The 244,053-nt window shown below is 42.3% G+C and overlaps 5 protein-coding genes, 1 long non-coding RNA gene and 2 pseudogenes across 6 annotated transcripts; 2 read left to right on the forward strand and 6 right to left on the reverse strand.

Annotated features, from left to right (window-relative positions):
- The first annotated feature begins 5,858 nt into the window (after positions 1–5,858).
- LOC109907951 (balbiani ring protein 3-like) lies at positions 5,859–31,101 on the forward strand. The gene is made up of 11 exons (XM_031794122.1): positions 5,859–5,977; positions 6,795–6,932; positions 7,307–7,444; positions 8,538–8,675; positions 9,783–9,920; positions 11,028–11,165; positions 12,273–12,410; positions 13,122–13,250; positions 28,100–28,255; positions 30,288–30,425; positions 30,779–31,101. Exons 1-11 carry the CDS (start codon positions 5,875–5,877, stop codon positions 30,913–30,915), a joined length of 1,491 nt encoding a protein of 496 aa, XP_031649982.1. The 5' UTR covers positions 5,859–5,874; the 3' UTR covers positions 30,916–31,101.
- Positions 31,102–32,791: 1,690 nt separating this feature from the next.
- Positions 32,792–41,684, reverse strand: LOC109907952 (GPI transamidase component PIG-T-like; annotated as a pseudogene).
- Positions 41,685–42,839: 1,155 nt separating this feature from the next.
- Positions 42,840–97,336, forward strand: LOC109906995 (phosphatase and actin regulator 3). The gene is made up of 12 exons (XM_020504802.2): positions 42,840–43,261; positions 73,193–73,357; positions 73,971–74,135; positions 79,242–79,457; positions 82,702–82,921; positions 83,524–83,765; positions 84,125–84,278; positions 94,123–94,178; positions 94,777–94,838; positions 95,220–95,360; positions 95,712–95,788; positions 96,181–97,336. Exons 1-12 carry the CDS (start codon positions 43,150–43,152, stop codon positions 96,194–96,196), a joined length of 1,626 nt encoding a protein of 541 aa, XP_020360391.1. The 5' UTR covers positions 42,840–43,149; the 3' UTR covers positions 96,197–97,336.
- A 2,387-nt stretch (positions 97,337–99,723) lies between these two features.
- Positions 99,724–164,441, reverse strand: sycp2 (synaptonemal complex protein 2). The gene is made up of 42 exons (XM_031794123.1): positions 164,343–164,441; positions 164,175–164,199; positions 163,938–164,023; positions 163,550–163,644; positions 163,279–163,313; positions 162,457–162,599; positions 160,867–160,919; positions 160,725–160,770; positions 160,517–160,621; positions 159,992–160,052; positions 159,566–159,711; positions 157,661–157,735; positions 151,515–151,616; positions 151,177–151,285; positions 148,576–148,733; positions 146,503–146,586; positions 142,760–142,826; positions 142,443–142,494; positions 142,221–142,303; positions 132,560–133,074; positions 132,132–132,274; positions 131,764–131,800; positions 129,937–130,010; positions 129,581–129,626; positions 129,184–129,227; positions 128,831–128,888; positions 128,423–128,594; positions 127,882–127,946; positions 127,447–127,629; positions 126,926–127,103; positions 125,851–126,140; positions 116,597–116,911; positions 116,211–116,268; positions 109,632–109,760; positions 109,317–109,484; positions 108,423–108,598; positions 106,596–106,690; positions 106,139–106,238; positions 105,757–105,815; positions 101,366–101,444; positions 100,947–101,003; positions 99,724–100,038 (listed from the first exon to the last, which is right to left on the reverse strand). The coding sequence occupies exons 1-42, from the start codon at positions 164,343–164,345 to the stop codon at positions 99,967–99,969; spliced, it is 4,641 nt and encodes a 1,546-aa protein (XP_031649983.1). The 5' UTR covers positions 164,346–164,441; the 3' UTR covers positions 99,724–99,966.
- Positions 164,442–165,405: 964 nt separating this feature from the next.
- On the reverse strand, positions 165,406–166,514 carry LOC116354421 (uncharacterized). Its single transcript, XR_004203663.1, has 4 exons — positions 166,475–166,514; positions 166,054–166,091; positions 165,782–165,916; positions 165,406–165,579 (listed from the first exon to the last, which is right to left on the reverse strand). It is a non-coding gene; the product is annotated as an uncharacterized LOC116354421 (long non-coding RNA).
- A 1,933-nt stretch (positions 166,515–168,447) lies between these two features.
- On the reverse strand, positions 168,448–172,454 carry LOC109906997 (stonustoxin subunit beta-like; annotated as a pseudogene).
- A 17,868-nt stretch (positions 172,455–190,322) lies between these two features.
- Positions 190,323–208,303, reverse strand: prdm2a (PR domain containing 2, with ZNF domain a). Its single transcript, XM_020506267.2, has 4 exons — positions 207,881–208,303; positions 207,071–207,131; positions 199,512–204,027; positions 190,323–196,288 (listed from the first exon to the last, which is right to left on the reverse strand). The coding sequence occupies exons 3-4, from the start codon at positions 203,931–203,933 to the stop codon at positions 196,274–196,276; spliced, it is 4,437 nt and encodes a 1,478-aa protein (XP_020361856.1). The 5' UTR covers positions 203,934–204,027; positions 207,071–207,131; positions 207,881–208,303; the 3' UTR covers positions 190,323–196,273.
- Positions 208,304–220,907: 12,604 nt separating this feature from the next.
- On the reverse strand, positions 220,908–237,382 carry LOC109907954 (cytochrome c1-like). The gene is made up of 4 exons (XM_020506269.2): positions 236,896–237,382; positions 223,999–224,379; positions 223,540–223,648; positions 220,908–222,291 (listed from the first exon to the last, which is right to left on the reverse strand). Exons 1-4 carry the CDS (start codon positions 236,960–236,962, stop codon positions 222,285–222,287), a joined length of 564 nt encoding a protein of 187 aa, XP_020361858.1. The 5' UTR covers positions 236,963–237,382; the 3' UTR covers positions 220,908–222,284.
- Between the last annotated feature and the right edge of the window lie 6,671 nt (positions 237,383–244,053).

The following is a 244,053-nucleotide window of genomic DNA, read 5'->3' on the forward strand; positions in this document are numbered from 1 at the left end:
GGCTAGATAGACGACTACACGAGCCGGAAATATGGCCGAGCTGTTCTCAGTTGAAGGGTTCTGAAATATTCTCTCTCGCCGAGTCGAGTTGTGACCGTGAATATCGTCATCCATCTCGGTGGAAACAACTTGGACACACAAAGGGGACAGCCCTGGTGCGTCAGATGTGAGATGATTTGGAGGTAGTCCGCATGTCTCCTGGGACAATGGTGAGCTACTCTGACATCAAACAGTGGAATATTTGCATGTTCCTCCGTGGCAGGCGCATGCCCACAATCCACCACTTTGCATTAAATCACTGTGTCCCTGGGCAGTACCATAGGGCAGGGTTTCCCAAACTCGGTCCTGGGGCTCCTCCTGGGTTCACGTTTTGGTTTTTGCTCTAATAATCAAAGCTTGATGATGAGTTGGTTATTTGAATCAGCTGTGTAGTGCTAGGGCAAAACCACCAAATGTGCGCCCAGTGGTACCCATGTTAACAACCATTCCTGAACCTGACTACAAAAACAAGCCACCGATGGACAGTACCAAAATAGATACTCTATTGATTCTGTTCAATGCCCCATATACTGAGCATTCTTTTTGTAGCGGGAATCTTATATAATAGCTTAAATTAAAAAGAAAATATTACTTCAATAAATCTGATGCCATGGTATTGGGATATCGAAAATCTGTTCCCAACTATCTTGAATTTTATGCGGTATAGTTGTCAACCCTCTTGACCATAAGTGAAACTGATACATTTTACGATTCATATTGGTCATTTTAAGCCATTTACGATTAATTAATTCCTTTCTCTTTTAAGTAATTGCCTCTTCCATTTTCGTGGCAGAGCTGCGATGAACTGGTTATAATTTTGTATTGAGCATACATTTCCTTATACTGTGATTAATTGCTTGTGTGACATAATTTGACCTTTGTTGTTTACAATGTCATTCATTAACATGACACCTTCCTTATGCATTCTCTACAAGAAAAAGTTTTTTCCTCTATCGGTACTTTCGAGATTTGACATTATTTGCTGTAATATAGCCTATGTTCTGCCTCTTCTGGAGGATAACATTTAAATAGTAGCCTACTCTGTTTGGCTTAATTTAAAAATGATACTTTAAACAGAGTTCCATTGTCAATCCACCAGAAATGGATGGTTTTAATTTGTATAACCGCAAAGAGAACCGTTTTTGAAAATGGCTGTCTAGCACAGGTGGTTGGTGGCACCTTAATTGGGGAGGAAGGGCCAACAAGTGCTCAGCATATGTGGGGAACTCCTTCAAGACTGCTGGAAAAGCGTTCCAGGTGAAGCTGGTTGAGAGAATGCCAAGCATGTGCAAAGCTGTCATCAAGGCAAAGTGTGGCTACTAAGAAGAATTTAAAATATATTTTTATTTGTTTAACACTTTTTTGGTTACTACTTGATTCCATATGTGTTATTTCATAGTGTTGATGTCTTCACTATTATAACACAATGTAGAAAATAGTAAAATAATAATAATAATAATAATAATAATAAATGAAAAAACCTGGAATGACTAGGTGTGTCCAAACTTTTGACTGGTACTGTATGTAAATGAGATATTTCTGTATTTCACTTTCAATAAATTAGCAAACATTTCTAAAATCATGTTTTCACTGTCATTATGAGATATTGTGGGCAGATTCTTTTTTAATGCTTTGCTGGTGGTGAAATTAGCAAAGGGGGGATGGGGGGATTGGACTGTGAGGTTACTTTTGCAAGGGTTGGATACTCCCAATTGCTAACATGTATAGAGAGCAATAGTAATGATGTCTCTTTGTAGGGACTAACTCCATCATGGTTCTTTGAACAAAGCCTATGGGAAAATGTATTGAGTTTTTGTAGGGTTTTTGGATAAACGCTGAAATTACGTTTTGTGGTGAAGACCGGTTTGGGAGATCTTATACGTTTTGTTCTATGAGATAATCTTCATCAGCTAATGTCACTTTTTGCGAATTTTGAAGCATTTATGTAATTAAGAAAAGCATTTATTGACTAAAAACATTATGTTACTCAACATAGAGTTTGTCTGAAGTTACACATCACCATATCGCAACAGCGTGACCGTTTCGGAATATTGTGTGCTTATTGTTTAGAAAGTATTTAGTATTTATTATGTATAAATAGCCCACACTTTAGATGAGGCCACGCAAAAAGACTTAACTGATGATTAGTAAAGTCGTTTATAAAGACCTATATTACATATCTTGTGTAATGGTCTTATGAATATTAGTGTAACGATGTGCGCTGAGAGTTGGGAAGAAAGTTCAGGGAGTGAGTGATTTAATCAATAAACAAAACATAATAGAAAACAAGAAACACAAACAACGCACAGACCAAACTGAAACAGAAACAATGACGCCTGGGGAAGGAACCGAAGCGAGTGACAAATATAGGGCAGGTAATCAGGGAGGTGATGGAGTCCAGGTGAGTGTCACAACACACTGATGACCGTAACGATGGTGACAGGGCTGCGCCATAACGAGCAGGCTGGTGACCTAGAGGACGGAGAGGGAGCACACGTGACATTTGCCCCTCCCTGACGCGCGGCTCCAGACACAGGACGCAGACCAAGATGACGGTCCCGGGGATCAGGAGCAGACCGGTCACCTCTGATAAGGAGCCGGAACCTGTCGACCTAGAGCAACAGAGATCTTATAATAAATGCTCGCTTAGAGACAAGTAACACTGAAACATGCACGAGAGCATCAGCTGTTCCGGACAACTGTGTGATCACGCTTTCCGCAGCCGATGTGAGTAAGACCTTCAAACAGGTCAACATTCACAAGGCCGCAGGGCCAGACAGACTACCAGGACATGTTCCCAGAGCAGGCGCTGACCAACTGGCAAGTGTCTTCACTGACATTTTCAACCTCTCCCTGTCTGAATCTGTAATACCAACATGTTTCAAGCAGACCACCATAGTCCCTGTGCCCGAGAAAAACTAAGATAGCCTGCCTAAATGATTACCGACCCGTGGTACTCATGTCTGCAGCATTCACCACACCAAAAGATCCACACACTATGCAAGCTCTATTGCACTCCACACTGCCCTGTCACACCTGGACAAAATGAACACCTATGTGAGAATGCTATTCATTGACCACAGCTCAGTGTTCAACGCCATAGTGCCCTCAAAGCTCATCACTAAGCTAAGGACCCTGGGACTAAACACCTCCTTCTGTAACTGAATCCTGGATTTCATGATGGGCCGCCCCCAGGTGGTAAGGGTAGGGGCGCGTGCTCAGCCCCTTCCTGTACTCCCTGTTCACTCATGACTGCACGGCCAGGCACTATTCCAACACCATCATTAAGTTTGCTGATGACACAACAGTTGTAGACCTGATCACCGACAACGATGAGACAGCCTATAGTGAGGAGTTCAGAGACCTGACCGTGTGGTGCAAGGACAACAACACCCACTCAACGTGATCAAGACAAAGGAGATGATTGTGGACTGCAGGAAAAGGAGGACCGAGCACGCCCCATTCTCATTTGACGGGGCTGTAGTGGAGCAGGATTCAAGATCCTTGGCGTCCACATCACCAACAAACTAACATGGTCCAAACACACCAAGACAGTTGTAAAGAGGGCACGACAAAACATATTCCCCCTCAGTAGACTGAAAAGATTTGGCATGGGTCCTCAGATCCTCAAAAGATTTTACAGCTGCATCATCGAGAGCATCCTGACAGGTTGGTTCACTGCCTGGTATGGCAACTGCTTGGCCTCTGCCTGCAAGGCACTACAGAGGGTAGTGCTTACGGCCCAGTACATCACCGGGGACAATCTTCCTGCCACCCAGGACCTCTATACCAGGCGGTGTCAGAGGAAGGCCCTAAAAATGGTCAAAGACTCCAGCCACCCTGGTCATAGACTGTTCTCTCTGCTACCGCACGGCAAGCAGTACCGGAGCGCCAAGTTTTGGTTCCAAGGGGATCCTAAATAGCTTCTACCCCAAGCCATAAGACTCCTGAACAGCGAATCAAATGGCTAATCACTTTGTCAACCACAACATGTTATAGACTGACTGTACAAAATATTATGAACATAGACTGATATAGACTGACCAGGTGAAGCTGCGATCCCTTATTAATTTCACCTGTTAAAACCACTTCAATCAGTGTAGATGAAGGGTAGGAGACAGGTTAACAGTCAGTCATATAGAATGTGATGTGTATAGTCCTACGACGTTATTGTGAGAGAATAATGTAAGAAAATCCAATGTTGAGAATTTATTTAGTCTGCCAAATAGTTGTCCGCTCTAAGCTACAAGATATCAGTGTAGTAAAATGATAAAAGCGTATAGGTCTGCCCATCATGAACAAGACAGATGAGAGAGAAAATATTTGATAGAAATTCAAAAAGTTATTTTGGGACATGTATAGGCCTATTTCTTAAAACGAATTACAAGTAAAAAATCATATACCATGTAAACATTTCCCAACCGTTGCCAAAAAATCAACCCATCAACAGTGTTATAGCTCTCCACATACTGTACTTTGAAACATTTCGTTATGAATGATTATACATTGTGGATTTTCACCTGCAGTTTAACAGAAATGCATTCAGTCATTGAACTACAAACTCAGTTGAAGACACACTATTGAAAATCAAATCAAATCAAATGTTTATTTGTCACATACACATGGTTAGCAGATGTTAATGCGAGTGTAGCGAAATGCTTGTGCTTCTAGTTCCGACAATGCAGTAATAACCAACAAGTAATGTAACTAACAATTCCAAAACTACTGTCATATACACACACAAGTGTAGGGGGATAAATAATATGTACATAAAGATATATGAATGAGTGATGGTACAGAGCGGCATAGGCAAGATACAGTAGATGGTATCGAGTACAGTATATACATATGAGATGAGTATGTAAACAAAGTGGCATAGTTAAAGTGGCTAGTGATACATGTATTACATAAAGATGCAGTAGATGATATAGAGTACAGTATATACGTATACATATGAGATGAATAATGTAGGGTATGTAAACATTATATTAGGTAGCATTGTTTAAAGTGGCTAGTGATATGTTTTACATAATTTCCCATCGATTCCCATTATTAAAGTGGCTGGAGTTGAGTCAGTGTGTTGGCAGCAGCCACTCAATGTTAGTGGTGGCTGTTTAACAGTCTGATGGCCTGATGGCCTTGAGATAGTTGTGAATTGTTTACATCAAATTTTGACTTAATTTCTGGACAATATTACTGTCCATTTGGGGGACCACTTTTGGATCAAGAGCACCCCCAGAGGCACAAGTTCCATATATCCTCTTTAATTATTCTCATTACATGTGACCTAAGCAAGTGTTCGGATCCGAACTCGGAATGTAATTTGATGGGCATAGGGACCCTGCAGATGCATTGTTCCTTGTGCATTCATCTTTTCTATGGTCTCTCCCCAATGATGTATATAAACCCTGGATTGCTGATGCTTTGTAATGGCCAATGAGAGGCTTTGAAGCCACAGGCCGCCACATTGGCACATCCCAGAAAGAGCAGTCCTCTATAGGAATGAATGGAATTCTACAATATTTCAATCAAATGTTTCAAGGACACAATTTCATGTATTTAAGTAATTCTTTGTTGTGGTGGGGGCAGTAACATTAACACTCTCAAAATATAAAATGTTCATGTTCAATTCAATTCATATAATTTGCATGTATGCATTAAGGTGTCTGTAATAGAATATATTTGTCAAATGAAGGAGGAGTACCAAAATGGCTGTGCGATGGCTTCAAAGCAGCGCTCCCCTCTTAGTCATCTAAGGTTAATACATATTATGGTCTCCTCCTCTTCTATTAAATTGATTTGGACTGCATTTGCTCTAACAGTCTTGAAGTCAGCATGGACATGAATTTGTCAGCGCGTTGTGCTTTGGTTCTTTTTCTGTTGGCATTTGTAGATTTGAAAATAGTCTCTGCTGCAGAAACGGAAGGCACATCTACAGGTGAGTTGTTCTAATTAGCCTACTTTGCATTATTTGTCATGAAACACACTGTGACAATTTGATGATTTATTTTAAGAAGCCTGCTACACTTGACTTAGGTGTTAAAGCCTACCTAATTGGTTATAAACAATAGCCTATAGTTGTGCATAGCCCCTTTGCAACCTATTTTGTTGCAACCTTACTAAGAAATACAAGCCAGCCATTATGACTTTGAAACAACCCAGCCTACCCTTGGCCATTTTACCCATACACTGTCAAATAAATTCTAGTTGTTTCAACAAATGATTATGAAGTAAGTGGTTCCAAAGCCTTTTTCAGTTTATTCAACTTCTAGATAAAAATGTTACCTGAACTTATCATTTTTAGTTGGCCCAAACTTAGCTCCAACTTGAGAAAACATATGCAACAATTCAGTCAACATATAATGATGTGTTTGTCAATTTGTCTCATATGTTCATTTAACTAGAAATGATTATTTCTGCATCTTAATAGCACTGTTTGTGTGTCTGTGTGTAACTAGCTGCACAGCCCATTTGAGTTAACATACAATGTTTTCAACCTACTTCTTTGAACCAATAGATTGTGAGTGTTCAGAAGGCTGTCATGCATTTTCATGGGTGTTATGGGGGAAACATTGATGATGGGGGACAAATGTCTCCAAAACTATTAATTAGACACTAAATTACTTGGAGTATGGACTACAAACTTTCCAGAGATGCAAATAGATTTTCATAAATTGGTTCAGTCCAATTGTGTCTATGTCTCTTTGTGGCAAGTTGGGTTCCCTGACATCTGCTCAAATTGTGTTGTCCCAAAGCAAAGCCTGGAGTGTGCCCTGTTAGACGATGGGGCATGGGGATATGTGCAGAGTTATGTTCCAATGACAGTGACTGCCCCAATGACGAAAAATGCTGCCACAATGGATGTGGGCATAACTGCATTGCACCTTACACAGGTAGGATATGGTCCCAGAGTGACAGATACACCCATCACCCACCATTGCATTGACATTCAAGGTGTGGATTGATGGTCACTAGACTTGATGCTGAATGTTATGGATTGTTCTCATATCTGTTGATAGTGATTGACGCCAGACTGGAGGCCCCAGTAGAAGGACCGAGGACACACTGATTATTCACTGTTGTATTGTACTGATGACGTTCTGTGACCACTGTGTGATTCTGTAGCAGCTAACATTTATCGCAACGATCTCCACACAAATGTGACAGATTTTCAGAAAATGGTTCAGTGTAATTGTGTCCATGTTCATGTGTCTTTGTGGTAAGTCGTGTTCCCTGACATGTCTCCTCAAATTGTTTTCTCCCAAAGCAAAGCCTGGAGTGTGCCCTCGTAGACCTTGGGGCGTAGGGACGTGTGCAGAGTTCTGTTCCAATGACAGTGACTGCCCCAATGATGAAAAATGCTGCTACAATGGATGTGGGCATAACTGCATTGCTCCGTACACAGGTAGGATATGGTCCCAGAGTGACAGATACACCCATCTATTGCATTCATTATTGCTGCATTACTCTGGAAACAAGAAAGCTGGAGATTGTAATGTACATTTCATTCACATATATCAATATATTTCACATACACTCTCTTTAGAGCTGAGACACTCAATTAAGAAGATTTCAGAGAGCCATGTAGGTATTTAGAGTTTTATATATATATACCATAAACCTTTTGTAATGGGGACATTTAAGACCAGTAAAGCTCATATTTAATTTAGAGTGATCAACACAATGTTTAGTATAGAGCTTCTGTAATACACATGATTTCCATTGTTCTTCTTGTGACATTCAAGGTGTGGGTTGATGGTCACTAGACTTCATGATGAATGTTATGGATTGTTCTCATATCTGTTGATAGTGATTGACGCCAGACTGGAGGTCCCAGTAGAAGGACCGAGGACACACTGATTATTCACTGTTGTATTGTATTGATGACATTGTGGAACACTGTGTGATTCTGTAGCAGCTGACAATGTCACCGCTTTCTGTTTTGACTTCCTACAAATGCAAATCCCTATTTATCGTAACCATCTCCTCACAAATATGACAGATTTTCAGAAAATGGTTCGGTCCAATTGTTTCCTATTCCTCCTGCTCTCTCACAGTGCCGATCCCCCCGAAGGCAGGTCAGTGCCCACTGCTTCTGAATGTCGTGCCGTCACACAAGGGATGTGTCCGCGATGAGGACTGTCCTAAAGATGACAAATGCTGCATCTTTGACTCTGACACCTTGTGTGTCCCACCTGACTTCAGTAAGAACCTGACTGGTTTATTAACAGTGTTCAGGAGGCTGCCATGCGTTTTCATGGGTGTTATGGGGGAAACATTGATGATGGTGGCCAAATGTCTCCAAAACTAATTAGACACAAAAATATTAGGGGTATACTCTGCAATCTTTTCACAAATACAAATTCCTATTTATCGTAACCATCTACTCACAAATATGACAGATTTTCAGAAATTGGTTCAGTCCAAATGTGTCTATGTTCATGTCTCTTTGTGGCAATTTGGGTTCCCTGACATCTGCTCAAATTGTGCTCACAAAGCAAAGCCTGGAGTGTGCCCTCGTAGACGATGGGGCGAAGGGACGTGTGCAGAGTTATGTTCCAATGACAGTGACTGCCCCAATGATGAAAAATGCTGCCACAATGGATGTGGGCATAACTGTATTGCACCGTACACAGGTAGGATATGGTCCCAGAGTGACATATACACACATCCATTGCGTTCATTATTGCTGCATTTCTCTGGAAACAAGAAAGATGGAGCTTGTAATGTACATTTCATACACATAGATCAATATATTTCACTTACACTCTCTATAGAGCTGAGACACTCAATTAAGAAGTCACAAAATATAAAGACTTCAATGGCAAGAGTCAGTGTAGGCTGACAAGTTGCTACCATAAACCTATTTGTAATGGGGAAAAGTAGGATCGCTAAAGATCATATTTAGTTGAGAGTGATCAACAAAACATTTACCGTATACAGTTTATGTTATACACAATGGTTCCAGTATCCTAGTTGTGACATTCAAGGTGTGGGTTGATGGTCACTAGACTTGATCCTGAATGTTATGGATTGTTCTCATATCTGTTGATAGTGATTGACGCCAGACTGGAGGTCCCAGTAGAAGGACCGAGGACACACTGATTATTCACTGTTGTATTGTATTGATGACATTGTGGAACACTGTGTGATTCTGTAGCAGCTGACAATGTCACCGCTTTCTGTTTTGACTTCCTACAAATGCAAATCCCTATTTATCGTAACCATCTCCTCACAAATATGACAGATTTTCAGAAAATGGTTCGGTCCAATTGTTTCCTATTCCTCCTGCTCTCTCACAGTGCCGATCCCCCCGAAGGCAGGTCAGTGCCCACTGCTTCTGAATGTCGTGCCGTCACACAAGGGATGTGTCCGCGATGAGGACTGTCCTAAAGATGACAAATGCTGCATCTTTGACTCTGACGCCTTGTGTGTCCCACCTGACTTCAGTAAGAACCTGACTGGTTTATTAACAGTGTTCAGGAGGCTGCCATGCGTTTTCATGGGTGTTATGGGGGAAACATTGATGATGGTGGCCAAATGTCTCCAAAACTAATTAGACACAAAAATATTAGGGGTATACTCTGCAATCTTTTCACAAATACAAATTCCTATTTATCGTAACCATCTACTCACAAATATGACAGATTTTCAGAAATTGGTTCAGTCCAAATGTGTCTATGTTCATGTCTCTTTGTGGCAATTTGGGTTCCCTGACATCTGCTCAAATTGTGCTCACAAAGCAAAGCCTGGAGTGTGCCCTCGTAGACGATGGGGCGAAGGGACGTGTGCAGAGTTATGTTCCAATGACAGTGACTGCCCCAATGATGAAAAATGCTGCCACAATGGATGTGGGCATAACTGTATTGCACCGTACACAGGTAGGATATGGTCCCAGAGTGACATATACACACATCCATTGCGTTCATTATTGCTGCATTTCTCTGGAAACAAGAAAGATGGAGCTTGTAATGTACATTTCATACACATAGATCAATATATTTCACTTACACTCTCTATAGAGCTGAGACACTCAATTAAGAAGTCACAAAATATAAAGACTTCAATGGCAAGAGTCAGTGTAGGCTGACAAGTTGCTACCATAAACCTATTTGTAATGGGGAAATGTAGGATCGCTAAAGATCATATTTAGTTGAGAGTGATCAACAAAACATTTAGCGTATACAGTTTATGTTATACACAATGGTTCCAGTATCCTAGTTGTGACATTCAAGGTGTGGGTTGATGGTCACTAGACTTGATCCTGAATGTTATGGATTGTTCTCATATCTGTTGATAGTGATTGACGCCAGACTGGAGGTCCCAGTAGAAGGACCGAGGACACACTGATTATTCACTGTTGTATTGTATTGATGACATTGTGGAACACTGTGTGATTCTGTAGCAGCTGACAATGTCACCGCTTTCTGTTTTGACTTCCTACAAATGCAAATCCCTATTTATCGTAACCATCTCCTCACAAATATGACAGATTTTCAGAAAATGGTTCGGTCCAATTGTTTCCTATTCCTCCTGCTCTCTCACAGTGCCGATCCCCCCGAAGGCAGGTCAGTGCCCGCTGCTTCTGAATGTCGTGCCGTCACACAAGGGATGTGTCCGCGATGAGGACTGTCCTAAAGATGACAAATGCTGCATCTTTGACTCTGACGCCTTGTGTGTCCCACCTGACTTCAGTAAGAACCTGACTGGTTTATTAACAGTGTTCAGGAGGCTGCCATGCGTTTTCATGGGTGTTATGGGGGAAACATTGATGATGGTGGCCAAATGTCTCCAAAACTAATTAGACACAAAAATATTAGGGGTATACTCTACAATCTTTTCACAAATACAAATTCCTATTTATCGTAACCATCTACTCACAAATATGACAGATTTTCAGAAATTGGTTCAGTCCAAATGTGTCTATGTTCATGTCTCTTTGTGGCAATTTGGGTTCCCTGACATCTGCTCAAATTGTGCTCACAAAGCAAAGCCTGGAGTGTGCCCTCGTAGACGATGGGGCGTAGGGACGTGTGCAGAGTTATGTTCCAATGACAGTGACTGCCCCAATGATGAAAAATGCTGCCACAATGGATGTGGGCATGACTGTATTGCACCGTACACAGGTAGGATATGGTCCCAGAGTGACAGATACACACATCCATTGCCTTCATTATTGCTGCATTTCTCTGGAAACAAGAAAGATGGAGGTGGTAATGTACATTTCATACACATAGATCAATATATTTCACTTACACTCTCTATAGAGCTGAGACACTCAATTAAGAAGTCACAAAATATAAAGACTTCAATGGCAAGAGTCAGTGTAGGCTGACAAGTTGCTACCATAAACCTATTTGTAATGGGGAAATGTAGGATCGCTAAAGATCATATTTAGTTGAGAGTGACCAACAAAACATTTACCGTATACAGTTTATGTTATACACAATGGTTCCAGTATCCTAGTTGTGACATTCAAGGTGTGGGTTGATGGTCACTAGACTTGATCCTGAATGTTATGGATTGTTCTCATATCTGTTGATAGTGATTGACGCCAGACTGGAGGTCCCAGTAGAAGGACCGAGGACACACTGATTATTCAATGTTGTATTGTTTTGATGACATTGTGGAACACTGTGTGATTCTGTAGCAGCTGACAATGTCACCGCTTTCTGTTTTGACTTCCTACAAAAGCAAATCCCTATTTATCGTAACCATCTCCTCACAAATATGACAGATTTTCAGAAAATGGTTCGGTCCAATTGTTTCCTATTCCTCCTGCTCTCTCACAGTGCCGATCCCCCCGAAGGCAGGTCAGTGCCCGCTGCTTCTGAATGTCGTGCCGTCACACAAGGGATGTGTCCGCGATGAGGACTGTCCTAAAGATGACAAATGCTGCATCTTTGACTCTGACGCCTTGTGTGTCCCACCTGACTTCAGTAAGAACCTGACTGGTTTATTAACAGTGTTCAGGAGGCTGCCATGCGTTTTCATGGGTGTTATGGGGGAAACATTGATGATGGTGGCCAAATGTCTCCAAAACTAATTAGACACAAAAATATTAGGGGTATACTCTACAATCTTTTCACAAATACAAATTCCTATTTATCGTAACCATCTACTCACAAATATGACAGATTTTCAGAAATTGGTTCAGTCCAAATGTGTCTATGTTCATGTCTCTTTGTGGCAATTTGGGTTCCCTGACATCTGCTCAAATTGTGCTCACAAAGCAAAGCCTGGAGTGTGCCCTCGTAGACGATGGGGCGAAGGGACGTGTGCAGAGTTATGTTCCAATGACAGTGACTGCCCCAATGATGAAAAATGCTGCCACAATGGATGTGGGCATGACTGTATTGCACCGTACACAGGTAGGATATGGTCCCAGAGTGACAGATACACACATCCATTGCCTTCATTATTGCTGCATTTCTCTGGAAACAAGAAAGATGGAGCTTGTAATGTACATTTCATACACATAGATCAATATATTTCACTTACACTCTCTATAGAGCTGAGACACTCAATTAAGAAGTCACAAAATATAAAGACTTTAATGGCAAGAGTCAGTGTAGGCTGACAAGTTGCTACCATAAACCTATTTGTAATGGGGAAATGTAGGATCGCTAAAGATCATATTTAGTTGAGAGTGATCAACAAAACATTTACCGTATACAGTTTATGTTATACACAATGGTTCCAGTATCCTAGTTGTGACATTCAAGGTGTGGGTTGATGCTCACTAGACTTGATGATGAATGTTATGGATTGTTCTCATATCTGTTGATAGTGATTGACGCCAGACTGGAGGTCCCAGTAGAAGGACCGAGGACACACTGATTATTCACTGTTGTATTGTATTGATGACATTGTGGAACACTGTGTGATTCTGTAGCAGCTGACAATGTCACCGCTTTCTGTTTTGACTTCCTACAAATGCAAATGCCTATTTATCGTAACCATCTCCTCACAAATATGACTGATTTCCAGAAAATGGTTCAGTCCAATTTTGTCCGTGTTCATGTCTCTTTGTGGTATGTCGGGTCCCCTGACATGTCTGCTCAAATTGTGTTGTCCTAAAGCAAAGCCTGGAGTGTGCCCTCGTAGACGATGGGGCATGGGGATGTGTGTGGAGTTCTGTTCCAATGACAGTGACTGCCCCAATAATGAAAAATGCTGCCACAATGGATGTGGGCATAACTGCATTGCACCGACACAGGTAGGAATGGTCCCAGAGTGACAGATACACACATCCACTGCATTCATTATTTGCTGCATTACTCTGGAAACAAGAAAGCTGGGGCTTGTACATTTCATACACATAGATAGATATTTTTCACATACACTCTCTTTAGAGCTGAGACACTCAATTAAGAAGATTTTCAAGATCCATGCAGGCCTTTAGAGTATATACCAATGTTATGCAACATCTATACACTCTGAGTATACCAAACTTTAGGAACACTTTCCTATTTTTGAGTTGCACCCCCATTTGCCCTAAGAAAAGCCTCAATTCATCAGGGCATGGGGTCTACAAGGTGTTTAAAGCGTTCCATAGGGATGCTGGCCCATGTTGACTCCAATGCTTCTCACAGTTGTGTCATGTTGGCTAGATGTCCTTTGGTTGGTGGACCGTTGTCGGCAGGGTAGCCTAGTGGTTAGAGCGTCGGACTAGTAACCGAAAGGTTGCAAAAGCAAATCCCTGAGCTGATAAAAATCTGTTGTTAAGAACAAGGCAGTTAACCCACTGTTCCTAGGCCGTCATTGAAAATGAGATTTTTTTCTTAACTGACTTGCCTAGATAAATAAAAGTAAAATATTTCAGGGAAAAAGGATTTTGGGAATATCAGGCTGAGACTTCAGAGGAGTAGCAACATACGTTTCTTACGATACAGCAATTCACAGAACTTTAAGCTGACAATTTGTCAAGGGCCACCAACAAAATTCCAACTCATTGTAATAGTAAGACCTCAATGGAAAGAATCAGTGTACAGATGATTTCCAGTGTTCTACTTGTGACACTCAAGGTGTGGATTGATGGTCACTAGACTTGATGCTGAATGTTATGGATTGTTCTCATATCTGTTGATAGAGGTTCACGCCGGACTTGAGGTATAAGGGCCGAGGACACACTGATTATTCACTGTTATGTTGTATTGATGACATTCTGTGAACACTGTGTGATTCTGTAGCAGCTGACAGCCTGTTTGTTTTGACTTCCTACAAGCCTCTAGAGCTGGTGTTTACAGAACATTTGGTGCTGTCTGATTAGAATGTAAAGGACATGTCTCCAAGATGCCAGTTAGACATTTTCTATGCTTCTGTGCTGGAAGTGTCTCCCTGTTGCAGCTTGTAATAAACTGGATATAATTATTTTCTAAATAAAAAATCATTAATATTAACCAATCCACCTCTTTGGAGGACACAAATATTTTGGAGTTTTACAGTTTTTCTGCTGTATATTCATGTACATACATTTTACATATACATTTTATATGGATATCGGCAGTGTATCAAACCAAAATCGGCAGTGTATCAAATACTTGTTCTCCCCACTGTACCACAAGAGAACCGTTACATGTATATTCATGCACATACATTGTACATATACATTTTACATGTATCGATTTATTATGGATAGATTTGATTGACTTTACCTGCGACTGCTTTTCTCGATTGTTATCCTGGAAAAACCTATTACACGTATGTTTCTACTGTATAACTGACAACTTTTAATTTGTTACCATAGTGAAGCCCGGTCGCTGTGTCCTGCCCAACGGGACCTACATGTGTGCCGAGTACTGTTACAAAGATGGCCAGTGCCCCGAGGAACAGATGTGTTTCCGGATATGTTGATTCTATGCCTGCAGTTAGTCATTGAAGCTTTATTGGAAATTCTTATTAGTTATAAGAAATAAGTAGAAAATACAAATCATTACATGTACAATTATGTCTATGAAAACTGATGATTTTCTGTAATAATAAATATGAAAAATGATCATAGCTTTTATAGAAACTGGACCATTTTCATGGGCAGTATGTGAATTGACAAACGGCAGTATGTGAATGGACAAACTCATGTGGACTGCTGAATTTGATTAAAACAAGATTTTGAACACCTGTGCTTGGTTTTTTAGGGGGTTATTTGAGACTCGTGTGGTGCTCATGTGAATATCCTTCATTTTCCGGCTTCAGACCAATGCCTGTTCTCAGTTTAAACATAGTTTTTTGTTTTTAATTTCCATGGTTTTTACACCGGAAGGTGATCGTACAACCTTATTATAGAACATTATAATTAAGCAAAAATGCACAAGGAGGTGTGGTATACGGCCAATATACCATGCTAAGGACTGTTCTTAGCACGTGCCATCACATACAGCCCTTGGCGTGGTATATTGGCCATATACCACAAACCCCGAGGTTCCTTATTGCTATTATAAACTGATTACCAACGTAATTGAAGCTGTAAAAATAAATATTTTGTCATACCCGTGGTATACGGCCTGATATTCCACAGCTGTCAGCCAATCAGCATTCGGGGCACGAACCACTCACTTTATAATATAGTTTAACATATGCTCTCCTTGTGAATCTTCACGGTGTTGTACGTTTTATTTATTGATAAGATCCATGCTCATAATCATACTGATCATTGCTCATAGAAAATTGCAAGGAAACAAAGACTGAAGCAAATATTTACTATGCGATTACACAATGTAGCTGACTAAATAGACGACTACACGAGCCGGAAATATGGCCGAGCCGAGTCGAGTTGTGACCGTGAATATCGTCATCCATCTCGGTGGAAACAACTTGGACACACAAGAGGACAGCCCTGGTGTGTCAGATGCGAGATGATTTGGAGGTAGTCCGCATGTTCCCTGGGGCAATGGTGAGCTACTCTGACATCAAACTGTAGAAGATTTGCATGTTCCTCCGTGGCAGGCGCATGCCCACAATCCACCACTTAGGCATTAAATCACTGAGTCCCTGAGCAGTACCATAGGGCAGGGTTTCCCAAATGTGCACCAAGTGGTACCCATGGTAACAACCATTCCTGAAACAAGCCACCTATGGACAGTACCAAAATAGATACTCTATTGATTCTGTTCAATGCCCCATATACTGAGCATTCTTTTTGTAGCGGGAATTTTATATAATAGCTTAAATTGAAAAGAAAGGATTGATGCTTCAATTGTTACTTTGTATATTACAGTGGGGAGAACAAGTATTTGATACACTGCTGATTTTGCAGGTTTCCTACTTACAAAGCATGTAGAGGTCTGTAATTTTTATCATAGGTACACTTCAACTGTGAGAGGGGGAGTCTAAAACAAAAATCTAGAAAATCACATTGTATGATTTTTAAGTAATTAATTAGCTTTTTATTGAATGACATAAGTATTTGATCACCTACCAACCAGTAAGAATTCTGTCTCTCACAGACCTGTTAGTTTTTCTTTAAGAAGGCCTCCTATTCTCCACTCATTACCTGTATTAACTGCACCTGTTTGAACTCGTTAGCTGTATAAAAGACACCTGTCAACACAATCAATCAAACAGACTCCAACCTCTCCACAATGGCCGAGACCAGAGAGTTGTGTAAGGACATCAGGGTTTAATTGTAGACCTGCACAAGGCTGAGATGGGCTACAGGACAATAGGCAAGCAGCTTGGTGAGAAGGCAACAACTGTTGGCGCAATTATTAGAAAACGGAAGAAGTTCAAGATGACGGTCAATCATCCTCTGTCTGGGGCTCCATGCAAGATCTCACCTCGTGGGGCATCAATGATCATGAGGACGGTGAGGGAATAGCCCAGAACTACACGGCAGGACCTGGTCAATGACCTGAAGAGAGCTGGGACCACAGTCTCAAATAAACCATTAGTAACACACTACGCCGTCATGGATTAAAATCCTGCAGCGCACGCAAGGTCCCCCTGCTGAAGCTAGTGCATGTCCAGGCCCATCTGAAGTTTGCCAATGACCATCTGGATGATCCAGAGGAGGAATGGGAGAAGGTCATGTGGTCTGATGAGACAAAAATATAGTTTTTTGGTCTAAACTCCACTCGCCATGTTTGGAGGAAGAAGAAGAAGAAGGGGACAGGACGACTGCACCGTATTGAGGGGAGGACGGATGCGGCCATGTATCGCGAGATCTTGGCCAACAATCTACTTCCCTCAGTAAGAGCATTGAAGATGGGTCATGGCTGAGTCTTCCAGCATGACAACGACCCGAAACACACAGCCAGGGCAATTAAGGGGTGGCTCCGTAAGAAGCATCTCAAGGTCCTGGAGTGGCCTAGCCAGTCTGCAGACCTGTACCCAACAGGAAATCTTAGGAGGGAGCTGAAAGTCCGTATATTCCCAGCGACAGCCCTGAAACCTGAAGGATCTGGAGAAGTTCTGTATGGAGGAGTGGGCCAAAATCCCTGCTGCAGTGTGTGCAAACCTGGTCAAGAACTACAGGAAACGTATGATCTCTATAATTGCAAACAAAGGTTTCTGTACCAAATATTATGTTCTGCTTTTCTGATGTATCAAATACTTATGTATTAAAATGCAAATTAATTACTTAAAAATCATAGTGATTTTCTGGATTTTTGTTTTAGATTCCGTCTCTCACAGTTGAAGTGTACCTATAATAAAAATTACAGACCTCTACATGCTTTGTAAGTAGGAAAACCTGCAAAATCGGCAGTGTATCTGTAAGGGTTCTCGTCCTCCTCTTCTGAGGAGGAGTAGCGAGAAGGATCGGAGGACCAATGCGCAGCTTGGTAAGCGTCCATAATGTTTCATCAAAATGAACACTGAAATACAAAACAATAAACGTGAATCAACGACACAAACTAAACAGTCCCGTGTGGCACAAACACTGACAAGGAAAATAAACACCCACAACTCAAAAGTGAAACCAGGCTACCTAAGTATGATTCTCAATCAGGGACAACGATTGACAGCTGCCTCTGATTGAGAACCATAGTAGGCCGAACACAGAAATCCCAAACTATAGAAAAACGAACATAGACAACCCACCCAACTCACGCCCTGACCATACTAAAACAAAGATATAATAACAGAACTAAGGTCAGAACGTGACAGTATCAAATACTTGTTCTCCCCACTGTACTTCATAAATCTGATGCCATGGTATTGGGATATCGAAAATCTGTTCCCAACTATCTTGAATTTAATGCGGTATAGTTGTCAACCCTCTTGACCGTAAGTGAAACTGATACATGTTACGATTAATATTGGCCATTTTAAGCCATTTACGATTAATTCATTCCTTTCTCTTTTAAGTAATTGCCTCTTTCATTTTTGTGGCAGAGCTACGATGAACTGGTTATAATTTTGTATTGATGTCACGATCGTCGTATGGAGTAGACCAAAGTGCAGCGTTGTTAGAATACATTTTTCTTTATTGAAGGAAGAACACGAAGAACACTTAAATAAAACAACAAAACGATAAGACGAACGTGACCGCTAACGAACCACTGCGCTAACGTGCAACATAACATAGACATAGATAATAACCCACGAAATTCCCAAAGAAGATAGCTGCCTAAATATGGTTCCCAATTAGAGACAACGATAAACAGCTGCCTCTTGTTGAGAACCAATCTAGGCAACCATAGACATACATAAACACCTAGATAGTAAACGACCCCATAAACCTACAAAACCCCTAGCCAGTACAAAAACACATACACCACCCATGTCACACCCTGACCTAACCAAAACAATAAAGAAAACAAAGAATACTAAGGTCAGGGCGTGACAATTGAGCATACATTTCCTTACACTGTGATTAATTGCTTGTGTGACATAATTTTACCTTAGTTGTTTACAATGTCATTCATTAACATGATACCTTCTCTATTCTCTACAAGAAAATGTTTTTTTCCTCTGTAAGTACTTTTGAGATTAGACATTATATAGCCTATGTTCTGCCTCTTCTGGAGGATAACATTTAAATAGTAACCAACTATGTTTGGCTTCATATAAAAAATTATACTGTAAAACTTCTTAGGGGTAGCCCCCTTTTTTAAATTTTTTGCATAAAATGACATACCAAATCTAACTGCCTGTAGCTCAAGCCCTGAAGCAAGGATATGCATATTCTTGGTACCATTTGAAAGGAAACACTTTGAAGTTTGTGTAAATGTGAATTGAATGTAGGAGAATATAACACAATAGATATGGTAGAAGAAAATACAAAGAAAAAAACAACCTGTTTTTTTCTACCACCATATTTGAAATGCAATAGAAAGGTCCCAATTCTAGCCATCACTCTGGTTGTAATTTTGATGGTGTCCACAAGATGGCAGCGGTGTATGTGCAAAGTCTCAGACGGATTAACTTGAAGAATGAGCGAACTACATGACATTTAGTGTGAAGTCACCCAGGTACATTTTGGCAAATCGTGAAGGAGACATTGGCATTCATATTACATTTTGTCCTGCAAGAATATCGTCAAATCTGTATATTTGGACTTTGATTTATCTTTTACAGTATTAGTAGCCATTTTATAAGTTCAACATTTGCCAAAGGACCAGTTTTCATATCTTCATAACTCTTCATATAGAATTATTCAAATTATTTTTGTCCAAAATGAAAAGGCATGCTGTTGCAAAAGGTTAGCGCCTACATTTTGTGACCGAGACAGGGGTACTCCCGTAAAGCCCAGCTCATTGGCTATCTAGCTAGCTTTATTTGACCCCGATTGGTGCTTATTTGACAAAGATACAGTCGATCAAATGAAGACCGGCGTGCCATGAAGGAGTGCCATGAAGGCATCCTATAGGATATACAACATATACAACACACCTAATGATATAGTGAAGTCTGGTTACATTCTATGATCTCGAGGAATACATATGAACATGAATTGACCGGTTGAAACAACGTTTATGGTTAGATTTTTACAGATTCCTTTCATTGCAAATAGTACAACATCGATCGTGCATGCTATATGGGGCTTTTCAGGATATGAAAAAGGATTTTATCTAACAAAATGACACTTCACGTTATCTCTGGGACCCTTTGGATGATAAATCAGAGCAAGATTTCAGAATGTAAGTACACACTATTGTGGTGAAAAAGTGTTTTGTACTTCCCACATATAATGAGCACTTGTTGGCTGCTTTTCCTTCACTCTGCGGTCCAACTTATCTAAAATCATCTCAATTGGGTTGAGGTCGGGTGATTGTAGAGGCCAGGTCACCCGATGCAGCACTCCATCACTCTCCTTCTTGGTCAAGTAGCCCTTACACAGCCTGGAAGTGTGTTGGGTCATTGTCCTGTGGAAAAACAGGTGTACAGTCCCACTAAGCGCGAACCAGATGGGATGGTGTATTGCTGTCGAATGCTGTGGTAGCCATGCTAGTTAAGTGTGCCTTGAATTCTAAATAAATTACTGACAGTGTCACCAACAAAGCACCCCCACGCATCACACCTCCTCCTCCATGCTTCATGGGGGGGAACCACACATGCGGAGATCATCCGTTCACCTACTCTGTGTCTCACAAAGACAGCGGTTGGAACCAAAAATCTCAAATTAGGACTCATCATACCAAAGGACAGATATCCACTGGTATAATGTCCATTGCATGTGTTTCTTGGCCCAAGCCAGTCTCTTCTTATTATTAGTGTCTGAGGCTGGTATCTCTGAGGCTGGTATCTCTAATGAACTTATCCTCTGCAGCAGAGGTAGCTCTGGGTCTTCTTTTCCTGAGGCGATCCTCATGAGAGCCAGACTCATCATAGCACTTGATGGTTATGCGACTACACTTGAAGAAACTTTCAAAGTTCTTGAAATGTTCCGCATTGACTGAGCTTCATATCTTAAAGTAATGACGCATTGTCATTTCTCTTTGCTTATTTGAGCTGTTCTTGCCATAATATGGACTTATTATTCTATATTCTGTATACCAACCCTACCTTGTCACAAAATAACTGATTGACTCAAATGCATTAAGAAGGAATGGAATTCCACAAATGAACTTCTAACAAGGCACACCTGTTAATTGAAATGCATTCCAGGTGACTACCTTGTGAAGCTGATTGAGAGAATGCCAAGAGTGTGCAAAGCTGTCATCAAGACAGAAAGTGACTACTTTGATGAATCTAAAATATATTATGATTTGTTCAACACTCTTTGGTTACTACATGATTCCATATGTGGTATTTCATAGTTCATCAGTTAATAAAGTCACTTTTTGTGAATTTTGAAGCATTTAATTTAATGTAATACATTTAATGTAATTACACAGCATAGAGTTTGTCTGAAGTTACACATCACATTATTACAACAGCGTGACCGTTTTGGAATATTGTGTGCTTATTGTTTAGAAAGTATTTAGTATTTATTATGTATAAATAGCCCACACTTTAGATGAGGCCATGCAAAAAGACTTAACTAATGATTAGTAAAGTAGTTTATAAAGATGTATTCTTATGTAATGACCTTATGAATATTATGAAATACTTTACAAATAGTTTTTGAATGTGTGAATGTGTGAATAACTAGGTAACTAACATTGACAAATGTGGGAGTAATGATTTAATAAATTATTCATCAAATATTAACCAAGGCTTTATTACGTGGTTATAATAAAGTGCTACCGAATACGGTATTTCATTCTTCATGCATTACGTTCTGTTTCAGACTCATGTGGGAATCATTTGCGTTTTGGGCCGATCTCCATGTCATGCTGGCAAGGTGATGAGCTATGGACTGGAAAAATGGACCGTGCTTTGAATGGGTTCCTGGCTGATCTCAGAAGTGTTGGTGGCCCTTGACAAATTGTCAGCTTAATGTTCTGTAAATATCACTGTATAATAGTGTATGTTGCTAGCGCTACCCCTCTGAGTTCTCAGTCCGATATTCCCAAATTCCCAAATTCCCCTCCTCGGACATATGCATTTTATCATTATATGAACCACAACATGTTATATATTTTATTATTAGGCAATAGGCTATCTCCTCTTTAGCTAACCTAAGTTGTCTCAGTCAGCCATATAGAATGTGATGAGTATAGTCCTACAGCGTAATTTGGAGTGAAATTTAAATATAGTAATTACTTTGTTTATGGAGGTGTACATTATAAAAGTGATAATGTAAGAAAATCCAATGATAAGCATTTATCTGGCAAATAGTTGTCTAATCTAAGTCACCAGATGTCAGTGTAGTCAAAGAAAGAACGCTTATTCATCTGCCCAACATAACCATGACAGCTGAGTAAATGTGTAGGCCTAAAGACCATCCTAAAGGTGAATTATACATTTTTAACAACAACAAAAATATTCTACAATATACAGGCAACGGAATCAAACCATTTCCCAAAATCAAACAATCAACAGTGTGCTATCTCTTTACATGGCGCCGGAGGGGAGGGCTGACTTCTTATTGGCTCTTAACCAACCATTTTGTTATTTTGCTATTTTGTTTGTTTTTTCACGTTGTTCGTAACTTGTTCTGTACATAATGTTGCTGCTACCGTCTCTTATGACCGAAAAGAGCTTCTGGACATGAGAACTGCGATTTCTCACCTCAAACTGGACAAAGATCTCTTCTTCAATGAGTCGGACAGGAGGGATATGCTACCATAGACACCCGACCATGCCCAGATCCCTGTGATTCGTTGGAAAAGGAAACTGAGATTTTGTGGAAAATATCAGGGTGCCTTGCGAGGATCAGGTGACGAGTGGCTAATCTGCCCTTGTCTTCCGTCCTGCTAGCTAATGTTCAATCGCTGGAAAATAAATGGGACGAGCTGAAAGCACGTATATCCTACCAATGGGACATTAAAAACTGTAATATCTTATGTTTCACCGAGTCGTGGCTGAACGATGACATTAAGAACATACAGCTGGCGGGTTACACACTCCATCGGCAGCACAAAACAGCAGCCTCTGGTAAGACACGGGGCGGGGGCATATGCATATATATGTGAAAAACAGCTGGTGCACGATATCTAAGGAAGTCTCGAGGCTTTGCTCGCCTGGGGTAGAGTATCTCATGAAAAGCTGTAGACCACACTATCTTCCGAGAGAGTTTTCATCTGTATTTTTGTAGCTGTCTACATACCACCACAGACTGATGCTGGCACTAACACCCTGCTCAAAGAGCTGTATACCGCCATAAGCAAACAGGAAATTGCTCATCCAGAGGCGACGCTCCAAGTGGCAGGGGACTTAAATGCAGGGAAACTACACCAGCTCCAACGCTCATCGGATGTGGCAGGGCTTGCACTTACCTCGATGCACTTATTGATAAAACCAGTGACTGATGTATGTGGCAGGTAGCCTAGTGGTTAGAGCGTTGGACTCGTAACCGTTGCAAGATCAAATCCACGAGCTGACAAGCTAAAAATCTGTTGTTCTGCCCCTGAACAAAACAGTTAACCCACTGTTCCTAGTCTGTCATTCAAAATAAGAATTTGTGCTTAACTGACTTGCCTAGTTAAATAAAGTCCAAATAAATGTGCAAGGGCTTGCAAACCTTTACAGACTACAAAGGGAATCACAGCCAAGAGTTGCCCAGTGACAAGAGCCTACCAGATGAGCTAAATAACTTCTATGCTTGCTTCGAGGCAAGAAACACTGAAATATACATTAGAGCATCAGCTGTTCCGGACAACTGTGTGATCACGCTCTCCGCAGCCGATGTGAGTAAGACCTTCAAACAGGTCAACATTCACAAGGCCGCAGGGCCAGACGTATCACCAGTACGTGTACTCGAAGCATGCGCTGACCAAGTGTCTTCACTGACATTTTCAACCTCTCCCTGTCTGAGTCTGTAATACTAACATGTTTCAAGCCGACCACCATAGTCCCTGTGCCCAAGAACACTAAGGTAACCTGCCTAAATGACTACTGACCAATAGAACTCATGTCTGTAGCCATGAAATGCTTTGAAAGACTGGCCATGGCTCACATCAACACCATTATCCCAGAAACCCTAGACACACTCAATTAGCATAAAGCACCAACAGATCCACATATGATGCATCGCTATTGCACTCCACCCTGCCCTGTCACACCTGGACAAAAGGAACACCTATGTGAGAATGCTATTCATTGACTACAGCTCAGAGTTCAACACCATTGTGCCCTCAAAGCTCATCACTAAGCTAAGGACCCTGGGACTAAACACCTCCCTCTGCAACTGGATCCTGGACTTCCTGACAGGCCACCCCCAGGTGGTAAGGGTAGGTAACAACACATCCGCCACGCTGATCCTCAACACAGGGGCCCCTCAGGGGTGGGTGATCAGCCCCCCCCCCCCTGTACTCCCTGTTCACTCATGACTGCACGGTCAGGCACGACTCCAACACCATCATTAAGTTTGCAGATGACACAACAGTGGTAGGCCTGATCACCGACAACGATGAGACAGCCTATAGGGAGAAGATCAGAGACCTGAACGTGTGGTGCAAGGACAACAACCTCTCCCTCAACGTGAACAAGACAAAGGAGATGATTGTGGACTACAGGAAAAGGAGGACCAAGCACGCCCCCATTCTCATTGACGGGGCTGTAGTGGAGGAGGTTGAGAGCTTCAAGTTCCTTGGCGTCCACATCACCAACAAACTAACATGGTCCAAGCACACCAACACAGTCGTGAAGAGGGTACAACAAAACGTATTCTCCCTCAGGAGACTGAAATGTTTTGGCATGGGTCCTCAGATCCTCAAAAGGTTTTACAGCTGCACCATCGAGAGCCTCCTGACGGGTTGCATCACTGCCTGGTATGGCAACCGCTCGGCCTCCGACCGCAAGGCACTACAAAGGGTAGTGCTTACGGCCCAGTACATCACCGAGGCCAAGCTTCCTGCCAACCAGGACCTCTATACCAGGCGGTGTTAGAGGAAGGCCCTAAAAATTGTCAAAGACTCCAGCCATCCTAGTCATAGACTGTTCTCTCTGCTACAGTGTTGATCCCCCCACGGCAAGCGGTACTGGAGCACCAAGTCTAGGTCCAAGAGGTTTCTAAATCAAATCAAATCAAATGTATTTATATACAGTGCCTTGCGAAAGTATTCGGCCCCCTTGAACTTTGCGACCTTTTGCCACATTTCAGGCTTCAAACATAAAGATATAAAACTGTATTTTTTGTGAAGAATCAACAACAAGTGGGACACAATCATGAAGTGGAACGACATTTATTGGATATTTCAAACTTTTTTAACAAATCAAAAACTGAAAAATTGGGCATGCTAAATTATTCAGCCCCCTTAAGTTAATACTTTGTAGCGTCACCTTTTGCTGCGATTACAGCTGTAAGTCGCTTGTACCATTCTTTATTCATGGCTGTGTTCTTAGGCAAAATTGTGAGTGAGCCCACTCCCTTGGCTGAGAAGCAACCCCACACATGAATGGTCTCAGGATGCTTTACTGTTGGCATGACACAGGACTGATGGTAGCGCTCACCTTGTCTTCTCCGGACAAGCTTTTTTCCGGATGCCCCAAACAATCGGAAAGGGGATTCATCAGAGTAAATGACTTTACCCCAGTCCTCAGCAGTCCAATCCCTGTACCTTTTGCAGAATATCAGTCTGTCCCTGATGTTTTTCTTGGAGAGAAGTGGCTTCTTTGCTGCCCTTCTTGACACCAGGCCATCCTCCAAAAGTATTCACCTCACTGTGCATGCAGATGCACTCACACCTGCCTGCTGCCATTCTTGAGCAAGCTCTGTACTGGTGGTGCCCCGATCCCGCAGCGGAATCAACTTTAGGAGACGATCCTGGCACTTGCTGGACTTTCTTGGGCGCCCTAAAGCCTTCTTCACAACAATTGAACCGCTCTCCTTGAAGTTCTTGATGATCCAATAAATGGTTGATTTAGGTGCAATCTTACTGGCAGCAATATCCTTGCCTGTGAAGCCCTTTTTGTGCAAAGCAATGATGACGGCTTGTGTTTCCTTGCAGTTAACCATGTTTGACAGAGGAAGAACAATGATTCCAAGCACCATCCTCCTTTTGAAGCTTCCAGTCTGTTATTCAAACTCAATCAGCATGACAGAGTGATCTCCAGCCTTGTCCTCGTCAACACTCGCACCTGTGTTAACGAGAGAATCACTGACATGATGTCAGCTGGTCCTTTTGTGGCAGGGCTGAAATGCAGTGGAAATGTTTTTGAGGGATTCAGTTCATTTTCTTGGCAAAGAGGGACTTTGCAATTAATTGCAATTCATCTGATCACTCTACATAACATTCTGGAGAATATGCAAATTGCCATCATACAAACTGAGGCAGCAGACCTTGTGAAAATTAATATTTGTGTCATTCCCAAAATATATTCGGCTCATGAGACAAATGCAATTGCATTTGTTTTGAAATATTTCATTTATGAATCATTATGCATTATGGGATGTCACCAGCAGTCCAACAGAAATCCTTTCAGTCATTGATTTACCATCTCATTTGAGGTTCAGTTAGTGTATTTTTTAATACAGTTTCATTGTATATGGCAAATTTCAGTTTGAATGCTAATAACAATTTGGTGGTGCTTATATTTGTCGTATTTCGCACATGTTCAAGTGTGTTTTAATATGCATGTGTGAATGGAAATGTGTTTTTTGCATATCACAACTCTCCCTGATACACCTTCAGAGAGTGGTGTCACAGCCAGGGTCTGCTATTATCAACAGCAAGCCGGAAGCAATTAAGGTTAAAGGCCTTGCTCACGTTGACAGATTTTTCACCTTGTAGGCTTGTAGATTTGATCTCACAACCTTTCTGTTACTGGCCAAACACTCTAGCCCTTAAGCTACCTGACACCCATGTAAATGTTGGCTGTATGGTTCATGTAATATTCATAAATTTCCTATCCAAAACCATAGAAATCCTTAGTTTGCTTTTGCTGATGGGTTTAGGGTGGTGTTCCCTTTTTTGTCCAATTATGAATATCTGTTCTAATTTCTGGGCAACGTTCCTGTCCATTTGGATCAAGAGCAACCCACGTAAAAAGTTCCATAATGTCTCTTTAATAATTGTTATTAGATGTGACCTAAGCAAGTGTTCGATCCGAACTCGGAATGTAAAATGAGGGACATAGGGACCCTGCAGGTCTATTGTTCCCCATGCGTTGGGCTCTCCTTTGGGGTGCGTTCAGTTCGAATAAACGTTTGCTACGTTGCGTGACGGTTTGTACTGAACGACACGTTTCCCCAAAACGTTCTTGAACAGACTTTGACGTATGTTTGCTCCATTTGGTGGGTGTGGCGGGTGTCACTCACTGAGATTTAATAAGGTGTGGTGGCATGAAGCAATGAGTTAAGTATTTAAAGGGCAGCGGCCTTACTGGCGTTCATATATATTTGATCAGTTATGCTGAGAGCGTTCTCCAACCCTGGCCTGAAACAACAACCCAACCCCTCCGCGTTTTTCAACTGGTCGTTCAGAACTGCCCCATTTCCGTTTAATTGAACGATGCCCAACGTTTTTTCATACTGAACGCGGTCCAGGTCTCTCTTCTATGAAATCTATTTGGACTATTTGCTCCAAGTACAGTCTTGAAGTCAGCTTGGAAATGAATTCGTCAGCGCTTTGTGCTTTGGTTATTGTTCTGTTGGCATTTGATTTGAAAATAATCTCTGCTGCAGAAACTGGAGGCAATTCTACAGGTGAGTTGTTAAAATTACTTTGCATTATTTGTCACTATTTTTCATGAAACAAAGTAAGGCAATTTGATTAGTTATTTTAAGTAGCCATTTGACATGTAGGCCTACCTTTGTGGTGTGAGACACAAGTGACTAGCCTATATAGGCCTAACTGTGTATAGGCTATTTTGCATCTTATTGTGTTGTTTTACTTACTAAAAACACGAGCCAGCCATTATGATTTAAATTTACTGGTTGAAACAATCCAGCCTTACACTTGGCCATTTTACGCATAGCCTACACTGAATGTGCCGGTACCGAAAATGAACGAAAAAGCTTCTGTTTTTGTAATCCATTGCCGTAATGTTGCTAGAGTAGCCTACTTTGTAATTACACCTTAATTAACTTGATTTGAGGTCGCCCAAGTTCACTCCAACGATTCCTCCTGCTCTCTCACAGTGCCAATCCTCCCAAAGGCAGGTCAGTGCCCGCGGCTTCTGAACGTGGTGCCATCACAAAAGGGATGCTTTTGCGATGAGGACTGTCCTGGAGATGACAAATGCTGCGTATTTGACTGCGGCGCAGTGTGTGTCCCACCTGCCTTCAGTAAGAAGAACTGGCTGGCTTATTAACCTCATCAGGCCCAGGGATACCTAGATATCTGTTTTTTCACTACTTTCATTGATCTATATGTACAGCCTTCATATTTAGCCTCACAATGAAGTGTTTTACGATTTTCTTTTTAGTACAATGACAGTATTAGTAGAAATGTAATGAAAAAGAATGACACATTTGTTGCCTTCATGAGTATCATTGACTAATGTCAACAACAAAAAATGAGGTCCACCAAACAATAACCTGATAAAAACATTTTTTTACAGAAATGTTTTGCTTAGTGAGAAATTAATGTCCAACTAGTCAGTGACAACTGTGTGGAGTTTGGAGTTTTTGACAGCAACAATGTGAGTTTATTACAGTATTATAGACATATGTTCGGGGGTGTCCTATGATCTTTTATGTAGAAGAAACTTTGCTTTCTATCGACTCTTGTGCGGCTTGTGAGCTTCGTAGAGCAAAACAGTGCGTGTTCGTGAGCGTCTCAGTTTTTTATAGTGGGGTTCATAATAGTTTGTAGCGCAAACCGTTCAGAGTTTACAGATGTTTTTGTGAGAAGAACCGTTTTCAGGATCCGCCCTTGTCTCTCAAACACAGAGCTGTTGGTATGGGACTGTTGGTATGGGACCATGTCTGTTCCTACAGCCCTTTGTTCCTTCAGTTCCCACAGCCCTATGTTCTCTCAGCCCTATGTTCCCTCAGCCCTAAGTTCCCTCAGCCCTAAGTTCCTTCAGCCCTATGTTCTCTCAGCCCCCGTTAATCGCACAAACTAATGGTTGGTATGGGACCATGTCTGTTCCTACAGCCCTTTGTTCCTTCAGTTCCCACAGCCCTATGTTCTCTCAGCCCTATGTTCCCTCAGCCCTAAGTTCCCTCAGCCCTAAGTTCCTTCAGCCCTATGTTCTCTCAGCCCTATTTTCCCTCAGCCCTAAGTTCCTCCAGCCCTATGTTCCCTCAGCTCTATGTTCTCTCAGCCCTATGTTCCCTCAGCCCTAAGTTCCTTCAGCCCTATGTTCCCTCAGACCTATGTTCTCTCAGCCCTATGTTCCCTCAGCCCTAAGTTCCTTCAGCCCTATGTTCCCTCAGCCCTATGTTCTCTCAGCCCTATGTTCCCTCAGCCCTAAGTTCCTTCAGCCCTATGTTCTCTCAGCCCTATGTTCCCTCAGCCCTAAGTTCCCTCAGCCCTAAGTTCCTTCAGCCCTATGTTCTCTCAGCCCTATGTTACCTCAGCCCTAAGTTCCTTCAGCCCTATGTTCCCTCAGCCCTGTTTCCTCAGCCCTATGTTCTCTCAGCCCTATGTTCCCTCAGCCCTAAGTTCCTTCAGCCCTATGTTCTCTCAGCCCTGTTCCCTCAGCTCTATGTTCCCTCAGCTGTTTCCTCAGCCTATGTTCTCTCAGCCCTATGTTTCCTCAGCCCTATGTTCTCTCAGCCCTATGTTCCCTCAGCTCTGTTTCCTCAGCCCTGTTCTCTCAGCCCTGTTCTCTCAGCCCTATGTTCTCTCAGCCCTATGTTCTCTCAGCCCTATGTTCCCTCAGCCCTAAGTTCCTTCAGCCCTATGTTCTCTCAGCCCTATCTTCCCTCAGCTCTGTTTCCTCAGCCTATGTTTCCTCAGCCCTGTTCTCGCAAAACAAATATGAATAATAATCTATCTTAGAAAATAAAATTTGTCTGTAATATTGACAAAAGGTCAAGGTCAAAGTGATTGCACATATTCAATAGGTCCCATATACCCTTAACTATTATTACTTAAATATTTGTGTAGATGCTGAAATAATCATATTTTTTGTAACCTTATAACAATAAGCATTTGTGCCAGTTTTAATTGAAATTGTTTCAGCGATTACTGAGGGAACATAGGGCTGAGAGAACATAGGCTTGAGGGAACATAGGCCTGAGGGAAACATTGATGATGGGGACCAAATATCTAGTCACAAATATGACAGATTTTCAGAAAGGGGTTCATGTGTCTTCATGGTAAGTTGGGTTCCCTGACACGTCTGCTCTGCAAATTGTGTTTACAAAGCAAAGCCTGGAGTGTGCCCTCGCAGACGATGGGGTTCAGGGATGTGTGCCGAGTTCTGTTCCAATGACAGTGACTGCCCCAATGATGAAAAATGCTGCCACAATGGATGTGGGCATGAGTGCATTGCACCGTACACAGGTAGGATATGGTCCCAGAGTGACAGATACACACATCCATTGCATTCATTATTGCTGCATTATTCTGGAAACAAGAAAGCTGGATCTTGTAATGTACATTTCATACACATAGATCAATATATTTCACATACACTCTCTTTAGAGCTGAAACACTCAATTAAGAATATTTCCAAGAGCCATGCAGGCACAGAGTCTATATATATGACCCTGAGCATTCCAGCTATAGAATAAGAAAGATTCCAAGTCATTGTAATTGTAAAACTTTAATGGGAATAGTCAGTGTAGGCTGTTGCTACCATAAACCTACAGTATGTTGCTACTTTATAATGAAACACATTTTTTCTGTTGCCTTAGTGAAACCTGGTCGCTGTGCCCTGCCTAAGGGGACCCCCATGTGTGCTGAGTTCTGTTACCATGACGGCCAGTGCCCCGAGGAACAGAAGTGTTGCCGGACAACCTGCGGCCACGCCTGCAGTGAGCCCTGCTCATAGGACAGCAAGGTTTGGGTCTGGAGAGAAGTGACAGCACTCATAGACTCCTCAAATCATATCAATAAAAAAAAGAAGAGTTCTCCTTCAAGAAGAGGAATGCTTGTTTTTTTTTTTTAGGGGGGGGGTGTACTTGTTTGTATTCCAATCAATAAAGCGGTATGTGCAGCCTTTATATACATTCCAGTACATGTATTACCTTGTTGGTGGAAATCTAGTTTCCAGGGTGCCTTTTTATGCCGGCGCTGAGCTACAACGACAAATGATGGAACACACTAAGAATGGAAATTGCTCAAGTATGTACACGTTCCGTCTTTCCACCAGATTCAGTGCTTATTCTTCTATTTGGTCAGGGATTTGTCTGGAGCACTCAGGTTTCTAGTGTTACTACACCTCCCCCAACTCTGCACAACGTTTCTGTGTTCCCTGCCAGTGTATACCCACTTCCCAGTCTAAATGGACTGAGTTCAGCAGAGCTATTAAACCGGACATGACCCTCATTAGCCCTGTTTATACCTGGTTCTAACATGCATCCTTTGTCCTGATCCTGCCCACCGCTGGAGGTAGTCAGGCACGCATTTGTAGACGGCTCTGGTCAGTGAAACCATTTAAATCATCGTTATCCTGCCCTCTATCATTTACAGGTGGCACAATAGACTTGTGGCATCAATATGTACATTTAAATAAACATTATATTGAAAGAATATCAGTCAAATAATTTGCATACAGGGATAGACCATGAAATCTGGTCACAATGCGTACACCTTGGACAGATAGGAGACACATTTTAATACCACGTGCAGACAGATGTCTGAAAATGTGGGCACAATCTGAATGTGGAGAAGATCAGGACACAGCACGCCTGTTAGCGGCAGGTATAAACAAGGCTTTTTATTTGGAATGCTGAGGGCTTTTTTCCCCCCACTCTAGTGCCAAACACGTGCGAGAGGAAATTGCTGACTTGCAAAGAAAGAGACCTCTGTGTGTCTGTGTTCTGTTGGAACTTGGCAGGAGTGAGGCCAAGCTTGTTTATAGAGAAAAGAATCAGCCGCTCCCTCCCCTTCACATACACACTTCCACAGCTGAGGCAAGTGAGATGGGATACAGAAAGTGAACTGGGTGTATTAAAATAGACTAGGGAAAGTGTCTGCTCCATTTTATCTGATAAAGTAGACCATGATATCTGTTCATGATACATTTCTATCTGAAATGTTCTGTAATGGCGGCAGGTAGCCTAGTGGTTAGAGTGTTGGACTAGAAGCCAAAAGGCTGCAAGATCGCATCCCCGAGCTGACATGGTAAAAATATGTTGTTCTGCCCTGGTTACGAAAATCTGTTGTTCTGCCCCAGTTAGCCTAGGAACAAGTGGGTTGTCATTGAAAATAACAATTTGTTCTTAACTGACTTGCCTAGTTAAATAAGGTAAAATACATTTTTTAAATTACATCTGCCTGAATAGGTCCATACTGTATGGCTCATCATAGAATTACATCAGCTGTTATGACTGCTTATGTTATGTCGTGAAGACTCCTAAACTGGATTACGGTACAGTTGATCCAATCCATGCTCAGCGGCCAAGTGTTCATTTATCCTCCAGGAGTTCTCTATCAGTCCAAACGTACTGTTTTGGACTGGGATGAGAGAGTCCACATCATTCTTCAAGTGTGCAATCCTTTTTTCTATGTTCTCCACAAGCCTCCATGTATTTCTTCTTATGAAACCGTAGGACTTAATTTTTTTAAATAAATGTTTGGACAGTTGCCAATTTGATTAAAAAGACAAATAGCCCAGGTTACCCCATATCTTCAAACATTCTCATGCTGTTCGGTAAAATGTGAAGAATCAACAGCAGTTTTAATACACAAAAAAATGAGCAGTCTTAAAAAGTCAAATGTATTAAGGGTATATTTATCTTAGTAAATCAGTTCTTATACAATTCATAGCAAACTTCTTAAAGTTGAGTTGTGGGTATCTGTGCTAGAAAGGCTTACCAAAGCTTCCACCATTTTTAGAACACAAACGTCAATAAGAAAAACAGACAAAGCTAAGACAAATCTGGTCAAATCGATGGCCGTTTCTTGTAGAGATGGTTGGGTTTTCTTCAAGTACAACCATGTTGACTGGTTCTGTGAGCAATTAACGAAACGTTTACAGAAATCCAACTAACTGGTTATGAAAGCTCTGTAAGTCAGTGCACTTAACTTTTCAACATCAACTTAAAGTACAAATATTATTTCTGTTTAGAATGAAGAGATGCATCAGATCTTTCTAGAGCAATGGCTCGTTACTTTTTCCAGTTACAGATATATCACAGCTTGCTGTGATCTGCAGCCGCGTCTGGCAGCGAACTTTCCCCACTGAAACCTGCAGAAAACACTTTGGTTCCTTCGTTACAAACATTAAAAAGGCCTTATTCTCTGTTCAACTACGCCAGCAGTAGTAGTGCACTGAAGAAACGCCACCCTTTCAGCTCCTCACGGTGAGAAAATGCCTTAAGCGTCCATCGAATCCATGACACTTCATAAAGTCTCATGTTTAACTTCTTTGTCCTCCACAAAACAGAACTGAGAGTTTTGTTTTTTATTGCAGAAGCTTCCCATGTTTAAAGTAGCATCTCCCTGAAACTTACCTTCACGTTTCCCAAGTGGTATAATCACTGCCCCACCGCAAAAATGTGCTTGATAATGTTGTTAGCTTTAGCATGATAGCATTCTGGCCCATCACAGTGGCACACCCCTGAGCCTGCGGATGATGTTGGAAGGTGCGGGTCAGGAGGTTGTAGAGGGAGCCGTAATCCACGGCCATCACGGTGCAGGTGAGGCAGATGACGTTGTAGGGCATGCTGAAATCAGGGGTGGGCAGGTTCACCAGCAGAGGCTCCGTGTAGACCCGCATGAAGTAACTGGACTCCTCTTTACACAGGAAACTGGGTAGACAGAAATGAATTATAATAACCTATGAGGGTTGGAGGTCAATTCCATTCAAAATCAATAGAATTGAGGAATGATACACTACTTCCAAAAGAAGATTTATTTGGCGTAATTTCCTTAAAAATTGCATTACAGGTGATAAACTAAAACACTTAAGACAACTGCTACGTAAGTGTTCAACCTGTACTCAAAAGAAAATAAACAGCCGTATGACTCACAAGCTGCTGAAAAGCGGGCGTTCCTGGGTGCTGTTGGTATCCATGGCGACAACACTGGGCATGAGAGCGCTGATAACAGAAGACCTGAAGCGAGGGACAACATTTCATCAAATATCTGCTACTGGAAACTTGAATATCTGCAGACTACAAGCAAGTGGTATCTCAATTTGAACCAATCTTCATTCAGAATCAAAGTCAAGACAAATATTTAAAATAACTTCATACTAGCAGGCTTGATTGAGCTTGCTTGGGACAATGGAACCAATAGCGGAAAAACTGCAAATTGCTAAAGGAATTTGAAAGATTCCTAATTGTATTTGAACCCAGTTCTGAAGCACAAATCTAAAAGCTATGACAGCAATTATAGGCAAACAACACTTCAAAGTTATGACAAAGAGTACATTAACTGTCCAAGTTCCCATTACAATTAGCATTTCTTTAGACAAAAACAGAACTTGACACGTAGCATAGACAAATGCATATCTTCTGTTTCTGTAGACTTCAATAAAGTCAAAGTTATACCCGACGTAGAAGCCGTGGTTGGGGTCGGGGGTGTACTCCGTCCACTTCAGGAGTGCCCTCTCAAACTGCACGGTGACCTCGGTCACAGAGTTAGGAGGCAGCTGGACCAACATCTCCAGCAGGTGGGGCTGAAGGCTGTCTTTTGACGGCTGGTAGTGGATGTAACCTAGGTAGAGAAGAAGAGAGGAAACTTGTATTTATTTGTACAACCAGGAAAGACAAGCAAGTAAGTAAGAATATACACAAAATATCATGAAGGTGTTCCTAATGTTAAGTTGCACCCTGCAGAACAGCCTGAATTCGTCAGGGCATGAACTCTACAGGGTGTCGAAAGCATTTCACAGCGATGCTTCCCACAGTTGGCTGGATGTCCTTTGGGTGGTGGACCATTCTTGACAGACACGGAAAACTGTTGAGCGTGAAAATCCCAGCAGAGTTGCAGTTCTTGATGTGCACTTAAATGTTTGTATATAGGAATAGGGACTGTTTCTTATTCCACTTGTGTACAGGAAGTGAACAGACAGTCGAGGGAACATCTTTTCTGGAATGAAACGCAGCCCACATATGGAGTCGTGTCCTTGCCCGGTGTCACTCACTCACCACTCTCGGCTGCTCTCCAGCGCAGCAGCATGTTGAGGGAGCGCGTCTGTCCGAACGTTGCCTGGTTGGTGAGGTCATAGACCGAGTAGGTTCTCCGATCCTCCAGCACCACAGCCTGGCTCAACAGGGGTGTGGCTAGACTCAATTCAAACTGCTCCCCCTTTAAAGGGGAAAAACAACAACAATCTACTCCTGCTCAACTACCATAGGATTGATAGAGATATAGGTTTTCATTCCACAAATACATGTAGCACAATGGCGCTCGTTGGCAGTTTACAATAAAGAAAACTGAATTACAGTCCAGTTTACAGAAGAACATGAACGTGATTAAAATAGAAACTCATTCATATTTTTATTTGAACAACCACCCCCCCATCTAGGGTCTGCTTAAAAGCCTAACTAATGATGGTATTGGCCTGTCTTTGTAGTGTTCCGCGTTACATCAAATCTGACGTAGTTGCCCGCCCTGACGTGAACCTCACTCCAGATCTCTGATCCCTTGTAGGTGACAACAAGCTGGAGAATTTGTTTGAACCCTACAGCTTGAGAACATGCCCCCATTGCACTACTCTATACAAGTAGTGTTGACTGGTGTTTTAGTACAAACAAAACACGCAGGCGCACACGCGATGCTCAGCCAACTACTTTCGCGATGCACCATTGTAGCAGGTATGTCAGTGATTGGACTAAAGCTTGGCATGCACAAAGAGGTCAGTCTGAGAAAGGCTCATTTCAATAGGAAGACCATGGAGTGTTGATAGTTGTTTGAACTTTGGTATGTATTATTGGTGCTGACTGCTGACTTTTCTTCTTACTTCAAAAGAATTTGCTTTTGAAACTCAAAATTCATGCTCTGTTCCTTGACTGTATGAAGTAACTAAGTCATTCTGAGTAAGACCATATGCTAACTAAATAGAATTTGTATTCATATAAAGTTTGAGGTAATGTAAAGTTAGTTGTGTAAAGTATGCGGTCATGTAACGTTAGTCACGTAAGGTTACTTACCTGAGGGTTGTCTGTGACGTCCACGTACACTTTACTGGAGGAGGCCAGGGGGCAGGCTTCAGTATGCTCAGGGTATGAGAGAACATCTTGAACAGGGACCACTCTGTGGAAACACCCAGTAACCCAACACGTCATGTTCATGTCCTCCATTTTGTATGTTTCTAAATGCAGTGACCAGTCTTTTTCATGGCGCTTAGAAGGGAAATGTCTGTACACCACAGTAGAAAGAAATTACTTTTACATGAAAAGTTATGTTCATTATCTCCTTCATTTTATTGTAAAGTGTTGCAATTTGAAATTCACTTAAAATAAATGTAATTTGAAAAATTGGCCATTTTCGCTGTGCAAAATATAGCTAGCATGCAAATGCACCTACATGAAGCAGTGTCAGAGGGGAAGATACTGTACATCTTGGCAATACCAGCATGTTTTAGCAATAGTGTGGTGATACTACACTGAACAACAATAAACGCACAAATTTTACTCAGTTAAAGTTCATATAAGGAAATCAGTCAATTGAAATAGATGCAATAGGCCCTAATCTATGGATTTCACTTGACTGGGAATACAGATATGCATCTGTTGGTCACAGATACTCAAAAAAAAAGGTAGGGGTGTGGATCAGAAAATCAGTCTGTATCTGGTGTGACAACCATTTGCCTCATGCAGCACGACATCTCCTTCACATAGAGTTGATTGTGGTCTGTGGAATTTTGTCCCACTCCTCTTCAATGGCTGTGTGAAGTTGCTGGACATTGGCGGGAACTGGAACACCCTGTCCTACGTGTCAATCCAAGGCATCCCAAACATGCTCAAATGGGTGACATGTCTGGTGAGTATGCAGGCCATGGAAGATGGCCTTTTATTGTCCTCAGCACAAGGTGCACCTGTGCAATGATCATGCTGTTTAGTCAGCTTCTTGATATGCCACACCTGTCAGGTGGCTGGATTATCTTGGCAAAGAATAAATGCTCACTAACAGTGATGTAAACAAATTTGTGCACAACATTTTAGAGAAATAAAATGTCCGGGATCTTTTATTTCAGCTCATGAAACCAACACTTTACATGTTGCGTTAATATTTTTTGTTATACCCTTTTCACACTATCGAGTCGACGTAAACTGTACTGGCTCAGATATTTTCCATTCACTGTCCACGTTTCCAGCAACTATATGGTGGAGGCATAACCAGGCCAGCGCAGTACAGCTTGGCTCAGCTCAGTATGTGAAAGGGGTATAATACTGAATGAGGAGAGGCCTCTCTCACCTCATTTGCCCTGGCCAGAGGAGTGCAGGTCAAACACCACGTTCAGTGTCTGTCTCAGCTCCCATGCTGTGGACTTGCACTGCCAGTCCTGAAACAACAGTAGCCGAGTGTCACATAAAGGCTCGGACTAATCAACAGTGACAGGTTTTCGAACGGGATTACAAGTAGGATGGAAGGTGAAATCCGTGGGTTGGTATTTTCTACAGGATTACTTTAGAAAGCCAACACAAAGAAATGTGATGGTTATTTTCTTTGATATGGCTGACCACATGATAAAAGGTTATAGTATTCCTCATAACTATGTAGCTATAATATACAGTTGAAGTCAGAAGTTTAAATACATTTAAACTCAGTTTCACAATTCCTGACATTTAATCCTAGTAAAAATTGTATGTCTTAGGTCAGTTAGGATCAACACTTTATTTTAATAATGTTAAATGTCAGAATAATAGTAGAGAACGATACATACATCTGAAGACTGTATATACATACACCTCACCTGACACACAGGTGTGATGTGTAGAGCCTGGGAGTAGAAGCTGCTGTGGAAGAATTTCTCAGAGTTCATTAGGACTGCCAGACCAGTCTAGAGAAAGAAGATGGGCAACATGAAGAACATGGTTAATCCCCACACACGCATGCACGTACACGCACACAAACTTTAAGTCCATTCCAATAAAAGGATAACACTACATGCTAATGGTTTCAAAATAATCACCTAACCACAAATCAGGGTTTAGTAGGGCACGACGTAGCAAAATAAATAAAGAGAATGGCCATTTTAGAACAAGTCCAGGTAGTCCTTCCCTCTTTCAGTCTGGTTTTTTTCCTCCCCTGTTTAGTGCCTAATGAACATGAAGAAGGAAGCCTCCGCACCCTTTTTCAGATTTAGTATACTACAATACTACACTTTTGGTAAATGTGACATTCCTAAGACCATCCAACATAAGACGGACTGGTACCGTGGCGCCGCAGGGAAGGAGTTTCTTCCACAGCGTCAGATTCTCAGTAAAAACGATCTCCCGCGGCAACACAGCATAGCGGAGAAAGCGCTGGTCCGTTACTGTATAGCAGAGGACGTATACAGGACACACATACAGGTGCATGACACACAGGTCCACATCAACACACTTTATGTCACATCACAACACTTAGCATTATGGAGAATCACACATCAACACAGTATAGTTTCACATCTTTAATAATACAGTACTATCTAATTCCAGAACTGCGTCATGATTCCTTTGAGCGCATATGCAAAGCATTCGTTGGCACGTGGTCTTGTTCATTAAGGCATACCGTAGAAAAGTGTTTCTTATTAGATAATTACAGATAATAACTCCCCATTTCAGATTGTTTTCTTCCATTTGATCCCTTATGAATACGAGCCTGCTTTCTGTTCAGAGGCAAGCTAGCTACTGGAGAGACTTGGGTGCCTTACTGTCACGAGAATTAGGTTCTCAATGATCATAAACCAATTCATTTAAATTACTCAGTCTGTGACCGGAATTTGTAAGATACTGGTTGGAATGAAAACAGACAGAGGCTCAGTGCACAATAGTCAAATGTTTATTCACGGGAACATTCTGGTGTGCACAGTACAAAGACCTTCATTTATAGTGACACACATACTTCCACATAAAACATTAGGTATCCTACGCCCACACTGTCCTGCTACCCAGCTTCTTCCCGCCCTCCCTCAAGATAGGGAGAGACCCTGGGAAGTTCTCAGTGCCCCCAGCCAAGGTCGTCACCGAATCTTGCTCGGCACCAAATCTTGTCTGTTATCAAGATACTAGACATATTGTCACCAAAACATTCATTCTGACTAAGAACTACACTCCCGTATATATAATTCTACTGACTAAAACCAAACACAGCATTAAAATAACCTAATGATTCGAATCAATTCCATACAATCATATGGTTTCAGAGTTATGTTTCACAGTGTAATATTCTAATAATTTATTAAAACATATCCCATTAACACTTACCATTGCCCACGCCTAGAGGCTTGAAGGAGGCACTGGGCTGCACCGTGTTGGTGGAGTCAATGAAATTCAGCGAGGCACAGAAGATCCCTGAGAGGACGTTGGTCAGCTCCTTCCAGGCAATGTCCACACTACAAGACAATGGACGAAATGACATCATTCAATAGAATTTCAATGCTAATATAGTTTGGGAGAAATGGCGATGAGTAAAATGGCATTATCTGCCACCAGTGACAAAAAGACATGGCTGTGAAATGTTGTGACACATTCCTGGTCAAAGACTCAATAGGCCAAATGAAAGTGGTGCAGGCTGTCACTACAAAATGGGTGAGACTAGCACCACACATACGTATGGATATATTTGACTACCAACCATGATGACAGATATATAGCTGCTATGTTATCTTCAACAGTAAGGAAAGTGAACATGTGTGGCTAAATATACAGTATATACACACTCACTCAGTTACAGTGTCCTGAAACCATACCCACAGTTCGGCACCAGGGGGCGACGGTAGGAAAGGCTGGCCCCACTGCATGGTCCTCCAGTAGCCCTGAGTGAAGGAGATGTGGAGTTCACTCACAGAGAACTTCGAAATCACCTGGCCCAGAGACTTCGGGAAGAGTTGGTAGTGGGAGACTGAAAATATACATTTGGGGGAAAAACAGTGAGTTGCATATAACACTAGTATGTTGACTTGGACATAACTGTCGGGCAAATTAGGCATGGGGCCTAAGTACTGATGACAGTGAATGCACAGCAAGTTACTCTGATTAATCAGCTCGCAATAGAAAATTTATTGGTATATACAGCCTGGAACTAATGCCTGCAAAATTGTATAAATATTCCTTACAAGCCAGAATGTTTAATAAAATTACATTTCAACTTACTCTATCGGTTGTCTGTGCTTTTTGTTCTTCTGCTGCTCGAAAATTTATAGAAAAATATACACAGGATAGTATTGTTTACCCAACTTTAGTTAGCTATTAACGAGAGAACCTATTGAAACAAGCATGCCATGACAATGAACATGGTATATTCTGAATCAGGGGAGGACAGAGAACAGACAGAGGACAATCCACATATTTTTTAATTTAAAAAAATTGAAATAGGAATTTAACATTTCAAAAATAAAATGTAAAGTGTTGATTGTTCTCCGTCCTACCCTGATTCAGAATATACCATTGTCATGGCATGCTGGTTGCAATAGCTAACTAAAAAGTCAGGTAAACAATTTCCTGTGGATATTTTTGTATCAATTTTCGAGCAGCTGAAGGACAAATAGCACAGACAACCAATAGAGTAAGTTTAAAATGTAATTTTATTCAACATTCTGGCTTGTAAGGAACATCTACACAATTTTGAAGGCATTAGTTTGACTGTATATATCAATTAATTGTGTATTACAAGTCTGATTAGTCAGACTAAGCAACAGTCAACATAGCCTACCAGCACTAACACCTTGTTCAACTATTCAACTCCTCAAGCCATTGATCGGTTGGTTGAATCAAATATGTTTAGTGCTGTGCTGGAACAAAAGCCTGCACGGAGGGTCTACACTACAGGACCTTGACTGAAGATGCACTGATGGCTAGTGTCCCAGTGTGGCTACTAGATAGATGACTAGAACATTATGTGATTGACCCAAATATAATTTCAAATCAAACTCTTTACCTTTATTTCCTCGCAAGAAGTCCGTATCCCACAAGGTTCGGAACTGGAAGCTGGCGTAAGTATCCCCAGAATGCAATGGTCTGATCACCAACTCTTCCTGAAACCGGTCTTTTTCGGGCGGTGGTGCAGGGTCGTCTAGGGTTTTCTTGGTGTCAGAGACATGGTCAACTTTGTCGCTTGGAACATCTACTATGTTCGTTTCGAGGGAGTCCCGCCTCTCCTCTTCCGCGGCCTCTTGGATTTTGTCTTTTGCGGGAGGTGGTGGGGGGATGTCATAGGTTTGAACATGGTCAGCTTCGTTGTCGCTTGGAGTATCTGTTAACGATAGATTCGTTTCGACCTCGGTAGCCTCCCATTGCCTCTCCTCTTCCACGGCATGGGTTTGGCCCTCGGCATCTTTCACCTGATTTGTTTCTTGTACGTCTGCTGTAACAAACACGTATACTAATCCACAAAGAACGAACGCCAGCATATAAACATTGCAGCTGTGCGCTTTCATTTTCCCGACTGCTGAATGACGGCGCCTACTTCCTTAACCGCTTGTCATGTTGACCAATAGGATTAAATAATTGAGTCTATTATGGACAATCATCACTGCGCAAAAGATGCGCATAGTGACTGATCTAAACTTGCTTTGTTACCAGCAATATTTACATCGGATTCATTGTTTGATAAATTGAACATATCATATGTTGATGTAACAGAATAGGATAAATTAATGTATCTGTGTTTTTCATAGCTACACAGTCAAGCCGAGCAGGATGCTTTATATTGTTGCTTCTTAGGCCTTTAAACCAGTAGCCTGATATACTACATTTCCCTTCATTTCTGTTAGTACTCTCTCTACTTATAGACAATAGGCCTTGGCTACTGATTTCCTTTCAGCCAATAACACTAGGCCTATCAGGCTGTTTTTTCTTAAAGCTGCAGTAGGCAACTTTTTGTGTGACCCAACCAAATCCACATAGAACTGTAGTTATAGATCTGTCATTCTCATTGAAAGCAAGTTTAAGAAGCAGAACGTATGTAAGTTATTTCTCACTTGCTAGTTTAATTTTTGCGTCTTTTACTGGTATGGTACACCAGCTTCAAACAGCTGAAAATACAATATTTTTGGTTACGGAGAATATATTTCACAGCAGTTTAGATGGTACCATGTTTCTCTACACTATAATTGCTTGTTCTGTCACAAACCGATATTAGGGAACTCTTAGAATTTTAGCAACAGGAAATGGTGGAGCAATTTCTACATAGTGCATTTTTAATCCCTTCAATGCCATTCATAATTACAGTGAAATATTAGGATAAATTGCAGTATTTAATTTTTTAAAAACCTTTTCAAACTCATTGTATTCCTGAGATGTCTTCAATGAACCAATTTAACCACGTCTTGATGTTCTGCTCTATTCACCCTCATCACCATCCATGCTCATAGTATGTGGATATTAGGATCATTCGAATTGGCCAAACCAGCTTCAGAAATCATGAATGCTTTGTTGACATTGATGTGGTGACAGAAAGTACATTAATAAATTCAGATGTTGTATGTAGGCCTAAATGTGTGTTGCTGGCTACAATGGCTGCATTCACACAGGAAGCCTAATTTTGATATTTGTTTCTCACTAATTGGTCTTTTGGCCAATCAGAGCTGAAAAAGACCTGATGTGATTGGTCAAAAGACCAATTAGTGGGGGAAAATATAAAAATGGGTCTGTCTGTATAAACCAGCGTATAAACGCAGCCGATGTTGCGAGCAAAACACTTTAATCCATCCAACTGATATTTACCACATTCCCACTTGGTTATGAACGCAGGAATATAGATGGGCACATCCGTATCACCGCTCCCACGTCCACACGCGCTCCAACATACTAGGAATTTCTGCTCAGCACCCATGGCCCCCCATTAGATGCTCAAAGCCGCTGTTGTCATAACGAATTATATCTGCACTACTGCTGTTTACTTCTGAAGTTGCCTGCCTCTGGTAGGGTTTTCAATATTTTATTCAGAATTCCTGTGCTCTATCCCTATGGCTACATCCGATGGAAATGGAATAGACGGCTGTCTTTTGCAACGAGGCAAATCTCAAAGTGACCCAAACCTACTCACCGAATCCAGCATCGATCTAGTGCACAACACAGGTAAGATAGGCCTACATATTTTGTTGTCAGGATATTCTATAGGCTATGATATTGGAGTTTTATTATAAATCTAATCGCTTTGGTATTGCTAAATGGGATATGAGGACCACATCGGAATAATAAGCACTCCATGCTTCCATTTGACAGCAAAACATTTCATAAAAGTGATTCTCTGAGAATTGAGATAAATATCCTGACGCGTTTGCCATTTTCATCCAGTACTATTTAAAATGAATGGATGCTCTCCCAAAATACGCTATTTGTGCGTAATGTTTGGAGCCGTATACGCGCATAGCCCAACTGGTTTTGCAGTAAATGTGCTGATTAGAAATTAACTGTAGGCTACCCTATACTATACTGCAAAGCCTATTTTACACAAACCCATAATATTTAAATCATAATTTAATGTATTGCTAAATGTATTTATTGGCCTAATAAGATTGGACGCGAAGATGACAGCCTACAGTGAAGAAGAAAGCGCTTGTGGTGTGGTCAATCATTTTAGGCGAAATGTCTAGACGCTTTTTTCGTCGCTAGGTTATATTTTGATTCGTTACATTGAGCGCACAGACACTCCCACTGTGCACAGATGTTAGTTCAACGTCTAGTTTTTATTTACATTTGGTTGAGTTGTCAACTAACGTGAAATCAACCAAACATGTGACCCAGTCATTGGATTTAGGTTAGATTTGGGTTAAAATTCCCTTATTGATGACTTTTTGCAAATCCGATCTGTTTTCCAAGTTGATTCAACCAACACATACATTCTGTTTGGTTGAAATGATGTGGAAACACGGTTGATTAAACAATGTTTTACCCAGTGGGCAGACATTTAATATGGAATTGGTCCACCCTTTGCTGCTATAACAGCCTCCACTTTTCGGGGGAAAGCTTTCCACTAGATGTTGGAACATTGCTGCAGGGACTTGCTTCCATTCAGCCACAAGAACATTAGTGATGTCGGGGACTGATGTTGGGCCTGGCTCGCAGTCTGCGTTTCAATTCATCCCCCAAAGGTGTTTGATGGGGTTGAGGTCAGGGCTCTGTGCAGGCCAGTCAAGTTCTTCCACACCGATCTCAACAAACTATTTCTATATGGACCTTGCTTTGTGCACAGGGGCGTTGTCATACTGAAACAGTAAAGGGCCTCCCCCAAACTGTTACCACAAAGTTGGAAGCACAGAATTGTCTAGAATGTAATTGTATGCTGTAGCGTTAAGATTTCCCTTCACTGGAACTAAGGGGCCTAGCCCGAACCATGAAGAACAGCCCCAGAACAGTATTCCTCTTCCACCAAACATTACAGCTGGCACTATGCATTCAGGCAGGTAGCGTTCTCTTGGCATCCGCCAAACCCAGATTAGTCCATCGAACTGCCAGATGGTGAAGTGTGATTCATCTCTCCAGAGAACATGTTTCCACTGCTCCAGAGTCCAAAGGCGGCGTGCTGTACATCAGTTCAACCAACACTTGGCATTGCGCATGGTGATTTTAGGCTTGTGTGCCGAACAGGTTCTTGTGCAGACATTGCTTCCAGAGGCAGTTTGGAACTCGGCAGCGAGTGTTGCAACCGAGGACAGACGATTTTTATGCGCTACACACTTCAGCACTCGGTGCTCCCGTTCTGTGAGCTTGTGTGACCTACCACTTCGAGGCTGAGCCGTTGTTGCTCCTAGACGTTTCAACTTCACAATAACAGCAATTACAGTTGACCGGGGCTCCTCTTGCAGGGGAGAAATTTGACGAACCGACTTGTTGGAAACGTGGCATCCTATGACGGTTCCACGTTGAAAGTCACCGAGCTCCTCAGTAAGGCCATTCTACTGCCAATGTTTGTCTATGGAGATTGCATGTCTGTGTGCTCGATTTTGTACACCTGTCAGCAATGGGTGTGGCTGAAATAGCCAAATCCACTAGTTTGAATGGGTGGCCACATTATTTTGTGTATATATAGTGTATGTATTATGATTATTTGAACAATTTCCTTCATCATAAGCCTGGGTTTCGGATAGTAGCCTATATTGGACGCTCATTCCATGGACCCTTGCCCATCCCAACTCAGCCATTGCTTTTGACAGCATCAATTGGTTCCCATGCTGAGCAGATCAAACAGTCCTATGATCAATGACCCTGCGTTCCACATGATGTATAGGATCAAAGACTTCCACATCTGTGCAGCCCTATAGAACATCGATTCACTGTGGCGTGGACCATGCAGGCGTGCACGGGGCACCTTGAGTAATCATTAGACTATTCCCCTTTCAGTTAACCTACCTCTCAGCTGTTTTCACCTCTATGGCTGTTTAATCACTTTCCCATCATAAACAGACATGCCCTCATTCTCTACAATGTTTATCAACCAAGCGTTTTTATTCTCAAGTGCTTTTAGACAACGGCAACAGGCCTAATGGCATTTTGTTATGATGATGGGCCTATTTTTAACACCGTTGCATAAAATATTTTATTGGACATTTTAGTGTTGGTGCCAGCCCGTGTCTGTTGATGAAGACAGTGTGTTTATGGCATATTTATGGATTGAGTGGGTTCTTCTTCACCATTTACTGGTCTCACTCACACTCACACTCTCTCGCACACACACACACACACCATAAGCATGGTGGTCAGGTATGCATGATTCACAAAACCACTAGTCTATTCATATTTCAACCAGCTATCTGTTTAGATCCTTGTTTCTTGTTGCACATTTACAACTGTCTCTACCATGTTCATTCATCAACCTTATACAGCACAGTTTTTTATGAAACTGCTCCACTTATGGCTAATCTAATTGCCACAAACCTGTAAAAAAAAATTAACGTCCATTCCCAGGGCACAGCTAATGGCGTATACTGTCAATGCAATTCATTCAGGAGTACAGTAGCAGCGGCTGGTGACCCAAAAGTACACACGGTCCGTCCTCAGTTTATCGTCACTGTGTAAGCGTCGCAGAACTCTCGCCCCGCAGTCTTTGCCAAAGGATTACTAAGCCTTTTACGCAGTGGCCTTTGCAGCTGCAGAGACTGACACTGTATTCATCCACTTCGTTAACACCATAGAGACAAGACAAAACACGAGGACAAAGACACCACATTAGCTGTAGAACATTCAAGGCAATTTGACCCTTCATCCTTGCTGAGGCAATGCACTGTACCACTACATTTGCCTTATTTTAAGGGCTTTTTATTTTAATTTAAGCACAATGGGTGACATGAACGGGTTTAAACAAATACTTACAGCCTGAGATGTTGTTGCCAGGCCAGGATGTTACTTTGAAGGGTTTTGCACCCAGTCTAAAGACATTTGTGGAAAACACTACAGGGTCTTAAATTTATTTTTTATTTATTTGACCTTTATTTAACCAGGCAAGTCAGTTAAGAACACATTCTTATTTTCAAGGAACAGTGGGTTAACTGCCTGTTCAGGGGCAGAACGACAGATTTGTACCTTGTCAGCTCGGGGGTTTGAACTTGCAACCTTCCAGTTACTAATCCAACGCTCTAACCACTAGGCTACCCTGCCGCCCCACTTAGAATGTATATGTAATACCATGCATGGTTGACATGGTAATGGTTCCCTAAAGCCCCTACCGCTCAATCAGTTTGTTCAGGCACAAGTCTTTTACCCGCTAATGCCAAGTCACTTTAGTGCAAAGTCTCACTTACTGTAGTCTCTTAGCAATCTGACCATTGAGGCAACAAAGCATGGGATGCTTTGCACCCTAGGAGAATACCGTGTAGGGGGTAAGGATTAACAAAAGCTCAGGTGGTGCGTTCACAGTGCTCCAGTCGAGAATGGATACCTACCTACATCCCCTACACTGTAATTAAGTCCTAGTACACTCAGATCTGGAAGGACTTGATTGGTGTAAGGTGGAGCTCAAATCAAATAAAAGTTTATTTGTCATGTAGACCGTTTACAGCAGGTTTAAAAGGTGCATTGAAATGCTTATGTAACAATTGATAACACTATGGGCTACTGTATGTTTAAGCTTAAACTCTATTGGAGCAGTTTGGTTCACTACTGGAGCAGTAGGGAGAAATGAACCGCACAACTGAATAATTTAGGAAAAGAATGCTGGCTTGTATTTTGGAAATAAAAATACTTACAAAAAATGAATCACCTTTTAGTAAATAGTGAAATTTGTACATTGAGCTCAAAATGAATGCAATATATCAGTAGTACAATCGAATTATATTGGCCATATATCCTGCCTATAGTTTACTAGGGTGCACCCAACTCTATCTTAATCTGAGGGTCTCTCAGATTTCAATGTTCTGTAGCAATACAATAAACATGACTCCTCAGAAAAACACAACCCAATTCACAATACTGACTTATAAACCACTATGACATGGAATCAGATGTGAGTGACTATGCCTATCAATAAACACTAAGGTGCTTATAACAACGCCACTGCAATGTATGATGCAATGATTTCTGTCAAGAAAAATTCTTCCACACCTTAGTATGGCAGTGCAAATTCAGTGTTCTCCAAGGAAAATAAATCTTTGCATGCAAATATTATTGATGTCCTGGGTTCGGGCAGCTCGCCATCCTTGGTGGAAATGAATCCATACTCAAAAAACCTGACCTGTTTTACAAACAGGATCATATATATATATATATATCAGTACCTTTTTCATATAACCACTAATATAGTACATTTCATATAACCATTAATACAGTGCTTAGCTTTATCTTACAGGACTAAGAAAATAAAATGTAGTCATAATGTTTTACACTTTAACTACAGCACTAGGCTCACGTGGACTGAACAATAGACTAGCCCGGGCAAATGAAAAGTACTAGTGCTTACACCTACATGTAATTTCTTATAAAGTCATCTAAAACATAAGTGTATGAAAATGGATTATGATACTAGCTAATCACATTTGATAAAAGTCTGAAAACTAAAATAGTTTGCCATGCATGATCACTAACATTTGCTATTTAAATTGATTGATAGCTGAGCTAGCCTAATTGTTAACGGCTTGTGCGTATGCTTGGTTCAGTATGAACACGCACAAAATGCTAGCAATAGCTTTGCTAGCCTAATCGCTAGCAGCTCGTTCTCCATACGAAAACTCACCAAATCCTAGCGTCAATCTTTCCCTCAATCCCTTCACAGCACATTCATATAGATAAGTGAGTGTTAATATCCAGTTCTCTTTTTAGTTCAGTTTTATACAACTTCGCAACAATTTGCAACTTAGTTTGTTTTTCTTCTATGGAATGGCGGTAGCTCATCACGTTCCGTTCTAGCTCTTTTTCAGCATGTTGGCCCCAACTAGTGTATAACGTGAGGTTAGGAGAGGGATTAAGAGAATATTGAGTTTTGATTGGCTCAAAATAAACTGCTCGTCATGCAGCTTCTGACAACTGATTTGTAATAGCTGTCAATTTAAACAATATGATTGGTTACTGGAATCTCACTAGTAAGGATAAGTATTCAACATTAGTTGACCTGCGTTACAACCTTTCCTCTTGAAGGTATGCATGTCCCGTTGCATCTTCTTGTTGGCTGTATGGTCACTTGATGACATTGCACAGGAGACTCTTTTAACTTCTGATTGATCAAATCCATTCAGTGAACTTGTGAGGGCTGCACTAAACCCTTGGAACAAGGACTGACGAACAAAGGTTAGGTGGTTTCCAAACAGAGAGTACCTTTCTGGTCTCGCTCACTGCCTGAAAGAATGCCGGACAGCGCTGTCAGTTTCCTCATGTTGCTGTTTACTATTGTTTTTCTCCACAGAGAGAGTAAACTGGAGCATGATCAATGGGGACATTGTCCCTTGTGTTATGTCTCTTCAGCACTTTCAGACATGTCAGGGAGAACAGGGAATTCTTTGTCTGATGAGAGAAACTTCTTCAAGAGGATCTGCAGAATGTTCAGGGAAGTTGTTTGTCTCACTGTCAGGTGTTTCAGATTCTTCAGGTAAGTAGTCAGACTGATGTTCTAACTTCTTCTGCAAGGACTTCTTGGTCTGCTGTAACGACAAGGAAGGTTGCTCAACCTGTGAGTATCGTAGACCTTGGTAAACCTAACAGGCTTTTTACTTTTTGCGTTTTCAATCCTGAAGTCAACATCAGAATCTGAATGTGTCTCATCTTCTTCAGTCACATCAGTACCTGGAAGAAGGCGTGTGCAAGGTTTTCAGATGTGCTGCGACGTGACAGGTTTTTCAGGTGTAGTCGCAAACAAGATTTCACAAGGCAGTAAAAGGTCATGGTGCAGTGGACCATCCTTGCTCTCAGGCTTGAAGGTATATACACCGGTATATCACTTGAACATTTGGTAACTACATAAATGTTGGTTTCCCACTTATCAGCCAACTTACGTTTCCCCCTCAGTTTAACATTTCTCACAAGAACTCTGTCAACAACGTCAAGAGGGAACTCTTCTGACATACCTGTCAAATCTGGCTGTTTCGAGAGCGTTCCAGGTGGCAATCCTGACTCTTCACATCTTGCACATACTGTGAATTCACATTTTTTTCTGGTCATTAACAGGTAGTTTGAAGGCTATGCCAACTGGTAGTCTAGGTTGTCTCCCGAACATTGGTTCATATGGAGTGTAGCTGATGACTTCATTCTTCATGCAGTTGAATGCATGTACAAGTGGTTCAACAAAGTCACGCCAGTGAGTTTTGTCATGCATGCTCCGAGTACCAAGCATCTGGAGTATCATCCTGTTAAAACGCTCAACAGGATTTCTTCTTGGATGATACGGCATTGTTCTCACCTTCTTGATCAGCTCTTTGATTGTTCGTGATTCAAAATCAGGACCTTTGTCTCTGTGGAGGCGCTCAGGAAAGCCATAGTGCACAATGAAGTGGTCCCAGAGAGACTTTGCAATGGTGTGTGCTTTCTGGTTGGGAGTTGCTATGGCCACTGTGTACTTGGTAAAGTGATCTGTAATTACCAGTATATACTTTGTTACTACGATCAGGCTCCAAAGAAAGGATGTCCATGCATACTAGTCTTAATGCTAACTAGAGGTGCAGCTTTCTCTGGGATGGTTTTACATCGCACACAGCGGTCACGGGTATTAACTTTCTCCTCCACAGACATTGACATCATCTTGGGCCAATAGAACCGGAATCGTGTGATATCCAATGTGCGCTCCATGGCCATATGGCCCATATCATCATGCAGGCTTTTCAATGCAACTACTCTCAGCTCTTCTGGAAACACTAACTGCAAAGTAGTATTGGCTCCTTGCTGCCTTCTCCTGTAAAGAACACCTTTCTTTAGCTCAAACTGGTTCCACTCACGTAGCAACAGAGTTCTGGGAGCTTGGCTCTAACAGTGGGAGGATGTTTCTCCCCTGTTTCCAACTGAGTGACTACCTCTCTGATGCTGGCATCAGCTCTTTGTTTTTCCATCAGCTCCTTCTCTGACAAATGAGGAATGACTGGAAACCCATCTTGATGTTCCTCCTGGCAAGCTTGCCACTTTATGTAACAATTGCTTAACACGAAGGGCTATTGTATCTTTAAGCTTACACTCTATTGGAGCAGTTTGGTTCACTACTGGAGCAGTAGGGAGAAATGAACCGCACAACTGAATAATTTAGTAAAATAATGCCGGCTTGTATTTTGTAAATAAAAATACTTACAAAAAATGAATTACTTTGAGTAAATATTGAAATGCTGAAATTTGTACAATGAGCTCAAAATGAATGAAATACATCAGTAGTACAATCGACTTATTGGCCATATATCCAGCCTATAGAATGCACTGTATAGCGTAGCTAGCTGAGGAAGGCCCAGAAGATTGAAGTAATAGCTGTCAACTTAAACATATCACAACAAATATTATTGGTTACTGGAATCTCACTAGTAACGATAAGTTTTCAACATTAGTTGTGACTGGAGTCCTTCACGATCTTCTGGGCCTTCGTCAACTAGCTACGCTATGCATGACATTCGGAAAGTATTCAGACCCTTTGAATTTTTCTACATTTCTTATGTTACAGCCTTATTACCAAATGTATTTAAATACAATATTTTCCTCATCAATCTACAAATACCCCATAATGACAAAGCGATAGAAAAGGTTTTTAGAACATTTTGCAAATGTATTACAGATTAAAAAACGTACCTTATTTACATATGTATTCAGACTCTTTGTAATTGGACTCGAAATTGAGCTCATGTGCATCCTGTTTCCATTGATCATCCTTGAGACGTTTCTACAACTTGATTGGAGTACACCTGTGGTAAATTCAATTGATTGGACATGATTTGGAAAGACACACACCTGTCTATATGAGGTCCCACAGTTGACAGTGCATGTCAGAGCAAAAATAAAGCCATTAGGTCAAAGGAATTGTCTGTAGAGCTCAGAGACAGGATTGTGTCGAGGCACAGATCTAGGGAAGAGTACCAAAAAAAAAATTCTGCAGCATTGAAGGTCCCCAAGAACACAGTGGCTTCCATCATCCTTAAATGGAAGAAGTTTGGAACCACCAAGACTCTTACTAAAGCTGGCTGCCCGACCAAACTGAGCAATCAGGGGAGAAGGGCCTTGGTCAGGGAGGTGGCCAAGAACCCAATGGTCACTATGACAGAGCTCCAGAATTCCTCTGTGAAGATGGGAGAACCTTCCAGAAGGACAACCATCTCTGCAGCACACCACCAATCAGGCCTTTATGGCAGCATGGCCAGGTGGAAGCCACTCCTCAGTAAAAGGCACATGAAAGCTCTCTTGGAGTTTGCCAAAAGGCACCTATAAGACTCTCAGACCATGAGAAACAAAATTCTCTGGTCTGATGAAACCGAGATTAAACTCTTTGGCCTGAATGCTAAGCTTCACGTCTGGAGGAAACCTGGCACCATCCCTAAGGTGAATCATGGTAGTGGCAGCATCATGGTGTGGGGATGTTTTTCAGCAGCAGGGACTGGGAGACTAGTCAGGATCGATGGAAAGATGAACAGAGCAAAGTACAGAGAGATCCTTGATGAAAACCTGCTCCAGAGTGCCTGCTGGAGAGACCTGAAAATAGCTGTGCAGCAACGCTCCCCATCCAATCTGACAGAGCTTGAGAGGATCTGAAGAGAAGAATGGGAGAAACTCCCCAAATACTTGTGTGCCAAGCTTGTAGCGTCACACCCAAGAAGACTCAAGGCTGTAATCCCTTTCAGCCACACCTTGACAGGTGTATAAAATCAAGAACACAGCCTTACATTCTCCATAGACAAACATTGGCAGAAGAATGGCCTTACTGAAGAGCTCAGTGACTTTCAATGTGGCACCTTCATAGGATGCCACCTTTCCAACAAGTCAGTTCATCAAATTTTTGCCCCGCTAAAGCTGCCCTAGTCAACTGTAAAGTGCTGTTATTGTGAAAATGTCTAATAGCAACAACAGCTCAGCTGCGAAATGGTAGGCCACACAAGCTCACAGAATGGGAGAGCCAAGTGCTGAAGCACGTAGCACGGAAAATATGTCCTCTGTTGCAAAACTTACCGAGTTCCAAACTGTCTCTGGAAGCAACGTCAACTTAAGAACTGTTCGGCGGGAGCTTCATGAAATGGGTTTCAATGGCCGAGCAGCTGCACACAAGCCTAAGATCACCATACGCAATGGCAAGTGTTGGTTTTAGTGGTGTAAGGTTTGCTGCTATTGGACTCTGGAGCTGTAGAAATTTGTTCTCTGGAGTGATGAATCACGCTTCACCATTTGGTAGTCCGACGGACTAATCTGGATTGGGCGGATGCCAGGAGAACACAACCTGCCCAACTGCATAGTGCCAACTGTAAAGTTTGGAGGAGGAATAATGGTCTGGGGCTGTTCTTTATGGTTCGGGCTAGGCCCCTTAGTTCCAGTGAAGGGAAATCTTAACGCTACGCATACAATGACATTATAGACAATTCTGTGCTTCCAACTTTGTGGCAATAGTTTGGGGAAGGCCCTTTCCTGTTTCAGCATGACAATGCCCATGTGCACAAAGCAAGGTCCATACAGAAATAGTTTGTTGAGATCGGTGTGGAAGAACTTGACTGGCCTACATAGAGCACTGACCTCAACCCCATCGAACACCTTTGGGATGAATTGGAACGCCGACTGCGAGCCAGGCCTAATCACCTAACATCAGTTCCTGACCTCACTAATGCTCTTGTTTCTGAATGGAAGCAAGTCCCTGCAGCAATGTTCCAACATCTAGTGGAAAGCCTTCCCCGAAAAGTGGAGGCTGTAATGGCAGGAAAGGGGGGGCCAACTTCATATTAATGCCCATGATTTTAAAATGAGATGTTCGGCGAGCAGGTGTCCACATACTTTTGGTCATATAGTGTAAGTACTGCTGATAACTCACCAATTCTGAGTCCAGAGGGGCAGTTACTCTAAAAAGGTGCTTGAGAAGAGGTGGAGTATCAGGGGAGTTTCTCTTTTCAGATAACTCTTGGCAGTTACAAAGCACTCTGGATAATGCCTCGTATACGCTTCCTCCATGTAGATCCTCTGTAGCTCAGTTGGTAGAGCATGGCGCTTTGTTTAATTCCTGGTTCCCCCATACTTAAAATGAATGTATGCATGATTGTAAGTTGCTTTGGCTAAAAGTATCCTCTCACTGGCATATATTATTATAATCTGATATTTTAAACTGCGATTTTCTGACTCAGATTCTTTTGCGTACTTGCTCAGTTAGCCACGCGTGCTTTTATTATGAAGAACAAATTGATTACTGACGTAAAAGGTTTGAGTCATGCTCACACATCATTACCATCCCATTCACTCTCTGAATGTAGACGAGAAGTTTATCAGAAGCATAAAATCATTTCCCCCACACTATTAGTTTGACAGTATGCAAGACTCTACAGACTAGTAGTTAGTTGAACATCTAAAAACTTTCAATAAACCCTCTACTGTGGACTATCCAAATAAAGTGATACCATAAAACCTTTCACTCATTCACGCATGCACACACACCTCACCATTCAAACCCTTCAGAATCTGCTCAAATGCTCATTGATCAGCAAGTTCAGGTAGGCCTCAGCACTTAAATCAACAAAGGAAAGTAAGAGTGGTGCTCAACAACAAAGACAGGAATCCAAAAAAGGCCTACCCATACAGGAAAAACCTCCAATAGTGGACTATTTCATGATAAAATGTGTTGAAGCCCTCAAAATAACTCAAGGAGAGATGTATTTAATCTTAGAAGGCTCTCATTCTTTATTCCTTTTAGATGGACAGAACAGGGTCATATTCACTAAAAGGAAGAAAACAGTCTGAAACTGGGATTTACTTTCTGAAGTCATCCAATAAGAAACACACTTTCGGTTTCTGTTGCTCAACATTTTGGTACAGTGTGCCCTAATGAATACGACCCAGGTATACTGTTCAAAGAGCTGCCTGTCTGCCTCCTCTTCCCCCACCTGACTAAGTTCCCACTTCATGCATCTTTTCTCTGCGTCCTGCTCCTAAGAACCAGGGCACCAAATAAAGGAGATAAGGGGCCGTATGTATAACGTCTCAGAGTAGGACTGCTGATCTAAGATCAGGTCCCCCACCTGTCCATGTAATCTTATTTTTTTTGTGATCTAAAAGGAAAAACTGAACCTAAATCAGCACTTCTACTCTGAGATGCTTGATACTACTACTATTGATACTAGTCCTAAGTCCTATTTGCGGAAAAGCAAATGCCAGTGGTAAGAGGCAATAGGAAAATACCTCTGATCTGAGGCCCATGGTGAAGTCCTTACTGGAAAAGACAGGACGGCAGCAGTGAGAAAATGTCTCCCAATAGGAACGAAATCCTGACACCAGCCTGGCCCTGTAGTCAGGAGCACTGAACTAGAAGTAGTCCTGTTTGTCCTCAGTGCTGTCAAGTCATGCAGTCTATGGACTGAAAGTTACAGCAACGCTAGTAGCCTTGCACTTACGTCTTCATCTGTTTTCTTTCAAGTGCAATTGTAAAGAGAAACCGGGCATTAAGACTAATAGGCATTTGTGGATAAATCCAGTTATCTGTGACACTTGAAATACTGTCGGATTGTAGCTTAATTCTGCTCGTTCACGTTTCCACAACATGTTTAGCACGGTTTGTGTTCAAAATATGTCTGAAATGTGGTAGCCAAGTTGAATGAAACCAAATGCTTTGCTTCGCTGCTCTCTCAATTGGACAATTTTTGTGAAAGTGACCTACATGCTACTGAGCAAAAATATAAACGCAACATGTATTTAAGCAGATATTCACACCTCAGTAGTTTTATATATTTTTTTGTATTACTTTTTGCTAGGTATTACTGCACTGTTGGAGCTACAAACACAAATATTTCGCTGCATCTGCAAATCTGTGTACAGTCGTGGCCAAAAGTTTTGAGAATGACATGCATATAGATATTGTCAGATGTTACTATGAAGTATAATTACAAGCATTTCATAAGTGTCAAAGGCTTTTATTGACAATTACATGAAGTTGATGCAAAGAGTCAATATTTGCAGTGTTGACACTTCTTTTTCAAGACCTCTGCAATCCATCCTGACATGCTGTCAATTAACTTTCGGGCCACATCCTGACTGATGGCAGCCCATTCTTGCATAATCAATGCGTGGAATTTGTGGGATTTTGTTTGTCCACCCACCTCTTGAGGATTGACCACAAGTTCTCAATGGGATTAAGGTCTGGGGAGTTTCCTGGCCATGGACCCAAAATATTAATGTTTTGTTCCCCGAGCCACTTATTTATCACTTTTGCCTTCTGGCAAGGTGCTCCATCATGCTGGAAAAGGCATTGTTCGTCACCAAACTGTTCCTGGATGGTTGGGAGAAGTTGCTCTCGGAGGATGTGTTGGTACCATTCTTTATTCATGGCTGTGTTCTTAGGCAAAATTGTGAGTGAGCCCACTCCCTTGGCTGAGAAGCAACCCCACACATGAATGGCCTCATGATGCTTTACTGTTGGCATGACACAGGACTGATGGTAGCGCTCACCTTGTCTTCTCCGGACAAGCTTTTTCTCCGGGTGCCCCAAACAATCGGAACGGAGATTCATCAGAGTAAATGACTTTACCCCAGTCCTCAGCAGTCCAATCCCTGTACCTTTTGCAGAATATCAGTCTGTCCCTGATGTTTTTCTTGGAGAGAAGTGGCTTCTTTGCTGCCCTTCTTGACACCAGGCCATCCTCCAAAAGTATTCGCCTCACTGTGCATGCAGATGCACTCACACCTGCCTGCTGCCATTCCTGAGCAAGCTCTGTACGTCCTAGTGGTGCCCCGATCCTGCAGCTGAATCAACATTCGGAGACAGTCCTGGCGCTTGCTGGACTTTCTTGGGCGCCCTGAAGCCTTCTTCACAACAATTGAACCACTCTCCTTGAAGTTCTTGATGATCCGATAAATGGTTGATTTAGGTGCAATCTTACTGGCAGCAATATCCTTGCCTGTGAAGCCCTTTTTGTGCAAAGCAATGATGACCGCACGTGTTTCCTTGCAGGTAACCATGCTTGACAGAGGAAGAACAATGATTCCAAGCACCACCCTCCTTTTGAAGCTTCCAGTCTGTTATTCGAACTCAATCAGCATGACAGAGTGATCTCCAGCCTTGTCCTCGTCAACACTTGCACCTATGTTAACGAGAGAATCACTGACATGATTTCAGCTGGTCCTTTTTTGGCAGGGCTGAAATGCAGTGGAAATGTTTTTTGGTGATTCAGTTTATTTGCATGGCAATTAATTACAATTCATCTGATCACTCTTTATAACATTCTGGAGTATATGCAAATTGACATCATACAAACTGAGGCTGCAGACTTTGAAAATTAATATTTGTGTCATTCTCCAAACTTTTGCCCACGACTGTACGTGACCAATACATTTTGATTTGAGTCCCTCAGTTTCACATTGACTTTCCATTACACCACGCTCTCTCTATTTACCAACTCCCCACATCTCCATTTTTCTTATTCATTCCATCTCTCCCTTTGGCAACTATCTATCCTGCTGCTTCAGTGTGTCTCAGTAACCCTGATTGTGCCGTCTTCCTCTGCACCTAGCTCTGTTGGGTGACCCACACTCTCGCTGCATGCCATGTCAGGGTAATTGACGAGCCAGAAGCAGGATATGACTCATCCCTTGTGTTGCTAAGTGGCTGCTGAAAAGAGCACGGCCACTACAGGGTGGGAGGGAGGCCACTCTCTGACTCTCTTCCCACCTCATTTAGATCTAGCGGCTGTATCCTGGGACTCATTTAACTGGAGGACTTGGTGGGTTGTCAAACAGACAGATGGGCAGACAGACATGCAGATGGACAGGCAGACTGACAGACGGACAGGCAGATGGGTAGATGGCTGTAGATACACTGACCAAAAATATAAACTCAACATACAGATCATATAAATAAATTAGACACTAATCTATGTATTTCACATGACTGGGAATACAGATATGCAACTGTTGGACACAGATACCTTAAGAAAAAGGTAGGGGCTTGGATCAGAAAACCAGTCAGTATCTGGTGGGACCACCATTTGCCTCATGCAGCGCGACACATCTCCTTCGCATGGAGTTGATCAGACTGTTGGTTGTGGTCTGTGGAATGTTTTCCCACTCTTCAATTGATGTGTGAAGTTGCTGGATATTGGTGGGAGCTGGAACAGGCTGTCATACACATTGATCCAGAGCATCCCAAACATGCTCAATGGATGACATGTCTGGTGAGTATGGGAGCCATAGAAAAATTGGGACATTTTTAGCTTTTCTGTATTGATCCTTGTGACATGGGGCCGTGCATTATCATGCTGAAACATGAGGTGATGGCGGTGGATGAAGGGCATGACAATGAGCCTCAGGAACTCATCACGGTATCCCTGTGCATTCAAATTGTCATCAATAAAATGGAATTGTGTTCGTTGTCCATAGCTTATGCCTGCCCATACCATAACCCCACCGCCACCATGGGGCACTCTGTTCACAACATTGACATCAGCAAACCGCTCGCCCACGTGACGCTATACATGTGGTCTGTGGTTGTGAGGCCGGTTGGACGTACTGCCAACAGCTCTGGTGAACATTCCTGCAGACAGCACGCCAATTGCACGCTACCTCAACTTGAGACATATGTGGTGTTGTGATACAACTGCACATTTTAGAGGGGCATTTTATTCTCCCCAGCATAAAGTGCACCTGTGTAATGATCATGTGTTGGATGGATTATCTTGGCAAATGAGAAATGCTCACTAACAGGTATGTAAAAAAAGAAATGGCCAGAACATTTTGAGAGAAATAAGCTTGTGCATATGAAACATTTCTGGGATATTTTATTTCAGCTCATGAAAAATGGGACCAACACTTTACACGTTGTGTCTTATATTTTTGTTGTAGATACATCTATCGACACACTGATTGATAGCCCATAGGCCGCCTATAGACTATTTCCAAGGTAACAAAACAATTCATCAATGATGGACTTTGGGTGAAATATTCCTTTTAATCACATTTCTATTATTTTAATTTTACCTTTTATCTAACTAGGCAAGTCAGTTAAGAACAAATTCTTATTTTCAATGAGGGCCTAGGAACAGTGGGTTAACTGCCTGTTCAGGGGCAGAACGACAGATTAGTACCTTGTCAGCTCGGGGGTTTGAACTTGCAACCTTCCGGTTACTAGTCAAGGCCACCTGTTTGTTGCAGCAAAAAATCTCTTAATTTCCCTCTTGAGCCACTCATATTCTCCATAGAGGGAGGAGAAAGACTTACTAGAGGAACTCTTAGAATAGCAAAAATGAATCCCATACAGGTTAAAACCTCATAAGGAACGGGCCTTTTTTATGTATTTTTATTTTTGCCTAAAATGACATCCAAATCTAACTGCCTGTAGCTCAGGCCCTGAAGCAAGGATATGCATTTTGTTGGTACCATTTGAAAGGAAACACTTTGAAGTTTATGGAAATGTGAAAGGAATGTAGGAGAATATCACATAATAGATCTGGTAAAAGATAATACAGAGAAAAAAATAAACTTTTAAAAAATGTATTTTTGTACCATCTTTAAAATGCAAGAGAAATGCCATAATGTATTATTACAGCCCAGGTGCAATTTAGATATCGGCCACTAGATGGCAGCAGTGTATGTGCAAAGTTTTAGACTGATACAATGAACCATTGCATTTATGTTCAAAATGTTGTATTAAGACTGCCCAAATGTGCCATTTCATGTTCAAAACTGTGCACTCTCCTCAAACAATAGCATGGTATTATTTCACTGTAATAGCTACTGTAAATTGGATAGTGCAGTTAGATTAACAATAATTTAAGCTTTCTGCCCATATCAGACATGCCTATGTTCTTATGTACAACCTCATGTGAATCACATTAGCCTATGTTAGCTCAACCGTCCCGCAGGGGACCAATCAATCCTGAAGAAGTTTTAAATGTTTCTTTTTAATGAGCGATCTGGGCAACAACTTGTACACTTTGTCCATGGACATACATTTCATCAGTTGGTTGTAAATGTAGCATCTACTTTCAAAGTGAGTGATGTCTCCTCTCAGCTTGTCACAATGCCTGTGGTACAGATGAAGGATCTTCATTTGATCACCCTGTTGCAGGATAACTTTCCTGTAATATAAGGACATTTGTAATGCATGTATTTGAGGTTTAAGAAGGCTATGAAGTTTGTAATTTACACTTAGAAATTTTAGCCTTGATTTTCTTTTATGACAAATGTATCAACACCTACAAAAATGTCCATTTAATTACAATCCACATAATTCACATTTCCTGTTGCTGCAGGATTATTTTCCTGCTGTGGCAAACTGGCTAAAATTGATGATCCTACATATGTACAGCTCATCACAGCTTGGTCAATAAGAGTAAGTCCATAGGACCATCTACAGCATCTGTCACATGATTATCACCACCAAAATTCCCAATAATTTTGGGGGGCTTTGGGCTAAATTTAGGTATTGTGAGCGGAAACTTGAAAGTTGTGAAAATGTTGTGCAACTTCCAGCGCGCGTTTACAGTGAACACTGAGGCTGTGAATTACATTGTGTTGTATGATGCAATAAACCACTTTACATTTTATTATTATTATTATTACCATACAGATAATTAGACAATGTAGGCAACCCCTCTTTTTGGCTTATTTGCATATTCAAGACTGTCAAAATACAACGCTCCTCCTTTAATCAGGAAGACGCAAGCTTTTTTTTACATGACTTGCTTTTCTAAGACCGCTTGAAATGTAGCCTACACGTTTTGTGATCTTGTAGAAAGCAGTAACTCCCCATTGCTGACATAATACTTATCTATAACTGAGCTAATAACTCGCTAACAAGCAAAGAATATCAACAAATGTGTACACGCGGCTCTGATCCATCTGATCTGAAAAGCGCATTCACTCGCACGTGATTGAAAGACCGCTTGTGGTCTACACCGCCAATAGAATTATACTCCTTTGCGCTCTGGCTCGAACTACAACAAAACCAAACTCAGTCTTACAAATTTAGATGTGTTTTGTTGCATTGAAAAGGGTCTGGTATAATGTTGCTTCGATCACAGAAAAAACGTAAGTCTATATTGTGCAAACTAATGGGTGAAGTTCAATCTCTTGCGTCTCTGCGTGGCATGGCTTTTCTTCTGCGCTGCAGTCGTGGTGGAGGTGCAAGCCCCGCGAGTGCAGTTTTAGAGGGAACATTGATCATCACTACTATCATACTGTCCACACTGACACCATCTCACTCTGTTCTTACCTTTTCAACTTGTACTGTAACACTACTGCATGTTGTACTGGGACATTGTAATTACAAGAACTGCAAGTGAAGTAAATGGGACAAACTGTTAGTGTATGCCTGGTCGAGCACAGCTCATGGTGGGATCGCTGTCTTTCTCCACACATGAAAATGAAACGGCAACAACAAGCCTTCGTGGTTAGAGCATTGGGCCAGTAACCAAAATGTTGTTGGATCGAATCCCTGCGCTGACAAGGTAAAAATCTGTCGTTCTGCCCCGGAGCAAGGCAGTTAACCCACTGTTCCCCAGGCGCCGAAGACTGGATGTCTATTAAAAAGGCAGCCCCCCAAACCTCTCTGATTCAGATGGTTTGGGTAAAATGCGGAAGACACATTTCAGTTGAAGGCATTTAGTTGTACGACTGCCTAGGTATCCCCCTTTCCTTATGCTTATGCCCTGAGGTTGTGGATGCAGATTAGGCATTTGACAGTGTGTGAACTGTGCCAAATAACAGGGAATAAGCATTGGCGTGTGTGTTTGCGCCCGTGTGCATAAATGTGTCTGTGCGTCCATGCGTCTATACGTATACATGTGCTTGGGAACGTGTGTGTGTTGTGTTGTGTTGGAGAACTAGCACGACTACCTGAGCTTGTGCAATACTGAAAAAAATCACAGCCGGAATCAGACTGAGTGGGAAAGCAGCCAGGCAGTTCAGCAGTAGCCCTGTGAGACTGTCTTGGAACTAGGACCCGAGCAAAGCGAAACACATGTCATGTGTTAAAGGGATAGTTCAACCAAATTACAAAATTAGACATTGGTTTTCTTACCCTGTAAGCAGTCTATGGACATGATTTGAATGGGATTTCTGACACAAATACTAAAACATTAACATGTGGAAACCGTGCCGGGGAAACTAAACCAAAGCATTGATTGCTGTCACACCTTGTCCATAGACTGCCAAACCAATATGTCATTTGGGTGAACTAAAGAAAGTTAGGTTAAGTGTAGTCAGGAGGCCATGCTACAGTAGAGCAGAGAGAAAAGAGGAACACCTATAGTTTTGGCCCTTGCACAACAGAGGAGGAGACCACCTCTGCCTGTGTGAAAAGCCAGAGAGCTACTGTAGAATTGCCCTCCTGGGCTTTCTGGCCTACATTGAGGGATAGACTGTGAAGCTGTTGTAAATAGACACGTATTAAAAGTTACCTAAGGTCTATTGGATAGTTTCCATATTCATCGATATCAATCATCAACTTCTCAAACTTTGGGGGTTGCGTACCAATGCCATGCTCTGGTATTCTTCTATCGTTTTTTCCCCCTTGTATCATTTCATTAGTCATTTTCTAATCCGAAACCAAATCTTGGATCGGTGAAAACCCATATGGTACAATTGAAGACCACGGGAGGCTTGGTAGGAGGTTGCTTTTGTAACCGGTGTGAAATGGCTAGCTAGTTAGAGGTGCACGCTAGTATTGTTTCAATCGCTGACGTCACTCGCTCTGAGAACCTTGAGGTAGTTGTTTCCCTTGCTCTGCAAGGGCTGCAGCTTTTGTGAAGCGTTAAGTAACGATACTCTGAGGGTGATTGTTTTTGATGTGTGCAGAGGGTCTCTGATTAAAGCCCAGGTTCGGTTGAGGGGAGAGATGGAAGCAACACTGTTACACTTTCACCTATCCAGGCATTTCCAATCGATGAGGACAGTGAACATGTAGACTAATGAGCCCCCACACACTTGGTTTTGGCTGGTATTACAGAGGCCAACCCTAACTCCCATTTATGTTGAAATTCCACTTCTAGCCTACCATTTGAAATGTATGCATGACTAAGTGAATTGTTTAAGTGGAAGTTAAAATTCACCCGCCCATGTATAGCCTGAGATTCATACTCCGACGATGTGTGTGTGATTCTGTCAGAGAGATGATCAAGGGAGAGGGAACTCCCCAGTCCCTTACTCAAATAAACAGTGTCTGGGCTGGGAACACAAGGCTATGGAGAGAAGGGGAGGACTGAAAAAGAACAATGAGCCCAAGGCGGGCTAGGTAGAAGAGGTAGACAGACTTCCCACTCAAGGGATGCCAACATCAAATCATTACAGAGGGAGTGTAGAGGAAGCCCTTTCAGTCTAACTGTTAGCTTGATAAGCACTTACAGTAGAGCAGTATTGAACACAACGATCCTTACAGGCCCTCTCTTGAGATGGTAAATTAAATACATTGCTGTATCAGATGACAGTAATAGAAGGACTTCGGTTGTAAGGGAGATTAATCTATCTATTCATTGTCTCACCGGACTGTTTGGAGTACGTGGGAGAATGCAGGGCAGTCGTGTGTGTGTGTGTGTGAGAGAGAGGTATGCCGGCATTGTAAGGATGGTGGACATTCTGTATTCTTTCAGCACCATGGAGAGCGAAACACTCGCATTGCAGTGGCACTCCTGGGACGGTATTCACAAAGCTTCTCAGAGTAGGAGTGCTGATTTAGGATGAAGTCCCCCTCTGTCTTATTCATCATGGTATGAAGTGAAAAAATGGATCCTAGAGCTGTACACCTACTCTAAGACACTTAGTGAATACGGGCCCTGAACCCATAGGCCAGGCTTTAGACTGGAGTACATGGAATAATTACCCCTCAGTACAGGTTAGCTTTAGGCCTAATCGAACTTCGATCGAGTACAGGCTTAACTGAATGAACAACAAAGACATAATGTAACATTTTCTTAAATAGGTTGGGTAATGGCCTCGTCTCTGAGAGAAGATATTTGGAGGAGCTAGATGATGTGATGGCAGGTAGCCCTATGTGGGGTTGCTGACATCGAAACCCTCCACTGAAAGGAGTTCCAATGACTGGCCTTATAGCTGGTGGATGGTTTATCGAAAACTTTTGCTGAAAATCAGCAAGTGAGAGAACAAGGGTTAGTTTACATATAACTACAGACCAAGATTTACGCCCATTGGGTGAGTGAGAGATGTCTTAAGTTTTGAGGGAGGGTGCAATTAGCATGCTGACTGCAGGAATGTCCACCAGAGCTGTTGCCAGAGAATTTATTGTTCATTTCTCTACTATAAGCCGTGTCCAACATCGTTTTGGAGAATTTGGCAGAATGTCCAACCGGCCTCACAACCACAGACCATGTGTAAACACATCAGCCCATGACCTCCACATCTGCCTTCGTCACCTGCGGGGACTGTCTGAGATGATCAACCTGGACAGCTGATGAATCTGTGGGTTTACACAACAAAATAATTTCTGCAAACCTGTCAGAAACCATCTTAGGGAAACTCATCTGTACGCTCGTTGTCCCCATGAGGGTCTTGACTGCAATTCGACGTTGTAACCGAATTCAGTGGGTAAATGTCATCTTCAATGGCCAATGGCATGTTGAAGTGTGCTCTCGGTTTCAACTGTACCAGGCAGACAGCGTGTATGGTGTCGTGTGGGCTAGTGGTTTGCTGATGTCAATGTTGTGAACAGAGTGCCCCATGGTGGCAGTGGGGTTATAGTATGGGCAGGCATAAGCTACGGACAACAAACACAATTGCATTTTATCTATGGCAATTTGAATGCACACGTGACAAGATCCTGAGGCACTTTGTCGTGCCATTCATCTGCCGCCATCACCTCCTCATGTTTCAGCATGATAATGCACAGCCCCACATTGCAATGATTTGTACACAATTCCCAGAAGCTGAACATGTGCACGTTTTTCCATGGCCTTCATATTCACCACACATGTTATGTTTGGGATGCTCTGGATTGAGGTGTATGACAGCCTGCTCCAGTTCCCGCCAATATCCAGCAACTTTGCCCAGCCATTGAAGAGGAGTGGGACAACATTCCACAGGCCACAATCAACAGTCTGATCAACTCTATGTGAAGGAGATGTGTAGTGATGCACGAGGCAAGTGGTCACACCAGATACTGATTTTAAAAATAATATATATATATATATACACTTTAAGGTTTCAGTGATAAACCGATTCCTATCTGTATTCCCAGTTATGTGAAATCCATAGATTAGTGCATTATGAATTTATTTAAATTCACTGATTTCCTTATGAACTGTAACTCTGTAAAATCTTTGAAATTGTTGTATGTTGCGTTTTTTAAATATTTTTGTTCAGCGTAATATTATGTGGGCTAAATATACAAATGAAAAAACATATTCAATATTTTCCTTAAAATATACATATTTTTAGAATGCTAATGTTACGGTCCCCACTGAAACCAAAAAATATTTAATTTCATCATCCTTGAAACATTGAATTGAAACACTGTAGAATTCTGTTCATTCCTATTGAGAACTGCTGTTACTGGGGGGTGCCAATATGGCTGACTGGTGGCTTCAAACTCTCTCAATCATAGGAGGTTGGTGGCACCTTTTAATTGGGGAGAACGGGCTCGTGCTAATGGCTGGAGCGGAGTCCATGTGTTTGGTGCCATTCCATTCGTGCCGTTCCAGCCCTTATTAGAAGCCGTCCTCCCCTCAGCATCTTCCACTGCTTTCAATGGACAATTCATAGCATCAGCAATCTGGAGTTTATAGACATTATTGGTTGTGACTGTGTTAGGAGAAGGAGGGAGAGATTTGAACTGTTGCCTGGGTTTATCGGTCTATATGTAGAAACACATGGGTTTGTTCTCCCAACCCACTCAGTTCATGTATCTGTCTTCTTATGGCAAACCAGACACGTTGCTGACACGAACATTCACCACACACAACGAACGCACACCGCATGCACACGCACACTTGCCATTCGAATACAGTTATGTAGTTACTGCCTGTGAAAGCTAAGCATTTGCTCACTAACACTCACTAACCCCTGCCTGCTGTATTCTGTCCAACTGAATGTGCCATGCTCTTATTTGGTGCATGTGTTTGTTGAGTTAAAGCATTGCAATCCAGGTGTTTTTTGTTTTTATACATTTTTATTCAGAGACACTTTAGCTCATAAGGTAGTACTGTACTTGCATATAGTGGAGTGACTTGTCAATATATTATTTTTCACTGCTCAACATATTTCTTACGCTGTTCTTATTTGTGGATGTATGTGACTGTTAAACCAGTATGAATCAGAACCCTTCCACTTACAGTACCAGTCCAAAGTTTGGACACCTAATCATTCCAGGGTTTTTCTTTATTTTTTACTATTCTCTGTATTGTAGAATAATAGTGAAGACATCAACACTATGAATTAACACCATATGGAATCATGTAGTAACCAAAAAAGTGTTTCAACTAATGAAAAAATATTTTATATTTGAGATTCTTCAAAATAGCCACCCTTTGCCTTGATGACAGCTTTGCACACTGAGCATTCTCTCAACTAACTTCATGAGGTAGTTACCTGGAATGCATTTCAATTAACAGGTGTGCCTTGTTGAAGTTCATTTGTGGAATTTCTCTCCTTTTAATGCATTTGAGACCATCGGTTGTGTTGTGACAAGGTAGCGGTGGTATACAGAAGACAGCCCTATTTGGCAAAAGACCAAGTCCATATTATGGCAAGAACAGCTCAAAGAACCAAAGAGAAATGACAGTCCATTACTTTGACTGACCTTTCATGTCATAATCTGGAAAATGTCGAACTTTGAAAGTTTCTACAAGTGCGGTTGCAAAAACCATCAAGCGCTATGAAGAAATTGGCTCTCACGAGGACCACCACAGGAAAGGCAGACCCAGAGTTACCTCTGCTGCAGAGGATAAGTTAATTTAGAGTTACCAGCCTCAGAAATGGCAGCCCAGATAAATGCTTCACGAAGTTCAAGTAACAGACGCATCTCAACATCAACTGTTCAGAGGAGACTTTGCGAATCAGGCCTTCATGGTCGAATTGCTATAAAGAAACCACTACTAATGTAACGCTTGTCTGACGAAGAGGACCAAAGCGCAGCGTGGTACGTGTTCATGATTTATTTAAACTGAACACAAACAAAATAACAAAGTGGAACAAAACGAAACAGTTCTCTGGTGCAGAAACACAAAACAGAAAACAACTACCCACAAAACACAGGTGGGAAAAGGCTGCCTAAGTATGATTCCCAGGCAGAGACCACGATAGACAGCTGTCCCTGATTGAGAACCATACCCGGCCAAAACATAGAAACACAAAATATAGAAATCAGAACATAGAATGTCCACCCAAATCACACCCTGACCAAACCAAAATAGAGACATTAAAAAGGCTCTCTAAGGTCAGGGCGTGACAACTAAAGGACACCAATGAGAAGAAGAGACTTGCTTGGGCTGAGAAACATGAGCAATGGACTTTAGACCAGTGGACATCTGTCCTTTTGGTCTAATGATTCCAAATTTTAATTTTTGGAAATGTCTGAGACGCACAGTAGGTGAACGGATGATCTCTGCATGTTTGGGAGTGAAGATAAAGCAGCCAACAAGTGCTCAGCATATGCATATGTTTCAACTGCTACACAAATGTGCATAACACACACATACACCCGAACACTTCTGCATGCACACACATACACACACGTTTTCATCTTTCAGGCATTGACCTAAATCAGTGGAATAACTGCAATCAATTACACAAGAGCACACACCCACCTGAGCCTGCTAGTGTACAACTGCCAAGTAGACCGAAACCACCACCATTCACAAGAAATCTGAAAACCTAAAGTATGTGGTGCTGTATTCATTATACAGAGGCAATTACATTTTCAGGGGGCAGACTTGTCCATTAGTCAGTATTAGTTAAAAAAAAAAAATAATGTCCTGCATCCTCTTTTTATGTTTAGTCACAGACATGAACAGACACTTGACTATTTGAAACCAGAGAGCTGAGGGTGCTCTCTCGATACAGATCTATTCTTAGTGCCTGGGCCTATTGTGTGAGTGACAGGAGTTGGGCACAAAATACACTTTTAGCATGACTAGCTACATCCCAACTGGTTTAATCTGTTTGCTTTCAGGGAGATGCTGGATCCTTAGGGTGGTATGATCAGTGTGTGTTTTGCGTGCGTGCCTGTGTGAGAGAGAGTGTTACAAACCCACTACAATTAGGAGTGTGCCTCTGTGTTTTTTGCCTGTTAGGCTCTGATCTTACTGTGTGTGAATTGATTTCCTTACTATTTCCTTGTCAAAGACCAGCCATGGTCAGTGTGTACAGTACACTTCCAAAAGGGCTGTCCATATTAGGATAACTATTTTGGGTTCCATGTACTGTAGAACCCTCTGTGGAAAGGGTTTTACAGGGAACCCAAAAGCGTTCTACCTGGAACCAAAAAGTGTTCTTCAAGGAGTTCTCCTATTGCGACAGCCAAAGAACCGTTTTAGGTTCTAGATGGCACCTTTTTTTTTCTAAGAGTGTACAGATGTAGGATCTTAATTTGAACCAGTTTGCTACAGCAGGAAAATAATTCTGCAGCAACAGGAAATGTGGATTATCATTCATAGAAATGTTTGTAGGTGTTGATACATTTTTTTTGTTAGGGCAAATCAAGTCTGAAATTTCAAATTGGAATTACAAACTTTAGAAGCCTTTTTAACTCAAATACAGCAACAAAAGAGTGACCAAATTAAGACTGTATGTTACGTGATTTAACCTTAAAGCAGCATGCCAGGTTCAGGCCACGAGACAAATTGTGGGTGCGTGCGTGCACATGTATATGCCTTGTGTGTATCAAAACCAACGTAGCGCTTATCCTATGCAGATACAAGACAAAGGGCAGAAATAAGCCTCCTCGAAAAGACATACAAACAGGACTTGATCCTAAGTGTTCTTTACTTGAAACGATGTAAAACAGGACTTGATCCTAAGTGTTTCTTTGTGAGGCTGCCTGCAGTAGTCGGTCTATTTGTGTACTCCCCCACCAGTCCTCATTCTTAACTCAAACATATGGTAACAAACAAGGCCCTCGGGCACTTACTATTGGCTGCTCTCATTGCTGACATTGTTTCTTAAAGCTAGTAGCCCACACATATGAGAATACACCACATAAGGCCGGGTTCTCAGACTCCGGAATAACTGAGTTATTCAGCTGATTTAGTCTACTCCTGAACTGAAAAGCATATTCAATGCAGAATCTCTTTAAGTCCTGGCCGTATTCATAAAGCGTCTCAAAGTAGGATTGCCTTTAGATCAGTGCCTTTTTTAGATCCTAATTAATTAAGATTACACAGACACCGGGGACCTGATCCTAGATTGACACTCCTACTCTATGAATACGGGCCAAGGAGTAGAATACATGTAGTTGATATTTGTGATATTGCTCAATCTCACATACAACATCCACTCACCCATTGACTTTGCATAATGATGCAACTCAAAATAGCTTTGTATGGAAGGGTCTACTGTTTAGTAATTTGTTTATTGGGGGTTTGATACATTTGTATTCCCTGTAACTATATTTTCCATTTATACAAGGTTATCGTTCAGTGTTAAGCAATAGCAATGATCTAAGTGATGCATTGACCAACCAGTTGCTAGTGTGGACACTCCACTCTTCATAGAGACCAGCTGGCTCTGAACTCTGCACCTTCCTTTGTGTTGTAGGTTCTCTCTAGTCTCGATCAGATCACATTCCCTCTTAAATCACTGTGTGGCTGCTCACTAGGAAGCATAGACACAGTCAGTCTTTCTCTGTCTCTCTGTTTCTCTGTGTGTGTTCTGGTAGTTAGCTGTGTGCTCTGATTGTGGCCGCCCCGTAGGCGGTAGGCCATGGACAGATGGCAGCAAAGTTGCAGTGCCGGGGGTGTGTGTGTGTGTGTGTGTGTGTGTGTGTAACTGAGGAGGTTAGCTGGCATGGCAGTGGGTAAGGAGGTGGACTGTTCAAGGGCACATTGTTAGTCCCCTGGTGAAGGAAAAATGGGGTGATGGAAAGTAGCTTTGAACAGGAGTAAGGACTGAACTGAGAAGACCCTGAATCCCAAATCAACTGCTAGCCCCTACCCCCTATACACTTGGATATATCTGAGACAATTGGATAGGTGAAAGTGATATGGCGACAATTCCACCTGGCCTATCAGAGGGCATGATGAAGCCATTGGCACACATACATTTCTAGACACAGCCATATCCAGAGCTGTGAATAGATTTCTGGAGTTTTTTTGTTCCATTAGTTTTCACTGTGGGATTGGAGCCATGTTACTCTACAAGTAGCCTCTGTCGAGTCCCCAACAGCCAGATGTTCCGGTTTTCAGGGGAAATGGAAAGATCCTGTGACACTCCATCTTAACTCCTCCGCATTTACTGGATTGGATGAACAGTGCAGAAGAGAACCTCCCCCGACCATTTTTTCTTCTTCTCGTCAAGACCAGTATGTAGGGGATCTAGTTTCAGGCATGTCTTTTACACCTGCTACGTTAGGTTACTCTACAAGCTGTGTGTGTGTGTCATGTGAGTCTGACCTCCACCGACTGTGACATTGCACCACAAAGTGCACTTCAACAATGCCCTTGTAATACGGACATACGGCTGTTTTATAATATAATTGCACCTATAAACAGCCCACCTTTCAATTCCACCTTAGGACAGCAGACGTTAGGTACAACCGTGTCTGTCATACTATGTCAGTCATGTTTTATGTCTGTTGACTTTTGTCATTAGATAGACAGTTGTAAATTCATTCCAATTATTTGTTGCCGATTTAGTGTTATGTATGAGTGTGATATGGCAGGTTAAGTAGGACCAAATACAGAGCAGGGTCATGTTCATTGGGGCACACAACTGAGAATTTTTTTATAATGATTTGCAAATTCAAGTAGTCCCTCCTGGTATTTGTCAGTTTTCTTCTGTTTGGTGCCAAATGAACACAACTCTGGTCTTCAAGTGTGTGAAAAGTGAGGGAGTTACCATTGTAACTAATTCCACAATTTGAAGAACCCTTACCACAGCATCCACACTAAAAGGTATTCATTACAACATAATAAGGCCTAATTCAAGTATTTTTTTCATTGTTTTATTGTGACGGTACAGCAGTAACCTCTCACAACACTGTCAGTCACGCATGAAAATATCTATTTTGCTCTATATCTGACCGTCACACTTGATTGTGCACTTGGCCTTGAATCAAAAATACACAGGAAAACAGAATGTATTATCATCAAATATTCAGCTAGCAATAAAGATAGCTACGTCTACCCCCCCCCCTAAAATACTAACATCTTTTAAATGTAAAAATATTTAGAATCTGTCCTCTCATATTTCCATGAGTGACTATCATAATGACATTTGCTTTGTTCTCCTTACTTCCTCAGCAAAAGACTACAGGATGAGTGGCTGGCTGTGGAGCTATACAGAGCAGGCTTGCTGGTTAAAATTCCGGTTTTGAATTTGCTGACGGCATGGTTTAACAGGGTGGGGTTCCTCCCCAGTGACATGCAGAAGCACAGTGGTTTAGTAGAATTGGACTATTTATCGAATCCCTGAGTTTAGTGGACTATGATTCTTTATTGAATCCTCAGTAACATGGCGACTGTCTACATAATATAAAACATCTAGCAAGTCTGAGAACTAGAATAATTTATGCACAATATACTATGAAAATCATTAGACTCAAATGCTGCAAACAATTAGATTTCCCCTTTTTTCCCCACAAAATGTATTTCATCTAAACTTTACAGTTGGGAGTGTTCCAGACTTCTCGTGCTTGTATAGGCTGTTAGTCTGCTCGCCTAATACACACTGTTTGTTGGACTGCAAAGAAAAGGTGTGCTGCCTAAACACGATACATGGATTTAATTAATCCAAAGTTTACGTCAGCATATTCATTTAAATAGTATTGTTCATCACAGACCTTTTCATGATGGAAATGTATCATCTTTTAAATATATATATATATCTATCCATCCCCATCCTTTGGGGAAAAAAAGGCTGAGCTTTCTCCAAATTCAATGTTATGTGACTACATTTAAAAAATACTTGATATACATTATGAATTGCTGGACTCTGATTGGCTGCTGGAGATTCTCCTTCCGTATGGCAACAGCCTGGAATTCCCCCCCCCCCCCCCCCTCTCTACTCCTGTCCCCCCTCCCCTTTTCTACTCACAGACCTCCTCCACGCTGCTTACCCTCTTCCTTGGGTGCACTTGGACTGCTCTGCCTCCGAGGGGGCTCCTCTCCACCGACTGACTGCAGCATCTGGATGTGGTCACCATGGCAACAGCCATGGTCCAACCCCCCGCCCCCCCATTCTCCTTCTCCCCCCTTTTCTAAGCTCGCTGTGCTAATGCTCGCCGCTGCACGTCTTCAGGCTTGACCTGGATTCCGTGGTGTGCTGGTGTTTCCCCATTTATTTGGGGTCCAATGCCAGAGCCCGCTCCTCCCCCACATCCCATCCCCAGGCCATGAGTTTGTAAGAATAGAGAATATCGTGTCGCTTACAGCATCGGGGCTCTATCCACCCTCCCTCTCTCCCACTCTACTCACACAGAGCCTCAGTGAACTGAGGTCATTTCCCCGTTTTGATTAAACTGCCACCTCTGCTGAATAAAGAAACCAAAATGTCTGCCTCCTGTCTGCTCCTGTTGTAGTGGGTTTAGTAACACTTTTTCCGCTTAGATTTTTTTCTGGTCTATTTACTGTACATTTTAATATATGCCCTCTGTTTGTTTGAGATTGAATGTTAATACAACATGACAGTCCGAACACATGTAAGTCAGTATAGCTGTTGTGTGGGCGCGTGGCCCTGTCTTTCATTGAAACCCATGTTCCCTTCTGATGTTGAGGAGCTCTTGATGTGGGAATATCAAATCAGTCACCACAGTCAGTTCATCACATCGGACTAATCGATGGAGCAAGATTATCAGCGATGCAGTTTTCCTGTACATACTCTGCTTATGCCTTCATGAGAAACTTGTTTGGGTTGATGCACCTGCTTTTTCTCTTGTGCGCTGTGGCTTTTCTATTTGGTGCTTGCTGTAGGGTTTCTCCTCTCAAGTCTTAAAGGGGAAAACCATATGAGACATAGGGATGGCACGTTCTCGATGTTCATAAACTATTTTCTCTCTTTGTTATTTCTATTGAATTGAAATACGTTTCATTTACTTAATGCATTGAGTGAACTATGACACCATGGCATGATTTGCCAAACCATGAAATGCTCATATATGATGGGATTATTTGCATATTTAAATGTTAACACATTTCTTTCCTCCTACCCATGCCTCTCTTCGCCCCGCCATCTCTCCACATCCCTGTCTCTATCCCTTCCTTCCTTATTCTGTTCCTCTTTTTTTTCTCTCTCCTGTCTCTCCATCCTCCCTGTCTAACCCCACACCTCTCGCCCTGGTTGCAGTGGAGGTGATGGACCAGCAGAGGGTTCTGCATAGTGGCTGCCTGGTATCGGGGGTGCACACCCCGCCCATCCGCCGCAACAGCAAGCTGGCGAGCCTGGGGCGCATCTTCAAACCCTGGAAGTGGAGGAAAAAGAAAAATGAGAAGCTGAAGCAGAGCTCCACAGGTGAGAGACCCAGTGGTAAACTACACAAACACGCACACTCACCTTTTCCTCTTCCCTACCAAATTAGGCCAGGCGTAGCATATTATGAGTAAAAGCACGTGGGTAATATCCCAACTATTTAAAATGGCTTTCTCTCTCTGTCAACTTATTATGACCCCAAATAGGACTTTTGCATATTGGTCTCAAGTTTTGTCAGATCAGTACATGGTCATGAAAGAAAGGAAATGAGGAAAGGAAGCCATTTTAGAATATATGGATATAATGTAGTCATGTCTCCTTAAACAGATTGGTTGCTACCCACATTAGCAATGTTCCAACATGCACATGCCAGAACAGGCTGGTGGGAGGAGCTATATGAGGACGGTGCATTTTAATGGCTGGAATGGATTGAATGGTACGGTATCAAACATATATGGAAACCACATTTCAGTCATTACAATGAGCCCGTCCTCCTATAGCTCCTCCCACCAGCCTCCTCTGACACATACAGCATAGTGCTGTTGCCCTAGGACTGGGATTTTCAAGACTAGTAGTCATGCTATTTGTGAAATAGAGGGTAAACATGGTTGTCAAACTAAGCTGTGTATGTTGTCTCTCTATGTTCTCCATGCAGATGTGGCATTGTCCAGTGGGTGTCTCTCTCCAGAGCCCGGTTCCCCCTTGCAGGGCCCCTCAGATGGGACATGCATGTTGGGGGGGTTTGGGGGGTCGCTCAATGCCACTCTCACAGTCAGCAGTGTGGAGTATTTGGGCCCCGAAGAGGAACTCCCCCCACCAGGTAGGACAGCCCACCTCCATGGAAAACCAAGTTGTTGCCTAGATCCTACGCTTTATGCACTTGTGGAGATCTAAGAAGATTTGATTGGTATAATGAAGCTTCTGCCTCTTAGGCATATATGGTGTAGCTATAGTCCTCACCATATATTTGGACAGTGAAGCTAAATGTTTTAATTTGGCTCTATACTCCAGCATTTTGGATTCAAGATTACATTTTGAATATGAGGCAAAAGTATCGAATGTCACCTTTTCCAAGTCCTCCTTTCAAAGAAGATACAGTGGCAAGAGAAAGTATGTGAACCCTTTGGAATTACCTGGATTTCTGCATAAATTGGTCATCAAATTTGATCTGATCTTCATCTAAGTCACAACAATAGACAAACATAGTGTGCTTAAACTAACAGACAAATTATTGTATTTTTCTTGTCTATATTGAATACATCATTTAAACATTCACAGTGTAGGTTGGAAAAAGTATGTGAACCCCTTGGCTAATGACTTCTCCAAAAGCTAATTGGAGTCGAGTCAGCTAACCTGGAGTCCAATCAATGAGACACGATTGGAGTTGTTGGTTGGAGCTGCCTTGCCCTATAAAAAACACACACAAAATGTGAGTTTGCTATTCACAAGAAGCATTGCCTGATGTGAACCATGCCTCGAACAAAAGAGATCTCAGAAGACCTAAGATTATGAATTGTTGACTTGCATGAAGCTGGAAAGGGTTACAAAAGTATTTCTAAAAGCCTTGACGTTCATCAGTCCACGGTAAGACAAATTGTCTATAAATGGAGAAAGTTCAGCACTGTTGCTACTCTCCCTAGGAGTGGCCGTCCTGTAAAGATGATTGCAAGAGCACAGTGCAGAATGCCCAGTGAAGTTAAGAATCCTAGAGTGTCAGCTAAAGACTTGTCCTCTGAAACGTGCTAACATCTCTGTTGACGAGTCTACGATACGTAAAACACTAAACAAGAATGGTATTCATGGTGGGGCACCACGGAAGAAGCCACATCTGTCCAAAAAAACATTGCTGCACGTCTGAAGTTTGAAGATGTGCTACTGGCAAAATATTCTGTGGACAGATGAAACTACAGTCGAGTTGTTTTGGAAGGAACACACAACACTGTGTGGAGAAAAAAGGCACAGCACACCAACATCAAAACCTCATCCCAACTGTAAAATATGGTGGAGGGAGCATCATGGTTTGGGGCTGCCTCTGGGCCTGGACAGCTTGCTATCATTGACAGAAAACTTGGGAATTCATTTTAGCCTAACATTCTCCTGCAAAATGTCTTTATCTGTCTGCCAATTGAAGCTCAACAGAAGTTTGGTGACGCGACAGGACAACGACCCAAAACACAGAAGTAAATCAACAACAGAATGGCTTCAACAGAAGAAAATACACATTCTGGAGTGGCCCAGTCAGAGACCTGACCTCAACCCGAGATGAGATTGAGATGCTTTGGCATGACCTCGAGAGCAGTTCACACCAGATATCCCAAGAATATTGCTGAACCGAAACAGTTTTGTAAAGAGGAATTCCTCCTGACCGTTGTACAGCGTTGATCCGCAACTACAGAAAACGTTTGGTTAAGGTTATTGCTGTCACAGGGTCAACCAGTTATTAAATCCAAGGGTACATACTTTCCCACCCTACACTGTGAATGTGTACACAGTGTGTTCAATAAAGACATGCAAACGTATAATTGTTTGTTATTAGTTTAAGCAGACTGTTTGTCTATTGTTATGACCTAGATAAAGATCCGATCAAATTTGATGGTCAATTTATGTAGAAATCCAGGTATTTCCAAAGGGTTCACATACTTTTTCTTGCCACTGTATATTGACACAGGATAGGGTAGTCGCAGCAATATGATGAAGTCTAAAATCATCCGTATTGCTTTCGCCTATCCAGTTTAGAGGGTGACTGATGTTTTTTGGGGGGTCCGATTCCTCAACCCCCAAAAGAATTTGGGACAAAACTTAGCGATACCGATATCTGCCGAGATTCTATTTTATGCCAGAGAAATGAAAAAGTTAAATTTTACACATGGAATTCATATAAATTGCCATCCAAAACAGCAATTGTCCAAGAAATATGCGTACAATGTGGGTTTCTTACATTGTGTAATTAAAGACGCATCATGAGAATGGCCACAAGTGTTCAAATCAGCATGAGATTCCCTTTTTTTGTCCTATTTATTGAAAAGCAGTTATCGGTGGAGTTATCTACTGATATAGCGGTGAAAGCAGGACTTGACTTGAACTGAAATAGGTGCCGGTACTGTTTATATTTAGGTGCAGGAGCTCCATAATACTTTTGAACAGGAGCTCAAGCAGTAGGAAATGTAAGGTGTCGGTACTCAGCTCCGGTGAGCTCCTGACCAAGTCAAGCACTGGGTAAAAGGCCAATATCGGCCGATAATATTGGTGAACCAATATATTGGTCGGGCTCCAATCCAGTTAGATACATTTTTAAGTAATCACTGTGAGGGGGGCCATGGAATTTGACTAAATCCTTTAGTGTTTATTTTTTAGGCATATCAAGGGGATTTAGAAAACAATGTTGTAACCACCATTTTCTTTTTTGAAAACAATTACGTTTTGACAACTTTACCACAGACTATTACAATATACAGTACCAGTCAAAAGTTTGGATACACCTACGTATTCAAGTAAAAAAAAAAAAAAAGATTTTCTACATTGAAGAAAAATAGTGAAGACATCAAAACAATGAAATAATACATATGGAATCATGTAGTAACCAAAACAGTGTTAAACAAGTCAAAGTACATTTTTATATTTGAAATTCTTCAAAGTAGCCACTCTTTGCCTTGATCACAGCTTTGCACACGCTTGGCATTCTCGCAACCAGTTTCATAAGGTAGTCAACTGGAATGAATTTCAATTAACAGGTGTGCCTTAAGTTAACTATAGGAATTTATTTCCTTCTGAATGCGTTTGAGCCGTTCAGTTTTGTTGTGACAAGGTATACAGAAGATAGCCCTATATGGTAAAATACCAAGTCCATATTATGGCAAGAACACCTCAAAGAAGCAAAGAGAAATGACAGTCCATCATTACTTTAAGACATGAAGGTCAGTCTGTATGGAAAATTTCAAGAACTTTGAAAGTTTCTTCAAGTGCAGTTGCAAAAACCATCAAGCGCTATGATGAAACTGGCTTTCATGAGGACTGCCACAGGAAAGGAAGACTGCAGAGGATAAGTTCAGTAGAGTTAACAGCCTCAACCTGCAGCCCAAATAAATGCCTCACAGAGTTCAAGTAACAGACACATCTCAACATCAACTGTTCAGAGGAGACTGCGTGAATCAGGCCTTCATGGTCGAATTTCTGCAAAGAAACCACTACTGAAGGACACCAATAAGAAGAAGAGACTTGTTTGGGCCAACAAACACGAGCAATGGACATTAGACCGGTGGAAATCTGTCCTTTTGGTCGGAGTTAAAATTTGAGATCTCTTAGGATGATCTCCGCATTTTTCGTTCCCACCTTGAAGCATGGAGGAGGTGTGATGGTGTGTGGGGGCTTTGCTGGTGACATTGTCAGTGATTTATTTAGATTCAAGGCACACTTAGCCATGCTGGCTATAACAGCATTCTGCAGCGATACACCTGTTTTTCAACAGGACAATGACCCAACACACTTCCAGGCTGTGTAAGGGCTATTTGATGGAAGAGTGATGGAGTGATGGAGTGCTGTATCAGATGACCTGGTTGGACCGCAGAGTGAAGGAAAAGCAGCAAACAATTGCTCAGCATATGTGGGAACTCCTTCAAGACTGTTGGAAAATAATTCCAGGTGAACCTGGTTGAGAGAATGCCAAGAGTGTGCAAAGCTGTCAAGGCAAAGGGTGACTACTTTGAAGAATCTCAAATATAAAAAAGATTTTGATTTGTTGAACTACATGATTCCATGTTTTATTTCATAGTTTCGATATCTTCACAATGTAGAAAATAGTAAAAATAAAGAAAAGCCATGGAATGAATAGGTGTGTCCAAACTTATTTTAATGGACAAAAAAAAAGCTTTTTCAAAAACAAGGACATTTCTATGTGACCCCAAACTTTTGAACGGTAATATATAAGAAAAGCTTCTTGTTTTTTTATCCATTTAAAATAGCATAAAATTGATCAGAAATACTGTGTAGACATTGTTAATGTTGTAAATGACTATTGTAGCTGGAAACGGCTTTTTTATTTTTTTAATAGAATTACGTAAATGGGCATCTGGCAGCTTCGTTAAATAGTACCTGTAAAACACCCGTCTCAACATCAACAGTGAAGAGGCGACTCCGGGGTGCTGGCCTTCTAGGCAGAGTTGCAAAGAAAAATACATATCTCAGACTGGCCAATGAAAAGGTTAAGATGGGCAAAAGAACACAAACACTGGACAGAGGCACTCTGCCTAGAAGGCCAGCATCCCGGAGTCACCTCTTTACTGTTGACGTTGAGACTAATCAAACCCACAAATGCTGATGCTCCAGATACTCAACTAGTCTAAAGAAAGCCCGTTTTAATGTTTCTTTAATCAGAACAACAGTTTTCAGCTGTGCTAACATAATTGGAAAAGGGTTTTCTAATGATCAATTAGCTTTTTAAAATTATAAACTTGGATTAGCTAACACAACGTGCCATTGGAACACTGGAGTGATGGTTGCTGATAATTGGCCTCCGTATGCCTATGTAGATATTCCATAAAAAATCGTGGAACCGTTTCCAGCTACAATAGTCATGTACAACATTAACAATGTCTACGCTGTATTTCTGATCAAGTTGATATTTTAATTGACAAAAAATGTGCTTTTCTTTCAAAAACAAGGACATTTCTAAGTGACCCTAAACTTTTGATCGGTTGTGTGTTTCTTAGAAATATGATTCACAGCGGCTATTTTAGATGTATAAAAGTCCCTCAAAATGAACCACATGATACTTCCACGACCCACTAGGGAGCAGTGGAGACATCTGAAAACAACCACCAGTGGTGATGAAATGGCATCATTCATCACTGACAACTGTCACTGTAAATGTTGTCCTGGCGTTACGAGATTAAACTTCGATTAAACTTAATTAATTGAACACGTCTTTCAGTGGCTGAGCCTCCAGGGGACTGTGAGCCAGAGGGAAATAGCAGTCAAAATACAGAGGAAGAGGGAGAGGAGGAGGCGCAGCCTGGTGCCGACGCTTCTGAGGAGGTCCAGGAGGGAGGAGAAAAGACGGAGAGGCAGGAAGAGGAAATACCTCGAGGAACCACACCACCTCCAGTAGCGGCCAAACCGGTGATGCCACAGATGAGCAGTGGCGATGGTAAGAAGGCTAGTTAAGTGTACCAGGGTTGGGGTCCATTCGAATTGAAGAGAGTCCATTCAGGAAGTGAACAGACATTCCGATTCCAAGTTTTCCTTAATGAAAAGCATTGAGAAAATGTGGAATCAGAATTTCAGTTTACTTAATTAATTAATTGATTTGAAATGGAATTGACCCACAACCTGATGGTGTACTAAGAGAGGACCATAATGCCAAAACACTGCACTGCACACTCCGAGGAGTAGTGTGGACCCCACACGTACAAACACACACTCACAATACATACAGTGCCTTCAGTAATTATTCACACCACTTGAATTTTTCCTAATTTTGTGTTACAGCCTGAATTTTAAAAAAAATTAGATTTTTTTGTCACTGTCCTACAGACACAATACCCCATGTCAAAGTGGAATTATGTTTTTCACAGATGAATTAAAAATGAAAAGCTAAATAAGTTCAGTAGTAGAAAGTGCTTAAGTCTCATAATAAGTTGCATGGACTCACTCTGTGTGCAATAATAGTGTTTAACATGATTACCTCATCTATACCTCATCTCTGTACCCCACACATACACTTATCTGTAAGGTCCCTCAGTCGAGCAGTGACAGATTCAACCACAAAGACCAGGCATGTTTTCCAATGCTTCGCAAGGAAGGGCACCTATTGGTAGATGGGTAAAAAGCAGTGCTTGAAGAATTTTAAAAGGAAAAATGGGCAAATGTTGCACAATCCAGGTGTGAAACTCTCTTAAAGACTTACCCATAAAGACTCACAGCTGTCATCGCTGCCAAAGGTGCCTCTACAAAGTATTGACTCGGGTGTGAAAACTTATTTAAATGAGAGATTTCATGTTCAATACATTTGCAAACAATTCTAAAAACATGTTTTCACTTTGTCATTATGGGGTATTGTGTGTAGATGGGTGAGAAAAAAAATGATTTAATCCATTTTGAATTCAGGCTGTAACACAATACAATGTGGAATAAGTCTAGGGGTATGAATACTTTCTGATGGATCATACCTGTACGGCCAACACAAGGTTCGAGCTCACGTTAACAATGACAATTCGTATTCCAAAAACTAGCATACTTACTACCATTACCTGGTTTAGGTTGGCAAAAGTGACACTACTTCAAGTCTCAGGCCAGGTGGCAATGTCACCACAGGATGGCTAGTAGCTTATCTTTGTAGCTCAGTTGGTAGAGCGTGGCGCTTGTAACGCCAAGGTAGTGGGTTCGATTCCTGGGGACCACCATGCATAAAATGGGCTCCCGAATGGTGCAACGGTCTAAGGCACTGCATCTCAGTGCACTACAGTCCCTAGTTCGAATCCAGGCTGTATCACATCCGGCTGTGATTGGGAGTACCATAGGGCAGCGCACAATTGGCCCAGCGTCATCCCGGTTTGGCCAGGGTAGGCTGTCATTGTAAATAAGAAATTGTTGACTTGCCTAGTTAAATAAATTAAATTAAATGTATGCACGCATGACTGTAAATAACATACAGTTGAAGTCGTAAGTTTACAAACACCTTAGCCAAATACATTTAAACTCAGTTTTTCACAATTCCTGACATTTAATCCTAGTAAAAATTCCCGTCTTAGGTCAGTTAGGATCACCACTTTATTTTAAGAATGTGAAATGTCAGAATAATAGTAGAGTGATTTATTTCAGCTTTTTATTTCTTTCATCACATTCCCAGTGGGTCAGAAGTTTGCATACACTCAAGTAGTACTTGGTAGCATTGCCTTTTAAATTGTTTAACTTGGGTCAAACATTTCAGGTAGCCTTCCACAAGCTTCCCACAATAAGTTGGGTGAATTTTGGCCCATTCCTCCTGACAGAGCTGGTGTAACTGAGTCAGGTTTGTAGGCCTCCTTGCTCGCACACGCTTTTTCAGTTCTGCCCACAATTCTTCTATGGGATTGAGGTCAGGGCTTTGTGATGACGACTCCAATACCTTGCCTTTGTTGTCCTTAAGCCATTTTAAACCACAACTTTGGAAGTATGCTTGGGGTCATTGTCCATTTGGAAGACCCATTTGCGACCTAGCTTTAATTTCCCGACTGATGTCTTGCTTCAATATATCCACATCATTTTCCTTTCCTCACGATGCCATCAATTTTGTGAAGTGCACCAGTCCCTCCTGCAGCAAAGCACCCCCACAACATGATGCTGCAACCCCTGTGCTTCACGGTTGGGATGGTGTTCGGCTTGCAAGCCTCCCCCTTTTTCCTCCAAGATAATGATAGTCATTATGGCCAAAAAGTTATATTTTTGTTTCATCAGACCAGAGGACATTTCTCCAAAAAGTACGATCTTTGTCCCCATGTGCAGTTGCAAACCGTAGTCTGGCTTTTTTATGGTGGTTTTGGAGCAGTGGCTTCTTCCTTGCTGAGCGACCTTTCAGGTTATGTTGATATAGGACTCGTTTTACTGTGGATATACATACTTTTGTACCGGTTTCCTCATGCATCTTCACAAGGGCCTTTTGCTGTTCTGGGATTCATTTGCACATTTCGCACCAAAGTGTTCCATCTCCTAGAGATGAATGTACGTCTCCTTCCTGAGCGGTATGATGGCTGCGTGGTTCCATGGTGTTTATATTTGCGTACTACTGTTTGTACAGATGAACGTGGTACCTTCAGGCGTTTGGAAATTGTTCCCAAGGATGAACCAGACTTGTGGAGGTCCACCACTTTATTTTTTTTCAGAGATCTTGGATTTCGTTTGATTTTCCCATGATGTCATGGGAAAGGCACTGAGATTGAAGGTAGGCCTTGAAATACATCCACAGGTACACCTCCAATTGACTCAAATGAGGTCAGAAGCTTCTAAAGCCATGGCATTATATTCTGGAATTTTCCAAGCTGTTTAAAGGCACAGTCAACTTAGTGTGTGTAAACGTCTGACCCATTGGAATTGTGATACAGTGAAATAATCTGTCTGTAAACAATTGCTGGAAAAATGACTTGTCATGCACAAAGTAGATGTCCTAACTGACTTGCCAAAACTATAGTTTGTTAACAAGAAATTTGTGGAGTAGTTGAAAAACAAGTTTTAATGACTCCAACCTAAGTGTATGTAAACTTCCAACTTCAACTGTATATTAACACTAGTGCAAACAGCTAACTAGCTCGCATATTGTACATAAACAACATATTAAAGGACCACACATACACACACACACACACACACGCACCCACCACTAAACTAAAATCTCCATGTCTTTCTCTGCCTCTCAGACCCATCCGCTGTGCCCTCACACTTGGTCAACTCTTTCCTGCCTAAAGAGCCGCCTAGGACTCCCGAGAGCCTGGCCCCCATGGTGGCCCTGCGAGGGCCTGTCTCCAACCCCTCAGGGTCTCCTCACCTCGCCAATATTATGCACCTTCCCATGCCCCCTAGCTGTATCATGGAGGAGCTACAACGAGCCTTTGCCTCAAAGGCGAACCGGCAGGAAAGGTGAGCAGCACAGCCCATTCACTGCAAACAGACATAACCTCACCATTATGTGACGGGGAGTTCATGTTGTCTCATGTTTTGGAACTTAAAGCCTGTAGGTATAAGGCTTTATAACTTGTTATAAGCATGTATGAGACTTTATAATGTCTTAAAATAAGGCTTATATTATATGTCTCTCTATGTATACATGCTCATGGCAAGTCTTTTACAATGCATTATAACTGGATAATAATAGGCATGGGAAGGTGCATAATATTGAGGACGTGAGGAGACCCTGAGGGGTTGGAGACGGGCCCTCTCAGGGCCACCATGGCGGCCGGCTTTTAAGTAAAGCGTTATTTAATCCCTCATTGATGTTATAGTCGATTTCAGTGTACATCCGCCATGTTGCATGTTCACTCCCCCATTGAAGAATCCGGTGATCACTCCAATGGTATATTTACCTAAATGCTCACCTACTGTCTCCATGTTAACTCCTACCTGTATGTTACATTTCAAATGGACCTGCACCGCCATGCTCACCCATCCATAAACCCCTCTTGTGCTGTTAACCCCTGTGCTGTTAACCCTCGTGCACCCTCCTCCCTCCTGTGTTCCCTCAGTGTGCATGGGCCTGCTGAGCCGGGCTCAACCCCGTGGCGGCGCTCTGATGGGCGACTCTCTCGCTCCTCCAGCTCGGAGAATCCATCGATGGCGAGCGGCGGCGTTGTCGACTGGCTACACCAAGCAGAGAGGAAGAAGGAGGCGGAAGAGAACAAGGAGAACATGCGGCTGGACCAGTGCTTCTCCGACGCCTCGGGCCTCCCCCATGATCAGGATGACTGGAACGACTCCGTCATCTCTGGTGGGTCTGCATGGACTTTTCTTAAAGGAAAGATTGCATTCAACGATATCCACCAAATAAACAACATGAATTATATCCCCCTTCCCAAGCGATATATAACAATTCAAAAGTAGACTTTAATTTTTAAACATTCTAACTCCTGGGCTCAACATCGGGGGGAAACCAGACGAAGGGTTGAGACGGTTGAACGGCAGTTACAGCAATTTTAAGACATTGTTTTTGGGCATTATGGACTCTCCTAAACTTGAGACCTGCAAGTGATTTGAGGTTTGAGTTGAATGTGCACATTTTAGGTTAGGTTTCTGCCCTGTGAGAGCAATCTCGAAGTGATCGCTGACGTCCTGTGTGTGTGTATGCAGGTACACTACCTCGCAGGCTAAGGAAAGAGCTCTTGGCGGTGAAGCTTCGGAATCGACCCAGCAAAGAGGAGCTTGAAGACCGGAATATCTTCCCAGCGCGGACCGAACAGGAACGTCAGGAAATACGCCAGCAGATCGAGATGAAACTCACCAAGTAAGTGGTGTCATCTTCACCCACCCCTTTCTCAATGAATCTTTCCTTAATTCCTCACATCCTCTTGCCTCCTCCTCTAAAGGCGCTGGAGAAGAAGGTCCAAGGAAAGGGACCTTGGACCTTCTTCTCCAATATGGTTCGGAATCACGCAAGAAGATAGGATTCAAGGAATAGTGGAATTGATAAAAAGCCCATCTAGATCACATCCAGTAGGCCTACTGCAAGGACCCCCTTCGTTTTCTACATATTTCCTACCCTTTAGTGCCCTCAAACTCAACTCTAGACCTTGAAGCCAGTTCCACTGCTTGTTTTCATTGTTCCCCTCTAATCAGGGACTGATTTAGACATGGCACATCAGGTGGGTGTAATTAATTATCAGGTAGAAGAGAGAACCAGCAGGCTCAGGACCTCGTAGGGTAAGAGTTGAATACCCCTGCTATAATGGATGGATGCAAACCTGGGTTCAAATACTATTTTAAATCTTTCAAATACCTGCCAGATGGGAAGGGTTTGCAGTTTCGGAACTATTCTACTGGTCCATTTTTAGCACAGATAAAGTATCTGAAATGATTTAAAATAGGACTATTATACTGGTCCATTAAGCACAGAAGGTATTTGAAATTATTTCAAATAGTACTTGAACTCTGGTCTGGATGGACAACATGAACCTGAAGGCTCTTTTGGGACATAAGACCACACTATTGATATTGATTGTGTATAAAATGTCAATGTAAATACAGATAGAAATCTGTGAATGTCCACGAGAGAAGAGTCTGAACAGTGATAGAAGAGGATGAATCTATACGCTTACTGGTAGTGGCAATGTTGGAGTCGGTGGGGGTTTTAGAGTGGAGGTGAGAAAGACAATCTGATTGAGGAGAATTATCCTCTCGCCTTGCATTGACTTGATTTGCGTCGCCCCTTGTTAATCTGGCATTGTTCTGTACATCCTTTGGAATCAACGCTTGGACTTGGCCAATCCTAATAGTGTCTCTATTGTGTTGGAGGGATTTTAAAGCAGCCAAGTGCTAAACCTGCTGATTGACCAAATCAAGGTTTTGACAAAACCAATCCTTAGTTGAGGGAGTGAGATGAGTAATTACACTGAGTGGTTTCATGGCCAATTGGAGTAAAATCCTGCAAACTCTAAACTTCATTGTTGACGTGGTTATACAAGTAGAATGTGGCGCACTGTGATAAAATACCCAGATTCCTTCTCAAGAGCAAAAACTATGTATGATTTCAAGAATGCTACTGGAGGGTTAGAGATAAGAAATAAGGAATCGTGCATTTCCATTTTTCTATTGACTCCTTTTTGTTGGTGTACTGTTTAGTTGTACTGTCCATGCCATTTCACACAAGACATTCAATCACAGGAAGTTATTAGAATTTGAACACAACCTCCAGTAACAGTCTTCGCTATGTACAGGCCAGGGGGGCACTGTAGATATTAGCATATGGACACGAGACTTCCAGAATAGTAATGGAACAAAACGCTTCTCTAAACCAATAGTTCTTGTACTGTACTGTTTCACATTAGCGGAAAACCACAACAGTTCGGTATGAGTACAGAATGTGAAGTCATTTCAGGACTATTCCTTCACACCAATGTGTCAAGCTGGGGTACACCACTGTGTTATGTAACCAGCCACTTATTATTATTATTATTATTATTTTTTTTTTTTATCTTTATTTTAACATGGGAAACTTGAGACCTAGGTCTCTTTTACAAATGTGCCCTGTAATAACGCAGTCGAGTGCTACTCACCTTCAGAGAAAGCGATTTAACAGTAGGAGACTCCCAGGAAAACAATCGACCTCGGGCTATTTTTAGTTCCGCTCAAACTAACAGGATACTCAAATTGTAATTTTTGGCATAGGACAACAAGAGAATGTATTCACTACCAGCTGCAAACAAACACCTTATGTAAAAGGCCACGTCAGAGCAGCAGTGGCAGCATGACTTGTAAGAGGCTTGCGTAAGAGCCCCAGGGTCAGGCAGTGTGCTTTGTGAAGACGAAATTCCTCTTGCATGGGAGTGAGATGTGGAGCTGTCTGAGGAAGGTCGCATTGAGGTCGCCATTGTAGGCTTGTCACCCAAAAGAGCATAGATGCAAAAACTAGCATCAAACATAATAATTTGCTGTGTGATTTCATTGAAAGGGGTGCACACAATGCAATTGCGAGTTGTATTTGTAAATGAATAATATGCCTTCCATTCTATTTGAAATATGATAGTTATTTTGCTCAATGGTCTCTGCCAATTTGCTTGTGCAAAATGCTCTCCTAAGTGTGTAAAGAACTGCATCCCAATCGGGTGTCCTATAGGCTGTGTACTGAATTAGACCCAATTTGAGATGAACTGGTAAACATATTTCAGGGGGACCACTATACCTCTAACATTTCTCCCCCTAAATGTCTGAGTTTTGACTGTTGAATTAAGCCTGATTTATGATGTGATTTGGAAACTAGAATCTGCACACACAGTGGGCCTCCAGGACCACGAGTTGGAGACCTGTGTGAGCACTGTGGAAGAGAACTCACAGGAGCATAGGGCACCACCCAAGCAGTCGGTCCCAATTTGTTCCCTACATCTTCCCCTAGGCCCTCTGATCTGAGGCCTACAGATCAGAGATTTTCAGATCTGTACAATGGAAGCGATATGATGGAAGCAGCACTACATTACTCCTACCTATCCAGACCCTTCAGATCAGCAAACATGGAAGGGTTAGGACCAAGGGGTAGAGGTAGGGAGTGATTTCAGACCGGCTGTAGGGACTCTTATCTCAGTATACTATCATTTGTGCTCCCATCGTCTAGTCAGTCAGGGCTGTGGCGGTCACGAACGTTTTGTCAGCCGGTGATTGTCAAGCAACTAACTGTTGGTCTCATGGTAATTGACCGTTAATTAACAAACATTTAGTATCTCCTGGCATCCACTACAAGCCACGGATGTTGACCTTTTAAAAAGTCTAATAAATCCATGTAATATAGCCTACACCTATCACAATAAATCCATTATTTATTTTAGACCGGTCTAAAGAAGCATGATATGAAGAAATATAGTCTATTTCAGAAGAACAGAATAGTATGCTATGCCAAATGGCTGTGGGCTACACTAGTTAATTTAGCAGACAAGATTTTCTTAGAATTCCGTGGCATTATTTTATAGTTTGAAGAATTTAATAAAATGGGAAGGATATTTTCTCCAAATGATTTGAGGGAGTGCGCACATGTGGTTATTCTGTTTTGAGAGATTAACAAAGAAATCGGTACTCCTTTGTGCTTCATTTTAGAGGTATTAATGTAACTTTAGTTGCTCTACAATCGTTGGCCGATGTTTTGAATTTTAATACATTGTTAGGCTGCATGTTGTGACTAATGAAAAAAGTAGCATGAAAGGCATGAGCTCTACTTTGTCTTTTGTACAGGCTGTAACACTACATAAGTCACTCAGTCACAATTTGACAAGCACTTGATAATGCCTTGAATTTCATGGCGACATCCCCTTTGTGTGGCATAATGCACCCTAAAAAAATCCATGCCTTTTCAGGCCAGTGGCTGTTGTGCCCTTCACGCTCCATCACGTGATCGGGCCTTTCTCACAGGCTACAAGTGAAGACGGCAGGTGTGGGGCTACAGGTAGCATAGTGGTTAGAGCGTTGGACTAGTAACCGAAAGGTTGATCGAATCCCTGAGCTGACAAGATAAAAATCTGTGGTTCTGCCCCTGAACAAGGCAGTTAACCCTCTGTTCCTAGGCCGTCATTGAAAATAAGATTTTTTTCTTAACTGACTTGCCTAGTTAAATAAAGGTCAAATTAAAAAAAGACATCAGGGATGCAACTGCGCACGTCCTTATCCAATTCCGAGGTGCATTTTGAAGATATTGGAAGAACTGTCCGCATTTACTTTTCGTCAGCCAACAAGATGAGTAGGCTTAACGTACAGCAAAAGCATTAGCCTATGTCAATTTTCTATCCCCCATAGTACAAAGGTCGACGTATTCTATTCTGTGCGAGAATAAATAAATATTCTAAACTAGCTTAAAAAGCTTAAAATAGTCTGGGACAGTTGTGGGATGCGATAGATCCCAAATTAATACAACCACTAGCATCAACTGTTTTACTCAACAGATCACTGAGCTTAAAATGTTGATAAAGGATTAGGCTATATTATTCACCTAAGCACGAATGTTCCATTAGCGGAAAACATTTAGAATGGACAATTATCATGCACCTGTATCAAAATGGGCAGCTGGAAAAATGAATGTCATCTATGCTTTTCCCCGTGGTTTATTTTCATGCCAGCCATGTAGGCTATACTCCTGTTGTAAATATAAGCAATGTGCTTAATATTAGGAAAGTTGAAAAATAAACATAGAAGGTGTCACACCTGATCCTGCTCCCGCTCCAGCGCCAGGCTCCCCAGCATTACACACTCCTGCCACCATTATTACGCAAAGATGCATTCCACCCCCGTCATGCGCATCAGTAATTATTGGACTCACCTGGAATCAATTACCTCTGTCATTACCTCCCCTATCTCTCTGGTTCCCCTCTCTGTTCCCTGCTTCTGTATTAATTGTCGTTTTGTACCAGTGTGTTGATGCTGTTCTTGTCTTGGTCTTTGTCTGTTTCCTGATTTTAAATGTTGACACCCCGTCCCTGCTTCTCATCTCCGGTGTCGGTCCTTACAATCGATCTAGCCTAAGGAAAGCTGATCCTCTTTTTAGTAGAGGCCATCACTCTGTTTTCTTGTGCAATTCATAGCCTATTGAAATGTTGCACAACATGACCTCATGGGCTCTCATGAAGTGTTTGATGAGATTGTCTAAAACATTTGCATTGATGTCAGAGTGATTAGAGGGACAATAGAGTGCTGAGTACCAGGCAGTTAGCAAGTTTGGTATGACCATCAGCAGCATCAGAGCTTGGAAAAGCATAACTATCATGACTAAACGGTCATGTGGAATTTGACTGCCTTTGACTGCCGGTATGGCAGTAATTCAGTCATCGCAACAGCCCTAGTCACAGTTACCTCCAGACAAAACAGAGACCACATGAAAAGGTCCACTGCAAATATTGAGACTTGTAAACATTTTGATTCGCACACTAGAGTAGACATTTATTTGAGCTGCTTATTCCTTCTTTACGTGGTAACACTAGTAGTATACAGTGCATTCGGAAAGTGTTCAGACCCCTTCCCCTTTTTCCATATTTTACATTACAGCCTTATTCTAAAATTGATGTAAATTTAAAAAACTCCTCAGTCGACAAACAATACCCCATAATTACAAATCGAAAACCGTTTAAATCTTTTGAATTTTTATTACAAATAAACATACCTTATTACATAAGTATTCAGACCCTTTGCTATGAGACTCGAAATTAAACTCATGTGCATCCTGTTTCCATTGATCATCCTTGCAACTGGATTGGACTCCACCTGTGGTAAATTTAATCGATTGGACATGATTTGGAAAGGCACACTTGTCTATATAAGGTCCCACAGTTGACAGTGAATGTCAGTGCAAAAACCAAGCCATGAGGTCGAAGGAATTGTCTGTAGAGCTCCGAGACAGGATTGTGTCGAGGCACAGAGCTGGAGAAGAGTACCAAAAAAATTCTGCAGCATTGAAGGTCCCCAAGAACACAGTGGCCTCCATCATTCTTAAATGGAAGAAGTTTGAAACCGCTCTTCATAGAGCTGGCCGCCCGGCCAAACTGAACAATCGGGGGAGAAGGGCCTTGGTCAGGGAGGTGGCCAAGAACCCGATAGTCACTCTGACAGAGCTCCAGAGCTCCTCTGTGGAGATGGGAGAAGCTTCCAGAAGGACAACCATCTCTGCAGCACTCCACCAGACGGAAGCCAAACAGGATTCTCTGGTCTGATGAAACCAAGATCGAACATCTCTGGAGAGACCTGAAAATAGCTGTGTAGTGAGCCTCCCCATCTAACCTGACAGAGCTGGAGAGGATCTACAGAGAAGAATGGGAGAAACTCCCCAAGTGTAGGTGTGCCTAGCTTGTAGCGTCATACCCAAGAAGACTTGAGACTGTAATCACTGCCAAAGGTGCTTCAACAAAGTACTGAGTAAAGGGTCTGAATACTTATGTAAATGTGATATTTAAATGTAAAATGTTTAATACATTTGCAAAAATGTCATTATGGGGTATTGTGTGTAGATTGATGGGGAAAAAACAATTCAATACATTTTCGAATAAGGCTGTAACGTAACAAAATGTAGAAACGTCCAGGGGTCTGCACTGTATGTGCCAGTTTGCTGTGTATGCTCCATATTTTGGTGACACTGCACTTTTTTAGAGAAGGGAAAGCCCAACTATATTTAGCCCTGAAGATGGCGGAGAAGAGGGAAGCTTAGCAGAGGAGTAAAGTATATTTCCCCAGAGTACCCTTACTGAAAGGCAAAAACAGTCCATCACTCCCGGCTTAGATCTCCCTAACGGCTCCGAGCTTAGATTTAATTTAAAACATTTCCTAGTCTCTCCAGATAAGAGAAACTGCCAGTTGTGGTGGGAGCAGAAAAAAAGATGCTGTCCTAACTTATCACTGGGATAATGACACATTCTGTCAGGTTATTTCACACTGTGATAACGGTCTATCAATAGTGCTCTCTGCCATCCACTTCTGCTGCTACGGCGGGGCTATTCTTAGCTCAGATACTATTGAATAATGCATCCCGGTGCACCTCTCTCTCTCTTTCTCTTTTTCTCTTTCTCTAAAATGTGTGTTGGTGGGGAAAGTGCAATATACAGTAGGCCAGAATGCAGATGTTTTTTTATTTTGAAGGAGAGTGGAATTCCAAACTCATTCCTATTTTTATGACAGGATGGGAGAGAAGCAGGGAGACAAAATATAGGGCAGAAATGAGTAGCGTTTATGCCGGGATAGAACCGGGATCCCCGCTGCAGGGGAATCAGGCCTATATGGTTAGAGAAGCGAGAGCGTTACACGCTTGACCAGACTCCGGGCCAGCAAAAGATGTGTTTTGCGGAGAGCTGGGTTACTGTGACTGCTCACTGCAGTCTGGCTGTCAATTTGTGGTTGAAGGATAAGAGGCCTAATGCCTGCTTTAACCGCCTACTCAAAGTTGACTTTCCTTTTCTTTCCGGGCACGACTAGCATGGCTTTATATTTATCCTAGTAGTATGTTATAGGCTATATGTTATACTACTAAGGATTCAATCCAAACGGGTTACAGGACAGCTCACTACGGACCTTTTAATGGTAACTTACGCTTCAGTGCGTAAATGAATGCGATCTCTGAGTGTTTGGGGAAAAAAGGCCTTTAAAAGGGGTCATCACTAGTCATAAACCCACGTATTACTACAATCTGATCTTAAAATCTTTTTTTTATTTTTACGGTATGGCCAATTTTGGCTGTGGCTTATCTAATGGGAACCTTTTAAAAGGAACATTGGCAGCTGTGTAGTAGGCACTAGTTAAAGGTAATTTAGGCTTAAGCCAACATGCGCAGCATTTACCATGCGATCTCTGCGAACATCTGTCAAAAATGCCCAATTGAACCAGGCCACAGTGTTTGTAAATTCTGTCATTGTAGGACAGTGGGTAGGCTACCTTATACACCTGCAGCATATACTGGGTATTCATCTCATGTTCTATGTTCAAGAAAAACAGAATATCTAAACTGTATTGTATTTTAGACAGCTGTCCTTCAGTCAATATAGGCCTATATAATTATAGGGTAAGAAACATCAAAACATAAATATTTGTATGAGCCCTCTGTCTCTTGACTTTATCTTTCCAAATCCCCCAAGTTAAGATATTATTTGTTGCCAAGAAAAGTAAATGTTCTAATCTACACATACACACAGCTATGATTAGGCAGGCCTACATTGCAACATAATACCCACTGGTGGGTTGCTGAGGTGTACTGTAGTAAGGGTTCCCTGGGAAGAATCCATTGTATTAGATTTCCATGAGAAACGTGTTGCTAAGCAACCCATCGACCAGGTCAATATCATGGTGATATAGCATCCATTGGGGCTTTGAGAGTGATTCTCCATTTCATCTGTTGAAAATGTTATGCCACCACATCTGTTGGAATGCCTTTCTCATTCACTCGCACTGGACTGGCAGATGTGGGATATAGATGATGGCTCTTGTGTTGTGAAGTGTCTTTTTTGGTGATTGGAAAGTAGGCCGACATGTTCAAAAATAAATGTCTTAGACAAAACAAGCTTGATATGAAGTGGGAAGATCCGTGACAAAACTTTCCATAAATGAATGTAGGCTACAATACAATTTATTGAATACATAGTAGCCCTAGATATTAAACACAGACACTTTGTAACTTGTGCATTCTGAGCATGATCTCAAAAAATACACCTAACATGGGCTAATATTATTTTTCCTTGGAAAATGTATCTATCGGACAAAGGGAAACTTGTATCAAATTAATGAATTATTCTGCAGTTATTACTAGTCGCAAGTCTAAGATTTCCTGCTGTTTAAATGTAATTTCAATATTGATATACCTATTGATTCTCATAAATGTATTAATGCTGTAGGTCTATAAATGCACAACTGACTTAGCCTACCTCATAACCCAAACTTAATCTAGCATATAGATTTCATAACCTACATTTCATCATCTTGTAATGATCCTATTAAACACGTTTGTCATTTTCTTGAATACAAGCATGATTACTCTGTATATTTGCATTGCATTATTAGCATTCACCATTAGCATACTTTGCTTATAAATGTTAAGGTTCCAGCACCTTCATCTTTTCAGAGGTAGTGAGCAGCACGTGGCGAGGTCAACGCGTGCAGCTTCAGGGTGCGTGACCTGACTTTGGTCCTCACTCAGAGCGTTGGACTTTTGAAGGTGATCTGGGGCAAGGCGTGCTGTGAGGTTGTGCGGTGCCCTCTGTCTTGATACCTTCATCTTTCGGGCGGTGGGTTTGACCCATGCTGTGTGGAGCTGACCCCTATCTATTATTGATATTAAAGTCTTTGAAATGTTCCCTTGCACAGGTGACTCCAAAGCCATTTTGGTTTATGTGGATTGTTTGAAGCGTTGATAGTGAGGTATACGTAAACGTGAATTAGTCATTATTTTCTATTGTATGAGCCTGTATGAGCTTATTAATATGCAATCATTATTAAATAAAATAATTGGATTGTTTAATTACCAGTTTGTGATATAGATGTGTAGCTTCCAATGTCAGAAGTACATTTTGATAGGCGAGTCAAGATAGGGTAATTGTAACCTATTTTACTGTAGGTAAATTGTAAAAAAAGAAGCAGCTTTGTGATAATGAGAAATGTAATTGTCTGAATAGCGATGGGGGATACCTTAAGCGGTAATCTCGTTTGCACCTCCTCCTGACAACAAATTATGCATGCAGTCGGAAAAAGGAGGCAGTCTGAGTAGCACATCACGACCCAGTTCAAAAAGGTTGCTGCGTGTGTGTGTCGCGTAGACTGCAAGGGATGACCGTGAAGCGAGCAGCTGCACAGGCAACAGCAGATGACAGTAGAGCTAGTGTTTGTTCCTAGTCTCTCTATTATTTCAAGATTTGAGACAATAGTATAAGGCAGCCAGAGCTCAACCGTAGTATAACGGAAAATACCCAAAATTGCACGTCTGTGGGTATTCCAGATGTGGGGAGTGTCTCTACCAAAGCATCATAGTCGGGGTCTAGACGCGAGATGGAAAGACAGGGAGTTCCCCGATAGAACAACTACATTGAGAAGAATTGATCCGGCGGACTCGGTTTAAAAGTTACTTCTTGGATGTTGACGAAACTTGAATCGAAAATGGTTCAGAACGTGGTTCTGGTGTTTTTTCGCAGGAGACTCAGCCAGAGACCAAATGTGGAAGAGTTGGAGAGTCGGAATATCCTAAAACGTGAGTTGTAAAATTATTTTAATATCTGCTATTTTTATATATCTATATATTTTTTTTCATTAAGCTATGTGAAATTCATGCACAATTTCTGAATAAATCTACCAAGGTAGACAATAAGCCTACATAAATTTATTATGATAAATACATTCACTCATGTAAAATTCAGGAGGCAGAACAGATAAGCACACATTGTCTTCCAACATACATAACCCAACTTGATGTTGGCCAAAATGTTGGTGATGGCATTCTCAGGAGACCATTTTATTAGGATCTGGATCTGACCCTCAGTGGAACAAGATTCACACTCCTGTAAGGAATTATGTTTTAAACTTTCAAATATATCCCCATGGATTAGACTTCATTCGTAATGTCTGAAGCCTAATCTGTCTCTACAGTCACAGAGTGGAACACAGTGGGACACTCTTTCACCAGTAGATAAGGTTTAGGGTCAAACAGTGATATCACTGTTATGTGGATTAGAGGGAAAACAGTGATGAAAACAAGTGACATCATTATTGGGAAATGTGTTTTCCAACCTCAAGTGTTCTTATCAGTGTCTTTGTCATATCACTAATTTATTTTCTTCTCCTTGGTTTAGAGAGAAATGACCAGACAGAACAAGAAGAGAGGAGGGAGATCAAACAGCGGCTCAACAGAAAGGTATATTATTATACTAATTAATTACTCTAGTATTATTTGTGTAATATTACAGTAATGCAACCTGCTGACATCAGATTTATTTCTTCTGACTAGTACTTGTTCTGTTTGTATATTTTGTGTTAATCTCATGCTGTGCACTAGATAAATATTTATTTTGCTCTGGATAAGAACATAAAAAATATGTACATTGGTCCTAAAAGACCTTGTATGGCAAAATCGTTACTTTTCTGGGAGCAGCATTTTGATGCAAAATCACGAATGAATACAGGAAAAAGTCAAACATGGGTAGCTAATGTAGTCCTTATTCAACCAAACACGTGCCTGTCAAATGACTGTACTCATTCATACCAATGCCTCTCTGTTCCCAATGGTGTATTTCAGCTCAATCAGCGGCCCACAGTTGACGAGCTACGGGACCGAAAGATTCTCATTCGTTTCAGTGACTATGTAGAGGTGGCCAAAGCTCAGGATTACGACCGAAGAGCAGACAAGCCCTGGACCAGGCTCTCTGCAGCCGATAAGGTGCGTGTCATTGGTGTCAAAAACAAGGAACCCTTCTGCAGCATCTCTTCCATTTCACATTCACCACTTAAAGTGACTGGCACATACCCTTATCAGAGCATGTTGTGATGTAGGGCCTATTTATTAAAGGCCTAAAAGCATTGAGTTCTGGAACTGTGAAAACATACTGTTGTCCTTGCTACCACCTCCATAGCGCCAGCATGTCTCACTGTTATGGCTAAGACCTTGTCGTATTATTATTTTTTTTACTACTCTCTCAAGCTATGTGACAATTTTCGTGGGTCAGTGTGCGATGTCCGTCTCCGCTTAAAGGATGCTCTCTAGTCTAACGCTCGTTGTATTCCTCCACAGGCGGCTATCCGAAAGGAGTTGAACGAATTCAAAAGCACCGAGATGGAGGTGCACGCCTCGAGCAAGCACCTCACAAGGTAAGTGGGTGTGATTGCTTCTACTCTCTGCTGCGGCTGCCTCTATTTTTAGCTCCCCAGAAAAGATCCACAGAGCTAAAGATCGATGTGCATGCTTAAAAGGGGGAGGAGGGAAGTCCTTGCTTACCTTCCCGGGGGCCTGATATTGGCAAGAGAAATGACAAATGCTGTCTGTCCCCAATTAAGCATGTGCGGTAAACGAAGATCCTCTAGTCAATTTGTGAGTGACCTAGGGAGAGCGGCCCCACTCACCCGGCACACAAAGCTGTGCTAAAAATAGCCCAAGATTGATGAATAGCTGTAATCATAACTGGAGTGATTACAAAGGCACCTTCTGTGCTCACAATCACCCCCCCCCCCCTTCACTCTTTCACCTCCCTCTCCTTTTGTAGGTTCCACAGGCCGTGAATACGAAGGGGAGTTTCTTCTGTGAAGAAATAATGCTGAGCCTAGAATTTTCGGTTGCTGCGTCGGTGGCGGTTAGAAACTGCCAGAGCCCGGAGGACATTCTTCCAGAGCCCATTCCTTTGTCTGCAGGGTGTCCTTAATTCCTCCAGCGCGCCCCTAGGTTTCGTCGAGGGGAGGTGGACAGACGGTGATGTTTGGGGGTGCGACAGTGAATCCCGGAGGCTGTGTCTCCAACGTGGGAGCTGACTGGAGGAAGAAGACTAAAGACAGAACCTCGAACTCGGACTCCGTCTATCTGCCCGTCGGTTAAGATGGAGCTGAGGGAAGAACAATGCCTGTGTGTGCGTGTTTTTTCAAACTGACTCCTTTGAGAATGTGGTTGAATGCGTACAGGGAAGATGACGTTGTGCATGTGACCAGCTTCACCTTTTTTTTTTTTTGAATAACGTGTCACTTGAGGAGGATGGGGGGGAGGGGGGGACTGTGTGGTCGGCCGTGGGTGAATTTCGTACCAACTGTATCTGTCAATCTGAACCGGACTGTCAATGTTTTCACTCAAGAGAGAACCTTTGTAAGCACTACTTGTCTTCAAAATACAAGGTCTTCAAAAAAAATGTATGCATCTTATTTTTGGTAATCACCATTTTTTTAAATGTATTAATAAACAGATTGCTAGGTAGCTGAACAGGTAAAAGCCTCAATCCAGCCTTCCCCTTTGTATTGCTCAGAAAGTAGCAAGATACCGTAGTAAGCAGAGTGAATATGAGATTCATGGGTCTGACAGGCAATATGAGATAATATACAGCAGGGCTCTCCAACCCTTTTCCTGGAGAGCTACCGTCCTGTAGGTTTTCGCTCCAACCCTAATAATTACTGATAAGGGTCTTTCTAGAAATATAGGGGCCAATATGTGACATCAGGGTAAAAATGTCAATGGTTTTATATACGATTTTCTTGCAGCTTCACTGGGTAGTTACAGGAATAAATGTCTAGGTATGCACAATAAAACCATAACTCCACCTAGCAACAACAAAACATCTACATGTCACAAGAAACATGGACACTGAACGTTTCTTTGTCATGCCTAGTTGCCAGCTCTTTTTGTGCTTTAGTCAACTTCTCTATCATTTATAGCCATGCTAAACATTCCTGAAGAATTAAAAAGATAAACAGCATTTTTATGTTTTAGTAGTTGATATATCATATACTAATACAATGGGTTCTGTCAAATCATTGACAATAATGAAATCATTATAACCAGTAATCCCTTCACGCATTGTGTGTGTGTTTGAAAACTAGCTGTCAAATGATTGCTTCCTTTGTCCTTGTTTCCTCCACTGCTTGTCTCGCCTTGAAAGTGCATTGTAGCCTATGGGGAGGAACCTTCACTCCTCTCCCCCAATGTGCTGTGAGAGGGAGGTGAGGAATGGGCGAAACAAGGGGAGAATCTCAATTGCATTTCCTTGATTCCTCTATCCTCGACTGTCTCAAAACCCATTGGATAAGAAGGTGAGCGTGGAAGGACTGCTGACCATCTCATCCAATGGGTTGACAACGGATGCGACGAATCAATGAAATGTGATTGCGCTGGAGGAAATGCTGCCGTCTTATTAACCGTCTTAACCAACAACCAACAATGCTATTTTTTGCATTGCTCGTAACTTGTTTTGTACATAATGTTGCTGCTACCGTCTCTTATGACCGAAAAGAGCTTCTGGACATCGGAACTGCGATTGCTCACCTCAAACTGGACGAAGTGTTCTTCAATGAGTAGGACTGGAGGGATATAATACAGAAACCCGACCAGGCCCAGATCCTAATATCAACCTGGCCCTACCTCATAGTGATTCATCTGGTTAAAGTTGGTCTTTCTGTTAGAAGCATTAGATTTCGCAATCCATACATTATTTGGGACTGTGCAAATCAAAAACAGGTTTTTAGACATGTTTGAAAATGTATAAAAAAAACGGAAATATCACATTTACATAAGTATTCAGACCCTTTACTCAGTACTTTGTTGAAGCACCTTTGGCAACGATTACAGCCTTGTCTTCTTGGATATGACGTTACAAGCTTGGCACAGTTGTATTTGGGTAGTTTCTCCACTTCTCTGCAGATCTTCTCAAGCTGTCAGGTTGGAAGGGGAGGCTCGCTGCACAGCTATTTTCAGGTCTCTCTAGAGATGTTTGATAAAGTTCAAGTCCGGGCTCTGGCTGGGCCACTCAAGGACATTCGGAGACTGTCCCGAAGCCACTCCTGTGTTGTCTTGGCTGTGTGCTTAGGGTTGTTGTCATGTTGGAAGATGAACTTACGCCCCAGTCTGAGGTCCTGAGCACTCTGGTGCAGGTTTTCATCAAGTATCTCTCTGTGCTCTGCTCTGTTAATCTTTCCCTCAATCCTGACTAGTCTCCAAGTCCCTGCCGCTGAAAAACATCCCCACAGCATGAAGCTGCCGCCACCATGCTTCGACGTAGGGATGGTGCAAGGTTTCCTCCAGACGTGAAAATCGGCAATCTTGGTTTCATCAGACCAGAGAATCTTGTTTCTTATGGTCTGAGAGTACTTTAAGTGCATTTTTGGCAAATTCCAAGTGGGCTGTCATGTCTTTTACCGTCTGGCCAGTCTACCATGAAGGACTGATTTGTTGGGAGTGCTGCAGAAATGGTTGTCCTTCTGGAAGGTTCTTCCATCTCCACAGAGGAACTCTGGAGCTCTGTCCGAGTGACCATTGGGTTCTTGGTCACCTCCCTGAACCAAGGCCCTTCTCCCCCGCTCAGTTTGGCCGGGCGGCCAGCTCTAGGAAGTCTTGGTGGTTCTAAACATTTTCCATTTAAGAATGATGGAGGCCACTGTGTTCTTGGGGACCTTCAATGCTGCATAATTGTTTTGGTACCCTTCCCCAGATCTGTGCCTCGACACAATCTTGCCTCGGAGATCTACGGACAATTAATTTGAGCTTGCGGCTTGGATTTTGCTCTGACATGCACTCCCAACTGTGGAACCTTATATAGACAGGTGTGTGCCTTTACAAATCATGTCCAATCAATTGAATTTACCACAGGTGGACTCCAATCAAGTTGTAGAAACGTCTCAAGGATGATCAATAGAAACAGGATGCACCTGAGCTCAATTTCGAGTCTCATAGCAAAGAGTCTTAGTGCTTATGTAAAAAACAAGTTTTTGCTTTGTCATTATGGGCGCTTGTGTGTAGCTTGAGGACTTTTTACATTTATTTAATCCATTTTAGAATAAGGTTGTAACGTAACAAAATTTGGGAAAAATCAAGGGGTCTGATTCTGAAATTGATATTTGTCCATAAGAATAACTTGAATATGTTGACACACTGCTTTCATCTTTCCATGCCAAGTAAGGTACATTATGGTTTCTGTGAATACACGTTTTTGTTTTAAAAAGTTTAATAAACTTAGGCAACCTTAACAGCAAACAAATAGCAGGCAACCTTGTACAGATAAAATGCCATTCAAACAATGTTCACAGAAATGCATTATTTATATTGAAAATACTACTCTTATGGAGAGTCAGTTAAAACTATAAAAAGTTATTAGTGTCAAACATCACTGCAAAAATGATCTGATAAAAAAATGTTAATATAAATTCACATTTGATAATTTTTTAAATAAGGCATGTATATATATTTCTTTAACTTATGCTTAATATATTAAATTTGATTACAGCTAACATGGAATGACAGGCAAACTTCACAGAACACAAACATATCTTATAAATGTGCAGAGGTACTTGATTTGGGTTTAAAATCTTGGTCCCTCTGGCAGGAAAAGAGCCTGTAGTCCTCTCCTCACACTCATTATCTCCTCGTCTTGCTGAGGAGAGACACACAAAAACACAGCCCTCAAATACACTTGCAACACCTCAGGGGATGCAGTCTCAGTCTGCGCTAATAAAGGTAGCACTTTTGAGTAGGACTTTCAAAAGAGGGACCTCTTTAATTTCCCATAAATCTAAGCCGGGGGGGGGGGGGTTCTACTAAACTATATGTAATTGAAGGACATAATTTAGCTAAATGATTTTTTTATTTGAAGACCTCTAGAAGTATATAAAACAGTATATTTTCTACAAAAATATATTTTTGGCCTTACTGCTATTAATTAGCCCATACAAACGGATTGAATAACAGATTGTCCCCCACCAAAATCTGAAGGAAGTTTGTTCTGAAGTGTGTATATATATAATTTATTTTATTTTTTACATGTATTTAACCCCTTATTTGTGGCACTAAACAGTCTCCAGATTTTCTTTCATTCATTTTTTCAACTGGTGCCGGGTAACCTTCAGACAAGTCTTGTGAGGCCTGTGGGCATCCTAGAGCAAAACAATCGACATGTTCGTGAGAGTCTCACCTTTCCACAGAGGGGTCAATTAGTGTGTAACCCAAACTGTAAAGGACGCTACAGACAGAAGTTGGCATATCAGCTGTACCGACTTCAGACGAGTCCCAAGACTCTTGTGGGGGTCGTAAGAGCCTCATCTTTCCATAGGGGTCATAATAGTTTGTGGGCCGAACCTGTTCGGACACTACAGACAATTTTCAGGATGTCTCATGGTCTGACAAACGTGTTGTGAACTGAGATGCATCCATTACAAAAAAACATATCTCTAGCTTAAACTGACAGATTTTTTTTAGGGGGATTTAATGCCGTGCGGTGGAAAGAGACATGGGTCTAATTGTTTTTTAGTGCCTTGCCTAGTCACAACTGTCATTTCCACTCACCATTTCTTTGAAGAGTCTGTCCTGAACTGATTTCATATCTTTCCTCATCAGGCACATCTGAAAACAGTTGGTGACGACAAATATTTGTTAAGGTTTGAACTCTTCACAGTGGCACACGGCAGAGAAAATGGGGATAAGCATAAATCCTATTGCTTAAAACTGAGCTCAGATGAGCTGAGTTTCTGGTAAAAAACATTGTAACAGGTACGCCTGTGAGACATAAGGAATGCATGTTGATCAAAACACAAGGTGACATGTACTTTAGATTTCGTGGGTCGGCTGTTCCTCTTTCCCTATTCTCTGTACTTATGCTGTATGGAATTGTTGTGTTTATGATCAACATAGTGGGCTACAGTTTATATGAAGCGGGAGGCTACAGTGTAGATGAAGTCTAGCGCTAAAGTTTGGATGATCCACACCTGAGAGGTGAAGATCCTCTCCTCGTACTCCAGGCTGTGACACACATCGGTCTGGAAGGTACTCTTGAGGCTCTGCAGTCTGAGGAGGGCAAAGAACGAAAAGGTGAAAAAGAGCAAATGAGCCATGGGTGAGAGAGAGCGTGCGAGCGGGAGAGAGAGGGAGGAGAAAATGAAACATAAAAATAGTAAACCTTTACCACTATCACATGTGTGTTTTTGTTGCATTGTAAATAAATAATCACCAGTTCATAAATAATAAGAAACAATGAGGGACATGAATGTATCAGGGACATGACCTCACAGTGCAGTTGCATTGTTTAAAGTAGAGAAGTCAGGTTAGAACTAGGACAATAAACTGAAAATTATTGATACTGATCATTTATTGCAGGAATTTTGCTGATATCGTTCATTACGATAAGTAGCCTATACTAGAGAACGGTAAAGTTTGAAATGAAATAAGTTTGATAATATGGGGCGATTGTTACAACCATCAAACTAGTAAATCATATCAAATTGCACTTGTCACATGCACCGAATACAACAACCTCACTGGGAAATGCTTATTTACAAGCCCTTAACCAACAATGCAGTTCAAGAAAAAGAGTTAAGAAAATATTTACTGAATAAACTAAAGTTTTAAAAAAAATCAACAAAAGTTTAAATTACATAACGAGGCTATATACAGGGGGTAGAGGTTAGTCGAGGTCATTTGTAAAGTGACTATGGATAGATAATAAACAGAGTAGCAGCAATGTAAAAACAAAGGTCAATTTAAATGTACGGGGGGCCATTTGATTAATTGTTCAGCAGCAGTCTTATGGCTTGGGGGTAGAAGCTGTTAAGGAGCCATTTGAACCTAGACTTGGCGCTCCGGTACCACTTGCCGTACAGTAGCAGAGAAAAGTCTATGACTTGGGTGACTGGAGTCTGACAATTTTTGGGGCCTTCCTCTGATACTGCCTAGTATGTAAGTCCTGGATGTCAGGAAGCATGGCCCCAGTGATGTTCTGGGCCGTACGCCCTACCCTCTGTAGCGCGTTACGGTTAGATGCTGTGCAGTTGCCATACCAGGCGATGATGCAACCGGTCAGGATGTTCCTGATGGTCCAGCTGTAGAACCTTTTGACGATCTGGGGACCCATGCTAAATCTTTCAGTCTCCTGAGGGGGAAAAGGTGTTGTCGTGCCCTCTTCAAAACTGTCTTGGTTTGTTTGGACCATGATAGTTCATTGGTGATGTGGACACCAAGGAATTTGAAACTCTTGACCCGCTCCACTTCAGCCCTGTCGATGTTAATGGGGGCCTGTTCTGGCTCCACTTCAGCCCTGTCGGTGTTAATGGGGGCCTGTTCCGCCCTCCTTTTCCTATAGTCCACGATCAGCTCCTTTAGTCTTGCTCACATTGAGGGAGAGGTTGTTGTCCTGGCACCACACTGCCAGGTCTCTGACCTCCTCCCTATAGGCTGTCTCATCGTTGTCGGTGATCAGGCCTACCACTGTTGTCGTCAGCAAACTTAATGATGGTGTTGGAGTCATGCTTGGCCACGCAGTCATGGGTGAACAGGTAGTGCAGGTGGGTGACCATGCCAGACTACGTTTTGCAACTACACATGGGGACAAAGATCGGACTTTTTGGAGAAATGTTCTCTGGTCTGATGAAACAAAAATATAACTGTTTGGCTATAATGACCAATGTTATGTTTCGAGGAAAAGGGGAACGCTTGCAAGCTGAAGAACACCATCCCAACCGTGAAATACGGGGGTGGCAGCATCATGTTGTGGGGGTGCTTTGCTGCAGGAGGGACTGGTGCACTTCACAAAATAGATGGCTTCATGAGGAAAGGAAAATTTTGGTGGATATATTGAAGCAACATCTCAAGACATCAGTCAGGAAGTTAAAGCTTGGTCGCAAATGGGTCTTCCAAATGGACAATGGCCCCAAGCATACTTCCAAAGTTGTGGAAAAACGGCTTAAGGACAACAAAGTCAAGGTATTGGAGTGGCCATCACAAATCCCTGACCTCAATCCCATAGAAAGGTTGTGGGCAGAACTGAAAAAGCGTGTGCGAGCAAGGAGGCCTACAAACCTGACTCAGCTACACCAGCTCTGTCAGGAGGAATGGGCCAAAATTCACCCAACTTATTGTGGGAAGCTTGTGGAAAAACGGCTTAAGGACAACAAAGTCAAGGTATTGGAGTGGCCATCACAAATCCCTGACCTCAATCCCATAGAAAGGGGGGATTGACCCAAGTTAAACAATTTAAAGGCAATGCTACCAAATACTAATTGAGTGTATGTAAACTTCTGACCCACTGGGAATGTGATGAAAGAAATAAAAGCTCAAATAAATCATTCTCTCTACTATTATTCTGACATTTCACATTCTTAAAATAAAGTGGTGATCCTAACTGACCTAAGACAGGAAATTGTTAATAGGATTAAATGTCAGGAATTGTGAAAAACTGAGTTTAAATGTATTTGGGTAAAGTGTATGTAAACTTCTGACTTTAACTGTATATACACCCTTATACAGTACCAGTAAAAAGTGTAGACACACCTACTAATTCCAGGGTTTTTTCTTAATTTTTTACTATTTTCTACATTGTATAATAAATAGAAAATTATATCAAAATTATGAAATAACAAATATGTAATAATGTAGTAACCAAAAGTGTTAAACAAATCAAAATATATTCAGAATATATATATTCTTCTTGCCTTGATGACAGCTTTGCAAACTCTTGGCATTCTCTCAACCAGCTTCATGAGGTAGTCTCCTGGAATGCATATCATTTAACAGTAGTGCCTTGTTAAAAGTTATCTGTGGAATTTCTTTCCTTCTTAATGCATTTGAGCCAATCAGTTGCACTGTGACAAGGTAGGGGTGGTATACAGAAGACAGCCCTATTTGGTAAAATACCATAATATGGCAAGAACAGCAGTCCATCATTTTAAGACATGAAGATCAGTCAATCTGGAAAATTTCAAGAACTTTGAAATTTTCTTCAAGTGCAGTCACTAAAACCATCAAGCGCTATTATGAAACTGGCTCTCATGAGGACCGCCACATGAGAGCTGCAGAGGATAAGTTCATTAGAGTTAATTGTACCTCAGATTGCAGCCCAAATAAATGCTTCACAGAGTTCAAGTAACAGACACATCAACATCAACTGTTCAGAGGAGACTGCTTGAATAAGACCTTCATGGTCAAATTGCTGCAAAGAAACCACTACTAAAGGACATCAATAAGAAGAGACTTGCTTGGGCCAAGAAACATGAGCAATGGACATTAGACCTGTGAAAATCTGTCCTTTGGTCTGATGAGTCCAAATTTGAGATTTTTGGTTCCAACCTCCAAAGTAGGTGACGGATGATCTCCGCATGTGTTGTTCCCACTGTGAAGCATGGAGTGGGAGGTATGATGGTGCTTTGCTGGTGACACTGTGATTTATTGCCAGGTCGCAATTGTAAATGAGAACTTGTTCTCAACTTGCCTACCTGGTTAAATAAAGGTAAAATAAATAAATAAAAATTTAGAATTCAAGGCAAACTTAATGAGCACCACTACCACAGCATTCTGCAGCGATACGCCATCTCATCTGGTTTGCGCTTAGTGGAACTATCATTTGTTTATCAACAGGACAATGACTCAACACACCTCCATGCTGTGTAAGGGCTATTTGATCAAGAAGGAGAGTGATGGAGTGTGACATCCGATGACCTGGCCTCCACAATCACCCGACCTCAACCCAATTGAGTTGTACCGCAGAGTGAAGGAAAAGCAGCCAAAAAGTGCTCAGCATATGTGAGAACTCCTTCAAGACGGTTGGAAAAGTATTCCAGGTGAAGCTGGTTGAGAGAATGACAAGTGTGTGTAAAGCTGTCATCAAGGCAAAGGGTGGCTACTTTGAAGAATCTCAAATATATAATATATATTTTGATTTGTTTAACACTTTTTTTGGTTACTACATGATTCCATATGTGTTATTCATAGTTTCGATGTCTTCACTATTATTCTACAACGTAGAAAATTGCAATTAGCACAATTTTTAAGAACTTTGACCCAGTTTGAGATACTTTTTAGTTCTAAACAGTCATGTGAATAGTCATGCTATGACCACATCCCGGAAACACAAATAACTCAGTTCTTTTGAGACAGAGATCCGGCCTCATTCACAACAGAGATACATGTATTTTTGGTCACAGATCATTTCCCCCAGGTTAAAAAAAATGAAACAATGTGTTATGTGGTCCTTTTGTAATGGAGCAGGGGAGGACTAGAGGCTAAATTGCAATCTTTGCAGTGTGTCCGTTTGAGCGGGGGGGGGGGACAACATTTTCCCACCTGGGACTTTTCACTCCCTGAATGTGGCAGAAAAACACACACACACCTTCTAGTCTCTTTCTCCTGGTAGGAATGGAAAGCCACAGACTGCTTCCTCCAGTATGTCTAAGGAGAGAGAAGTGAACTGATAACACTGATTAAATCAACATACAGTCAACTAAAGCATGGGAGGATTTCCCATAGACAATCCAAACCTGAAAGGGTTAGAATACCGGTATACTGCATTGTCAGGGAGGCCTCTTACTATTAAATACTGTTAATGTAGGAGTTTAACAATGTTAAATTCGTTGTGCTAGGTTGATTTACCATTTTAAAAGGAACTCAGATATCCATATTATAAGGGCCCTGGTCAGTTTCCACCACATACATGCGACCAACTGAGCGTCTGCTAAATGACTACAATGTCAATGTAATGTAAGTAATCCTACAGTCAGTTCCTTCTCCATGTTCTTTAGAGTGGATTCGTCCTCCTCCAAGTTGTTGATCTCCTTCAGCAGAACACCCCTGACCTGTTCCAGCTTCTGAGACCTACACACGCAGACAGGGGGAGGAGGAAGGGGAGAGATATTGAGGAGACCAAGAGAGATTGCATGTCCACAATCTGTCAGAGATTGACATATTCTTGTATACTACACAATGCAATCTTTATTGGTCGATTATACAGAGACAATGGACATTTGGTAATTTTTGCTGTCACAGTACCCAGCCCCACCACACACAACAGGCTGGGAGCAGCACAGGGTCAGCCGCAGAGCAGCGCCCCTGGGGCAGGTAAAGGGTTAAAAATGCCTTGCTCAAGGTTACATAGGCAGTCAGTGGCACCTGAGATATTGATGTCAGCAACCCTGCTGTTGCCAGTTCACTATTTAGTGTACACTAACTAACCTGTAGTTTTGAACTCTCATGCTGATGGAAGAGACGTGCTGCTGGACGGTCTTCAGAGACTGCTTGGTGTACAGCTCCATACGTCTGGAGCGATTCTGACGCACGTAACAGAGGTAAGTAGAACATATTTAGGGTCTCCCATAGAATACAAAATCCTATTCACAAAGGCCAAATCACCTTTAAGTGACATCAAACCAAATATGGAGATTTTGAAAAGGCCAGGAAATTTCAACAACTGAACACATGCCCCATTCACTTCCATTGATTGTTAGCTAGTGGTGGCTAAAGTTAGCTGAAGATTGTAGTGGCTGGATTACAGTTTCTCCTGGCTCAGAGACCACTTTCAAGGTAAGGAATAATCTAACATTAAGTTGTAAAATCCTGGATTTCCCCTTTAAAGGCCTACGGAACTTTTGCAGGGTAGCTACACCGGGGCATCAACAAAACAGTACGTTTTTAAAAAGGCAGTGGCTGTGGATCCTGAATTTTCCTCCGGAGTAAAGATCCCGATGCTTCTGTGCATATCACGTTCTGACCATGTGTTTCCTTACCTCTACTTCATGCACACATTTTTGTGGTCTCCTTCCCTTCACATTTCTCACTCTCAAACGTGAATGACAATTCTTCAAGTTTTACCTGTGAAACATTCATGAAGCATCTGCATACCAACCATTTGATCTCAATCAGTTAATGGGGATATGCATTTAGATCTTCTTGAGTTATACAATGTTGTTTCGAAAGTAGCCTACAGCAATCTTTCCTCTGAAAACCTTTGTGGCAGAGGGGGAAAAGGTCTCGGAGGGGGATGGTTGGAGGGGGGGGGGTCCCTCCTCACCTTGTTTTGGGGGCCCGTGGTCCACCATGGATCATTTTTTATATAGGTCTGAGAAGCTCAGTTCCGGTGACTTTTTAAAAGGACTTTCTCATCCAAAATGAATTAAAATAAAATTATGCTGACACAATTTCCACCTCCAGAAATTAGCTGTGTTGTCATGTGTTGTTGCCATGCTGTGTTGTTGTCTTAGGTCTCTCTTTATGTAGTGTTGTGTTTTGTCTAATATATATATCTTTTTTTTTTATCCTAGCCTCCGTCCCCACAGGAGGCCTTTTGCCTTTTGGTAGGCCGTCAGTGTAAATAAGAATTGGTTCTTAACTGACTTGCCTAGTTAAATAAAATAAAACATTTAAAAGCCCAAAAACATATTGGTAAAACATTTTGTTAAAAATATTCCTTAGCTAGATCCCAAATGTGATCCTTTAGAGGGTCCAATGTAGCCGTTTTAATCCATTTTCTTTTATAATTTCTGGGTACAAATTAAGTACCTTACTGTGATTGTTTTCAAATAAGATGGTCAAAAAGAAAGAAAAACAACTTCTTAGCAAAGTGTTGCTAGGACTGTCTGGAAAACTGAAAATGTGCTGTTATTGGCAGAAAGGTTTATAATTCTATTTCTTATTGATCTATTAATTAATTTACTGCATGCTGATGCCACCATGGAAGGCAAAAACTCCCTCCCAACAAACAGTTCTTACACTAAAAGGGCATTATCATCAATGTCTTGGAGGTGATATTTGTGCATCTGTAACTTTCTCACTCATTATTATTCACAAATCATTCAGGACTATCCGTAATCATAGTAGTATCCACATGAATGTAAAAATGTTTAGAAACATATCCTCCTGTGAGTTTGTGTCCAACCAAATAAATAGATATCCTTCCCATTGAAGTCAATGGGTCAGTGATGGGTGGACCAGCAGCCATATTGAGTGTACCCATAGCAGTAAAGCGGGAAGTTAAAAAAGCATTCTATTTTCTATGGGTGCAACCTGGAATTTCCTCTGGAGCTCGGAGCTGAACTGGCGACACATGTTGCCCATGTCGTGAGGGGAGCGATCCAGCTCACCCTCCACCTCGGCCTCCACGTCGGCCTCCCAGCTGGATGACGTCACCATGTGGGACGACACCACCCGGCTCAGGTCCCCCTCCGGAGAAACGTCCATGACTAGGTACAGCACACAAATGTAGGCATATACAGTTACGAATACACACACATGCAGTCATGAACAAACACATAAAGATGAATAGTATGCTAACAATAGCACCCACCCCATCTCACACGCATATCTACTGGATGTGCAAGTGCATCCTTCTCCAAACTGCTCAGAGTTAAAGCTGCAATATGTAACTCTTTGGGCGACCTGATCAAATTCACCTAGAAATCTGAGTTATAGACCTGTCATTCTAATTGAAAGCAAGTCTAAGAAGCAGTATATCTGTTCTACGTGCTCCATTTCTATGCTTCCCATTCTTAAGTTTAGTTTTTGTGTCTTTTACTTTCGGTTTTGTACACCAGTTTCAAACACATGAAAATACAATATTTTTGGTTATTGAAAATATATTTCAGTGGTTTAGATGCTACAATGATTATCTATGCTTGCTTGTTTTGTCACAAACTGAAATTAGACAAACTATTAGAATTTTAGCAACCAGGAAATGGCAGTGCGATTTATGAATATTGCACCTTGAAGATAAATATAGCTGTTGGTTTGACTAATCATTACTATAACTATGAATTCAAAAGCAGTGCCTTTTGTGAGACCTAGAGCTTGTTCTGGAAAACCATGGGGGCAGGTGGAGCTGTTTGTCCTAAGGTTTTGTAGATCGCCGTACCCATAGAAATGCATCACATTTAAGTGTTCTATTCAAATCTATGGCTGTACCTGTGTCACGAGCGCTCTTGCTGCTCTGGATGTGGTGATATATTTTCGTGGTTGCCAGCGAGGCCCTGTCCTTTGTTCCATTTCCTTTCTTCTCCTCTTCCTCCTCTTCGTCAGAGCTGCTCTGTTCCTCCCATGCCTGGGCCTGAGCGTGGAGGTTGGGCTTGGCTGCTGAAGTGGAGGGAAAGAATTGAATGAAAGAGAAATTAGTTGAATAAAGGGCTATTTTATGAAGTGAGAACTGGTTCTCCAATTATGTGAACATGAAAACCATATATTGTTGAAAGAATATATATATATATTAAATGTCGTTCTCACTGGGTTTAAACAGTTTCCTAGGCCTCATCTTGACCGCCTGCCTCCCTCTTCGTGTGCCGCTCTTTCCCTCCTCCTCCGAGTTACTGGACGAGGGGTGGGAGTTGTGGCGCTTGCGCCCGGTGCATGGACCTATGAGAGGGGAATCAAACGATTGAACCAGACCAAACCAGTAGAGCCTGACCAATAAACTGGTGAACTGATATTATCTGCCAATTATAATGGTTGCCTGAAGAGGGCACTCTACGGCTGCTCATAGAACATCATTCAGCCCTAGGTCACGACGTGAGAGGAAGTGGTTTGGGGGAGTGGTTTGACGGTGAGTAGATCGCTGTCGCTGGCTGTTGCGTACTTGAATAAGTCAATTATCAAAAGTATACTTCACCAACCAAGAACCCCAGGGGTGTAATCATTAGCCAATCATTAGCCAATTAGCCAGTTGCAAAACTAAAACGAGAGTTTCTATTGGACAAATGCAGGAAGGTCCTTCCCCATTTCATTAGGTTTAAGAAACTTTTTTTCAACAGAATAAACATAATGAAGACGCCCCTGTACTCATCACATTTACACTTAATTAATGTTAGCTGGCCAGCAATGTAGTTATGCTCTATCTAGCCAGTAAGATACTGTAGTTAGCCTAGCTCAGGGGTCTCCAACAGGTTGATCACGAGCTACCAGTAGCTCGCAGTGCACTGCCAATTTTTTTGAAAGTACATGCAATTCTATGTTCCACTGCAAACTGTCATACAGAAGTATCAGACTGCGCAAGCTCCCAGCTACTATCTTATCCAGTGTTTCCGAAACTTTTTATAGTCCCGTACCCCTTCAAACATTCAACCTCCAGCTGCATACCCCCTTAGCACCAGGGTCAGCGCACTCTCAAATGTTGTTTTTTGCCATCATTGTAAGCCTGCCACACACACACACACACACACTATACGATACATTTATTAAACATAAGAATGAGTGTGAGTCTTTGTCACAATCCGGCTCATGGGAAGTGACAAAGAGCTCTTATAGGACAAGGGCACAAATAATAATCAACAATTTTGGTTTGAGTTCATTTGCACACAAAAAAATCATACAATGATGGAAAGACCAGTGTGTTGTCCTTGTTAATGCAGACAGAGAAAAGCTCCAACTTGTCCTGCACATTGAATATAGTTGTGGAGAGTCCCTGTAATCCTAGATTCAGATCATTCAGGTGAGAAAAAATATCACCCAGATAGGCCAGTTGTGTGAAAAATTGATCAACATGAGAGCGGTCAGACAAGTGAAAATGATGGTCAGTAAAGAAAACTTTAAGCTTTTCTCTCAATTTAAAAAAACGTGTCAATACGTCACCTTGATAACCAGCGCACTTCTGTATGTTGTAAAAGCATTACATGGTCGCTGCCGATTCCAATGCATAGTGCAGAAAATACTGAGAGTTCAGGGGCCTTGCTTTAACAAAGTTAACCACTTTCACTGTAGTGTACAAAATTTATTTCAAGCGGTCAGGCATTCCCTTGGCAGCAAGAGCCTCTCGGTGGATGCTGCAGTCTACCCAAGTGGTATCGGGAGCAAATGCTTGCAAGCGCGTTACTACTACACTATATCTCCCTGTCATGGCTTTTGCGCCATCAATACAGATACCAACACATCTTGAGCACCAAAGTCCATTTGATGTCACAAAGCTGTCCAGTACTTAAAAAATATCCTCTCCTGTTGTAATGGTTTCCAGTGGTTTGCAGAAGAGGATGTCTTTGTTAATTGACCCCCCATAAACGTAATGGACATACAGTTGAAGTCAGAAGTTTACATACACCTAGGTCGGAGTCATTCTACAAATTTCACTCCACAAATTTCTTGTTAACAAACTATAGTTTTGGCAAGTAAGTTAGGACATCTACTTTGTGCATGGCACAAGTAATTTTTTACAACAATTTACACACTGATTATTTCACTTATAATTCACTGTATCATAATTCCAGTGGGTCAGAAGTTTAGTATAAACACCATGGGACCACGCAGCCGTCATACCGCACAGGAAGGAGACGCGTTCTGTCTCCTAGAGATGAACGTACTTTGGTGCAAAACGTGCAAATCAATCCCTGAACAACAGCAAAGGAGCTTGTGAAGATGCTGGAGGAAACAGGTATAAAATCCAATAAATGTCGTTCCACTTCATGATTGTGTCCCACTTGTTGTTGATTCTTCACAAAAAAATTCGGTTTTATATCTTTGTTTGAAGCCTGAAATGTGGCAAAAGGTCGCAAAGTTCAAGGGGGCCGAATACTTTCGCAAGGCACTGTATATCCACAGTCAAACAAGTCCTATATCGACATAACCTGAATGGCCGCTCAACAAGGAAGAAGCCACTGTTCCAAAACCGCTTTTTGGAGAAATGTCCTCTGTTCTGATCAAACAAAAATAGAACTGTTTGGCCATAATAACCATTGTTATGTTTCGAGGAAAAAGGGGGAGGCTTGCAAGAGCCGAAGAACACCTTTGCTTGCTGCAGGAGGGACTGGTGCACTTCACAAAATAGATGGCTTCATGAGGAAAGGAAAGTTATGTGGATATATTGAAGCAACATCTCAAGACATCAGTTAGGAAGTTAAAGCTTGGTTGCAAATGGGTCTTTCAAATGGACAATGACCACAAGCATACTTCCAAATTTGTGGCAAAATGGCTTAAGGACAACAAAGTCAAGGTATTGGAGTGGCCATCACAAACCCTGACCTCAATCCCATAGAAAGGTTGTGGGCAGAACTGAAAAAGCGTGTGCGAGCAAGGAGGCCTACAAACCTGATTCAGTTACACCAGCTCTGTCAGGAGGAATGGGCCCAAATTCACCCAACTTATTGTGGGAAACTTGTGGAAGGCTACCCGAAATGTTTGACCCAAGTTAAACAATTTAAAGGCAATGCTACCAAATACTAACTAACATTCCCCACTGGGAATGTGATGAAAGAAATAAAAGCTGAAATAAATCACTCTCTCTACTATTATTCTGACATTCTTCATTTAAAGTGGTGATCCTAACTGACATAAGATAGGGAATGTTTACTAGGATTAAATGTCAGGAATTGTGAAAAACTGAGTTTAAAGTTATTTGGCTAAGGTGTATGTAAACTTCCGACTTCAACTGTATACCAGGAGCTGTGCCAGGCCAGCCAAGTCTGTTGACTCATCCAGCTGTGACGCATAGAATTCACTGGCTTTTATGCGAAGTAGTAATTATTTCAAAACATCTCCTTCCATGTCACTGATGCGTTGGGAAACAGTGTTGTTTGATGAAGACATTGTCTGTGTAGTTTTTTGGGCCCCTGCATTGTCCCAGCCATATCCGCGGCAGTAGGAAGAATTATGTCCTCCACAATAGCATGGGGCTTGCCTGTCCTAGTCACTCGGTAGCACACAATACAAGACGCTTCTAGCCCCTTCTTATTAAATGGTATCTGTTGCCTTTATACATGTCTTACTACTCGAAAGTCGTCTTAATTCTCGCTCAAAAAACTCCTGAACAGGCAGTTAACTGTTCCTAGGCCGTCATTGAAAATAAGAATGTTCTTAACTGACTTGCTTAGTTAAATAAAGTTTAAATGGTCCAACGTCCCTGTCTGTTGTTCAGTGCTTTCCCGGGTAAGGGGGCGGTAGCTCTTCGGCTGCATCAGATTCACAACTGTCAGTGTCCATGCTAGATAGGCGAACAACAAATGTAGATTTACTGACTTGTGGAAGCAGCACATCTAATGCTAGCATCAGTAAATCTACATTTGTTGTTCGCCCAGCTAGCATGGACACTGACAGTTGTGTCGTCGACAACCAATATGTATGTGTCCCTATTAATTTTTTAACCATTTGTGTCCCAATTCAGGACGCAAGTCATGACTTCACAGGAGCGCCTTTTGAACATACTTTATTTTTATTTTTATGTAAAATCAAAATGTGTTTTTGGCAGAAATGCCAATTCGAACATGTGAACTTTTATGTGCCTTAATATCAAACTTGTATGTCATCTGTAAATACGAATACATTTGTTAAATTACGAGCCTAGTTGGCTTAGCCACAGAGAATGACAGCAACCTTCCTGCTAGCGATGATTGGCTGAGATAATCAGTGAGCTGGACATGCCGAGAGATGAGTTTGGATTGGTCTGCAGTGTTGCATCTTGTGTCTATAAAATGAGCTGCTCGTAATGCGTAGATAAATCCTTTCTACTGCATTTTAAAAAAAAGATATACTGTTAGCCATGGAGAACCGCAAATACGTTACTACTGCTCTCAATAACATTGTTGCCCTGAATTGATCAGGCATTATCGACAAAGGTCACTATGAAAAAGTTGCGATGGACTACTTTCTGGACGACGAATGCTGACTCTCTCTCACTCTGAAAATAACATGTTTTGAAATCAGTGGAACACAACGGGCCAAACAAGCTGTGCAAACTAAACGGAAACAACACAGGATGTCTTATAAAAGGGGTTGCAGTCTCCCGTAAAGCTTTCATCCATGTATACAGGTAAGAATCTAACTACAGATTCAGATATTATACGTTTCTAATTTTGTCAGAAAGTTGTTTTCATTGCAAGCTAAAGCTTGCTGTTAGCTAGCCAGCTGGAGATCAATGGCTGGCTTGCTAACTAATAACATTAAACCTAACGTTATTTGGTTAACTTTAGCTTGCTATTCCAATCGGTTTGTATTGCTAGTAACGTTACTCTATGGATTGGGATTATAGTTCATTCATTAGCTAGCTAACGTTAACGTGACATGTCTAAACAAAATATCCAAAGTTAAAGCTGACAATTGGTTTGTATTGCTAGTTAAAGCTTGCTGTTAGCTAACCAGCTGACATTAGATGGCTGGCAAGCTACAGTAGCTACCGTTTACCTGTATGAACTGTGTGTAGTGATGTTATCTCAGAATGTCATTTCGCAATTATTGTATAATAATGCTAAAATATTTGTATCTGGAATCTGTCTTTCAGCATCAATCACTCATCATCATAATCCACCAGTCATACAGTCATCAAAAAGAAAGCTAGCACAAGCAAGCAAAGGCAGCAGCGCAGTCATCAACTACATGCACCATTTCCTCACCAACTAAGGAAAATTCGTGTGGACCTGTTTTGTGATAACTGCAGTGGCTAAAACAAGAACAAGTTTGTGCCTGGTGGACCATGCCCAAGCTCCACTACAATCTGGACCTTCACTTCCTGATCACAGGCCAGACCAAGTTTTCCCCCGACTGCTGCTTCGGCCTCATCAGGCAGCGCTTCAGAAAGACCAGAGTGAACACTTTATCTGAGATTGCTGATGTTGTGAAGGACAGCACTGTGACAGAGGTCAACATCACACAGCTGGTTGGACTGGAGGATGGTACAGTGCTGGTGGAAAGCTATGGCTGGCAACAACACCTGACTCTGTACTTCAGGCCGCTGCCACAGATCAAGCAGTACCAGCACTTCAGGTAAAAAAAAATATTTTCACTGTATGAGGTTATTCTTATCTAAACTGCTGGGGAGGTGAATTGATGTTGTGCAGGGTTGTAATGTCTTCAGATTTTTTGTTGATATTCCCTCTTTTACAGCTTCAATGCTCTGGAGCCTGGTGTCGTTGCCAAGGAGCGTTCGGACTGTCGGGACCAGGTTTCAGCTGCTGCGCAACGCTAACATCCTTCCTCCCATATATTATTTGCCCTTAAAAGCACCACCTGAACTGGACACAGCTAGACAAACTATATTTTTGACAAGATCAGGGAGTTTTCCGACGAAGAGGCTATGGACATCACATGCCCTGCACCAAAGTCAAGGACAGGACAGAAACAGGCTCTCCGAATAGATTCCCTTGTTCATGCGTGGTTTGGATGGACCAGTCATCAGCACTATCTGCAGTGTCTCTATTCACATGACTCTCTCCTAACACACACACATAAGTTGCTGCTACTATTTTTTTGTTTATCTCACTGTTCAGCCACTTTACCCCGGATTGCATGCATATAACTATCTCATCTATCACTGATATCATTATTGATATTGTTCTTGTACATACTGTATATTTTATTTATATTGACACTATCTTTTTCTGATATTGCTACAATTGCAAGTAACCATTTGGCTGTACCTTTTACACCTTCTGAAGAGACCATCCAGTTAGCAAGACTGAGCAAAATATTGATAGATAAAATTAATATTGATGTGTGGTCGTAACAATTTGCAGTGTATAAATGTGTAATTATGTTCCGGCCTCGAGGCCATCCGCTCAAGAGAAAATCGGCCTGTGGCTGAATCTAGTTGATGATCCCTGCTTTAGAGCACAATTTGTGCCTAAAAAAAAAGTTTTTCATTCCAACTCTAAAATAACAATATATTGGCAGATATATAGGTAATTGTTAACTTTTGCCTCCCTAAAATCATTATCGGACCCAAAAATCCCAAATTGATCGGGCTGTAATAAACCAGCCCAGACGATGCTAGATTACAAGATCAGCTGAATGAACAATTTCTCCACATTATTACCACCCATCTTTCTCTTTGTGGACACTTGTGTTAATAAGAGAATTTTCTTTCAGAGCGTTACAGCTGTGGTCTTTTACCTGACAGGTGAAAGCTGCGTTGATCCAGCTTGTGCCTTCGCTCAGAGTATGGGGTTTTCTAGGGGAAACACAGTCATACGTTAACCCAGAAGTTTGCGTTAGAAATATGGTGTTGGTCCTTTTGACCAGATCCCTATGGTCATAAATTGTGCACTACATAGGGAAAAGGGTGCTATTTCAGACACAGCCCTACAGTTATTTCCTGGTTATTAAGTGCTCGGGCAGACACTGCAAATTAGTGCTACTACCCATAAACCCTGTTTCCCGGACACAGATTAAGCCTAGGTCTGGGCGACAATGCATGCTCAATGGAGAATCTACATTGAAATAACTTTTTATTCTGGGACTAGGCTTAATTCTCGCACACTGGCCCTTAGTATCCGTACCTCCAGTGCGGTTGTCAGGGCTACCGGGTTGACCACCTCCACTCGGGTCGATGACATCTCTGACCTGGACGAGGACTGGCTCAACTTCACTCTGGAGACAAGTGACTCCTTGTCGAAGGACTCGGGCAGGCCCAGCTGGCCCGGGGAGCCAAAATGGAGGGCGAATTGATCAGTCTCTCCTGGAGAGGGCTGTGATTGGAGTAGAGGGGAGGGCAGCACTGACTTCTGGAGGGCCGTGGAGGTCAAGAGGAGCTGGGAGGGAGGGCAGAGGAGGGGAGACTGGGCCGGGGAGAGAGCAGGCTGGATTGGGCTCAGCTGGGGTGGCAGAAAGGAAGAGAGAGAGTGAGATATGTAGAGTATGTGGGAAGCCAATTGAGTTGGTCCTACAAATCATACATTTTTTTAAATAATATTGATAACTTAAGGATTGTACAGTTTCTTTCAATTTTTGCCTAAAATGACATACTCAAATCTAACTGCCTGTAGCAAGGATATGCATATTATTGATACCATTTTAAAGGAAACACTTTGAAGTTTGTGAAAATTTGAAATTAATGTAGAAGAATATAACACATTAGATGAAGTTTACATACACCTTAGCCAAATACATTTAAACTCAGTTTCTCAAAATTCCTGACATTTAATCTTAGTAAAAATTCCCTGTTTTAGCTCAGTTAGGATCACCACTTTATTTTAAGAATGTGAAATCTCAGAATAATAGTAGAGAATAATTAATTTCAGCTTTTATTTCTTTCATCACATTCCCAGTGGGTCAGACGTTTACATACACTCAATTAGTATTCGGTAGCATTGCCTTTAAATTGTTTAACTTGAGTCAAACGTTTCAGGTAGCCTTCCACAAGCTCCCCACAATAAGCTGGGTGAATTTTGGCCCATTCCTCCTGACAGAGCTGATGTAGCTGAGTCAGGTTTGTAGACCTCTTTGCGCACACACGCCTTTTCAATTTTCTATAGGCTTGAGGTCAGGGCTTTGTGATGGCCACTTCAATACCTTGACTTTGTTGTCCTTAAACCCATTTGCAACCAAGCTTTAACTTCCTGACTGATTTCTTGATGTTGCTTCAATATATCCACATCATTTTCCTTTCCTCACGATGCCATCAATTTTGTGAAGTGCACCAGTCTCTCCTGCAGCAAAGCACCCCCAAAACATGATGCTGCCACCCCCGTATTTCACGGCCTCCCCCTTTTCCCTCCAAACACAACGATGGTCATTATGGCCAAAGAGTTCTATTTTTGTTTCATTAGACCAGAGGACATATTTGTCCCCATGTGCAGTTGCAAACCGAAGTCTGGCTTTTTTATGGCGGTTTTGGAGCAGTGGCTTCTTCCTTGCTGAGCGGCCTTTCAGGTTATGTCGATATAGAACTTGTTTAACTGTGGATATAGATCCTTTTGTACCTGTTTCCTCTAGCATCTTTACAAGGTACTTTGCTGTTGTTCTGGGTTTGATTTGCACTTTTCACACCAAAGTATGTTCATCTCTAGGAGACAGAACGCGTCTCCTTCCCGAGCGGTATGATGGCTGTGTGGTCCCATGGTGTTTATACTTGTGTGCTATTGTTTGTACAGATGAGCGGTGCCTTCAGGCGTTTGGAAATTGCTCCCAAGGATGAACCAGACTTGTGGAGGTCTACAAAGTAGATGTCCTAACCGACTTGCCAATGACTCCAACCTAAGTGTATGGCAACATCCAACTTCAAATGTAAGTACATTATTTACCTTCAGAGGTGAATGTATTAAACCAGTTGCCGTGATAAGTTTTTTGTTGTGCATACTCCTCAAACAAGTGTGGTATTTTTTTCACTGTAATAGCTACTGTAAATTGGACAGTGCAGTTTAGATTAACACACATTTAAGCTTTCTGCCCATATAAGACATGCCTATGTCCTGGAAAGTTTGCTGTTACTTACAACTGTCATGCTAATCACATTAGCACACGTTAGCTCAACCGTCCCGGTATAGGGACACCGATACCGAAGAGGTTTTAAAAAAGGTAGTGAAAGATTATCACACCTACTTACAGCAAAATTGTAAAAAAAATAATTCTTAAGGTTTCACAAGAAAATTATAAATGATGGAGTTCAATCAATTCATCCCAAATGATGAGGAATAGCCAATCGCTACAGTAGAATCACATCTGTCACAACAGTAGTAGACATTCTCATTAAATGTGACTTGTATAGGGTGAATAGTAAAATATCTTCGACAGCGAGAAAGAATCACAGCCATAGCCTACAGTTCGATCTACAGTTTTCAAAACATTTCAATACTATCGTGCAACATGCAGGAGTAGGCTACGTTCAGTTCGTACCAATACCAGCTACACACACAGCACACAATAGGGATGGGGGGAATTGACATGTGAATTGTTTCCGCAGGCTACGGTCACACTTCCTCAATTCAACAACTATCAAGTAAAAAATACACCTATAAATTCCACCTCAAAGTTTTTTCCTTCACTATTTGACTGAATAATTAAACTTCTGTCGATTGTGGGAAGAAAATCTAACCATTTCTCCAACTGTTTATTTTTGTAGACAAACAGAAATCCCAGTGAACATAATATATTTATTTTGTGGTATCCCGGGAGGTCTGCCCTGGGGTTTGGTGACAGAGGGGAGGTACGTGCAGCAATGTTGCCTCCCGCTGCTGGGAGTACACGGGCTGGGCACCCTGGCACTGATGGCCCAAAGTAGAGGGAATTAGGGGAGAGTGCCAACCAGTTGTGCAGGCCACATAAAGGGAGCACCATGGCACACCGCAAAGAAAACCGAGAGAGAGGCAAGGAGTGAGCCTACGGACGGGAACGAAGCTCCCGGAGGTAAGGAGCTGAATCTGAGAAGGACTGAGCCAAACCTAAGTTATTTTGTTGTTGACTAGTAAAGTTGTGTTTTCTGACTAGAACCTCCCCGTCTCTGTGTTCATCTCTGCACGCTCAACCCAAACACCCCGCGGTTTACCAGATACAGTGGAGAATGCGGGCAACTCTGTAGCTTTGGGCGCCGTGGGGTTGTGGTAGCGCAACTCATGACTCCAATATTAGCAGGCAGTGTTTAGACTTTGTTGTGTTTGTCCACTTTGAAGAGCTGAGACAGAATGGCTATATAAGGAATGGAACATATAGGACCAGGTCCCCGCTACCATTATAACCTATACAGCTGTCAAATGTGGGCGCTAACAAGCAAGAACTGAGATGGAAAGATAATGGTGGAGAAAGGTCAAGGGAAGCTATTTTCATATAGAGGGAGGGGACTCTATACGTTACGCAAAGACAGAATACTATAAAGGCAGGACTATGTAATATGAGAATTTAGTCTTTTCCATGGAAGGGCTTGGCTATGTTACATCTGTAAATAAAGTCTAAATTGAATTCACAAGTTCGGGTATCTGTGCAAATATTTGACTAAAGATATTCCACAACAGGGTCAAGCGTACCGAGATTACCATGGAGGAACTGGTGGCTCAGTTTATCCCTCAGCCAGCAGAAGCAACAGGTGCTAGAGGAGCAGCGCCAACAAAACCTCAGACTGGTAACGGAGGTAGCCCAGTTGAAGGGTGGGATGGCTCAGGAGTCTAGAGGAAGATGACGTGAAGATGTATTTGTGCACCTTCAAGAGGATGGAGCAGAGGGAAGGATGGCCCAAGTGGGCCAGCCTTTTGGCACACTGTCTCTCCGGGAAGGCCCAGAAGGCCTACATCGACTTGAACGCCGACCAGACAGCAAATTATGAGGGTGACAGTGTCATGTGTACATGGGGACACGACGAGGTACCCAACCGTGCCGGTGCGGATAACCACCCCAAGCGGGGAGTGCTAGATGCGAGTGGGGGCTGTTCCTAACCTGCCTAGTCCCTTTCTCCTCGGGTAGAGATTGACCTCTCTTCCAGGCACTGTGGAGGAGGGACCCTGGGGAGGCACGTGAGCGAGGTAGGAAGGAGAGGAAAAAGGACGGTCGCCTGCGCAACCCACTCCCTGCTGCGCGAGTTGTCCACTGGGGTTGAGTCGTACCAGGAGGAGGGAGACAACCCCGCGCCGGGAAGCGAGCCATCGTCCAAGGAGGACCTCATGCTCCCCTTTATGGAGATGGAGGCACCAGACGGACCACCCGACACGGGAATCCTCACGTGCCAGTTCGGGATTGCCCAGTTTGAAGACCCCAACCTCCAGAATGCAAGGGACCAGGTAGTCACGGTGGACAGCGCACCAGGGTAAATGAGTGGCGCTACCACCACTTCACCATAAAGCATAATTTATTTTATCAGGTCGTAAAGTACAATGGGGAGACGAAAGACTTGTTACTCATACCCACCCAGTATGTTAGAACTGTCTTGCAGCTCACCCACACCCACCTGCTCAGGGCACACTTGGAGGGCGCACCGTGGAGGACTACTGCCGTACCTGCCTGGAGTGCCAGATCACTGCTCCGAGGGCACATTATAGAAACCGTTTGGTTCCCTTGCCCATTATAGGGGTGCCATTTTGAGCAGGTGGCGATGGATCTGCTGGGTCTGTTGGTGAAAACCGCAAGGGGACACCAATACATCCTGGTAATCATGGATTAAACCACCTGGTATCTGGAGGTGATCCTGCTACGCATGGCGGCAGCGCAAGGTATCGCACGGGAGCTCAAGGTATCGCACGGGAGCTCTCTGATCCTGACGGACCAGAGCACTGCGTTCATGTCTCATGTAGTGAAAGATGTCTGCAATCTTTTACGAATCAAACAGGTGAGGACCAGTGTGTATCATCCACAAACAGACAGGCTAGTTGAACGCTTCAATAAGACCCTAAAGCAGAAGGTCACAGAGAGAAACGGAAGGAACTGGGACCAGCTGCTGCCCCAGTTGATGTTCGCAAGGTACCCCAAGTGTCCACTGGGTTCCACTGGGTTCCCCCTTTGAGCTTCTGTATGGCCGCGGACTGCTGGGCCTAGCCAAGGAGGTCTGCGAGGACCAACCAACCTCCCCCTTGCAGCGTGGTGGAACATGTGGAGGACATGAGGATGAAGGTGATTTGGCCAGTGGTGAGGGAGCACATGTCCCAGGCGCAACGCACCTAGGAACGTGTATACAACCGGGGGGCCCAACCACGAGAGTTCCACCTGGGTGAGAAGGTCTTGCTGCTGATCCCCACAAAGGAGAGCAAATTCCTGACTACGTGGCATCGTTGAGCGGGTAGGCGACGTCAATTATAAGGTCTGCCGGGGAGGAAACCCCTCCAGCTCCTCCGGCTTTACCATGTGAACCTACTGAAGTGGCACGCATGAGAAGCGCAGTGAGCAACATGGACCTGGCCACAGCAGAACCCACCCTCTGTCGAATATTCAATGGGGGATGACCTCAGCCCGCCCCAACGACAAGCGCTCTGAGAGTTGGTCCAGCAGAATACGGCCGTGTTTTCTGAGGTGCCGGGGTGCACAGATCTCGTGGAACATCATATCCACACACGTCCTGGAGAAAAAGTGCATAAACAGACATACCAGAAGCCCAGAGGGCGGCGGTCCAGCAAAACTCCTGGTCCAGACAGACGCGTCTGACACGGGTAGGGGCCGTCTTGTCCCAAGAGCAGGGAGGCGAGGAGTTTCCTCATCATGTATGTCAGCAGGAAGCTCCTCCCGAGGGAGAATTACTCCATTGTGTCAAGTAGTGCCTCACTGTGAAGTGGGCGCTGGACACCCTCAAATATTACCACCTCAGGAGGAAGTTCACCCTAAACACTGACCATGCCGCCCTTGTGTAGACGGTAAGAGGTAAGGGCACAAATGACCGCGTCACAAGCTGGTTCCTGTCATTACAGCAATTTACTTTCAGTCATCCACAGGTTGGGGGCCCAGCACAGCAATGCTGCCACCCTCTACAGAGAGAGGCAAGGAGTGAGCCTATGGAAGGGAACGAAGCTCCCGGAGGCATGGAGCCGAATCTAAGAAGGACAGAGCCAAACTTTATTAAGTTATTTGGTTATGTTTATTTTGTTGCCAAAAAAAGTCATGTTTTCTGACTAGAACCTCCCTGTCTCTGTGGTCATCTCTGCAAGCTCACGCAACACTGCACGGTTTACCACAATATATATATACAGTCTTGGCCAAAAGATTTGAGAATGACACATATTAATTTCCACAAAGTTTGCTGCTTCAGTGTCTTTAGATATTTTTGTCAGATGTTACTATGGAATACTGAAGTATAATTACAAGCATTTCATAAGTGTCAAAGGCTTTTATTGACAATGATATGAAGTTGATGCAAAGAGTCAATATTTGCAGTGTTGACCCTTCTTTTTCAAGACCTCTGCAATCCGCCCTGGTATGCTGTCAATTAACTTCTGGGCCACATCCGGACTGATGGCAGCCCATTCTTGCATAATCAATGTTTGGAGTTTGTCAGAATTTGTGGGTTTTTGTTTGTCCACCCGCCTCTTGAGGATTGACCACACGTTCTCAATGGGATTAAGGTCTGGGGAGTTTCCTGGCCATGGACCCAAAATATCGATGTTTTGTTCCCCGAGCCACTTAGTTATCACTTTTGCCTTATGGCAAGGTGCTCCATCATGCTGGAAAAGGCATTGTTCGTCACCAAACTGTTCCTGGATGGTTGGGAGAAGTTGCTTTCGGAGGATGTGTTGGACCATTCTTTAAACATGGCTGTGTTTTTAGGCAAAATTGTAAGTGAGCCCACTCCCTTGGCTGAGAAGCAACCCCACACATGAATGGTCTCAGGATGCTTTACTGTTGGCATGACACAGGACTGATGGTAGCGCTCACCTTGTCTTCTCCGGACAAGCTTTTTTCTGGATGCCCCAAACCATCGGAAAGGGGATATAAGAGAAAATGACTTTACCCCAGTCCTCGGCAGTCCAATCCCTGTACCTTTTGCAAATGATCAGTCTGTCCCTGGTGTTTTTCCTAGAGAGAAGTGTCTTCTTTGCTGCCCTTCTTGACACCAGGCCATCCTCCAAAAGTCTTCGCCTCCCTGTGCGTGCAAATGCACTCACACATGCCTGCTGCCATTCCTGATCAAGCTCTGTACTGGTGGTGCCCCGATCCCGCAGCTGAATCAACTTTAGGAGACGGTCCTGGCGCTTGCTGGACTTTCTTGGGCGCCCTGAAGCCTTCTTCACAACAATTGAACCGCTCTCCTTGAAGTTCTTGATGTCCCGATAAATGGTTGATTTAGCTGCAATCTTACTGGCATCAATATCCTTGCCTGTGAAGCTCTTTTTGTGCAAAGCAATGATGACGGCACGTGTTTCCTTGCAGGTGACCATGGTTGGCAGAGGAAAAACAATGATTCCAAGCACCACCCTCCTTTTGAAGCTTCCAGTCTGTTATTCAAACTCAATCAGCCTGACCGAGTGATCTCCAGCCAACACTTACACCTGTGTTAACAAGAGAATCACTGACATGATGTCAGATGGTCTTTTGTGGCAGGGCTGAAATGCAGTGGAAATGTTTTTTGGGGCTGAGGTTCATTTGCATGGCAAAGAAAGACTTTGCAATTAATTACAATCACTCTTCATAACATTCTAGAGTACATGCAAATTGTCATCATTCAAACTGAGGCAGCAGACTTTGAAAATTAATATTTTTGTGTAATTCTCAAAACTTTTGGCCACGACTGTACAGTACCAGCCAAAAGTTTAGACACACTTCATTCAAGAGTTTTTCTTTATTTCTTTCTTTATTATTCTACATTGTAGAATAATAGTGAAGACATCAAAACAATGAAATAACACACATGGAATCATGTTGTAACCAAAAAAGTATTTGAAGAATCTCAAATATATTTTGATTTGTTAAAGAAGGCACCCTTTGCCTTGACAGCTTTGCACACTCTTGGCATTCTCTCAACCAGCTTCATGAGGTAGTCACCTGGAACGCATTTCAATTAACAGGTGTGCCTTGTCAAGTTAATTTGTGGAATTTATTTCCTTCTTAATGCGTTTGAGCCAATCAGTTGTGTTGTGACAAGGTAGGCGTGGTATACAGAAGATTTGGTAAAAGACCAAGTCCATATTATGGCAAGAACAGCTCAAATAAGCAAAGAGAAACTCGGAAAATTTCAAGAACTTTGAAAGTTTCTTCAAGTGCCGTCGCAAAAACCATTAAACACTATGAAACTGGCCCTCATGAGGACCGCCACAGGAAAGGAAGACCCAGAGTTACCTCTGCCCGAGAGGATAGGTTCATTAGAGTTACCAGCTTCAGAAATCTTCAATTAATTGCACTTCCGATTGCAGGCCAAATAAATGCTTCACAGAGTTCAAGTAACAGACACATCTCAACATCAACTGTTCAGAGGAGACTGCCTGAATCAGGCCTCCATGGTCGAATTCCTGCAAAGAAACCACTACTAAAGGACACCAATAAGAAGTGACTTGCTTGGGCCAAGAAACACGAGCAATGGACATTAAACCGGTGGAAATTTGTCCTAAGGTCTGATGAGTCCAAATTAGAGATTTGTGGTTACAACCGCCGTGTCTTCGAAATGCAGACTAAGTGAAAGGATGATCTCCGCATGTGTGGTTCCCACCGTGAAGCATGGAGGAGGAGGTGTGATGGTGCTCTGCTGGTGACACTGTCAGTGATTTATTTAGAATTCAAGGCACACTTAACCAGCATGGCTACCACAGCATTCTGCAGCGATACGCCATCCCATCTGTTTTTTGTGCTTAGTGGAACTATCATTTGTTTTTCAACAGGACAATAACCCAACACACCTCCAGGCTGTGTAAGGACTATTTCACCAAGAAGGAGAGTGATGGGAGTGATGCATCAGATGACCTGGCCTCCACAATCACCCAACCTCAACCCAATTGAGATGGTTATGGATGAGTTGGGGCACAGAGTGAAGAAAAGCAGCCAACAAGTGCTCAGCATACATGGGAACTCCTTCAAGACTGTTGGAAATGCATTCCAGGTGAAGCTGGATGAGAGAATGCCAAGAGTGTGCAAAGCTGTCCATCAAGGCAAAGGGTGCCTACTTTGAAGAATCTCAAATAGAAAATATATTTAACACTTTTTTTGGTCACTAAATGATTCCATGTGTTATTTCACAGTTTTGATGGCTTCACTATTATTCTACAATGTCAATTATTATTCTACCATTTTTTCTTTACAAATAAAGACAAACCTTGGAATGAGTAGCTTTGTCCAAACTTCTGACTGGTACTGTATATATATATTTTTTAAAATGTGTCAGAAGGCCCATTGGTGCAGTATCAGCCTTGAATCTTACCTCTAAGGCACTGGGTCTCTGGGCGCGGAGGCCAGGAGTCTTGCCAGTGGGAGTAAGGGATGGGAGAGAGGGGAGGGATGGGAGAGAGGGATCCTTAGCTTTGCGGTCACTCTTCCTCCCAGGGGCGCTGTAGAAGGAGGAGGGCTGGAAGCCCACGCTGCTGCGAGGGTGTTCGGGGGGCAGCTCCAGGGCAAGGGGTGAAGAGGGGCCGCTGGCAGGGGAGGCGGACAGGGAGCCCAGCGGGGTGAGGAGCGACGGGGGTAAGGCTATCAGCGACCTCTCGGATGCAGCTATGTGGGGGTCAAAACACAACCGCAGATGCTCAGACAGCTGGCCAAGGTATTCGAGGTCAATAGTACAGAGATACTTTTCCTCATCCACTTACATTAAATATGTTTTATATCTACTACACCCCTCAAATTCACATCTGGACCTTGAAGCCAGTTCCACTTATTTTTATTATTATTCCCCTCTAATCAGGAACTGATTTAGACCTGGGATACCAGCTCGGTGCAATTAATTATCAGGTAGAACAGAAAATCAACATTTCTTCGGACTTCGCAGGGTAAGATTTGAATACCCCTGTACTACACTGAAGTTAGTGTTCGATTCAATCCGTAGCCCTGAAGACCTGCGCTACTGTCGAATAGAAATGTAAAGGTCAATGTTCCCATGTTGGCGGAGACTGCATTCACAGTAAATGCTGCATATGTAGGCACAATCGCAAATTACCTTTAAATTGCACTACAGAGCTGATCTTCAGTGCAACAGATTGAATTAAGCCCTTAGGTTTCTTAAAGTGATTGCACCAGGGATAAATAATTAAGGGGTGAATCCTAACTAAGTCCAATTTTCACTTAGTCATGCATTGATGTAAATGAATAGGAGAATAAGTGAACATTTTCCAGCGATTGCGTAGTGCCAACAAAAAAACGATATGATAATTTCTTTCAATGATTGTAGACAGAACCACAGAATTTGAATCATTATATGGACAGAATACACAGGTGAAAACCAGTTTCAACTGGTCCTTGGTTGGTGTAGGTGGGCTGGGTTTGCCGTGGGTTTGCCTTACCTCTCATCCTCTCGATGGCAGGCGGGGAAGGATTGAAAGAGGCCAGCCGGGCAGCCCAAGAAGACTCTTTCGGTACATTCATCTGTTCCTTGGCCGGGGTGGTTGCCTTTTTCTTCTTCACCTCGACAGCCTCTCGGCAAACCTTCTCGATCTTTTCCGCTGGTCTGATGGAGCGCTTCTGTTGGGAGAAAATAATCCCATAACATACTTTTATTACAAGTTGGTCATGTACAAAGTGGTAAAAAAACAACTATCCATTATTTATTCCACTGCAACTAAATGTATTGTGATCTGATTGATTTTAGTCTGCCATAAAAACTAAAATATAACAATGTAACTGATTTCACCTTTATTACTTATTACCAACCAAAAAAGTATTATGTCTAGGAGAAGCATAACGTGAACTCGGAGATACAATGCCTATATTATTTAATGAATACTTTATTTCATTATTCTATTTAAATCAGTAATAGAGCCTAATCATGAGGAAAGGGCATATGTGTGAGGGAAGAAAGCAGGACCTTAGGAGCTGGCGGCTCTTCAGTCTCTGATTGGCTGGCGCTGTCGGGCTCCCTATAGCTCTTGGCGTTGGTGGCGGCGGCTCTCTGGGGCCTCCTGGCTGCTTGACTGGTCTCTGCCGCCACCAGTGCCGCTCCACTGTTCTCTTTCTGCTCTACACTTCTCTCCTTCACCCTCTGTCTCTTCTGAAAGGCGAGCATGACACACTGTGGCCGACAGAGGCAATGCTGACTGATGCAACCATACAAGTACAATTACACCCATCACTCACCCATTGATTTGGATGGGGAAGCCCATTTTAGGAATCCTATTTCTAGGTTGCAACAGAGCAGTAGTAAGGATGAAAAGTTGATTAACTCACTTTGGATTCTAAGGTTTCAAGATACACATTGAGATTCCCCCTCGTTGATTTAAAACCATTGGATTGTCAGTCTCACCTTCTTTGGCTTGGCTTTCTCCTTCACAGGCTTGGGTGAGCTAGGTGGTAAGTCTGGGGACTCATCTAAAATAGAAAAGAGAGAGACATAAGGTAGCGGCAGGTCGCCTAGTGGTTAGAGCGTTGGGCCAGTAACCGAAAGGTTGCTGGATTGAATTCCCGAGCTAACAAGGTAAAAATATGTAGTTCTGACCCTGAACAAGGCAGTCAACTCACTGTTCAACAGTAGGCCGTCATTGTAAATAAGAATTTGTTCTTAACTGACTTGCCTAGTTAAATAAATAAAAATATTAAAAGGGTGTAGGCTATGTTTGACTAGTGAGTTCACTCAACACAACAGACACAGACTGATTAAAACTATAGGACCAAACCATACAGTGCTGGCTTGGATTTATTCTTTTCACATTGTCCTTAAATTTCCAGCACAGTTCCAGCAACTATGGTGGATGCTTAACCAGCCCAGCCCAATACAGTTTGGCTGGGCTTGGTTAGGTTTGGCTCAGTAGTGTGGAAAGGTTAAGTGATGTATCGTGTGAGCGTACATGTGGTGTTGGGGGCAGGGGGGTGGAGCCGGGGCTGACGGCTGTAGTCGATCACTTTGGGCTTGGGCTTCCTGCTGGACTCTTTGAGCCAGCTGATCTCCATCATGGCATCTGTGTCTGTGTCGCTGAACAGGTGCTTCTTCACGTGGCGCCGCGGAGCTGCTACCTGGGACTGCAGCGACAATTCAGTGAGGTGCACACACACATGGGTACACATACGCAGGTTTACAAATGTATACATACGCGCACACACAGTCTCACACACACACACCCGACAAGAGTACAGACACCTTCACACACCGAGATGAGAGAACCACACACACACACACACACAAAAGAAGGCAATCTCCATCTCTCCATTCAAAAGTTCTCCCATCATATTGTGTCAATTAGTGTTTGCCTCCATACCTTGACTGCTTGGCCCTTCTTGGCAGTGCTGGGGAATGACCAGGAGTTGTGAGTAGCACTAGGGGAAAAAACGGCACTGAATCACATCACATTGACATGAGGGATTATTTACCGCAACACTAGAAGACACTATTACAACACAGATGAGACCCAGGGTCTTTCTCAATTAATCTGTCCTTGCCTCCATCTCAACCATATTGTAAGAGAATCTCCCCAAGGTCCCTCCCCATGTCTTCTCCAATGAGTTTTGAGAAGGAGGCGTGAAGAAAGGATACAAGGAATCAAGGAAAGACTAATTGAGAGAGCCCCAGTCAGATGTAACCAAATGAGTACTGCCTTCAAATAGCTCCTACCTGCTATCAATGGCAGAGGTGTCCGAGGACATTTTCCCCTCCCCCTAAAGAGAGCAGAGAATTAGAAACCATCATCCACTTGTGCATGAGAATACTATATGGAATAATTTCAAATATCTAAGCTGTGCTTGATTGAGCTTGCCTGTTGCGATGGAACCAATTGAAAAGGCCTGGGTTCAAATGCTATTTTAAATCTTTCAAATACTTAAAGTATTTGCTGTAGCCTGCCTGGAGTGCTAGGTGGGTGGGTTTTCACTTTGGGGATGTTTCTATTGGTTCCATTGCAACAGGCAAGCTCAAACCAGCACAGCTTAGGTATTTGAACCCAAGTCTGCTAACAAATAGTAGGCCTAATTCATTAATTGGATTTACGTAGATCAAATATATATTTATTTACCCCAGGGGTCATAGATGTATCCACTTTGAACGCAAAGACGTCATCTCTACACAAAGAAACAATGGATGAAATCAACAATACCATTCACAAACAGGAAATAAGAATCAACATTTTAGGCATGGGATCAGGACAAAATAATAAAACAATTATTATTTTGTCTAAAAAAATAGGTCAGTTTCTATGATATTTGAATAGAGGATGTCCTGATTAAAATTCCTGATTAATCAAATCCCCCAAAATATAGATTTAGCTAAATTCATTTTTCAGACAAGTTGTCATGGGTTATCAGATATAAGATACACTGGTTGTGTTGCAGCATGGGGAGAATTTGAATGAAACTGGACAAAAATAAATACCCTTGTTGTTCTGTAGAGGGCTTCTTGGAGTTAGCGTAGGACTTCATATATCCTGGGGCTTTTGCCGTTCCCACCTATGAGGGAGAGAATTCAGGCACTAGCTTGTGAACGCACGAGGGGAAAACACGTGTTATGCAACCCTAACAAATCCTCCAAATCAAATTGTATTTGTCACTTGCGCCGAATACAACGAGTGTAGACCGTCCTGTGAAATGCTTACTTACAAGCCCTTAACCATCAATGCAGTTTTTTTTTTTTTTATTGTTAAGAAAATATATAAATAAATTAAAGTCAATGTGCGGGGGTACAGATTAGTTGAGGTAATGTAGGTAGGGGTAAAGTGACTATGCATAGATAATAAACAGCGAGTAGCAGCAGTGTAAAAATAAAGGGGGGTGTCAATGCAAATAGTCCAGGTGGCCATTTGATTCATTGATCAGCAGTCTTACGGCTTAGGGGTAGAAGCTGTTAAGAAGCCTTTTGGAGATAGACTTGGCCCTACGATACCGCTTGCCATGCAGTAGCAGAGAGAACAGTCTATTATTTGGGCGACAGGAGTCTTCGACCATTTTTTGGGGCCTTCTTCAGACACCGCCTAGGATAGAGGTCCTGGATGGCAGGAAGCTTGGCCCCAGTGATATACTGGGCCATATGCACTACCCTCTGTAGCGCCTTACGGTCGGATGCCGAGCAGTTGCCATACCAGGCGGTGATGCAACCGGTCAGAATGCTCTCGATGGTGCAGCTGTAGAACTTTTGAGGATCTGGGGACCCATACCAAATCTTTTCAGTCTCCTGAGGGAGAATAGGTGTTGTCATGCCCTCTTCACAACCGTCTTGGTGTGCTTCGACCATAGTTTGCTGGTGACCGCTCCACTACAGCCCCATTGATGTGTTCTACCCTCCTTTTCCTGTAGTCCACGATCAACTCCTTTGTCTTGCTCATGTTGAGGGAGAGGTTGTTGTCCTGGCACCACACTGCCAGGTCTCTGACCTCCTCCCTATAGGCTGTGTCACCGTTGTCTGTGATCAGGCCTACCGCCGTTGTATCGTCAGCAAACGTAATGATGGTGTTGGAGTCGTGCTTGGCCACTCAGTCGTGGGTGAACAGGGAGTATAGGAGGGGACCAAGCACGTACCCGACGGGCCCTTGTGTTGAGGATCTGCGGGGTAGAAAAACAGTCCTCTAGCGTAGCATCCACGTCATCTCACCACTTCCGTATTACTAGTCACTAGTACTTCCTGCTTTAGTTTTTGCTTGTAAGCAGAAATCAGGAGGATACAATTATGGTCAGATTTGCCAAATTGAGGGAGAGCTTTGTATGCGTCTGTGTGTGGAGTAAAGGTGGTCTAGAGTTTTTTTCTTCTTCCTCCTCTGGTTGCACAGGTGACATGCTGGTAGAAATAAGGTAAAATGGATTTAAGTTTGCCTGCATTAAAGTCCCAGGCCACTAGGAGCGCTGCTTCTGGATGAGCAATTTCTTGTTTCCTTATGGCCTTATGCAGCTCGTTGAGTGCGGTCTTAGTGCCAGCATCGGTTTGTGGTGGTAAATAGACAAAGAATATAGATAAACTCTCTTGGTAGGTAGTGTGGTCTACAGCTTATCATGAGGTACTCTACCTCAGGCGAGCAATACCTCGAGACTTCCTTAATATTAGACATCGCGCACCAGCTGTTATTGACAAATAGACACACACCACCACCCCACTTCTTACCAGAGGTAGCTGTTCGGTCTGCTACCACGTTCTGCTACCTAAATTCATACAATTAAAATGAATATTACTTATTCTGTTTATCAATCAGAAAACAACAGCTCAGGCACTCACCATCGATGGCGGCAACCAACTCTTCTCCAAAACAGATCTACCACAAAGGAAAGAAAATTGTAATTATTACACTATAGCCAGGGATTGAACCCCGGTCTCTGGGGGAAGGGAGTGTGTAGTGCTTTTCACAATGCAAATTGTTTAACATCCATCTGTAATAGGCATTTTATTACATTCTCTGATGAAACTGACTCTACATTTTTTGTTAAAAGATATACACAAATTTGCAAATGGTTGTCCTCAAGAACTTTTGACAGTGATTTGGTGGTACCCGGAAAGGAAATGTTTGGGAACCGCTGCGCTAGACCAAACTTCTGCACATCATTCTACCATGTTATATGTTCACTTGGTTTTGTTTCCTGCAGTACCTGTTGCTGCAGTACCTGTTGGTGGGTGGAAGGGGCCAGCGAGTGACAGACTCTACAGGGGATTTAATGGTGGCGGATGATGTGCTATTCTCGTAGTGGCTGGAGATTAACCTCATCATGGTGCCCGTCACCACCTCCTCTCTCTGCAGAGGATGAGGGGAACATGTGAGAAAGGGTGTTTTATTGTTATTATAACTCCAATATACTATTACTACTACTAAACTTGAGACACTGATAGACCAATGCTATGGAATGGTTATACTACTGTGCCATTGTACAAAAGCAAGGGAGCAAGGTGCAACCCATTGGCTACAGTTCACTGCCTCCATTTCATAAGGAAGCTCCAACTCGGACTGGGACAGGGTATTCAAACAGCTTTGCGCCAAGCTCAATTTCCTATTTAATTGCTCTTAACACTATATCCTCACCTTGTCTTTACTGGAGTTTGACCCAGTGGCCTTAACCTTGGAGTTAGGTGTTGCCCTCTCCTGTATATCTTTAGCTGGGGTGGGTTTGACAGGGGCTTTCCCTGGGGTGGCTTCAGTATCCTGAGACTTCTGGCTCTTAGGTTTCCCCTTGGTCTGACCAGGCCTTCCTGCATCCTGCCGTGACACTTTGGCACCTCTCCCAGTGGGCTCACCTCGCTCCTCAGGCCCTCTTCCTCCCTGGGCTCCACTTTGCTCCTCAGGCCCGCTTCCTCCCTGGGCTCCAGCTCGCTCTCGGGACCCTCGGTCCTGTGGCCCACCTCGCTCCTCAGGCACTCTGATCTGGACTCCAGCTCGCTCCTCGGGCCCAGTACCCCGGTCCCTCTTGCGGAGGACCTCCTCCAGGCGCTGGGTGAGCTGGGCGTGGAGCTGCTTGTGGCTGACTGCTGACCCAGGGACCGACCCAGAACCTCTCTGGGCAGACGACGGACGCTCCTGTTGCTCTACGTTCTCAAGTTCTGGAGACCGGAGAGAAACACTTTCAGTAAAACCTCAATTGTAGACCTTATTCACAGATGAACACTAACATAAACGGCTAGTGCAGGTAGCTAATGAACGGTCGTCTTTTAAAACAATGGCAGACGGCAATGAAAATGCATGAGCAATGTTCTTCTGAGTTCTTCAAATCGAATGATAATGTCTGTGTCCGAATACCCATGCTAGCGTACTACATAGTTAAACTGCATACTATGTACTTATCGTCGCACACAATTTAGTATGTACCATTTAGTAAAAAGTATGCAGTATGCCATGGCCGCAATGCAGTTGCAGCTCCTGACTGGGTGAGTAGGTAGGGCGGGGCCGAGGCGGGTGGATTTTATTAAATTCAACAGACATGTATCACATTAACCAGCCTGATAATGGCTAATTTCCAATTAGATTGATTTCTCTAAACACTAAATAGAATAGGAATGCAGTTATAGGCCTACTCAGGCTGGTTATAGGCAGACTACCACATTCAACCTATACCATAGCCCATCTATCCTATTTAAAAAGTACTGAAGAAAGAAACAGAATTTGTATCCATTTCAACATATTTATTACTGAAGACATGAAGGTCAGTCAATCTGGTAAGTTTCTTCAAGTGCAGTCGCAACCACCATCAAGTGCTATGATGAAACTGGCTCTCGTGAGGACCGCCATAAGGAAAGGGAGAACCAGAGTTACCTCTGCTGCAAAAGGATAAGTTCATTAGAATTACCAGCCTCATAAATTACAGGCCAAATAAATGCTTCAGAGTTCAAGTAACGGACACATCTCAACACTGTTCAGAGGAGACTGTGTGAATCAGGCCTTCATGGTTGAATTGCTGCACAGAAACAGCTACTAAATGACACCAACAACAGAAAAAGACTTGCTTGGGTCAAGAAACACGAGCAATGGACATCCTAAATTGAGATTTTTGGTTCCAACCACTGTGTCTTTGTGAGACGCAGACTAGGTGAACGGATTATCTCTCCATGTGTGGTTCCCACCGTGAAGCATGAAGGAGGTGTGATGTGCTTTGCTGGTGACACTGTCTGTGATTTATTTAGAATTCAAGGCACACTTAAACAGCATGGCTACCAGAGCATTCTGCAGCGATATGCCATCCCATCTGTTTTGCTATTAGTGGAACTATCATTTGTTTTTCAACAGGACAATTACCCAAAACACACCTCCAGGCTATGTAAGGGCTATTTGACCAAGAAGGAGAGTGATGGAGTGCTGCATCAGATGATCTGGCCTCCACAATTCCCCGACCTCAACCCAATTGAGATGGTTTGGGATGAGTTGGACCGCAGAGTGAAGGAAAAGCAGCCAACAAGTGCTCAGCAAACATGGGAACTCCTTCAAGACTGTTGGAAAAGCATTCCTCATGAAGTTGATTGAGAGAATGCCAAGAGTGTGCAAAGCTGTCATAAAGGCAAAGGGTGCCTACTTTGAAGAATCTAACATCTTAAATATATTTTCGATTTTGATTTGTTTAACACTTTTTTTGGTTACTACATGATTCCATATGTGTTATTTCATAGTTTTGATGACTTCACTATTATTTTACAATGTAGAAAATAGTACAACTAAAGAACCCCTTGAATGAGTAGGTGTGTCCAAACTTTTTACTGGTACTGTATATACATTACAGTGGTTCTTCCTTTAAAAGTCTGCCGCAGAATTCTATGGCACGTTATTTAAGTGTCAGCTATTGCTGCCATTAATGCTAGTTAGTGCTAGTTTGACCACCAGAGGGTATCTTTGAGAAGAATTTGACTGTTTTTAATATTGGCTGTACTTGAGAATTTAAAACCTAGTAATTAGATTAATATTATGGTGTTTATTTAATATTCCAAGAAAAACAAAACCCTCAGGGTTTCTGTTGGGAAAATATGGCGCTGTACAGGCTACTAAGTGACTGCAAGTGAAGAGAGAAATAATCCTAACAATTCCACACAGCAATTGTAGGCTAACCAAAACCCTAAATGGAGATTCAGTGAAAATAAAAATCTCATTGATTTATCAAGACCAGTCCCCATGCTTGTCTCAGAGCAGCACAAAATTATGCTGAAATAGTTGACCACACGTGGGTAGAATATTGCTTCAAATCCTATTATAACAATTGGATGACTTTGGGAGTTTCAGTAAGTAACAATGTATTGCCTTCATTAGCCTACTTTATTCAAATGTGTCTGTTATTCAGTGATATTTATTCCCATAGTAATTCCATCCAGATGTGGTTAGTGTCATGGCTGTTGAAGGAACTGGACCAAGGTGCAGCTTGGTAAGCGTACATTTTCTTTATTAACTCAAAATGACGCCAAATAAAACACTACAAAACCAGACCATGAAACTCAAAGGCTATGTGCCCTAAACGAAGTCAACTTCCCACGAACACAGGTGGGAAAAAGGGTACCTAAGTATGGTTCCCAATCAGAGACAACGATAGACAGTTGTCCCTGATTGAGAACCATACCTGGCCATAACATAGAAATAGAAAATCATAGAAAAACAAAACATAGAATGCCCACCCCAACTCACACCCTAACCAAACTAAAATAGAGACATAAAAAGGATCTCTAAGATCAGGGCGTTAGAAAACAGTGCATTTGGTGGACTCGGTAAGAGTCTATTGTCCTGCTCAAACTCCATGTGTGGGGGGCAATTTCTCACCAGGGACCAGGCCAAATTTGATTTTTGATGGTAAATTTAACTATTTACAAAGCAAAAGGTACACCTTATGGACTGCTATGTGTTCCATTATAATTCACCACATTTCTTTCAAGGTAGGATTATAGCAATATTGTGTTATGTTTACATGTATATTTCTAGTATTGTACAACATTATTGTACCTAATGTTGGCTGTTAAGTTAAATGTATTTTTTTCTTCTCCAATTGCAGACAATGACCCAAAACACACTACCGCCAGGGTTTGCATTACAAATGAGGGCATAAACTGGGACAAGACACCAGCAGAGTAAGTTTCTAACTTTCCAGTCAGAAATTAAAACACACAAGATGTGTCAATATATGGAAAAATACAAGTTTAAAAATGTTGACCAATCGATTGGTTGAAAGAACAGATGACTCTTGGTTGATCAAGATTCATTTTAGTTGGGGACAACCCTACACTATTTGTTTGTGTTTCTTACATCTGCAAACAGTTAGGTTGTTTTTTCTTAGCAAGTTGAGCCTAAATCTTATTAGCCACTAATTCTAATCGCTAGTTAGTTGGCTTGCTAGCTAATAAAATTACTGAGTCAGCACAAACGTAATTAGCTATACAACCTGATAATACCAGTGATGGCGTAGGCTCTAAATCGCAAGTCAAATTGCAACATTTGGTTCAAAATAAGGCCTAGATTGTTTGCCCATATCGTTCAACCCTACGTGGCAGTGTGGAAATTATCTCAAATGAGTGCAGGAAATGCAGAAATTGATAAATGCTGCATTTTCGGGGGGCTTGAATTTGAATTGAACAGCATAAAACAATCAGAATGGAGAAAGACCCATTGAAATCACTTAGAATGTATGTGTTACTACCCTAGGGTCACGCACTACTCATTTTTATGTATTCTTTTTTATATTGTTAGACCAGAAATGTTTTTGTGTTATTACATACAGGAATAACTATTGGATATCAGAGCAGCGATAACTCACCAGCATCAACACCAGGAATATGACTTTCCCAAAGCAGATCCTTTGTTCGCACCCCCCAGGGCAATTGAACTGATTCCAGAAACCCACCTAAAACATCGCCGGTGAAGGAAAGGTACTCGGAGTGGTCTTCTAGTCTGATTTAAGAGGCACGGACACCACCCACCGCTTCCGAGTATATTACTCGCTAATGTTCAGTCTCTGGATAATAAAGTTGACGAGCTCAGGGCGCGGGTCTCTTTCCAGAGAGACATCAGGGATTGTAACCTATTCTGCTTCATGGAAACATGGCTCTCTCAGCATATACTGCCCGAATCGGTCCAGCCAGCTGAATTCTCAGTCCATCGCGCAGACAGGAATACATATTTTTTCGGGAAGAAGGGTGGGGGTGTATGTTTCATGATTAACGACTCATGGTGTAATTGTGATAACATACAGGAACTCAAGTACTTTTGTTCACCCAATCTAGAATACCACCCAATCAAATGCCGACCGTAATATCTCCCAAGAGAATTCTCATTGGTTATAGCCACGGCCGTCTATATCCCCCCTCAAGCTGATACCACGACAGCCCTCAAAGAACTCCACTGGAATTTATGCAAACTGGAAACAACATATCCTGAGGCTGCATTTACTGTAGCTGGGGATTTAAACAAAACACATTTGAGAAAAGGGATGCCGATATCGACTGTAGTTCTCTCGCTGCCAAAACACTCGACCACTGTTACTACAACTTCCAAGATGCCTATAAGGCCCTCCCCAGCCCTCCTTTCGGCAAATCTGACCACGACTCCATTTTGCTCCTCCCTATAGGCAGAAAATCAAACAGGAAGTACCCGTGCTAAGGACTATTTAACGCTGATCTAACCAATTGGAATCCACGCTTCAAGATTGTTTTGATCACGCGGACTATGTTCCCGGGTAGCTTCCGAGAATAATATTGACGAATACACTGATTTGGTGACTGAGTTTATCAGGAAGTGTATAGGAGAGGTTGTACCCACTGTGACTATTCAAACCTACCCTTACCAGAAACCGTGGTTGGCAGCATTCGTGCAAAACTGAAAGCGTGAACCACCACATTTAACCATAGAAAGGTGACTGGGAATGTCAGAATACAAACAGTGTAGTTATTCCCTTCACAAGGCAAATCACAGGCAAAACATCAGTATAGAGACAAAGTGGAGTCGCAATTCAACGGCTCAGACACGAGACGTATGCGGCAGGGTCTACAGACAATCACGGACTACAAAAGGAAAACCAGCCACGTCGCGGACACCAACGTCTTGCTTCCAGACAAGCTAAACACCTTCTTTGCCCGCTTTGAGGATAACAGTGCCACCGACGCGGCACGCTACCAAGGACTGTGGGCTCACCTTCTCCGTGGCCGACGTGAGTAAGACATTTAAGCGCGTTAACCCTCACAAGGCTAACGGCCCAGACGGCATCCCTAGCTGCATCCTCAGACATATTTAATCTCTCCCTATCCCAGTCTGCTGTCCCCACATGCTTCAAGATGGCCACCATTGTTCCTGTACCCAAGAAAGCAAAGGTCACTGAACTAAATGACTATCGCCGCGTAGCACTCACTTTTGTCATCGTGAAGTGCTTTGAGAGACTAGTCAAGGATCATATCACCTCTACCTTACTGTCACCCTAGACCCACTTCAATTTGCTTACTGCCACAATAGATCCACAGACGATGCAATCGCCATCACACTGCCCTATCCCATCTAGAGAAGAGGAATACATATGTAAGAATAATGTAAATTGACTATAGATCAGCATTCAACGCCATAGTACCCTCCAAGCTCATCATTAAGGTCAAGGCACTGGGTCTGAACCTCGCCCTATGCAACTGGGTCTTGGACTTCCTGACGGGAAGTCCAGGTGGTGAAGGTCGGTGGTGAATGTAGGAAACAACACCTCCACCTCGCTGATCCTCAACACTGGGGACCCACAAGGGTGCGTGCTCAGTCCCCTCCTGTAGTCCCTGTTCACCCGTGACTATGTGGCCAAGCACACCTCCAACTCAAATCATCAAGTTTGCAGATGACACAACAGTAATAGAATTGATTACCAACAATGACGAGACAGCCTACAGGGAGGAGGTGAGGGCTCTGTGAGTGTGGTGCTAGGAAAATAACCTCTCACTCAACGTCAACAAAGGAGATGATTGTGGACTTTAGGAAACAGCAAAAGGAGCACCTCCCTATCCACATTGACGGGACCGCAGTGCAGAAGGTGGAATGCTCCAAGTTCCTCGGCATACACATCACTGACAAACTGAAACAGTCCACTCACACAGACAGTATGGTGAAGAAGGCACAACAGCGCCTCTTCAACCTCAGGAGGCTGAAGAAATGTGGCTTGTGACCTAAAACCCTCACAAACTTTTACAGATGCACAATCGAGAGTATCCTGTCAGGCTGTATCGCCGCTTGGGACGGCAACTGCACCAGCCGCAATCCAGAGGGTGGTGCGGTCTGCCCAATGCATTACTGGGGGCAAACTACCTGCCCTTCAGGTCATCAACCGCATCCAATGTCACAGGAAGGCCAGACAGATCATCAAGGACAACAACCACCTGAGCCACTGCCTGTTCACCCTGCTATCAACCAGAAGGTGAGGTCAGTACAGGTGCATCAAAGCTGGACCGAGAAGCTGTTTTTCAGTCTCTATCTCAAGGCCATCAGACTGTTAAATAGCCATCACCAGCACATAGAGGCTGCTGCCTATATACATAGACTTGAAATCACTGGCCACTTTACACTAGTCACTTTAATAATGTTCACATATCTTGCATTACCCATCTCATATGTATATTCTGTATACTATTCTACTGTATCTTATTCTATGCTGCTTTGACATTGCTCGTCCATATATTTTTATATTCTTAATTCCACTCCTGCACTAGATTTGTGTGTATTGGGTATATGTTGTGTAATTGTTAGATATTACTTCTAAGATATTACTGCACTGTTGGAGCTAGAAGCACAAGCATTTCGCTACACCCGCAATAACATCTGCTAAACACGTGTATGTGACCGGTAAAATTTATTTGATTTGATAAAGCAAATATATAACTTTTATTATTCAAAAACATAATACTGTCATACGTCTATATATACTTTTTTAAATACCGTAATATTATATTTGGGCTATATCGCCCAGCCCTAGTTCAATCAAAAGACCTGATTAACATGACCTCAATAACGCAGCCACATCCAGAGTCCCCTGTGCTGACACATGCAGAAATATATATATATACAGTGCCTTGCGAAAGTATTCGGCCCCCTTGAACTTTGCGACCTTTTGCCACATTTCAGGCTTCAAACATAAAGATATAAAACTGTATTTTTTTGTGAAGAATCAACAACAAATGGGACACAATCATGAAGTGGAACGACATTTATTGGATATTTCAAACTTTTTTAACAAATCAAAAACTGAAAAATTGGGCGTGCAAAATTATTCAGCCCCCTTAAGTTAATACTTTGTAGCGCCACCTTTTGCTGCGATTACAGCTGTAAGTCGCTTGGGGTATGTCTCTATCAGTTTTGCATATCGAGAGACTGACATTTTTTCCCATTCCTCCTTGCAAAACAGCTCGAGCTCAGTGAGGTTGGATGGAGAGCATTTGTGAACAGCAGTTTTCAGTTCTTTCCACAGATTCTCGATTGGATTCAGGTCTGGACTTTGACTTGGCCATTCTAACACCTGGATATGTTTATTTTTGAACCATTCCATTGTAGATTTTGCTTTATGTTTTGGATCATTGTCTTGTTGGAAGACAAATCTCCGTCCCAGTCTCAGGTCTTTTGCAGACTCCATCAGGTTTTCTTCCAGAATGGTCCTGTATTTGGCTCCATCATCTTCCCATCAATTTTAACCATCTTCCCTGTCCCTGCTGAAGAAAAGCAGGCCCAAACCATGATGCTGCCACCACCATGTTTGACAGTGGGGTTGGTGTGTTCAGGGTGATGAGCTGTGTTGCTTTTACGCCAAACATAACGTTTTGCATTGTTGCCAAAAAGTTCAATTTTGGTTTAATCTGACCAGAGCACCTTCTTCCACATGTTTGGTGTGTCTCTCAGGTGGCTTGTGGCAAACTTTAAACGACACTTTTTATGGATATCTTTAAGAAATGGCTTTCTTCTTGCCACTCTTCCATAAAGGCCAGATTTGTGCAATATACGACTGATTGTTGTCCTATGGACAGAGTCTCCCACCTCAGCTGTAGATCTCTGCAGTTCATCCAGAGTGATCATGGGCCTCTTGGCTGCATCTCTGATCAGTCTTCTCCTTGTATGAGCTGAAAGTTTAGAGGGACGGCCAGGTCTTGGTAGATTTGCAGTGGTCTGATACTCCTTCCATTTCAATATTATCGCTTGCACAGTGCTCCTTGGGATGTTTAAAGCTTGGGAAATATTTTTGTATCCAAATCCGGCTTTAAACTTCTTCACAACAGTATCTCGGACCTGCCTGGTGTGTTCCTTGTTCTTCATGATGCTCTCTGCGCTTTTAACGGACCTCTGAGACTATCACAGTGCAGGTGCATTTATACGGAGACTTGATTACACACAGGTGGATTGTATTTATCATCATTATTCATTTAGGTCAACATTGGATCATTCAGAGATCCTCACTGAACTTCTGGAGAGAGTTTGCTGCACTGAAAGTAAAGGGGCTGAATAATTTTGCACGCCCAATTTTTCAGTTTTTGATTTGTTAAAAAAGTTTGAAATATCCAATAAATGTCGTTCCACTTCATGATTGTGTCACACTTGTTGTTGATTCTTCACAAAAAAATACAGTTTTATATCTTTATGTTTGAAGCCTGAAATGTGGCAAAAGGTCGCAAGGTTCAAGGGGGCCGAATACTTTCGCAAGGCACTGTATATATTTAATTTTGTTTAAAAGCTCTGATGAGACCAAGAGAACAATAAACACTTTTCAAATCAAAAACAGAAATCCACTTTGGGTAAAAAAAAATTTAAAAAATGTTTTTAAAGACTTCTGTTTTCAAAGATGTAGCCTACGTACGATGCAATACTTGTGATCATTTTAAGGAGAACAAAAACGACTTAGCCTACATTTGAACACCACCGCAAAAGCTGAACATGGTCGGTCAATCAACAATGGCCGCAGCATGAATAAGGTCTATTGGAGACACTGTGCATGCATGGTTCTCATGAGACATTTCAGTAATAGCAGCAACTGCTATGAGTCTTTTGATGAGTGTGGATTTAGTAAGTCGATTACTAAAGCTTACCTAACTACCTACTCATAAATGCTCATAAATCTAAATTCAGTTACATACTGTATTCCTATCAACATTTTTATAATTCTAAAAGTATTTATTTAAAGTTGAACTCTTTTTAAAAAACTAAATAGGTCCTGTACATGTTGTGAAAATAACTGTAGAATACTGTAGGGGATTGGGAGGAGGAAGTTCTTGGGGCAGATTACCTGGTTTGGGCAGTGCCTTCTGGAAGCCTCTCTGTACCGGCAGCAGCATCTCAGATACAGACACTTTCCTCCAGTGGGAGAATCTGTTCAAACACACACAGAGATGCACGCACACGCACGCACACGCACACAGTCTAAAAGCTCCTCCATGAGTAAACATGTCTGATTCAAAATCAGATTTTAAATCAATTGTAATTTGAATGACAGAGACCATGTACTTACATAGTACTCTCTGTTTTCATGGTAGGCTGGGAGTCAGGGACAATGCTGCTGTCTGTTAGATGGAATGAGGGTAAAGGGAAATAAACGGTGTGTTTACAGTCATTACATTTATGTTACATTTATGGGAGATGTATTACAGAGACAATGTGAATGCCCAAGTGACTGTCACAACCTATCTACATTTGTTTTTAAATGACATGTTGTCATTAAGCAGACACTTATCTAGAGCGACTAAATAGTCAGTGCATTCAATTTAGTTAGGACAACCAGATATCACAGTCATTGTATACAGTATATAAAGTGTGAAGGAACTGTACCAAGAAGCTCCTCTTCCTCTGCCTGGTCAGTTTGGACCATCTCCACCACTTTGTCCACTGGGATGTGCTGCAAAACGAGTACCGGTACAATAATTAAACTACTGCTACCACCTCCTGCTACTGCTCCTTGTTAGTCAGCTACAACTAATAATGATAGACTTATAGAATTACCACTACAGATGCTACTACTACAACCATAGCTATATATAATGTGGCGCCGGACAATTTGACCGGGAAGATTTTAATTTACCGGCCATTTGAGGAATTTACTGAACCCATATGCATTGGGTGCATAACTCATTATGGCGTCCACCTACGGTGCTCAAAATGACAGAAATCTGATTTAGATGATGATAATGCATCTTAACAGAACAAGTAAGGAAGCAGCCAATAAATGCAATTTGCGGGAAAACAGCGCACCTGATAGCGGTTCCATATGTGAGAGAGATGCAAATCTCTGTTAAATTATACTCACACCCCCCTCTTTCTAAGTTTTTCTTGAGTAGAATTTAAAATGTTAAGACAATTCTTGCGCATTCATTGTTTCATTGTGTGAATCGCTTGCCCGTGTATTTTTTATTTTTTAACCAATTCACCATTACACGTCACCAGTAGTAAATATACCCATCATTTGGTTATACACATTTCTGTTGGTGCATGTATTAATTACAGTCATGTATCATTCTCATTCTCGGAGTGGAAACGTTGTTTGCAGAGTTCACAACCTGCTACACTTGTGAGAAATAAGTTTTAGTTTATTTCATAACCATAATTTACAAGATTTGTTTTTTGTTTGTTTGGAGTGCTCCATGTAAGCAATGAGTATGTGTCAGGTTTCTCTGTCCTGATTATTTTGAGGGAGCGCAAGTGCCTGAGCACACATAGAAGTACCTCGCCTGCTGCACAGAAATGTATGATTTTGTATTTTATTTTTTACATCCACTGCAAATGAGAATATTTAAAACATGATATATACACAGTATATATTTTGGGGGGGGGGGGGTATTTTACCCCCTTTTCTCCCCAATTTTGTGATATCCAATTGCGATCTGGTCTTATCGCTGCAACTCCCCAACGGGCTCGAGAGAGGCGATGGTCGAGTCATGCGTTCTCCGAAACATGACCCACCAAACTGCGCTTCTTAACACCTGCCCGCTTAACCCGGTCAGCCTGAAGGCGCCCGGGCCCACCACAAGGAGTCACTAGAGCGCGATGAACCAGGTAAAGCCCCCCCTGCTAAACCTTCCCCTAATGACGCTGTGTGCAGCCCTACGGGACTACCGGTCACGGCCGGTGGTGACACAGCCTGGGATCGAACCCAGGTCTGTAGTGACGCTTCAAGCAATGCGATGCTGCGCCACTTGGGAGGCAAATAATGATATATTAAATCTATAGTTTCTCACCGTAATCGATTTTGAAAATCGTTCCAACAATCTCCCCGTTGATAATCACCAATCCTCAGTGTGAAAGAGCAATTAAAGTTACAGAACTAACGCTCCATTAGCCTATAGGCTTTGACTTCCATGCGCTCATTTCTTTAGCATCCAATGGATCACGGTGTATCAATTTCCATTAATGAATAAAAAGCATTATTTTGCAATGGGATTTTCTTCCTCCCGGTCATTTTGGCCAGCAACAGTTTTCATTTATTTTTAGGGGGCCAAAAGCCGGTAATTGCCGGCTAACAGAAACCCTGCTATAAATGTATAATAATTACTCCAATATTACCATTGTTGGAATATCGCAATGTCACTACTATTAGGAGCGTACTGTCCAGGCGGTGTACTTGTACATAAAGCTGACGCATGCTACAGAAACAGGAGATTGGCCCAGAGGACAGTAGCCTTTCTGGCACGGACAAGGCTACCTAGAACATACTTACTACAACTATTGCTACAGCTACTAGTACGATTACAGTGCCTTGCGAAAGTATTCGGCCCCCTTGAACTTTGCGACCTTTTGCCACATTTCCAGCTTCAAACATGAAGATATAAAACTGTATTTTTTTTTGAAGAATCAACAACAAGTGGGACACAATCATGAAGTGGAACGACATTTATTGGATATTTCAAACTTTTTTAACAAATCAAAAACTGAAAAATTGGGCGTGCAAAATTATTCAGCCCCCTTAAGTTAATACTTTGTAGCGCCACCTTATGCTGTGATTACAGCTGTAAGTCGCTTGGGGTATGTCTCTATCAGTTTTGCACATCGAGAGACTGACATTTTTTCCCATTCCTCCTTGCAAAACAGCTCAAGCTCAGTGAGATTGGATGGAGAGCATTTGTGAACAGCAGTTTTCAGTTCTTTCCACAGATTCTCGATTGGATTCAGGTCTGGACTTTGACTTGGCCATTCTAACACCTGGATATGTTTATTTTTGAACCATTCCATTGTAGATTTTGCTTTATGTTTTGGATCATTGTCTTGTTGGAAGACAAATCTCCGTCCCAGTCTCAGGTCTTTTGCAGACTCCATCAGGTTTTCTTCCAGAATGGTCCTGTATTTGGCTCCATCCATCTTCCCATCAATTTGAACCATCTTCCCTGTCCCTGCTGAAGAAAAGCAGGCCCAAACCATGATGCTGCCACCACCATGTTTGACAGTGGGGATGGTGTGTTCAGAGTGATGAGCTGTGTTGCTTTTACGCCAAACATAACGTTTTGCATTGTTGCCAAAAAGTTCAATTTTGGTTTCATCTGACCAGAGCACCTTCTTCCACATGTTTGGTGTCTCCCAGGTGGCTTGTGGCAAACTTTAAACAACACTTTTTATGGATATCTTTAAGAAATGGCTTTCTTCTTGCCACTCTTCCATAAAGGCCAGATTTGTGCAATATACGACTGATTGTTGTCCTATGGACCTATGGACACACCAGGCAGGTCCGAGATACTGTTGTGAAGAAGTTTAAAGCCGGACTTGGATACAAAAAGATTTCCCAAGCTTTAAACATCCCAAGGAGCACTGTGCAAGCGATAATATGGAAGGAGTATCAGACCACTGCAAATCTACCAAGAGATCCCCTCTGCAGTTCATCCAGAGTGATCATGGGCCTCTTGGCTGCATCTCTGATCAGTCTTCTCCTTGTATGAGCTGAAAGTTTAGAGGGACGGCCAGGTCTTGGTAGATTTGCAGTGGTCTGATACTCCTTCCATTTCAATATTATCGCTTGCACAGTGCTCCTTGGGATGTTTAAAGCTTGGGAAATCTTTTTGTATCCAAGTCCGGCTTTAAACTTCTTCACAACAGTATCTCGGACCTGCCTGGTGTGTTCCTTGTTCTTCATGATGCTCTCTGCGCTTTTAACGGACCTCTGAGACTATCACAGTGCAGGTGCATTTATACAGAGACTTGATTACACACAGGTGGATTGTATTTATCATCATTAGTCATTTAGGTCAACATTGGATCATTCAGAGATCCTCACTGAACTTCTGGAGAGAGTTTGCTGCACTGAAAGTAAAGGGGCTGAATAATTTTGCACGCCCAATTTTTCAGTTTTTGATTTGTTAAAAAAGTTTGAAATATCCAATAAATGTCGTTCCACTTCATGATTGTGTCCCACTTGTTGTTGATTCTTCACAAAAAAATACAGTTTTATATCTTTATGTTTGAAGCCTGAAATGTGGCAAAAGGTCGCAAAGTTCAAGGGGGCCGAATACTTTCGCAAGGCACTGTATCAATGAAAAACTACTATCCGTTGTACTACCCCTCCTAACAGTTAGGAGAAAGACCAGACCAACCCTGCGGTATTTCTCTGCCACAGGTCCAGCTCTGGTGTCCTGCTTGGTAGCTTTGCTCTGTGATAGAGCAACCACTGCATCCATCTGGGGAAAAAAATAATAAACTTTTAGGAGCAAATCAAAACTTCCACTCTGTCATATACGAGAGATATTTCAACTGGAGTTGGTGTTAGGACTTCCCCCTCAGTGCTGCCTGCCTATGCTACAGGAGGGTTTAGCTTCCATCTAGTCTCAAGTACATTACTCTAAGGGACAAATCCTTACTTAAATTTAAGTTGAATTTTCACTTAGTCTCCCATTGGTATCGATGTGTTAGGGTGAGAATTGCAGTATCTATGTAATGGCAAAGTGCATCTGGAATTTTTACTCAAATCTCCCATTGACAGTGAGAGATTGACTGTCAGTTACACAAAATAGTTACATACATCTCCAGTTAGGATTGGGACACTACTGAGTAGTACAGTAAATACAATAAAATAAAATGCATAGTGCATTTGGAAAGTATTCAGATGCCTTAACTTTTTCCACATTTTGTTACGTTACAGCCTTATTCTAAAATTGATTAAATTGTTATATTTACACATCAATCTACACAAAATACCCAGTAATGACAAAGCAAAAACCAAATTATGAAATATCATATTTACATAAGTATTCAAACCTTTTACTCAGCACTTTGTTGCATTACCTTTGGCAGTGATTACAGCCTTGAGTCTTCTTGGGAATGACCCTACAAGCTTGGCACACCTGTCTTTGGGGAGTTTCTCCCATTGCTCTTTGCGGATCCTCTCAAGCTCTGTCAGGTTGGATGAGGAGCATTGCTACAAGGCTATTTTCAGGTCGCTCCTGAGATGCTCGATCGGCTTCAAGTCCCGGCTCTGGCTGGGCCACTCAAGGACATTCAGAGACTTGTCCCAAAGCCACTCCTGTGATGTCTTGGCTGAATGCTTAGGGTTGTTGTCCTGTTGGAAGGTGAACCTTCACCCCAGTCTGAGGTTCCTGAGCAATCTGGAGCAGGCTATCAACGATCTCTTCGTACTTTGCTCTGTTCATCTTTGCCTCGACCCTGACAAGTCTCCCAGTCCATGCTGCTGAAAAACATCCCCACAGCATGATGCTGCCACCACCATGATTCACCGTAGGGATGGTGCAAGGTTTCAACGTAGTGATGTGACGCTTGGCATTCAGGCCAAAGAGTTCAATATTGGTTTCATCAGACCAGAAAATCTTGTTTCCCATGGTCTGAGAGTCTTTTGGTGTCTTTTGGCAAACTCCAAGCGGAATGTCATGTGCCTTTTACTGAGGAATGGCTTCCGTCTGGCGTCTCTACCATAAAGTGCTGCAGAGATGGTTGTCCTTCTGAAAGGTTCTCCCATCTCCACAGAGGACCTCTAGACCTCTGTCAGGGTGACCATCACCCTGACAGAGGTCACCTCCCTGACCAAGGCCCTTCTCCCCCGATTGCTCAGTTTGACCGGGCGGCCAGCTCGAGTCTTGCTGGTTCCAAACTTCTTCCATTTAAGAATGATGGAGGTGTGTTCTTGGAAACCTTCAATGCTACAGATATTTTTTTGTACACAATCCACAATCCGACACAATCCTGTCTCCGAACTCTATGGACAATTCCTTCAACCTCATGGCTTGGTTTCTGCTCTGACATGCACTGTCAACTGTGGGACCTTATATAGACAGGTGTGTGCCTTTCCAAATCATGTCCAATCAATTGAATTTACCACAGATGCACTCCAATCAAGCTGTAGACACATCTGAAGGATGATCAATGGAAACAGGATACACCTGAGCTCAAACCCGAGTCTCATAGCAAAGGGTCTGAATACTTATGTAAATAAGGTATTTCTCCTGTCTAAAAGCCTGTTTTTACTTTGTCATTATGGGGTATTGTTTGTAGATTGCTGAGGAAAAACATGTCTCAATCCATTTTAGAATAAGACTATAACGAAACAAAATGTGGAAAAAGTCAAGGGGTCTGAATACTTTCCTAAGGCACTGTATATCTGTAATTAATGCATGAATGTAAATGTAACTCCATTTCTATGGTAAGTCCTTCTGCACCTGCTCCCTCCTGCTGTGGCTCAGTGTAATGCCAGGGGCGGCGTTGTAGTAGGGTTTGGCCGTCCTCAGCTCCCCCAGGCCCGACTGGCCTTGCCTCTCACACGACCTGACCAGCTCTATAGCCGGCTTCACTTTGGGCCTGCTGCCTCTGGGAGTGGCTAAAGTAGGAGGGGAATCCATCAAAGAGCAACATTAAAAACACACAGACACACACCATTCAACAAAGAGAGCTGAGTCACTGGCTTACTGGGGCTCTCTCATGCCGTCCCTGGAAGGGGTGCGTCACCTGAGTGGGTTGATTCACTGATGTGGTCATCCTGTCTGGGTTGGCGCCCCCCCTTGGGTTGTGCCATGGCGGAGATCTTTGTGGGCTATACTCGGCCTTGTCTCAGGATGGTAAGTTGGTGGTTGAAGATATCCCTCTAGTGGTGTGGGGGCTGTGCTTTGGCAGAGTGGGTGGGGTTATATCCTTCCTGTTTGGCCCTGTCCGGGGGTGTCCTCGGATGGGGCCACAGTGTCTCCTGACCCCTCCTGTCTCAGCCTCCAGTATTTATGCTGCAGTAGTTTATGTGTCGGGGGGTCAGTTTGTTATATCTGGAGTACCTCTCCTGTCCTATTCGGTGTCCTGTGTGAATCTAAGTGTGCATTCTCTAATTCTCTCTTTCTCTCTCTCTCTCGGAGGACCTGAGCCCTAGGACCATGCCCCAGGACTACCTGACATGATGACTCCTTGCTGTCCCCAGTCCACCTGGCCGTGCTGCTGCTCCAGTTTCAACTGTTCTGCCTTATTATTATTCGACCATGCTGGTCATTTATGAACATTTGAACATCTTGGCCATGTTCTGTTATAATCTCCACCCAGCACAGCCAGAAGAGGACTGGCCACCCCACATATGCTCTCTCTAATTCTCTCTTTCTTTCTCTCGGAGGACCTGAGCCCTAGGACCATGCCCCAGGACTACCTGACATGATGACTCCTTGCTGTCCCCAGTCCACCTGACCGTGCTGCTGCTCCAGTTTCAACTGTTCTGCCTTATTATTATACGACCATGCTGGTCATTTATGAACATTTGAACATCTTGGCCATGTTCTGTTATAATCTCCACCCGGCACAGCCAGAAGAGGACTGGCCACCCCACATAGCCTGGTTCCTCTCTAGGTTTCTTCCTAGGTTTTGGCCTTTCTAGGGAGTTTTTCCTAGCCACCGTGCTTCTACACCTGCATTGCTTGCTGTTTGGGGTTTTAGGATGGGTTTCTGTACAGCACTTTGAGATATCAGCTGATGTACGAAGGGCTATATAAATACATTTGATATTGATTTGATTTGAAGAGAAAGCAAAAAGACAAATCGCTTTCAACAGAACTAAATAACAAAGTAGTGTTCCATTTTACTCTATTCCACGCCATTTAGGTTGAGGCAGATGTACACTACAGGCCAAAAGTATGTGGACACATTATTGTCAAACATCTCATTCCAAAATCATGGGCATTAATATGGAGTTGGTCCCCCTTTGCTGCTATAATAGCCTCCACTCTTCTGGGAAGGCTTTCCACTAGATGTTGAAACATTGCTGCGGGGACTTTCTTCCACTCAGCCACAAGAGCATTAGTGAGGTCGGGAAATTAGGCCTAGCTCACAGTCGGCGTTCCAATTAATCCCAAAGGTGTTCGATGGGGTTGAGATCAGAGCTCTGTGCAAGCCAGTCATGTTCTTCCAAACCGATCTTGACAAACCATTTCTGTATGGACCTTGCTTTGTGCTGGGGGGCATTGTCATGCTGAAACAGGAAAGGGCCTTCCCCAAACTTTTGCCACAAAGTTGGAAGCACAGAATCATCTGGAATGTCATTGTATGCTGTAGCGTTAAGATTTCCCTTCACTGGAACTAAGGGGCCTAGCCCGAACCATGAAAAACAGCCGCAGACCATTATTCCTCCTCCACCAAACCTTACAGTTGGCACCATGCATTCGGGGAGGTAGCATTCTCCTGGCATCCACCAAACCCTTATTGTCCATCAGACTGCTAGACGGTGAAGTGTGATTCCAGAGAAAGCATTTCCACTCCTCCAGAGTCCAATGGCGGCGAGCTTTACACCACTACAGCCAACGCTTGGCATTGAGCATGGTGATCTTAGGCTTGTGTGCGTGCGGCTGCTCGGCCATGGAAACCCATTTCATGAAGCTCACGACGAACAGTTCTTGTGCTGACCTTTCTTCCAGAGGCAGTTTGGAACTCGATAGTGATTGTTGCATCTGAGGACAGACGATTTGTATGCACTTTGCGCTTCAGCACTCGGCGATCGTGTTCTGTGAGCTTGTGTCGCTTACCACTTTGAGGCTGAGCCGTTGTTGCTCCACTTCACAATAACAGCACTTACAGTTATCAGGGCAGGTGTTCTTGGAAAGATGGCATCCTATGACGGTCCCACGTTGAAAGTCACTGAGCTCTTCAGTACTGCAGTTCTGCTGCCAATGTTTGTCTATGGAGATAGCATGGCTGTGTGCTCGATTTTATACACCTGTCAGCAACGGGTGTGGCTGAAAAAAATAGAATCCACTAATTTAAAGGAATGTCTACATACTTTTGTGAGGGGTACCCACATGCTGCCATAACAACGCTAAAGGGGCTGGCTCCTGTCCCCCTCCCTCCTCCGCTGCTGGTGATGAACGTGCTGGACTCAGACACCCTCCTCTTGGCTGGAGTCACCATCTGGGATAACAAACAGTGTGTGTATGTGTGCATTTCATTATAAGACCATACTCAGTTAGAATATCACACAAGCCACCAATGGTATGTACTAACTGGTGTTCTGCAGTCTTTGTTCACTTACAGTAGTACACTGTGCCAAGCTTTACATGACATTAAATACTCCACACCAGCAATGATTTCCTGCTAACTCAGATAACCACTGGGAAGTAACTAGCTAGTTATCAGCCACCTGTAAGGGTCCAGAGGGGCGAGGGGGTAGCAGACAGGGGACACTGTCCCCCTCTCTCTCCACGTCAGCGTCGGGGGACATCTGACTCTCGGGAACAAGAGCCTGTTTGGATATGACTGTCTGTCAGTCTCACTTCCTAACATTTCCCAGGCAAATGCAATCACATAGCGCAAATACATTGGTATGCATGCTGGTTGGAAGACATTTGCTGTGTGTTGGAACACCAATACTGTTTTATATTCAAGGAATAACTCACTCAAAACCCCTAATTCCTCTGATTTACATTGTTAAATAACGCAAATATGCCATTTGTTTGTGCATTTCGCCGTTATAAGTTAGGGAGCAACACGAAAATTGTTGTGGAAATCCGCAAAGCTCAAGTGGAATACAAAACCCACAATGCAATGCTCTCTCTAGAAAGGCTGGCTAGCCAGGTAGTTTTTAAACACATGTAACTGCTATTTCCTGCAATCTAGAGCTAAAATAAATACCCCATTAGGCTGTGGTGCTTGGCAAAGTAAAAAAATATATACATCACCAGTAAAAAGTTTGGACACACCTACTTGTTAATTTTTACTATTTTCTACATTGTAGAATAATAGTGAAGACATCAAAACTATGAAATAAAACATATGGATTCATGTAGTAACCAAAAAAGTGTTAAAAAGCTTTGCACACTCTTGGCATTTTCTCAACCAGATTCACCTGGAATGCTTTTCCAATAGTCTTGAAGGAGTTCTCACATATGCTGAGCACTTGTTGGTTGCTTTTCTTTCACTCTGTGGTCCAACTCATCCCAAACCATCGAAATTGGGTTGAGGTCGGGTGATTGTGGAGGCCAGGTCATCTGATGCAGCACTCCATCACTCTCCTTCTTGGTCAAATAGCCCTTACACAGCCTGTGTTGCGTCATTGTCATGTTAAAAAAACAAATGATAGTCCCACTAAGCGCCAACCAGATCGGATGGCATATTGCTCCAAATCAAATCACATTTTATGTTAATGCGAGTGTAGCGAAATGCTTGTGCTTCTAGTTCCGACAATGCAGTAATAACCAAATGAGTAACCTAACTAACAATTCCAAAACTACTACCTTATACACACAAGTGTAAAGGGATAAAGAATATGTACATAAAGATATATGAGTGATGGTACAGAACGGCATAGGCAAGATGCAGTAGATGGTATCGAGTACAGTATATACATATGAGATGAGTATGTAAACAAAGTGGCATAGTTTAAAGTGGCTAGTGATACATGTATTACATAAAGATGCAGTAGATGATATAGAGTACAGTATATACGTAGACGTATGAGAAGAAGAATGTAGGATATGTAAACATTATATTAAGTAGCATTGTTTAAAGTGGCTAGTGATATATTTTACATCAATTCCCATTATTAAAGTGGCTGGAGTTGAGTCAGTGTGTTGGTAGCAGCCACTCAATGTTAGTGGTGGCAGTTTAACAGTCTGATGGCCTTGAGATAGAAGCTGTTTTTCAGTCTCTCGGTCCCAGCTTTGATGCACCTGTACTGACCTCGCCTTCTGGATGATAGCGGGGTGAACAGGCAGTGGCTCGGGTGGTTGTTGTCCTTGATGATCTTTATGGCCTTCCTGTAACATCGGGTGGTGTAGGTGTCCTGGAGGGCAGGTAGTTTGCCCCCGGTGATGCGTTGTGCAGACCTCACTACCCTCTGGAGAGCCTTACGGTTGTGGGCGGAGCAGTTGCCGTACCAGGCGGTGATACAACCCGACAGGATGCTCTCAATTGTGCATCTGTAGAAGTTTGTGAGTGCTTTTGGCGACAAGCCAAATTTTTTCAGCCTCCTGAGGTTGAAGAGGCACTGCTGCGCCTTCTTCACGATGCTGTCTGTGTGGGTGGACCAATTCAGTTTGTCTGTGATGTGTACGCCGAGGAACTTAAAACTTACTACCCTGTCCACTACTGTTCCATCGATGTGGATAGGGGGGTGTTCCCTCTGCTTTTTCCTGAAGTCCTGAAGTTCATCTCCTTAGTTTTGTTGACGTTGAGTGTGAGGTTATTTTCCTGACACCACACTCCGAGGGCCCTCACCTCCTCCCTGTAGGCCGTCTCGTCGTTGTTGGTAATCAAGCTTACCACTGTTGTGTCATCCGCAAACTTGATGATTGAGTTGGAGGCGTGATTGGCCACGCAGTCGTGGGTGAACAGGGAGTACAGGAGAGGGCTCAGAACGCACCCTTGTGGGGCCCCAGTGTTGAGGATCAGCGGGGTGGAGATGTTGTTACCTACCCTCACCACCTAGGGGCGGCCCGTCAGGAAGTCCAGTACCCAGTTGCACAGGGCGGGGTCGAGACCCAGGGTTAAATGCTGAGCTGTAGTCGATGAACAGTATTCTCACATAGGTATTCCTCTTGTCCAGATGGGTTAGAGCAGTGTGCAGTGTGGTTGAGATTGCATCGTCTGTGGACCTATTTGGGCAGTAAGCAAATTGGAGTGGGTCTAGGGTGTCAGGTAGGGTGGAGGTGATATGGTCCTTGACTAGTCTCTCAAAGCACTTCATGATGACGGAAGTGAGTGCTACGGGGCGGTAGTCGTTTAGCCTAGTTACCTTAGCTTTCTTGGGAACAGGAACAATGGTGGCCCTCTTGAAGCATGTGGGAACAGCAGACTGGGATAGGGATTGATTGAATATGTCCGTAAACACACCAGCCAGCTGGTCTGTGCATGCTCTAAGGGCGCGGCTGGGGATGCCGTCTGGGCCTGCAGCCTTGCGAGAGTTAACATGTTTAAATGTTTTACTCACCTCGGCTGCAGTGAAGGAGAGTCCGCATGTTTTGGTTGCGGGCCGTGTCAGTGGCACTGTATTGTCCTCAAAGCGGGCAAAAAAGTGATTTAGTCTGCCTGGGAGCAAGGCATCCTGGTCCGTGACTGGGCTGGTTTTCTTTTTGTAATCCGTGATTGACTGTAGACCCTGCCACATACCTCTTGTGTCAGAGCCATTGAATTGCGATTCTACTTTGTCTCTATATTGACGCTTAGCTTGTTTGATTGCCTTGCGGAGGGAATAGCTACACTGTTTGTATTCGGTCATGTTTCCGGTCACCTTGCCCTGATTAAAAGCAGTGGTTCGCGCTTTCAGTTTCACGCGAATGCTGCCATCAATCCACGGTTTCTGGTTTGGGAATGTTTTAATCGTTGCTATGGGAACGACATCTTCAACGCACGTTCTAATGAACTCACTCACCGAATCAGCGTATTCGTCAATGTTGTTGTTTGACGCAATACGAAACATATCCCAGTCCACGTGATGGAAGCAGTCTTGGAGTGTGGAATCAGATTGGTCGGACCAGCGTTGAACAGACCTCAGCGCGGGAGCTTCTTGTTTTAGTTTCTGTCTGTAGGCAGGGAGCAACAAAATGGAGTCGTGGTCAGCTTTTCCGAAAGGAGAGCGGGGGAGGGCCTTATATGCGTCGCGGAAGTTAGAATAGCAATGATCCAAGGTTTTGCCAGCCCTGGTTGCGCAATCGATATGCTGATACAATTTAGGGAGTATTGTTTTCAGATTAGCCTTGTTAAAATCCTCAGCTACAATGAATGCAGCCTCAGGATATGTGGATTCCAGTTTGCAAAGAGTCAAATAAAGTTTGTTCAGAGCCATCGATGTGTCTGCTTGGGGGGGAATATATACGGCTGTGATTATAATCGAAGAGAATTCCCTTGGTAGATAATGCGGTCGACATTTGATTGTGAGGAATTCTAAATCAGGTGAACAGAAGGACTTGAGTTCCTGTATGTTGTTGTGACCACACCACGTCTCGTTAACCATAAACCATACGCCCCCGCCCCTCTTCTCACCAGAAAGATGTTTGTTTCTGTCGGCGCGATGCGTGGAGAAACCAGCTGGCTGCACCGACTCCGATAGCGTCTCTCCAGTGAGCCATGTTTCTGTGAAGCAAAGAACGTTACAGTCTCCGATGTCCCTCTGGAATGCTACCCTTGCTCGGATTTCATCAACCTTGTTGTCAAGAGACTGGACATTGGCGAGAAGTATGCTAGGGAGTGGTGTGCGATGTGCCCGTCTCCGGAGTCTGACCAGAAGACCGCTTCGATTCCCTCTTTTACGAAGTCGTTTTTTTGGGTCGCCGGCTGGGATCCATTCCGTTGTCCTGGGTGAAAGGCAGAACACAGGATCCGCTTCGCGAAAGTCATATTCTTGGTCGTACTGATGGTGAGTTGACGCTGCTCTTATATTCAGTAGTTCTTCTCGACTGTATGTAATGAAACCTAAGATGACCTGGGGTACCAATGTAAGAAATAACATGTAAAAAAAAAAAAAATGCATAGTTTCCTAGGAACGCGAAGCGAGGCGGCCATCTCTGGTTAAGTGTGCCATGAATTCTAAATAAATCACTGACAGTGTCACCAGCAAAGCACCATCACACCTCCATGCTTCACGGTGGGAACTACACATGCCGACATCATCCGTTCACCTAATTTACGTCTCACAAAGACACGGCGGTTAGCACCAAAAATCTCAAAATTTGGACTCATCAAACCAAAGGGTAGATTTTCACCGGTCTAATATCCATTGCTCGTGTTTCTTGGCCCAAGCAAGTCTCTTCTTCTTATTGGTGTCCTTTAGTAATGGTTTTCTTGCAGCAATTCGACCATGAAGGCCTGATTCACACAGTCTCCTCTGAACAGTTGATGATGAGATGTGTCTGTTACTTGAACTCTGAAGCATTTATTTGGCCTGCAATTTCTGAGGCTGGTAACTCTAATGAACTTATCCTCTGCAGGAGAGGTAACTCTGGGTCTTCCTTTCCAGTTGCGGTCTTCATGAGAGCCAGTTTCATCATAGCGCTTGATGGTTTTTACGACTGCATTTGAAGAAACTTTTTAAATTCTTGAAATGATCTGGATTGACTGACCTTAATGTCTTAACCTCTCTAGGGTACGTGGGTAGCGTCCCACCTGACCAACATCCAGTGAAATTACAGAGCGCCAAATTCAAATACAGTCATACTGATTATAAAAATTCCAAAAACATACAAGTGTTATACTTAGGTTTAAAGATTAAGTGCTTGTGAATCCAACCAGTGTCAGATTTCAAAAAGGCTTTACGGTGAAAGCATACCATGCGATTATTTGAGAACATCGCCCAGCAGACAAATCATTACAAACAGTAACCAGCCAAGTAGAAGTTACACAAGTCAGAAATATAGAGATCCAATCAATCACTTACCTTTGATGATCTTCATATGGTTTCACTCAGAAGACATTCATTTACTCAATAAATGTTTGTTTTGTTCGATTAAAGTCTCTCTTTATATCCAAAAACCTCAGCTTTGTTTGCGCATTTTCTTCAGTAATCCACAGGCTCAAACGCAGTAAAATTGATAGAAACATGTCAAACGACGTTTATATTCAATCCTCAGGTTGTTTTTAGCCTAAATAATCGATAATATTTCAACCGGACAATAACGTCGTCAATATAAAAGGCAAACAAGAAAGGCGCGCTCTCGGGATTGCGCATGAAAAACCTCTGTGACACTTTAGGGTCCAGTCATTCAGACTGATCTTACTCCCTTATTTTTCAGATGGACTGTCGTTTCTCTTTGCTTACTTGAGCTGTCCTTGCCATAGTCGATGTTCTATTACCAAATAGGGCTATTTTCTGTATACCACCCCTACCTTGTCACTACACAACTGATTGGCTCAAACGCAAATGAACTTTTAACAAGGCACACCAGCTAATTGAAATGCATTCCAGGTGACTACCTCATGAAGCTGGTTGAGAGAATGCCAAGACTGGGAAAATCTCAAATATATTTCGATTTGTTTCACACTTTTTTGGTTACTAAATTATTCCATATGTGTTATTTCATAGATTTGATGTCTTCACTATTATTCTACAATATAGAAAATAGTAAAAAATTAAGAAAAATGACTGGTACTGTATATATATATATATATATATATTTGTTTTTTGCAACCAAGTCCACAAGGTAGGACTGCGCCAATCTTATAGTCTTTGGGTAGAACCCCGTATGAACTTTCATTACAATCCGAGAGCGCAGATTTTTTTGCCTTTCCACTGTAAAATTTCTGTCTACTTGTAAGATGAACAGGGAGTAGAATACACAAGATGCAAATGCTTACCTGGGAGCAGTTGTCATCCATAACAATCTTGACTGTGGTCTTCACGACAGAGGTTCTTCTCTTACCCACAAACGACTGACAGGAAACAAGGAAACAGGCCATTGTATCAGTATATCGCCCCCAAGATATGCAGACTATTTGGAAAGTATTCAGACCCCTTGACTTCTTCCACTTTGTGTTACGTTACAGCCTTATTAAATACATGTTTTCCCTCTTCAATCAACAGACAACACCCCATAATGACGAAGTGAAAACGGGTTTTTAGACATTTTTTCACATTTATTAAAAATAAAATACTGATACTTTACTCAAAATTGAGCTCAGGTGCATCCTGTTTCCATTGACCATCCTTGAGATGTTTCTACAACTTGATTGGAGTCCACCTGTGGTAAATTCAATTGACTGGACATGATTTGGAATGGCACACAATGTCCCACAGTCGACAGTACATGTCAGAGCAAAAACAAGGCCATGAGGTCGAAGGAATTGTCCGTAGAGCTCCGAGACAGGATTGTGTCGAGGCTCAGATCTGGGGAAGAGTACCAAAACAATGCTGCAGCATTGAAGGTCCACATGAACACAGTGGGCACCATCATTCTTAAATGGAAGATGTTTGGAACCACCAAGACTATTCATAGAGCTGGCCGCCTGGGCAAACTGAGCAACCGGGGGAGAAGGGCCTTGGTCAGGGAGGTGACAAAGAACCCGATGGTCACTCTGACAAAGTTCCTCTGTGGAGATGGAAGAGTCTTCCAGAAGGACCACTATCAATTCAGCACTCCACCAGTAAAAGGCACATGACAGCCCGCTTAGAGTTTGCCAAAAGGCACCTCTGGTCTGATAACCAATATTGAACTCTTTGGCCTGAATGCAAAACGTCTTGTCTGGAGGAAACCTGGCACCATCCCTACGGTGAAGAATGGCGGTGGCAGCATCATGCTGTGGGGATGTTTTCAGCGGCAGGGACTGGGAGACTAGACAGGATCGAGGGAAAGATGAACAGAGCAAAGTAGAGAGATTCTTGATGAAAACCTGCTCCAGAGTGCTCAGGACCTCAGACTGGGGCGAAGGTTCACCTTCCAACAGGAAAAAGGCCCTAAGCACACAACCAAGACAACGCAGGAGTGGCAGGAGTCTTTGAATGTCCTTGAGTGGCCCAGCCAGAGCCCGGACTTGAACCCGATCAAACATCTCTGGAGAGACCTGAAAATAGCTGTGCAACGACACTCCTCATCCAACCTGACAGAGCTTGAGAGGATCTGCAGAGAAGAGTGGGGGAAACTCCCCAAATACAGATGTGCCAAGCTTGTAACGTCACACCCAAGAAGACGCAAGGCTGTAATCATCGCCAAAGGTGCCTTAATTTGTAATAAATTTGCAATATGTTTTGCTTTGTTTATTAGGGGGTATTGTGTGTAGAGTGATGAGGGACAACAACTTTTAGAAATGATCCATTTTAGAATAAAGCTGTAACATAACAAAATGTGGGAGAAAAATCAAGGGGTCTGATTACTTTCCGAATGCACTTTAAGCCTCCAACAGTTAGGCCAAAAAACACATTCATAATCATGGATTGATTTGTGAAATCTGCGGGGGAAAAGCTGTAAAAAAATATTTTATGATCAGTTTTGCCTTGTAGTTCACAGGCAAAAGACAAGAATAAGATTACATAGGGCCACAGTTCATAGGGCCACAGTTCTCAGGCTTAGGGGCCATCTTGTCTCCTGTTAGCAGGGTAGTATTCACTAGAAACCAAACAGAACAAAACCTGCCGAACAGGAGAAGGACATACCTGAACTTGTCCAATAAGAAACTTTTTTGTGTTGGAAAACATTATTTGTTGCAAAATGTTTTCCTACGGTGCGCACTAATGAATACACTGCGGTAGATATAAACGCTACCTACTTTGTTCTTGTTTCCGTAGACGCTCCTGGCTGCCTGCATGATGTCCAGGGAGGAGCTGAAGTGGATGGTGAGGTGGGAGCCCTCCACCCCACTCACACACAACGGCTCTGTCAGCTTTAACTTCAGCACCCTCCTCCTACCCTCCTCTGGACAGAGAGCACACATGTGAAAGTACACAGCAGGGTGTTTTCCCGAACACACACAAGGGCATTTTCAGTGCACACACACCAGGGCGTTTTTAGTCATTTGAAATGTGCAGAAACTTTGCAGATATAAATGTATTGAATAGAGTTGACGCCATGGTGGATAGTCATATCTGTTCTATGCAACACATTCTTTCCACCCTACTAGATGGGCATTAGACGGCTAGCTTTGACTTGTGGGCTGAGAGAAAAGGTGAGTGTTTGTCCATATAGGTTTGGTTACCTGTGACCGTGTAACTGTGGACTTCATTCTCAGGGATACAGGCTGTGTCCCACTGACCCTCCTGTGGAAACATTCCAATACAAATGTTTTGCTGACCTGCAAGGGTAACCAGTCCTACCACTGATTCCCCTAATTCTGAATCTATCCTATCCACCTAACACGGACTCTAGACTCTGAGGGAAAGTCAATTCCAAATATAGCACGTAATGCTGCCAATGATAGAGTGAATAATTGATGCATATATTATACAGATTATACAAAATAGAAAAAGTAAGCCATGTGGCTACGGCAAGTAGATTTGATCAACATTCAGTTTAGGACTCATTTCACTTTGTGCATTACTGTACGTCAAATAAACCTTGGTGATGGTCAGTAAGGGGTGGTTTCCTGGATCCAGATTAAGCATAGCTCTGGACTTTAATGGAGATTCTCCATTGAGAATGATTTAAAATCCAGGACTAGGCTTAATCTAGGTCCGGGAAACCACCCCTTAGTGTTCACAGTCATGTCAAGTGTCAGCGGTACCTGTGCATCCTCATCGGCGAGAGAGAAGTAGAAGGAGACGCTCTGACTTCCCAGGTTGAAGTCGATCCAGAACTCCTCCAGTTTCTCATCAGCGGGCATCAGCAACTGGGGGCACACATCACAGTTGACTCAATCGGCCAAATTGAACATCTCTTAAGCAACTGAAAAACATTTGGTTTGCATTAACTGTGTCTGTGTAGGGACTGACCTCATGTTTGTCCAGAAACACCTCCAGACAAGGGTAGGAGAACACTCTGGGGGCAGAAAAATAACAGGCATATGTTGTGATATAGTAGTAGAGCCGTGTGAGTTTTACAGTATGATCACTAATCAAATGTATGTCTGTGTACCTTCTCCCATCTCCCTGCATCCCATTCAAAAGGTTTAGAAACCTGCGGCAGTCCTGCAAAGACACGTTGCATTGTCCCATTAAGCATTATAGAATAAAACGTACATAACTGAGGCAAAATTTATGCAGCAACATGGATGGTATTGGCAAACACTGGGGCCTGGATTTAAACCATCTATCAGGCAGCGGCAAATTGCTTTGCGCTGCTGTCAATTACTGCTCAATCATATTTTTGTTCTTAAATTAAAATTTAAAGTTGCTGTTCAATGAGTATACCAAACATTAGGAACACCTTCCTAATATTGAGTTGCACCCCCCCTTTTGCTCTCAGAACAGCCTCAATTTGTTAGGGCATTTTTATTTTACCTTTATTTAAATAAGCAAGTCAGTTAAGAACAAATTCTTATTTTCAATGATGGCCTAGGAACAGTGGGTTAACACTGTTCAGGGACAGAACGACAGATTTTTAGCTTGTCAGCTCAGGGATTCAAACTCGCAACCATTTGGTGACTAGTCCAACGCTCTAACCACTAGGCCACCCTGCCGCCCCAGGACTCTACAAGATGTCGAAAGCGTTCCACAGGGATGCTGGTCATGTTGACTCCAATGCTTCCCACAGTTGTGTCAAGTTGGCTGGACGTCCTTTCGGTGGTGGACCGTTCTTGATACACACAGGAAACTGGCAAGTGTTCTTAATGTTTTGTATACTCCGTGTATATGGTCATTTCAATCATATGGCATTGTCTTTCACTAATTTAGACTCATTCTACCTAGTAACAAGCCTGTGGTTAAACTGCCGAATCACAGCGGCACAATGCAAAGTCAATTCAAGTGCAATCGAACTTGACACAGATGTCAATTCAACCAGTTGTGTAAATGAGTTAAGTAAAAATACTTTCAAGTACTACTTAAGTCGTTTTTTTGAGTATCTGTACTTTACTTTACTATTTATATTTTGGACAACTTTTACATTTACTTCCCTACATTCCTTATGAAAATAATGTACTTTTTACTCCATACATTTTCACTGACACCCAAAAGTACTAGTTCTATTTTGAATACTTAGCAGGACATGAAAATGGTCCAATACACACATTATCAAGAGAACATCCCTTGTCATCCCTACTGCCTCTGATCTGGCAGAATCACTAAACACAAATGCTTAGTTTGTAAATGATGTCTGAGTGTTAGAGTGTGCCGCTGGCTATCCGTAAATTAAAAAATAAAATGGTGCCGTCTGATTTGCTTAGTATAAGGAATTTGAAATGATTTATACTTTTACTTTTGATACCCAAGTATATTTTAGCAATGAAATGTACTTTTGATACTTAAGTACATTGAAAACCAAATACGTCTAAATGTAGTGTTTTATTGGGTGATCCACTTTTACTTGAGTCATTTTCTATTAAGGTATCTTTACTTTTACTTAAGTATGCCAATTGCGTACTTTCCCACCATTGAATTCAACATCTATTCCACGTTGGTTCAATGTAATTTCATTGAATTGAAACAGCGTTGATTCACCCAGTGTGGCCAGGTGGGATGTTGTTTGAATCCCGGCCTGGGTTTTGCTATAACGGCCAGGCTTTACCGTCTCAAACTCAGAGTCCTGAATTTTGCTGAAGGTGCTAGCAACAAACTCCATGGAGAACCAGTCGTCAGCCAGCTCCTTCCTCTGGGCACGGGTGGTCATCCTGCACAGGGCTTCCATCAAGGCTATCTGCAGGTCATAATCTACAGAGGAAAAAGAAAAAGAGAGAGAAAAGGGTGGGTGGGTGGGTAGCGAAAGAGAGCGAGAAAGAAAGAGAAATGGAGGGGTGGGTGGGTAGAGAAAGAAAAAGAGAAAGTGGGCGAGAGAAAGTGTTTGTATATGTGTGTGGCCTCTATGTAAGCATCCCACTGGGCAAAAACTGGTTGAATCAATGTTGTTTCCATGTCATTTCAACAAAATAATTCAATGTGATGATGTTAAATCAGCGTGGAAAACTGATTGGATTTGCAAAAAGTAATCAACGTAAATTAATTTTGTATTTTTTTCACCCAACTTTTAAACTAAATGTATTTAATGGTTTTATTTTATTTAACCTTTAACTAGGCAAGTCAATTATAAACAAATTCTTATTTACAATGATGGCCTACCCTGACAAAATCCTCCCCTAACCCGGACGACGCTGGGCCAATTGTGCGCCTCCCTATCGGTTGTGATACAGCCCGGGATCGAACCAGGGTCTGTAGTGACGCCTCTAGCATCATGCCTTAGAACGCTGCGCCACTTGGGAGCCCAAAATGACATGGCCCAATGACATGGTGAAATGTTTTGCTGATTTCATATTGAATTTACATTGAATTTCTCAACATAGACTATGGTTGAAATCTAACACATGCCAGAACAGGACAATGGAGGGGCAATTACCTCCACCTTCTACAATTCGACTGGCCAGGTTGTTCCTGTGGAATGAAGCAGACAAACCAGTCAACCAATCAACCAACAAACCAATCAATAGAATTCACGACATGCCTCGCTCATATCAATATCATATTGAATTATTGATATTAGGTACCCACCACTAGTTCTGTTGATACAGGGCATTACAGATGGCCACAGTGAGATGATAAATAGAATACACCCATCATTTGAAGTAAAGAATTGAATGTATCAGGATACAGCCCTCTGCGTCACATACATTAGATCCGAGGCCTCTTGAGACGATAAGATCTTCTTCTCCTTTTTGAGCTCCGCTGGGATCTTATCCAGAATGATGTTCAGTTTCCGAATAGCCTGTAAAAAATGACATGGACTCAAGTCAATGTACCTGAAAACCACGTTTTAAAAGTCATTCAAAAATGATCTTGAAGTGTAAAACCATGTCACTGAGCTACACTATCCCATTCAGAGACTTGGGCAATGAGACCCAAGTTGGTTCATTTGCCTCTAATGCAAAAAATGATATAATCCATTATAGTAGTAACTTATGCAGCTGAACCCACGTAGATTGCTTTATAGGACATATTCTTTATACACTTCAGAAATTTGGTATTATTTTGGTCAACATTGAAATAACTCTCCCTCACCTCTTTCTGGATCATTATGTGGATTCTTGGGTCTGCAGCCAGCTGGCCAATGAGATGTAGAAAGCATTCAGTGACCTGATATGTTCCTAAAAAAAAGAATCAGCCATAAATGTAGTTAATTTAATGTATTGGACAAGTTATCAGTTAAACACAGACATGCTTGTGTCCTGGCATGTTTTATGATAAGACAATAGGAGCAAAAACTTCAGGATAAGTTTTTAAAAAGTGCACACATACCCTCTAGACTTGTTTCATGAACAACCTATTGGAGGAAAAACAAAGCTGCAGATAATGGTAGCTAAAGTGCACATTTTTAGAAAATAAACTACTTAAGTTCTTTAACTATATTATAAACAGCAATTGTCTGGTCAAGCACATTTGACTATTTCCACATTCAATGCTCACCATTACAGAGTCAAATAAGTCTTCAGCTAGGTTCAGCAAGGTCTCATTCCTCTGTGTGCATGCCTCGATCCACAACAGCCTTGCTTTCTCAAACCACTGCACCATGTGCACACAGACAGATACTCACTCAATCCACCACTCAATATAAATGTATTCACATAATGAATAGCTCATACAACAAACATAAGCCTGCTATAATATGGTTATAAATGTAGGGTGGCCATATGCGCAGTGGCCAGTTTATTAGGTACACCAACCTAGTACCGGGTCAGACCCCCTCTTTGCATCCAAAACAGCCTGAATTCTTCAGGGCGTGGAAATATTGTTCCAATTGGTATCAAGGGACCTAACGTGTGCCAGGAAAACATTCCCCACACCTCAAAACCATCACCAGCCTGTACTGTTGACACCAGGCAGGATGGGGGCCTTGGACTCATGCTACTTACGCCAAATCCTGACTCTGCCATCAGCATGACTCAACTGCAACCGGGATTAGTCGGACCAGGCTGTTTTTCCACTCCTCAATTGTCTAGTGTTGGTGATTGCGTGCCCAATGGAACCGCTTCTTCTTGTTTTTAGCTGAGAGGAGGTGAACCCCACTCCTGGTGTGGTCGTCTGCTGCAATAGCCCATCTGTGACAAGGACTGACGAGTTGCTGTTCTGGACAACCACTGTTGTACTGTGTTGTTATTTGCCTGTTTGTGGCCCGCCCATTACTTGCACGATTCTTGCCATTCTCCTTCAACCTCCAATCAACAAGCTGTTTTTCGCTCACAGTACTGCCACTGACTGGATGTTTTTTGTTTGTTGCACTATTCTCGGGAAACCCTAGACACTGTTGTGCATGAAAAGCCCAGGAGGCTGGCTGTTTTTTAAATACTGGAACCAGCACTGACGATCATACCACGCTCAAAATTGCTTAGGTCACTCATTTTGCCCATTCTAATGTTAAATCGAACAGTAACTGAATGCCTCTGCCTATCTGCCTGCGTATATAGCAAGCATCTACCACGTGACTCACTGTCTATAGGAAAAAACTGTTTTCATGAATGGGGTGGTATACCTAATATACTGGCAACTGGGTGTATAATAGGGTTGAAATACTTATCTTTTTGACAAGACCTTGGAGTACCATCCCAGATAAGCCTTGACCTCCAGGTAAAGCCAGGTTTTTCCCAAATTTGTGCAGGATCGTGAGTCCCAAACATGCATGCTTGACATTTCTGTGATCTAATTCCTAAACAAAGAAAATATGAACCACATAAAACACTAAACCAAAACATGGAAGAATGTGAATAGACTGTCCTTAGCTAGCTACTTGCAAATAAAGTAAATTTACTCACAAGTACCAAGTGGGATTACTCCTGGGCAAAAGCATCCAAAGACATATAGAACTTGTGAGTTGAGCAGAAGAATGTAACGTTACAGTCCATCCTTACCCTACTAACAAGTTTGTCCAATTTGGTGAGGAATTGTTTGGAACATCTCCAAGTTGTTCCCTCATCATCTTGCAAGAAGTCACCCAATGCCTGAAAATTGCTGTTCTTAAGCACCTCATCAACCAGCTTCTCCAACTGCAAGAACAGGGTTAGCAGATACATGTCATCGCTAGCTAGCAGTTTAAATTAAAGTTAGAAGTTTAAATTAATAGAACTAACGTTACACGTTATTTTCACATACTAGACATACTTTGAACCGTTTTCTTTTTTACCTGTGGGTCCTGAGGTGGCGCCATCATACATTCACCCACTGTGAAAGATCATTAAATGAAAGTGGATCTTCTTTAGATAAGTGTAATCCTTAGCTAAAGCTGGCTAGCTTACAATAAGTATCATGCTGTGTTGTCACCAGAGACGTAAAAAGCAGGTTGTCACTCAGATATAAGATAGCTAACCTTAGCTAGCGACGTTAACCACCTAACGTTAACAGTTAACGTTACAGTCGCTAGCTAAAATTGACAATTCAGAGCATAGTGTTAGCGTGTTCATTTCCCTGTACATTGAGCATAACAACATTACACACTTCATTTTGTAAATACACAATGGTGATCGTAAATAGTGTGACTGAATAAATTTAGTTTTTGACAAAATAAATGTTATTCTGGCTTGCAAACGATCAACATTGGTAGCTACCTGTCAGTTTTCCTCAGTGAAGTTGTGAGTCGAGTGATGGATGCTGGAGCGCGCGAAAATAATGGTAAACCAGCATGCGCACGGTGTGTCTGGTGTGCAGATACAGCACACAACGTGCGTCTCCTTTCTCTCGAAGTGTACACTCGTTCACTACTTCACACAAATCTGAAAGCACTGGATTAGTGGAGGCATTGGCTAGCTAGACGGAGTTTCCAACATCACTATACCAGTCAAATCAGTTAAGTATCAAAAGTAAATGTAATTGCAAAAATATATTTAAGTATCAAAAGGAAAAGTGTAATTCATTTTATATTGCTTATATTAAGAAAACCAGACGGCCCAATTTTCCTGTCTTTATTTTATTTACGGATAGCCAGGGGCACACTCCAACACTCAAACATAACAAACAAAACATTTGGGTTTAGTGAGTCAGATCAGAGGCAGTAGGGATGACCTCTTGAAAAGTGCGCGAATTGGACCATTTTCCTGTCCTGCTAAGCATTCAAAATGTAACAGGCACTTTTGGGTGTCAAGGAAAATGTATGGAGTCAAAATTACATTATTTTCTTTAGGAATGTGGTGAAGTAAAAGTTGTAATACATATAAATAGTAAAGTAAAGTACAGATACCTTCAAAAAACACTTAAGTAGTACTTTAAGGTATTTTTACTTAAGTACTTTATACCACTGGTGAGCAGCTTGCTCTGGCCAGTGATAGTCTGGACGTTTTAAAGTTGTTTTGGTGTTGGTATAGTCTCTGGTCGTCCAGCCCTGTCTCCCTCTGTCTGTCTGCCTGTTTGCCTGCCTGCCTGCCTGTCTGTCTGTCTCTGTCTGTCTGGTATAGTCTATAGTCGCCCTGCCCTCCCTCTCAGGGGTCCTAGGTCTCTGAGTGGGGTATGATGCTGCAAAGGGCTGGCAATCCCACCCTTGTGTAGAGTGTGTGTGTCTGTGCACTCAGCAATTAGCCCTCCTTCAGTGTCTTAATACCAAGGTGGGTCCAGGTGTTGCACGCACACATGCACACACACAGTATGTGCAAGCACACCTACAGTATGTGAGAGTGGATTCTCAGCCCTCACTAGCATGAAACCTAAATGCAGGCATAGACAGTGTGGAAAATTATTTAAGACTGAGACTCTCTCCAATACAACTCAACATTGCAGAGTTATGTGCATCCTTTCAATCACATCCTTCTCATTAACCAGTGGTGAGTTATTCACCATTTTTGATGAGCAAATAAAGTTTTATATGTAAGATGGTTAAATAAAGAGCAAAATTATTGATTATTATTATATTATTATTTGTTCCCTGGTCCTATAACGAGCCGGGTTGTGACAAAAACTCACTCGTTCTTATGTTTAATAAATGTATCGTATAGTGTGTGTGTGGCAGGCTTACAATGATGGCAAAAAAACAACATTTGAGAGTGCGCTGACCCTGGTGCTAGAGGGGGTACGCAGCTGGAGGTTAAATGTTTGAAGGGGTACGAGACTATAACTCGTTTGGGAACCACTGAGATAGAGGATAGAGAAAGTTTTGTTGATGCTGAGAACAGAATGTATACGTTTTAAAATAACATTTGTAGAACATTCTCTGAACGTTACTAAAGTTCTCTTGTGTTTTTTATGTAACGTTTTCTTAATGTTCCGTGAACAATTTAAGAACATGGCTTTAAATAGAACCATGAAAAAACCTGTAGGAAACATTATGCCAAAGTACTGAAATTTCCACAGAAGAATTCTGTTTCACAACATTCTCTGAACTATGAGAACATCCCCAAAGTCAAACCAGTTGGAGAACGTTCCTAGAACATTAACAAAATTGAAATGTAACTATGTTTTGAACTTTTAGGAAACATTATGTTAAAGTAATGAAATACCAAGAAAATTACTTTAGCAAGTCTTATTCAGATTGATTCAATTCTCCATATGGTCTTTATTAACAGGCACTTCATTTAATATAACAGACTTTTAACATTCCCAAAAGCGGTGGTGGAAGTCATCATCATAGTTTAAAACATCCAATCATGTCACACAGTTGTCTTCATAGGAGAGTGATTTATTTGAAGCCTCAGGACAGTAGGAGGCTAGCTGTTACAGGGACAATGAGGTGACATCACCAGTATTTAGTTTCAACGTTTAACCTTGCATAAAGATACAGAGGAGCCATAATCCCAAACCCTGGGTAGAGAGGCTCAGTGAATGTTGTGTTAAATGTGTGCAGTTGGGTCAGACTGCCAGAGGAGATGCTGTAGAAGGATAGATGGCCATGCAGACAGTCCAGATACACTCTTACTCTGTTGGAGCAGGAGGAGCAGACACGTACGATGGCGCTCTTATTGTTGTGCCAGGCAGTGTAATTGTCATTGGAGCACTCCAGACTCCATGACTTGTCATTGAATCCCATTACACAATAATTAGCCTCTCCATGTTTGTTTATTCCTCTATATGCCACTCCTATATAAGCTTTCCAACTCCACTCTGTCTCCCAGTAACATTGCCCAGTCAGACCCTCTCTACATAGCACCTGGGGGCAGTCCCTGAGTCTCTCTGGGTGATCAGGACACAGCTGCTTCACCCACACCCGTGTCACCCTTCTGTTCCCCTCAGACAGAAAGAGCTCTCTGTATTCTGTGTTTTGGGTTCAGTGTGAGCTCACATGCATCTGTTGGAGGAGAACACAATACAATGTATTACAAATCCTGTAATGTATAACTTTTCACCTCATCGAGTTTGAATGTGTAGAATGAATGCTCCTTACCATCTATTAATGAAGACAATATTTTTTGACAAAATTTATGAAAGGCAGTAATCGAAGAGCTCATATTATGTTGTTTTAGCAATAAATAACATGCATAAACCTGAATAAATATATATTAGTCCTATATATTAGTCCTATATTAGTCTATGAGCTGAAATAAAATATCCAAGAAATGTTCCACATGCACAAAAAGCTTATTTCTCTCCAATTGTGTGCACGAATTTGTTTACATTCCTGTTAGTGAGCATTTGTCCTTTGTCAAGATAATCCATCCACCTGACAGGTGTGACATTTCAAGAAGCTGTTTAAACAGCATGATCATTACACAGGTGCACCTTGTGCTGGGGGCAATAAAAGGCCACTCTAAAATTTGCAGTTTTGTCACACAACACGCCATAGATGTCTAAAGTTGAGGGACCGTACAATTGGCATGCTGACTGCAGGAATGTCCACCAGAGCTGTTGCCAGAGTATTGAATGTTCATTTCTCTACCATAAGCCACCTCCAACATCGTTTCAGAGAATTTGGCAGACCATCCAACCGGCCTCACATGCATCTGTTGGAGGAGAACACAATACAATGTATTACAAATCCTGTAATGTATAACTTTTCACCTCATCGAGTTTGAATGTGTAGAATGAATGCTCCTTACCATCTATTAATGAAGACAATATTTTTTGACAAAATTGATGAAAGGCAGTAGTCGAAGAGCTCATTTTATGTTGTTTTAGCTATAAATAAGATGCATAAACCTGTGTAACCACGCCAGCCCAGGACCTCCACATCTGGCTTCTTCACCTGCGGGATTGTCTAAGATCAGCCACCCGGTCAGTTGATGAAACTGAGGAGTCTGTAATAAAGCCCTTTTGTGACAAAAAAACTCATTCTGATTTGCTGGGCCTGGCTCCCCAGTGGGTGGGCCTATGCCCTCCCAGGCCCACCCATGGCTGCACCACTGCGCAGTCATGAGAAATTCATAGTTTAGGGCATAATGAATTTATTTCAATTAACTGATTTCATTATATGACCTGTAATTCAGTATAATCATTGAAATTGTTGCATGTTGCGTTTATATTTTTGTTCATTATATACTGTATGCCTTTTTAATGTCTGGGTCAAGGTATTTGAAGCTGCTAGACATCAGGTCTGTAGATGGTAATAGTGAAGGATTAGCTAGTTTAGTCTTGTTACGGTAACTAGCTAGTAGTCCGCTGTAGTTACACCTCGGCTGCTAATGCTAGCTCCGATTATGATTCCAGCTGCTTTGCCTAGTTCCAATTATAAATATGGTGGATATAACAATACAAGAAAACCAATGAATTAATCATTCTTCTAGGCATTTTGTAGGATGTGGGTTGCCCCACTTTCTGCTTTAATTTGACAGTGATAGTGTTGAAATAGTGTTAGAATTGTATTGTGTGATGTCTTTTAAATTACAGACTTATTCTTCACAGCAGTCAACACTCACATCTCTTTACCCAAGTATGATAATGTACACTATATATACACAACTATGTAGATTCTGCTATTTCAGCCACAACCGTTGCTGACAATTCAAGCACACAGCCATGCAATCTCCATAGACAAACATTGGCAGTAGAATGGCCTTACTGAAGAGTTCAGTGACATTCAACGTGACACTGTCATAGGAGTATGTTCATCAAATATCTTCCCTGCTAGAGCTGCCCCTGTCGACTGTACGTGCTGTTATTGTGAAGTGGAAATGTCTAGAAGCAACAACTGCTCAGCAGCAAAGTGGTAGGCAACACAAGCTCAAAGAACGGGACCGCTGAGTGCTGTCGGTCCTCGGTTTTAACACTCACTACCAAGTTCCAAACTGCTTAAGGAAGCAGCGTCAGCACAATAGCTGTTCAACGCGAGTTTCATGAAATGGGTTTCCATGGCCGAGCAGCTGCACACAAGCCTAAGATCACTAGGCCCCTTAGTTCCAGTGAAGGGAAATCTTAAAGCTACAGCATACAATGACGTTCTAGACAATTCTGTGCTTCCAACTTTGTGGCAACAGTTTGGGGAAGGCCCTTTCCTGTTTCAGCATGACAATGCCCCCGTGCACAAAGCGAAATCCATACAGAAATGGTTAGTCGAGATTAGTGTGGAAGAACTTGACTGGCCTGCACCGAGCCCTGACCTCAACTCCATCGAACACCTTTGGGATGAAATGGAACGCTGCTTAATCGCCCAACATCAGTCCCCAACCTCACTAATGCTTTTGTGGCTGAGTGGAAGCAAGTCCCAGCAGCAATGTTACAACATATAGTGGAAAGCCTTCCCAGAAGAGTGGAGGCTGTTATACTGTAGCAGCAAAGGGGTGACCAACTCCCTATTAATGCCCATGATTTTGGAATGAGATGTTCGACGAGCATGTGTCCACATACTTTTGTTGTGTCATGTTGTGTACGTAGTCTTCATTCTCATCACTAGACACCATATATGTATGGCTGAAAAAGCTGAAAAACATACACTGTTCGATTAATACACAGGCACACGCACAAGCAACAAAACAAATACAATAAAGCACAAATGTATCAAGTGCATATTTAGTTTCCCCGAGAGCTGAAAAATATAAGTCCAGTCCAGAAGGGATGGGTGTGAGAAGGGGATTGGATACATGTTTTGCTTTAAAATGAATATTGTGTCTGTACTTCAGTTTCTCCAGTCTCCAGAGAGGATTGGCCAGTTGATCAGAGAGCAGCTTCACTGCTGAATAATGCAGGTCATTCCGACTCAGGTCCAGCTCTCTCAGGTGTGAGTGGTTTAAGATTAGAGCAGAGGCCAGAGAAGCACAGCCTTTATCTCCGATTTTACATGATGAAAGCCTGCAGAGTTTATCATGATTTCAATAATACTGCTACCATTGTGAAAATGAACAATGGCAGCAGTATAATTCTGCCTTTGTCAGGAACAATGTGAACTACAGTATCAATTATATTTTGAAACGTGCTAAGTATCATTGCATTTTATGAATATTCCATGACTGTGTTAATTGATTATGTTAATAATGAAAGGTCTACAGGTTTACAGCATATAAAACATAATGTAGAGCTGATTAACAACTTATTCAACAATTATACGAATACTGACCTTAGTGTCTCCAGTTTACATTGTGGATTCCCCAGTCCATCAGAGAGCAGCTTCATTCCTGAGTCTTCTAGGTCATTGACACTCAGGTCCAGCTCTCTCAGGTGTGAGTGGTTTAACATCAGAGCAGAGGCCAGAGAAGCACAGCCTTCATCTCTGATTCCACACCATCGCAGCCTGCACAGAATTTAATATGATTTTGGTTAACACACCGCTACCCTCCAGGGGTGAAATAGTTTGCCACTTCTCAGAAATTATGGGATGTACTCAGTGCTTGACTTGGGCAGGAGCTACTGCTACTGCTTGAGTTCCTGCCCCACATATAGAATATTAGCTCAAAAGTATTGCAGAGTTCCAAATAAACAGTACCGGCACCTATTTCTGACCAAGTACTACACTGGATGTACTACACTGTACCAATTATATATTTGTTTTACTTATACCAGCAACATAATCCCCATTAGCTGCTGCCAATGCAACAACTACTCTTCCTGGGGTCCTGCAACATTAAGGCAATTACATACAATTCAAAACATTACATGACATTACATTTCATAACACTTTACCCAATACATGTAGTGTGTTCCCTCAGGCCCCTACTCCACTATCACATATTTACAATACAACCTCCATGTGTACGTGTTTTTATTTTTTTATTTCACCTTTATTTAACCAGGTAGGCTAGTTGAGAACAAGTTCTCATTTGCAACTGCGACCTGGCCAAGATAAAGCAAAGCAGTGTGACACAGACAACAACACAGAGGTACACATGGAGAAAACAATAAACAAGCCAATAACACAATAAACAAATCAATGACACAGTAGAAAAAAAGAAAGTCTATATACAGTGTGTGCAAAAGGCATGAGGAGGTAGGCAATAATAGGCCATAGGAGCGAATAGTTACAATTTAGCAGATTAACACTGGAGTGATAAATGAGCAGATGATGATGTGCAAGTAGAGATACTGGTGTGCAAAAGAGCAGAAAAGTAGATCAAATAAAAACAGTATGGGGATGAGGTAGTTAGATTGGGTGGGCTATTTACAGATGGACTATGTGCAGCGATCGGTTAGCTGCTCAGATAGTTGATGTTTAAAGTTGGTGAGGGAAATCAAAGTCTCCAACTTCAGCGATTTTTGCAATTAGTTCCAGTCACTAGCAGGAGAGAACTGGAAGGAAAGGCGGCCAAATGAGGTGTTGGCTTTGGGGATGATCAGTGAGATATACCTGCTGGAACGTGTGCTATGGGTGGGTGTTGTTATCGTGACCAGTGAACTGAGATAAGGCGGAGCTTTACCTAGCATAGACTTATAGATGACCTGGAGCCAGTGGGTCTGGAGACGAATAAGTAGCGAGGGCCAGCCGACTAGGCATACAGGTCGCAGTGGTATGAGATGATTTGGTAACAAAACGGATGGCACTGTGATAGACTGCATCCAGTTTGCTGAGTAGAGTGTTGGAAGCTATTTTGTAGATGACATCGCCGAAGTCGAGGATCGGTAGGATAGTCAGTTTTACTAGGGTAAGTTTGGTGGCGTGAGTGAAGGAGGCTTTGTTGTGAAATAGAAAGCCGATTCTAGATTAGATTTTTGATTGGAGATGTTTAATATGAGTCTGGAAGGAGAGTTTACAGTCTAACCAGACACCTAGGTATTTATAGTTGTCCACATATTCTAGGTCGGAAGCGTCCAGGGTGGTGATGCTAATCGGGCGGGCGGGTAGCAAATGGATGAAAAGTCTGCATTTGGTTTTACTAATGTTTAAGAGCAGTTGGAGGCCACGGAAGGAGTGTTATATGTCATTGAAGCTCGTTTGGAGGTTAGTTAACACAGTGTCCAAGGAAGGGCCAAAAGTATACAGAATGGTGTCGTCTGCGTATAGAGGTGGATCAGGGAATTGCCCGCAGCAAGAGCGACATCATTGATATATACAGAGAGACAGCCAGAGGTCCGGACAACATGCCCTCCGATTTGACACACTGAACTCTGTCTGCAAAGTAGTTTGTGAACCAGGCGAGGCAGTCATTAGAAAAACCAAGGCTATTGAGTCTGCCGATAAGAATACGGTGATTGAGAGTCGAAAGCCTTGGCCAGGTCGATGAAGACGGCTGCACAGTACTGTCTTTTATCAATGGCGGTTATGATATTGTTTAGTACCTTCAGCGTGGCTGAGGTGCACCCGTGACCGGCTCGGAAGCCGGATTGCACAGCGGAGAAGGTACGGTGGGATACGAAATGGTCAGTGATCTGTTTATTAACTTGGCTTTCAAAGACTTTAGATAGGCAGGGCAGGATGGATATAGGTCTGTAACTGTTTGGTTCTAGGGTGTGACCCCCTTAGAAGAGGGGGATGACTGTGGCAGCTTTCCAATCTTTAGGGATCTCGGACAATACGAAAGAGGTTGAACAGGCTGGTAATAGGGGTTGCAACAATAGCGGCAGATAGTTTTAGAAAGAGAGGGTCCAGATTGTCTAGCCCAGTTGATTTGTACAGATCCAGGTTTTGCAGCTCTTTCAGAACATCTGCTGTCTGGATTTGGGTGAAGGAGAAGCTGGGGAGGCTTGGGCAAGTAGCAGGCGGGGGGCGGAGCTGTTGGCTGAGGTTGGAGTAGCCAGGAGGAAGGCATGGCCAGCCGTTGAAAAATGCTTATTGAAATTTTCGATTATCATGGATTTATCAGTGGTGACCGTGTTACCTAGCCTCAGTGCAGTGGGCAGCTGGGAGGAGGTGCTCTTGTTCTCCATGGACTTTACAGCGTCCCAAAACATGTTGGAGTTAGAGCTACAGGATGCAAATTTCTGATTGAAAAAGCTAGACTTTGCTTTCCTGACTGACTGCGTGTATTGGTTCCTGACTTCCCTGAACAGTTGCATATCATGGGGACTATTCGATGCTATTGCAGTCCGCCACAGGATGTTTTTGTGCTGGTCAAGGGCAGTCAGGTCTGGAGTGAACCAAGGGCTATATCTGTTCCTAGTTCTGCATTTTTTGAATGGGGCATGATTATCTAAGATGGTGAGGAAATTACTTTTAAAGAATGACCAGGCATCCTCGACTGACAGGATGAGGTCAATATCCTTCCAGAATACCCGGGCCAGGTCGATTAGAAAAGCCTGCTCGCAGAAGTGTTTTAGGGAGCGTTTGACAGTGATGAGGGGTGGTCGTTTGACTGCGGACCCATAGCGGATACGGGCAATGAGGCAGTGATTGCTGAGATCCTGATTGAAAACAGCGGAGGTGTATTTGGAGGGCAAGTTGGTCAGGATAATGTCTATGAGGGTGCCCATGTTAACGCATTTAGGGTTGTACCTGGTGGGTTCCTTGATGATTTGTGTGAGATTGAGGACATCTAGCTTTGATTGTAGGACTGCCGGGGTGTTAAGCATATCCCAGTTTAGGTCACCTAACAGAAAGAACTCTGAAGTTAGATGGGGGGGCGATCAATTCACAAATGATGTCCAGGGCACAGCTGGGAGCGGAGGGGGGGTCGATAGCAGGCGGCAACAGTGAGAGACTTATTTCTGGAGAGGTTCATTTTTTAAATTAGAGGTTCAAACTGTTTGGGTATAGACCTGGAAAGTATGACAGAACTTTGCAGGCTCTCTCTGCAGTTGATTGCAACTCCTCCCCCTTTGGCAGTTCTATCTTGACGGAAAATGTTGTAGCTGGGTATGGAAATCTCAGAATTGTTGGTGGCCTTCCTAAGCCAGGATTCAGACACGGCAAGGACATCAGGGTTGGCGGAGTGTGCTAAAGCAGTGAGTAAAACAAACTTAGAGAGGTGGCTTCTGATGTTGACATGCATGAAACCAATACTTTTTCGATCACAGAAGTCAACAAATGAGGGTGCCTGGGTTTACCACCACATCACCCGAGGAACAGAGGAGAAGTAGGATGAGGGTACGGCTAAAGGCTATCAAAACTGGTCGCCTAGAGCGTTGTGGACAAATTATAAAAGGAGCAGATTTCTGAGCGTGGTAGAATAGATTCAGGGCATAATGTGCAGACAGGGGTATGGTGGGGTGCGGGTACAGCGGAGGTAAGCCCAGGCACTGAGTGATGATAAGAGAGGTTGTATCTCTGGATAAGCTGGTTATAATGGGTGAGGTCACCGCATGTGTGGGAGGTGGGACAAAGGAGGTATCAGAGGTATAATGAGTGGAACTAGGGGCTCCGCAGACTTCCATGTAGCCATGGCTCTATGTAGTACTGTGCGCATCCCATAGTCTGTTCTTGACTTGGGGATTGTGAAGAGACCTTTGGTGGCATGTCTTGTGGGGTATGCATGGGTGTCCGAGCTGTGTGCTAGTAGTTTTGACAGACACCTCGGTGCATCCAGCATGTCAACACTTCTTACAAATACAAGTTGTGATGAAGTCAATCTCTCTTCCACTATGAGCCATGCATATTATCAATGTTATCTCTCTGTTCACATTTAACGGCCAGCCGTGCTGCCCTGTTCTGAGCCTATTGTAATTTTCGGAGGTCTTTCTTTGTGGCACCTGACAACACGATTGAACAGTAGTCCAGGTGCAACAAAACTAGAGCCTGTAGGACCTGCATTGTTGATAGTGTTGTTAAAAAGTCAGAGCAACATTTTTATTATGGACAGACTCAATTTCCACATGACTTATTACAAGATTTAGTTTATGGTTTAGTGAATAATTTGTCCCAAATACAATGCTTTTAGTTTTTGAAATATTTAGGACTAACTTATTCCTTACCAAGCATTCTGAAACTAACTGCAGCTGTTTGTGAAATGTTGCAGTGATTTCACTCGCTGTAGTAGCTGGCGTGTATAGTGTTGAGTCATCCGTATACATAGACACACAGGCTTTACTCAATACCAGTGGCATATCATTAGTAAAAAATATAATAAATAAATAAGAGCTACCATGGGGAATTCCTGATTCTACCTGAATTATGTTGGAGAGGATCCATTAAATAACACCATTTGTGTTTTGTTAGACAGGTAACTTGTTATCCACAATATAGCAGGGGGTGTAATGCAATAACACATGTTTTTTTCCATCAGCAGACTATGATCGATAATGTCAAAAGTCACACTGAAGTCTAACAAAACAGTTCCCACAATCTTATCATCAATTTCTCTCAGCCAATCATCAGTCATTTGTGTAAGTGCCGTGCTTGTTGAATATCCTTCCCTATAAGCGTGATGAAAGTCTGTTGTCAATTTGTATACAATAAAATAGCATTGTATCTGGTCAAACACCATTTTTTCCAAACGTTTACTAAAGGCTGGTAACAGGCTGATTGATTACCGGCTATTTGAGCCAGTAAAAGGGGGCTTTATTATTCTTGGGTAGCAGAATTACTTTTGCTTCCCTCCAGGCCTGAGGGCACACCCTTTCTAGTAGGCTTAGATTGAAGATATGGCAAATAGGAGTAGCAATATCAACCGCTATTATCCTCAGTCATTTTCCATCATTATCAGACCCCAGTGGCTTGTCATTGTTGATAGACAACAACAAAAAATTTACTTCTTCAGAATTAACTTCTACAGAATTCAAAATTACAATGCTTGTCTTTCATAATTTGATCAGTTATACTTGGATGTGTAGTGTCAGCGTTTGTTGTTGGCATGTCATGCCTAAGTTTGCTAATCTTGCCGATAAAAAAAATATTTAAAGAAATTGGCTAAATCTGTGGGTTGTGTGATGAGTGAGCAATCTGATTCAATGAATGATGGAGTTCAGTTTGCCTTCTTGCCCAAAATTTCATTTAAGGTGCTACAAAGCTTTTTACTATCATTCTTTATGTAATTTATCTATGTTTCATAATATAGTTTCTTATTCTTTTTATTCAGTTCAGTCATATGATTTCTCAATTTGTGGTACATTTGCCAATCGGTTGTGCAGCCAGACTTTTGTCGAAACCCTGTCAACCATACAATTGTTCAATTCCTAATCAATCCATGGGGATTTAACTGTTTTTACAGTCATTTTCTTAATGGGTACATGCTTATTAGTAACTGGAATTAGTGTCTGGTTGCTCCTCATTACACACCACAGACCAACAAATATTATTTACATCAACAACATAGGAATCACTACACTACTTCTTGTATGACCTCTTACACACTACATTAGGCCCAGCCTTTGGAACTTTGGTTTTCCTAGTTATGGCTACTATATTGTGATCACTACATCCGATGGATTTGGACACTGCTCTAAAGCAAATTTCTGCAGCATTACACGGAACGCAGCCGGTTTAGGCGATCACGACATGCAGGTTAAATATCAAAACAAACTCTGAACCAATGACATTAATTTGGGGACAGGTCGAAAAGCATTAAACATGTATGGCAATTTAGCTAGTTAACTTGCACTTGCTAGCTAATTTGTCCTATTTAGCTAGCTTGCTTTTGCTAGCTAATTTGTCCTGGGATATAAACTATTTTATATTTTACCTGAAATGCACATGGTCGTCTACTCCGACAATTAATCCACACATAAAACGGCCAACCGAATCGTTTCTAGTCATCTCTCCTCCTTCCAGGCCTTTTCATCTTTGAACTTATATGGTGATTGGCATCTACACTTTTACCACGACAACTGGCAAAACATTTCGTCTTTCAATCACCCACGTGGGTATAACCAATGAGGAAATGGCATGTGGGAACTGCTTCTATAAACCAATGAGGAGATGGGAGAGGCAGGACTTTCAGCGTGATCTGCATCAGAAATAGGAATGACTTCTATTTTAGCCCTTGGCAATGAAGACGCTCGTTGGCGCACACGAGCAGTGTGGGTGCAATAATTGAATAACATGGAGTTCTACATTTATTTTGCGACGCTCGCACACGCAACGTGTCCGGTCTGGTCAGCATGTTAATAAATATGTGATCAATACATGTTGATGATTTAATTCCTGTGCTGTTTGTAACTACTCTGGTAGATTAACTGATAACCTGAACCAGGTTGCAGGCAATAGTTATAGGTTGAAGCTTTTTCTTGAGTGGGCTGCTTGATGAAAGCCAGTCAATATTTAAATCATCCAGAAAATATACCTCTGTTGAGATCACATACAGTATCAGTCAAAAGTTTGGATACGCCTACTCATTCAAGGGTTTTTCTTTATTTTTACTATTTTCTACATTGTAGAAAAATAGTGAAAATATCAAAACTATGAAATAACACATGGAATCATGTAGCAACTAAAAAAGTGTTAAACAAATCAAAATATATTTTCGATTTGAGATTCTTCAAAGTAGCCATCCTTTGCCTTGATGACAGCTTTGCACACCTCTTGGCATTCTCTCAACCAGCTTCATGAGGAATGCTTGTCCAACAGTCTTGAATGACTTCCCACATATGGTGAGCACTTGTTGGCTGCTTTTCCTTCACGCTGAGGTCCAAATCATCCCAAACAATCTCAAATGGGTTGAGGTCGGGCAATTGTGGAGGCCAGGTCATCTGATGTAGCACTCCATCATTCTCCTTTATCAAATAGCCCTTACAAAGGCAGGAGGTGTGTTTTGGGTCATTGTCCTGTTGAAAAACAAATGACAGTGGGACTAAGCGCAAACCAGATGGGATGGTGTATCGCTGCAGAATGCTGTGGTAGCCATGCTGGTTAAGTGTGCATTGAATTCTAAATAAGCACCCCCACACCATCACACCTCCTCTTCCATGCTTCACGGTTGGAACCACACAGGCGGAGATCATCCATTCACATACTGTGCATCTCACAAAGACACTGTGGTTGGAACCAAAAATATTAAAAAAAATTGGGCAAATCAGACAAAAGGACAGTGTTCCACCAGTCTAATGCCCACTGCTCATGTTTCTGGGCCCAAAGAAGTATCTTTTTCTTATTGGTGTCTTTTAGTAGTGGTTGCTTTGCAGCAATTCGACCATGAAGGCTTGATTCACGCGGTCTCCTCTGAACAGCTGATGTTGAGAAGCGTTGGTTACTTCAACTCTGTGAAGCATTTATTTGGGCTGCAATTTCTGAGGCTGGTAACTCTAATGAACTTAGCCTCTGTGGCAGAGGTAACTCTGGGTCTTCCATTTCTGTGGCGGTCCTCATGAGAGCCAGTTTCATCATAGCACTTGATGGTTTTTGCGACTGCACTTGAAGAAACGTTCAAAGTTCTTGAAATGTTCCGGATTGACAGACCTTAATGTCTTAAAGTAATGATGGACTGTCATTTCTCTTTGCTTATTTGAGCTGTTCTTGCCATAATATTGACTTGGTCTTTTACCAAATAGGGCTATCTTCTGTATACCAACCCTACCTTGTCACAACACAACTTATTGGCTCAAACGCATTAAGAAGGAAATAAATCCCACAAATGAACTTTTAACAAGGCACTCCTGTTAATTGAAATACATTCTAGCAGACTACCTCATGAATGCCAAAAGTGTGCAAAGCTGTCATCATGGCAAAGGGTGGCTACTTTGAAGCATCTCAAATATAACATATATTTTGATTTGTTTAACACTTTTTTAGTTACTACAAGATTCCATATGTGTTATTTCATAGTTGTGATTTCTTCACTATTATTCTACAATGTAGAAAATAGTAAAAATAAAGAAAAACCATTGAATGAGTAGGTGAGTCCAAAGTTTAACTGGTACTGTACATTATAAAGCATTTCACAAGTTATCCAGATACTGACTGTTAGCACTTGGTCCTCTATAGCAGGTCCCACCAGAAAGGGCTTTAGGTGAGGTGAACCTGTAGCCATATTACTACAATAGTATTTAACATTAGATTCTCTCTAAGCTTTACAGGAATGTGGTTCTGAATGTAAAAGGCAACACCTCCACCTTTGTCATTTCTGTAGATGTTATAACTGTGGATTGCTACTGTATCAAGAAAAAGGTATTATCAAAGTGAGTTTCAGAGATTGTCATCTGTCACTAGCAAATTATTGATTTCATTAACCTTGTTTCTCAAGCTACGTACAGTGCATTCGGAAAGTATTCAGACCCCTTGACTTGTTCCACATTGTAAGTAACCTAATGAATGTCGATCTAACTACCATGAATGCCTCTGCTGATCCTATAGCGACTGTATGCAGTAATCATTTGCCTGTATGCAGTAATCAAAATGCATACATAGTCCCGTGAAAAAATGTGCCAGCCTATGGAAATCAAATGCCCGTTCAACTGATTTATTCTGCCTCCAGAGATGTGACTATGTGGACTACAGATAACAGAGGCCTGTATGATTTGAGGTTCAAATATGTCTAAAATCCTGTTTTTACTTTGTCATTATGGGGCATTTTGTGTACAGTGATGAGGAACATGTTTTATTTAATCAATTTTAGAATAATGCTGTAATGTAACAAAATGTGGAAAAATTCAAGGGGTCTGAATACTTCCCGAATTCGCTGTACGTTATCGTGGACTATTTTGAACACTTTTCTGGGATGTTTGATTGTTTTCATTGCTTTACTGGGAAGCTTAGCAGAAGTAGACAAGCTCATGTTATTTATGTTAGTGCTGGGTGAGCTTCACACAGTGGACTTCCTACCAAGGCACACTACCTCAGTGCTAACAGTATCACTTTGGTTCATAGGCAAATGATTACTGCATACAACAGCTATAGGATCAGTAGAGGCATTCAGGGCAGTTTGAGGGACTTACATTAGGTTACTTACATTGTGTCTTCTAACGCCCCTTGGATAATGTACATTTGCTGAAGCATTATGGAAACTCAGCGACACAATGGTAGGGATTAACTGAGCTGGGCTTGGGTCATTGATAAGTCATTGTCTCAACGCAGCCTTATAATGCTGTGAAAGGATCCAGGAACCCAAATTATTTGGGTGGATCCCATCCACCTCATAAATTGAGGTTTGTTTCCAGAAGTTATCAAAAATGTTATACTGACAGAACTACAATAGTCTCGTAGCCAGTTATGGAGGGCTAAAAGTCATCTGAAACGTTCAATGCCACGATTTAGGAAGGGTATACGGCCAGATATTATGGGGCGTTTGTTGGTGTCAAGCAGAGACCCAATGTCACGCCCTGGTCAAAGTATTTTGTGTTTATCTTTATGTATTTGGTGAGGCCAGGGTGTGGCATGGGGTTTTTGTAATTGTGGTGTGTTTGTCTTAGGGTTTTGGTGGTGGTATTGGGATTGTAGCTTAGTGGGTTATCTAGCAAAGTCTATGGCTGTCTGGAGTGGTTCTCAATCAGAGGCAGGTGCTTATCGTTGTCTCTGATTGGGAACCATATTTAGGCAGCCATATTCTTTGAGTTTGTCGTGGGTGATTGTCCTTAGTGTCCTATGTGTACTCTCGGTTAGTTTGCACCAGATAGGCTGTTTCGGTTTCGTTTATTGTTTTTGTAGTGTTGGTGTAAGTTCGTGTTTCTTTGTTTTATTAAATATGAATCTCAATCAACACGCTGCGTTTTGGTCCGATCCTTGTTCTACCTCTTCGTCAGAGGAGGATATAGAAGAAAACCGTAACACCCAATCAGTTCTTTAAAATCCATCTTCAGCTGTTCTGAGCTGCCCTTCATAATGTCATTGAATCCCACATGAACTATGATGGACAACATTTCCTGATGCAGGTTTTTGCTCCTGGGACTGAGACTTTCTCACCATTGAACTGCCCAATACAACAGCCGGAGAAAGGGATGGACAAATCTGCCCATCCCTACCCCTCACACAATTCGTTGAACCTTTTGTGGGCCCACGGGAACATAACATTTTCATTATATAGATAGTGTTTATTTAATCTAGAACTGTTTAAAATTTTCCCCTTATTCAACAATTATAGGAATACTGACCTCAGTGTCTCCAGTTTACAGTGTGGATTCCCCAGTCCATCAGAGAGTAGCTTCACTCCTGAGTCTTCTAGGTGATTGAAATTCAGCTCCAGCTCTCTCAGGGCTGAGGGGGTTAACATCAGAGCAGAGGCCAGAGCAGCACAGCCTTTCTCTCTGACTTTACAGCCTGACAGCCTGCCGAGTTGCTCATGATTTTAGTGAACATACTACTACCATCTGGTGGTGTAAGGGAGAAATGCTAGCTATGTTCTCCCCATCATTATGAGCTCATACCAGTACCATATGCAGTTCACCTCTGTGATCTTACCTGTTTAACTGATATTAATGTCATTACATTTACAAAATGTTCATGTCATAAATTATGTTTATTCTAATTAGAAGTTTATAATCCATTTGTTTAGGGTGGTTGAACAGACACCACAGGCTTTGGGTGATGTTTACTATATACTCAGTTACTATAAGTTCAACTGTACATTGCAGGAACATTTACTAACTGACCTCAGTGTCTCCAGTTTACAGTGTGAACTCCCCAATCCATCAGAGAGCAGCTTCACTCCTGAGTCTTCAAGGTCATTGCCATGCAGGTCCAGCTTTTTCAGGTGTGACAGATGTAACCTCAGAGCAGAGACCAGAGAAGCACAGCCTTCCTCTCTGACTTCACAGCCTGCAGAGAGTTGATCATGATTTTACTGAACACACTACTATTCTCTGTTGTATGTTACCTGGCCCTGGTTATTAAAGTACATGTTTTTGCACTTCAATATGCAGATAACTGATACACAATTGTTACACAATGCATAAAATACTGATATCGGGCACTTTATAAACACAGTTATACATGTTTTGACAATTACAGGAATACTGACCTAAGTGTCTCCAGTTTACAGTGTGGACTCCCCAGTGCATCAGAGAGCAGCTTCACTCCTGAGTCTTCTAGGGGGTTGTTACTCAGGTCCAGCTCTCTCAGATGTGAGGGCTTTAACATCAGAGCAGAGACCAGAGAAGCACAGCTTTCCTTTCTGACTTGACAGTCTGACAGCCTGCAGTTTATCATAATTTCATTAAATACACTACTACCCTTTGGTGGGAGAATGTTAGTTGTATAGTTCTCCCTCTTACCAACATGATGGACTGCATATGCAGTTGTATCACCCCTGTTACGTGTATGATATAAAGACATGTAACCATATGTAGTACATCTCTGTGAGCTAGACTGTCAAGTACACTTTTAACCTCACTGAGTATCCTCACATTGTATTTACATGAATGATGTTCTGTCTATACAAAACAAAATATCTGCCTGGAACGTTAGAACAATGATAGACAAAGATTTTGTCCCACATCCTGAGAGGCTAATGAAAATCAGGATTCCTCTCAACAAGACTAGGCATGCCACAATAATCAGTGCCTACGCAGCTACATTACCAAGCCCTGACAAAGTGAAAGAGCAGTTCTACTCAGAGCTAGACAACATTACCCAATGAACTCCCCAGAATGACAAACTAATCATTGCTGGAGACTTCAATGCTGGGGTGGGAACCATGAATGCTAATTAGATCCTACTCCAGAGTAAATTATCAGATAATAGCCTCGTCATCACAAACACCATCTTCAGGCAAACAGACAAGTACAAAACTACCTGGATGCACCCAAGATCCAAGCACCGGCACCTGATGGATAATATCATTGTGTGTCAGCGAGACAATAACGACGTCAAGATTACAAGAGCTCCGAGATCAATGGTGGGAGGGACTAGCAGAGCTCACACAAATGTATGCAGACACACTACACCAAATAGTTATTTGAATGTTTCAAAACCATACACTGACCAGTGAAGTCTGGCACGTCACCTCTGAGATCAGCAAATGGGAAAACCTTCCTCAGAGATGAGTATTGCAGAGAGGTGGGTGGAACACTTCAGTAAACTCCTGAACAGATCATCCATTGCCGACTACTTAGCCATAAACCTGATGCCCCAAAAGGCCATACAACATCTCCTGGATGAACCACCTACACTCGGCTAAACTGAAAAAGATATCAGCATGATGAACTTGGGGAAAGCACAACATTATCCCTGCCGAACGCTATAAAACAGCTGTGCCAATTTAATTTCTTAGATGAGAACCTTCCAAAAGTGCAATGGTGTTTCAGGCCTGGTCGCAGTAAAAAAGAAATGAGATTTACCATCAAGCAAATACAAGCAAAAATGTATTGAGCAAAACATGGACCTGCATGTTTATAGACCTCACCAAGGCTTTCGACACTGAACAGGGAGGGGTTATGGAAGATCCTCCAAAAATGTGTCTGCCTGCAAAAACTAGTCAACATCATCCGTCTACTCCATGATGCAAGGCCAGGTCCGCTGTGGTGGTGACATTTCTGAAGCCTTTCCCATCTCCAACGTACTCAACCACACTACTAAGGACCTTAACAAATGCATCTACGTCAGATACAGGGAGGGTAGTTCAATCTACGATCTGCGCAGGCTCCGAGCAAAGACAGGCTTCTCGCGCGCACAAAGAAGGACCTCTAGTCATTGGCAGACTGCTTTGATGTACCTTGCAAGAGTTACGGTCTGACCATCAGCTTGAAAACAATCTGTAGTCCTCAGTAAACCATCACCCCTGTCAACCCAGTGGCCCTCAGCATCCACCTCAGTGGATCTGAGCTCCAGAATGTCGACCAGGACGGCTCACTCGACAAGAAAGAACAAACAGAATTCAGAAAGCAAGCCAGTCATTGGGAAGGCTGAGGAAGAGGACGCTCAACCGTCACACCATCACTTTCCACAAAGATGAAAATCTAAAATGCAGTAGTCATCACAACCCAGCTGTATGGCTTTGTAACTTGGACCCTGTAGTCACCACGTCAAACAGCTGGAGATATTCCATACACGATCTCTAAGATCTATTATGGGTATCCGGTGGCAAGACAAAGTCTGCAACCTGGAGGTTGGCCCACCCACTTGGGAGCCAGGCTCAGCAACATCTCTGTGTGTGCACTTAGTGAGAAATAATCATTTTGTGCGCATAGAACATTTTTGGGATCTTTTATTTCAGCTCATAAAACATGGGACTAACACTTTACATGTTGCATGTATATTTTTGTTTCGTGTATATCACACACACTGAATGACAGGCCGACCCATAAGCGTTTTAAACACAACCTCATGTTCTGCAATATGCAGCCCAGTCAACTCACAAATGTCACCTCCTCCTGATCCACCGGGAACTCCCAAACCCTCACAGCAGTCGACCGCTGTTCAGATTCTGCGCTTCAAAACTCAAACTCCTGAGCCATTCAAGAACCCACAATAAACCGAAGTTACTGCAGCAGTCTTCATCATTAAAACCGACCGACTACCAGAGAGAGAGAGAGAGATTTAGCTAATCACTACGGTCCTCATTTCCAAGCATTTAAATCTAACATTAAAGTACAGAACCTCAAATCATGTGAGATACTGTACACTCATAGAGTAACATTTGGCTCCATATGCTCTCTGGACACTGTGTTAAAAAACCTCCAGGCGAGCTTCAATGCCATACAACACTCTTCCGTAGCCTCCAACTGCTCTTAAATGCTAGTAAAACTAAATGCATGCTCTTCAACCAATTACTGCCCGCACCCGCCGCCCGACTAGCATCACTACCCTGGACGGTTCTGACTTAGAACATGTGGACAACTACAAATACCTAGGTGTATGGTTAGACTGTAAACTCTCCTTCCAGACTCACATCAAGCATCTCCAATCCCAAATTAAATCTAGAATCGGCTTCCTATTTCGCAACAAAGCCTCCTTCACTCATGCTGCCAAACATACCCAGGTAAAACTGACTATCCTACTGATCCTTGACTTCGCCGATGTCATTTACAAAATAGCCTCCAAAACTCTACTCAGCAAATTGGATGTAGTCTATCACAGTGCCATCCGTTTTGTCACCAAAACCCCAAAAACTACCCACCACTGCGACCTGCATGCTCTCATTGGCTGGCCCTCGCTACATATTCATTGCCAAACCCACTGGCTCCAGGTCATCTATAAGTCTTTGCTAGGTAAAGCCACGCCTTATCTCAGCTCACTGGTCACCATAGCAACACCCAACCGTAGCACGCTCTCCAGCAGGTATATTTCACTGGTCATCCCCAAAGCCAAAACCGCCTTTGGCCGCCTTTCCTGCTGCCAATGACTGGAACTAATTGCAGAAATCACTGAAGCTGGATACTTATATCTCCCTCACTAACTTTAAGCATCAGCTGTCAGAGCAGCTTACCACTGCACCTGTACACAGCCCACAAACTACCTCATCCCCATATTGTTATTTATTTATTTTTGCTCTTTTGCACCCCAGTATCTCTACTTGCACATCATCATCTGCACATCCATCACTCCAGTGTTAATGCTAAATTGTGATTATTTTGCCACTATGGCCTATTTACTGCCTTACCTCCCGAATCTTACTACATTTGCACACACTGTACATAGATTTTTTCTATTGTGTTATTGACTGTACGTTAGGTTTATCCCATGTGTAACTCTGTGCTGTTTGTCACACTGCTTTGCTTTATCTTGGCCAGGTCGCAGTTGTAAATGAGAACTTGTTCTCAACTGGCCTACCTGGTTAAATAAAGGTGAAATACATTTTTTTATAAAAAAATATATGCATTAAGTCTGAAGGACAGAGGTGAGTATGTTTTTACGTTTTGATTCACAGTCAGGACTTTTCTTTCAATGTATTGTTTAGCTGTTATCAAATGCGAATAAACATGTGGATCTATTGAACAATTGCTAACCCTTATATTTAAAAATGACAGGAATATTGACCTCAGTTTCTCCAGTTTACAGTGTGGACTCCCTAGTCCATCAGAGAGCAGCTTTACTCCTGAGTCTTTTACAGGATTGTAGCTCAGGTCCACCTCTCTCAGGTGTGAGGAGTTTAAAGCGGATGCCAAAGCTTTACAGCATTTCTCTGTGAGGTCACAACTTTCCAACCTATTTGAAAAGTCAAATGTCATGTCACTTAAGAGAAAAGATGAATGACACTTTGTTTCATGTTATATATACAGTGTGATCTGAAATGATTGACACCCTTGATAAAGATGAGCAAATATAAATAAAATTAAGAATTTAATTTCTGAGCTATAATGTATGCTAAAAAAATGAGAATGCATGAGCAGAAAAGAACCCCATACCTAATGTAAAATATCATGGTAGACCTTTGATGTTATGGGTCTATTTTGCTTCCATTGGTCAGGGGACCCATGTTGAGGTCAACGGCATTATGAATTTTAATCAGTACTCTGATATTTTAGCCAAAAACATTGTTGCCTCTGCTACGCTGCAAGTGGATCTTCCATAACCCCAAGCGTACATTAAAATCCACAAAGAAATGGTTAATTTGCCACAAAATCAACATTTTGAAATGGCCATCTCAGTCTCGGGACTTGAAACCCATTGAAAACCTGTGGTTTGAATTTAAGAGTGGCAGTCCATAAGAGCAGAAGAAGGACATCAAGGATCTGGAAAGATGCTTTATGGACGAATAGTCTAAGATCCCTTCCAATGTGTTCTCCAATCTCATAAAACATTTTAGAAAAAGGCTCAGTGCCGTTATCCTTGCATGGTGAGGTATTGAAAATAGGGCTGTCAGTAATTTTGACCCCTACCTTTTTGAGAAAAAAAATATTACTTGTTAAACAAAATCTCTTTCTCTGAGCAATTGTATTAGTATACAATAATATATATAATTTCCCCATTTTTGGGGGGCATACAATATAGCTACGTATTTGAATGTTTTATTTTATAGTCATTTTTACTCATCTTTATCAAGAGTGTCAATAATTTCAGACCCCACTGTACATACATATATTTTTGTTGTTATGACTATAAATTTGAATATCCATGTACTGTACTTACTGAGCTGTTCTGGAGGCTTTGACCACTGGCAACAGCCTCAAAAGTCTATCTGACCTGGAGTATTTTCTCAAGTCAAACACATCTAGCTCCTCTTCTGATGTAAGCAACACAAAGACCAGAGCGGACCACTTTTCAGGAGACAGTTCTTCTCTGGATACACTGCCTGAGCTCAGGTAGCTTTAGATCTCCTCCACTAGAGAATGGTCATGGAGTTCATTCAGACAGTGGAACAGATTGCTGCACCTTCCTGGAGAGAGATTCTCCTTAATCTTCCACTTGATGTACTTGACTGTTTCAGCATTGGTTTGTGAGCTGATTTTCATCTGTGTCAGTAGGTCTCGTAGGAGAGTATGATTGGACTCCAGTGTGAGGCCGAGAAGAAAATGGAGGAACAGGTCCAGGTGTCCATTCTCACTCTGTAAGGCCTTCTCCACTGTGCTTACATTGAGGCAAAATGTAGGATTGTTTTTGAATGGCGTAAGTACTTCAGAGGTTGATTCGGGTTGAACCATTAGATTCACACCACTGTTGTTGAATGTGAGAAACACATATACAGCAGCCAGAAACTCCTGAATGCTCAGATGCACAAAGCAGTGCACCTTCTGCTGGTATAGCCCACTCTCTTCTTTAAAGATCTGTGTGCACACTCCAGAGTATACAGACTCCTCGCTGAGGTCAACGCCACACTCTCGCAGGTGTTCCTAATAGAACATCAGATTTCCTTTTACCAGCTGTTGAAATGCCAGCTTTCCCAGTGACAGAATGCTCTCTTCATTCCAGTGTGGATGTGTCTCATCATTCCTATGATATTTCTCAATCATCTGTTTTTTTGACTTGGTGGTGGGTACCACGGTTTGAGGTCAGGTGCTATGGGCCAGGACATATTGTAATCAATAGGATGTGTAAATAGCCACTACTAAACCCCTGCAAACTTTCATAACAGCTAACCAAAAACCATCCTTATCATGTACAAAATTGCATGGCCAAACCAAGTCAACTAGATATACAGCACTTCGTTTGAAGGTACTTAGGGGTGATATGGCTACAAATTCAGGTTTTTGGATGTTGCAGGATAAGGATGTTGTCAGCTCCTGCAACAGGACAATGATGCACCTGTCAATTGAAACAGATCTGAAATTAAATTCCAGGATAATTATAACAGAGCAGGAGAGCTTATAAATCATCAAAAATCGTTCAAATACCAAACAGAGGTGCTCTTCCAGTACTTTCTTAGTGCCAAATTCAAGTCCAAGCACCTTGTACGTATCCTTTAGTACCAAGAACACCAGCACAGAATCAACACTTCATTAACTTAACATTCCCCATTTATTTTGAACACAACTAAAAAAAATACTACATTTCAGAAATGTATGCAACAGTGTAAATCATACACAAAAGAACCGTTCAGGTTGATACATGATTTAAATTAATAAATATACATGACTTATTTTACACTTTGAGATGCTACAAGCACTTTTCACAGTTATATTACATTGTCCACATATCTGACACTCAAGTCAGTCTGCTATGAAACGGGGGAAACTACACCAATCCCAGGTTACAACAATCTTTCTAGGATTAAAACAAACAATGAATACTGTTTTACAAACATTTATCCCAATTCTAAAACAAAACATACCCTGTTTTGGTTACCCTTGTTTCTCTGATTCATTTTGTGAGCCAACAGTGAAACTTCAATATGTATACTATACACAGTATGCATGTTATCTATTTAAGTTTAGAAGCTATTTTGATTATTCTTCCAAGTATATTAATCAAACTTTTGCCACATGTATATTATCAATCAAGACACAGGTTCATTCTATGAATTACACAAGTTGCCAGTAGGTAACATCTTAACAAATAGACAATGACCTGTTAATGTTTTGTATTAACCTAAAAACACAGAAAACTGCTTATACACCCCAATGGCAGGTGAATGGATTGAATGAAATAAAAGAACCACATTTCTCCAGTAATTAAAACATCCCCAAAACCCTCTTCATTCAAGAGCAAGATAGATAAACATTAACAGAAGATACTGTAAACTATATCTGTAAGACAGAATTCAATAATGGTACACTGCCCATTCGATGACTAATGCCTCTAGCAAACTAAAGTTTGATATTGCTCCTATAGCCTACAGGTGTTTATTTGTCTATGAATTTGAGAGGGGTTACAATTCACCAGCCCCATTCCTCAGCTGTATACCAAGACAAGTGACGGGCTGCAGTTTTGCTGTAAAACAAATCCCAGAATGTAGCTTTAATATGGGCCATTTCAATATTTTCCATGAACTTACGCACCTCGCACATTTTTTTATGACCTCAACAGCAGCAAGTTATCGATGGGGCAGTGTGTATGCAAAGAAGGTTCCCATTATAACATACTTTTACTCGTCTCTTAAACTATGTGAAAGCAAGCAAAACATATGAAGAACAACCTGAAAAGCACTTTTATTTGCCTTTGTTGTTTTAATATTGATAGGAGTGAAGGACGAAAAAAACAAATTGTTGTGCTTTTTAATTTGGGATGAAATTGTGTAATAAAATAATTTAAAACATTTTTTCCCCCTTTCCAAATCTCAAGTGCTTAAATCTTCACTTGCACCCAATTACCAACTGAAAAGTGAAACGTCATCAACAAGAAAAAATGAAGTCTTTTTAAATTCTCATGGCATAGCCAGAACATTTCAGTCATTAGAAAAGGGGATAATAGGAGACAATTTATAATTACTGTCGAGAAATTGAAATTAATTTAAGCCCCATTTACTGTAGGTTCCTAGTGCAGGTTTCTTGTCTCCCATAATCCATTAAATTAAACTCATTACATAACATTTTTCCTAAAACATCTCTAAATAACTGATTCCCTTTAAAGATGGAAGTGTCACTGTCCGCCCCACAGCCGTTGTTATTGCTTATGTCGCCGAAGCAGAGGTGGGGAGTGTATCAAGGGGGAAAAAATACAGTGTTGTTGTTTGCAGTAACTTCTTTGTTGTTGTAATATTGTACATGAACGGGACAGCTTCACCCTTAAGGATTCTAGCTTTAACTAATAAATAGGACGACCACATAAAATATGCAAAAATATTCCACTAGTCGTTAACAATTGTTACTGGGATGTAATGCTTGATATTTGAAGAATACAATTGATCAATTACCAATTGTCTTAACATAATATGAAACCATCTCCACATGCATAAATATTGTTCCATTGTTAACCTTTTCACCTTCCAAGAACAAGAAGTCCAATAAATTAAACTGGTTAAGCCATTGCTTGTAAAAACATTAAAAGTGCCAGATGTTCATCAGTTAAAATTAACTATTTTTTTCATGGAATTAAAGTAGTCTGGGATCTGTTCTATTGTAATTTCAATTATTGATATCTATACAGTCAAACATTTGGACTACTCATTCCAGGGTTGTTGTTTTTTGTGTGCCATTTTCTACATTGTAGAATAATAGTAAAGACATCAACACTATGAAACACCACATATGGAATCACTTAGTAATCCAAAAAGTGATTCTTCAAAAGTAGCCACCCTTTGCCTTGATGACACCTTTGCACTCTGGGCATTCTCTCAACCAGCTTCATGAGGTAGTCACCTGGAATGCATTTCAATTAGCGGGTGTGCCTTGTTATAAGTTTTGTGGAATTTCTTTCCTTCTTAATGTGTTTGAGCCAATCAGTTGTGTTGTAACAAGGTAGGGGTGGAATACAGAAGATAGCACTATTTGGTAAAAGACCCAGTCCAAATTAGAAATATATTTAGATTCATTTTTTGGTTCCAAATGTGTTATTTCATAGTTTGATGTGTTCACTACTATTCTACAATGTATAAAATAGTAAAAATAAAGAAAAACTCTTGAATGAGTAGGTCTCCAAACTTTTGACTGGTACACCATATATATATTTAATAATTGAAGAATAGAACTTGCAGTAGAAATGCTTTACAAGCTTAGCACAGCTGTCTACCACAGCTCAAAATATGCCTTTATTACTCAATTGTTTACCAACAAAAACGTAACAATGAATTGCTTCAAAATATTAAAGGATTTGGCTTTGTGCAGCGTAATATATCTTCCGTAATCCACAATTAGGTTTCTGCAGGTCTGCATGGGATTGAAAAATGTGCCTAAATTGACCTAATTGTATATAAAAATGTGCAAAAACTCCTTGATTATGGCTGTTTAGCTTAACTGGTCATAACAACCTCTCCATTGTTCACATAGTCTGCTGGCTGAACAGGAAGTGCCTAAACAAGTGGCAGGGCTGCCATTTGGTTTTTGAAATCTACTGTCAAAAAAACAAAACAGCCGCCCTGCCTCCTAATTTAGTATACAGCGGAGGGATGGGGCTAGGGAAATGTAGCCCTCTCAAATTTATACACACTGATCTAAATGCAAGGACTGACGGTCCATGACAACCACATTAGTTAATTTGTTTGTGATGCTTTTTTGTTTACAATTCCAAGCTTATATTTTGGACTATGATTGGGTAAGCGTAGCCTAGTGGCTAGAGCGTTGGACTAGTAACCGGTAGGTTGCAAGTTCAAACCCCCGAGCTGACAAGGTAAAAATCTGTCGTTCTGCCCCTGAACAGGCAGTTAACCCACTGTTCCTAGGCCGTCATTGAAAATAAGAATTTATTCTTAACTGACTTGCCTAGTTAAATAAAGGTAAAAACAAACAAACAAGGCAGTTAATGCCATACGCTAACGCAGGTATGTAGAAGTTATATTCTTCAAAAATCATGGTCTGTATATAATTAATTTATGGATATATCAATCCCAGACTCTAGCTTTAAGGGCCTTCAAGATGTTTAATTACTTACAGAATTCACTTTTAAAGTGGAGATCCGCATTGGGCGAAACAGCACCACAGGGGTTTTGCAATGTTAATTGTTTTCTTAGCTCACGATGAGTTATAACTGTCTTTGAATTTGCATACAAGCTATATGGAAATCCCTGTGAACTAAGCATTGCATGTAATGTGAGTATGAAGCCTTGCCTAAAATAGTTCACATAATTCAATTCAAGTTATAGTGTAACAATATCAATAGCGAATATCCGTGTTTGACATTGAATGAAAGATTTCAGAACATAACTTTTTAGTCTAGGTTTTTATAGGGCTTGGCGATAAGGCCCCCCAAAAATCAAAAAAAAATTCAAACAGAGCTTCGAATCACGATATACGTCATTAAAAAAAAAGTTATCTCAATAAGCTTTGTTGTACAATTAAAGGTAAAATACCGTGCATTTAAAACAGCAGCAATAATCGAAAGAATGCATGGCTTGTGAAATTATACCTGGAGTAAATATAATCCACAACCAAAAGACCCACTAATAATGTCATTATTTAAATTGCTTTTCTGCAATAATCACTGATCTGGTTTTCAAGTCTTTTGTTAAAAATGTAACCAGAACCATGCATAATGCCCATTCACTAATAATGAGCAACTTCTGTACGAGGCATTAAAGAAAATTATTAACACAGATCTCATAAACAATCTCTCAATGACAAGTCCACGACGAACAGTAGACGGGGGTCCACGTCTGTTTGAGATATAAGCATCTCAAACAGACCATTAAAATATTTTTTTTAACTTGCCATTTCCTCAACGAGGATGATGTCATCTTCCTGAGGAGGATGAGCTGGCCAATCAGCGGTCTACTTGCATGAATAATTTTAATTACTGGTATACACCCAGCTGCTTTTTAACATAATTAAAAAATATAATAAAAAAATATTTAACTCGTATTGTAATTAAATATAGATCATATTTCATAGACATCTGGAAACACTGGACAGCTACTTTAAAAAAGGTAGACTTTGGACAAAAACTCTAAAATAACAGCTTTAAGCTGTATAACTGATGCACCATAACAATGCACCATAATTCCAAGGTCGTGTAATGCGTAAAAAAAAAATATACTGATGAATAAGACATTTGGCTTTTGAAGTTCCATTTCTTACCAATCTCTACAGCTTCCGTCCAAAAACAAATTGTGTGAAATGACGTCAACACATACTGGAGGAGTTACTGGCGAGCTAGAAGTGGCTAACAAACTAGCTACGTCGGTCACGCCGCGCATGATCAGAATGACATTGATTAACCACCCAATGCACACCCCATTTCTGTTTGACAATAAGTTGGACCGTTTATCGCGCCCAAAGTCAACCGTTAAAGCAAATTTCCTGCCATTATTTATGAGTGTTCATATGCTATCTGTGGCCCCCTAACCTCCAGGAGGTCCCCATTAGAAACATTACTTTACTATAATAGAGGAAATTAACCTTTTTATGTGTTTTGGTTTCCATATGACAGATTGTCAGACCAAACCTAAAATGCAAATGACAGTTGAAACCACTGTCAGAGAAGAAGAGGTGATCTCTCATCTTTGTCGTTGTGAGTGCCAGGGGGCTGGGCTTGGTGTGTGTAAATGCGAAGGTACAACATGAGAAACATCAGACAAACGCTCATAAAACAATATATAAAAACAAAAAATGGATTCATGAGATACAGGCATTTGGAATATCGCGCTAGACATACATTCCAATTAATCAAATATCGCCCAGCTCTAGGTTTTTATACTCACATTCCATGCATTGTTTACCTCTCAGGGCTTTCCTTGGAGCTTGTATTAAAATTCTAAGACAGCCACATAACTCCTCGAGGTATGACAATTATTACGATTACGTTAAACATTTGGAAAACTATCCTTTTAAGAGATCCAGAGTTTCACTTGTTGATGATCATTCAAACCTAAAAAGTGTGGTTTGAAATTGGACAGACTGAGTGAGAAAGGGGCAATCTAGTACTACAATAAACTGGTAGCATGCATTTAGGTTCCAAATAAAAAGGCCACATAACAGTACACATTTAGCTAACTGAAAAAAATGTGATAACTGCATGCCCCTATGATTGCCACTTGCAAACCGCACTAGTTATTCATAGGGATGGACTTTTTAAATTAAGTATTTTTTTCAGATAATCATCAAGATGACTTATTCTGTGATGCACGTGCCCATCACAGGTAAAGTTTCTCAAAGTGCACAGCTTGTCCAAACATTCTTTGAAAAGGACAAGAAATGCACAACAAACATGTTCTCTGAAAGCCTCCATACATTGTCCGATTGCACCTACCCACTGCTGCATTCGCCATCTCTTCTTGCATTTGTATTTATTTCATTAAGCCTCCACAAATGTATCATGATCCTCAACTTTCCACTGTCTGAAGCAGTCCATTGGATGAATCTCAAATTGAAGGATCCTGAGAATATAAAAATTAAATGTGAGAAAAGGTGCAACTTTAATTAATCCCCCTTAATTACAAGTGTACACTTGTCAGTCAAATAGGGAGTGCCTTTATTTGTCGTGTTTCACACATGTACATGGGTGTAACCTGTACAAGTGTGAGGTGTGAAATGCAAATGTACTTTTTGCATATCCCACTCCAAGACACTGGTCACCGCCAGGGATCAGCCATTATCTGTGTTTTCCATCAGCGCTAGCCATCGGCTAAATAGCCGATAACATACTCATTGCAAGCCGGCTACTCATATAAAAGTTAAAATTCGCTAGTCAGACAAGTCAGAATAGCCTTCTCCCGGAATGAACGATATGCATCTTCTAGTGATCTATTGATAGGACAGGGAAAAACTGCTGGTTTGTCAGTCCCCTGTCTGTCCCTCTCGGTACCGGTGTTATTTTTGTGCGCTGTGGTTGACTTTGGACAACATTTATTTTCACAGAGGGAGAGCATGATGCTTCTTCATCGTCTCCTGTGAACTCATTTTTAGGTGTTGTGTAATGTAAGTGGTAACTATGAGTGGAAATCCACCGAATTGTTGTTTTGTGCCACATTCATTTATTTTCTTTCGCGTGTTTCATAGGCCTACACAGCCACGGAGTCAGGGCGCATAAGCTACATACTACTGTGCACTTTGATTGACAACTGAACAACAAGTGTTGACTAGTTCAGTGCCAGGTTCCCAACTCCGTTCCTCTACCGCACCCAAAAGTACACAATTGTGTTGTAGCCCAGGACAAACATACCACTGGACTAGTTTATAAAAGGTGTCGAACTGATTTAATAAACAGTTATTTGTCAACGGTATTGCATCGGGACAAGTAAACCAAATATCTTGTTTGTATTTTCATAGGATTCGAAGCCCATGTCGATACCTGCCAGTGACCGCTAAGGACTCTCAGTGTGATGAGTTGTTTGTGAACGGCTCTTTTTGAACAAAACATTTGATGATGATGTTGAATCCGAACTGGGGGAACAATAAATAGGTAGTGGCGAGAGGGACTCATTCAAGTCCAAAATATGAAAAAGAAAACACATATGACATTATTAAATATATTGATATAGGCTTACTGATTTGATTAAAGTGTCGACAATGGAGTAGTCAACATGTTAAACACGTGCTTAATTCTTAAATCTAGTCATGCTACCTAGCTAGCAACCTGACCTTGACAACTGACTAAACTACGCACAAATGTGGATGGCACAGGAATAACTGAGAAGGAATAGGCTACTGAGAGCAAGTGTGTGTAAAGTTACCTGAACAGTACAGATTAGTTACAGTGTTTTCATAACATTGTTGGACAAGTTAAAAAGCTATTTGTTCTTTGAATCCATAGAGCCAGTTCTTTCTTCCTATAGTCACACTCATTTAGAATGCCTCTGAAGCTTTAACAGTACTTAAAGCTGTGTGTGTGTCTGTGTACAAGTATCACAAGAACATCGATAAGAGGGAGTAGGCCTACTTAAACATTGGGAGCATTAATAGCTGTATGTTAGTGACTTTAGTATTGTTTACGGTGAAAATGCTATTCAAACATTCTGATGTAGATATTGTGTTTCCGTAACTTATAATCAAAGCACTGTATGCCTGTAACTCAAGGCCCTGCTTTGAGTTGCCTTGCTAAAGAACGATGTAATAAAATCCACATGGGCTGATTCACTTGACCCCTTCTTAATACAGCGCTCTGCCCTACTCATTGATATACCTTTAACTTGTATTTTTTTACTTGACAATTGGTACTGGTGTTTTCCCTAAGATTTAGAAAGCGTCACGTCCTCCCCCTACATAAAAGGCGGAGATCCTTCTGACTTAGATAATTACCACCCAATCGCCAACTTATCTTGCCAAGTTAAGGTATTTGAATCCCTGACCAACTCCCAGCTAAGAACTTTGGTAACTTCACTCTATTCTAAATATGCACCAAACTGGTATTAGATCTGGACAATGCTGTTTCAGCCACTATGCTTGTTTTAGATGTGTTAAATTGCCTAGATCATTAGAAAAAACATTGTGCTGCTTTATTTACAGACCTTTCCGAGGCATTCGACACCATTTCTCGTCAAAAAAAAACGTCTGAAATGGGCCTGGATGAGGTCTTGACAGACAGGACACAATGTTTGCTTTCTGATGGTGTCAAATCTAGTTTCCTCGATATTACGAAAGGTGTACTGCAGGGGTCGATTTTGGGAGCTGTTCTCTTTACTATTTATTTAAATATTATTGGTCTATGTATTAAATCCAGTAATATTCATCTGTATGCAAACGATACGGTTATGTATGCCATTGCACCGACTGTTGACAAAGCTAAGTTCGAGCTGCAATCTGATGTTGTTATATTACAGAAAGCCCTTGTTGATTAAAAATGTTTACTTAATGCAGGCAAAGCTAAATATATGTTCTGTGATTCACAATATGTAGACCATTTCTCAGATGGTCTACATATTCACTTCGCTCATGGAGCCGGTCGCTGCCTATAAATATCTGGCCGTTTGGATTGATAAAGATCTAACGTTAAAAAACAACAACTGATGAGCTAGTTAAAAAGCTAACGTTTAAAGTGGGCTTATATTTTAGAAACAAATGTTGCCAATCCATGAACAGCAGGAAGCAGATTGTGCAGTCAACTTTCCGGCCAGTTCTTGACTATGGTGATACTATTTACCAGAATGCAGCAGCAACTCCTCTTAAACCTTTGGATGCATTCTTCTCTTTATTACAGATGACAGTTTTAATACTCATCACAGCATCCTGTATCAGAAGGTCGTCTGGGCTTCACTAAGCTCCCGTAAATCACTTCATCAGCCCGGAACCCTCTGGCTGGCAACTTTTTCTATTTGGCTGGCTACTCCATGTACTTGTGGAAAACACTGCATTAAGGGTTGTGTGCGCCTTGCTCAAGGGCAGATCGACAGATTGCACCTAGTCGGCTCAGTGATTCGAACTAGCAACCTTCCGGTTACTGACCCAATGCTCTAACTGCTAAGCTACCTGCCGCACTTGTTCACTCATTCCTCATGTATTCAAAAGTATTGGATTGATGCAAGCATGGCTGGAGATGAATCTCGACCATATTCCTCACACCAGTCCGTTCTTTTTAAATCCATGAGGGGGAATGTATAAGTGCACACTTCGGGAGAAGGGTAGAGAATTATCATGTTAGCCATGATTTCATGCAAAGAATACCTGCAGATCCCCTGGTGGCTCCTGACTGGTCAGCTGTTCTTCCTTTGCTGAATCTGTGACGACAATCTGCTGTAGACTGCGGGTCACTGGTCCCCTCACCCTTCCACTCTGACTGCAGGGGTGCTCATCCACCTGTGGTGGTTGTTGGTGGGATTTCACCATTGTAATGTTGGAACGAATTTCCTTCACACCATGCTGCATCCTACTGCCTTGACGTTGTGGGGAGTTGAAAGGGTGAACAAGAGACAGTGCAGTCAGTTTGGGTGCCTCCTGCGGTGTTTGGACACTTGCCATTGCAATGATGGCTTTGCTTTTTTTGTTTGACAGGACTTTATGAGCTGGTAATATGGCTGTCCTCTTTGTTGGACTTGAACTATGGGCTCTGCTTTTCTGTTCATGGTCAGATTTCTCTTCCAAATGAAGGACTTCTCTGCGAAGGTGGCCGTTATTTTCCTTAGTGTAAGAGATACTGCCATCTTTTCTTTTCTTGGCCTCTTTGGCAGCAGGTTTCCTGGGGCAGACGGCCATGTGCTTGGTCCGGCTGCGGCGGTATGTGAATTCTCTAATGCAATGCGGACAGACATAGATCTCTTGCTCCTCATCGCCTAGAGAAGAGGTTTTCTTTGTCAAAGAGGTGGGCTTACTCCTCTGTGAAATGGCCCTCTGTACCAGCTGTTTTTTCCTTTTGTTGAGTGCATTAAGCTTCAACTTGGCAGGTGGCTCCTGATTGAGTTTGGGACGATTTGTTTGACTTGCCGTGTGTAGAGCATTTTGGCCATTTGTGGAATTAGTAGAGGACAGTACTCCATTTTGGGCTTTTGCAAAGTGACGAAGAGGAATGGGGTTCTTATTGGGTGTGTAGCGTCTTTTGTCACTGGCATTTGCACAGGCAAGAATGTGTTTGTGCAGCTCTGGCATGTTATCAAAGCTTTTGCCACATTTAGTGCATCGGATAGCAGTGCTGAAGGTTTGTGGGATGTTGTGGGTGGTGAAGTTGGTAGCTGAGGCTACAGAGCCAACAGGTGTCCGGTTGTGATATGGAAACGGAGGCGGCTTAAAACTGGGATAGTGTTGGTTGATGCCAAGGCAAACATCCAGGCCTTTGGGTTTGCCTCCCTCAGAAGCCATTATCTTTATTGTGGTAAAGAGTTCCTCAGTAGCGTCATCTAATTCTCCCTCATCTTTTATGACAGGTTTATTGGACTCCGCCATGGCACAGTAGGACAAAGCCTCTGTGCTACCTTTTGTTGCATTGTTATAGTTCTGGGGTCGTAACTTGCCATTTTCTTCCTCTGTGTATTTGCATTCCCGGCCAGGGTGCAACTCCTTTTGATGATGTTTCAGGTTGCAAAGATAAGCAAATTCCTTTGTACATGCGCAGCAAACATAGCTCTTGCCGACGCCATGGAGGGTTGACCTGTGATCAAGCAATGCCGTGGGCTTTCCAAAGAGTAGCACACAGAACTCACATTTGTATGGCCATTCATCAGAATGCTCACTTACATGATGACCCAGTTCCTTCATTGAATGAAAAAGCTTATCACATACATTGCATATGAATTCCTTAGTGAAAGTCTCTTGTAGCTTGGAGAGGGTCTCATTTGAGGATTCTTCCACTTGACTTGTGCCCTCAGAGGGAGGTGGCGTTTTAGAGGGGCAGATAGATATGTCCTCCGATACTACCTTTTGGTTTGATTCCGTTTTAATAATGGCAGGAACAGGGGAGGAAATGGATTCTTGACGAGTTGGACATTCAGATATGACTGCAGACAGCGTTGAAAGGGTAACCGATTGCTCAAAAGAAGATACTAAAATAGAAGGGTCAACGGTTTCATAAGGCAAGGACAGAGGCTGCTGCTGATTTATGACAATTTGCGCAGGTGCTGTGGATTCAAAATTATTCTCTTGGAAATCAATTGTGGTAGGGACAAGGTTCTCTGGGGTTTCAAGAGCAACTGTGCATTCAATTAAAACAGTATTACTAGTAATGTCAAAGGAGTTGATAAGGGAATCGTTTAGAGTTAAAGCTGGAGAGCATGTTGGCACTTCAAATCCAATGTTGGATTCAACTGTGGTAGTGTTCAGAGCTATTTGATTTAAAGTGTGATCTGTGAGAAACACATGCCCTTGTAGATTGAGAGTTGGGTCAAGGGGTTTAGAGATGGCAAGTTGGCTTGCAGAATTAGAGGTAGCCCAATCTGGCAAAGCAGCTCTCCACTCACACTCAGCTGAATTCAATGAATCTTCTGTGCAGATTATTAAAGGATTAGGAGATATCTTAGAGGCCAATACTTGAAGGATAGGTTGATTTGTGGAATTGCTAGAGGAAGATGTTGGTGGTGCTAAAACAGTAATTAGCGACGGAGCAGTGGGTAAGATTGGATGTGGAGATGGGGAAGCAAGTGCTATGGTGCATGGTGAGATTGATTGCCTGGGGACTGAAGCTAGAGAGGAAGGGGATGGACTAAGTGCTGCAGAAGGAAAAGTTAATCCGAACACCTCGCCTTCAGTAGCAGGTGACATATCCGAAGCAGTAACTATGGCAAAGTCTGTAACTAACGGTGCATCATGATTTTCTAATATACTTAATTCTTGCTCTGCAGCAACCTCTAGGTTTGCGTACTCATTCATCAGCACCTTCTCCAACATGCTGGTGTTTGGCTTCCTCTTTTTATTTAAGGGCTGTGGAACCAAAATTCTCTTTGCTTCCGAATCTGCACTCTTTCTGTGCACACTCAAGTCCAACACAGCTTCCCGCAGGGCTTCGTCTTCACTTTTCTTGACAGCATTTGAGAGGTCCAAAGGTTGCTGGTTGCAGGAACAACCCCCACTCATTGGGGACCATCCCTCTGGCAAGACACGAGTTGTCATTGCATCGTTTACTGGTGGACTGTTGGAGATCTCACTCTCATCATTGCTGGATAAACTGCATGCGGGTGAACTGCATTGGCTCTCTGACGTTGGGGCATTGACAGCAATAGAAACACCCACATCGGTTGTTGTGCTTTCAACATTCGACATAGGGCTTTGTTGTGGTGAGTTTGGGGGAGACCCGGTCCTTCTTTTAAACCTCCCCAATCCTGCTGGGAGGACAGTCAGGGAAAGTGGTGAACACAGCTTCTGGCCTTCTGTGATCAGGGCAAAGCTGGGTTTGAGGCCATCTTGCATCTGTAAGAGCTGTTTCAGCTTAGGTGACAGATAAACTGTTCTCTCTCTCTGAAGGATAGTAGACTCTGTGTTCTGAGGAATGAGACTTTCTATCAAAGATGACACAATTGATGATGAAGAAGAGGACAAAACTTCCGATTCTAGTTCCGTTTTGATTTGGGGTAGAAGAGGTGGTGTGGCAGTTCTCCTTTTTGTCAAGGGTTGACCAGGTATCCCTTTTCCTGTGTGAGTAGCAGTCTCTACTTTAAGAGCCTGACTGATCTGGGCAGGATTAATAATCACAGCATTTAGTCCGACTAAAGTAGCAGATCCAGAGTTCACTTCAACTACCTCACATCCGCTGACAGTGCTTGTTGATACAATCTTCCCATCTATATAAAAGCTGAGGTTCTCAGAGATGTTACCAGAGATATCCAGCATATATTGCTCCTCTTGGTCACTTTCGATCTCAAGAACTGCTACTTGGCTTGTGTTGTTGGTATCCTGTTGAGATTTAATAGGGGGTAGCTTTGGATGTTTTGCTTCCTGCAACAGTGGGGCTTCCTTACCTTTGAGCCGGAGATGGCGCTCGTGGATCCTGCGCTGATGTCGTCGCATGTTTGTATGCGTGCTAAAAACCTTTTTGCAATACTTGCAAGTGTGACCACCCTGTAATTCTCCATGTTCATCTGACGTAGACGCCTGTTCTCTGTCTGCCAAAACAGAGGCACTGGAGCTACTGGGAGAAGACACACATTCTGGACCGTTGCGCTGTAGGGCAGAACTTGGAGGCTCCACAGGCTTTATTAAAGATCCAGGCCTTGCCTTTGCATTTTCATGTCTCCTCTCATGCCGTCGCCGGCCAATTTTTGAGCCAAAGGACTTGCTGCAGTACTTACACATAAATATGTGTGTGTGGTGGTTAGCTAAGGTGTGGATGTGAATGTGACGTTCTAAGCCTTGCTTGCTGGTAAAATTTCTTTCACAGAATTGGCAGGGAAATGAGTCCTGGAGCTCTACATCAGGGTCATGGTCAGGATCCTCTGGGAGCTCAGGGGTTGATGAATGGGAGACCGATCCTAAATCCTGCTTCAGGTCAGAGCCTTTGGCCTCCGGTTTTTGGCAACTTGTGTTTGAATCTGCCAGCTCATCCATTTCCATGGACATTAAATAAAGACTGCAGTGAGTTTCCTCAAGCTCCTTATCCTCCATCTCCTCCTCTAAATTGTCATCATCTCCCAACTCTGAGATGTATAAAGTGTGAGAGTCTTCCATGGCCTTGGGAAGCTGCGTACTCTTCTCTTTGGAGTCCTCTGACACAGCAAACTTTTGTTGGGATCGGCAGGTGGGAGAACCTCTCAGCTCAGACCTATGATTGAACAGATATACAAATTAAGATCCTGTCATTTAATATCCATTTAGCCCCATATTGACAGCTCAAATCACACTAGTCAGGGCTCAACATTCCTATTTGCCTGCTTGCACGACAACGTCTTCCGAACCCCCAGTTAATCAAACTTTCCAATGGCCTGCTCGGCGCAGTACATTTTAAAACAGGAAGAGAAAAATATGTTCCATTTGTATTTATCAAAGGGTCAATGTGGAATTGGTACATCCATTTTGGATGTACCATAGCTTCAACTATAGCTTCAAAATAAGGGCTGGGTATTGACAAGGATCTCACGATATGAGCACGATACTTAGGTGCCAATAAGATATGTATTGGGAAAATCCATTTGAATTCTATCACTTTTTGATAACACCCCTTTTTATTTTAACGCAACCTTTCATACAAAATGTGTCCTTGTAGAAGATGTGTTCAGAAAGGGACTTTTTGTACCTGAATGCCAAAACAGTCAAGAGATAAAGGTGCTCAAAGTTTACTTATTTTACATACCCCAGACATCCATGCATTATTCATCACGGGAAAAGATAAACGGTTGAGATTGTTATCATTTAATAGATTACAAAACAGGGTTGTCAAACTATTTCATAATTTCTTGATTATTATTTTAAATTTATGAAATGTATGGAATTTGTTTTTACCATGGGGAATGGAAACACTTCAGGAATTAAAGCTAAGCAAAGAGACGTATTCAATCCACGTGCTTGTAATATAAGAAACACCTAGTTTTTGTATTTTGATCTTGAAAAATGTTTATTAGAGGTATGGGGAGCGCCATCTTGAATTGCCATAGTAATGACTACCATGTCTCATTGGTAGGAGTGAATAAATTGTGAGTTTTTGTGTGGAGAAAAAAACTATGATTTATTTCATGAATATTCATTAGTCTCGACATAGAACCCGTCAGGTGATTGGTTGAGCCTTAAGTGCGTGACATCACTGAGCCCTTACCAAAACATGGCGGACAATTTCTCTCACCTCAGATCTGAACCCAGTAGTAACCACCAACTTCAATAGCTATGTTTCCATTAACTTGTGCAGTGATTTTTTTGTTGACATTTAGAAAGTTTGCATTGAAAATATGACAATTATCCTCCTAGGGTGCGTTTCCATTTACCCATCTTGTGTCGATCAAAACAGCTGGATGAAATGGCGTCACACCGAAGAAAAATACATAATAATTACAACCTAGTGTCCAATAAAAAAAAATTTGTGGTTGAAGTGTTTCCATTGCCCATTTTGGCAAATTACTCATTAATAAATTGCCGACATGTACAGTGGGGAAAAAAAGCATTTAGTCAGCCACCAATTGTGCAAGTTCTCCCACTTAAAAAGATGAGGCCTGTAAATGTAATCATAGGTACACTTCAACTATGACAGACAAAATGAGAAAAAAAATCCAGAAAATCACATTGTTTAAGAGAAATGACATCAACTGTTCAGAGGAGAATGCTTTAATTAGGCCTTCATGGTCGAATTGCTGCAAAGAAACCACTACCAAAGGACACCAATGAGAAGAAGAGATTTGCGTGGGTCAAGAAACACAAGCAATGAACATTAGACCGGTGGAAATCTCCTTTGGTGTGATGAGAAATTTGAGATTTTTGTTTCCAACCGCTGTGTCTTTGTGAAACGCAGAGTAGGTGAATGGATGATCTCTGCATGTGTGGATCCCACCGTGAAGCAGGAAGTGTGAATGTGCTTTGCTGGTGACACTGTCAGTGATTTATTTAGAATTCAAGGCACACTTAACCAGCATGGCTACCACAGCATTCTGCAGTGATACGCCATCCCATCTGGTTTGCGCTTAGTGGGACTATCATTTTTTTTCTTCAACAGGACAATGACCCAACCCACCTCCAGGATGTGTAAGGGCTATTTGACCAAGAAGGAGTGTGATGGAGTGCTGCATCAGATGACCTGGCCTCCAAAATCACCTGACCTTAACCCAATTGAGGTGGTTTGGGATGAGTTGGACCGCATAGTGAAGGAAAAGCAGCCAACAAGTACTCAGCATGTGTGGGAAGTTGTTAAAGACATCTGGAAAAGCATTCCAGGTGAACCTGGTTGAGAGAATGCCAAGAGTGTGCAAAGCTGTCATCAAGGCAAAGGATGTCTATTTTGAAGAATCTAAAATATATTTTCATATGTTTAACACTTTTTTGGGTACTACATGATTCCATTTGTGTTATTTTGATGTCTTCACTATTATTCCACAATGTAAAAAAATAGTAAAAAATTAAGAAAAAACCTTGAATGAGTAGGTGTGTCCAAACTTTTGATTGGTAAAGTAATGTACTATCCAGATGAGAGTAGCTATTTGGCTAACTGTTAACTTAACTATTTAGTCAAGTAAAATAGCTACCCTGACTGTCTGCATTAACCCTTTTTGCACTAAATGTTTTGACTCATCACATATGCTGCTGATTCCTAGTTATATGTACATATCAGCGGAGACTGCTGAGGGGAGGACGGCTCATAATAATGGATGGAATGGAGTTTAATGGAATGGTATTAAACATGTGCCTTTCCATTGACTCCATTCCAGCCATTATTATGAGCCGTCCTCCCCCAAGCAGCCTCCACTGCTACATATATACCTCAATTACCTTGTAATGGTATCCCTTGATTATAGCCAAATTATCGTTTCTCATTGTGTATCTATTACGTGTTTTACTTTTCTATTACTTCTCTATTTTCTGCATTTTGGGATGGGCCCATAAGTAAGCATTCACTGTTGGTCCATACCCGTTGTTTACAAAGCATGTGACAAGTAACATTTTATTGTACTGGTGAGCCTATATTTTATTTGCAGTTACGCCTCATGGATGTGAAATACAGATTAAAATGCTTGGTATGTCACATGGTTTTGAAAAACACCTACTTACATTTGTATTTTCAGATAAGGGTGACCTAAACTACATTTTTTGTGTTACAAACCTGAGGATAGATATGATAAAACACATTTCAATTCGATTTAGGTTGAAGTAGTCCACCGCATGCTTACCATCTTCAGAATCGGTTCACTGCATCATTTTTGACTTTGCTTGTTTTGACCAGGCTTCTGTCTGTAAGAAGTGACAAACATATATATGAATAAAGAAAATAGTAAGAGACTAGCAGCAAAACATCATTGTACATGACCTGACAATCTTACTGTAGTAGAAACAGCAGTGTTTCTCTGCAAGCTCGCCTTGCTCTTTTGAGCCCCTATACAAGAAAATGGCAAAGCAATGATGGCAGAGAAAAACAACCAGAACTACAGTTTGAAACATTCTGTCAGTGTCTAACATCGGTCAGCAACACATGCAAAGCAGGACCAGGGGAGAAGCTTTTGTCAAGGTCATTTGGACTGATTAGTAGGCTATTGTAACAATTTTACAAAATGTACAGTAAATTTGGCAATAGTTTGGATGATGAATCCCTAACGTTAACTGTTTGACAGTACCAGTCACATTTGATTAGGAATGCATGAAAGTTACCATGACTCAAATGTTTTGTAGCAGAAAGGCCTTTGTTAGCTAATTCAATTGAAATCTAACTATTAGCTAATGCACTTGTCAAGACAAAAGACAAGGGTAACTAACGTTAGATATCGAGGCTAATGTACAAACTAGTCTCTAGACAGACAAAAAAAAAGCTAACTAGATAGGGCTAGCAATTATTGTTAACAATGGGGCTCATGCTTCACGAAAGGGCCTAGTCATCAGACCTTACAAAATGTTATCTGAATGTTAATAATGATTTATTTTCATGAGATTGTTGATCACTTGAGTTAATGCAGCTAAATTAAGATTGAGGCCCAGTCGACACATACCTTGTCATAGCAGAGCCTGTGCTGTACTGTTACCTCATCCAAAAACCAGCCTTAATTGTATGAATAGATAACTATAGTTAGATACCAAATCAAGTTTCATATCATAATGCTCTATCCACATATTCTTGTTGGATTGCCTGCTGCATCACTTTAACGTTAACTACCGATCTTCAAAACAAACCAGGTTTCCGATATTGACATACTAACTAGCTAATTATTTCAACACGGTTACCCTACGTAAGATATCATCAGCTGCACATTAGTCGCATCAACGTCACGGTTAGCTAGCACTTCCAAGCTGGCTAACGAGAACACCTCGAGCTGTAGCTATCAACTCAAAAGGTCACTTGGCTGCAAGCTCATTGCGGACCCATTCCACTCGCCAGTTAGCTAACAATACAGCTAAAACACACCGATAATCATTCTACAGCCAATCTACCAGCTGTCATTGACCGTTAACACAACAAACGTGTGGCTAGCTAACGAATGCTTTAGCTAAAGTTAGCTAACTGAGCAATGATAAGAGGGTTCACGTCGATGACATTACATGCACGTGAATGCCATAGCTGCAATGCAGTTGATATTCTTAGGGTATTTACAATTTTTCAAAATACTTTCCTGTAGATTAATCTTGAATAAAGCTTAGGGTATTCTTCAGTTGTAGGCTTGCATCTGTTATTGTCTTCCTATGGTGCCATAACAGAATTGTTTCTGAAGTGTTCATTGGCTGCAATGTGGAGGTCAAAAATGTAGGACCAATCAACAATAGGTTTGTTGGGCTACGAGAGAAAAAAAGTCAGGGCTATATTCAAGATGTGCTGACGTTTTGCAGCATTGCCAGTGCCTGGTCAACACACAACAGTGCATTAAATCAACTCTATATGCAGACGATTGAATGTCATAAATCCTATATGAAAGTCAACTTATCCACATGTGGATTGCAATTTCATTCCAATTTGCAATAAATGTCCACTATAACATAAAAATGAGCTGGAGTGAACAAAAAATAATTAGGCCAGTGTTTCCCCTGTTATTGCATAGGTGGGACTGCCCTTACTAATACAGTTTATAATAGAGTTTGGCTTCTGTTGGTTGGTTTGACAAAATTGACAAGTTTGGTGCCTAATTGTTCTCATCAGCTCATCAACAACATAGTCAAATTGACTGCACATTCAAATAGACCCAAGATCTGGTTTGTCACCTCTAAACAAAAATTCCAACAACGCCTTCCTGAAAGCTGCAACTGACCTAGCAGGACTAGTATTTTTTAGACTCACCAAATGGATGGAACAGTAGTGGAGAGGGTAGTAAGTTTTAAGTTCCTCGGCGTACACATCACAGACAAACTGAATTGGTCCACCCACACAGACAGCATTGTGAAGAAAGCGCAGCAGCGCCTCTTCAACCTCAGGAGGCTGAAGAAATTCGGCTTGTCACCAAAAGCACTCACAAACTTCTACAGATGCACAATTGAGAGCATCCTGTCGGGCTGTATCACCGCCTGGTACGGCAACTGCTCCGCCCACAACCGTAAGGCTCTCCAGAGGGTAGTGGCCTGGGGCGGCAGGGTGGCCTAGTGGTTAGAGCGTTGGACTAGTAACCGAAAGGTTGCAAGTTCGAATCCCTGAGCTGACAAGGTACAAATCTGTCATTCTGCCCCTGAACAGGCAGTTAACCCACTGTTCCTAGGCCATCATTGAAAATAAGAATTTGTTCTTAACTGACTTGCCTAGTAAAATAAAAAGTGAGGTCTGCACAACGCATCACCGGGGGCAAACTACCTGCCCTCCAGGACACCTACACCACCCGATGTCACAGGAAGGCCATAAAGATCATCAAGGACAAACAACCACCCGAGCCACTGCCTGTTCACCCCGTTATCATCCAGAAGGCGAGGTCAGTACAGGTGCATCAAAGCTGGGACTGAGAGACTGAAAAACAGCTTCTATCTCAAGGCCATTCAGACTGTTAAACAGCCACCACTAACATTGAGTGGCTGCTGCCAACACACTGACTCAACTCCAGCCACTTTAATAATGGGAATTGATGGGAAATTATGTAAAATATATCACTAGCCACTTTAAACAATGCTATATAATGTACCCTACATTATTCATCTCATATGTATATGTATATACTGTACTCTATATCATCTACTGCATCTTTATGTAATACATGTATCACTAGCCACTTTAACTATGCCACTTTGTTTACATACTCATCTCATATGTATATACTGCACTCAATACCATCTAATGTATCTTGCCTATGCCGCTCTGTACCATCACTCACTCATATATCTTTATGTACATATTCTTTACCCCTTACACTTGTGTCTATAAGGTAGTAGTTTTGGAATTGTTAGCTAGATTACTTGTTGGTTATTACTGCATTGTCGGAACTAGAAGCACAAGCATTTCGCTACACTCGCATTAACATCTGCTAACCATGTGTATGTGACAAATAAAATTTGATTTGATTTTAAATCTCTTATTTCAGGGGTAATCAAATCCATGCCTTTGAGGTCAGCAGTGCTGGTAATTTTAATCAAGTCACTGTAATGTCATTGACTAATCAAAGCCCACTCACCTGGGGCCTCATTTATAAATGTTGCGTAAGGCACAAAAGAAGGCATATGCCACTCTCTTATGCAATTGGGTAACTGTGACAATCAAATGAGTGGGTATAAAAAGGTATGCAATTACAATGCATAATGACGCACAATGGCTGCTTTGGCACTGTTGGAAGATTTGGCGAATGGAAGAATTCAGAGTGAGCGAATTTTCAGAGACCAGCAAAATTTACTGGCCATAGATGATGAGTGGCTTATGAGCCGGGTTCCGATTACCAAGAGCTGTTGTTTTTGATATCTGTGCTGTAGTGGGCCCAGCTTTACAGAGAAGGATCTGCACTTCAACTCCCATTTCAACTCCTTGGCAACCTCGTTAATCGCATCGATGGTGTCTCTTTGCGTTTGCAGGACTGCATCTGTGAGGACACTGCTGCTGGAGGGTTGTGACGCACGAGGTGCAGTGGAGACAGGGGGCTGGGCGACTCAGCTCCTGCTCAGCTACAGCACCACCGACCCCGCTGGAACACAGTGACTAAAAACAATGGAAAATGTCACCATTGTTTGTGTAAATAAATGTTTAAATACAACTTGAATGCATTTGGTTTACTCTCCAAACGAGGGAATACTAATTACATACCTGGATCATCCGGTGTGTCTTGCATGTCTGTTTCCCCCTCCACCTCCGTCACTACTCAGGAGGGATTCCGCTATAATACTGGCAAGACGCCCATCAAGGGGGTTGAGCTACGGTGTCCCTGTCCCCCGCCTGTGGCACAAACACTTTGTCTGTGTAAGGCTATGCGCCTTATGGCCTCCGCTTTTATGTCGGACCACTTTTTTTTCTGAGAGGGTCTGACCTTCTGAGCCTGCAGCAGTAACAGCGTCCGCCACATGCTGCCTTGTTGGCATTTGTAATGCCCACACTGTGTCCACCAAACAATATATTTTGTCTTGCTTCAACATCCCCTACAATAACTTTTATTTCACACTGGGTGAAATTATAATTTTTTGCCTTTCTGTCGGGATTTGCCATCATTGTCGTCATGTAGTCAATTATGGATGAATATTAATTAAGGGCATTTCACTATTTATAGGCAACTATGGGCGTTAAAAGGGTGGAACAAGATGCTCGCTCACGTGCGCCAAATTTAGAGTTGATTGTGATTTATACGTGCACACTGTGTTATAAATCAGAATATTTTTACGTAAGCACTTTCTGTGTTTTGTCCTTACACCACCTTTTGACATGAATCCTCCACACAGTTTCATAAATGAGGTCCCAGGTCTAAATCGGTCCAGGTCCCAGATTCGAGGGAAGGATGAAAACCAGCAGTTCTGCAGACACTGATTAGACATGCATTAGCTTCATTCTCCACCTGAGTGCACTATGTCCCAATGTATAGAAGAAGATTGACATCACTTTCTCCATCTGACAGCATCTGATGCTGCAGACTTCATCTGTCAAAGAAGACCTTGCTTTGTTTGATAATATATAATTATGTGGCTCATTATACAATTGCAGATAGTAGAAAATAGTAGTATATGTTATAATAAGTAAAATTGGTTAACATTTGGAGGCTTGTTGAATCGGTTGTATCCTAGATAGGTCTACACTTACATTGACCTTGCTTTCTTCACAAACGTATATTGTGTCAAGTAGTCTACAATCAAATACTGGATAACTTATGAGTGTTTATTTACATGTTTTATTTTGTAAACATGCAATATTTTTAGCAGTACCGTATGTTCCTTTGGTTGATTCATTTTCCTAGTTTACAGACAGAAAAGAAAGGAACAAACACAGCAGACCAATTTAACCCACAATGGCTGTTTGGGGAATGTCTTTATTCCGTCCAACACTTACCAGACCTGTTTTCTCAACAATTGTCAATTGAGCCACAAGCTGCGTTGCATTAATCCAGCACCTACAGTACACTGATAGAGCAGCTGTTCTCATGGCATATCTCCAGCTTTCATATTCATGTCAACATACAGAACATTCTTTGAGGGCTATATGAATACCTGCACATGTGAGACCGTCATATCGTTGGAGACGCTTTTTATCATGTGATCAATGAGGAAGCGGGGTTCTTTTCATGTTGACGGTCAGTTGGTTATCCACAGGGGGTTGTTCCGATATCAAAACTCTGTAGGCCAAACTAGACATTGTGATGGTAGTACGAGGCCGCGACTGGAGCTGCTGCTGCTCTCACACACTTGACTGTAAACTGGGCTCAAGAGCCTGACCTCCCCACCTTTGCAATGTAAGCAAAAGTAGCCTGAGGTGCATGAGGTGCATGTGCCGGTTGACTAAAGGGGATTCCATGGAGAAGAAAGATATAAACTATGGCACAATTGTAAACTCTGTAAGTATGGATGTACTTGATGTGTCAGTCTCGCAACGTTGGAGCATTTTTTTGTGTGATGTGTGGTAGAATTTGACTCAATAGTTCTGCGTTTGCTTAAGGTTCACGTCTCGCGAGTATATTTGTTGTACATCAATCGATTATTGTAACTTAATTAAGAAAGCATCAGAATAATACATAATCATTCATTTTTTTTAAAGCAAGAAAAAAAGCTATACTTTCATATAAAAGTCTCACATTGTGCAATTGGGCTCAACCTCCCTTGACTTGTCAAGTTGAGTTACAGGGATCATGTGTGTCAAATGTTGCCACCACATGTCGAGACGAGTGCATGCATGCCATCTTTTGTGACTTCTAAGAAACGGGTTTAACCATATGATAAATGTCAGTGGCCCTCTGCCAAGATGATAACTACTTTTACACACTACTACTTCAAGGTTAACACACTACTTAATCCTTCTTCTACACCAGTAAGAGGGCAGGACCCAACATATACTGACCCGAAAGCAAAGTTCACCCAATTTTAAAGGTGCAATATGTAACTTTTTGGGCGACCTGACCAAACTCACATTCTTATTGAAAGCAAGTCTAAGAAGCTGTAGATTTGTTTTATGTGCGCTATTGCTATGCTTCATTTCTTCCATTTCGTTTTTGTGTCTTTAACTTTCGATTTTGTACACCAGCTCTAAACAGCTGAAAATATTTTTGGTTATGGAAAACATATTTCACTGCGGTTTAGATGGTACAATGATTCTCTACACAATGACTGCTTGTTTTGTCACAAACTGAAATTAGGTGACCTATTAGAATTTTAGCAACCAGGAAATTGCACCTTTCAAATAGGCTACTCTCACAGATCTTGAGGGTGAATATGACTTACTGGGACTTTATGGGGCAAAGGATGATCTAAGAAACGGAACTGTTGTTGGAGAAATCAGTAAAACTGTGATGAAACATGCCACTAATTTAAATGCATGGGAGAGTATCCTGTCGAGGCAGATACAGGCTTGTGGCAATGACACATGCACCAAACTGTAGCCACAGAAGTGTGGGGGGCCGAGGGCCTACAATGCCACTGTGTATCAGAGCCCCATCAATGTACAGTGTTTTGGCCAAACAATAGGCGTCTCTTACAGACACTGAGTGTCACACGACGGCGATCCATGTTCCCAGCTGCCAGGCACAAAACCATGCCTCTCATGACAGTACAGTCATGTCACTAGAACAGAAAAACACTTCTATATATCCCAGCCCACCAGATGTGCAGCCAAAGCACGCTCCCACACGAACGTGCACAAAGACATGTACGTGCACAAAATCACACACACACTTATACAAACACACATACTACCTGTCCTGGAATCCTATTTTGATGGTAGAAAAGCTAGGTGTTGTCCGGAGTGGAGGTTGGCTCACCTTTAACATTTTTTAAACGTCGCAGACACCCCGGCATATTGTATCATAAATTGGGCTTAAGTCTCCTAACTCCCATGGTCCTAGTTCCCTTAAAACAACAAATTGACATGTACTGTACATACACACCACAAGCAGTGCTCTGCCTGTCACGTCTCCCATACACACAGACACATAGACACATGTGCATGCGTGCCCATGCACAAACACACACACCCTCTGCCCCAGCTGTCTGCTGCACTCAAGGCCTATGGGCTGACATTCTCTCCATTACATCAGGATCTCATGTACTTTCACATTCAGGCATGTGTCACTCCCTCTCATGTGCACACGCTGGCCCATCAAGCCCACAACAGAGCAGGCCAGGCATTCATGCCAACTCCATGTGGAGGATATGGGCATACTAACATCCTTCGTTTTGAAGAATCAATGGATATAACTTTCGATATGCTCCTTTCGTTATCTGCCTCAGTGAAAATCGATTCATACTAATTATTAATACATTTTGGTATATTTGAAGTACACAAATACAATGATATACACTGAACAAAAATATGAACGCAACATGTAAAGTGTTGGTCCCATGTTTCATGAGCTGTAAAAAAAGATCCCAGAAAGGTTTTATACGCACAAAAAGCTTATTTATCTCAAATGATGTGCACAAATTTCTTTACATCCCTGTTAGTGAACATTTCTTCTTTGCCACGATAATCCATCCACCTGACGAGTGTGACATATCAATAATATGATCATTGGGAACAATAAAAGCCCACTCTTAAACGTGCAGTTTCGTCACACAACACAATGCCACAAGTTTTGAGGGAGTGGGCAGTTGGGATGTTGACTGCAGGAATGTCCATCAGAGCTGTTGTCAGATAATTTTATGTTAATTTCTCTACCATATGCCACCTCCAACATCAATTTAGAGAATTTGCAAATCACATGTATGACCTGCAAAACACATGTATGAAGTCGTGTGGGCAGGTGGTTTGCTGATGTCAACGTTGTGAACAGAGTGCCCCATGGTGGCGGTGGGTTTATGTTGTGGGCAGGCATAAACTACGGACAATGAACACAATTGCATTTTATTGATGGCAATTTGAATGCACAAAAATACCGTAATGAGATCCTGAGGGCATTGTAAGACCCATTTTTTAAAGTTATCTTTGACCAACAGATGCCAATCTGTATTCCCAGTCATGTGAAATCCATAGATTAGGGCCTAATTAATTAATTTAAATTGACTGATTTCTTCATATGAACATGTTCAGTATACATAACTAGTACTGTAACAAGTAGTTATGTTATAAAATGTATTTTTTTATTTTTAGGATGAACATTTGAACAAATGTTTTACAATATACAATACACACAATATACCAGACGATCACACCAGAGATATCAACAATCATGACAATACAAACAAAAGCTACAACTTTTATCGAAACAATAGAAGTATTTACATACTGTCAAGAGTTTAGATCATAATTAACAGAGTACACAAAGTTATATTCGTACAGGGAGGAGTTAACAATACAATATTATCATGTTATACTCATATAAAAGACAATGTCCTCCCCTCTTCCTTACCAAGTAGGTCAATTATTTAGCATGAAGAACTGTTAAGATCTGTTAGAGCTTGGCATTTTACATCCCTCTTTTCAACCGTGGAGGCCCAATCTTTGTTTATCACAGCCACTGATCGCTCTAGACTGGCAATATCTTGAAAATATGATAACTACATTTGTGGTGAGAGGAGTGTGAGAAAAGTGACTTTATTTATGTGTGTACCCTGTTTACCTTCCTAGTTTACCTCAATCTCCAGCCTGGCCTCAGAGCCAGACGAAATCTACTTTACATATTTCTGAGCACCTCCAATATGTATGACACCTACTAAAGGTCTAGTTACTCGAGACAGAAACTAAAGTATTCTAAACCTAACCCAATTCACCTAACCTGCTACGTAAATTCACCTAACTTTGTTGTTTTAGTTCTCCTAACCTTTGTTTTTAGTTCCCCTAACCACCAACATAAATGATCCTCGTAATTCTTGTTTATTATTATTACCTGTCTCCTCCCCATCATCTACACCGATTGAAGTGGATTTAACATGTGACAAAAATAAGGGATTATAGCTTTCACTCGGATTCATCTAATCAGTTTATGTCATGGAAAGAACAGGTGTCCTTATTGTTTTGTATACTCAGCGTATATGCCATTTAGCAGAAGCTTTTATTCAAAGCGACTTAGTCATGCATACAAACATTTTACCTATGGATAGTCCCAGGAATTGAACCTATTATCCTGTTGTTGCAAGCACCATGCCCTACCAACTAAGCTACAGAGGACCACCTAACCTCTGTGCAGTAGATGCTGGACAAGCTAGGTTGTTTTGTAGCACAAACACAATTTTATAATGAAACTCTCACTGTCAACTACGTTAATTTTCAGCAAACTTAACATGTGTAAATATTTGTATGAACATAAGATTCCACAACTGAGACATAACCTGAATAAGTTCCACAGACATGTGACTAACAGAAATGGAATAGTGTGTCCCTGAACAAAGGGAGGGTCAAAATCAAAAGTAACAGTCAGTATCTGGTGTGGCCACCAGATGCATTAAGTACTGCAGTGCATCTCCTCCTCATGGACTGCACCAGATTTGCTGTGAGATGTTACCCCATTCTTCCACCAAGGCACCTGCAAGTTCCCAGACATTTCTGGGTGGAATGGCCCAAGCCCTCCCTCCAATCCAACAGGTCCCAGACGTGCTCAATGGGATTGAGATCCGGGCTCTTCGCTGGCCATGGTAGAACACTGACATTCCTGTCTTGCAGGAAATCACGCACAGAACGAGCAGTATGGTTGGCGTTGTCATGGTGGAGGGTCATGTCAGGATGAGCCTGCAGAAAGTGTACCACATGAGGGAGGAGGATGTCTTCCCTGTAACGCACAGTGTTGATTGCCTGCAATGACATCAAGCTTAGTCTGATGATGCTGTGACACACCGCCCCAGACCATGACGGACCTTCAACCTTCAAATCGATTCCGTTCCAGAGTACAGGCCTCGGTGTAACGCTCATTCCTTCGATGATAAATGCAAATACAACCATCCCCCCTGGTGAGACAAAACCCCAACTCATCAGTGAAGAGCACTTTTTGCCAGTCCTGTCTGGTCCAGCGATGGTGGGTTTGTGCCCATAGGCGACGTTGTTACTGGTGATGTCTGGTGAGGACCTGCCTTACAACAGGCCTACAAGCACTCAGTCCAGCCTCTCTCAGCCTATTGCAGACAGTCTGAGCACTGATGGAGAGATTGTGCGTTCCTGGTGTAACTCGGCAGTTGTTGTTGCCATCCTGTACCTGTCCCGCAGGTGTGATGTTCTGATGTACCGATCCTGTGCAGGTGTTGTTACACATGGTCTGCCACTGCGAGGACGATCAGCTGTCCATCCTGTCTCCCTGTAGCGCTGTTTTAGGCGTCACACGGTACGGCCATTGCAATTTATTGACCCTGGCCACATCTGCAGTCCTCATGCCTCCTTGCAGCATGCCTAAGGCATGTTCACGCAGATGAGCAGGGACCTTGGGCATCTTTCGTTTGGTGTTTTTCAGAGTCAGTAGAAAGGCCTCTTTTAGTGTCCTACGTTTTCATAACTGTGACCTTAATTGCATACCGTCTGTAAGCTGTTAGTGTCTTAATGATCATTCCACCGGTGCATGTTCATTAATTGTTTATGATTCTTTGAACAAGCATGGGAAACAGTGTTTAAACCCTTGATAATCAAGATCTGTGAAGTTATTTAGATTTTTACGAATTATCTTTGAAAGACAGGGTCCTGAAAAAGGGACATTTCTTTTTTTGCGGAGTTTATCATACATTTGCATACATACATGTACAAACTTTATTACATTAATGCCAGGATGCAATCCAATCGCGTGTTGTAGCGTGCTTGAAATTTAAAGGTAATTTCCGATTGAGCTGACATATGCAGTGTTCACCGTGAATTGGGGGGGGGCAACCATAAAAACCCAGGCAGGAGGGCACAAGCACAAAGCTTTATTTCACACATACACACACACAAAGCTCATGTGTGTGCAGACGGACAAGATAGATTTTTTGTGTGGCTGTCTGTGCCTCTCTGGGCTTCTGCATGAGTGCTGTTTTTGTCTTTGTGTGTGAACTGCACACGTGCGTGCGTGTATTTGTACAGTATGTACCCGCGTGTATACAGTGCATTCGGGAAAGTATTCACACCACTTGACTTTCTCTACATTTTGTTACGTTACAGCCACCATACCCCATAATAACAAAGTGAAAACAGGTTGAGACATTTTTACAAATGTATTAAAAATAGAAAACAGAAATACCTTATTTACATAAGATTCAGACACTTTGATATGAGACTCGAAATTGAACTCAGGTGCATCTTGTTTCCATCGATCATCCTTGAGATGTTTCTTCAACTTGATTGGAGTTCATTCAATTGATTGGACATGATTTGGAAAGGCACACACCTGTCTACATAAGGTCTCACAGTTGAGAGTGCATGTCAGAGCAAAAACAAAGCCATGTGTTCGAAGGAATTGTCTGTAGAGCTCTGGATTGTGTTGAGGCACAGATCTGGGGAAGGGTACTAAAAAATTTCTGCAGCATTGAAGGTCCCCAAGAACTCAGTGGCCTCCATCATTCTTAAATGAGTTTGGAACCACCAAGACTCTTCCTTGAGCTGGGCGCCCGGCTAAACTGAGAAATCGGGGGAGAAGGGCCTTGGTCAGGGAGGTGACCAAGAACCCGATAGTCACTCTGACAAAGCTCCAGAGTTCCTCTGTGGAGATGGGAGAAACTTCCAGAAGGACAACCATCTCTGCAGCACTCCACCAATCAGGCCTTTATGGTAGAGTGACCAGACGGAAGCCACTCCTCAGTAAAAGGCACATGACAGCCTGCTTGGAGTTTGCTAATGTCTAATATAATATCTAATTGAACTCTTTGACCTGAATGCCAAGCGTCATGTCTGGAGGAAACCTCGAACCATCCCTACGATGAAGCATGGTGGTGGCAGCATCATGCTGTGGGGATGTTTTTCAGCGGCAGGGACTGGAAGACTAGTCAGGATCGAGGGAAAGATGATCAAAGCTAAGTACAGAGAGATCCTTGATGAAAACCTGCTCCAGAGTGCTCAGGACCTCAGATGGGGGAGAAGGTTCACCTACAAAAGGACAACGATCCTAAGCACACAGCCAAGACAACGCAGGAGTGGCAAGTCTCTGAATGTCCATGAGCGGCCGAGGCAAGTCCTGGACTAGAACCCAACCTAACATCTCGGGAGAGACCTGAAAATAGCTGTGCAGCAACGCTCCCCATCCAACCTAACAGAGCTTGAGAGGATCTGCAGAGAAGAATGGGAGAAACTCCCCAAATACAGGTGTGCCAAGCTTGTAGCATCATACCCAAGAAGACTTGAGGCTGTAATCACTGCCAAAGTAAAGGGTCTGAATACTTATGTAATATATTTATATTTCAGTTTATTCTTATTTTTTTACATATAATTTATACAAATCTGTTTTTGCTTTGTCATTATGGGGTAATGCATGTAGCTTGATGAGGGAATTGTATAATTAATTTTAAATTTTAGAATTAGGCTGTAACGTAACAAAATATGGAAAAGTCAAGAGGTCTGAATACTTTCCGAATGCATTGTATGAGATTCAAGTGTTTGTCTTTGTACATTATAATGTATACAGTTGTGGTGTACATCTGCATTGGATATGTCTGTATGTGTATGTGAGTGTGAGTGTATGCATCAACATGAGGCCAGCCCAGGAAGTGACTCCACCCTGGAGCAATGTACAGAATTTGACGTAGCACCTCCTGTGGGCCGTGGGGGGAAGCCCATTTAGGCTACATGTGTACTGGCAGGAGAGCAGAGCTGGTGAGCTTCACAACAGCCCATAGCTTCTCCATCTTCTTCCTCTCAAAAGACTCCATTGTTCCCAGTGTGGAGAGAGAGAGAGCAGAGCTAAAGGGGGCTGAAGCTGGCGGACTGGGGCAGTGGGCGTTGGGACGCTGCCTAAAACCACATGGAGGAGAGAGCAAGACACAGGCCAGCTCTGTGTGCTTCACAGCTCACTGTTGGAGTGCTGCCCCACGTTAGCAGTGTCGTATGAAAAACTCCACAACACATCATAAAAAATACACACCTAACTGTCAGAGAACCACCCTGGGTGTCGACAGCCAACCAACGGACTTAACGGTCTCAAGCAACCCATACAACTCCCCTGGGGACTGCATTTGACTGTTGTTTGTCTTGATTCACTGGAGCAGTGTTGTAATTTTGTGCATTACCTGACTGGACCAATCAGCTTTCGCCGCCGACTTCTGCAAGCTGGGTAGTGGTGTGTGCTACTTTTACACTAAAGTATATGGGAAACAGTTTGAGGTAAAAATTGCAGTGTCATGAGCTAATTAATTCCTTGCTGTTTCACCACTACTTATTTGGTGTTCGACATTCTAGGGAGAGTTACTTGTGAATTGTTTTACTTGATAGAAAGTGTCATGGAAACAAATTTGATAAGCAACAGCTAAGAAACAAAGGAGCAACGAAGACAATACAACATTTAAATTATACCAACGTATACTTAAAAAAAAAAAACATGTCGTAAGCCAGTGTATATTTGTGGAGTGTTTTCACTTTTTTATTGAAACAGTATGAACAAACACACTGCAATTAAATAAAAGGACTTGAAGAAATCAGACAGTAAAATGAAAGACCTAGAGTTGATAATATGGAGCAAAAGCGGAACATAAATGTCGTTGCAAACGATTGCAGTGTCTAAAGCGGATTCATTAAACAATTATCATCACTCATTCAGTGCACTTATTAACTGAGTTCTTAATGCAAGCGGAGCTAAGCTGAGACTGAATGATTTTTACACCCGTTAATGACTACTAACGGTTATGAAGAAAATGTGTGTGTATTTTTGCTTGGTATACTCTATCCCAGCTAAAGTAAGCAGAAGTACGGTGGATACATTATAAAAGACAATGCTAGCAGAATGGGGGCTAATAACCACTACCTGTACATGGAACACATTTTTTGGTGAAACCTGTAGTCGTCAAAACTGTCCTATTGGAATGGGTGGCAGTTAAAGTACAGTCAATTCACATTAATGTACTTCAATAGTAACATCTCCAAACTATCCATGGAATACCAGAGACAGTGGCACAAACCCTTCTGCTAAATTTCACAGATATGTACTAGGTTTTTATGTCAGTGTTAAAGCTGGCAGAATGTCACGTTGCACTTGCAAATGAGCCGTCTTTTCAATGGCCCCTCGCTAACCCCCAGGACATGAGCACAATGTCGAAACAACTTCTGCATACAGTGCTTCATATAGTTGTAAGGTGACAAAATACTAATGTGGTTGGTTTTTCAGTCAGGTCCATTGGCCACAATAGCCTTTGGCTGCTTTGCAATGTTCCATATACTGAATGCTATAGTGAGGCAACTGCAACATATGATAAAGTAATAACTATAGTCCCTTTGCATGGTATATACACCCCGTGGAATTCACAACATTCTCTCCCATCTCCTTTTTTCCATATTCCCATTTTTTCTTGTATAGGTCCTCTTCACCAACTCTAATGCACATCTGTGTTAATGTACACACCCTTGCATAAGAGAGAGCGTTTTCTACCACAAGTGAGATAATCCCTTACTCCCTTATTTTTACAAATCCAAATGAAAGACCCTGAAATTCACTTTGACATCTTGTGGGCAACCTTTTTTTCAGTTTGGTTGTTGGTATGGGGGTTTGCTGTGTGGTTGTACAGGACCGTTGATGTCAATGGCTCCGTCTTGGGATTGGGGGAGAAGAGGAGAAGTGGGCAAACATCCTCCCCCACACACCTTCCCCTCCTTTTGTCAACAGTCCAAGATCCTGGTTAAGTTAGAGTGCTGGTAGAATGCTTGTTTAATGACAGGAAGTTACATAGATCAGAATTGCCAGAACTTTTTGGGGACTTCCTGTCTTGCAGCCTTTCTCCTCAGGGGCTGAGGGATGAAGCGAGAAGGAGAAAGAGAGTAAGACAAATAGGCCAACACACACAAACATCTGGTTATGCCTCATAAAAAATGTCAGTTGATGATTGAAGATGGTTTGGAAAATAAAATATAAAAACCTACTTGATTTATGATTTTAAAGATAACACACATACAGAACACTACTTTTAGTAGATACTGTAGTTTTAAATGAAATATCATCATTCATAAATATAAGGAGTCTCTATTGACCCCAAAATGAGGTAATAAAAACATGGATTCATGTAATTTAATTAATTCACACATCTCAATATACTGGGTGTTAGACCAGTTGGTTATGGACACTGTACAGACATTTTGGGCCTGGGATAAGGATATAGCTTGTTTTGTATGGTTTTACATAAGGAGAAACAGACTTGAAATCATGGAATTTGTGAAAGTAAAATGTATTAAATTCCAAATCTAGTCAATTCATACAAAGCGTTTCAAAATGGACCAAAGACAACAACAAATATCTTTGAATTAGTTATCGAGATAGAACACTCAAGAGGACAGCCTTGAACCATGGAGAGTCAGGGGGTTAAGATGGTTAACTGGGAAACAATCAAAGAGAAAATTATAGAAACCAAGATGCTCCTTTTTTTGGCAGCCCTTTTCTTAGCAGCAGCAGCAGCAGCAGCAGCAGCCGCCCTATGGCATAGAAAACGTTCCCTGTTAGCAGGCAAGCACATCCCCAGACATGACAGCATTCTCAGAGGAAGAAGTGTTGTAGAGAGTACAGCAGCTGTCTGTTGGAACATGCTTCTTGTTCCCATTTAAAAAGTTAATAAACACAACTTCCTTTTCAAAGAAATTCAGACACTTCTATTTGAATCTATGATTCAAATATATTATGTTCAGAGGACCAGTTATGGTTGAAAAGTGATGCAGGTTGTGTCTTACCTATTAAAACACATTCTTCATAACAACCCATACACCAATTTCACCATTGTGGCTTAAAGGGATAGTTTGGCCCTTTATCTACATCCCCAGAGTCAGATGAACTCAGGATACCATTCTTATGTACAGTATCTGCATGCGTAAGTTGTGGAAATGTAAGAGTATTGTGCATGGTTTTATGGTAGCTTCATGCTTCTACAGCATTCTTAGTCCTCTAATGAGATCACGACAAGGCAAACAGGACATGCACACTGTGTATGCGTGCACGTGCATGCCTGCACTCAATCTAGTTCCATATGAGTATCCCTTGGAGGTACTTACGAGTATTTGCCCATTCTCCTCACCACTGCGATCACCACGGCGATGACAACGATCACTGCCACCAATGCACCAATCCCAATACCAACCACTTGTCCAGAGCCCATACCCTCTGTGGAAGGAACACAAAGGCTGAGTTACTCCACCAGAGTGATCTCAATAGGGACACAACAACACGTTTGGTGAAAGAACAGGAAGGAAACCGAGAGAAGGAAAAGATAGATGTAAAGACGGAAAGATAGAACAAAGACAAAATCCACTGAAAGGAAATAATTAAAATTAAGGGAGAATCAGGCAAAGCAATCTCATGGTGTCTTGTGCTCTACATATCATTGGCCTCTATTTGATAACGCTATATGGGAGCAGACAGACTGTAGCATTGGGAGGGTTTTCTCAGTTTCATGGTCTCTCTATATCTATCTAATTACAGATATCTCCTGTCCTGAGATCCTCAGTACTTACCCTCTGGTTCCTCCACCTCCACCGCCTCCGTAGCCTCTGCAGCTGTCGTGGCCTCGGCTTCGGGCACAGCCGGGGCCTCAGTGTGGATGGCAGGGGCGTTAGTTGTGGCCGCCTCCTGCTTGGCAGCTTCAGTGGCAGGGGCAGGGGCTTCGGTCTCCACAAGAGCGACCTCCGTGGCAGCAGCCTCAGTAGCGGCGGTTTCTTCTCCGGCAGGGGTGTCCGTTACGACATCCTCGGCGGCAGGAGTGTCCGTTACGACATCCTCGGCCGTAGCTTCGGGTTCAGCTGAAGGGGCATGGGTGACTACGGGATCTTCCTCTTTGAGGGCCTCGGTGGCCTCGGGAACAGCAGGGGAATCTGTCACCGGTGTCACCAGTGTGCCTGACGAGAAGCAAAGAGAGGTCAGAGACTGGTAGAGGCAAATAAACAATATTCACACACGCTGAAGAGAGAGACTACATTTGTTGATGACATACTGTACATGATCATTTATTTTTTTCTGTGATGTTAATATCCTAAACAACAGCTCATGGATTCCTATTCACCATTTGGTTTCTCTGTCATTTCACAATAGTTTTGAAATGTAGTAGCTGGAAAGAGAGAATGACGGTTGGAAAGTACCTAATTTGCAAGGGCATGGTGAAATAATTTGAGAGAAAAACTACGTGAATATTAACATTCTTCCTTGACATTATGTTCCCAGTCATTTTCTCTCACTGCCTAAGGCTTGAATCATCAGTAGCAGTGAGAACATGGCTGCCACATCCCATGACTGAACAAACATTGGTCCTCCCTCCCTCTTCCCCAGTCCCACCCACCCCTCTCCATCCTGTCTTGGGCTGTGTTTGCGCACTCGCATGCCCCACCCTCTGCCTTATTTGCTGTAAAATGGAGTCTCCACCTTAATAGGCCCTAGATAGGGACGGCAGGAAGTCAGCAGATGAGGGCATACCATTAAAACACCAAGAGGAGTAAGAAACAATGGACAATTCAGTATAAAACAACACAACTACAGTAGATGCTTAACAGTTGTTGCGCATTGCTTGAGAAAACGGGATCCAAATGACTCAAATGTGTTGGAATTAGTTGTTTGTGATGTTACCAGAGAGACCAAAGATCTGCACGATCTCAACCTAAATAAAAATCCTCTCATCTGGCCATTTTTGGATGGCAATAACAGTTGGAAAGGAAGCTCTTTGAGCTGAGCTCAGTGGAACGTCAATGCTTGTAGTGAAATGTACTATAATCTATCCTATAATTGTATGAACCCACTTGTAATAAGAATAGCCTCTTTGTTCAAAGGGTTGGACCGCAAAGTAGAAGCTGAGTGAGACCTTACTGTAGCGCTCTACAAATCAAGTCCTATCTGTGCCTGTTCCCTTCCAGACCACAACTTTGCTTGGACAGCGCAGCTTCGAAATTATTAAGTAGAAGTCCATTTTAGTGGAGGACTGAAATTATGGTAAACTTGCAAACTTGCAACGTGTTCTGCTGCAGTCTCTCCTTTTCCCCGAGAGTACTCTTTGCCCTTTCAAATCTGCAATATGAAACTTCTCTGAGCTTAGATCTGTCTTAATTTAGAACCTGGCATCATTTCTTTGCCGTTTCACAGAGATTCTTCAAAACCCTTTACAATAGAGAATGCTTTACGAGGTTAAAAATAACTCTCTCTCTCATTGTCCCATAACTTCCCCATTATTCTTAGTCACCTATTTGCTCAAATTCTCATTAGCAACAAGCAAGTTTAAATATAACTGGCTTGCTTGTTATAATTAAATAAAATGCTTGTTCTCCAATGACTTTGCTGTTTGTTTGGAAAGTCTGATGATAAAGTGCCATTATGTCCGCTGCTCATAATAAGCTCTAAGTACTATTTCCTTCCAACTGTGCTGGCTAATACAGCTGTGCTAGTGAGTAAGAGAACAGGATTGTTGCCCTGTCTCCTTCTCTCTCCCTCCCTCCTTACCACTATGCTTCTCGCTCTCTCTCTCTCTTCTCCCCATCTTCTCCCTGCCATGCCCCCACCCCATGAATTAAGTTAAGACAAAAAGTATTTTATTTTTCTGCTGTACCTGCTTCTGTAGATTCCACCCCCCCCCCCCACCTTCTTATGATTAAAATTAAAATCCTGATAAAGATTTTGGGAATGCGTAACGTTAGCTCTGCAAGAGGAGAGTGGGGCGAGGTGGAGAGGGCGCAAGAGCGGTGATAAAGGGTTGATTGAAGCCGGAACGATATAGAGCCCAGGGGCAGCCACTTTCATTTATTCACTCTCTCACTCATCCTGCTCCATGAACAGGGGCCTAGTTCCACAGTCTGTCTCAGGTTTAATGTCCCATTATAGCCTGACCTCAGAGCAGATGTGGTTGTGACAGAGGAGGCTGGTGGGGGGAGCTATAGGAGGACGGGCTCATTGTAATGGCTGGAATGGAATTCATGGAACGCTATCAAACACATGAAAACCAAATGTCTGACGCTGTTCCACCTATTCTATTCCAGCCATTACAATGAGCCCGTCCTCCTATAGCTCCTCCCACCAGCCTCAACTGGTGTGTGAGTGTGTGTATGTTTGAGTTTCAGTGTGTGTGTGTATCATCAGCTCCCTAAATCACCGCTGAGCAGTAAAAGTCTGTCTCGATGACCCTGCTTTAAAATTTCTCTCAAACAAGATCCTTGGGGAGGAGGGGGGACCATAAAAGGCAGGCAAACAGGCAAAGGGGCGAGAGTGAAAAGTGAGAGAGTGACAGAATACAGCAAAGGGCCGGGAGAAGGTGGGGCCCGTATTGGGTCGGGATCCTGCCTGTCGGACAGTAATGGCATCGTGAGGGAGAACAACAGAGAGGGTGAGAGAGAAAAATATACATTGTGAAAGAGGGAGAGATAGCAGGACAGATCCATCACCATCAGCTGCCACTGAGGGACCCCCGTGTGTGTGTGTGTGTGTGTGTGTGTGTGTGTGTGTGTGTGTGTGTGTGTGTGTGTGTGTGTGTGTGTGTGTGTGTGTGTGTGTGTGTGTGTGTGTGTGTTGCATGCGTGTGTGTGTTGCATGCGTGTGTGTACATTTAGGGGGGAGATAGGCCTGTGCTAAGCTGTCTGTAGACAGGTAGGGCCCATCTGCAGATGTATGAGGGAGTGTGTCTGCTGTGGTCCTGGAGCCAAAGAATGTTGTTCCTTAGCTGGGGAGGTATCCTCCCATCTTATCACGGTATGGCCTAAGCAGAACCGCTGGCCTCCCATGCCAACCGTATGAGTTGCACTTTGAGTTGAGCAGGAGAGGTCTGATTGCCAGAGTGGAATATTCCCACGGGCTCTTATCTTAGATGCAATAGTGTCCACATACAGGCCATGTTTTTTTCCTCGAGTAGAGATATACCACTGGGCAGAAACTAGTTGAATCAACGTTGTTTCCACATATTTTAACATAAAATATCAAGGTGATGACGCTGAATCGTGGAAAACTTATTGGATTTGCAAAAAGTCATCAACATAAGGAGATTTAGTATTTTTTTCAGCCAACTTTTAATCTCAATCCAATGACATGGTGACATTTTTTGTTGATTTCACGTTGAATTCGTGTTAGTTGACAACTCAACCTAATGTAAATTTTAAAAATAGACTTGTCCTCTTCTGGACAACATAACTGAGGCCGCCGATGGCACACGACGTCTACCAAGCCGTATATCCTGTGAACTTAAAAAATATATAGGCTAAATATCACCAATATATCTCAAGCTAACTGCTGCAAAATATTGAGTCACCAAAACAAATATAGCGATAAATCCAGTGAAACTCATGAATCTATTATTAAGTTAACTTTAACAGCACATTAAGTTAACCCCCCCTTTTCTCCCCCCTCTTGGCAGCAGCTAATAGGGATTCTTTATTTGTATTTTTATTTCACCAGGTAGGCCAGTTGAGAACAAATTCTCATTTTCAACTGCGACCTGGCCAAGATAAAGCAAAGCAGTACAACACAAACAACACAGAGTTACACATGGAATAAACAAACGTAAAGTCAATAACACAATAAAAAAGTCTATATATAGTGTGTGCAAATGAAGTGAGATTAGGGAGGTAAGGCAATACATAGGCCATAGTGGAGAAATAATTACAATTAAGCAATTAAACACTGGAGTGATAGATGTGCAGAAGTTGAATGTGCAAGTAGTGATACCGGGGTGCAAAGGAGCAAAAAAGATAAGACAGGGCTTTACCTAGCTAAGACTTATAGATGACCTGGAGCTAGTGGGTTTGGCGACGAATATGAAGCGAGGGCCAGCCAACGAGAGCATACAGGTCGCAGTGGTGGGTAGTATATGGGCTTTGGTGACAAAACGGATGGCACTGTGATAGACGGCCTCTAATTTGCTGAGTAGAGTGTTGGAGGCTATTTTATAAATGACATCGCCGAAGTCAAGGATCGATAGATAGTCAGTTTTACGAGGGTATATTTCTCAGCATTAGTGAAGGATGCTTTGTTGCGAAATAGGAAGCCGATTCTAGATTTAATTGGGGATTGGAGATGTTTAATGTGAGTCTGGAAGGAGAGTTTACAATCTAACCAGACACCTAGGTATTTGTAGTTGTCCACATATTCTAAGTCAGAACCGTCCAGAGTAGTGATGCTAGACGGGCGGGCGGGTAGCAATTGGTTGAAGAGCATGCATTTAGTTTTACTTGCATTTAATTAAGAGCAGTTGGAGAGTTGTATGGCATTGAAGCTGGTCTGGAGGTTTGTTAACAAAGTGTCCAGAAGTATACAGAATGGTGTCGTCTGCGTAGAGGTGGATCAGAGAATCACCAGCAGCAAGAGCGACATCATTGATGTATACAGAGAAAAGAGTCGGCCTGAGAATTGAACCCTGTGGCACCCCCATAGAGACAGCCAGAGGTCCGGACAACAGGCCCTCCGATTTGACACACTGAACTCTGTCTGAGAAGTAGTTGGTGAACCAGGTGAGGCAGTCATTTGAGAACCCAAGGCTGTTGAATCTGCCGATAAGATTGTGGTGATGGACAGAGTCGAAAGCCTTGGCCAGGTCGAGGAATACGGCTGCACAACGTCTTTTATCGATGGCGGTTACGATATAGTTTATGACCTTGAGCATGGCTGCGGTGCACCCGTGACCAGCTCGGAAACCAGATTGCACACCGGAGAAGGTACGGTGGGATTCGAATTGGCCGGTGATCTGTTTGTTAACTTGGCTTTCGAAGACCTTGGAAAGGCAGGGTAGGATAGATATAGGTCTGTAACAGTTTGGGTCTAGAGTGTTTCCCCCTTTGAGGAGGGGGATGACCGCGGCAGCTTTCCAATCTATGGGAATCTCAGACGATACGAAATAGAGGTTGAACAGGCTAGTAATAGGGGTTGCAACAATTGCGGCGGATAATTTTAGAAAGAGAGGGTCCATATTGTCTAGTCCAGCTGATTTGTAGGGGTCCAGATTTTGCAGCTCTTTAAGAACATCAGATATCTGGATTTAGGGGAAGGAGAAATGGGGGAGGCTTGGGCAAGTTGCTGTGGGGAGGTGCAGAGCTGTTGACCAAGGTTGTGGTAGCCAGGTGGAAAGCATGGCCAGCCGTTGAAAAATGCTTATTGAAATTCTCGATTATCATAGATTATCTGTGGTGACAGTGTTTCCTGGCCTCAGTGCAGTGGGCAGCTGGGAGGAGGTGCTCTTATTCTCCATGGACTTTACAGTGTCCTAGAACTTTGGGGAGTTTGTGCTACAGGATGCACATTTCTGTTTGAAAAAGCTAGCCTTTGCTTTCCTAACTGCCTGTGTATATTGGTTCCTAACTTCCCTGAAAAGTTGCATATAATAAATACAGCAATATGAATTGAGATGGCTTAACAGGAGCCACAAGAAATATATCAAGTTAAAGTCCAGAAAGCCATCAAATGATACCATCAGTTCACTGTTTTATACGTTTCTATGCAGTCATGTGTTTTTTATTTCTTCTCTTCACTGTGTCTGGGCCTGTGGTGTAGGTGTAAGAGGAGTGAGACATTCATGTTCATGCTGACAGTGAAGACACACCAGCCCTTGGTTTGGCTATGTTGTGGAGGTGCCCCCTTGGCCTTATGGCTGGACTCAATTACCCTCTGTCAGTGCCTGCCACACCAAACTACACCTCTGTCTGGGGCTACTGCGTTCACAAGCTAAAATAGCCTCCACCTTGGCTGACTCAAACTCAGACAGATCTGTATTTTCTCTCCACACAGATTTGGCATAAAACAGGCAAGCCTACATCTTCAAACTTGAAACTTTTGAAAAGCTTAAAAAAAAGGCATGCTGGTGACGTAAGAGATGCTTTCCTGAGTTGATTTTACAGCGCACGTCTCATACAGTGCTTTCGGAAAGTATTCAGACCACTTGACTTTTTCCACATTTTGTTACATTACAGCCTTATTCTAAAATGTATTAAATTGTTGTTTAAATCTACATAAATCTACAAACAATGCCCCCATAATGACAAAGTAAAAACAAGTTAAGACATTTTTTGCACATTTATTACAAATAAAAAACTGAAATATCACATTTACATAAGTATTCAGACCCTTTACTCAGTACTTTGTTGAAGTACCTTTGGCCGCGATTACATCCTCGGGACTATGGCATGATGGCGCTGACAGAGATGGTCGCCTCGCTTCAGGTCCTTAGGAAACTATGCAGTAATTAGTTTTTTTATGTATTATTTCTTACATTGTTAGCCCAGAAAATCTCAAGTGTTATTATATACAGCCAGGCAGAACTATTGGATATAAAAGCGACGTCAACTTACCAACATTCCGACCAGGAATACGACTTTCCTGAAGCAGATCCTTTGTTCGGACCTCCACTCTGGACATGGAATCTTATCCCAGAGGCCAACCCAAAACAACGCGGTCGTTGCGGTTGAGGCAGACGGAGCGGCCTACTGGTCAGACTTAGAAGGCGAGCACACCATCCACCGCTTCTGAGAATATTACTCGCCAATGTCTAATCTCTAGACAACAAGGTGAACGAAATTAGGTTACGAGTTGCCTTCCAGAGAGACATCAGCGATTAGAACATTCTCTGTTTCATGGAAACATGGCTCACTCGGGATATGTTGTCAGAGTCGGTACAGCCACCCGGTTTCTTCGCACATCGCGGTGACAGAAACAAACATCTCTCTGGTAAGAAGATGGGTGGGGGTGTGTGCCTTATGATTAACGATTCATGGTGTAATCATAACAACATACAGGAACTCAAGTCCTTTTGTTCACCTGACCTACAATTCCTTACAATCAAATGCCGACCGCATTATCTACCAAGAGAATTCTGTTCGATTATAGTCACAGCCGTGTATATCCCCTCCAAGCAGAAACCATGATGGCCCTGAAAGGACTTCTATGTAAACTGGAAACCATATATCCTGAGGCTGTATTTATTGTAGCTGGGGATTTTAACCAAGTTAATCTGAGTACAAGGCTTCCTAAATTCTATCAGCATATTGAATGCGCGACACAAGCTGGTACATTCTGGACCATTGCTACTCTAAAGCCCTCACCTACCTTCCCTTTGGCAAATCTGACCATGACTCCATTTTGTTGCTCCCAGCCTATAGACAGAAACTAAAACAGGAAACGCCTGTGCTCAGATCTATCCAATGCTGGTCTGATCAATCGGATTCCACGCTTCAAGATTGCTTCGATCACGTGGACTGGGATATGTTCCGGGTCGCCGCAGACAATAACATTGATGTATATGATGACTCAGTGAGCCAATTTATTAGCAAGTGCATCGGTGATGGTGTACCCACGGTGACTATTAAAACCTTCCCTAACCAGAAACGGTGGATTGATGGCAGCATTCGCGAAAAACTGAAAGCGCGAACCACCGCTTTTAATCATGGCAAGGCGACTGGAAACATGACCGAATACAAACAGTGTAGCTATTCCCTCCGCAAGGCAATCAAACAAGCAAAGTGTCAGTATAGAGACAAATTAGGGTCACAATTTAACGGCTCAAACCTTAGCATGTAGCAGGGTCTACAGTCAATCACGGATTACAAAAAGAAAACCAGCCCGTCCTGGACATTGACGTCATGCTCCCAGACAAATTAATCAACTTCTTTGCTCGCTTTGAGGACAATACCGTGCCACTGACAAGGCCCGCTACCAAAACCTGTGGGCTCACCTTAAAAAAAATATATATTTAAACGTGTTAACCCTCGCAAGGCTGCCGGGCCAGACAGCATCCCTAGCCGTGCCCACAGAGCATGCTCAGACCAGCTGGCTGGTGTGTTTACGGACATATTCAATCAATCCCTATGCCAGTCTGCTGTTCCCACATGCTTCAAGATGGCCACCATTGTTCCTGTCTCCAAGAAAGCTAAGGTAACTGAACTAAATGACTATCGCCCCGTAGCACTCACATCTGTCATCATGATGTGCTTTGAGAGACTAGTCAAGGATCATATCACCTCCAGCCTACCTGGCCCTGGGTCTTAATCCTACCCTGTGCAACTGGGTCCAGGCCGCCCCAGGTGGTGAAGGTTGGAAACAACATCTCCACCCCGCTGATCCTCAACACTGGGGCCCCATAAGGGTGCATTCTCAGCCCTCTCCTGTACTCCCTGTTCACCCACGACTGCGTTGCCATGCACACCTCCAACTCAAATCATCAAATTTGCATATGACACTACAGTGATAGGTTTGATTACCAACAACAACGAGATGGCCTACAGGGAGGTGGTGAGGGCCCTCGGAGGTGTCAGGAAAATAACCTCTCACTCAACATCAACAAAACAAAGGAGATGATCGTGGACTTCAAGAAACAGCAGAGGGAGCAGCCCCCAATCCACATCGACGGGACAGTAGTGGAAAGGGTAGAAAGTTTTAAGTTCCTTGGCGTACACATCACGGGCAAACTGAAATGGTCCACCCACACAGACAGCATGGTGAAGAAGGCTCAACAGCGCCTCTTCAAACTCAGGAGGCTGAAGAATTTAGGCTTTTCACCTAAAACACTCAAACTTTTACAGATGCACAATCGAGAGCATCCTTTCGGGCTGTATCACCGCCTGGTACGGTAACTGCTCCGCCCACAACCACAAGGCTCTCCAGAGGGTAGTGCGGTCTGCACAACGTCTCACCGGGGACAAACTACCTGCCCTCCAGGACTCCTACAGCACCCGGTGTCACAGGAAGGCCAAAAAGATCATCAAGGACAACAACCACCCGAGCCACTGCATGTTCACTCCACTATCATCCAAAAGGCGAGATCAGTACAGGTTCATCGAAACTGGAACCGAGAGACTAAAAAACAGCTTCTATCTCAAGGCCATCTGACTGTTAAACAACCATCACTAACAGAGTGGCTGCTGTCAACATACAGACTCAAATCTCTGGCCACTTTAATCCATTCAATAAATAGATTTAATAAAAGGTATCACTAGTCACTTTAAATAACGGCACTTTAATAATGTTTACATACCCTACATTACTCATCTCATAGGTATATACTGTATTCTATACCATCTACTGCATCTTGCCTATGCCGCACGGTCATCACTCATCCATATATTTATATGTACATATTCTTATTCATCCCTTTACATTTGTGTGTATAAGCTAGTCATTGTGAATTTGTTAGATTACTTGTTAGATATTACTGCACTGTCAGAACTAGAAGCACAAGCATTTCGCTACACTTGCATTAACATCTACTAACCATGTGTATGTGACCAATAAAATTTGATTTGATTTTACAAGCTTGACACAACTGTTTCTCCCATTCTTCTCTGCAGATCTTCTCAAGCGCTGTCAGGTTGGATAGGGAGCGTCACTGCACAGCTACTTTCAGGTCTCTCCAGAGATGTTTGATTGGGTTCAAGTCCGGGCTCTGGCTGGGCCACTCAAGGACATTCAAAGACTTGGCCCGAAGCCACTCCTGCACTGTCTTGGCTTTGTGCTTAGGGTTGTTGTCCTATTGGAAGGTGAACCTTGGCCCCAGTCTGAGGTCCTGAGTGTTCTGGAGCAGTATTTCATCAAGGATCTCTCCGTACTTTGCTCTTTCCCTCGATCCTGACTGGTCTCCCAGTCCCTGTCACTGAAAAACATCCCCACAGCATGAAGCTGCCACCACCATGCTTCTCCGTAGGTATGGTTCCAGGTTTCCTCCAGATGTGACGCTTGGCATTCAGGCCAAGGAGTTCAATCTTGGTTTCATCAGACCAGAGAATCTTCTTTCTCATAGTCAGTTCATTAGGTGCCTCTTTGCAAACTCCAAGTGGGCCGTCATGTGCCTTTTACCGAGGAGTGGCTTCCGTCTGGCCATTCTACCATAAAGGCAGTGTTGGAAAAAGTACCCAATTGCCATACTTGAGTAAAAGTATAGATACCTTACTAGAAAATTACTCAAGTAAAAGTAAAAGTCACCAAGTAAAATACTTTTTGAGTAAAAGTCTAAAAGTATTCGGTTCTAAATATACTTAAGTATCAAAAGTAAAAGTATAAATAATTTCAAATTCCTTATATTAAGCAAAGCAGACGGAACCATTTTCTTGTTTTTAAAATGTATTGATAGCCAGGGGCACACTCCAACACTCATGCATTTGTTTTTAGTGAGTCCGCCAGATCAGAGGCAATAGAGATGACCAAGTATTCTATTGGGTGTCAAAGAAAAAGTAGTGAGTAAAAGGTACATTATTTCTTTAAGAATCTAGTGAAGAAATAGTAAAAGTTGTCAAAAAAGTTTTTCTACTTAAGTACTTTACACCACTGCATAAAGGACTGATTGTTGGAGTGCACCAGAGATGCTTGTCCTTCTAGAAGGTTCTCCCATTTCCACAGAGGAACTCTGGAGCTCTGTCAGAGTGACCATCGGCTTCTTGGTCACCTCCCTGACCAGGGCCCTTCTTCTCCGATTGCTCAATTTGGCAAGGTGGCCAGCTCTAGGAAGAGTCAATGCTGCAGAAATGTTATGGTACGCTTCCCCAAATCTGTGCCTCGACACAATCCTGTCTTGGAGCTCTACACACTATTCATTCGACCACATGGCTTAGTTTTTACTCTGACATGCACTGTCAACTGTGGGACCTTATATAGACAGGCGTGTGCCTTTCGAAACCATGTCCAATCAATTGAATTTACCACAGGTGGACTCCAATCAAGTTGTAGAAACATCTCAAGGATGATCAATGGAAACAGGATGCACCTGAGCTCAAGTTTGAGTCTCATAGCAAAGGGTCTGAATACGTACGTAAATAAGGTATTTATGGTTTTATTTTTTAAATATATGTGCAAAAATGGCTAAAAACCTGTTTTCGCTTTGTCATGATGGGGTATTGAGTGTAGATTGATGAAGATAAAAATGTATTTAATCGATTTTAGAATAAGGCTGTAACGTTACAAAACAGTCAAACAGTCAAGGGGTCTGAATACTTTCCGAATGCTCTGTATGTGGTGTGTGAGGGCACACTTGAATCACTTTACAAGCAGGCATGGACAGATGGCACTGACCTGGGTCTGTAGCCAGATGTGCTGGAGTGAGTCTTTTAAAGGAGAGCGGCTCAGACAAAGCTCATTTTGAGCCAGGAGGGGCTTGGGAGAGGAATGCATAGGGAGTCAACTGGGTAAAAATAATTAACAGGCTCTTTTCGGAGCATGTGCAGGTTTTTCTACTTATTTGATTCATGTTATTTTTATTGTCAGGGCGTGGAGCAGAGAGGAGCAGCTTTAAGAGTTGACGCTCTTCGGGCCTTTGTGAAAAGGGCTGCGTCTGGTCGGTAAAGGTTGCAGTTTAAAAATAAACCCCCCTCAACTGTGCCCTGGCCCGGCCCTAGACTCATCAACCGGGAGTAGGGGGAATAGTAGGAGAGGAGGGGGCGGCCGGAGTGGGGGTTGAGGGGGGCTGGTAAAGCTTGATACCCTGCCAAAGATGGGTAAATGTGGAGGGGGCGGTGGGCCATGGCAGTCTAACAACATGCGGTAGAGGTGGGGCAGCAGGCAGCAGCCCTCACTGTTAAGCCCTCACGTAGCCGGGTGTTCTCTCTCCCAGTCACATCCATATGACAGTCTTAAATATAGAGCTACTTTCTATTAATACCCACACACAAACTAGTCCTTCTGTACTCTGTCTCTGCTCACTTTTCTCCCTCTCTCCCTCCCCATGGGGAAAGGATTTCCTACCTAGGACTTGCAAGGGAGAGTGGGAGAGGGAAAGAGAAAGATAGGGAGGGTAAAGCTTTCGGATAAAAGTGTACAGTGTGTATATTTGGTCAGACCCGAGCACTGTTTGGTAGCCTTCCAAAGGATATTCCTTTTTCTCCCTGCCGGCGGCCAAGAAATCATGAGCACAAGGCACAAGACCTCGCACCATTACATCACATTCCCCCTTGTGTCTCCGAATCCAACTTTCCTCCTCACCGAGGCTTGGGGAAGGAGTGTGGGGGGAGGGAGAGAGAGGGAACTGTTAGAATCGACACAGACTATCCACCCAGTCGCCCCTCTTTATTACATTAACACCCTTGGCCAAGGCTCTTCTTTTTCCATTCAGGATGATCCAAAGCAATTCACTGCTAAATGAAACGCACAACTTATATTTAGAGGAGAATTACAAGAGGCCAATACCACAGCTGTACACATTTCAAATGAAAAAATAACTACTGTGAAAAACAAAATAAACATCAATCAAACCAAAAAGGTGTTTTCACTTTTCCTTGAGAGAGAAACTTTAGAACTAAGAACAAAGAACTAAGAGCAGACTCAAGATTCAAATTCACGACGCGGCAGGATACAAGCCAAACAGACAAAGGGTGTGTGAGTATGATAAGAGATGTGTGGTGTGGGAGTGTGAAAATCAGGCAGAGTGGCCAGACAGAAAAGACAGTGTGCCATGAGGGCTCGAGCCCTGGTTGTTGACTTACTTGCGTGTGCGACGGCACAGAGGTGGCCGACCAGGGCCAGCAGAAGCAGCCGCTGAACTTTGATCATGATGTCAAGTAGTCTTCTCCTCTGGTTAATGGTGTACAGAGACCCCCAGGGCAAAGAGCAACACTAGACCCTTTCACACACAGCACCACATGCACTGGCGTCTCCAGGGAGATAGGAAAAAAAATAAATGTCTTGAGGAAAAAGTTTCCAAAAATGTCCCTGGGAACTTGTTGTAGATAGAGACACGGACGGTCAGCAGCAGTAACGGCAGACGGCACGGCTTTGGAGGCTGAGGGAGAAAGGCGTGGAACGCTTGATGGATGTCGACAGGGCAGGAGAGAGAGAGCGAGAGAGAGAGAAAGGATCTGGCCGGCTACTTGGTAGAATGGAGAGAGACAGGCACAGGGCAAGGGAAAGAGAGAGTGTGAGTGTGTCGAGAGTGGAGGACGGGTGCTGGTACTTTCGGGGGGTGTGATGGTGAGCGGGGGGCTGGGCAGTGTAAGGTGGTCTCTGCCCCGGTGCTGCCTCCCTACTTGAACAGTCCAGTCAGCTGCTGACTGCCCTGCAATACCAGAAGCACACACAGAAATATATACATAAATACACCAATATATTTATACACACAAGGTAGACACCACAAAAACGTACACAATTAGTTGCATGCAAATATACCCTCAAACAGACACTTTCTGTGGACATTTTGTGTGGACACTTTCCACACAAAATAAATAAAAATGCAGCACAACAGAAAAACAATTCCATTCCTCAGCTACTAGGTCTAGGCATAACGCCATTTGAGAAATGTTTTGACTAAACTTTTACAAATGAATAAAAGAAATACCTTGAGTCAATAAGTGTTCAACCCATTTGTTATGGCAAGCCTAAATAAGTTCAGGAATAAAGTTGCATTGCCTCTGTGTGCAATAATAGTGTGACTTTTGAATGACTACCTAATCTCTGCACCCCACACAATTCGAGCAGTGAATTTCAAACACCGATTCAACCACAAAGACCAGGGCGGTTTTCCAATCCCTCGTAAAGAAGGGCACCTATTGGTAGATGGGTCAAAATTGAATAGAAATTGAATATCCCATGGTGAAGTCATTAATTACTTTGCATGGTGTATCAATACACCCAGTCACTACAGAGATACAGGCATCCTTCCTAACTCTGTTGCCGGAGAGGAAGGAAACCGATTTAACCAATGGTGACTTTAAAACAGTTACAGAGTTTAATGTCTGTGATAGGAGAAAACTGAGGATGGATCAATAACATTGTAGTTACTCCACAATACTAACCTAATTGACAGTGAACGGAAAGAAGCCTGTGCAGAATACAAATATTCCAAAGCATGCTTCCTATTTGCAGAAAGGCATGAAAGTAAAAAAAATGTTTGGGGCAAATCCAAAATAACACATCACTGTTTTGTTGGTGGTGCATCATGTTATGGGTATGCTTGTCATTGGCAAGACTGGTTAAGTCTGCTTTCCAGACAAATTCACCTTTCATCAGGACAACAACCCCAAACACAAGGCCAAATATACACTAGTTGCTCACCAAGACGTCATTTTTTTTAACCTTGAACTAGGCAAGTCAGTTAAGAACAAATTCTTATTTTCAATGACGGCCTAGGAACAGTGGGTTAACTGCCTGTTCAGGGGCAGAATCGACAGATTTGTACCTTGTCAGCTCAGGGATTTGAACTTGCAACCTTTCGGTTACTAGTCCAATGCTCTAACCACTAGGCTACCCTGCCGCCCCATTGAATATTCCTGAGTGGTTGAGTTACAGTTTTGACTTAAATCCATGTGAAAATCTATGGCAAGACTTGAAAATGGCTGTCTAGCAATGATGAACAACCAACATGACAGAGCTTGAATAATTTAAAGAATAATGTGCAAATATTGTACAATCCAGGTGTGTGAAGCTCTTAGAGACTTACCTAGAAAGACTCACTGCTGTAATCGCTGCCAAAGGTGATTCTATTATGTATTAATATAGGGGGTTGAACACTTATTTAAGATAGTGTTTCATTTTTCATTATTATTTTTCTTCTTACTTAGATTTTTTCTTCCACTTTGACATTAAAGTATTTTGTACAGATTGTTGAAAAATAAATCACAATTTAATCAATTTTAATCTAACTTTGTAATGCAACAAAATGTGGAAAAAGTAAAGGGGTGTCAATACTTTCTGAAGGCACCGTGTTTGTGTATTGAATATGTAATAATGAAAAGAGAAGGGCTGCTGTTTTTAATGTGGTCAGGTTTTTGTGGATGAGGTGGAACAATTATTGTTATTCATCAATAATGATAAGCCAAAATATTGAGAATGGTAGGAAACTGTATTGCCACCCTTATTTGCCATGTCTTTAACCAAAGCCTAAAGGAGTGTGTGTCCACAGGAGTGGAAGGAAGCTAAAGTAATTCCACCACCTAAAAATAGTAAAGCACACTTTGGCGGCTCTAACAGCCGCCCAATCCGTTTGCTGCCTGTTCATAGTAAACTGATGTAGTAAATTGTGTTTGAACAAATACAATGCTATTTTTCAAAGAACAAGTTAACTACTGACTTTCAGCATGCATATAGAGAAGGGCACTCAACATATACTGCACTGACTCAGATGACTGATTATTGGTTAAAAGACATGGATAAGATGATAGTTGGAGTTGCATTTTTTTTAGATTTCAGTGGAGCCTTTGATGTTGTTGATCAGAATTTGTTGTTGAAAAAAACCTCACTTTTTATGGCTTTAGATCACCTGCAATCACATGGTTGGAGAGTTACTTGTCCAATAGAACTCAGAGAGTATTCTTCAATGGAAGCTTCTCTAACATCGGTATCCCTCAAGCAGTTGCCTTGGGCCAATACTCTTCCTCTAATTTTACAAATGATTTGCCACTTGTCTTACAAGAAGCTAAATTGACTATGTATGATAATGATTGTACACTCTACACATCAGCACCTACAGCAGTGAGCTCACTGAAACTCTTAGCAAGGAGTTACTTTTTGAATGGGTAATTAAGAATAAACTGGTCTTAAATACATCTAAAACCAATAGCTGTCACACCCTGATCTGTTTCACCTGTGCTTGTCTCCACCCCCCTCCAGGTGTCGCCCATCTTCCCCATTATCCCCTGTGTATTTTACCTGTATTCTCTGTTTGCCAGTTTGTTTTGTTTTGTGAAACCTACCAGCGTTTGTTCCCCTGCTCCTGTCTGTCCTTGATCCTGTTTTCTAGTCCTTCCCGGTTTAGACCGTTCTGCCTGCCCTGACCCTGACTGCCGTTCTATACCTTGCCCCACCTCACTGGATAATTGACCCCTGCCTGCCCTAACCCTAAGACTGCCTGCCGTTCTGGACCTTTTGCACCCTCTCTGGATTACTGACCTCTACCTGCCTTTGACCTGTCGTTTGCCTGTCCCTGTACTAGAAACGTTTGTTTATTCGACCCTGTCTGCATCTGGGTCATACCTGAAACCTGATAGTACGAACTAGCCTTAAACTGACCCAGCAGACATGGACCAGTGCCGCCACGCCCTCATTGGAAGGCCTGAGGAGTTGCTTCGTGGGCTCATGGAAGGGTTCCAGAACTTGCCCGAACACCATCACTGAGCATTTAACACATTGCTGGAGCAATTCTGTGGGGTATCCGTTAGGCAGCCTACCACAATGGTGGTAGGTGTACATCATAACGCTGATAGTGTACATCATAACGCTGATGTCCGGCAGTGCACTCGCCTGGGCCACAACAATCCGCCATCTGCTTCACTCTGGAGGAGTTCGTGGGGGAGGTTCGGAAGGTGTTTGATTCTCCGTTGTCCGGGAGAGAGGCTGCTCGCAATCTGCTCCAGCTACGTCAAGACTCTGGTAATGTGGTAGACTACGCGGTAGATTCCCCCACGTTGGCAACTGAGAGTTCTTGGAACCTGGAAGTGCTGTTCGACATGTTCCTACATGGAGTATCGGAGGAAGTAAAGGACGAGCTTGCAGCCCGGGAACTACTAACGGATCTCGACTCCCTCATCGCTTTGACCATTCGGATCGAAGGAAGGAGAGGAGATTCCACCTCGCCTCCGAGGTATCCCGGAAGTCCCCAACGGCTCCGTTGCCGAGAGAACCCGAGGTTACCGGAGTTTCCTCGAGAGCCTCCGAAGACTGCCGATTCACCTCTTCCCAAGCAACGAGGCAGAGCTAGGCTGTCTCCAGCTGAATGGCTATACAGGCATTCTCACTAAGAGCTGCCTGTAGTGCGGGACAACTGGCCATTTCTTCTCCACCTGTCTACTAAAAGACCAGGCTCACCGGTAGGAGCGAGTACTCTGGTGGGCCATACGGATAACTTTTCCTCTCCCATTACTCGCATCCCTTTTCATGCCATGTTGCTGTGGGAGAACCAGTAGAAATCTCTCCGGGTACTCATCGATTCTGGGGCCGATGAGAGCTTCATGGATGTTAATCTGGCTTCTGAGCTGGATATCCCCACTCAGTCCCTCTCCATTCCCATGGTCGTTAGAGCACTGGACGGCCACTCTATAGGAAGGGTCACCCACAATACCAGCCCTATCAACCTACGTGTGTCAGGGAACCACAGCGAGACGATCCCAATGCCTGAAGTCAGCGCAACCTGCTCCGGGGCGTCTTCCTGGGGGCTCGGAAGTTGCCCTGGACCTCTCCGCCATTCCCGCGGAGTACCAGGACCTCCGGGAGGTGTTCAGTATGGCCCGGGCCACTTTGCTGCCGCCGCCCCGACCATATGAGCGCGGGATTGACCTTCTCCCTGGCACCACTCCGCCCCGGGGACGACTGTACCACTCTGTCGGGTCCGGAGACCAAGGGTATGAGACCTACATTGAGGACTCTCTAGCTGCTGGGTTCATCCATCCATCCTTCTGTCTCCCCTGCCGGCGCAGGATTCTTCTTTGTTGAGAAGGACAAAATCCTGCGCCCATGCATCGACTACCTGGGTCTGAACGATATCACGGTGAAGAACCGATACCTCTCATCTCCTCAGCCTTCGCTCCAGGGGGCCACCGTGTTCTCCAAGCTATCATCTGGTGCGGATACGGGAAGGGGACGAGTGGAAGACTGCCTTCAATATGGCCAACGATCACTACGAGTATCTGATCATGCCATTTGGCCTTACCAACGCCCCTGCTGTGTTCCAGGCTCTGGTTAATGATGTTCTCCATGACATGTTGAACCGGTTCGTCTTCATCTACTGAATGACATCTTCTCCCGCGCCACCCAAGAACATGTGCTCCACATCTGACAGATTCTCCAATACCTCCTGGAGAACCAGCTTTTTGTAAAAGCAGAGAAGTGCGAATTCCATCGCTCCATCATCCCCTTTCTCAGTTATATCATTGCTGCAGGGAGTGTACCATCTGATGCCGGGAAGGTGAGAGCGGTGGTGGATTGGCCCAAGCCTAGCTCCAGAGAATAGCTGCAAAGTTTCCTGGGATTCGCCAACGTTCGGCTAGGAACAATGTAGAAAATAGTAAAAATAAAGAAAAGCCCTAGAATGAGTAGGTGTGTCCAAAGGTTTGACTGGTACTGTACATACATACCCCACCAGACACACCAATATGGATTTCTTCACGATACACAAACCAAAAGCAGATTCAATGCATCGCTCAGTTATGTATAGGGCCATGTCATAATGGAATTCTCTGCCACCAGAGGTTACTCAGGAAAAAAGCAAGTTTAGCTTAAAAAAACAAATATTCTTTCACAACGGTACTGTACATAAGAATAGTGGGTAAAAAGTATTTTTCTTGTCTCTGGGTATCTTTCCAATATACAACTCTAATTATAAATATAATATGTTGTTCTTGTCTAGAACTGTTTTGTACTTGATCATTGGTTGTACATTTTATGTGGACCCCAGGAAGAGTAGCTGCTGCATGTGCAGGACTTAATGTGGATACTTATAATTTAAACACAAAACATTTACACTGAGCGGAGAAATACATTCTAAACAACGTTTTTCTGCTGTTTGAATTCTCATTCACTCAATGATTTGCAAGCATTTCAATTGGATCAAAATGACACGAAGAAAGATGTCATCACGCTCCATCATCCGATTGTGATGTTAGATTCAGCTAAATGGCGAGTTCTCCCCATTCATTTGCTGAAAATGAGTGCCCATTACTTCTATGAAGTCTATATGCATTACAATGGTCTTTCAATAGATTTCTCTTGTGGTTTGACTAAATGGTTAGGATAACATACATGCTTTGCTGACAGAGAGTTGCCTCCACTTGGTTTGAACACGTTTTGACAATGAAAAAAGAACAGTAAATTCAGGTAGAACAGTGTGACTTTAACACGTTCGAGCAAAGTGGTCCAAAGAGTTTATATTGAATAGTCGAGCGCAACAAACTCTATCTTTGCACACTAGCGACATCTGTTGGACAAAAATAAGCATGAAGTGTAAAGATTAGAAGTTGAGGAAACAAGATCATATTTGGGTCATTCCCTTTGATGCGTCCCTTTGATGTTTTAAGTAGACATTGTGCACCAATATTGCACTTTAAAAGCCTGTTATATTAAATTAAGTGTCTTTTAATATAAACCACATGGATAATTCAATAAATCAGATTTTTTTAATATGAATAAAGGCTTGCTAAACTGCCAAAATTCACCATTTTGACATGTCCCTCTGTCAACCGTGTCACTTCTCGGAAGATTTCAACCCACTTCATCCAAAAACGCATCGAAGTTTCACCGTAATTGTAAAGACCTAGTTATTTTGTTACTTTGACAAAAGTAATTTCTGAAGAATATTATTTATTTCATGTGATTAGTGATTCATTTACGTCTGTCCCTCATTTTAAGGTCAAACCTGTTACGTGAACTAAACTCTCGTTTTAATATGGTTAAAGTTTTGTTTTAAAATATTCAAATCACAGTGTAAAAGCAGGTGAGCTGGATTTATTATTTTGGGCAATAATCTGGTGTTTTGTGGTTCTTGTGAAACTTGCATTCAATTGCTACGCTCTGTTCCACACAACAAGCTCTATTCCCCCTGTCACAAGGGGATTCATATCTGATTTAAGATTAAATCATCAACCCTGTTACTTTATTTGATACTTATTAGGCACTTACTATAGTATTTATTTTTTTAAATGTAACCTCCTGAGCAAGGA

This window comes from Oncorhynchus kisutch, linkage group LG17 (assembly GCF_002021735.2).
Source record: "Oncorhynchus kisutch isolate 150728-3 linkage group LG17, Okis_V2, whole genome shotgun sequence".
In the NCBI taxonomy this organism is placed as follows: domain Eukaryota; kingdom Metazoa; phylum Chordata; class Actinopteri; order Salmoniformes; family Salmonidae; genus Oncorhynchus; species Oncorhynchus kisutch.

What these genes read in the sequence shown, in the direction of transcription:
- LOC109907951 (XM_031794122.1), top strand. Translation starts at nt 5,875, where the DNA reads ATGGACATGAATTTGTCAGCGCGTTGTGCTTTGGTTCTTTTTCTGTTG. An exon ending in CTGTATTGCACCGTACACAG is followed by an intron (nt 11,166 to 12,272) that starts GTAGGATATGGT and finishes GTGCTCACAAAG; the next exon opens with CAAAGCCTGGAGTGTGCCCT. An exon ending in GTGCATTGCACCGTACACAG is followed by an intron (nt 30,426 to 30,778) that starts GTAGGATATGGT and finishes CTGTTGCCTTAG; the next exon opens with TGAAACCTGGTCGCTGTGCC.
- LOC109906995 (XM_020504802.2), top strand. Translation starts at nt 43,150, where the DNA reads ATGGCTACATCCGATGGAAATGGAATAGACGGCTGTCTTTTGCAACGA. An exon ending in CGATCTAGTGCACAACACAG is followed by an intron (nt 43,262 to 73,192) that starts GTAAGATAGGCC and finishes CCCTGGTTGCAG; the next exon opens with TGGAGGTGATGGACCAGCAG. An exon ending in AAGGCGAACCGGCAGGAAAG is followed by an intron (nt 82,922 to 83,523) that starts GTGAGCAGCACA and finishes GTGTTCCCTCAG; the next exon opens with TGTGCATGGGCCTGCTGAGC.
- sycp2 (XM_031794123.1), bottom strand. An exon ending in TCGAATTGTAGAAGGTGGAG is followed by an intron (nt 162,600 to 163,278) that starts GTAATTGCCCCT and finishes TTTCCTCTGTAG; the next exon opens with ATTATGACCTGCAGATAGCC. An exon ending in GTTGGTTGCCGCCATCGATG is followed by an intron (nt 130,011 to 131,763) that starts GTGAGTGCCTGA and finishes TCTCCCTCATAG; the next exon opens with GTGGGAACGGCAAAAGCCCC.
- prdm2a (XM_020506267.2), bottom strand. Translation starts at nt 203,933, where the DNA reads ATGGAAGACTCTCACACTTTATACATCTCAGAGTTGGGAGATGATGAC.
- LOC109907954 (XM_020506269.2), bottom strand. Translation starts at nt 236,962, where the DNA reads ATGATCAAAGTTCAGCGGCTGCTTCTGCTGGCCCTGGTCGGCCACCTC. An exon ending in CTGTGCCGTCGCACACGCAA is followed by an intron (nt 224,380 to 236,895) that starts GTAAGTCAACAA and finishes GCTTCTCGTCAG; the next exon opens with GCACACTGGTGACACCGGTG. An exon ending in GGAGGTGGAGGAACCAGAGG is followed by an intron (nt 223,649 to 223,998) that starts GTAAGTACTGAG and finishes TTCCTTCCACAG; the next exon opens with AGGGTATGGGCTCTGGACAA.